Source organism: Delphinus delphis, chromosome 10 (genome assembly GCF_949987515.2).
Source record: "Delphinus delphis chromosome 10, mDelDel1.2, whole genome shotgun sequence".
Lineage (NCBI taxonomy): Eukaryota > Metazoa > Chordata > Mammalia > Artiodactyla > Delphinidae > Delphinus > Delphinus delphis.
Window position 1 is genome coordinate 28,539,838 of NC_082692.2, and position 288,358 is coordinate 28,828,195.

The window sequence follows — 288,358 nt, forward strand, 5'->3', positions numbered from 1 at the left end:
TTTAGGTTTTAAGCATACCGGGTGCAACAACATGGCAATGAGACTGAACCTGTAAGCCACATTTGATGCACAACTTTATAGATGATAAGTTTTAGGTTGTCAGTTAATGCAAATCCTATCTAAACTTATAATTTTCACTTACAATTTGCATGGACTCCTTGGGTCAGTCAGTTTCATCCCACACAGATACGGTGATCAGAGAGAGTGGAGTTTCTAGGAGAATACTACTTGTATATCTCTATTCTATTTAGATAAAGGCAAATTTAAAGATATCAAATATCCTTTGTATACCACTATAAAGCTTTTTAACATAAATAAATTAAAAACCAGAAAAATTTCTTTGTCTGATTACAGCTCTATTTTCCATTCAGAAAGCATAGTCTCCAGAAACTAATGTGCTCCACACAGAAATACTCAGCACCAAAGTTAGCACTGGATGCCCCACATTCAAACATCCCTGCCATCACACCATGCTTCTTTCTAAGGAAGCTTTTGCTTAAAACAAAACAAACAAAATAAACCCCACATAAACTCCCATATGACAATGTGCTCAGAGAGGAGGCTGGCCCCATTCCCAGCCACAGCCAGAGTCCAGATTGGTCTAAGCCAATTACTGTGTTATCATTCCTCTCATCAGTGACTGATTTAGATAAATGAGACTTACGAGGAAATCTGTTGGGGGTCTTCTGGGAAAGACTTCTTCACGCTTAGGAGAGATGCAGAGAAAGAGGCAGCTTCCTTTTCCTTGGGCTCTTGTTTTGCCTGGATGTATTGCCCGTAGAGCTAGCAAGAGTTCAGAGTCCATGCTCTAGGGAGGGACAAAGCAGAATGATGAAAAGGACTTGGATTCCTAATGACACACTTGAACCTAAATTAACCAGCTCTGTAACTGCCGTTCTTCTGGACATCTTGTCATGCCTGTGTGAGAAATACCCTTATTATTAAACTAGGTGCAGTTGGAAATATCCAACATGGTAAAGACCAAATTGCCTCTAAAACTTTCCCTCTGAGATGTGCCCTTCCTGGATACAACAGGCCTCACCAAGAAGTGTGGAAGATCCAATGCAGACTCCTTAAAGCCATCACAGAAGGAGCCCCAAGAGCATTTTCTTAAAACCCAAAAGCCAGCATTGCTTGAGATGACAGTGGCAGAACAACGAGGTCTATGTGAGAAGACAAAGGGTACCAGATGTTCACCTTGAACATATAACAGGGACTTGGGTAAAGAGGGCAAGAGAATCCAGGAAAGGGGTGGGAGAGTCGGCACCATGATCATCATACCCATTTCCTCTTCTCCCTAGATACACAGCTTAACCTGCATTATTCAGCTTCTCTGTGACTTAAGTTCTAATCAGAGGCATATAAGAGGAAGTGATGTATGCCTCTTTCCAGACTGTGCCATAAACCTTCCAGATGTGCTGCTCCAGGCTCTCTCCCCCTTTCAGCTGCCTGGCTAGGAAATGGTCTTAGGAATGACCTTGAAAGCCATGAGTTAAAGGCGGATGAGTGACCCATGGAAACAGGTCTCTGTGTTCTACCTGTTCCTGCTCAGGAGGAATATCCAAAATAGACTATTAACCTTGAATGAGATATAAACTTTCATTGTTTTACACTGCTGAGTTTTAGAGGATTACTTGTTACAATTGCTAGTATTACAGCATTAATTAATACACCAGCGGTAAAGAGTTTTGGTGAATAGTGATATGACTGAAGTGAACAAGTGGGCTAATATAATTCAAGTTTATAAACAACAAAAACTGAGGCTCAGAGAGTTGGGTGTCTTGCCCAAAACACCCACGAAGTGATTTGTAGAGCTAACCTATAACTCAGATGTTCTGTGTCCAAGTTCACCTACTTGCGTTATCCTATCCTACAGAAGGACAAGTGGATAAAATCCGACTTAGTTCCAAGTCTTGAAGACTGATCTTGACTAAGATATATCAGAAAAGGCAAATCCTGTATGAACTAAACAGTACAGATTATTGTGTTGTTATTGATTGGTCCCTAAGTACACTGCTTTCAGCTTTATATTAAGCTTGATTTTACATCAGATTCACTAGAATTATCACCTGATTGGTATCCACTGATGTTTTAGTGCAAATTAACCCGTAGGTTGATCTAGAATATTGCTAACATTTCCTTTATTTTTAGCGTATAATTTATCTTTCTAATATGGTATTTGGCATTAGCTTTTTTTCTTTTTTTTTTTTTTTGTGGTATGCAGGCCTGTCACTGTTGTGGCCTCTCCCATTGCGGAGCGCAGACTCCGGATGTGCAGGCTCAACGGCCATGGCTCACGGGCCCAGCCGCTCCGCGGCATGTGGGATCTTCCCGGACCGGGGCACGAACCCGTGTCCCCTGCATCGGCAGGCAGACTCTCAACCACTGCGCCACCAGGGAAGCCCTGGCATTAGCTTTTCACAGTATCAAAATTAAGAAACCATTCTTTTCTTCCATAATGGTATTTGGCATTAACTTTTACAGTATCAAAATTAAGAAACCATGCTTTCCTTCTTTCCCTTAAACATTTTTTCTAATTAAAAGTTAATATGTTTTCATTATAGCAAAGTTATTTAAAAATTTCTCACAGAGCCGGTTTCTCACTGTTAGAGTGGGAGGTTACAGGTAAGCAAGGGGAAGAGGCTACAATTATCCATCTGGCGATAGATTATAGTTGGAGACATAAGTATAAACATATTTAGCTTGATACAGATACAGAGAGTTACATAAAGAACTATATATAGATACACATATACAGGGATTAGTATAGACCCATGTATTTCCTTTCTCTGTCAGCTGAGAGGGCTTAGAAGCAATAACATCCCAAGAGCAAGCAGCACATATGGCACCCAGATCTTTGTTTCTATTACCATTCTACAATAAAACAAAGCATGGCTCCTTGGAGAAATGGGTGATTCTAGGACTGGGGCAGGAAAGATACAAGATGAGCCTGGAATATCTTACAGTGCCAGAAAATAAGGAATAATTTTTTTAAAGGTATCCCACAATAATGGGATATGTCAAAGAAGCTCCTCATGACCAAAATTAGAACGATTTGAGCAACAAAGTAGTATCAAATTATAACCCAATATATAAAGAAATATCTAGAAATATCCATGAATCTGTATTGATACAAAATATTGAACAAATGAATGGAATAGAATAGAATAGACAAATATCCCATGCAGAAAAATTCCAAATAACTTATGGAGACTCCAGTCTCAAGGACGAAGGAGGTGGACCATAACTCCCACTACTTAAGTGTAGGCTGTACATAGTGACTTCCTTCCAAAAAAGACAGTGCGGAAAGGTGGATGGAAGAAGAGTAACTTTACAATTAGTAGAGACAAGTCACATTGATAGAATATACCCTTCATAAGCTGTAATGAAAGGGGCACTTTACCTCTGTGTTCTTCCTCCCCAAAACTTCTTACCCCAGTCTAATCATGAGAAAAACATCGTACAATTCCCAGCTGAGGGACATTTTACAAAGTGTCTAACCAGCATTCCTCAAATCTGTCAAGGTCATCAAAAACGAGGAAAATCTGAGAACTGTCACAGCCAAGAGGATCCTAAGGAGATAGGATGACTAAATGCAATGTGGTGTCCTGAATGGGATCCTGGAACAAAAAATGATGTTAGTAAAAACTCAGGAAATCTGAATAAAGTACGGACTTCAGTTAATAATAACGTATCAATACTGGTTCATGAATCGTCATGAAAGTACCATACTAATGTGAGATATTGATACTAGGGAACTGGGTGTGAGGTATAAGGGCCCTCTGTGTACTGTCTTCACAATTTCTCCAAAACCTGAACTGTTCTAAAATTTAGAAGTTATTTTCTTTCAAAGAATTACCTGTAATCCTATCATCTTGCAATAAGCAGACATTTTAATGGAGATTTAATCTTTTTTTCTATGGGTCTATTTTTCAAAGTGGTTTCATACTGTACATACTTTTTTCACTTAACATTTACTGAACGTATTTTCATGTCATTATAATCTTACAACAATGTATCATCTTAGGGATGTATCATAAATTATTTAGGCAGTTATCTATTGGTATGTTTATTCTTCTCTAATCCTATTGAATTTATTGCGGAAGGAGATGTGGGAAATGGAGAGAGTACGAAGAGAGGAAACAATTCTGACATATTTGTTCACTGTGAGAAAGAGAGGGATGCGGCCAATCCAAAGCTGCCAGGAAAGATGCATTGGGCCCAGAAACAAGAGACCAAGACCAGACACTGGTGTCAGCTCTGCAAATGACTCTGACGGTAGCCTTTAAGTAACTTAATCTCTACAGTTCTTTATCTACAAAATGTTTTTGTCTATAAGATGGGCTAGATAACTTGCTCAACACCATCCATTCCTAAAATCTATTCTTCCATATTTTGCAAAACGACTATTTCTTAGAAAATTTCATGTAGGTGATATGGCCACATATACTTAATATAATGAAGAGGATGTAGAAAATGGATGACAGACACATTTCCTCTTTTGTATAGCCAAAAGCAATTTCCCATCATGTGGCACTAACAGAATACATTACATGAAGTGACAGTTGGAGGCAAAGGGGACTCTTCCTGGTGAAGGAGAGGGAGAACCAGTCCATGAATGTTGTGAGAACAGATAGGAAACTCTGTCTAACAACAGAATGATTTCTAGACAAATTAGTGAGTTTTTAGATCTGAGAATTTTGCAGCTTGGGGCTGGATAGAGAACCATCGGGGATATTACAGAAGGTATTTCTGCCCTGGGTAGGAATTCAAGCTGAATGGTCACCAAAAACACTTTCCATTTTAAAAGGCTGAGATTTTTCTTTAATTTTATGAACACCACCACCTTTAGCATTGACCCTGTTTCTGAGCTCTCTGCTGTCTCATTGGTCTCTTAACTGAAGAACTGAAACACTAGCAAAAATAAAGGCATCAATTAAGCGGATAAGTCCTTTGGCTTGTTTGTATGCATTGATGGGTACATCTCTAGGCATCTCATGAAGGACGGGCCCTTTCAGTGTGATTAGGAGAGTGTGAGCGGAATCGTCTCTTGAAGCTCAATCTTCTCTATTAGGGCAAATACAGAAAGAACAGAAACTTCGGCAAGCAGATCTCCTGTTCACAATCAAACTTTAGAATTTGGCCTCAAAATTCCTTCATATTCTTTTTGGAACGTGATTTTGTGAGAGCCCCAATAGGTAGAAAATAACAATACACACACTTATTAATACCTAAGTTTTTGAAATTGATCTGATTTGCAGGTAAGGGTTCTTCACCTTCACACTGTCGGGTATGGAGGGAGGAACTGCACCTGGTGGGAGTTTTCTTTCCCATGTGGTGAAGGTGACTCTGTTTCATACATTAGTTGACTCCAATGTGTTTCCCCCTACCTATCTCGCCTTCTTTATTCAAAGATTTTGTCATGGGTGTCCCCAGACGTTTCTTTCTGGAGTTCCACTCCCACGAGAAAATGGAGGTTCTCAGAGATGAGGGGTGGAAGGGAAAATGGGGGAAGGAGATTGAAACAAGCCTTAAGAACTTTTGGTCCTAAACTTCAAAAGTACAGAAAGTGAATGTAATATTTTATGAGAAACCACATATTGTCTGTGGACCTTCACTTCCAACACACACACACACACACACACACACACACACACGCACACGCACACGCACACGCACACCTCTAAGCCACAGGCGACTGCTATTGGCAAATGCCTCTTCTCCAATCACCAGAGCAAGGAAGGATCCCTAGAGCCCAACGCACCGCCAATAGTTGGGGTCTCTGGCAGCCTCGGCTGCAGTCGCCCAGTCTGGGGAATGACAGCGTGGAAGGCGCTGCAAGGAGATCCTTTGCATGCTTTGTGGTATGTTAAAAATGCAGCATCATCCTCTCTGCTCCTTTTCTTGGGCCGACAAGCCGAATTAGAGAGCACGGGGAATCCAGAAAGGCGAAAAGGCTGCCTCCGCCAAAAGCCCTCGAGTCCTCCACGCCCCCCACCCCAGCCCCCCACCCCTAACCCCCTTCTTAGGTTCTAATCGCCACCGCTCCAATGGGCCAGCGGCGCCTTCACCATCTCCTCTTCCATTCACTCCAGCGGGGAGAGAAGAGGGAAAACAAAACTCTAAAAATAACTGTCAGCCTCTTAAAAAAGGAAAAGCTTAGCTGCCGTCTCCCCTGCATCCCCCGCTCCCCCCCTTCTCCTCTCCCTCCTCCCGCCCCCCCCCTCGTGGGGCACATGTCTGCTTCTTACAACACCGAGCCACATGGTTCCAGTTAGGCGCCGAACCCCACCAGGACGGAGAGGAAATCCACATCTGTGGGACGCTCCGCACGGAACCACCTCCAGCGAGGGTGGCCGTGGGACTGCAGCACCGGGATGAAGGGCTAGACCGCGGGATCGCTGCTCATGCGGTGAGAGGGGGCGCGGGAGGTGGCCGGGGAGGGGTGGGCCAGAGGGCCCCCGCAGCGCCCGCCGCCCGCCCCCGCGCGCAGTGGGTACCTGCCCGCCCTGCTGCAACTTGCTGCAGTGTTTGAAAGAGTAGTAGGAGCGCATGGAGGTGGGGCCGGGGAAAGACCGGGTGGAGTGGTGAGGGGTGAGCGCGGAGGGGGCGGGAAGACGGCGGCGGCGGTGGGGCGAGGGGCAGACCCGGAGCGGGTGGGACGGGGGAGAGGCGGGGGTAGCCCGGCGCTTACACATGTCACATGTGCTTTTTAAGACGGCCGGGAGCGCCTGCAAGCTGGATTCGGTGGAGGATGCTGCGGCAGGTGCTTCGCAGAGGGCTCCAGTCGTTCTGCCACAGGCTGGGCTCGTGCGTGAGCCGGCACCCGGTCTTTTTCCTCACCGTGCCCGCAGTCCTGACCATCACCTTCGGCCTCGGCGCGCTCAACCGCTTCCAGACCGAGGGCGACCTGGAGCGCCTGGTCGCTCCCAGCCACAGCCTGGCCAAGATCGAGCGCAGCCTGGCCAGCAGCCTTTTCCCCCTGGACCAGTCCAAAAGCCAGCTCTATTCGGACTTACACACCCCCGGGAGGTATGGCAGGGTGATCCTCCTCTCCCCACCCGGGGACAATATTTTGCTCCAGGCTGAGGGGATCCTGCAGACCCACCGAGCCGTGCTGGAAATGAAGGTGAACCACAAGGGCTATAATTATACTTTTTCCCATCTGTGTGTGTTGAGAAATCAGGATAAGAAATGCGTGCTGGATGATATTATTTCAGTGCTAGAGGATCTCAGGCAGGCTGCCGTCTCCAATAAGACAACAGCCAGGGTGCAAGTGAGGTATCCCAGCACTAAATTAAAGGTACGCTCCTCTTGCATGCTTCTGCCAGTTAAAGAGGCAGCACTTCATTTCTTGCCCTAAACAAGCAGAGAAAATGCAGAGGTCTCATCCTTAAGACTCGGAAGCTGATGCTTCTTTCATTTTGGGGGGTGGGGGGAACGATGGGCAACTGAGTGAAGAAAACAGGCAATAAATGGCATGACTAGATATTAAGAAATTCAAAGTCAAACAAAACAAATGCCAAAAAAGAAAAAAAAAAAGAAAAAAAAAGTTGTTTCTGAGACCCTGCAATTACATCTTTGTTCAGGGTTAATAAATCAGTGAATGGAAGGGGGAGGGGGAATCCTGAACAATTTGGGGGATTTCTTTTCATTATGGGGCTCGATGTATTTCTTATTACTGATTACACATCCACCTGGTGCCATATCCACCTGTTTACATCTTCAGCCTGGCTTGACTTTGACATGTAGGGAGTTTGTGCTTCGCTGCCCTGTGAGTGTGTGTCTGAAAGCAGTGGGTATGAATGGGGTAAGGATTCCAGGAATTATGTGTATGTGTGTTCGCACAGCAGAAGCAGCAGAAATTTTCTATGTGTGAAAATAGAGATGTGCAGCTAACTGTATGTACTAGTTAACTGAGTCCTGTTATCTTCCTTTCACACACACACACACACACACACACACACACACACACACAGTCCAAACCAGAGCAAGATTATTATAACAGCCCAATAGCAAAAGAAAAAATCCCCAGTCAGCAAAAGTTGCCGTGAATGATAATTTCGGCATTAAATAGATGTTACTGTTTAAACTCTCAGTTCAGATTTTGTTGCTCAGATGAGATTTCTAAACTCATTCCACACTGTCAGGTTTGAGCTGCTGCAGGCAATGAGGCATGCAGTCTCCAGGTGACTGAAGTTTCAGGGACGAATGTGACTTCCAAAAGAGTCACTGCACCATTTGTATGCTTGACCCTGTGCACGCTCAGAGGCTGCACAGCCAAGAATTCCTGAGACAGGTGTTTCCCAAGAAGAAGGAATTTTCTTTCTTCTAATGTGTCTGAGGATGTGTGTGTGCTTCTGGCGAGATCATGGAATAGGAGGGACCCCAGTTTCAATGAATGGGTGGCCAAACATAGAAAATTGCTAATATTTCTATTTATTTATTTGATACAGCGTCTGTATACAATTTTAAAAATACATTTCTCAGGATTTTTGAGATAAAAAGGCTATTTTTCCTGAATTGAAGGAGGATTTAGTGCACTAAGAAACTAAGAATTCCTCAGGAAATCCCATAACCTGCTTCCTTTTAACATACTGTCCTTGTTTAAATGTATCCAGAGGCTGACAGGGTTTCAGCCCCTTGTTCAGAGGAGCAGTCCCTTGGGGTTTTAGTGAAACGAGACAGATGATTCATCAGCTTGAAATCTAGGTAAGGGCTTGCCTGCCTCACACTTACTGAAGGGAGCATGATGAATGTATGTGGTTGGGTTGCATGCATTCCGTTTCCTGAATCCTTTGCCATCAACATTATTGCTCGCTCCAGAAAAGGATGCAGTGAAAAGGCGATCTTCTTCGCCTACAGTCTTTTAACTGAGGCCTGTACTAAACATCTGGTGTAAAGAAAGATTTTGAAACTGTGACATATTTAAACTTCCGTTTGTTTTCCCTATTGAAGCAGGTTTGCAGTTTATTAATATGCAGTCTTAGTTAAGTCCCTTATTTCCTTGAGTCAGCAGTACTCTCCAGGTGTAAGGGCTTTGTCCAGTCAACCACTGTGGGCATTTTGTTTATCCGGCAATATCATTATGACATTTACAATACAAAGCCCTGAGGTCTCTAATTCACTCTTTTAATAATGATTGGTTGTGTTCCTATGATTTACTGGGTGCTCTTCTAGGCACAGACAGTCTGGAGCAGCAAGAAAAGCAAGGTTCTTACCCTAATGGGGCTTAATCATAGAAGTCAGGGTCCTCACCCTGAGTTACCTGCAAGCAGGGACTCTGCAATCTTTGGGTCCACTAGGCTAGGCCTATAATAGGTGCTCTGTCTAAACTTTCTGGCTCATTGGTTGGTTGGTCTGCATCTTGATCGGAGTCAGTGGATAATCAAAGAATGGAGTAATTGATTACAAAGGGCCATGTAGTACTAGTGGAATTATTCTACTAACCGTAACAAGAACAGGAGAATTATACACTGGCTCTCTAATCTGTAAAGCCCTTCTTCTGCTACATTCTAATATCAATGTCTCCTCAAATGCATTGGCTTGACTCTCTTTGCATGTTGTCAGTGGGGTCCTTAAGCTATTTTTGGGAAAATGAATTATTTGATAATCTTCTGAGAGTAATGGTCCCTCTTAAGCATCCAGATATAATATCACACGTGCTAATGTAATATAAAATATAATTGGTGGAATTCCAGGTATACCTAGAATCCTATCAAAGAGTCTGCAAGGCCTTTCAGGTGAAGACCTCCCTGGCACAGAGCAAAGTGAGATGGGCTTTTGTTTTGATCATATGTGATCTGGAAATGATTTTAATTCATGTGTGACAGTGATACTCAAAGAGTGTCCCTAGAATGCTGACCTACAATAAAGTTTGAGAACTTCTGTTGTATGAGATTTGAGAGAAATTTTTATATACACAGTTCTTGGCCCTCTAATTAATGTTGCTTTCCTCTGTCACACTTGGGTCACCGATCTTCCCAACTCAGGCCACTGTGGAAAATTTCAGTGCTGGATAATGCTGTTGGTGGGCAGAGAATCAATAGTTAAGGAAAAATGCAAAATAAATGGCAGGGGCTGGATAGTGTGAGTAGGAATTGGCAATCTCTTGACATAAAAGAAGCAGTAGGTCAGAGCCTGGAGGTAGTCTGAAGATGTATAAACACTGATTGACAGAAAGGAGCGGCCAGAAATCTTAGTTATGACAATTGGAAGGGCATCTTCCAAATATTATTAAGACACCCAAGTAGTTCTGAGCACAGAAAGGTTTAGAACTTCTGATAAACATGATTATCTTGACAAGGTGATCCAGACAAGCAGGGACACAAAAGGTTGCTGGTATGGAATTCCAAAGAGAGGCTCAAATAAAGCTGATATGAAAAAAGGAGCAGTCAGCTTAGAATACTACAGAAGAAATGAGACATACACACATTTTCAAAAGCTGCATAGAAAAGACACCAGAATCTGAAATTCCTACACCTATATAATACGAACTCTACAATTGTGCCTGTCATTATAATCTTTACGTTATTATACCCCTGAGTAAGCACAGAGGTCAAGTTTTACATTCCTTCTGTACTATTCACAACCTCCCACCCCAACCTTGTCCAGTTCTATGCAGACAGTATTTACATCACTGGTCGGTCTGTTGATTAATTTGTTCATTTATACTGTAACATTGCAAAGTTATCATTACTTTTCAAATTCTATGATGTGCTTTTACTTTAAAGGTATTCTCTACACTTTCTAGATTTCTATAAATTTTTTGACCCTGGTAATTCGGGGACCATTTTTTCTACTTATTTAAACATACGTATTGTATAAGTCAATACAGTGCAGCCAGGCTGAATTTTGAAATTAAACACATAACATATTGTTGGAACCAGTGTCTTGATTAAAATGAGACAGGCACTCAAAATCCTTAAGCAAGGACTGCTCTGGACTCCAAGAAATATTGTCATTATAACTCAGGGGGCTCAAGTGGTTACAGGCAATATTTCCCTGCTTCTTAGGTAGGCCATGATAAGCTCACTTTTCCATCTGCTAGTTCCAAGAAAGTAACAGTTTCCATATGTCCCTAGTTCTTAATTGTTACCACTGAAAAAGGCCAAGTAAAGAAGAAACAGAGAAATGTGGTTCATGGCAAATGGTGAGAAACAAATGAAGCATATTTGCTTCCCCTGCAGCCCGTCCTCCCCATTAAATTCCATTAACACACACCTCTAAACAGATGTTTAAGTGAAGTGTATGTGCTGCAACGTACCACATTTAAGAAGAGGAACAAAGATAGATTTTCCTGCTTCTTAAAAGAGTGTTTCTTTGGGCACATTTTGAGTACATCTTCCTAATTTGGAGGCTGTTGCCATTGATTATTTAGTTCCAATCTCAATGGGAGAGCAACTTAAGTCAACATGGAAAGTAAAGACCAGCATTACTTTCAGAGATTTCCAGGAAAAGTTATTCCATAGACTTCTTTCCCTAATTCATTCTAAAACCTCAAAAGACAGATGTGTCAGGGTCTTCTCATATATTTAGATTAAAGTTTACATTCCTGATTCTCTCTCTTAATAAGGGAAAAAAATTGCTGCCTTATTGAATGTTCAGTTTGTGTCCTAAACAATGTGGTGTTTTATACACAGCATGTCATTTTTACAAGCTTATGAATCGGGAAGAATATTTTTATTCCCCTTCTATAAGTTGGGAACCTAAACCTAAAGACCAGGAGGTCAAGTGACTTCTAAGAGGTCCCCAAGGTAGTACATGTTGGAAGTGGGATTTAAATCCAGGTCTGTCTGGCACTGAAGTTTATATTCTTAACCACGGTACTATATCGGGTCCCTGTACATCGTGCACTATTCTCTGTGACAACAGCCCTTTGTGTTAAGGAAGAACTGGGGCCGTGATTCCCAAGCATCTCAAATCCCTGCTGAAACCACTGGTGCTCTTTTACACCAGTCCCCTTGCTCACTCGAGAGACCAGCCCAGGTGAAGGTGCAGTGAAGCTTCACTTCCCTTATTCACCCACAAGGGAGTAAAGCTTCCAGTGTGGGCAAACTCCTACCATCTGACTATCATGGAACTTGCCACAAAGAGTTTAAGAAATTCCTCACTGGCACATGATTTCACCTTTAATATTATTTCACATCAACTCAGAACAAATTAAGGTGAGAATCCAGGATCCACTGAGTGTGGGAAACCTGTCAGGTGACCCACGGTTCTGAGCCAGGGGCTTATGTGCCAGACAGGCTTGAGTACTTCTGTCTTAAATTGGCATCAGGAAAAAAGAATTGATGAGATAGCATGGGATAATACAATGCAGACTGAATTGAGAAATATTCAGGAGACCTGAGTTCTGACCCCAGTTCTGTAAAGACCAGTTCTGTGACATCAGAGAAGTCCCATCTCCAGTATGGGCTTCAAGCTCTAGGATTCCTCTGTGACATTAAGGAAATGCTCATCCTTACTATCTGTAGTTGGGCCTGTCACCTGGTTGAGCTTAAAGCTGATTACTGTCGTTCAGTATTTTCCAAAAATGTTGAAATTAAATCTAACCATCTCTTTAAGAAAAAAAATCAGCAACCTTTTTTCTCAAGCCCCTTTACAGTTATTTTACAATAGTAGCAACATTAAGTCCTCGTTAGCCTAATCATCTTAATATTATATGAGAACACAAGGTATAGGAACTATACATAGGCATAAGGGTATTTGGGGAAAATGAAACATAAAATTAGAGCGGAGCGTATTTTTAAAGTGGCTTTGCAATCCATGCCTTTCTCAGACAGGACTATTGTGGCACAGCCATTCACTGAAATCAAGGCTCATTCTCTGTAATTCAGAGGAATTCAGGGCCTCTGAAAGGTACCTGATGAGCAGCACTTAAAATGAATGGGTCTCTTTAGTTACAGGAATTTGTTGGAACAGCCGATGTTTTCCATTCAGAGCTCCCCTCCCTACAAGGAGAGGCTTCATCTGTGCCGCTCTTACTTCCCCCTGCTGTCTCAAAGGCTGAAGGTAGAGGATGGCTCAGGTTCTGGAAGACAGAAACATGTTTAAAGGGTTCTTATAGCTTCAGGAGGGTCCGAAAGCAGCTCCAGGTGTTCAAGATAGATGGAGGCTTGCCTGGACATTTAGGGCTCGGCCTCAAAGTTCTTTCTGCCCTTCGAACATTCAGGTATGTTCTGTCACCTCACCAGGTCTCTTAATTACATGGAGAGAGAGAGTGTGCAGTTCTGATTGTCACTGCGGGTCATACTAACGTGGGTAAGATGTACAGTAGACTCAAAAGTCATTCATATACACTAACTAACGTAATGTACTATAAGTGTCTGCTCTGTGTCAGGCCCTGTGTTGGGCGCTGGAGATGGAGTGAGGAATAAAACAGATGGGGTGCGTGACCCTCCAGGAGCTTGAGTCTACTAGAAAAGGCAAAAATCACATAAATTTATTATTACAGATTATCCTAGAGGAAAATTGCATGATGCTGTAAGAGTAGTAGACCAAGTCTTGGGCTCTTAGAAATGACTTCCTTGAGGAAGTAACTGTGAGCTAAGATCTGGGTTAGATGGTGGGGTTAGATGGTAGAAGCAAGAGTATGAAGGGGAAGACATGGAATCTTAGATACACTGAACAAAAGCCACTGTGGATGGAAGTAAAATGTAATGGTGAAGGTGCTGAGGGCTCTGTTGAGGATTTCTTGAGAGTTGGTATAACACAATTTTGATTAGGATCTGTGGAGCTAGATGGTCTAGTTTTACATCTTTACTCTGTTGCATTAGCTCTATGACTTCGTACAAGTGTTTTAACTTCTTTGTAACTCATTTCCTTCAATCATAGCCCTGACTTCCCATCATTATGTGGGTTAAATGAGTTTATGATACTTAAAGCGGGGTTTCTCAAATTCTAATTGTCACCTGGGGAGCTTGATAGAAATGCAGATTCTGATTCACTAGGTCTGGGATGGAGTGGGATTCTTCATTTCTAGCAAGCTCCCAGGTGATGCTGATGCCTCTGGTCCCTAAAGCACTTAGAACAGCACCTGGTTCTTTGTAAATTCTTAACAAGTGCTGGCGGTTTAACTCTTTGAGCAGTGATATTCTGCCCTTGTCTAAAATTGGTTAATTGATTTTCTTGTGAACACTTGATTAGATGAAAAGCCCTTTTTGTTTCAGACCTCAAAGCTGAAAATCTTTCTATCCTATGGTAGTCATTGCTATTTACTGAGGAAGTAGAATATGAGGGGTGTAGATCCTTCTGATTTTTGCACCAAAGAGCTTGAGCTGCCTCCAGGATCATCATTCTGAATGTGACCAGTCTTTGCTAAGGACAGTAAAGAACAGTTAAGGAGACTGTGGGACCTTGGTTTCAGTGTTCACTGGGTCTGGAAATATCTCAGAGTTTGTATATTTTTGTCATTTTCAATAGAGCTAGCCTTGGCCTCTTTCTCCCCTCTGGGCTGCTGTGACATTCTGATTCTCCTCTTACATCTCTGATGGTTCTTTACCTCTTACTGGTTCACTCCCCTTACTACTCCCATATTTATAATTATTCCCATGCAAGTCTTTTTTCATGGTGTGTTCTCTCAATATTCTCATTCAAGCCAAACACCAATTTTCTTCCAGGTCTGTAACTCTTTGAATGGCATCTCTGTTCTGTCATCAACTCGGGCTCAGAATCTCAGTCACCTATGATTAACTCTTCTTTTCCCGCCACCGCTACCCAGCCGAGACATGTAAACAGTAAGAGCTAATTCATTCTATGCCACAGTGGCCCTTAGACCAAGAGCATCCCCCTTGCCTAGGAACTTGCTAGAAATGTACATTCTTGGACCTCAATCCAGATCTACTGAAAGTAGGGATTAGGTCCCACAAGCCCTCCAGGTGCTTCTGACTCCTGTAGATGTATGAGAACCTCTGTTCTGCAGTAGAGGTGTTCAGTCTTGACTGAGTGTAGGAATCATGAGAGGAGCTTTAAAAATACTGATGTGTGGATCTCATCTCCAGAGATTCTGACTCAGTCAGGAGGTGGCATGGACACTGAAATTTTTAAAATTTCCTCTGATGATTATAATGGATTATCAAGGTTGAAGACCAAGGTCTCCTTTTCAAATTTCTTCTCCGTTTCTTTCTCACTGTCTCTCCCTTGGGCTTTCATTACCGCTTACCTATTTTATCTAGGCAATAATCTAATCTCTCTCACATAATTTCTCACACTTGGAACCTAGCCTGTGTAACAAGATCATCTGCATCTCTTGATTACATTTTCCTCTGACCAGATCCTGCTAGAGTTTCCCATTGCCTGGAGAAGACATTATCAACTCCTGACCATAGCCATTGAGAACTTTTCTTGACCAGGGCTCCAACTTATTTGAAGTTTCAGATTGCAGTACATCTTATGCTGCAACCAAACCGAAGCAGACCCACCCTCAACCTTCCTTTTTCTTACCTTCATTCATACTGTTCCTTTTGCTTGGAATTTCTTTCACACTGTCAAATTCACATCTCTTAAAAGTTGCTTTTTCCATGGAGCTTCTCTAAGTGCTTCCAAAGGTAGAAAGCACTTTTATACACTTTAGAGGTACTTTGAAGGCAGTTCCCTCAATCACAGTCTAACTTGTATTATAGACTTTTAGCAAGTCTTTGCTAAAATATAACTGTATGTGCCTAATGAACCAGTATGGCTGGTAGCTTTCACTACATACATTGATTTGCCTGTGTGGAGCCAGCCAGTACAGGGGAGGTTGTGGAACAAGCCCTTGGGGGAAACTGCAAGGGGACAGGAAAAAAGCCCATCCCAGCCAGCCTACTGTTCCAAGGCTATGCCTAAACCCTAAAGAAAGATGGCCACAGAAAGACACTGAAAGCTGTTTCTATGAGTGGTCCTGAGATACAAGTGCCACAGAAGGATTGCCTTTGGGCTTAGGAAACAAAGGACCACCAGAAGAGGGAGAGAGAGAGAGAGAGAGATTCTTTCCCCCACCTATACACAGCACACATGTGACTTCAGCTTGGGAAAGCCTGCAGAGAGGCAGCTCGAACACCTGGTAGGATTACCAGATTTAGCAAATAAAAGTACAGGACACCCGGTTAAATTTGAATTTGGGGTAAACAAAAATTTTTTTTAGTATAAGTATGTTCTAAATATTGCATTCTTTGCTTATCTGAAATTCAGATTTAACTGGGCATCCTGTATTTTACCTGGCAACGTAGCATGATGGGAATTCAAAGAATCACATCTGAAGACCCAAGCACAGACTTCAGAATGTCAGGGGACCAGCGCCAGTTCTAACGCACAAGAGTGGCCATGAGCCAGGGGGCCAAAGAGGCAGACCGTAAAGGCCAATTTGGGAAATAGTAAACACATTCTAAAGACTCCAGGAAATGCATGGGTAAAAGTTTTCAGAGGCCAGAATTTCTGTCTTATTCAAGTGGGGATTCCAGCAAATGAAATGTAAGTTCCTCTTGATATGACCTCCTTTGGATACTCTGCCCTTAGGAAACCCAAGTTACATTAATTGTTTTAATAGTTCCAAGTGTTTATTTGCTAGTGAAATGAAAGACTGCACTGGATAAATGTTTCATTTAGAAGATTCTTTTGTTTTATATTTTATCTATGAAAAATATTTATACATAAATAGAAATGTAATTAAAGAAAGTAAGTTGTAAGATAAGTCCTGGGGATACAATGTATAGCATAATGACTATAGTTAACAATGCTGTATTGTATATTTGAAGGCTGCTAAAAGAGGGATGTTAATTAAACTTATCACGGTAATCATTTGCAATATACATATATATCAAATTCTTACATTGTACACCTAAAACTAATACAATGTGATAAGTCAATTCTATCTCAATTTTTAAAAATTTAAAAAAGAAAAAAAAGAGAAACTGACCACATTAGCCAGAACCATATCTATATTAAAACAGCAGTTTATCATAAGTAAAATAATTTAGGTCAGTACTGTAGTTTGAGAAGAAATTTTTTACTATACAAAAAAAAGGGTCCATCAGTTACTCAAGTTTGAGAATCATTAGATTGGAGAGAGGGATATTTATTTAGTTACCCATGCTAAATGTAGTAGGACTGAGAGCATCATAAGCAAAAATACTAGAGGTCATGAAGTGTAAAGTAAAAGATTTTATCATTTCTATTCATGTCATGGTAGAGAGAGAAATTAATTTCTTAAAACAAAGGGAATTGGCTAAAGAAGTGAAGAAGAACAGAAGTCCTACTTCAGGAAGGAAGGAAGGGAGGGAGGGAGGGAGGAAGTAGATGATGTGGCAGATTAGTGAAAATTTGTAGGATGAGAATATTAGCAAGCCAAAAGCTAAACCCGTAGACAGGATTGGTTACCCTTTCCATGTGTGAAATGTGGCATTAAAATCAAAGATGAAGCATGCTCTTAAACGTTTGTGCAACAGCATAATAAGTATATGGGCTATTTAGAACCCATCTTATTTTCCTTCAAGATTATAAAGCTTTTTAAAAAATAATAGATATGTTTTTAATTATTAGGCTTTTATCCTGCTCTCCTGACATATGTTCCACTCAGAAAAATAGCAGTCTTTTAAAAAGCATCACTTGAACAGAACTGCTAAAATTACCCTCAAAAATAATTCTCAATATTGGTAACTAGTCACCCATCTCCACATTGAAAACCTTTCTGGTTTGTAATTTACCTGCAAGGCACCTTTTATTTGTAAACTGAGGAATCACCATTCCTGTGTATATTATAATCAGTATGTTTTTGTAAATTTATATAACTTGTACATGCATATATGTACACATACTCTTTTTTTTCCTCCTGGTCACATTTCTAGTTTAAAAGAAATGTGAGAAAAGTCTAGCTTGTCATTTCTCCCTCCCCAGGATCCAGGTCTTCCTGCACAATGCAATTTGGGGAATGATTTCTCTAGGGCAAATTCCTGGGGAGGATGAGGCAAAACCTGAGTAATGGAGCATGAGGTCAGGGCCATTGGGTCACCACGAAGTGTGCCTGGAGGCAGGAACCCTGCTAAACTCCCAGGGAGGAGTGAGAAGCTCAGGGACTGCACTAGTTTAATGACCCCTTTTCCTAGTTGGGCATATCTCTCTGAGGGAATAGCACACAAAACTGGTACTAGCTGCTTGACTTTTATTATCAGTACATTCTTTTCAACCATTGTTACCTTGGGGGTTATTTTTAAGGAATTGGATCCTTTCTAGGCTTTTAGACATTTTTTATTAACTAATCACATCAGTGTGTCTCTTGCTAAACAATGTTCACTTATATTTTTAGTTAATTTATCCCAGAAAGTTGTTTATAAACTGATGTTATCCTACTAGTCTTCTTCCTGATAGAAGAATGTTTTGGTAATTGATAACTAAATTGACATAAGATTTTTACTTCCCTTCTTTCCCTCAGCTCTGAGCCCTGAAGTTATTGATGATGTTAAAGTTATAAGCATTGACAATGCGGCCCGTTTAGCCTAAAGCAACAGATGTTTTTTACTGAGTTTTTAACGGGCTGAGATAGGGGAGCCACTTATTGATTGAGCCCCTCTTTTAAAATTATAAAATAATGATGAAGAGGGTAGTGAAAAGGAAATAGACAAATCTATGTTTGAATCTAATTTTATCATTTATCGGATGTATGACCTTAGACATGTTATTTAACGTCTTTGCCCCTCAGTTTTTCTATGTTAAAAAAAGCATTATTCATATTTTTATGTTACATTAAAAGTATTAATATCCATTCTACAGATTTTAAAACTTTCAGGCACTTAGTGGTTTCTTAAATAAATTGTAACAATTTTTTATCTAAATCCAACTTCATAACAACACCAAGTGAAAAATCACTCACAATCCCACTCACCAATTCTATAAACAATTTATTTCCAGCCTTTAACTATAACGTACACAGGTGTTATATACAGTGCATGTCTTTTCTGATCCGATTTATTTTCATTTTTTTATAAGAATGTAAATAATTATTTTTTGGTAGCTCAGAAGTCTGGCAAGTGACTGTGGCATAATTTACTTAATTGTTCATTTATTGTTATCGTGAGAGTATATCTAGAACAGTGTTTTTGGAGCTGATTTCCACAATCCTTAACAGACAAATGGAAAATATTCTGGCTTGTCAACAGAAGCTGAAGGAAAAGAGCATTTTCTTATGTGATTTAAAATGTCATTTTCATAAGTATATGAACTTATGAAAGCAAGATACAAATATAGGTTAACAAGTTCCAGGGGAGCAGGTGTCCCAAGAAAAACCTTGGATAGAAGTTAGAAGGACCTGGTTTATTTATAGATCAACTCCAAAATGCTGTAAATTGCATTGTTAAGGACCACATCCAAGAGTAAGCTTCTAAGGGTACCTTGTGGCTTATCCTATTACAAAGTACTTTTTACTGCTTTTCACCTGGTATAGTTCCATGATTCTCAAAAGGAACACTTCAGGAACTTTCCAATTATATGATGCCTGTTCCCTCCCCAGACCAATTGAATCAGAAGCTCTGGAGAAAGGGCCTGAGAATTGGTATTTTCTTAAGCTCTTTGTATGATTCCAGTGAATAACCAGATTGAGAAACACTGAGGGACCTTAGACCAGAAAAAGATCCCCCCATCCTACCGAGCTCCTTTGCAGTTTCATAGGATGAGAGGACAAGGGAATAATACCACTTCCTTTGAACCTCCACTTCAAGGCTTAGTCTGGGGTCTCAGAAAGAGAGCATTTGCCCTGACGTAAGCAATCACAGTACCATTTCCCTGCCAGGTAAGCTGCCTCCATAGGAGCTCTGTAGCTAAAATAAACAACTTCATTCTCTCCTGTAATTCTCTAATCTGATATTGATTTTGGCCAGAAATATGATGTCTTAATCAATTTGCTCTGCTGCAAAGATGTCCTGGATTGCCAGTCATTGGGAAAATGTATCCCTTGACACTTTAAAAGGCATCCTTTCTTAATACACTTCTGCCAGGAGATTAATAAGAAAACCTGTAGGCACATGGTAAATTTTTATTATTATGATGATAGGGCCAAAGGTAATAAACTTGATAGCTCAAAGGTGTATAATCCTAGGACTTGAATAGACTTTCAGTTCTTATTAAGTTGTTATTAGCTCCTTGATTTCCATCAGGATAACCTAAATTCCTTCATATCCTGAGATGGTCAGTGTTTACTACTTTGTAACCATTCATTAATACTATTCATTGTTAGTCTATTCCTTCGATAAGCATGTAGTAGGAGATAAAGAAATATGTGTTGAATGAATGAAGGATCAAGTGAGTTAACTATTTGGCTTTTTAATTGTCCCATACTGAGTTTTAAAAGCATCATGTTAAAGAATTTCAAAATGCTCCCAGTCTTAGCTTAGCCAAAATTTACTTAATCTTCAGCCAAATCCCATGCCTTCTATCTTTTCATCAGTGAAAATAATATTATACTTTTCTACGTAAATGAGTTCTGGGAAGGCTAACTACCTCTAGTTTTAACAAGCTTGAGACATTCTAACTCATTCACAAACAGATCCCGGAGTCCCCAGATCAGTGTGGCAAGTCCATTCATATTAAAACAGTATTAACACAATGTCTAATTAAAGGAAAAGTATGTTCATTAAAGTGCAATGAATATTTAAAGTAGTTCCAACTATATAGGAGCCGTAACAATCTAGTGCCCTTCTTGGGTCAGTAGAAAGCTTTCCATTTCCATCCCTTTCCATTAGCATTTCCATTAGCATCCCCATTCGCAAATCTTATACTCCCTCCCTTATTATTTTTAAATGGCAGTTATCAATCACTTGATACAGTGAGGTGAAAGGATGTTTTCCTAGTCAATATGAATGATATGGTGTGCACTACTGGCCACCAGTAACGGGAAATTATACATTACAAAAAGAAAGCCAAACATTTGGTACCCCACTATCACCTTTATATTAAATATTTTATCTTTAGCAAAAAGTAAAAGCATTTTACAGAGTTGAATCCATACTCATATTTTGCAGAACCATATAAAATAGGGAATTGACCTTTCTTTTATTTACTGTTCTAGAAAAAGGATTAAGTAATTGTGACATGCCTTAAAGGAGTTTGACATAATCATCATATTATGTGCATATATTTTTACAAGCCTTTGTTGAAAGAGATTTGGGAAGGTTATCCAATCTATGTGTTTCGGAAAGCCCTGTTATATATAAATTGCTTCAATAAACTAACTATTTAATGTCTCTCCAGAAGAAAATTATTTCTCATATCTATTTAAAACATTTATTTCTATTCTTACTTCAGTAAAGAAGAAACCTGGTCTTTACTATCATTTTTGAACCGTCTTCTACCTGTGACCTTGAAAATGGTTATTACATTCTCTTGTACTTCTCTTTGGCTGAATAATTTCTTACACATAGACCTCATTCTCAACTACATACCCTTTTTGTTTTTAGCAGACTTTTAAGTTTTGGGAAATTGATGTCTCCTGAGTCTTAAACACCTATGTTTTGTTCAAAAGGTATACAAGTATCTTCCCTGCTTCAATATTCTCCTCTCCATATTTGCCTTATCCCAATGAATAGCTTTTCTCAATAGAGACGTATTCTATGCTTATATTGTTTCAGACACTGGGCTAGGCACTGGAGTTACAGAGATCAGTTATAGATCCTCTTTTCCAGAAACATACAGTCTAGTGAGGAAGGAGGACAAGTAAATGGAAAATTAGCAGTACAGCATGGTAACTTGAACCTTAAAGGTTAGTTCAAGATGATTCAGAGCACCAAATAATCCAGAATTGGTGCTACATCAGACTCAGCCTCCTCCAGGGTTCTATAATAAGAACAAATACTCTATATTGGTGGGAGAAGTCTTTCAGGGGTTCTTATTTCAATTGATAAAAAACATTTTGTTTTTAAATGTATTCATTAAAATTGAGGTCAGTGGACAGCTGCTCTCCATAAACAGGGAAATATTTTGCCATGAACAGTTACTCTGAAGGTTATGAAGTCAACATAAAATCCCAACAATGCTATAGACTTAAAAAATGAATACAAAGCAGGAAAATGTTATGGGTATGGGCCAAGAAATATCAAAATGAAAAAACAGGAGGGTTATTAATCATCCACAAAACCTGGCCAGAAGATTGTTGGCTAGTGGAACTTTCCATGACCCCCCCAAATCATCCTACCCTCAGGACTTTCTCTCCAAGTGTTAGTAACTGTTAAGGTAATTGTGGGATGACTTAGCCAGCAAAAATAAAGCATATACGCAAGTATAAGAGGCACTTGACACAAAAGAAGAACGAGTGTTTAGAGTGTGCCCACTTGGGTGGGAAGTCAGCATTTTTGTTTGCATTAAACAAATGAGGAGAATTATTTTCTTTCCTAGAACTGGCCCTGATAGGCTAGAGTCATAGAAAGCCCTCCTGAAACAGTGAATTATAGGACCCCCTGCGTATGCCAACATTTAAGAGAACTGAAAAAAATGTGTGAATTTTCTAGGTACTGTTGACATTGGGTTTGATAATTCTCAGTCGTGGGGCAGTCCCGTGCATCACAGGATGTTTCGCAGCATCCCTGCCCTTTGTAGACTCTGGTGGTATCGTCTTCTCTTGAGTTGTGATAGCCAAAAACAAATGTCTCCAGACAGTGCCAGATGTCCCCTGGGGTTCAAAATTGCTCCCCATGGAGAACTAGTACTCTCATTCTTGGAACATTGAGGCAAAGCGTTCTCCTAGAATGCTCTCCTCCTGTAACACAGACCATTAGGAAAGTAGTCTTTATCTAACCTAAATCCCTCATATTGCAAGTTCTAAATCCTCTTCTTCAGTGGCCTTGGAGCATGTGCCCTCCACGGCAGGAGTACTCAGCCCACTTGGTGGGATGCCAGGGTCTAATCTTGGAGAATTTCTAGGATGCCCAGTGAAAGCCATGAAGACATGCTCACTAATGTCTTCTCCACTGAGAGGAAACTCTCCAGGCTTGTTTGCTTGTCAAAATTGTAGTCCATTTTAGATTAGAGACCTATTTCAATTGTAAATTCCATTGGTGGGAGAAGCTCAACATTTGGGAGAGAGCACAGCTGGTGCTTCCTGGTTGTTAAATAATTCATCTTCCTCATTCTGGAGAGTCAGAAACAGCCGCGCTGAGATACTAAATCCTCAAGGTAATATTGCAAAACCTAGTCCTTGGCACTAAGGAGGGAAAGGGCCTGCTAAATTACAGAAGCCATCCTCCACAGCTTTAGGAGAAGCTGGAGAGAGAATGCTATTTGCTGACTTGATTTTTCCCCATTTTTCCCCATATCTTTCCCCACGGGAAAGATAGGTTTCCCTGGGAGAATTTTATGAAGCTCCGTGAAGCAAAATCAGCCTTTCAACACTTTATATTGTCATGCCTGTGTCATTCACGCACATAATTCATTTTTCAAGTGAAATATTTTGACCGTTCTAAAAATTATTTTCCCCAGAAATCAGAAGGTAAGGATGGAAATGGTGAAGCACTTGCCAGAAAATAGGTGACTTTTGAACAATCCCTTGATGATAAATATTTCTCATTAGTGGTTCTATTCTCACACTTGGCTATTTATTGAGTCACTTATTTTAGTCCAAATTGTCCTAGACCTGTCCTAAGCTCATCTGGGATTTTCATATTATTTTTGAAGCTGTGTTAAATCTTCCAGAACGCACACCTCCTACAACAGTGTTCCACAGCAGTTCATTAATGCTTCTTCAGGTAACTAGTAATCTTAGAACTTTTATTTCTGTGCCCTGAAAGAGGGAACATTCTAACCATAATGCTTATTTTACATCTTAACAAGACAATATTCTTCTTCATACAAGACAGGGTCCCTATATGCTACTCTACACCTGTATGCTCAATTCAACAAAGATTACTGATTGTGGGACTCGAATGAGAATTTATAATGCGCAATGATCGCAGAAACTTTCGTTTTAATTCAGGCTGCCTGAGTGGTTGATCCCACATGATATAAATATCAAAACTACCAAACTTCAAATTTTTCCATTGGTCAGGCTCTAGAGTTTTGTATTAGCTCCTCTAAGAGTACGTAGACAAAGGTAAGAGAGCAAGGGTGCATGCAACTGTTGCAATTACCAAGGCAACAGAAATTTATAATGATCATTTAGTTTTTATCCAGGGCATTGTTCAGGGTACATAGCTAGACAAAAATTGAATTTCCCAACAGGAAATTTGCCAGGTGTGATTTGTAGCAGCTTTGTTCTTTGTTGGGGGGTCTGTTTTATTTTATTATTTTTTATTTATTTATTTTAACATCTTTATTGGAGTATAATTGCTCTACACTGGTGTGTTAGTTTCTGCTTTATAACAAAGTGAATCAGCTATACATGTACATATATCCCCATATCTCCCTCCTACCCTCCCTATCCCCCCTCTAGGTGGTCACAAAGCACCAAGCACCAAGGTGATTTCCCTGTGCTATGTGACTGCTTCCTACTAGCTATCTATTTTACATAAGGTAATGTATACACATCCATGCCACTCTCCCACTTCGTCCCAGCTTACCCTTCCCCCTCCCCGTGTCCTCTAGTCCATTCTTTACGTCTGTGTCTTTATTCCTGTCCTGCCCCAGTTTCTTCAGAAACTTTTTTTTCTTTTAGATTCCATATATATGTGTCAGCATACAGTATTTGTTTTTCTCTTTCTAACTTACTTCACTCTGTATGACAGACTCTAGGTCCATCTACCTCACTACAAATAACTCAGTTTCATTTCTTTTTATGGCTGAGTAATATTCCATTGTATATATGTGCCACATCTTCTTTATCCATTCATCTGTCGATGGACACTTAGGTTGCTTCCATGTCCTGACTATTGTAAATAGAGCTGCAGTGAGCATTGTGGTACATGACTTTGTTTGAATTATGGTTTTCTCAGGGTATATGCCCAGTAGTGGGATTGCTGGGTCGTATGGTTGTTCTCTTTTTGGTTTTTTAAGGAACCTCCATACTGTTCTCCATAGTGGCTGTATCAATTTTCATTCCCACCAAAAGTGCAAGAGGGTTCCCTTTTGTCCACACTCTCTCCAGCATCTATTGTTTGTAGATTTTTTGATGATGGCCATTCTGACCAGTGTGAGGTGATACCTCATTGTAGTTTTGATGTGTATTTCTCTAATTATTAGTCATGTTGAGGATCCTTTCATGTGTTTATTGGCAATCTGTATATCTTCTCTGGACAAATTTCTGTTTAGGACTTCTGCCCATTTTTAGATTGGGGTGTTTGTTTTTTTGATACTGAGCTGCATAAGCTGCTTCTAAATTTTGGAGATTAATCCTTTGTCAGTGGCTTCATTTGCAAATATTTTCTCCCATACTGAGGGTTGTCATCTCATCTTGTTTATGTTTTCCTTTGCTGTGCAAAAGCTTTTAAGTTTCATTAGGTGCCATTTGTTTATTTTTGTTTTTATTTCCATTTCTCTAGGATGTGGGTCAAAAAGGATCTTGCTGTGATTTATGTCATAGAGTGTTCTGCCTATGTTTTCCACTAAGAGTTTGATAGCGTCTGGCCTTACATTTAGGTCTTTTATCCATTTTGAGTTTATTTTTGTGTATGGTGTTAGGGAGTGTTCTCATTTCATTCTTTTACACGTAGCTGTCCAGTTTTCCCAGTGCCACTTATTGAAGAGGCTGTCTTTTCTCCATTGTATATTCTTGTCTCCTTTATCAAAGATAAGGTGACCATATGTGTGTGAGTTTATCTCTGGGCTTTCTATCCTGTCCCATTGATCTCTATTTCTGTTTTTGTGCCAGTACTATACTGTCTTGATTACTGTACCTTTGTAGTATAGTCTGAAGTCAGGGAGCCTGATTCCTCCAGCTCCGTTTATCTTTCTCAAGATTGCTTTGGCTATTTGGGGTCTTCTGTGTTTCCATACAAATAGTGAAATTTTTTGTTCTAGTTCTGTGAAAAATGCCAGTGGTAGTTTGATAGGGATTGCATTGAATCTGTAGATTGCTTTGGGTAGTAGAGTCATTTTCACAATGTTGATTCTTCCAATCCAAGAACAAGGTATATCTTTCCATCTATTTGTATCATCTCTAGTTTCTTTCATCAGTGTCTTATACTTTTCTGCATACCGGTCTTTTCTCTCCTTAGGTAGGTTTATTCCTAGGTATTTTATTCTTTTTGTTGCAGTGGTAAATGGGAGTGTTTCCTTAATTTCTCTTTCAGGTTTTTCATCATTAGTGTCTAGGAATGCAAGAGATTTCTGTGCATTAATTTTGTATCCTGCTACTTTACCAAATTCATTGATTAGCTCTAGTAGTTTTCTGGTAGCATCTTTAGGATTCTCTATGTATAGTATCATGTCATCTGTAAACAGTGATAGCTTTACTTCTTCTTTTCTGTTATGGATTCCTTTTATTTCATTTTCTTCTCTGATTACTGTGTCTAAAACTTCCAAAGCTATGTTTAATAATAGTGGTGAGAGTGGACAACCTTGTCTTGTTCCTGATTTAGAGGAAATAGTTTCAGTTTTTCACCACTGAGAACTATGTTGGCTGTGGGTTTGTCATATATGGCCTTTATTATGTTGAGATAAGTTCCTTCTATCCCTACTTTCTGAAGGGTATTTATCGTAACTGGTGTTGAATTTTGTCGAAAGCTTTTTCTGCATCTACTGAGATGATCATATGGTTTTTCTCCTTCTATTTGTTAATATGGTGTATCACATTGATTGATTTGTGTATACTGAAGAATCCTTGCATTCCTGCAATTAACCCCATTTGATCACGGTGTATGAGCCTTTTAATGTGCTGTTGGATTCTGTTTGCTATTATTTTGTTGAGGATTTTTGCACCTATGTTCATCAGTGCTATTGGCCTGTAGTTTTCTTTCTTTGTGACATCTTTCTCTGGTTTTGGTATCAGGGTGATGGTGGCCTCGTAGAATGAGTTTGGGAGTGTTCCTCCTTCTGCTATATTTTGGAAGAGTTTGAGAAGGATAGGTGTTAGGTCTTCTCTAAATGTTGGACAGAATTCGCCTGTGAAGCCATCTGGTCCTGGGCTTTTGTTTGTCGGAAGATTTTTAATCACAGTCTCAATTTCAGTGCTTGTGTTTGGTCCATTTATATTTTCTATTTCTTCCTGGTTCAGTCTCAGAACGTTGTGCTTTTCTAAGAATTTGTCCATTTCTCTCAGGTTGTCCATTTTATTGGCATATAGTTGGCTTTTAGTAATCTCTCATGATCCTTTGTATTTCCGCAGTGCCAGTTATTACTTCTCCTTTTCCAGTTCTAATTCTATTGATTTGAGTCTTCTCCCTTTTTTTCTTGATGAGTCTGGCTAATGGTTTATCAATTCTGTTTATCTTCTCAAAGAGCCAGCTTTTAGTTTTACTGATCTTTGCTATTGTTTCCTTCATTTATTTTTCATTTATTTCTGCTCTGATCTTTATGATATCTTTCCTTCTGCTAACTTTGGGGTTTTTTTTGTTCTTCTTTCTCTAATTGCTTTAGGTGTAAGGTTAGGTTGTTTATTTGAGGTGTTTCTTGTTTCTTGAGGTAGGATTGTGTTACTATAAACATCCCTCTAGAACTGCTTTTGCTACATCCCCTAGGTTTTGGGTTGTCGTGTTTTCACTGTCATTTGTTTTGAGGTATTCTTTGATTTCCTCTTTGATTTCTTCAGTGATCTCTTGGTTATTTAGTAGTGTATTGTTTAGCCTCCATGTGTTTGTATTTTTTACAGACTTTTTCCTGTAATTGATATCTAGTCTCATAGCGTTGTGGTCGGAAAAGATACTTGATACGATTTCAATTTTCTTAAATTTACCAAGGCTTGATTTGTGACCCAGGATATGATCTGTTCTGGAGAATGTTCCATGAGCACTTGAGAAGAAAGCATATTCTGTTGTTTTGGATGGAATGTCCTATAAATATCAATTAAGTCCATCTTGTTTAATGTATCCTTTAAAGCTTGTGTTTTCTTATTGAGATCCTTGCTGGGTAGAGCAATCTTGCTTGTAGGTTTTTCTCTTTCATCACTTTAAATATGTCCTGCCGCTCCGTTCTGGCTTGCAGAGTTTCTGCTGAAAGATCAGCTGTTAACCTTATGGGGATTCCCTTGTATGTTATTTGTTGTTTTCCCCTTGCTGCTTTTAATATTTTTTCTTTGTATTTAACTTTTGATAGTTTGATTAATACGTGTCTTGGCATATTTCTCCTTGGATTTATCCTGTATGGGACTCTCTGTGCTTCTTGGACTTGATTGACTATTTCCTTTCCCATATTAGGGAAGTTTTCAACTATAATCTCTTCTAGTATTTTCTCAGTCCCTTTCTTTTTCTCTTCTTATTTTGGGACCCCTATAATTCAAATGTTGGTTTGTTTAATGTTCTCCCCTAGGTCTCTGAGACTGTCCTCAATTTGTTAAACTCTTTTTTCTTTATTCTGCTCTCTGGGAGTTATTTCCACTATTTTATCTTCCAGGTCACTTATCCGTTCTTCTGCTTCAGTCATTCTGCTATTGATTCCTTCTAGAGAATTTTTAATTTCACTTGTTGTAGTGTTCATCATTTTTTGTTTGCCCTTTAGTTCTTCTAGGTCCTTGTTAAACGTTTCTTGTATTTTCTCCATTCTATTTCCAAGATTTTGGATCATCTTTACTGTCATTACTCTGAATTCTTTTCTAGGTAGACTGCCTATTTCCTCTTCATTTGTTTGGTCTGGTGGGTTTTTACCTTCATCTGCTGTGTGTTTCTCTGTCTTCTCATTTTGCTTAACTTACTGTGTTTCGGGTCTCCTTTTTGCAGGCTGCAGGTTCATAGTTCCCGTTGTTTTTGGTGTCTGCCCCCAGTGGTTAAGGTTGTTTCACTGGGTGGTGGAAGCTTCCTGGTGGAGGGGACTGGTGCCTGTGTTCTGGTGGCTGAGGCTGGATATTGTCTTTCTGGTGCGTAGGACTGTGTCTGGTGGTGTGTTTTGGGGTTTCTGTGACCTTATTGTGATTTTTGGCAGCCTGTCTGCTAATCAGTGGGGTTGTGTTCCTGTCTCGCTAGTTGTTTGGCATAGGGTGTCCAGCACTGTAGCTTGCTGGTCATTGAGTGGAGTTGGTCTTAGCGTTGAGATGGAGATGTCTCGTAGAGCTTTCACTGTTTGATATTACATGGAGCCGGGAGGTCTCTGGTGGACCAATATCCTGAACTTGGCTCTCCCACCTCAGAGGCACAGGCCTGACACCCGGCCGGAGCACCAAAACCCTGTCAGCCACACGGCAGCCTGAGAGGCTTGTATGCTCACCTGCCGGGCCCAGCTATGTTCTTTTGAAAAGTCATGTAGTCATCAAAACGAGACAATTCTAGTAAATACAATCTCTTTTTGGGTTCATTTATTAAAGTCTTTCTTCATCTTATAAGAACAGAGAGGGAAAAAACTATCCTGGTGATAGCGCCCGTGGGCCAGACAACCCAATATTCAGCCTCTGACAGTTTGAATCCAAGACATCCCAAGCAATATTCAGTTTATGGCAGTGGTATCAGAGGAGATAGATGAACATCCATACTTTTTTCCTTCATGTTTTTTTCAGAAGTGAGGAGTGTAACCTGAGCTACTCTGGCTTCTTAATAACACAGCTTGCTTTCGTATACCCCAAAAATGAAACTTTAATTCAAACAAGCTTTTGTTTTATTATGTTTCAAAGATGTCTTCCTTGGGAAACCTCATTTCATGTGCATTTTATTTCATTTGAAAATTGATAGCTTGTATCAAAAATCAGATGTTATGCTACAAGATAGGATATGTATTATTAAATAAGGTGTAGGACCTTTAAAAAGGCACAAATGAAAATGCTGTTCCAATATAATATCAGTAAACTTAGAAGCATACAATGGAAGGAAAACGGAAGTGGCTGGAGAAGTTTAAAATAAGAATCCCTAAAGATAATAGAGTTAACACAGTTAAAACACTAGTTTATAACTAATATGAAAAGATAGGAAAGAATCAACCCATCCTATCAATTATGTGTATATTTGCTTAAATTGAAAATGAAATCATGGTGCTGGGAATAAAACTGACACTAAAATCTGTCTGAATTCCATTCAAAGGAGCCAGAGGTGTTCACTCAAAACACTTTGTAGGAATGGGCCTTCCCAGCAGGGCTACTTGCATCTTGAATTCTTTTATTTCTGTAAAGGAACAATTCCAGTAGGAAGGAGTGACAGAAACAGATTTAAACATGGGTATATATCTGTGAATTAATGACTCAACAGTATGGTTATGAAAAGGCCTTAATAATGAGATGTTTGGAAATTAAACTAATCCAGAGATGGCAAGTTTCAGAGTTATTTTCTGATTTGTCCTCCCAAATAGCTTATCTTTATTTGTTTCCTGGTATTAATTTGTAAATGTGAGTATTTACTCTCTAATTTCTTGTTTTCTCTGAATGTCTGGTTCAAACAAATTGTGAAGTAGTCAGGCTGGCTTGGTCACAGCTAAACCAAGACATGACAACTACTAAAGATACAGTGAACATTTTTATATAGACATTCCACACCTTGTTTAGAATTTGTTTAGCCCTCTTTTCATTCAGCATACATTTTAATGAGAGTCTCCTCTGTACCAGAACTTGTGCTGGACCTTGGAGAAACAAGAGGGCATTAATCCCAAACCCTGTGCTCCAAGCTGCAAAACTTGTGGGCAAAAGTCCCGTCTCTGGAGTAAGGTAAATCTAGTGTTCCGTCCTGACCCGGTCACTTACTAGCTATGTGATATTGGACTAATGACATTCTCTCTCTAAACCTTGGCTTCTTCCGTTTAAAATGGGATAATGATAGGAACGATCTTATAGGTCACTGGAAGGATTGAAATGAAAAACACTTTTCAGTGATTATAGCAAAATAAGCAATGAGCAAATGTTATGCTTATGCTCTAAAGGGAAGAAACACATTTTAAAAAAGAAATACAAATTGTAGAGGTCTCTAGTGTAGGGGCATCAAGGATCCCTTGGCATCTCAAGAGCAAGAAAAATGAAAATGAACCGTCCGATCTGAGTGGAGGCATGGACACAATCATCAAAACCTGCAATTTTAGAAATATTACAGTTCAAGCATTTGTAAATGAGATCAAGGAATGACTCTGTTCCTCATCCCTGCTGAATTAAAGAAAATAGAATTAAACTATAGTAAAAGATTAGGCCTAAGGGAAAATTTTGTCAGTTCTAAAGGTTGTTAGAATTTATCATCCTCAAAAATGTATTTTTAGAAATACAACCTGCAGCTGTCTTCCCCGGATGATTTGGTTGCAGGGCTGACTGGAGCCAGAGGGGTGAAATCTTTAGGATCTTCCTCTTCTCCTATGATTGATGTAGGAATGATATGCAGAGTTGACAACATATAGTAAACCATCGTGGCAGAGATGGAAAGGCTGTGGGAAGAGGTCAGGAGAAATAGGTAGCAGATATAATTTTAATAAGGAATGGAGCATATTCTGTAATGTGTGGAATTGCATAGTCTTTTGAAGGTTTGGTGTGGAAACATCAACATATAAATTCTGTTTGCAAATGTTGCTTAGAATTGCAGCCTCCAAATCTTATGGTGGTGTTGTATTAAAATCCAATAGTATTTCAGTTCGTAAGATGCTGTTTGACAAGATTTTGAGGATTTTGTCATTTGGAATGCGTGTCAAAAATATTTGGAAATTTAAACCTAAAAATTCCTCTGTTCCTTCATTTTCAAAATGCATGTCACTCATTTCAATAAAAAAGGGATTCTAAGCACAACGAAACATGGGAATAAATAAAATTGGAACATACAGCTATCTGTTTTGCGTGCTCTAGACCAGGTGTCAGCAAGCTTTTCTGTAAAATTCCAGAAAATGCATAAAGAAATGAGGATGACTATGTACCACTTAAACTTTTCTTATAAAAACTGACAAGGGCTGGATTTGGTTGGTGGACTGTAGTTTGCTAACCCCTAGTTTAGATTTTCTTTTAAAGCTATTTTTTCAAAATGATTAACAATAGTTTCTTGTGCTGAGTGTCAGACACCCCCACTGCAAATCTGGTTTGTAAGTCTGTGTTTTCTTTCAGTCTTCAGAATGCAGCATCTAGAGCTGCACTTAGACTAGGAAGACTCAAATCTACAAAGAGAATTAGGCAGATGTATTGCAGGTTTGTATTACAAACTTGGTTCAATTTAGAGACCATTTGTGGACACTGAAAGGATATGTGAGAAGGGTCTAGTCCCTGATGACATGAGAATATCTTTGTGGTGTATTAAAACTTTCCCGCAGCAGGGAAAATGAAATGTCATATTTTTCTTCTTGCATACCCAAAATTGCTCCCTTCATGAAAATGCCTCGGGATGCAAGTACAAAAATTAAAATATTAATGAAAATACATAAAATAGCAACATTAAACTCTCCTTGGGAAAGGCCTCAAAACATTGACTTATACTGGGCCTTACAATCAGTTTCAACTGAGAAAAGTGAGGTTCCCCATCTTATTCCTTTCCCCTCTCCTTCCCCTCAAACCCCTGAGTTTTTGCATTCTAATTCTCACATATTGAAGACAATTTTACTTTAGATTTTGGATCAGGGGTCTAAGCCTGCAAACTCTCTGCTTCTGCCTCTGGGTTAAATAGCATCTCATCCTTAGATCCACAAGTTTCATGTAACTGCTACAGTGCATCTGATAAGCTTTATGCCCTCAAGGAGGCAGACAGCCTCACTTTCATAAATACTTGGCATCATCTGGAAGCACGTTTTTTATTTTTGAATATTGTTATGAGCTTGGCAACTATTTCTGGTGACATTTCTTAGAGACATGCATAGTGAGAACAGCAAGCATTGGACACCTTTGAATTCAAGGAGTGATAACGTTTTGAGCTTGAGATCATAGCTGCGCCATGCCATTATAAAGCATGCTTTATAGCAAGCCTGCAATATGCTATCACTCTAATGACTTAAACTAAGGGTGAAGAAGTGTACAGAAAGTGCAAGTAAAACTTGAGACTAAGGCAAAAACTTTGAGGCAAAACTTTGAGACTAAGATGAAAAAAGTGAGGAAATAAAATCTAGACACGTCACGTCAGAGTCTTTTGATTTTGGGCGTCAGAAAATGCTGCCTCTTAGCATGAAAAGAATAATTAAATACTTTGATAGGGAATGGATTTTGTGAGGTGTGTGCCTCAGATTGGCTTCTGGACATTACTAATATTGTTATAGATACTAAAAGAACAGTTTGGATCAGGAAATTGTAATTGTTGGAAAACCACTCTGGGAAGGCTTGGGATTGACATAGAAATTTATTGAAATGAAAGAAAATTTAAAGACAAATAGTGCTTGTGCATATTTATCTACTGTTCATGCCTCCCTAGCAGTGAATATTTTTTTAAATGTGGGTTTGCTTATACCTTCAGTCCTTTTTAAGATTGTACTTGTGTTTCTCTGATTTGTCCCAACTCTAATATTTGTTCCCTCATATTTTCAACTTAGTCACTAATACTGTCCGTCCCTCAGTTTGGTACACAGTAGAAACCCAACAAATATATTTGATCCCTTAGCTGAGGAACTAGACCCAAGACTACTGATATTCATCAGAAATCAGTGTAGGCAGCAATTTGGCAGGCTTTCTTTTTGGCCACTATTCCTTGGGTAAAAATTAAGCAAATGAGAAAATACAGGCAACTGTTTATGGTGCTGGATTTTGTTGGCAGTTTTTTCTGATTAATCATTTTATTGATGTAATGTGTATTAAGTTTCCACAGCATCAGATGTCTGCCTGTGTTTTGACTAAGGCAAGACCTAGAAACTGCAGAATAGAACCGCAGGGTAGAAAACTAGGAAAGAAGAAACTGCAGTGCAATGGCCTGGGAAGTTGCCCGAAAGAGCTTCCAGCAAGCAGCATCCAGAAAAAGAAGATTGGGTCAGTGACTTGGTTGAAAAGGGCCCTTGTCCTCATTCTAGTCAGTTTCCATTTCTCTGTCCAGAATGCGGAGCTGATATTTCTATCACACTTTTCCATCCCTATGAAGGACATGTTTTATAGGGAGCAGGGGGTCCTCTAGCCTGGACATAGGTTGGAGCTTGTATTTCTATTGTATTGAATTGTATTTGCATTAGCATCCTCATTTAAAATTCAAATAACTAAGATTCCTGGAAGGAAGTGATTTCTCCAAGGACACAGAGCTAGGAAAGAGTGAACTCAAACGTAAGTCTTCTGAGTCCAGGCTCAGGTGTTTGCCTTTCTGCACATTGCCTGATAGGAAGCTATCTGGAGCCATTCTTACTCTACTCCCAGGTAGGAAGCCCCTAAATTAGAGTTAAAAATTGCTCAACATGGGTGGAGTTAATACGCAAAAACATTAAAGAAAGAGTGAGGAGTGAGGTTTTTTTCCCTCTTTTCTTGGAGTTAATCAATTAGAAGAGAAGAAAGTGTTTATACCTAGCAACATATCATTGGTTAATGTCCCTGCCATACATAAATTGTGACTTTAAGAGAAGACCAGTCTGCTTGGTTCCCACAGCTATGACCTTGAGCACCAAGATTCTAATCAATGTGTCAGTATGTTTCTGGGTATGTCTTTTTTTTTTTTTTTTTTTTAATTTATTTATTTATTTTTGCTGTGTTGCGTCTTCGTTTCTGTGTGAGGACTTTCTCCAGTTGTAGCAAGCGGGAGCCACTCTTCATCGCGGTGCGCGGGCCTCTCACTATTGGCGGCCTCTCTTGTTGCGGAGCACAGGCTCCAGACGCTCAGGCTCAGTAGTTCTGGCTCACGGGCCCAGTTGCTCCGCGGCATGTGGGATCCTCCCAGACCAGGGCTCGAGCCCGTGTCCCCTGCATTAGCAGGCAGATTCCCAACCACTGCGCCACCAGGGAAGCCCTCTGGGTATGTCTTAAGCTATACCAATCAAAAGGAATTTTACAGTGTATTGCCCTTTCTTGCAGCAATCTAAACACTTTGAAATTTTTTACTAGTTATAAATATTCACAAATAATTTCAGATGGCCTTTGAAAACATAATGAAAACAGAAGAAAGAAGAAAATTAAAATGTTATTGATACTACCCATTTGCTAGCATCTGTGGTCAAATGGTTACTTAGTTTCAACTTCAAATTCAGATCAGTTTTCTGGATGCTAGGAGATACAACTAAAAACAGCATGACCCTCTCAACAGGAAGAATATAATTCTATCACTTTTCCCATCACTGAATCTTAAAGAACTGATATCCTGGACAATAACCCCAGTGACATTTTTGGCAAGCACAGAAGGAAATTGTATGTAGTGTGGCTTTTAGTAACCTGTGATAAAAATTGAAAGCATAGTATTAAAACATTTTAATGATGGAAACTCTGCAAGGGCTAGATGTGTAGACCTCCCATATTCTTACTGGTACCAAGGAGAGATTTTTAATAAGTTCAACAGAGTTGGTGGGCAACATGTCTTCTAGGCAATCTTTACCAAGTGTTACTTTATTTAGCTAAACGTTTGGTAAGAGTTGGATTTCAGAGTGTTTGAAGTTGCATGCTTTGACAGGGGACTTTAGAACCAGTGTCCTATATTCCTAAGTATGGGAGAGTGAATACTTTTGGAAACCAGAGGAGGTAGTAGCAGAGTTGATATTCTATTATGAAAATTGAGAGTCCAATTAGATTCTCAACTGGATAGAGACCTGCTTCCTCTCTACTCTGTGGTATGAATCAGTTTACTCACTAAATTGAACTTGTCACTGCTGGTTTCCCTAGGAACCAATTTTTTTTGCTTTTGTTTTTGTTTTTTTGGTTTCTTTTTGGCTGCACAGCACGGCTTTTAGGATCTTAGTTCCCTGACCAGGGATCAAACCCGTGATCCCTGCAGTGGAAGTGTGGAGCCCTAAACACTGGACTGCCAGGAAATTCCCTAGGAACCAGTTTTTAAACAAAGCTCATCTCACTGTGATAATTAAAAAAAACAAAACAAAACTGGTAATTGACACATAATGAATTGATATTTGGATTTAGTTAAAACATGATATTCAGAAGGGACACCTGCCATGATCATCACCGTGGGTTTTATATATATATATCAAAGATGCAATTTTCAAGATGTTTCTGAATAACCTAAAGTGCATGGTACCTCTCATTTATGCTTCACCAGAATGACATTTTGCCCCTTTTTAGAAGCTGCAGTGAGGCAGGGTGGTGGGTCAAAAAGGGCCACTACCTGGGAAGTTAGACAATTCTCATTTTTACTCCATCTATCATGAGATGTGTTGCTTTGGGCAGCCACTTGGCTTTTCTCTAGAAAATGTGAATAATAAGAATACTCATTTCACAGTTGTGGAGAGAATTAAAGCGTAGGAAAGCACCTAACAGTGTATCTGGCATACAGTACAAACTTAATAAATAGGTTTTATTTTTTCTTCCTTACTTTAAACCCACTCTTTTCCATGTTATAAAGTTTCCACGCTGTGAGACATTTATTGTTCACAATGTAGAGCCTAGTGACCCTCAAATTTATAACTAATCCTTATAACTCACTCATTATGAAAGTTAGAAAGCAAGACATGCTTGATCATTTTTCCTTCCTTTCTGACTCCCCTGAGACACCTGACGTACTCCCAGTAGAGGTGCCACTGAGGGAAGGAGGGCATTGCCTCCGGGCCATGGTGGCTGCTACATGCGCTATAAGGAAAGAGTTAGGATGAATCTTCCCAGGGATTCATGGCTGCATTTCAGAATGGATGAAAACAGAACCATTGTAAATAAAGATGGAGGATTTACGTAAAAACGTGAGAAAGGGTGTTGGGAAAAGAGGGCAATCAGCCTGATTGGCTTGGTAAGCCACCTTGCTTATCCCGTGAGTGGCATGGTCTCAGCAGTACGAGGTTGACTTGTGCATGCACCCAAATTAAGAATTAGAATCGCACCATCATTAAATTTCAGGATTGGGAAGGATCTTAAAAATTGCCTTATTCTCCTGCTACTCAAAGTGACACCCGCTGACCCACAGCATCGTCACCCCGTGGAGCACGTTAGAAAGGCAGAACCTCAGACTCCATGCCAGACTTGCTTAATCAGGACCTGCATTTCTACAAGATCCCCAGGAGATTCCCGTGCACACAAAAGTTTGAGAAACACTGGCCAGGTCCATTACCCACCCTATGTAAGCTTCAAGTCTGATATGCATGTCTTATATTTTCATTGGAGTCCCTGATAAACAGTGTTCACTGAAGTATTGAACAAGGTTGAAGACAGAACTCTTCAGTGCACTTCTGAAAAACGCTCTCAAGTCTAGCGCGATATCAGTGATTAACTCAGCATCCTGCCCAGTAAAACAGATTCATCTAATTAAATATCATCACCACAAATATTTTTCTTCATCTTTTTTACAATAACATCCCAAGAAACATTTTCTCTAGCATTTTAGTTGTGCAATATATCATACACAAGGAAGAATATGTAGAGACGTATATAGTTTAAAGGGTAATTATGAAGCAAACAGCATGTAAACATAAGCAGATTTAAGACATAAATCACTGCCAGTAGTCAGCCTTCCTGTGGAGCTTTCCCCCATCACTCCCTTTCCTTCCCTCGAGTGGTAGTAACCACTAGAAGTATGACTTTTATGATAATCTCTTTCCTTGTTTTCCTTTATAGTTTTTTCATTTAAGTATACATTCTTAAATAATATGATTCTCTTTCACCCCTTTTGAGCTTTATATAAATGGAATTTTATGGTATGTGTTCCTTGCTAATTTTACTCAACTTTATATTTGTGTGATTTATCCATGTTTATTTGTTTAGCTGTAATTGGTTTCTTTTCATTGCTGTTGTAGTATTTCATTGGCCACTAATTTCACAAGTTATTCTAATGTTATTGTTTGTGTTGTTTGCTCTTTGGAGCCATTATGGACAATACCACCATGAACATTTGTGTACATGTCTCCTGGTACTTGTGTGCGAAGTTGGTCCAGGTTACCTAGCTGAGAGAGGAATCCCAGAGTCATGGAGTCTCTGCATCTCCAACTTTAACTGATGATGCCAAGAGTTCTCCAAAGTGGTCCTGTAATTAACATTCATATTTACCAGAAGAATAGGTGAGAATCCTGTCATTGCCCAAAAGAGAGGTTTTCAGATGCTGCTTTGGTAGAGACCAGTGCACGAGGTCCTCTGTAATTCTTACATATCTGCCTGTGACTGTTTTTGCTTTAAAAAACAAAAACAAAAACAAAAACTCGAATCAGCATTTTATTAACTCTACCTCTTATCTTAATTGTTCACCTACTACTACCTGAAATATTAGGCTTCAAATTAACATCAATCCTTATAGAGGCAGGTGAGAAATTCACTTTCTTTCCTTTTTTTAAAGCCCAAATTACATTTGCCCATTTCCCGGCTTCTGATCTCACATCGTTCCTGTGGCTGCATCAACAACACTGTTGGCAGCTCCTGTTCTCTTGGGTGGTAATTAACCCAGCTCAGGAAACAGATCCCTTAAAACCACCATTCAACAGTGTTTTCATCAGCTTCTATCCCTTACTCAGCTTCAATTCCTTCTTCCCTATATTCTTCCTACCCCTTCATTCTCATGGAAAGAGAAGACAGAACCTAAGTACTAGTTTTATTCTTCACTTTTTTTTTCTTTTTGGTTAGCCACCAAGAGTTACATTACTAGCCCAAAGCAGTGAGCCTATTTCTTCTCTGATCTTCTTCCTCCAAACAAAGAAAAACAAAACAAGTCAAACATTAACAACCACAAACAAAAAGAACTCTTTTCTTACCTTTAGCCTTTGGTGGCTTACTTTAAATTTAGCCTTTTGAAAACTATTCTTATAGATTCATGATGTTCTTTTAGATTGTCTCCTTCTTTTGATTATTTGGACTTCTTTGTTTAAAAGTTAAAATCATTGGAAAGCATTCTGTGCCGCCTCATTTTTTGTAGGTTTCTTCCCTTTTCCTTCCTCAGTGCAGTTACTTCTGTTTGCATAGCCTAACTGGTATTTTTAAAGACTTTTCCAACTTCTGAGCTTTCTTTTTCTGTTATGGAGTTGCACGGCATAGATTATGTCAACTTTTTCTTTAAATCCTTGAAATCCTTTCTGAAGTTCACAGTGCATGTCTGATTAAGCCCAAGCTTAATCAGAAGGAGATATTTTAAAAAGAAGAGAAGAAAAAGACACAGATCTGTGTATACTTCCTTTATGAGAAAAGGACCCTTGACTTGTAGAGTTTGTGTACCTCTGGGTTTTTTTTTATTTTAAAGATTTTTTTTTTTTGATGTGGACCATCTTTAAAGTCTTTATTGAATTTGTTACAATACTGCATCTTTTTTATGTTTTTGGTTTTTTGGCCGCGAGGCGTGTGGGATCTTAGCTCCCTGACCAGGGATCGAACCCACACCCCCTGCATTAGAAGGTGAAGTCTTTAACCACATGACTGCCAGGGAAGTCCCTATACCTCTGTGTTTCTTCAGTATAACATGCCATCACTAAGTACTTTCTTACTTTCTCACTTTAGTGCTTTTACCTTTTCTCCTCACTGCTCATGAGCCTCAGTCTGTCTTGTTAGCATAACCTCTCTCCTTAAATTGTATCCCTCTTGGTTCCCTTCTTTTAACCGTCTCTCTGCTAACATACACATTCTTGATGTCTTAGGAGCCAAAAAAGAAAACTTCTTACCGTGTTTCTCGTATGAAGTTTGACTCATCACCATCAGGCTAACACTGCAAGTGCAGGAGAAAGAAATTCTTCCAGGGCAGTGGTTCTCAAACTCAAGTGTGCATTAGACCCACCTAAGGGCTTGTTAAAGCAAACATGACTGAAAAAAAAATTATCTATATGGGAAGAAAATCTAAAAGAGTGGATATATGTATATGTAAAACTGATTCACTTTGCTGTACAGCGGAAACTGACACAACATTGTAAATCAACTATACTCCAATAAAAATTAAAACAAAACAAAACATGACTGGGCCCTACTCTCTGAGGTTTTGATTCAGAGAATCAGAATTTAGGGAATTTGCATTTCTACCAAATTCCCAGGTGATGTTGATGCTTTTGGGTCCAGGGAAACATTTTGGAAGTCACTTCAGTCGAGTGAAATATTAGAATCTTCTGAAGGATTGATTTTCCTAATTCACAGCCACCCAACTTGTCTTCATACTTTGTTATTACAGAGTTTGAGTTGTTGAATCCACCTGAGTGGATTCAGATGTTGCCATCTTCTAAGTAAGTGTTTCAACAGAATATTATATGTATTAGGAAAAAGCATATTTCAAATATCACATATTTCTCTGAAAAATGAAGAGGTCATTATTTATCTACCACACAGATGGTAACAAAAAAAAATTATTTAAAGAAGAAAAGTAAGGAAAAAGCAGTTAATTTTGCATTTGATATACATTTCATTATACAAGAACAGTAGAGCATTATGATGAAGGGGTTCCATTCTTTGAGAAATGTATCTTCTTCTTTTGGGGGATGGTAAATGCAGAATGTGCGCAACAGCCAGTCTGGAAAGGGAGGTACTCCACTGTGCCTGATAACTCAGCTCACTGCCCCTATATCTTTTTTTTTTTTTTTTTGCCCCAATATCTTTAACCAGCATTTTATTATTACTCAATTCTTCAGGACATTTTATCTTCTAATCATTGTTTTGGGAGTGAGAAGATTGAGTGAAAAGCAACATTTTCAGTGATTACAAAGGGAGTTTATTCTGATAAGAGATGGTGCCTGCAGTAATTAGGTCTTGAGAGATAGACTGGCTGAAAAAGCGCACAGGATGCCAAGACTCAGAAGGGAAAGAGCAGCAAAGGAGTGGAGAACAATTAGCCAGAAGACACGTCTTCTCCCGCCCCAACACTCTCCCTGTTACACTTTTCAAGTGTGTGTTAGTATTTCAGACCCCCATTCGAATAGTAATGGTACTACAGTTCTCTGAAACCAGAGAATATAAACATTTTTGAATGCCTTCCCACCCTCAGCTTTGTTCTGTAAGATGTTACCCAAAACTCTCCAAGTAATCTTCACTGTTTTTCTGAGGAAAGTAAGAGAATGCAGTACAGTTAACCCCTCATCTTTACATCTATACCTTGATTCTAGTTCCTTTTGGGGAGACCCGTACCCAGAAGCCCCACCTCTCAGGATCTACCTTGGCAACTGTACCCAGTCACCTAATCATGACTTCCCGTAGATAGCTCTTCTATCCAAATGCGCCATCATTCAGGTCTAAATCTGTTTGCTTAAAACCTACCATTTTAGGGCCTGTGCACCTGTGAGGTTTCTTTGCTTTTGTATTTTTATAAAATACAAATGACTACTGCATCTGTCACACTAAAGAAATCCCACAGCTAATTTTAGTCAAAAGGGTACAGCATGCTGAAGCTGCCTCTTTTCTCCAACATCCGGGTAGCCCAGGGTTTCCTGCAGTGTCCCTCAGGGCCCACGATTCCTCAAGCGGTGCCAGCTGTTTGACTCATTAAAACCTGTTTGTCTAATTGGTCGTTCTTTCAGGCCCTTGCTCTGTGCCTTCCAAGGTAACAGATTGTTGTTCTGGGTTGACCTGAGAAAGAAGCAGTATCCAAGGTAACCATTCCCATCCGGAATTAATATTCTAAGGGTGATTTTCTGGGGAATGTTGCCCCCACCCCCTTTGTTGTGTAACACACAACAATAGCACCTCGTGGTAAGAGTTTCAGGCCCAAAGAAGAGGTCAAAGCAAGGCTGTGGAAATCAATGGAAAAGAGATTTGAGAGAAGGCAGAAACCATGTGAATGTTGTTGGTACTGGTCCAGCTACCATTCTGACATAAAGAGAAAGCCACGAATTACCTGGATCCCATCCACCTGCCTGCAAATGTAATGTCCTGCCCTTCGCCTCTATTGTGATCTAGCATTACAAGTCTCCACACAGTTCAAAAAGGAAAGTTTTTAGCGGATAAGGCACATATCACTCTTGGATCAATAACTGAGTTTTGAGGAGCTACTCTATTGTAGGCAGTTATACAAAACAAAAACATTTATTCTGCCTCCGGGGAATTTCCAGTAAAAAAAGGGGAGAACAGACATACTGAAAATACCATATGATAATTATAAATGCCATAGGAGAAATCCAGAAAATATCACAAGACTTCAGAGGAAAGAGCTTTCTTCCAATTTAAATTTCTTGAAATGTTTTATATCAGTTCTAACTTTTTATTTACCACTGATAAAAAAAAAAATTCTCTTGCAGATAAGTTATCTCAGACAGTTCTGAGTTTTCCTCAGAAATATTGTGGCTTTAATGGTCATATTGATCCAACTTGAAAATCTGTCCGTTTTATTATTTAATTATAACCAGATAATTAGTAAGTTGCTAAAATTATTCTTAATGCAAATATTCTATTGCTTCATAAATAGGAGCTCATTTTTCTTATTTCGTTATTATTTAATCTAATGTCTGTCTATTGAAGGTTTGCTATGGCAAATTAAATTAGAATTTTGGATCCCTCTCCCCTCCCTGCCCCCCCCCCCCCACACACACACGCAGCTATTTCCTTGCGTAAAGTATACTGCTGACTCATGTGGCCCTGAGTGATCAAATACTCCTTTACAATACTTCTTAGCATATTCAATGACCTGACCTAACAGAACTCTTTTCCTGACTTGTTCAGTCTTCACAGATGCCTGCCTGTGAAACAGGAAATTTGTGAGGTCACCTCTAAGGATTTTCTTTGTGATGCACACAGCAGAGGAGAGTCTGGTGTTTTTCATAGCCGCTTTCTTTTAACTCTGCTTTTTAAAGAATATCTGAGTTAAATTTTTAGAATCTGTCATTACTGTATGCTAAGCATATGATCCAAAGAAGTCCCTGCTTTTGTGGATAATAACCAAGTCAAGGACAGAGGGTACATCGTAATAATGAAATGCAAATTTCTCATTAAAAGGCAAATCCTTCATCCCAAAAGGTTGAACAGGATGCAACTTCACTTGACTGGCGAGAACTTCCTATTAAGGCTCTGAAAAAATATTCCAGCTGAAGACTGTTCTTTGGATCTGAACGACTTTCATTTCAATGAATTGGGACATATGAGTGTGTTGTAAACCCATGTACTATAAAAATTTATTTTGAGAAAATTAAATACGTGTCAGCAAATGTGTTGCCATCCATTATAATTCCTCATTTGTTTAATATATATTTTCCCATCGGGGTGGTGAAATGTGTCATCAGTATAGACTCTACAAGAAGTGTTGCCAGTTTTCTGCATTATTTTGCCTTTTTATGAATTTTCCTGACCTTATTTTTCTCAGCCTATGGAATCTCACCATAACTTCCAGTCTTCCTGCAGTCTGTTAGCTGTGTAATACCTTTGAAGTGTTCATCTCTACCCTCTCTTAAACACGCTACTCATAATTTCACTCGTTTCTAAGTATCTCCACCTTGATGTTTTTAGGGTACTTAAAACTCAATATATAGAGCTCAATCCCTGTTCCACTCCTCCCACACAAATGTGGTCTGCAGCTCTGGAAGTGCCACTGTCGTCTACAGGGCTCCTAAGCCAGTACTTTGGAATCACCACCTGCTTCTCCCCACCTTTCCTTTATTTCTCACATTCAGTCAGGCACCAAGTTCTATCCATTGTGCTTCTTAAGTATCTCTTTATTAGCTCATTCTCTCTTCTCTCTGTTGTCACTTGCTCCATTTAGGGATTCATTATCTCTCACCTGGATTTCTCCTGGAATTAACTTATCTACCACCCCCTGTCAATATTGTCCTAAAATCCTGACATACACACACAGGCATTTCAGACCATCCATCATATTGCTACCAGAGGGCACTTGTAGCGCATATATCTCACCGGGTCACTTCTAGTTTTAAAGGTTTTCAATGGCAAATATTCCCAATTCCTTCGGGCAGTACCCATGTCGCTTCTGATGTCTCCCTCGGGATCATCCTTCTTTTCCGTCCTAGACGATCAATAACAAACATCATTGCTCACGCTGCTGTTGAAGGAATGGTGGGCCTCATTGCCCTTTCACACCAGGAGTCCTTTATTATTCCAAATTGGGTAGCTCAGTCCTGAGTGCCATTTTATTCCTTTAGAACCTCACTCCGTATTTCCTTGTAAACAGCTCCAGTGTGGTGCAGGCAGCTGCCAGCCACAGTTGTGAGGGAGTGTTGTTTTTGGTGTGTGTGTTATTATCGTTGTGTTTAACAGCCCTTTGACGTAGCAATGTGCATTTGAAAAGTCTCCCCTGATTGCAGTGGCTTCAAATAGCCTTGATCTTTTTAGCCAAATCAGACACCCACTTACCAAGTTAACCCTGCTTCCACAAAGTACCTCCATGTAAATGAAAGATGTTAGATTGTTTTCTTTACATAATCTCTGTAAAAAAGAAAGCCTCTCACCTTATTCCTAAGGAGGCCTGACATAGTCATAGCGAATGCTCTCACTACTTGCAAAATCATAGGGAATTAACCTGTGTTGCAGTGAGGGAAAGTGACAGTGAGCGTTCTTAAGGACAACGAACCAGCCCTTTATGTTTTTGTGTCTGTAAAATAGCTTCATTTGTAGCGGGTGCTTTAAAAAAACTAGTTCTTTGTTGAGTGTAAGTTGAAAGCAACGTCTGTGTGTCCCCTTTTTGTATTTGCACTTCTCACTCTGCATTTTTTTCCTTCTCTTCACTTTGATGTAATCAACTCATTTGAATGAAGATATCTGCGATCAATGGGGAAGATGATTTACACTGAATTTATATTGACACTGCATTAGACACAGTGTTCTTAGAGCATCCTTTGAGCAAACATCAGTGATGCGTGTGACGTGTTACAGAATATCGGAGAGAACATTGAATATCTGTAGCAAGCAGGAGATCTTGTACTGAAACAAGTATATTAAAATCAAAGTTTACTGCAATTATTTTGATGAAATTATATTCCTTGGAACAATCCAGTAGGGTGCTCAGATAGCACGTCAGCAAACACAAAATGAAACCATGTGAGTGTAGGGTCACCTCATCTGGCTTTTGCCTGCTGCCATTTTATATATGAAATTTAAAGACAGGTAATAAAATAGGGAAGCTATGTGAGGCTCCTGCATGATTTCACCAGGTGCTTTTAGTTACAGGAACTTTCAGTGGGGGCCCTCTGTATTGTGGAATCAGGAAGTTTGATTCTTATTTCCATCACAGTCTTGGCTGCAAAGAAAGCCACAGAGCTGCAGCAGGCCCTCTTTTCACCATGGAGCTGGTCACATCCAGAAGCCCCACCTGTTCGGTGCCTAGAATAAAAGCACAGGGCACTGCTGACACATGGGCCTGACTCAGTGTCTGAACCCCGTGAATCTTGGGAACCCCGCAGTGAAGGAGGGTAAACTTCATGAGCTCAGTTGACTCAGAAAATTTGCTTTGGTATTAAGTTGCTTTCTGTATTAGAGAAATCCTCTGTCCAGATGGTCACTTGGAGTATATTGAAAAGAATTTTGAACCAACTCTTTTAGGTTTCCCCTAAAAATACCAGGTACAGTTTGTCTTCTGAACCTGCATTGAACTGGGAGCAAGCTCTCTGTCATATGGCGAGCGGACGCCCAGGATTGGAACAGACAGTTAGAATCTTTTGTTCCTCCTTTTAGCTAAACATCTCCTACTTAGGGAGCCCTGGAAACTTTCTGTATCTGCAGTGTAGGCTGAGGGTTGATGGAATGTTTTTGGTGCCAAGGGCCATGGTCTGTTTTTAATTCATATTAAGATCACTGAATCCCTCAACCATCATTTTGTAATTGATAATAACTGTTGATAGAGCTCCTACAAAATAGCATACAGAGTGCCATCCCTCTTCCAATATCATAAAACATTTCTCCTAATAAAGCTTATGACCTAGACAGTCCTATTTCATAACTGAAAAAGGAGGCTCAGAGAACCTGAGTAACTTTTTAAAAATCACACTGGTTTTAAGTGGCCAAATCAGCATTCAAACCCAAGTTCTTCAGACTTTAAAGCCAAGCTGCTCTTGTCAGCCACATGGCCTGTGATGCCGAAGTGGTTTTGCATCACCTTCCCGGCAACCAGGTCACGGGACCTGTAGTATGTGTTGTAGGTCTTTCCTCTGAAGAATGGGGAGGGTATCTCAGTCCATTTCTTAACAGTTTGTAAGAGCAGCTTTGGAAGAATTCTCTCTACTAATATTTTATAGTTTGAAAAGAAAGGTAGTGATTTGTTGAAAGAAAAAATATACTGATTGTCAAATTATGAGAAATCGGGCTGCTGAAACTTGGCACTCTTTTGGAAAACTCAGAAGCAAATTGAAACCAGCCTAAAACAGGATTGCAATTTTGATTAGAAGCCTTGTCTCCAAACTCCATGAAATAGGGCTAGGTGATATAAGAACTGACACAGTGAAGAGGGATATTTATGTGTGGCTAGAAGCAGTAATCATGTTTATGTAGTGAAGGCAGTTAAACTCCCAAAGGCTGGAATGTGGGTTGGCCCACTTAAAATTGGCCTAATTTTGAAGAGTGAATTTACAGTGATGATTACTTTCATTATAATGAGACTGTCTTAATATTTTTCTCTCTTGCCTAAAAATCTAAGTAAATCAATTGTCACACCTTCTAGGATTATGCATCATATATATGCTTTTACCCACCATAACTTTCTACCATCTAACTTATTCAGGTTACCATGTGTTCCAAACCAAAAAAGGGATATGCAATCAAATTAAAGATTTTCGTTTGTGAATATTATTAATGAAAAAGCCTCACATAGGTATAAAACTAAAAACACATGCATGTAAGTGTTCCATGAATTAATCTCTAAGTTTTATCTGCCTTACTGAAACTGGAGTCTACAGTCATTAGACAGAACTTATTCTCTTGCTTAATATACTTAACTTTATGAGTCACTTTTTTCCTACATCCAACAAGCATTTGTAAGTGACTGCAAACGAACTTTAATATTAGCCTTAAACAAAAACAACCAGAAGGGCAACAAACAACCAGAAAATAAAAGTGGAAGTTTATTTTCTAAATCTTTGAAGATTTTTGGATAATCTTCTGCAGTGGGTTAAATTATCAAGCAAAAAAAAAAACACAACGCACTTTGCTTTTGAGTTAATTCTTCATTCAGGCATTTTTAAAGTTTAATTCTTACTTTCTTGGCTTTATCGAAAGGCTTTCAGTTATTTTAATATCTTTGAGGCTGAACAGCTTGGTAGTAGTAAAGAACAATTATATGGATCTCATTAGAATGTATATCATACACAGTATTTTCAAAGCTTGTCTGTCCTTTTAGATATTAAAAAGAAAAGGTAATTTAGTGAAGATAAAATGGACTTAAGCAAGTGCTGTATTCTTTATCTGGCATTTTACTGACATAGTTCAATAATTATCCCTCACTGTGCCTTTGCAGTAGTTGTGTTTCAAATAAAGGAAGGACAGAGATGGGAGGGGGAGGGGAGGAAAAGGAGGGGAAAAGGTCAGAGAGGAGGGGAGAAAGAGTGAAAAAAAGAAAGAGAGCAGGAGAAAGAGAGAGACAGGAGTGGGGGGAGAAAGGAGATGGATGGAGAAAGAGAAGGGAGGATGTTCATAGAAGCCAATGAGATATTAAGATCTGATTCATCTTCAGTAGAGAAACAAGGGTGTCACCTTCGTTTTATCAAAGTATTAAGACACAGGTAACCTCGCCCACAACTGCAAATAAAAGCTATGCCATTGATTTCTTTTACAGTATGTGAGTTTCTCTACATTTCCTTGAGATATGTGTCCCAAATTAGTTTCCTTTAGCTGGAAAAAGGTCCCACCTTCATTTCCTAACTTCACTGAAATTGGAAGTCTAGTTGGAGTGATAAAACAAATAACAATGGAAAAAGACAACACATGTTAATTATCAGAAGAGGCCCCTTTGAATGAAATTAGATACAATCTTGGAAAGCAAAGAAAAATAGAAATTAGAAAAATGGAGTTCATAAATGGCAACACTGTTTTCAAACCGCCTAAATTAATGCCTATCTCCTGGAAGTTTTAATCAATCTCATAATCCAGACCTCTGTGATTACAATTATCTGGATAATTTAAGAAAGAAAGAAATCAGCTTTCGCCTATCATGATGTTTTATGCATCACAAATCCTCAAAAATTATTTTTCATTTGATTGGTCAAATAATTTGGCCTTTGTTTTCAGATTAAAGAAAAACCGCATGGGAAGGAAAGGTATAAAGACAAAAATTAAAAAGAACCTCATGAGGACCTTTTCAGAACTCAAGTTCAGAACAAGGAAAATGACATTGAGCTACAAAGGTCTCCATGATCTTTTTTTTCTGAGAAGAAAACACTTAGCCAAGGGCAAGGTCAGATCAGCTGGAGAGTTGAGTGTGTGTTAGTGTTTTACCCTACCCTTAGAAGCTGGGAATCTGCTGTTACTCTAAGTCGAATACTATCGTTCATTATGTCTCGATGGGCAAAACCAAGGTCCTTCATGAGGAAGAATGAACCACTGAAACTCAAGTTTACTTGGAAGCCACAATGCAGACTGCTTAGAACTTGAGCCTGGGACTAAGGGAGTCTTGATTCTTGGCCTTCCCTCCTCTCCCAGCTGCCTGTTTGAGTGAAATTTGATTCAAAGTCTTACCTAATTTATCCCTCTCACTCCTATCTAGCCTTTATTCAGTTCTCTTAACACACTTATTTTTATTATTTTTGTTGATGAGTCAATAGGCTTTTTAAAAAGGTAATATAAAATAGCCTGATTAACCAAAGAGGCAGACATGACCTATAATTTTATACTGAATAAGAGCCAGTGTTAAAATGTTGATAATTTCCTTTGAATATTTATATGTGCATAATTAGTTTTACGTGGTTGAGTTCATGCTATATGTATATAATTTTGCAGCCCTCAGCAGTTACGATTCTTCAGCAGTGTCTCCTGAGTTCTAATGCTCCATGCAGCTTTATTTTCTTGTCATCTAAAAGGCTTTTGTTTCTGTACAAAGTTATAAACTCTTCCAAGGAAGAGACCTTATCTTCCATTTATTTGTCCTTACCTTGCTTTCTACACATAGACTAACAATTTGCCTTCCTAGGCACTCAGCAATGAAGACCCAATGCAGCCAAAAATAAATAAAATCAAATCTTAAAAAAAAAAAAGCTTAGCTGCCAAATCCTGGTTAAAAAAAAAAAAAGAACAGTGTGTATTCTATAAAATCTGAAAAATCATTTTTTGGATGCTCATTCAATCAGTTAGGTAAGTCTTGGATGAGATAATGCTGTGAGGAAGGCAAAAAAAAAAAGATCCCATGGCCCTTCTCTAGTGTCCCTCTCCATCCCCAAGGCATACCTAAAGTTTATTTTTCACATTGCAGTCAAAGAGAGCTTCTGAACAAACAAATCTCCATACTCCTTACCTGTACCCATCTCTGCATCACCCTTTCTTGCCCCCACTGTATATTCCAATCATTATCAAAGTCCCAGGAGCACAGTATGCTTACTCTTCTTTCTTGGCCTTTGCACATGCTGTTCCCTCTGCCTGGAAGACCATGCCCCCCATGTTCACCAACCAAATCCCCCATCCTCACTTGGATAATTGTTACTCATGTTTCAGGTCTCACCTTAGATGCTACCTTCTTTGGGAAGCCTTCTTAGTCCCTGCTAGCTTAGTGATTCCATCTCAGTGCTACCTTAACATCTTGGGTGAACCAGTATCATTTATATATATATATATATATATATATATATATATATATATATATATGCCTGCCTGCTTACTTATCTTCCACCACCTCCCACTGTACCCCAGAGCCTTAGGCTCTTTGAGGATAACTACTATAGCTGTTCACTACTCTATCCTCAATAGCTGGCTGTCATAGAACATATGTTCGCTGAATATTTCTGGAATATTTCTGGAATGAATGAATGACTCTGCTCTTCTTGCCTCTTCCCACCTGTGTGTCATGTCCTTGGGTACCCCACAGATTCACCACACTCCTGCCTGCCATACCCACTCCTTTGATCTTCCCTAACTTTCGCCTTCTTGAGGATGTTTTGAGCTCTACACAGGTTTGCCTCTAGTTTGTTAGTCTGATCGACTGTTCCACTCAGAGATGCTAATGGCTCAGGTGTCACATTCCTTATAAAGCATGTGGTCCTAAACTAGTCTTTTCGGGAGTTTCTTAGCCCAAAGCAAAAGCTATAATGGCAGACTTTCAATGCCTCTCCTGAAGGAAGCTTTCTCTATTCCTCAAATGCTCCTGTGTGAGCGATGGCCGCTTCCTTTGTGTAGACCAGCATCAAACTTAAATCTTTAATATGGAATACTTGCCCTGAGTGGTCATTGTGCTCGCGTTGTGAAAGACTCATTTAAAACAGTAATATTGCTTTTAATGGAAATTTTTGGGATAGGGTCACTGATACATGTTACAAAGAAATAAAAAGGTCATTGTTATATGCTTCACATTTAATGTAGATATCAACTCTGCTTCCACACATTACTTATATATTTGTGTGAAGATTTTGTATGAGTTGAGGAGAAATTAAATGCATTTATCCTATTACGTGGTAAGTAAACCAGTACAGTGGAGAAGATGAATCCTCCGTGATTCATTCTTCAGATTTCATGAAATAGCGATCTGAAGAAAACATGAATTTTACTATCTAAGAAATAAATGAATTCATCTGGGCTACTGAGAAATGATTTACATGTAGGTAAAATGGGGCAAAGTTTTGATCTTTTTCCATTTGAGAAAAATTCTCTCTGGAAATTACTCAAAGAGAAGAAAAAGCTACTGGGTCCAGATTTAAAAGAAGATAAAAAGCTTCTTGTTTCTATGGAAATGAACATGGGTCACCTTGCATTTCTCTTTTCTTCTTAATTATTTTTTTCCTCAGGGCAGATTTCTCTAGCCTACTTTGTAATGTCTAATGACTTTACCATGGACGGATCATTAAATACAGAGCTAATGAAACCTTTAGAGATAATTTAAGCCGAACCTTTTATTTTGGAGATGAACCAGTTGGCAGTCTGAGAAGTCAAGCATTTTGTCCTCTATCACCCTACTGTAGAGCAGCAGACCTGGAGCTTAAAACCAGTCTGGACCCTGGACCCTGTGTGCTTTCCATCACATTTACAGACAGTTGCTGGGAAATGTGGAAATAATAAATAGATGGCTAAGTAAATAAACAGTATCATTCCAATATTTAATTTATGACACATTAATAATATCCAGCATTTTCTGACTGCTATTCTAAGTGTTTTATATGTATTAACACACTTGATCCTCACAATGCCTTATGATTCTTATTTTAACCAATAATAAAGCTGACGTGCGGAGAGCTAAGGAGACTCCCACAGCTGGTCAGTGTTGACACTGGGCTGTAAGCGTGACAGTAGCCTCTTGAGTCTGTGTACAAAACTGCTACCTTGTACTTCCTTTCATTTCAAGTATATTCACAGATTATTCAAACATATGTGCAGTTGTGTTAAGAACAAGAGCATTGAAGTTATAAACAAGAATGAGGTAATTGGCTCTGCCAGTTAGCTGTGTAACCTTATATTACTTCCTCTCGCAAGGCCCCTGTGCTCTGGATGGTGACCTGAGGTTATTTCAGAATAGCACTTCCTCAGAGAGTGGCCGGGAAAGTTACCCAGGGTAATGCAAATAAAGTTCTTCTGTTCTGGAACTGAGTCTGCCACACGTGTTAAAAATTAATATGCTAGCGTGCTTAATTAAACTTGTAGTCTCATTGGCTGAAGCCCTTATTTCATTGCAGCAACACAGAAACCTTACTTTTTTTAAACTTCCTCTTTGAAAAAAATACACCCCTGCACTATTCTAGCTTAGTAATGTGACATAAGAAATTTAATTTATTCTTTATTAGGGCATTTAATGCTTTAAAGTGTTCATTTTGAAAATGCTTTTGATTCTTTTTTTTTAAACTAAGTACCTTATAGGAACTTGCTTTCTCATTATTTGCTTGTTTCTACTAAACATGGAGCTCTAGAGAGGAAATTCAAGATAGCTGATGATTTTATTTAATCCTACTTTGTGTGTACAGTCGATATTGAGAATAAAACAAAGAGATATGTTAGGAAGCAAATACAAGAAATAAATCTTATTTAAACAAACAAGCAAACAAACAACAAGAACAAATTGTACCATTCCTTTAGAAATGTCACTATCTACCATACACAGCAGTCTTTCTTTTCAGCAATAAAAGACAACTGACCATCTAAAGATTTCCAATATCCTTGCAGTGTTGACCTCATTGAAAATTGATGAGATCAAAAGTACAATTACTCTGGACAGGAGCTGTGCTGCCAGATTATCTTGCACAGAAAATCTCTGAATGTCAACCTAGCACACACATTGAGCAGATATGACACTTTCTCTCCTATAACTTCAAAGCATCACTGAGTAATTTTTTTCTCTGCACAATAGTTTATGACATTCATGTCTCTTTCCTCTCCTATCTCTTGGAGAATTCATTCTTTGATCTTAATCTCTAAGAGTTTAATTTCCTTTTCCACTGTGGAGGTGTGGATTGGGTGGGAGTCATTGTAAAAGTTACAGAGTAGTAACCATAAACAAAATAAGACCTAAAGAATATAAAATTTTTTTTTCTGGCATCACTGCCCCTGGAGAGTTGATGTGATGAGGTGCTTCATGGTGGTGAGATAGTATCATGACCTGTAATTCTGTTGATTCACCTTGGAACAATTCACCTACCAGCGACGGCCTGGGCTGACATTTTTTTCATGCTGCATTAAGAACCTGAAATACTGCAGGGAGTTCCTAACTGACCTCCTTCGTTTAGAGTCGCCCTGACTCCCTAAATCATTTTCCACAGTGCAATGAGAGAGCACTCCCAAAAGTAAATCATGTCATTCCCCTGCTTGGAACTCACCAGTGGTTTCCTATTGCAGGACAATAAGTCCAGCTCTTTTAATAAAGCTTCCATGGCCTTTACAGCAGAGGCCCTGCTTCTTTTTGTAACCTCCAATCCCATCACTTCCTTCAGTTCTTTGAACATCATGTGCCGTTCTTTGCCTCCAGGCCATGATACATGCAAATCCTCTTTCCAGGTACCCCCTAAGTCCCCCTGTCTATTCACTAGCTTATGACACATGCTTGCTTGTGCAATAAAAGTGGAAGAGGACTTGTACTTCCTATTATTTGAAAAAGGAAATATTTTTAAAGTTATTTATTCACGTAAGTGCAGTTCTGTCTGTCTTTACTCATTTCTGTCATCAAAAAGATTTCTGAGGGGGCTTCCCTGGTGGCGCAGTGGTTGAGAGTCTGCCTGCCAATGCAGGGGACACGGGTTCGTGCCCCGGTCTGGGAAGACCCCACATGCCGCGGAGTGGCTGGGCCCATGAGCCCTGGCTGCTGAGCCTGCGTGTGCAGAGCCTGTGCTCCGCAGCGGGAGAGGCCACAACAGTGAGAGGCCCGCGTACCGCAAAATTTCTGAGGGATTGTTAGCAGCAGAACAAAGATTTATGCATCCCTCAGGCCTCATTTGGAGATTATGGTGGATCAAAGAGGGTGCTGATAATGTGTCTGGACAAAAGTCAAAATCTTAAACAAGGCAAAATATAGATTTTTTAAATGGCTGGTCTACACTGGGTTTAGCTAGCTGCTCACCACCACCACCCCCATTTTGAAATTGTCTCACTTCCATTTCTTACAAAAATGACTTCATAAAAGATAGGCTTTCGTCTCATTATGTGTAAATGAATGTAACAAACCGAATGCATTTCTCTCTCTTAATCTGCCCTACTCCACGCACCAGGATAAAATAAACAAGGTCTTTGGACATTCGAAAGCTCTGTTGAATGAACATCTTGTACAAACCATTGCCCCAATCAGCCTACTCAATATAGTCTTGGGAAATACACTTTTATACATTATTTGTTAGAGATTATTCTCCTATTTTGTGGTGGAAGAGTTCATTAGTTCCCAGCTCATAGGTGCTTCTATGTAGGAGAAACAAGGAATGAATATAACATATACTGTAATTATCCTCTGAGCAGAACTTCCCTGGATTTATAAGGAGTCAGGTGGGATTAATGGAGAGAGCACTGAATCCTGTGACCTGGTGTCATGCACATATAGTCTGCATTTCTCAGTAATTGGATAAGAAACCCTTGGCTGGGTCACTTCCCCTTGTGGGTTTCAGTTTTTCTCATCTATAAAATGAGTGATATAAGTATCTGAGTATAAATGTTTACGTAATATTGAAGACATTTTTCAGCTCTATCATTCTATGAATTGAACCGGCATCATTAACATAAGATGAATTTAAGTCTCTAATTCATATCCTTGGGTCCACTTTTGCTCTCCCTCAGTATATTCACATTGAAGCCAGAGCCTGCTTGGACAGTTCTGGATGAGAGCACATCATTCCTGCACCTAAAACCTTTCACTGGCTTCTGTTTGCACTAGGAGTAAAATAAGAACTCCTTGCCAGGCCTGCCAGGCCCTGCATGGCCTATTGCCAGCCAAGCCCTCAGGCCTTGTCTCCTCCCACTTTTTTCCTGAACTCTGCTGCAGCTGTTCTGGCCTTTCTTCCTGCTCCTTGAGCCCACCACGTTCATTTTCACCTCAAGGCCTTTGCACTACTCCCCCTCTGCCTGGTGCTTTCCTCTATTCTTCTGTGGCCAAGTCTACGTCCTCACAGAGGGCTTAGCTCTAGAGGACACTTTGAACACACCATCTAACCTAGACACCTCCTGCCCAGCACTTAGTCCTATTTTATCTTCTCCCTACTATTTCTGTCTGAAATAATCTTCGTTAATCACTTAATTGCTGCTTTCCTGTCTCCTCTATTAGAACGTGTGCTTATTGAGAGCTGGCAGCTTCCCTATCTTGCTCGCTGGTAATTTCCCTGTGCCTAGAAGAAAGCCTGGTATATAATAAACACTCCCTAATATTTGACTCAGTGAATTCACCCTGAGGTGTATTTAACTAATCACAGGTTATTTTTTAGAGACTACTTCCCTAAGTATGGGAAAAGTAAGAGATGGTATAAGTGTCTGGGAACAGTAGGAAGCCAGATGAAGAGAGGTATATGTAGAGATTAGAGGATGGTAGAGAAAAAAACAAACTTTATCCTTTTTTTCAGTTTCTTCCGTCTAGTGTAATCTTAATCCAAAATGTGTCAGCATCACAGATAGGATTTCAAAGAAGTGGGAACAGGGGTGGAGCTAAAACTTACACCAAGCTTAAACAAAAATAAACAAGCCCAACTGAGGAGCAATTTGACCTGTACTGAAAGAGTGAAAATCATACATCACAGTCTCTCAGTGATAGGGCAGAATTTCCACCTCCTTACTCAAAGCTGCCCCACCTTTCCACCTGCAGCTCACTGGGGGACCCCAGAGAATTTAATCAAGACAGAGCCTTGGGAACCTACAGTCAGAATTTCAGTTTGATTTTTTATAAGGAAAAAAGATAGGAACATTACAAAGATGCCAAGGGGAGTGGGAGAAACCCCAAGCAACGGGGAAAAAACCCTCAAATTAAATTCTTATTGAGAAATATATCGTTCATTTAGAGTTAGTCAGGTTGAATTAAATAGAAAGACTTTTTATTTAACATGTAGGGGGAAAATGGGTATATAGAGTGACTATAAAATTTCTTTCTTGCAATTCTTGATGGTCCCTACTAACAATATTTGTACACTCTGTAAATTTCTCAAGCTTTTTGAGTTTCAACACATTCTTAAGTACTAGGGCAGCTTTGATGCAAATACAAAAAGTACCCCAGATATAGGTGTCTGGTACTAAGTCCACAGTACTTGTTACACGTGTCTCTTGAGTACACAGTGCCTCATGGTTCTGTGAAAACAACCGTGGTTACCACACAGTTGGGTTTGTTGCCCTTCTGTACTACCTTTCTGTTTCCTGTTCTCACTCTACACTTTTAAATCCTCACGAGATACATGTCACGTCTTGCCTGATGTAGCAAACACATAAGCTGTTCATGGCATACATTTACCTTTGTGCCTGTGTCTCTTCTGGGACCTGATGCACCTTTTCAGAACCAGACTCCATCCTGCAACCTGCCACTGGGTTCGATATTCCATCTGACAAAAATTGCCATTGGAGTACATGACAGATGCGGCAAATTCGGCGATGGCTGTCAGGGATTTCTTTCTGAGTGTTAAGGCACACGGTTGAGAATTACTGCTCTGAATCTGTTTAAGCAACTCAGTGTCCACCTTTCGTCTTCCTTAAAGAAGAGTGATTGCCCCTCTTATAAACCCTACTCTTATGATCTTGTCTACTCTACTTCATGTGAAATCCTGAAATTGAGATGACTTTTGACAACCCCACCTGAAATCTTAGTCTCATTTGGGGGGGCTTTGTCCACTGTGCTTTCTGGTCAACCTACAACTGGAGCAGGTATTTAAAGGGAATGTTGTAGTGAGTGAACAGGTGCTCACATTATATTTAGAAAACATGTCAATACTATTAAATTATTTGTAAAAAAAAAACCCAGTATTTTCTTCTACTTGTTCTGCAATACACAGCTGTACCCCCAGAGTACAAAGAACAATGGGTGTTTGTAATATGTGTGTGTGTGTGTGTGTGTTGTGTGTGTGTGTTAGTGTAGGTGCATGTGTGTTAATGTAGGTGTGTGTGTGTTAGTGTAGGTGTGTGTGTGTTAGTATGTGTGTGTGTTAACCCTAGAAAGTTTAGCATGTATTTATTAAACACATTATTATTTTAATTTTTGAAAAGTTGTTAACTCATGCCACGCTTCACTTTTGGCTGAAACTGAATGAATAAACTTGATCCTGCATAAAGGAGTTATAATAGATTGTTACAGAAGGAAAAGGTGAGAATGAGGGTATGGATGAGATCGAAATAATATGTATGTACATTTTCCTATGCATGTGGCAAATCTTGTATAACTTCACAACGCTCTTTGCATCCTTTTTAATTCCGATCATTTTGCATGGTATCCCATGGAGCTCCAAACAGTTGAGTATAAAATCCTAACATGCCACTCCACCCACATCAGTTCCACAGTCGCTGGAGTCTACCTCTGCCTTTTGTGCCCCTTCACTTAGAGTAAGACTCTGTTCTCTGGAATGCGCATCCCTCTGGTAACTTCAGCCTCCCCTTTTTCTGTTTTCAAGGATGGGAGGAACAGTTTTATTGGACACCAACTGGGCGGGGTAGTGGAAGTGCCGAACAGCAAGGACCAGCGGGTCAAGTCAGCCAGAGCCATTCAAATCACCTACTACCTCCAGACCTATGGCTCTGCCACCCAAGACCTCATAGGGGAGAAGTGGGAGAATGAGTTCTGTAAGCTTATGAGGAAGCTCCAGGAGGAGCACCGGGGCCTCCAGCTATACTCCTTAGCATCCTTCAGCCTCTGGAGAGACTTTCATAAGACCAGCATCCTGGCCAGAAGCCAGGTCCTCGTGAGCCTCGTGCTGATCCTGACCACAGCCACCCTCTCCAGCTCCATGAAGGACTGCTTGCGCGGCAAGCCCTTCCTGGGCCTCCTGGGGGTGCTCACCGTGTGCATCTCCGTCGTCACCGCAGCTGGGATCTTCTTCATCACCGACGGAAAGTACAACTCCACCCTGCTGGGAATCCCGTTCTTTGCCATGGGTAACTATCCATCCTTGTGGTAATCGGCTTCTTACCGGTTTGGGGCAAGGTAGTACATTTCTTGAATTCTCAGGTGGAAATCTGTTTTAATTTTGCCTTGGTATGTCTGTGTGATGTTGTGAAATTTTACCTGGGGTGCTGTCTGCTTTACCTGATTAGGCCTTTTTCAGTAAATTGTAGGCTGACCAAGGCACCTCATTTATGCCAGGGACTTTAATGCTGTCCAGTGTTTTTAAAGTACAAACTATTGTAAGCTTCTACTCAGCTTCTTCAAAAATTATAGGTTAAAGATCATGGGGTACGAAGTTAAGGAGGTCCAAAACCTGTTTCACACAGATTTTTGTGGTTCATATTAGTGTTGCATCCTCAAACTGATGGTGATGAAGAGTGGATATCACGGGATGAAAATTCTGAGAGCCACCGAGAGGTTCTAATTTCAAAGACGTTCTTCATTAGACTTTGTTTATTAATTCATTTCAGAGTTTTTGCAGAGAATATACTCCATTTCCTCACCTCTATTTAAAATTTTTCTGCAGCCACTTAAAGATGTGGCCTCTAACTTTTTGGTGTCTGTTGAAAACAATATATGAGTATCTTCAGTCAAGATTATCCTTTCTTGTACATTTTTCCCAGACATACTTAAACGGTCTAGAAAATGGTATGTAAGTGTGTGTGTGTGTGTGTGTGTGTGTGTGTGTGTGTGTGCATGCACGTGCACGCATGCACATGTGTGTGTTTCTTGCAAAAGAGAAGATCAAGTCTGGGAAGAAAAGTGAGTGATGGTTCATCAACAAGATTGATGGAACTTGTCAGAATAGAGATGATGACGGTGATTATTTGTGGTGCCACTGAAGAGTTCTGTCAGAAGTGGTACAATTCCATGCATGCAGCAAAGGATAAACTGTGAAAATGGCCTCTAGATGGTGAACTGACACGCACAGGAGAGTCTTCAGCTGTAAAATAATTGCTTTTCCCTTCCCAGGTTAATATCAGCCCTAAATTATAGCTTTATTACTAAGTAAAAAAGACGTAGGCATGCAGTTAAAGTCTTCCAGGTGATCTGGGCCCTTTTCATTTTGACCTAAACGAACGTTTTCAAGAACAACGTTGCAAAGTGGATTTATCTGGAAACCCATCTTCACTGTGGCCCTGTTAGCTCATCTCGGTAAGTCTGTTTCCTCTTGTATAAAATGAGGATAAATGAAAAGCCAGTTCCAATTTGACCTCTATGGTACAGCAATATTTCTACTTAAAACTAAATAATAATAACAATGATAATAATAATAAAGCAGCTATGCTTATTATCACTTAAAAAAATAAAATGAGGATAATGATTGGATAATAATGATGAGGTAAAAAATAAGTCAAAGAATTGTTTTCTGAACGTAATAGAATGTACCTAAAGGTAATACGACAGGGTAGACACTCAATAAGTATCATCGAGTTTTAGTCGTTAAGCTGGTGTGTTACGTGCAGTGGATTCAGTGATGAATAAGAAACAGCCCTTGGCTTCAAGAAATTGAAAGTCTTTCTTGCATTCTGCATATCATGTTTAAATGCATGTTCATCTTGTTAACAAAAAGTTTTTCTATTTGCTAAAGAAATATATGAAATTTTTTTTTCACCAGTGACAAGGATAGGTCTAGATTTGAACCACTTATACTTGTTATGTTTTGTGGGCTCAGTCTTTTAACTTAATAATATAAGATTCATATGAATCATGCAGCATGATTCACAAGTGAAACATGGATCATTCGAGATGGACAAATTAGGCACCTTAGAGCCAAGAGGGCTTTTTCTAAAACTGGTGGCAATCTAATTAGGTAGTGGAAAGATTTATCAGGAAAATTCTGTAATGTATAGAATTATATTTCATACAAATAAGGAGAAAAATTGTCTCCAGTGTTGCTGAATTGTATTCTAGGCTCAGATACTAAATCAGTGGTATTTTCATTCCTTAAAGAAATAATAAGAACACTGAAAGCCACAGTGAAGTAAATGTCCAAACCCTAAAACACACACTTTTCACATTTTCTCCTCTCTCAGTCATCTTTACAATCACAAATCAGCCCTGGACAGGGTCGGTGCAGACTCCAGAAGCCTGGTAAATGGTTACTTTTCAGTATTCCTGCACTTCAAGTTCTTACAATAATCTTAGAAGAACTTTCCTGCTATGTTCTGAAAACATAACAACAGTAGACCTATAAATATATACTTACTTAAGATATTTGCTCCATCAAGGGGGAGTTGGTTTTGTTGTGTTTTGTTTTGTTTGTAAAATGATCATAATGGTAAAGATACCAAAATGGAGAACTAGTGAAATAAAAGGGATATGCCACAGAGCTAGGACATCTGGGTTTCCATCCCAGCTTTTCCACTAACTTTGTATGTTTTGTTGGGCAAGTTAGGTATAGTCCCTTTGTCCCAGTTCTTCATCTATTTTTTAAAATTTGTTTATTTGTTTTTATTTTTGGCTGTGTTGGGTCTTCGTCGCTTGTGCACAGGCTTTCTCTAGTTGTGGCGAGCGGGGGCTACTCTTCGTTGCGGTGTGCGGGCTTCTCATTGTCATGGCTTCTCTTGTTGCAGAGCACAGGCTCTAGGCACGCGGGCATCAGTAGTTGTGGTACGCAGACTCAGTAGTTGTGGCTCTTGGGCTCAGGCTCAGTAGTTGTGGCGCACGGGCTTAGTTGCTCTGTGGCATGTGGGATCTTCCCTGGCCAGGGATCGAACCCATGTTCCCTGCATTGGCAAGCAGATTCTTAACCACTGCATCACCAGGGAAACCCCAGTTTTTCATCTATTAAATGAAGGATTTGGACTCTTCAGTCTTAAATTTTGAAGTTCCTACATTGTTCGTTTCATTCTTCAACTGAAGTTAGAATTTGATCATTCTTTTGTAAAAACCTTGAAGGTTTGTATTATCTTCAAACTTCTAACCTCCATTCTCCTTTATTGACTCTGTGTGTGTGTGTGTGTGTGTGTGTGAGAGAGAGAGAGAGAGAGAGAGAGAGAGAGAGAGAGATTGAGAGATTGAGAGCTGAGTTTGGCAGATACATACCTTCTGGTGGTACACACAGCATTGTTTAAAAGTAGTCCTTTGATGAATTAGTTTACATTGTGTCCAAACTGCATAATCCAGTGTTAGTTGGGTGTAAGGAAAAGAAGCCCAACTCTTTTTATAAACCTCTATTTCTATTCCTATCTTCCTACAAAGATTTCTTTAAGGTAGTGAATATTCACTTCATTATGCTCCAAGATTCAAGCCATTCATCCTCATTAGAACTTATCCCTGAAGCTGGGTATGTTGCTTAGGTGTTCTACTCTTCAACCATTCTATTTTTGACCAACTATCTTTCTTTAATACTGCATCTGCTTGTTCTTTTTTCTGACCATTCATCCAGTTAATACCCCCAATGTCATTTCAGAGGCATGTATTCTGTACTTCCAAATCCTTCATTTTTAAAGCCTGTACCAATTTTTATATCTTGGCTGGTGTCCCTATAGGTAAATGTATGTTTGTTGAATTGTACGTTCAATATTTAGGCTTAGAAAAGAAGATAATTATAAGCATGTGTATTCTCTCTAGAAAAGATTTCAGAGAGAGAAATCCAGACTCATAATAATTTCTTTAAAAATGCTTAAAAGGACCCCTTTTAGCTCCAGCTTAATGGCCTTTCTCTATACAAGCATAAACCAATGAGAATGCCACTGATTTAATTTATAACTCATTGTCAGCCTTTTTTTCACCTCATTTGCTTTATGTGGATGTGTTTCCTCTTTCTGGAAGGAGAAATATGGGCTAATACCGCACACCGATGCCAAGCTGGCTCCTGCTGTATCTTGCTGATCTTCTGTGGGTAGTTGCCAGGGACATTAGGAGCCTTGGTTCACTATTATTTTTGCTGTCCATCCTGAGTTTGTTTTATATGCCAGGAGTCTTACTTTAGTCAGCTTGATGTCACTGGACATGTGCAGATGACTCGTTTTTTTCAGGTGAACCCAGGGTTTCCAGATAGGAGACCTTCTCATTCATCATCCAAAACCTGAGCTCCATATTCATTTACTTATTAGTTTATTCAAATATTTATTGAGCACCTACCATGTCCTGGAGTAAAAAGTATTGAACAGAACTAATCAAGTTGTTGCCCACGTGGATCTTACATTCTAAGCCTGCTAAGGGAAAGTGTCAGACAATAAACAAATAAATATAAACTGTGTTATATTATTGATAAGTGATATAAAGTATAATCGTAAAACAGGATAAGAGATAAAGAGCATAGGTGGTCAGAGAAAAGCCTTTCTAAACAAGTGAATTTGAAACAGAGAGCCAAATAAACTGAAGAAGGAGCCATGCACTAACTGAGAAAAGAGTGTCTTTGACAAAGAGAACTATCCATGCAAAAGCCTTGAGATGGACCTTACTTGGTGAAGTTAAAAAAGAGCAAGAAAGGGAGTGTGGCTGGAGCAGAGTGGGCACCTGTCTGAGTATTATGCAATGTAGCATACAGCCAGGTCACATAGGGCACAGAGAACTTAATACTTAAGATGGTAAGCGATCTGAAGCATTTTGAGATGAGAGTGTGATCTGACTTACATTTTATGGAAATGAGTCTCAATGGAGCAAGAATGGTTATAGGTTATAACTCATACATAGGTGAGAGGTTATTGCAAAATCTTCATGGGTTATAATGGTGGCTTGAAATAGCATGGGAGCAGTGACAGAGGTAAAAAGGGATTAGACTCAGGATACAATACTGGAAAATAGAATTCACAGGATTTGCTGAAGGAGTGGATATGGTATGTAAGAGAAAGAGGAGTCACGGGTGACCCCGAGCTTTGAGGACTGAATAACTAATCGAAAGCAGTTGCCATTTACTGTCACAGGGAGATCGTGGGAGGAATAAGTTGTGGGGGAAATACAAGAGTTTCGTTTTCCATGTGCTCAGGTGCCTATTAAGTATCCAAGTGGGAAAATGTGGAATTGGCGATATAAGACAGTATACAGATCAGGTTCAGAAGTAAAATCTATTAAGTTGGAGGTGAAAATATAATTTTGGATTCATCATGACATACCTAATAATGAAAGCCATGGACTCTGATAAGATCAACTGGAAAGATAAACACTGATGGAAAATAGAAGTCGTCTAAAATCTGAGCCCAGGAGTATTCCAACGCTTATGATTGGGCAGATGAAAGTGATTCAGAAAATGACACTAAGAAGGATTAGGCTATCAAGTGACATAGCAGAACCAAGAGAGAATAGTGTCCCAGCAGCCAAGTCAAGAAGGTGTTTCATGAAGGAGCAAGAGATCAGTTGTTCCAGTAGCTGCTAAGAAATTGTGTCCGGTGAGAACTGAGAATTGGTCGTTTGATTTAGGAATATTTTTTTTTCGGTACGCGGGCCTCTCACTGCTGTGGCCTCTCCCGTTGCGGAGCACAGGCTCCGGACGCACAGGCTCAGCGGCCATGGCTCACGGGCCCAGGCGCTCCGCGGCACGTGGGATCTTCCCGGACCGGGGCACGAACCCACGTCCCCTGCATTGGCAGGCGGACTCTCAACCACTGCGCCACCAGGGAAGCCCTGATTTAGGAATTTGAAGGTCATGAATGACTTTGGCAAGAGCTGCTTTAGAGGAGAGCTGAGGTAATTTAAAGAGGTTCAGTAGAGCTTGGAGCATAGGAAGTGAAGACAGTGAGTAAAGCTAATTCTTCTAAGGAATTTTTGCACTAAAGGGAAATAATGGTTTATGCAGTTGGGGATGACGTGCAGTAGAGAAAGCTTCATAGTAAAGCAGAGAGAAGAGATTGCAGAAGCAATGTCATTGAGCAGGAGAGAGAGATGGGATGGGATTCAGAGCACAGCTAGAATCATTGGCTTTATATAAGAGCCTAGACGGCTCTCATCTACAGTTAAGAAAAGGGAAGGCAGAAAATATGGACAGATCCAGATAGATTGGTACATGTCGGGGTGGAACCACGTGGAAATTCTCTTCTATGGCTTCAACTTTGTCAGTAAAATAGGAAGCAAGTCATCAGCTGAGAATAAATTTGGGGAAGGAGGCGTTAATTTGAGGAAAGTGAAGGGATTCTTAAAGAGTCACTTCAGAAAGTTGGAGAATAAAGAATAAAAGTTAGGTGAATAACTAGGAAGCACAGGGATCTCCTTGACATTTACGTGCATGAATATGAATTAAAAAAAAGAAATCAGTTAGCGTGGTTGCTGAGTCGGTCCCCCCTCCAGCCATATATAGCTGCTTGGGGGAGGAGTTGAATAGGCATTGAGATGAATTTAATCAGAAAGAAATTCCCAGAAAAAAAAAAAAAGAGGGTTTATAGTGTATGCAAAAGAGTGACTGTAATGACAGATCGTGAACGTTGTAATAGTTAGGATCAGCTAGACCATGTTGCAGTAACAAATAATGCCTTAAATCCATTTAGTTTAAGAAAACAAAGATTAACTTCTTGCTCATATCACAGTTTGGTGTGCGTCGGGAAGCTCTCTTTGGAAACTCTTTTCCACCAGAGATTCAGGAATTTAGGATGCCTCTGTCTTACAACATGTTGCCTTCTCAGAGTTTGTGCTCCCCGGCATGTACACAGATGAGGGAATAATTAGAGAAATCACACTACTTATTAACTACCTTGTACCCAAAGTGATTCAGTTACTTCTCATCACATGCTCTTGGCCAGAACTAGACATATGGCCATAAACTAACTGTGAGGAAGGATAGCAAATGTAGGAGAGCAAATGGATTATTTTATGAGCATCAACTGTCTCTCCCACATAAACTAAGCCAAACAGTAAAGGTAACGAGGATTTATTCTGCCTCATCAGCGTGGTAAAACACTGATAAGTTCAAAATATTATATTCTTCGTGGGGTCAGAGAACTGTCTTAGGTTGGAGTCTGTTCTGGCTATCTGTTTCTGTATAATAAACACCACAAAACTGGGTAGTGTAAAACGACAACCATTAGATTATGCTTGTGGATTCTGTGGGTCAGTATTTTGGAAATGGCACAGTGAGGTGAGTTCCTCCCACCTCTAGAATTTCTAGAGCCTCAGCTGAGGATGGCTTGAATATCTGAGGTCTGGCATAGTTGGGTCTAGAACAACAGTTTTCAACATGGCTTCTTCGCTCACATGGCTGGTACCAAGTCTGGGACTTCTGAAGGAGAATCTCAGCTGGAACTGTTGAGCATAGCATCTAAATTTGGCCTCTCCAGCATGGTGTTCCTGGGGTAGTCAGACTTCTTATATGGTGGTTCAGGGCTCCAAGAAAACGTTTTGCACAAGAGACGGACAAAAGTTCAGGGCTGGCTTAGACATAGAAGTCCCATAGCATCGCATCAGCCCTATTCTACCATCTGAGTACCAGTCACTAAGGCCAGCCCAGATCCCAGAGAGGGCAGTGGGGACTCCACCTCTTAAGACAGTGGCAGAGAACTGAAAGAGTGGCAGAGTCACATTGCAGAAGAGCATGTAGAATGGGAGCTACTGTTGTGGTCACCTTTGGGAAGTGCAATCACCACACAGTCGTAATGTGAGTGAGCTGCAAAGATAGAGGTGGATTCCAGAGATGCTTGCTGTAAAGGTTTTGAGACGAGATTATTACTGATGACAATGGCTATGATTTGATCATTTGGGGATGGAAGACAAATGTTAGATTAAAGACATTAGATATTCAAAGGACCCAATTTAACAGACATAGATATTCCATGATCTCCAAGGCCCAACAAATCTGGCATCTGCTAACCTTCTGACCTCAGGTTCAACCTGTCTGTCTCTCCTGTACACCTGGAAGGCTCTTCCTCAGATGTTTCCTCACCTCCTGCAGGTCTTTATACAAATGGCACCTTACCAGTGGGGACTTTCCTGGCCACTCTATCAAAAACCACAAGTGCTTCACCAGTACTCCCTTTCTCCCTCTCTGATTCAGTTTTCTCCTTAGAGCTCGTCATTATCTAACATACAGTATACTTACTTTTTGACTTGTTTTCCCCGCCATAGAACGTAAGCCCCCGAAGGATGTAAATTTTTATTTTTCCATTCACCGCTGTTTTCCAAATACTTCAAACAGTACTGGCCTCGGGTTGGCACTTAACAAATATATGTGGAATTAATGAATGAATGGTCTGTTAGCGTTTCTCAAATGGGTTATAGTCTATTAGAGAGTCATTTAATTTAGTGTATCATGATCCATGTTTATATTTCACTTATGGGGAAGAAAAGAGAGTAGAAAAGGATAGGAAATATCAAAAGGTGTCGCACATAGTAAAGTGTTATTGCATCGTACTTTTGTTTCAGTTTAATATACATGTGTATAATAGACATGATGTAAGATATATAGCCTAATGCGGGCCACAGTCAAAATTTTTAGAAAACACACTGTCTAGAAACTTCCTTGGACTAATGTCTTAAGGAGACGTGGTGATAGGTAAGGATTTGTTAATAGGGAGGCAACTGGGAGAACTCGTCAGAAGCATGGGTAGCTGCTCCTCTTGGTTCTGCTGGAGACAGAATCTGGATTTACGAAGGGGAAGGTATTGCTAGGGACATAAGGTATTACTTCTTGGGCACTTTTATTTTCCTCGACTTCAACCAGCACAGTGTTTGGCATATAATGAACCCTCTAAGGTTTGATGGTTGGCTAAAATTTTTTAATGATTATATTAAGGGTTTTGAAATGTTTCTCAATAAGTTAGTTTTGCCACAGGACCTGTTTTACTCGGGGTCATTAAACCTATCAAAACCTGCCCCAAATGACCCTATTGTTAGAAGCTCTCTTATTGGAGCTATTTTTTAGCTATGTCAGTTGCAGCCACCCTGCTCTTGGTGATAAATAATCATCTTCTTTGGGAAAATGTTGGTCAATGATGTGAAAATATCTCTCTGTTTAGAGGCTTGGAGTCAGAAGACCTGGAGCCCAGTCAAGTCCCTGTCCATTCAGGTGACTTCTCCTTGGGCCTCCCATGTTTTCTCTTTCATAAGATGAGGAAGTCAGACTGATTGGTCCTTAACATCTTTTCCACCTTTACTCCTTAATCAGTGAATCATTCATTTGACACTTAGGCTGTATGTTATCTAGGTTTTTGGCTCATTGGGAGCTGGAACTGGGTCTACTTGTAATCTTTTCAAGTGTCTAGTCCTAAGTGCCCATAGCATGCATTTTACAAATGTTGACTTTTGCAGGAGAAGGCTTAACTTTTGGTTGTCTTTAGCTTAGATATCTTAATGTCCTTATTTTTTATATGTTATTCTTCAGATTTCATTTCTTTATATTGATCTCTGTTCTTTTTGTAGCTGTGAAATGGACCTCCCAGAACAGAAGTTTTTAACAAGTTAAGATGTTGTCTCACTAACTGGTTTTTGTAGACCTTTTGAAGGAGGTGGGAAGGGAACAGATCTTGGCATAACAAGTAAGAAGCTGAATTTTATGCCAAGCATTTGAGGTAACATTGAATAGTATGTAGTTTTTATTGTGAAGCACTGTCCAACATTACTAATAATTATATCCTGACTCCTTAAGATTCTTATTTTCTTTTGAATCCACCTCCATCTGTTACACTTTTTACTGCTAATGAGCTTCCTCCCATGGTAGTTGGAGTTTAGGAATGAGGAAGAGTATTTATATAGCAAAATTTTACTCAGGGTGAAAAGCATATGGGCCCATTTTGGTGATTGTGTTTATCTCAAGGGTAGGTGATGTGCTAGTTTAGACTTTTAAAATGGAAAGATTTGTAATTAAGCCTTATGCTTTCTAATATGTTTTGCCCTTGCTTTTTTACTTCTTAAATCATATAGTGAATTAGGCTTGAATATTTAAGCAGACAGGGAAAGGAGAGAGACATCAATTTATCCAGTATATGGTAGAACTGTTCCTATGTCAGCTTCTACCACTTCTCCAGTGTGGACATCTAAGCCTTCCTCAAATATGCATCTATCACAAGCAACCCTAACTATCCTCATTAATTGAAGTTGACTTGATTGTCCTATGAGAATGTTCAAGAAAAAAATATTCCTGATGCAGAAGAGCTGCAGTTGCCAACCAGATCAGGATTTTCTGCAGTGCTGCATCAAGGTAAAAATTGCAATTCAAACTCCTGAAACTTGAAGGGTGAAAATGCATTAAGGCTATGCCATTGCTTTTCTGAGGAAAAGCAAAGTCTCAGCCAGATAAAGCTCATTTACAAACTAGAGACTTATTTCCAAGATTCAATTCATTTCCAAGCCAGTATTTTCATACCCAGTCATTGAAAATTAGCAGAGAAAAATGAGATTAATCCTGCATTGGTTTGAGGGTCCTAGAGGCCAGCCTTGGGCTTCCAAGAATTGAAGAATCCTTGTACACTGATTTTCACCTGCCTTCCTGGAACACGGTGGTTTGTGAATGCATCAAATATCTGTGTGTCATCGTGATTGATTTTCTTTGTAATGAGAGAGCAGTGCCTTCATCCAGACCAAGGCCAAACTCTATTATTCAAGCCTTGGCTTATAGATATCATTCTGTACCCTTAGAGAAGTTATAACCTGAGTTTGAATTTAATATAAAGAAGATGCTGCTACTTTTCCTACTGCTTCTCACGCTGACTTGGCCCAAATGGAATAAGAATATGTCCTGGCCAGTGATACTTCTAGTGATTGTTTCAATGTTAAGTGGAACATCCTAAACTAAGTATCATACTTAATAATATAAATCAGCAAAGTATTAGTTAAGAAAATTTACTAATAGTGTTTGAGATAATAAAAAACATAGAGTATAACCATAATAGTCAATGATATAAACGAAATAATGAAGGAAAAGGAGATAATTTTATCAGAAAGGACTGGATATAAGAGTAAGTTAAACTACATTTTAGCAAAATAAATAAAAAGTGGTGGATTTGGGGAGAAACAGATTAGATGGCTCATTTCATTGAATGAAAACCAATCAAAATCACACACACACACACACACACACACACACAAAGAGAAACCAGTGAAAGACACCTAACTTGCAGATTTTGGGGTGAAACTGTGATGCATATAATAAGGACTCATAATAATTAACTGCAAGTTGCTAGATTCACTCTATAATTCAGTCACCTTCCTCTTCCTTTCCTCTGTCAAAGTCAAGGGTCAGGGCAACTTTATAATAAAGTTTACTGTGTTGGTACAATGTTTTGCGAATAAGAAGTGCTCAATAATTATTTCTTGAATGAATGACTTGTAATTTCACTAGCTCACAGCAGACATGAAGGAGATTTTTATTAGAAATGGATAAAAATCTGTGTTTGAAATTGTACGTGTTCTTTGAAAAATTTTAGAACCATGGCTTTTAAACAAAGCCATTGAAAGTGTTTATGTAATGAGGAACGTTTGAATTTCCAAACATGAGAGTATAGTCGAAATGTTGTATCTTTTGTTTGGTGCGTCGTGTACCTTAAAAGTATCCCATTGGCCATTTGATCATGCAGATGGCTTCCTGTTCACCCAGAGGAAAGTAGGGCAGCTGTTGCCATTAAATGAGGAAATATTTAGTTCATGAAACTAGTTCATGAGAACTATTCTCAAGCCTGGAGAGGAGCCAAGGTCAGAACCTGTATTACTTGATTTTCCCTCCCAGGTTCCTTGACTCTGTTAGCAGTTCTCAAACTCGGCCCTGGGGAGTCCTCGGGATGTGCTGGGGGTGCAATGGGCCTCAGAAAGAATTAAGCCCCCAGAAGTCCCGGCTGCTCCTTCCTGCTTCTGAACAGAAACTTTCTTCTGATATTTTTACATGACAAGTCTCCATAGATATTTAGTTTGAGGAAAAATTTGAAAACTGCCCGTCTTCTACCATCCTATAGTGCCTCCTTCATAATAAAATGGAAGGTAGAAACTAAACTTGAGGTGAACTAAGTGTATCTTACAGTCTGAGTGGCACTCAGTCTGAGTGGCTGAGTGCTTTGATCAACTGTTATATCCACAGACAGCCTGTAGTCTTTTTCTTGAAGTATTCCTAGAGGCAGGACGTCTACTTAAGACCTTAACTTTCTCTCTTGTAGACAAGTTAACCTATTTTTAAGATGCAGAAAATCCAAAAGGATGGAGGCAGTGAGGTTGTATCTCTGTCATGAGAACTAAGTAAGACTGCCAAGAGGCTCCAAAGGGTAGAAGTAATTGTAATTTTACTGTATTCTAGGGTTAGAATAGCTGTCTTACAGGTCAAAAAATTGTACTGTAAAAACACAGTGACAAAACTAGATTCTCAGTGAAAGAATCCCGTTAACTAGGTTGACAAGGGTAATATGTTAGCCAGAATCTCTGTTCTGGTAACCTTTTCAAAAAGTGGTTTACACTAGCTAGGCTTCCCTTTCTCAAGATATATAAAAAAGACTCAGAGGGCTATGTGATGAACATAAATTAAAACACAGTGAGGCAGCATGTGATCCCTGACGCAGGCAGGCAGACCAGCAGGGCGGGGTGGGAAGCGCTGGTGGTGCCAGTGATGAGTGCACCCTCCCGTCTCACAGAGACCGCCGAGTTCCGTCAAGTCTAACTTTTTAGGACTTCCCTGGTGGCACTGTGGTTAAGAATCCGCCTGCCAGTGCAGGGGACACGGGTTCGAGCCCTGGTCCGGGAAGATCCCACATGCTGCGGAAGCAACTAAGCCTGTGCGCCACAACTACAGAGCCCATGTGCTTCAACTACTGAGCCCGCACACCTAGAGCCTGCGCTCACCGCAACTAGAGAACACCCGCACACAGCAATGAAGACCCGATGCAGCCAAAAATAAATAAAATAAATAAATTCAAAACAAACAAGCAAACAAAAAAAACCCACAGTGATGTCTGATGGATTTCCTTGTTTCCCACAAAGAATGATGCCAAAATGCCCACCCGTGCCTCCCAGATTCAGTGTCATTCTCCCTTGGGAAGTTCTGTGTACCCAATACAGGTGCTCACATTGCTAGACCTTACCATTCATTCTGTGTTGGCCACCACCATTGATAAGCTTTCTCTCTAAGATGATTCTCTAAGATGACTCAATATCGCTATGTAGTAAACTAAGTAAAGAGTGTTTCTGTTGGGACTAGGAGACATTCTTTCTCCTTTGATTATTTACTGATGAGTTTAATCCTCAGAGAGGGACTATCTTTCTATGATTTCCAAGTGTTTGTGGTTCCTCCTTTCTGTTCCCCCTGTGATCTTTCTTTTTGGTTTATTATTTATTCCAGTCTGTTTATCCCTTTGCCCTTTCTGCTCATTCTTCTTAACCTTATCCTGAAAGATGAGAACCTTAAAGCAGCAGCAGGTTATGTGAGTTCCTGTATTCCCCACCCTATCCAAACAAGGTTATCAACACACCATCTACTCACTCAGGTCAGCACTGCTGTGTGTCTATAGCAGTCTGGCCAAGGGAGACATGTCTGTCAAAGGAGGCCTGTGCGCTTCATCTCTATGCAGCCTCTAATTCCAATTTCCTTCACATTCTTTGCTCAGACCAAAACCAAACTGCTATGTGGCCAGATAATACAAGGCTGTTTCATGTCTCATGATATTCCTTTTCCTAGAGATTCCCTCTATCTCTGCTTTGTTCTGATTTTCAAAGCTTAAATGCCTCTTGCTCTATGGAAATTTTTAATGACTTCTAAACTCAAGAACGACTGATTTTCCTTTTTGCTTATCCTTGTTTACATGCCTATATTTACTTCCATGTTAGGCTGCAGAGCTTTCATTAGAAAGGATCAACTTACTGTTTTTGTATCCTTAGCAACTAGTAGTGGGCCTAGCACAATTAGGAAGTTTTTTTTTTTTTTTAATAAATTTATTTATTTATTTATGGCTGCGTTGGGTCTTCGCTGCTGCGTGTGGGCCCTCCCCAGTTGCGGCGAGCGGGGGCCACCCTTCGCTGCGGTGGGCGGGCTTCTCATTGCGGTGGCCTCTCCCGTTGCGGAGCACGGGCTCCAGGCGCACGGGCCTCAGTAGTTGCGGCACACGGGCTCTAGAGCACAGGCTCAGCAGCCGTGGCGCACGGCCTCAGCTGCTCCGCGGCACGCGGAATCCTCCCAGACCAGGGCTCGAACCCGTGTCCCCTGCACTGGCAGGCGGATTCCCAACCACGGCGCCACCAGGGAAGTCCAAGAAGTATTTTAAAATTAGTTTTGGATTGACCATTCTGCCATATTAGCCCACTATGCATAATTGGCCTTCACCTTGGGTTCCTTGAAAAGCACTTGTGCCTGTAACTCTCTGTTTGCACTCTCCATCATCACCAACAGATTTTCTTCTCTACCTTTCTCTTCCCTGATCTTTGCTCTGGTAGGCTGATTCCTATGGACGCATCACCCAGGCTCCCTTTTCCTCTGGCTTTGGGTTGGATTTGGCCACCAAGAGGCATCACCAGGAGATAGTAGGACAGAAAGAGAAAGAGGTCAAGGTCTTTCTTCCCTGCTCCCTCCCTCCCTGCATTGGCATTATTTCTCCGGCAATAACTCCAGTCTCTGACAGGCAGCCACTCCTCTGTATCTATAGCTCTTACTGGACCCTGATCATACTATTTCCTCCCTTTATTCTGTTAGACTTAAAAGTGGTAACAGCTTCCTGCTCTTGATAGTCTCTGGGTACCTCAACATCCCTTGTTGTTGTTTCTTTTCCCATTGGCTCTGCTCATATCTCTGTAAGTAGTCTTTCAATTAAGGTTTTTTATTTATACCATTTGAAGGATTTCTATATGTCCTACCAAGCCTTTCAATCTCTTGCAAGATATACAGCATCCCAGTATCTTGTTGGATCTGACATTCTGCCCTCAAGTCCATCCGCCTACCTTAATTCTCTGCTTAACACTAGCCAACCAACCTTCTCTAAGGGCACTGAATCCTACTTTCTACCAGCCCAACTCCTGGTCACCCATGGACCTAAGGAGCAGTCTGCCTTGCCTACCTGAATTTGATTACCAGTTGACATCTGGACATCTGCAGTCATGCTCTGCCTGCCATTTTGGACATCTTAAGTTCACAATGTCCCTTGGACAATGGGCAGTGTATCTCTTTTTAGAAGCCATTCTTGTGTGAGGACTTTGCTTTCTCCAGTAAGCTGAAGTCTTGAGGGCATGCAAGCTTCCTATGCAGACTTGTTTTTGCACTTTTCACGGCTATTACGTTAGGCCGTTTTTGAGAAAGATCCTACAGAAAATGTTTTAAACACACATGTTTTTACCATCACCCTTGGTAAAACTTAGGGCTGGCATTAAGAGAGGCTGTGCCTTCTGCAAAGCAAGAATGAGAAGTTATCTCATTGGAAAATTCCATATCACCATAATCATTTTTAGGTCATGGTGGCTATTTTCTTCCTTGTACCTAGTTTAAGCTAAAAGTAGTTTGATGTAAAATTGTTGCCTTACAGTCAGATTTTCCAAATATATATAAAAAGAGGCTGCCTGTCCTTGTTTTGTGCCGTGGTGCCTGTGCTTTTGCAGCTGAAAATAGCATTGGTGCTTGTTCTTGGCACATTTTACTGCAAGCTTCTACCTAATTTGCTGTCCACACTCCCCCCGAAGTCCTTTTCAGCATTGCCGCTTTCCAAGTATTTCCTTCTCATTGACTATCTATGTCTCACTTTCCACAAAGCTATTCATTTTCCACTTTTGAGGTTGACACACATCCTTCTACTAACTCTCTTCTTGCTAGAAACCCTGTTTTCTATTCCTGGGTAGTAGGTTTTTGTTTTTGTCTAATTCATTTGTTTCCATTATTACAAAAACAATGCATTTTTAGGAAAACACTGAAAGATAAACAAAATCTAAAACCGTCATCCGGAGATAATTGTTGATAAAAATTTCATGTTTATTCTTTGACTATATCTATAGAGAGATAAATATGTCAATATATGAAACAAAACGAGATGACTGTATATATATACTATAATGCAGCCTGCTTAATTCAATAACTCAACAATTTCCATATGTGCAAAAAAAGTGTAAAACCTGAATATATACTATTTTCACTAATAGTTATATGTTAACATGTGTGAATACTGCTCAGATTAAAACATAGAACATCACCAGCATTCCTATAGCCTCTTTCTAATCATACCCTCTCCCTCGCAATAATCATTATCCTGACTTTTTTTTTTTTTTTTGCGGTACGCGGGCCTCTCACCGTTGTGGCCTCCCCCGTTGCGGAGCACAGGCTCCGGACACGCAGGCTCAGCGGCCATGGCTCACAGGCCCAGCCATTCCGCGGCACGAACCTGTGTCCCCCGCATCGGCAGGCGGACTCTCAACCCCTGCGCCACCAGGGAAGCCCTATTCTGACTTTTAAGGTTATCAGCTCTTAGCTGTTCTGCATAGTTTCACAACCTATGTTATAATGTACATAAAAATATATATTATTACCTCTTCTAGGTGAACTAAATATTTTATCAATGTAAACTGATTTTCTATCTCTAAAAACAATTTTTGCTGTAAAGTCTGTTTAGCTTCATCAGAATCTTTTGTTTATATTTTTAAAATATTTTTTTTTTCCATTCTTTAAGTATCAACCTTTCTGTTTTCTTAGATTTTCTATATGTGTCTTGTAAGTTGCATATAATTGGATGTGGAGATTTTTCCTGTCTTAATGATTTTTGTCTTTTAGCTGAAGAACTTAATCCCTTTAGTTCCTTTAATATAATTTCATATATTGGAGAGTTTAAATTTACCATTCTATTTTGTGCTTTGTATTTGTCTCACACTTCCCATATATATTCCTCCCATATATATTCCTATCTATCTGCCTATATATATATATATATATATATATATATATATATATATATATGTATGTGTGTATATATATATATATTCCCTTTTTGGCCATCTTTTGGATTGAATTAATACCTTTTATTATCCCAATTTTTTCCCTTTGCAAGTTTGAAAGTTAAATGTTGGCTTCTAATTTTGTGATTGCTTTAGAAATTATAATATTGATACTTAACTTATCAAAGTCTAAAATGCATCAAAACCTTCATTTTTCTTCCTTATGTAATAAAGTAGTTAGATCATTTGAACTCCATTTAGACCCCCTCCTGACTTACCTGTTAATCCTGTCTACCACTTTAATTCTAATGTTATTATTTAACCTCAGTAGACATGATTATTTCTTTTTTATATAGTACATGGTCTTCTACATTTACCCACATACTTGCTACTTTTATGATTATCATTTCTTCTTACATCTCACATCTTTCATCTGGAGTTACTTTTTTCTGTCTAAAGGAAATTACTTAGTACCTTTAGAGATGTTCTACAGGTGAAAAACTCAATTTTTTGTTTCTTTATCTGAACATGTCTTTTTTCCTCTCATACTTGAAAGTTATTTTTGCTGGGTATATAATTCTTTAATTACATTGAAAATAATGATTCTCTATCATATTATTCCACTGTCTTTTTCCTCTATTTTTACGATTTTTCTTTGTCTTTGGTTTCCTGCACTTTCACTATGATATATCTAGATGTGGCTTTCTTTGTATTTATCTCACTGAAAATTCATTAAGTCCCTTGGTTTCATGAAGTATTGTCTTTCATAAATTCTAAAAAATTATCACTTTTATCTATTCAAATGTTATTTCTATCTTATTTTTTTCGCTCCCTGTTGAACTCCAATGAAACATGTTACAACTTCGCGTGTCTCTTATCCTCCCTTTGGCATTTTCCCTTTGTCTCTCTGTGCTGAATTCTGAATAATCTCTTCTGTTTGATAGAATAGTTTACTAATTTTCTCTTTTGCTGTATGCTTGAGGGTGACACCCTCATGATTGGGATCAGTGCCTTTATAAAAGAGACCCCAGAGAGCTAGCTTGTCCCCTCTACCATGTGACGTACACAGTGAAAAGGGGCCATCTATGAACCAATAAGTGACCCTTCACCAGAAACTGAATCTGCCAATACCTTGGTCTTAGACTTCCTAGCCTCTAGAACTGTGAGAAATGAATGTTTGTTGCTTTTAAGTCACCTGGTTTATGGTATTTTTGTTATAGCAGCCTCGAGGAACTAAGACACTGCACCTAGGATATTACTAAAATACCTATCAAATTTTTAATTTTTATTATTGAATATTTTTATGTCTGAAAGTATGACTGAGTTTGTTTTGAGCCTATGTCTATATCTATTTTGTGTTATTTGAAGATACTTTCAAAGTTATGTATTTTTAAAAACAGTAAATGTAGTCGTCTAAGATTTTTATATTCCTTATATTATCTGGGGTCTCTGTGGCTCTGCTGCTGTCTGTTGTTCGTACAGGTCTTAAATCAATCACCTTATTTCCTTGTGTGCCTAGTTATCTATGAGTGTGTGGTAGTCATTATCCTTGAAAAAAAATTGTGTGTTTTCAGATTCCTATGATGCTGTACCCTCTTCCAAAGAGGCTTGTGTTTGCATCTGTCTGGTACCTGTGGGCATTTATGAGTGGAAATATCTCAAACGTAGTTCCCAACTTGAGGTTCCTTGCTCCATCCAGACTATGGTATCCAGGGTGTAAATGTACACAAAGACTCATCTATAAAAACAACTTTTTTGATTTTTTTTCCTTTTCATTTTTCTTCTCTATTCTACTCAGCACAGATACCATCTCTAAAGTGTGTCATTGCTCTGAATATGTGGCCTTTGAGATCCCAGCTTGAGGTGGGTAAGGTGTCTCAATAAGACTTCTCACCTCGCACAGACCATAAAACTAAATTTCTGCCCTCCCTCATAAATGAAGGCTATTAATCTGAAGCCTAAGTGTGCAGTATTATTATTTTTTTTAAAAAAAAACCTCTCAATGAAAATAGAGTTGCTGTGAAATTCTGCTTAGCACTCTACATTCAGTCTTAGCTCAAGAATTTATTCTTAAAGTTTCCCACTATATTTGCAGCACTTTAGTGATTTTTAGGACAAGGTTTGTTAGTATATTTTGTGTTTATTTTTTATCTAGCATTTTTCTTGTTTTTGGCTAAAAGGTTGATCCCAATAGCACAATCCTGTAATATCAGGAAGCAGAAACAGCTGCAGTGTCACTTTTAATGGCTGGATATTATTCTGGACTCTGTTTTTAAACCATTATTATTTTAGTATTTTCATGATATACATGTATTGTGTGCTTAATGTTAATATTAACTGCTTTCTAACCCAAATTTGTTTTTCGCATAATTTCATAGGTTACAGTTTGTTCATTATCTTCATTTTCTGATTCAGTAGATAATATTCAAATACAAACTTTTTAAAGCTTACTTTACTGTAGACCAATTAATACTTTTCCTTTGAAAAACAGGCATCTCCTTCTCAAAGGAAAGGGTTTGCCACTATGAGAACTTTATTCTGAATTTAGAAGCAAGACGTTTCCATACACAAGGTGCACTAGAATGACACTATCTAGAGTAAGACACTACTACATCACCAGTGTAGAGTGCAGTGGTCAAGAAGTGCCTTCCCCCTGCATGACTTGCTTTTCATATCCATGTTCAGGAAGTTGAGAGGATGCCAGTCACTATATTACTAGACCATACTGTTGATAATCCTGTCCTACAATTTGATGTACATTTTGAGAGAAAACAGAAATAATATTCACGGAGATTCTTGAGTTCACAATACAAAAATATCGGTCTTTGGAGTATTCTGGGTTCAAGTTTCATTAGACCAGATTGATAGAAAACATAATTCAGCTCCACTAGGCAGAACAGATCCAGGGATTTGATGACAGTAAGGTACAAAGAATCTCTTATAAACCAGTGAAGACAGTTAAGAACAGATACATATATCTTTTTTTTTTTTTTGGCCACACGGCATGTGGGATCTTAGTTCCCAGACCAGGGATCGAACCCATGCCCCCTGCATTGGAAGTGCAGAGTCTTAACCGCTGGACTTCCAGGGAAGTCCCCAAGAACAGATACATATACCTCTTTATCAAAAGGTCCTGAACTTAAATGCCTTGGGGGACAGGTTGTGAATACTGATACGTTTACACTGGTATGTGCAATAGACTATTATAAGACAATAGGGAATGATGGGGATTGGTGCAAGAGAAAATATATAGACAGCCAAAAGGCACTGAAATTTAATTTTTTAAAAATCCACTACCTATATGAGATACTTCTGCAAGCCAGGTTGTATGGTCAGGGAGCCAGGAAAACTGACAGTGGAGATTTAATAATAACGCATAAGTATTCAGCACTTAGAATGTTCCAGTAATAACACTTCACAGGTATTAATTTACCTAATCCTTATAATAATCCATTGTATATGAACTTTTATTATAGGTCAGAACAATGAGACAGAATTTTACTAATTGGCTGAAGGTCATATCAGATAGTATGTGGTAGAGCCAGGGTACAAACACAGCAGCTCTGTCTCCATCTATGCTCTCTGCCGCTAAGTGTATTGTCTTTCCAAGTCTTCATAAGTAGCTAATTATTAGACAAATTAAAGTTCTAGAAACAAAATTAATACTGTCTACCAGATTCTCTCAAAACTCAGACATATTTTCTATCTGATAAAAAGAAAAAAGTATACATAGTATTAATATAATATTATATCATATTAATATATTAATTGTATACACATACACACAATTGCTCTGTTCAGTATAGTTTGAAATTTAGCATGAAGCAGGTCGGCTTTGGCCTCTATTCAAAAGTAATTTAGATACTGAAAAAACAAAAGAGCCAAAAAAAGAAAAAGTTTTAAAAGGAAAAACTCACCTCAATATAGTATCACCACAAGTTTTTCTCATCATGTAGACTCCATGGATATTGCTAAAAATATCAATGTGTTTGAATGAAAATTCGTGTGTTGAAATGTTAGGCTTTCTATACCTGAAATGAATGGTAAAAATAGGGCAGAGTAATAAAAAGTTATTTGAATATGCATATACAACATAAATAGCAGTTGAATCAGCATTAATTTTATTTAATTAAAACGATCAGTAGTTTTTTTCACCTTCCATTAAGTGAAGGATTTCTTCTAAGACAAGAATATTGAATGGGTATAGTTATATCATAAGCTTTTCTTTCTCCATTTTTTACATATTTCTAACTTTTTATTTTGACTAAATATATGGCTTTCATACAACATTTTGCTATCTTGGCAAATCCTTTGTCACCACAAATAATTTTATTACTGTTCAAAGATATTAGACCATTCTAGCTAGTTACTTCATAGAATTCCATGTGTCCTCATATCTGTCTTTGTACCACTTTTAAGTTTTTAGCATGTCCTTCCTTTTGTACTGTGTGGCCTTTTTCAATATTTACTTAAGGCACAGAGAACCAGTCCTATCACCATGATAATTTTTATTCAACTGTGTCAGCATAAAGGAGCAATAAGAATAGCAACTATGCACAAGAAAGGCAGGAGTCATTAAGAAGTTAGGGTCTGACGCAGACATAGTAATGGACTTGGGGACACGGGGAGGGGGAAGGGTAAGCTGGGACAAAATGAGAGAATGGCATGGACATATATACACTACCAAATGTAAACTAGATAGCTAGTGGGAAGCAGCCACACAGCGCAGGGAGATCAGCTCGGTGCTTTGTGACCACCTAGAGGGGTGGGATAGGGAGGGTGGGAGGGAAATGCAAGAGGGAGGGGATATGGGGATATATGTATACGTATAGCTGATTCACTTTTTTATACAGTAGCAACTAACACACAACTGTAAAGCAATTATACTCCAATAAAGATGTTAAAAAAATAAAAAAAGAAGTTAGGGTCTGAGAATAATTCCAGGAATCACATGAAGAGATATATGATGTTTTATGAATACAAATCAGTTTTCAAAAGTAAATGGAAATGTGTTGGAATGGTCACAATTAAATTAGAAATTCCCATATTATTCATTTCACTGCAGAGAACCCTATGCTCATGTTAAACTCATAGAGAAAATCTTAACACAATTGAAAACATGAAAAATTGTCTTTAACCACAAGCTTAAAGAAAATCTTAAATTATAAATTATGGAATTGTTTTCCCTACCTTTGAAATTCCCCCAATACAAGTTATATCTCACATCTACTTTAATTTCCATCATAGGTGTGCTGGGGTTTAGGGTGGCTTCCCCAAACTATGCCACAGTGGCATCTTGATTATTTTGAACTGAAGCTGCTTGAGAAGCAGCTGATGAAGGAAACTCTGACCCTCCTCTGTCCTCCTGAAAGCACGAAATAAATCTCTCATGTGAAAGGTGCCCTCCCTGCATCTGGAGATAGAAGGGATACCCTATTGCCAGAGACAGGGAATTTGAGGCTGAGAAGCCTGTGAAAACAAACCTTGTTACTTCTTTAATTCATTACCCCAAGCCCAAACTCTGTTTAGATTTTTCACCAGTTAAACAGCCAAAACCTAAGTTTCTTTGTCTTGTCAATTTCTTACAAATTTATCGTTTCTTTGTCCAAAAAGTACAGTGGCTGCCTGCCTTGGCTACTTCTTAGGTCCTATTTCTATGAGTGCTCCATGAGCACAAATTAAAATTTGGGTTTTTTTCTCCTGTTAATCAGTCTTGCATCGGTTTTATTATTAGTCCAGCCACAAGACTGGGGTAGAGGGGGAAATTTGCCCTCCCTGACAGGTCCAGTTATGACAAACTATGTGTGCATTAAATTGTTAATTAAGCCATACTTGTAATGTATTAACATTTATCTTCCTTTCTGATGCATAATCACTGGTAAGTATCTTCTGAAACTGTACCCATATATGTACCTTAGATATTCTTTAAGCATCTGTTGATCCGAACTAAAGCTTTATATGAAATAGCAGCTTTCATTAAAAGAATCATTAAATGAATCATTTTTAAAAGATTTAAAAGAATCATTTTTAGGGCAGTTACCCTTAAATCATTGTTTTTTGTTTTGTTTTGTTAATTTTTTTTTAATACCATGCATTTTCTTCCTTCCTTCCTTCCTTCCTTCCTTTCTTTCTTTTATTTTATTTATTTTTGGCTGCATTGGGTCTTCGTTGCTGCGCGCGGGCTTTCTCTAGTTGTGGCAGGTGGAGGCTACTCTTCATTGCAGTGCGCAAGCTTCTCATTACAGTGGTTTCTCTTGTTGCGGAGCACAGGCTCTAGGTGCACAGGCTTCAGTAGTTGTGGCACATGGGCTCAGTAGTTGTGGCGCACAGGCTTAGCTGCTCTGCGGCATGTGGGAATCTTCCCTGACCAGGGCTCGAACCCGTGTCCCCTGCATTGGCAGGCAGATTCTTAACCACTGTACCACCAGGGAAGCACTAAATCATTGTTTTTAAGATTTAATTTAATATATAACAAAGAAGGGAATCCTTGAATTTTTTGCAGATTTTAGTAATTAGGAAGTCAATGATGATTATCAAGTTATATATTTATGTAGAAACATTACTAATGAAAAATATTTATGATAAAACAGTTATTGACCATTTATGTCACTCTTCAAACAGAGCCTCTCATTTCTATTTAAATATACCATATTACAAGGTGAAGGAAATATGTCATTCTTTTTGCTTAAATATTGCATATGTTGTACTGCCATGAATTTACATAGGAACTGGGTTAAAATTCCATCCCATTTACTGAAACGTTTGATATTTATGATTTATAGTATTTTTGTAAATGTAAAATTAGAATTATCCTGTGTTCTAGGTTCTAAGATTATAATGACCGGTTAGCATAGATTACCGTAATATTTAGAGTTTTAAAATTTGAACTTCATAGGCCTTTAAGCCATTAGCATAGTTTGTTGAGTTTACTGGTGATTTACTATTGTCTTTATTTTTCCTTAATATGTTAAAATAACTTTAGGCATTTGCCAAAATTTTATCCTATTACACACAAAGACTGAGTTTTGCATATGGTTGCACTATAAAATCTAAACTTGGAAATCTCAAGTTATTTGCCCTTCAAATCTTGAAATACCAAATGTGCCTTCCTAAATAGAAAAAAGAAATTTTTTTCAAAACTGTTTTAATGTCATGCTTTTAAATTGCTCTCAGAATGTCTGCCTGAACTGTAAGAAAACTAAATATTTAAACCACTGAAAACTAAACCTTTCCGTTCTGAAGCTCAAAATCATATTTTGAATCATGCATAAATGCAACATTGGCATTATAAGGCATCATTAAAACTTCCTTTAGTAATATTCTTTAAACACACTAAAACTCATTTTTCTTTTGCAGAAACAAACTAAAAAAGCAGACAAAAACTACTTTGCAAACGTTATTAGCCACACAATTGTCTTTCTTCCTCCATTTTACCTCTATCACAGTTTTCTTGCCTTTGTCATCATTTATTTGACTTTTTGATGTCTACTTTTAAATTTTACCCTAACGTTTAGAAATGTGTAATCTATATAAGTAATCATCCAAATGTATGTCTATATTTAATTTGATTTATTTTCTTATATTAATTAAATCATAATTAATTCTTTAGTTCAATTCCATTCTGAAGGCATTAAGGGCATGTTTACTCTGTGCTTTGCCATATACATTATATATATTATTTTATAGTCCTTTTAAACATTATTCAAAGTTATTTATCTTGATATGCATTAGTTGCCCTCAAAAAAATATAGTCTTGTTTGGAAGTCAGTTACACTACATTTATGGGTTAATTCGTGATTTCATTCAAAATTCTTCTTGAACACCTATTATCTTTTAGACACTATGCTAGGTAGTGGGGGAAAAATAGGTAAGTCAGACTGATGTGGTCCCTTCATTCATGGAGATTAAGTTCTAATTTTTATACATATGGAAAATTAAGGACTGATTTAGGATATAATCTGAGATATTTTGCAAAGATAAATAGTAAGCACCATGAAAGGGCCATAAAAAAAGAGAGATGAGGTTGTGGTTGACTTCTTGAAGAAAATTCAAGGGAAGATGAAGCTCAGTGTCAGCTTCATAGGTAGACAGTTCTTCTAATTAGAGATGCTGCTACAGACATTTTTAATCGCATACCTTCCTTACAAACCACTAAAAGCAAACAAAGAGTCACAACTATAAATTGTGAAGAATATCTGCTCTATTGGACCAAGATGAGAGATGATGAAGAGTCAACATGTATCCATGTCCTTGATCTTATGGCAGGCTGCAGATTTCCTGACAGTTAAAATGTCAGAACTCTGGAAAGAGCTCAGACCGCTGTTCTAATAGCAGAATGAGATGTAGAAGCCAAGGCAAGCCTTGGGAGGGTCGGAGAAATGTCCCATGAGAACCCAGTCTAATACTGTAAAATGTTAGGAAAAGTGGAGCAAAGGAAAGAGTAGTCTTCTTTGATGTAGCTAAGCCTGGGTGAGGGCCGGAGTGAGAGCAGTGTGGACTACCTCTTAATCTCAGGGAACCTACATTTCAGGAGGGTCTCTGTGAGCCATACAGACTTCCTGAGTACCAAAAGCTAAAAGAAGATGGGCAAGCAGGATAGAGGACACAGAGGATTTAGTGAGGGAGATGGCCAGTCCAAACTGAAACGTGAAGGGCGAGCCCACCTCACTTCTGCTGCCAACCCCTCAGGGTTCAGCAATAGCTGGTCCAGACAGAATTGCCTCCATTTCATAACCAGGGAGGTTCCAGCATACAAAATGAAGGGAAAAAATGTAAGCAAAATGCAGATAATGAAGTTCTACCGGAAGAGCAGTTTATCCCAGAAAAACCTCAAAGCATGCCACATAGAAGATACAAACACCAAGACGTCACTAGGTATTACAAACATGTAAGAAATAAACACAAAAGAAAACAGAAAAACTGAAGAGACAGTAAAAAAAAAAAAAGAAAGAAAGAAAGGAATATTAAGTAGGCAGAACTCAGGGAATAAAGGGAAGGAAAAAATAAAATCATTATTAGAGAGATAAGCTACCTTGAAAGCAACAAAACAAGTGAAAACACATTTAGAAACATAGAACACAGACATGAGGAAATTGCATAAAGTGAAATAAAAAAGAACAAAAATAGGAAAGCAATTACAAGACGATTGAGAGGGAGACCAAGGCATCAATATAATGATAAGCAATTATTCTGAGGGAAAATATAGAAAAATGGAACAGAAATAAAATATTCATAATTACCCCAACCATCCTTCAAGTATTAAGATTAAAGATAGATAATCTCCTGGGTGTAATAGCTCAGGAAATATAGCACACAAGACCCCTTTTTAAAAATGAATTACGTTTATAAAATGTCATTAAAAAAGGAATCAGAATAAAAAATCAAAAAGGAGAAGCCATGATAAAGCTATTGAATATAGAACCAAAGTTATCAATTCTTGTTATTATAATCATAGTGTCCAAAGATAATGCTGTAAAATTCTGTAAATATATATATATTTAGTTATCCATTGCTGCATAACAAATTACCCCAAAACATACTAGCTTAAAACAACCAAAATTACTATCTACCATTTCTAGGAGTCAGGAACCTGGATATGGCTTAGCTGGATCCTCTGTTTCAGGATCTTCTGTAAGGTTGTGATTAATTTTCAACTAGGGCAGGATCCCTTCCAAGCTCTCTCAGTGGCTGTTGACTGGGTTCAATTCCCCACAGACTGTTGGATGGAGGGTCTCAGTTCCTCAGTAGCTGTTGTAGGCCAAAGACTATTCTCAGTTCCTTGTCACACGGAATTCTCCAAAATAAGAACATGCTTCATGGAAGCAGAAGAGAGTCTGTGAGCAAGATGGCAGTCAAAGCCTTTTACAATCTAATCACAGAAGGGACATTCCATCACTTTTGCTCTATTTTATTTATTAAAAGCAAGTCACCAGACTCAAATCAATAAAATTAGAACTGAAAAGGAGAAGTTACAGTGGACACCACAGAAATACAAAGCATCATAAGAGACTACTACAAGAAACTCTATGCCAATAAAATGGACAACCAGGAAGAAATGGATAAATTCTAAGAAAGGTATAACCTTCCAAGACTGAACCAGGAAGCAATAGAAACTATGAACAGACCAATCACAAGTAATGAAATTGAAACTGTGATTAAAAATCTTCCAACAAACAGAAGTCCAGGACCAGATGGCTTCACAGCTGAATTCTATCAAACATTAAGAGAAGAGCTCACACCCATCCTACTCAAACCCTTCCAAAAAATTGCAGAGTAAGGAACACTCCCAAACTCATTCTACAAGGCCACCATCACCCTGACACCAAAACCAGACAAAGATACCACAAAGAAAGAAAATTGCAGACCAATATCACTGATGAATATAGATGCAAAAATCCTCAACAACATACTAGCAAACAGAATCCAACAGCACATTAAAAAGAGCATACACCATGATCAAGTGGGATTTATCCCAGGGATGCGAGGATTCTTCAATATACACAAATCAATCAATGTGATACACCATATTACCAAACTGAAGAATTAAAACCATATGATCATCTCAATAGGTGAAGAAAAAGCTTTTGACAAAATTCAATACCGATTTATGATAAAAAACTCTCCAAAAAGTGGGCATAGAGGGAACCTACCTCAACATAATAAAGGCCATATACGACAGACCCACAGCAAACATCATTCTCAATGGTGAAAACCTGAAAACATTTCCTCTAAGATTAGGAACAAGACAAGGTTGTCCACTCTCACCACTATTATTCAACATAGTTTTGGAAGTCCTAGCCATGGCAATCAGAGAAGAAAAAGAAATAAAAGGAATCCAAATGGGAAAAGAAGAAGTAAAACTGTCACAGTTTGCAGATGACATGATACTATATATAGAGAATCCTACAGATGCTACCAGAAGACTACTAGAGCTAATAATTTGGAAAAGTAACAGGATACAAAATTAATGCACAGAAATCTCTTGCATTCCTAGACACTAACAGTGAAAGATCAGAAAGAGAAATTAAGGAAACACTCCCATTTACCATTGCAACAAAAAGAATGAAATACCTAGGAATAAACTTACCTAAGGAGACAAAAGACCTGTACGCAGAAAACTATAAGACACTGATGAAAGAAATTAAAGATGATACAAACAGATGGAGATATATACCATGTTCATGGATTGGAAGAATCAATATTGTGAAAATGACTATACTACCCAAAGCAATCTACAAATTCAATGCAATCCCTATCAAACTACCAATGGCATTTTTTACAGAACTAAAACAAAAATTTCATATTTTGTGTGGAAACACAAAAGACCCCGAATAGCCAAAACAATTTGAGAAAGAAAAACAGAGCTGGAGGAATCAGGCTCCCTGACTTCAGGCTATACTACAAAGCTACAGTAATCAAGACAGTAGAGTACTGGCACAAAAACAGAAATAGAGATCAATGGGACAGGATAGAAAGCCCAGAGATAAACTCATGCACATATGGTCACCTTATTTTTGATAAAGGAGGCAAGAATACACAATGGAGAAAAGACAGCCTCTTCAGTAAGTGGTGCTGGGAAAACTGGACAGTTACATCTAAAAGAATGAAATTAGAACACTCCCTAACACCATACACAAAAATGAACTCAAAATGAATTAAAGACCTAAATATAAGGCCAGACACTATAAAAGTCTTAGAGGAAAACATAGAACACTCTGTGACATAAATCACAGCAAGATCCTTTTTGACCCACCTCCTAGAGAAATGGAAATAAAACCAAAAATAAACAAATGGGACCTAATGAAATTTAAAAGCTTTTGCACAGCAAAGGAAACCATAAACAAGATGAAAAGACAACCCTTAGAATGGGAGAAAATATTTGCAAACAAAGCAACTGACAAAGGATTAATCTCCAAAATTTACAAGTAGCTCATGCAGCTCAATACCAAAAAAATAAACAACCCAATCCAAAAATGGGCAGAAGACCTAAATAGACATTTCTCCAAAGAAGACATACAGATGGCCAAGAGGCACATGAAAAGCTGCTCAACATCACTTATTATTAGAGAAATGCAAATGAAAACTACAATGAGGTATCACCTCACACCAGTTAGAATGGACATCATCAGAAAATCTAAAAACAACAAATGCTGGAGAGGGTATGGAGAAAAGGAAATCCCCTTGAACTGTTGGTGGGAATGTAAACTGATGTAGTCACTATGGAGAACAGTATGGAGTTTCCTTAAAAAACTAGAAATAGAATTACCATATGACCCAGATATCCCACTACTGGGCATATACCCAGAGAAAACCATAATTCAAAAAGCACATGCACCTTTACAATAGCCAAGTCATGGAAGCAACCTAAGTGCCCATCGACAGACAAATGGATAAAGAAGATGTGGTACGTATATATGATGGAATCTTACTCAGCCATAAAAAACAATGAAATTGGGTCATTTGTAGAGACATGGATGGACCTAGAGACTCATACAGAATGAAGTAAGCCAGAAAGAGAAAAACAAATATCGTATATTAACACGCGTATGTGGAATCTCGAAAAATGGTACAGATGAACCGGTTTGCAAGGTGGAAATAGAGACACGATGTAGAGAACAAATGTATGGACACCAAGAGGGAAAAGTGGCTGGGGCAGGGGGTGGTAGTGGTGGGATGAATTGGGAGATTGGAATTGATATCTATACACTAATATGTATAAAATAGATAACTAATAAGAACCTGCTGTATAAAAAATAAATTAAAAAATGCAAAAAAAAAAAGAACAGTGCCTGACACATACTAGGCACTCAATGAATGTTATTATCATCATCATTACTATTATTCCAGTTATTAAAATGCTGCTGTGAGTATCACTGGACACATAGTTTTATTCACTTCTCTAATTATTTTCTTATGATAAATTCCTAAAAATGAAATTGCAGGCAAAAGCATATATATCATTCTCAAATTTGTCATTGTCAAACTTTTCAACCAGTTTATGTTAATTTATCTTCTCAGCAGAACATGACAATGTCTGTTTCCTCAAACTCTCACCAGTTGTCAAGTTTCCTCTTAATAACTGATGACCAAGTTTCGTCTTAATAACTGATGATAACTTGAAAAGCAAGAAATGCTATTACATTTTCATTTTAGTTTGTATATCATTATTGAGGCTAAATTTTTTTCCCTTTTTCTATGAAGGTATAATTGACATACAGCATTATATTAGTTTCAGATGTGCAGCATAATGATTTGATATTTGTATACATTGCAAAATGTTCACCACAATAAGTCTAGTTAACATCCATCACCACACATAGTTACAGAATTTTTTTTGAGATGAGAACTTTTAAGATTTACTCTCTTGGACCTCCCTGGTGGGGCAGTGGTTAAGAATCTGCCTGCCAGTGCAGGGGACACGGTTCGAACCCTGGTCTGGGAAGATCCCACATGCCGCGGAGCAGCTAAGCCCATAGACCACAACTAGTGAGGCCTGCGCACCTAAAGCCCGTGCTCCACAGTAAGAGATGCCACCGCAATGAGAAGCCCGTGTGCCACAAGAAGAGTAGCCGCTGCGCACCGCAACCAAAGAAAGCCCACGCACAGGAACGAATGCCCAATGCAGCCAAAAATAAATAAATAAATTTATTAAAAAAAAAAAAGTTTACTCTCTTAGCGACTTTCAAATATGCAATACTTAACTATAGTCACCATGCTGTACAATACATCTCCATGATTTACTCATGGTATAACTGGAAATTTGTACCTTTTTATTTCCTTCATCCATTTGCCTGCCATTCCACCCCCCCACCTCTGGCAACCACCAGTCTGTCATCTGCATCTATGAGCTTGGCTTTTTTTTTTTTTTTTTATAAATTTATTTTATTTTATTTATTTTTGGCTGTGTTGGGTCTTCGGTGCTGCGCACGATCTTTCTCTAATTGCAGTGAGTAGGGGCTACTCTTCGTTGCGGTGCGCGGGCTTCTCATTGCAGTGGCTTCTCTTGTTGTAGAGCTCGGGCTCTAGGCGCGCAGGCTTCAGTAGTTGTGGCACATGGGCTCAGTAGTTGTGGCTTGTGGGTTGTAGAGTGCAGGCTCAGTAGTTGCGGCGCACGGGGCTTAGTTGCTCCATGGCATATGGGATCTTCCCGGACCAGGGCTCGAACCCCTGTCCCCTGCATTGGCAGGTGGATTCTTAACCACTGCGCCACCAGGGAAGCCCCTTGGCTTTTTTTTTATTCCACACATAAATGAGATCATGAGATATTTGTCTTTCTCTTTGTGACTTATTTCACTTAGCATAATGCCTTCAAGTTCCATCCACGTTGTCCCAAATGGCATTTTCTTTTGATGAATGCCCAGAAGTGGAATTTCTGGATCAGAGGCTGAATTTTTTTAATCTCCTTATTGGCAGGAGAAATTTCTTCTTTTGTGAATTACAATTCATATTCTTTGCCCATTTTTAAGTGGGATGTATTATTTGAATTAATAACTTATAGTTTCTAATTTTAGGACATAAGCACCTCTGGAATATTGATGAATTGAGATTTTAGCAGACTTTCAGCCAGATAGAATTCATTTCCCATCTGGAGCAGGCCGCTGAGAAGGCTCTGAGGAACTCACCCTTTGTCCCTGGGAAGGTAGAATTGTGTGTTTGAGCCAACTTGAAAGATAGCCAGGAGAGTGTTCACTTTCTGTGTGCTGAATTATACCTAATAAGGGCTTTTTAAGGTTTTGAGGACTCCAGCAATAAGCTGAGTGAGGTACATCAAATGGAATAGCAGTTTCAGGAAGTGCTTTATCAAAGTAAAAAGCATAAGAAATTGCAGAGTGATGTGGTCTGTGAAAGTCCCCAAATGGTATGACCAACCTGGAAGAACAAGGCATCTGAGAGCTAAAAGGGGGAAGACATGAGAGAGAGGGAAGAACAGAAGAGCTGAAGGCTTGCTTGGGGACTAGTCTCAAAAATCTCAAAACTATGACCCATTTAGCCCCCGTCTTATATACAGATGGCCAGGGATGTGTGCGTAAAGTTGAAGAAACATATGGCACACTATATACTTTCCAAAAGCAAGAGTTTCCGTGTTTATCTTTATATGCAGAATGCTGAGCACAATGCCAAATTCATAATAGGTACTTAAGAAATATTACTGCTTTAAGTAAAGAATGAGAGTAGTAGCACAGTTAGGAAAACGCCTAGGGGAGTGTAACAGTGATCCATGGATTGGAGGAAGAGAGATACAGAGAGCAGTGATTGGAGGTGGAGTGTGGTTATCAATGTCCATCTCATGAAGCGAAAAGGATACACCCAAGACAAGGCAAGATTAGTAGCTAGGCAAACTGTCAGGAAGTGAGAAATCGATGAAACCAAGAATTGGTTGGGAATACAGATATTAGGAAACAACAGAGGGGTATCTTGATATTGGGATAAGCACAGCCTCAGCCAGGATGGTTATGTATGTTAGAATCTATAACATGAAGCATTCCCCAAGTGAATTAGTGATTTATTTACTTATTCAATAATTATGCATTGAACACGCAGTATGTGACTGAATATGCTACTTACTGGGTATATGATGGTGAACAAGGTACATCCTGTAACTTCAAGAAACAATCACAGCAGAGCATAAAGGCCGTGATGGAATAAAGAAAGAGTTTTAAAGGAGTCTCAGTGGGGAAGCCTAATTCATCCTTGGGGGTGATGAAGGCTTCCCAAAGGAGAAAAGACAAATACGGACAACTGTAGTGACTGACAATTCAGGATTCATTAGTTGAGTTGAAGGAGGACAGTTGGAGAGTACAGTTGGCCCTCAGAATCTGCAGATTCCTTATTCGAGGATTCAAACAAATGCAGACCAAAAATATTTGAAAAATTCCAGAAATTTACAAAAAATAAAAGTTGAATTTGTGGAGTGCTGGCAACTATTTATATAGCATTTGTATTGTATTTACAACTACTTAACTTTGCACATTGTGTCACTATTAGGCATTATAAGTAATCTAGAGATGATTGAAAGTAGATGGAGGCTGAGCGTACATTATATGCAAATATTATGCCATTTTCTATAAGGGACTTAAGCATCCACTGATTTTGGTGTCTGTGAGGGTCCTGGAACCAATCCCTCATGTATACTAAGGGATGACTGTAAATTCCTGAAAGGGGCAGCAGGATGCAGCAAAATACGGAGTCCAGGAGGAGCTTGGAGCACTCAGGGAACCTCTTGTATTTTGGTGTGAATACAGCCTGGAGCCTATAACGGAAGCAGGCATATAATTGCTTGGCTTTAAAAAAATTTTAATTACCTATTGTATTCTTAGTGGCATGACCTAAAACAACCAGATTTCCTGAATGTTACTTTTAGAATTGTTATGGGTACAAGGATACGTGAGAGTCAAAAATCAGTTAGAAAATACTGAGAATGTGCACTTTACCAGAATATGTGTGTGCAGACAGAGACTTGTAAGTTCCATGAGGGACCAGACTCAACTATCTTTTTCACCATTGAATCCCCAGTATGTGGAATGGTGCCTAGTATATAAATATTTGTTAAAGGAAAGTGAAAATGAGTGACACTGCCACAGCTTGATTATAAAAATGTAGCTTGGTATGAAATGTTTTAAATTCCAGATTGTTTCTGGCTGATATTTTTACATTTACTGGCCAACTTCCCTGTTCGCCAGTAATTTGTGGTCAGCAAATAAAGATCAATGTTAATATTAGCCTACAATTGACACAATGAGAAAGGAAAATCTGCAAGCAATAAAAACACTGTGCTTTCCAAAATCAAGTATTTTTCTTAGATTATTGTAGTTTTCTCAATCAGGGACAGTTTTGCCCCTCAACCCCCAGGGATATTCTGCAATGTCTGGAGACATTTTTCATTGTCAGAACGGGAGGAATTCTACTGGTATCTGGTGGGTAAAGACAGGATGCGGATAAACTTCATGCACAGAATGGGATGGCCCCCACGACAAAGAAATATTTCCAGCCTAAAAATGTCAACAGTGTTAAGGTTGAGGAATCCTGGAGATTTTAGACTCAGGGTCTCTGCTTCTTTGACACGGGTCGTCAAAAGATGGTTTTATCTTTGAACTCTTAGAATTCTTCTAGCTCTCAAAGTCTATGTTTTTATTATAATGACTGTATTTGTCTCCTTAATAGAACAAAATACAGTAGGAAGCGGGGAGGAGAAAATGGATTTTGGCTCTTGCGTGAAGTATGCTTTGAAGAGTTAGCCATTTGCCTGCTGCTAAAATGAGATGAAATATTGGAGCCAACTTTTTTCTTGTTTTCTTTCCAGAATGGAGCCTGGGAAAACTTAACAAGTAGGGAATGTCTCTGGCATTTCTCCTAACTTATCTCTTATCATTATTGGTACTCAGCCCCCTCTGCTTCTTTATGTCTTCTCTTTGTGTTGTCACCTCACCCATAAAGGATCCCATTATTTATATCTGGAGTCCCCCATATATAAATATACATACCCCTCATTCTCTCAAAATAGCCCTTCTCTTGGTGTCCTATTCTTAACCACTTGAGAGGACCCTGAGTCAGTTTTAATAGCTTACAGAGGCTTTGATGTACATACTTGATAACTGTATTTTCATTTTTTAAAGAAAGACAGTAATGGTTAACCCAAATTAACCCAAAGTTATTGAACAATAATGATGAGATTTCAAGCAGTGACTTATTAGAGCTCTTTAAAGCAACGCTTTAAATTTGCCTTTGTTCTTTGGGATTGAATTTGTACGTAAACTCTTAATTCTGCAAACATAAGAATCTATAACCAAGGTTGGTCTTCATCCTTGGCGACAGACAGTACTAGCTGTGATTAAACTACTAAAATATTGGGTTAGCCAAAAAGTTCGTTCCGGTTTTTCCATATGAACTTTTTGGCCTACCCACTATTTCCACACTGACAGATATGTAGCTGCTTCTCTAAGCCTCATGAATTCCCATCATCATCCCCAGTGACCCAGCCCCACTGAGAACCTTCTCCATCTCCCCACAGTTCAGCAACTACAGGGTTAATACCTGCCTCAGTAGGTGCCTTCTAACTCCAACAGCTTCTGTTCTGATTGGCTCTTTCCCACTGCCACACACACACACACACACACACACACACACACACACACACAACATGTTATTAAATAGTTGGAATAGTGTTTTGATTACATCCCCAGCTACAACTGTTGTCAAGTTATTCTGTCTTTGTTGGTGGGGGTGGTTCTTATTTTCTTAGATCCCAATAAGTAAAAGTGGATAAAAAGCTTCCTTTTCTTAATATTTGGGCACTTGTTTGAATGTTTTCAAGGAAAACAGAAGACCTCAGATATAAACCGAAATTTGATCTTCCACAATATCTTTCTTAAAGTTCCAAAAAATGTATCTATATCTTTGTGCAAGAAAATTAATTATGATACAAATATCCATGGCAAAAATATGACCATTCTGTTTGTATCCATTTCAAATGTGAAACACACAGAGAATTACAAACAATGGTATACGTTAAGCATAATTTTCTGGCTCATAGGGATAAAAAGTGCAATGTAATGATATTTACATGGAGAAAAAATAGATGAGGAATGAAACAAGTAGCATGAAACAAGTGGTTTAATTATCAGAGTGCTAAAAGCATATTATGAAAGATAACATAGAAGCATGATACAAAGGCAGTGGCATCATTCATCTTCCAAGCACTAAAATTTGTTAAAAGAAGATCCCTTCAATTTCAAAGTTAAAGATATTTTAATAGTGATATCATCATTTTTTAGAAGTCCAATCAAAACAAAAAGTACAAAGACAAGAGTAAAAAATAATTCTAAGTCTCACCACTCAGAACAATCATCGTTAACAATTGGTGAGCCTCGGTCTGGATGTCGCCCAGTGCACTTGTGCAGACATAAGGATGTATGAATGGATGAAAATTTAGATTGATGACAGATGGATAGATTGGAAAATAAAATGATAGCATGCTATATTTTATCCTAAAAGATTTAGTTTTATTTACTTTAAAGTTTTAAGAAGCAAAAGAATTTTGGGAGCTAAAATTTTGCTAAACTTTACACAGTATTCATAAAACACAAGAGAGATTCATTTCTAGAATTTCTATGAGCGAAAGAAAAAGACTATGCAAGACATTAGGAGGTGGGCTTCCCTGGTGGCGCAGTGGTTGAGAGTCCGCCTGCCGATGCAGGGGACACGGGTTCGTGCTCCGGTCTGGGAAGGTCCCACATGCTGCGGAGCGGCTGGGCCCGTGAGCCGTGGCCGCTGAGCCTGCGCGTCCAGAGCCTGTGCTCCGCAACGGGAGAGGCCACAACAGTGAGAGGCCCGCGTGCCGCAAAACAAAAAAGACATTAGGAGGTGAATTTTTTTAAATATTTGTTTCCCTTTTTAAGGGCCCCCCTTTTCTCTTCCCTATGATGAAACATTTTTAATTCAGCACACTTTATTTCCTTATAGCTCCCTCTTTGCCAGCTCCTGACCTTCATTAGTTACTATATAATTTTTTTTCTAACATAGCCCTTAACCTCCCAATTGTTTAGTTTGAGTTCTATGTTTAAATAGAGTCCAGGCTCATCATCAGCCTTTTCACTGAAGCCATACACAGTTATTCTGCTGTTTCGTGATTGATTTAATAATTGCCCATTATCTATTGACTTCCTAGCATGGAATGTAAGCACTTAGCCCACTTACACCATCTCAGCCACACATACTTCACTCCTGACATCTTCTCCTTATGGTTATATCATCATTTTTTATTAAATCAATGGTTAGTCCTTACACTAATATGACTAAATTTTTTTTGGAACTGAGAAGTGATTACATTTCTCCCCTGTTCAGGTTTTTCCTCAAATTAGTCATTGCCTTGCTTTTCTAGGTTAATGTTGCTAATTCTTCCCAGATTCAGTATTATTTCCCACATGTCAAAATGCTTTAAGTAATTGGTTAGGTTCATTTTTCCCTCTTAGAGATGTTGCTTCTGGACAGTATCTCCTGAGCCAGTCAACTGATTACTCTCTAAGTCTGCTGCACTGTTGTCACCTTTGGCTGGAGTTGATCTTGACGATCCTCTTTTTCTATGTCCTGTGATGGTAGCCCCATTTCCCAAATCTTGTGTCTTCTTGTTTACATTGTTAAGCCAAATTTCAGAAATGGAGGCCTGATTGACACAGATGTTTATTTGGGGTATGTTAGGACTGCAACCCGGAGACGGACTCAAAAAAGGACTTGAATATGTTCCACCAGACTTCAAAATGGAGGACGCTTATAAAGGCAAAAACTGCAAGGCTACAGTTAGTTACATGAGTTGTTTATCAAGAATTATAATTGGAGCTGGCAAGAAGTAAGGGTGCTTGTTAAGCAAGGATTGGTTGGGGTCAGGAATGGTTGATAGTTACAAGAGGGAACGACCTTGAGACACAAGATTGCAGCTGGCTGATGTTTTAAAAACAGTTGGTGTGCTTGGGTTTGGTATCTTTCACAGAAAGTTCGAGTCTCAGTGATGTAGGGATGTGTCTGAGGCCAGATCCTCAGTAGCCACCAGCTCCATTTTGTATGACTTTGACTGTGATTATTATGATTTCAATCTGTCGTCAACATGGAGTACATTCTGAGAAAGGGAGTTTGGGAGGCAAATTTTTGAGAACCTTTTGTATCCTTACATCTTAAAAATAGTTTGGCTGGGCATTCGTTAGAAACTTCTTTCTGGAATTTGGAGGCATTTTCCCATTATCTCCTAGGGTCCATAATGTGGTTGCTGCACTTACCAGATGCCAGTTTGATTCCCCAGACTTTATAGGTAACTTGTTTTCACCTCTCTTAAGCCCTTTTGTTCTGAAATGTGGGGTTCTGAATTGGTGCAGCTATTTTTTCATTCTTTCGCTGGGTGCACAGCGGGTACTTTCCGTTTGAATGACCTTCACTTATAACTCTCCTGGAGGGTTTTTTCCTTTTTAATTTCAGCAATCATGCTTTCAGTTTCCAAAGAGCTCTTTCTTGTTTTCCTGTTGTTCCTTTTTTTTTTAAAACATCCTATCAGGTGTTGTGAGTTCAGTCTCTTTTCTTAACTTTCTGAAGATATCATTTATAATTTTCGAAGTTTCTTCTGCTCTCTTCAAAATCACACTTCTCCCTATGTTCTTTTTCCTGTTTGAGTCTCTGTATTCCCTCTGCAAGGCTGTCCTCAAATACCTTGTGATCTCTTCCACGTCAGGCTCTTTTAAAAGCATGCCGGGAGCTCTGTGTGCATGCTTGGCGCGCTTCATGGCTGAGTGCTCTGGCTGACATCAGAGCACTGGTCCTCAAATCTGGGCTTGAGACTCAAACTTCAGCGTCTCAGAATCCCCTGGAAGCCTTGCTAGGACACAGAGTGCTAGGCACCACCCTCAGCATTTTTATTCAGTAGGTATGTCGACTGAAAAAACATGCACAACGTGACGTGAGTTAAGTTTTACTGGGGGCAAAATGAGGACTATAGCTCGGGAGACAGCACTTCAGACAGCTCTGGCTGCTCCAGAGAGATAGGGAGACAGGTCAGTGCTCTATGTGATTTTAGTAGAAAGGGGTCTGCGCAGTCGAGCACATGTTCAGCCAGAGGCTTGCTGCTAGTCACGAGAAGCAGACGTCGCCGGTAATGAATTTAGTGCTCTTTTAGATATGAGAGGAGGCAAGAATTGGGGCTCGTAAAACCGCCTGCAAATATCTAACTCTCTGAAGGCCTGTTCTGCCAGTTTTTCCTCTGCGTGCCTCATTCCTGATGTCAGCCTGAACCCCTGCCGGGGTGTGCTGAGGTTCCGCAGCTGCAATGGCGAGTCACTTAATCCTGGTAGAGGCAGATGGCAAGTGCCCATTTCTAGTGGGCAGGTAGAACCTGAGAATTTGCATTTGTGAAAAGTTTGCAGGTGATGGTGGTGTTGCTGATCCTAGAGCCACAGTGTAAGAAGCATTGGTCCAGAGGAAGCTCAGTTCAGCTCCCTGCCTGGTGGGGATACACCTGCTACCAGAAGCAGAGCAAAGGAATCAGACTGGGATGGTCACTCTTCAGTACGGAGCTTTCTCTAAAACCTTCAGTTGTAGGAAAGTTCTCATTCCAGAGCTTCATTGTACCTCGTGTCTTGCAAATTTTAGTCCCTCTGATAAATTTCATCAGAGAATAAACCTCACCCTACCTGGGGGTCTAGCTGTTCCTTAGAAAGAGTTCAACCAGATCTCCTCTTTTCAGTCCAACTTCCCGTTTCCTTCCTCCTGCAGTGCTACTTGCCTCCAATTCCTGAATCCTTCTAAGGTCTCTGCAGCTTAAGTCTGCCTGGCACCCTTCCGTTCAGGTGCACACCTTTCATTTCCCCCACGCTCAGTTAATTCCTCTTCTTCCACCTGCTTCCCATTTTCTCCCACTTGTTGACATTTCACCCATTGTTGTCTCTATTCCCAATTTCTTTCTTTTTTTTAATAAAGTATATACATTCTTTAAAAAACTATTTCACGGGAATTATAGCCATTATCTTGTAGTAACTGTTCATGGAGTAAAATCTGTAAAAATACTGAAATTCGATGCTGTGCGCCTGAAACTACTACGATAAAAAAAAGAATGTGAAAAAAATTATTTCATTTAATAGGGCTCTAGGAGGGAGCAAATATAAATGCATGTGTTCAATCTACTGTTTTATTAAAAATCTCCTTTTCCTTCTTTGCCTTTCCCCTCCACCTTCACCTGGTAGTTTCTTTATTCTAGAATAATAGTCATAGACAATGAACATGGTTAAAGGCATATAGTTTCTCTTTTATAAAAACAGTTCTGTCTTATCCTGTGTTATACCCATGAGCTCAGATTGTGTTCCTACTTTTAGGGACCAATGTGAACTACCCAAGGTTTTAGAAGGAGTCTCAGCTCCTTCACTTATTTTGGTCTATACTTGACAGTATTGGAATCAAAGTTTATTATTTGAGTTGTCGATATACCCTTGTTTCATTAAGGATAATGTTTTTTTAAATAAATTTTTTTTTTTTTTTTTTTGTCTGCGTTGGGTCTTTGTTGCTGTGCTCGGGCTTTCTCTAGCTGCGGCAAGCGGGAGCTATTCTTTGTTGCGGTGCGTGGGCTGCTCATTGTGGTGACTTGTTGCAGAGCACGGGCTCTAGGCGCGCAGGCTTCAGTAATTGTGGCATGTGGGCTCAGTAGTTGTGGCTCGCGGGCTCTAGAACACAGGCTCAGTAGTTGTGGCGCACGGGCTTAGCTGCTCTGCTGCATCCGGGATCTTCCCGGACCAGGGCTTGAACCCTTGTCCCCTGCATTGGCAGGCAGATTCTTAACCACTGCACCACCAGGGAAGTCCCCAGTGTTTTATGTGATGTTATCATTTAAGCAGTCAGTGTTTTCCTGAGAGATTACTTCATAGTCCTTAGTTATATCAATACATCACCCAAATACTCTTTTTCTTAATGGAATATTTTTTTATGTGCAAGGTGCTTTGGACAAGATATACTGGGCCTCATTCTGCTTCTCCATTAATGCATTTTATATGCTTTATGCTTTACAGTCTGATTCGAATTTTTCAAATACTCCCTTGATTTTAATCTAAACCAATGTAATATTTTGTGTTCACACCAGAATCTTTTCTGTAGGGATATCTCAGCTCATTTAACCTAATGGGATTCTTTTTAAGATGTATAGCGCAGGAGTGATTTTACTTATATTCTAAATAAGATACCAAAAGGTACAAAGATTATTTCTTGATTAAAAATCTCATCCAAACTCAGAGATAAATCTCCCACTAGCAGGCAGGTAGTACATTTTCTCAAAATGGTTTTCCCCACAAAGCAGAATCCTTAACTTTTTGTTTTTTAATCCAGACCATTGGAAATGCTGATGAAAGATAAGAACCTCACCCTCAGAGTAAAAACAAACAAACACATAGTCACACATAGTCACACATTTTTGTTGTTGTTGTTGTTTTGCATACAATTGCCAAAGCTATCACAGCTCACAGGAGAACCTCCATTATCCAAAAGTTAAGCATGGACTCCTTTGTTCTGGAGGGTATATCTTACCATTGGCTTTGTCATCATCACCATTATTATCATCCTTACCATTATGACCACAATCATTAGATGTTGTTTCTATAGTAGTTTAGAATTTTCAATGTACGTGCATCTATATTGTTTAACTTTCAAGACAAATTTTGTGTGAGTGTATGTGTGTATACACACTTATTCTACAGTTAATTTAGTAAACATTCAGTGAGTATCTTCTTTGTGCCAGGCACTCTTTTAGAAGCTGAGAATAAAAATAAAATCTGCCCTGGAGGAGTTCATATCTCTTAGTGTTGATAGACTGACAACAAATAATTACAGAGTACAAAGCCAAGAGAACTGTAGCAGAGATACATAAGTAAATGCTGGGGCAGCACAACGCAGGAGACAACAAATTCCTTCTTGGAGGAGCTCCATCCCCAAAGCTTACATTCCAGCAGATATGGAATATCAATATTTTTTCAATAAAATACACTCAAATTACTTCCACCACCATCACCATTCATTTCATTGTCCCCTACTCTAGAAGATGTATTTCTGTTCATTTTTTTCCGATTTTTTTCTAATACATGTATGTACCCAGCCTCCCTGACCTACCCACTCTGATAATTGTCAAAAAATTAAAAATTTTTTTGCAGAAGCATAATGAGGGACTAAATGTTGCTCTGCCCTATTCTAAACAGCTTTCTTGGACATGCAGTATATCTTTTCCTCTGGAACTTTCTGTTACCCTGAATCATTGGTGTATTATTTTTGTATGTTATGTAACATCTCTATCTTGTTTTTTTTTTTTTTTCTTTTCTACCTTGGGCAACTTTTTTTTTAAAGATCATAGTAATATATCTATACACAAACCAATCAGTTTTTATTTTGTGCAGATAGTTGTTGACATTTATCTCCTTAATGCTCTTCTTCTGTTTTCTGGTAGACTGATACCTGATCAACTATTTTTATAGGATGTAAAGAGGGATCTTCTTAGTAAGGTGAAAAGGTCACTTTAGAACCAAAATAAATGAAAAAGATACCCAGGCTTCCTTGTTTTGGGTACAGACTATCCTCAGTTATTCATCCAATAATTACTGAGTACAGGACTGGCTACATGCATTGCAGAACTTAGTGTCAGATAAAGATCTGGGGCCTCTTATTCAAAAATTAAGTGTTTCAAAATAGCAATAGCAGAACACTAAACCAAGGGTAGGGCTCTTCTCTGCATGGGGCCTGGTGTGATTGTACAGGTCACACTCCCATGAAGACAGCCCTATCTTAACATATACTATGTGCCTGGCACAGTAAGTGTCCAGACTACCAAGAAAATTAGGAAGAGACAAGTAAACAGACAATTGCTTTACTAATTTAGAACAACTATATCTGCACAGCGTCATAGTCTATAGAACCACTATTTTGGCACCTAAAAAGCACTGAAAAACAATTTAAATATCTACTGAACATTTTCACTAAAGTGCCAAAAGGAACTTACATAGAAAAAGTTAAGAAATGTATTTATTTTCTTTTCTGTGTTCCAAACTGGATGATCCCCACCTGTTATGAACTGAATGCTTTTGTCCCCCCAAAATTCATATGCCAAAACCCTACAATCCAATGTGATGGTGTTAGGAGGTGGGGCCTTTGGGAGGTAATTAGTTCTAGAGGAGGTCACGAGGCTAGGGTCCTCATTAATGGGATTTGTGTCCTTATAAGAGTCACGAGAGAGCTTGCTGTTCTCTGCTCTCTGCCATGTGAGGATACAAAGAGAAGGAAGCTTTCTGTAACCCAGAAGAGGGTTTCACTAGAACTTGACCCAGCTGAAGGAAGCTTTCTGTAACCCAGAAGAGGGTTTCACTAGAACCTGACCAAGCTGAAGGAAGCTTTCTGTAACCCAGAAGAGGGTTTCACTAGAACTTGACCAAGCTGGCACCCTCCACTCAGACTTCCAGCCTCCAGAACTGTGAGAAATAAGTTTCTGTTGTTTGTAAGCCACTCAATTTATGGCATTTGGTTATAGCAGCCTGAATAGCCTAAAACACTGCCTTAAACCTTTCATTTTAGTTCCTCCCAGATCTCAGAACCTTTCAAAACAGTATTTCAAAACTCATCCACACTGAACTTTTTCTCTCCTCTGTATTCTTCTCTCTTCTCATCACATCTTTCTGGACCTTGTCTTTTTTCCTGAAGGGGGGCTAGTTCTTGGCCTAGTAGTAAAAATCAATCTAGCTTTCACTGGCTTACCTAAAGCAGCCACAGGCCAAACCACACCCAGTCCCTCTGATACCCTCAGCCTTTGCACTGTCTTCATACACTTTTCAAAGAAACACAGAGTTATTTGTTTTGTTTATTTATTTTCCTAGTTTACTTGTTTATTGTCTGTCTCCTAACCAGAATTTAATTACCAAGAATGAAGACACCTTGGCCTGTTACTTGGTTCCTAGAGCTTTGAAGTGTAGGCTCAATGATTTTTCTGTTGGATACATGAACTGTAAAGAACTCAGGAAGTGTGGAGCAAGGGTAAAGAAGAGAGAGTGGTGAGAGACGCAGCTGGAGCAACACAAAGTTCTAGGAATAAGCAAGGCAAGACCTGGGGTTTAGACCGGACCCCAAGGGCTGTGTGGAGCCATTGAGGAGATAGAAACAGAGCTGTGCTATTTAGAACATCTCTCCCATGTTGAGAGACCATATAAGATGCAGGGTAGAGAATGGATTCAGTAGAAGTCAGACTGAAAACAAGACACCAGTTAGGAGAATATTGTAGAGATCCAGCCAAAAGATAAAGGAATAGAGAAAATGGGACAGGTTCCAGCTCCTTCTCTTATGTTGATCCTTCCAGTTTCCTGTTTTAATCAAATTGATCAAATTTACAGTTGTAAATCAACTACACTTCAATTAAAAGATATAAAACTTTTTGGAAAAGTTAAAATTTACAAAATCATATATATAGCATTAAAAAATAAGCTAGAAGACTGTATGTTGTGGCAAAACTCTACAGTAAGCCTTGTGACTCCCAGCTCTTGATTTTCACCCTCTTGTGTGATTCCCTCTCCTTCGGGGTGGGTACTGGACCTGTGTCTTCCTTTAAATCAATAGAATTCGGCAAGGGTAATGGATGTCGCATCCATGGTTATGTTACATAGGACCGTGGCCTCTGCCTTGCAAAGAGACTCTCTACCTTGCCAGCCAAGGCCCCGAATCTACAACCACAAGGGACTAAATCTGGCCAACAACCATGTGAGCTTACAGGCGGATCCTTCACTGGTTCAGCCTTGAGACGAGCCCTCAGCCTCAGCCAACACCTTGATTGTAGCCTTGGGGAACTCTGAAGCAGAGGACCCAGTTATACCATACCCAGACTCATGCCCCCCAGAAACCGTGATATAACTAGTAATGTGTGTTGTTTTAAGCCACTACGTTTGTTGCTATGTATCTATGCAGCAATAGATCACCATTACAACATAGTAAAGAAAAAAGAAGAAACAGACTGTAGAGACTAAACATGAAAATTGCCTCAGAACTGGGCACTACCCTGTGAATAAATTAAGATAACAGCAAATGGCTAGCAAGGGTCTGGTGTGTGTACCCTTGGGTTTGGAGTTTGCTTTCTTTTATAGTACGTATAAGTAATTGTAATTATAATAACGTAAGTTTTCAAGTATTTGCTTGATACCTGTCTCTCCCAAATAGACTTTAAACTTTTTAATACCAGGAAGAGTGGGGACGTGTCTTCACTTTTACACTGTATCCCCAGGCTTAGCACAGCCTGGCAGGGAGTCGTCACTCAAGCATACATCTATTTAAGATATTTGATGGTTGAATAAAAGAATGAACTGCAGCAAGTACCTGGGACCTAATGTCTCAAGTCGAAAGCTGTATCTTAGAGACACCTGGCAGAGAGCCCTGAGGATCTGGCTCTAAGTACACACATGAGCAATTATTTTCTAGAGCAGAGCTGTTTTCATCAGGCCCAGGAAGACTGCTGAATCCTAGTCTATTGCAGATGGAAGACAACACCCCTTGTGATTTTTCTCTTCTCTTTTTCTTTACCCTTTTTCAGGCTTAGCCTCTTACTGATTTGGAGACCCTTTGTTCACCACACCTGACTTTCAACCCAAGATGCATTTTCTCCAATGAGTATTGTCTTCTGTCCTCACTATGTTGAAAAGCAAAGCATGAAACTATACAACACTGCTTTATTAATCATTCCTCACACCCCTTGCTCTGGTGGCAGATGTGTGATCTGCCATCTGAGCGTTCCCAGTCATTCTAGATCCCCAAACAGATTGCACCATCCAGGCTTTAGGAAAACAGGCATCAGATCTGCAGAGACAGCCTTTTGCTCATTTCTAAATCCCCAAATGCCAACTCCTTACATCATTTTCTCTCCCAGAGCATAATCTAAGAATTCTCACTGTTCTACCCTCTAATTTTTACCTCTTCAGTATTATATTATCTGTTGTCTCTTTATTTTTTTTTCCTTCTACTCCAGTTTATCTATATACCAGTCTAAGCACATTTACTTTTTCTCTCTTTAATTGCCAGTGATGCCATCTATAGTAGTTAGATTGGAGTTTATTTTATACACTGCTATCATTCAAAATAACCTTTTTTTTTTAATATTATCAAAGTAATGTATGGTCAAGACATGTAGATAAGTAACATGGGTAAGAAAAAAGAAAAAGTCCAGCCATCGAGGAATAACCACTGGTAACATCATAGTAATTTCTTTCCGATATTGCCCTGTGGTAAATAAGAAAGAAAATTGTACTAACCCATTTCTTATTTGCAGAAATATGGCAGTATAGATGTCCAGGAAAACTTCAACCAGCACCAACACCTAAAAATGCTAGATAAAACATTTTGTGAAAATCCTTTTTTTTTTTATAGCAAAGCTGATCTGGCAGTGAAGGAAGGAAAAGATCAGATGTTACAAATGACAAGGAAGCACAAATCCAGAGTGTTTTGAAGTCAGTGTTTGCCCTGAGGGGAACTGCTGACCCCACAGCCTAAGGCTTAGGTGTCCATGGGTCATGCCTGAGTGAGACAGGAGGAAAAGCCTGTCCCCTGAGGAGAGTAGGGGCAGGATTGGGATCTCACACCTGACGCAGAACCCTTAGAGGGCGGCACCTTTTTTGGTTGAACTTGGAAAAATTGATTCTGCAGAGGGAAACAGTGGGCAATGCATGTCTCCTTAGCCCTTGGCGCTGTGTGAAATGAAAATTAAAAAAACATTGAGAATTCCCATCTATAATTCTACACGCAGAAGCAAACGTAGATGCTCTTTTGGAACATATACTTTAAGTGCCATCTTCAGATAATTCCAGAAAATCAAGTTTCAAGCGGGGCACATGCTCACAAACAACAACGGGCAAGAGTCACAGAAAAAACAGACTGCAGAACCAGAGCTTAGAGACTTCACGTCTCTGAAAATTGACAACATGATAAACAAACTAGGAGTGTTACATCCGTTTAAAAAAAATAAAAGAGGGAATCAGAAGAATGATAACGGGGTTTCAAGATTTTCAAAATCGATGAAGCAGATTTCAAAGAGAACCAATTAGAGTTCTAGAAATTAAAAAAATAAATATAATAATTAAATTAAAAACTTAGTGGGTGAGGCTTAAAGAGAAGGTAAACTGGAAAATAAGAGCTGAAGAAATGATAGAAAACTGGACATAGAGGTTAAAATTGTGAAAGAAAGCTAAGGAACATAAAGGATAGAATGAGAAGGTTTAACAAACATTAGATCATAGTTCCAGAAAGAAAGAACAGAAAGAGTAGCAGAAAAGTCATATCCAAAGAAATAATGAGTAAGAATATTCCAGATTTTATTAAAGACTCTATTTCTCAGAGTCAGAAAGTCCAAAAGAACTTAAGCAATCTAAACAAAAACCTATCCATACCCAGCCACATTATATTGTAATTACAAAATGCTAAGGACAAGAAGACGATTTTAAAAAGCAAAAAAATTAACTGGAGAGAAAAGGAAGACATAATGGAACAAAATTTAAACTGACATTTTGACAACTATGAAAAGTAGAACATAATTATCTTTAATGCACTGAGAAAAAATAACTATCAACATGGAATTCTGTGTCTAGCAAAGAATATCTTACGAATAAGGGTAAAATAATGACATTTTCAGACAAGAAAGAAACTAAGTTTAGTTAAAAATCAATTAACACTAAAGGAACAGCTAATGAATGCAATTCAAGAAGAAAAAAAATGATCCCAAACAGGAGATGTGAGCTACAAGGAGAAATGTGAAAAAAGAAAATATAAACTTTTTGGTAAATATTATATATACCAATAGCAATATCTAATAACAAATATGTTATATAGCAGTAACACTTTTAAAGAAAATTGTTCTTTTTTTTCTTTGGTGGGAGGACAAAGGGGGGGGGTTGCGGCGGGCCGTTTCCGACCAGCAGAATAACGAGCCGCCACACGCAAGATTCTTCTCGTATCACACTTTATTGGAGCACAGCTTGGTTGAAGAAAGATGGAAGGAAGACCCCGCAATCCTATAGCAGTCTGCTTATATAGGGATTAAGAACATGTGTCGCTCTGTGATTGGCTTTTGCCGATGGTGCGACTTGTGAGCCAGCATCGGATAGGTCGCTACTTTAAAACCTCATTAGTATACTTAGCGCAAGCGCAGTGGCCACAGGAAGGATGACTCAGCTTATTTCAGCTTCCTGCCGCGTAGCAGTTAGCTGACCGCGCCCTACAGGGGGTAAAGGTATCAAATGACTAAATGACTGGGCAAAATTACCATATGTGTGAGGAGTAGTGTTATCGATATAAAATGTTCTTGCATGGCTTGGTGAAAAAGTAAAGTTATTAATATACCTCAGATTTTTTTTTTAGTTAAATACACAATTGAACATCTCTAGAGTACTCATTAAAAATAAAGAAATAGAATAGAAATTGTGCACGATTTCAAAATTAAGAGGGAAAAGTAAATTATTTAGGGAAAGCTCAATACAAAGCAAGGCAAGAAAGACTAATAAAAAGGAAACAAAAATTAATATGAATAAGAGGATAGAAATAAATCAAATATATTAGGAATCATAATCAAGGCAAATTAACTAAACTGTCCAGTTTAAATTTTTCAGATTGCATGTTTTAAAAAATACATCCTAATGTAGAGAAAAGATGAATGTGAAATAATCAGAAAGTACACCTTGGCCAGTGATAACCAAACAAAATCAGGTAAACTATATTAATATCAAGGGAAAAAGACATAAAGGCAAAAAAGGCTTTACTAGAGGTGGAGGTCACCATACATTAACAAAAAGTCTCTAGCTGTCAGGAAGATGAGAATTCTAACTTTGTATATTCCTAATAGCATAGCTTCAAAATATATAAAGCAAAACTTAGCAGAAATGTAGAAATAAATTAAAAATATACTATTATAGTGAAAGATTTGAAAATACTTCTCTCAGTTATTAAAAAATCTAGCAGAAAGCTAGATTATTGGTAAGAATAATTATTACCAAAGCTATTATTGGTAATAATAGAAAATATTTGAACAACACAAAGAACAAATTTAGTCTAATAGCCATAATGCACCAAGAATGGGAGGATGCACATATTTTTAAGTACAAGTGAAACATTAATAGAAATGAATTGACCATCATCTGGACAGTATAGCAAGATTCAACAAATTGCAAAGAATCAGTATCATATTTACTATATTCTCTGACATCAAGCCTGTTGATTTAGAAATCAATAAGGAAAAAATATCCAAAATCTCATCTGTTTGTAAATTAAAGGCATACTTCAAACTGTGTATCAAGGAAAATTCATAACTAAATTTAAAAGTGCATATAATAATTGAATAGCAGAACACTACTTAAGAAAACGTGTACAATGAAGCTAATGTAGTAATATTTAGAATAGCAACTAAAATGTAAGTTAGGAATATCCTAACAAAAGATGTTTAAGACTGTTATGAAGAAAACTATAAAGATTTATGTTTAAAGATAGTAAAGGGGACCTAATTAACTGAAGAAACATGTAATTTTCATGGGTAGGAAAACACAATATCATATAGAAGATGTCTGTTTTTCCAAATTGATCCATATACAGGCAGTAAAATAAATGAAAGTAAATGAACTTCAGATCCATGATTCAACCTGGATTAATCTCAAAAGTATGTTATGCAAAAAAAAAGAAGAAAAAGAAAGAAAGGAAAGCTAATCTTAGAAAAAAAATACAGAGAATGATCACATTTATTTTAAAAATAGGCAAAACTAAACAAAATATTGTTTAGGCATACTTACCATATGAGGTTACATTTTAAAGTACAAAATGATTAATATAAAAGTTAAGAGAAAGCCTACCTCACGGAGGAGAGAGAAGGAGAAAACTTTAGGGAAGAGTCTTTGTAACGTTGTATTTCTTAGGCTGGGTGGGGTGTATACAGGTGTTAGATTTTGTTTTGTTTTCTTTAAAATGGACAAGTATGGTATTCATGCCAAAAACCTTTTTAAAGAAAATTATACTTCTCAAATTGGGAAGTATAAACCTTCACCCTAAAAAGAGAATTCTTAGAACACTCATTTTACTGAAAGATTTTAAAACAGTTTACCATAATCCAGCAAGGCAGTCTTGTACCTAATGGTTATAATAAAACATTGTTGCTCCATTTCCATGGAAGACAGTCTGCTTTTCTATTGACCATTTTGTATCGTTGCCTCGCAGAAGTGTATAGATTCTGTCACCTTTATATTTGTCATTTTGTTTTTATCACCCGCTTAGCATCTACCTGTCCTGATGATTTCTGCTGAATACATGACTCACTCATCCACATTTTCAAATGGCTCCTGGGTCAATTTCCTTTTTCAGACTTTGAGCAGATGGAAACAAGAAAGGATGGAAAGAGGGACTATACAGGGAAGGGAAGAGAAGGAGCAAAAACGAGGCCGTGGATTCCCACTTATCTTCCTTCATGTCTGAGGTGACATATCAGGGAGGACTCTGACCCCATAACTTAGACCAAGTCAGATTTTCCTGGCACGTCCTTGTAGGAGTCTACATTTCTCTACCCCCCCTAGCACACTGTATCTTGTTATAATTGCTCAGTGCCTCTCTTCACCCACTAAAGCACAGGCACCACAAAGGGAGGAGCAAGTTTGGCTTATTTTCCATTGTATTTCCAGCACGTAGCTCGTTTGGCAAAGAGCAGGTCTTCAATACATGTTTGTTGAATGAATGAATGGACAAGAGACATGCTCCCAGGTTTCATTAGTAAGCATACAGGTCTTTACAGCAGCCTGAGAAGAACATGAGGGCTACTATCCTTTGCTTCCCCTCCTTCCTCTTCTCTGCTCTTAGCACTATACTTGTTATTAAATGAAAGTCTTCCAGAAGGGTCTTTTTTAATTGAAGTATAGTTGATTTAAAATATTGTGTTAGTTTCAGGTGTACAGCATTGTGATTCAGTATTTTTGCAGATTATATTCCATTCTAGGTTATTACAAGATAATGGCTATAATTCCCTATGCTATACAGTCTATCCTTGTTGCTTATCTATTTTATGCCTAGTAGTTTGTGTCTGTTAATCCCATACCCCTAATTTGTCCCTTCACCCTTCCCTCTCCTCACTGGTAACCACAGGTTTGTTTTCTATATCTGTGAGTCTTTCTGTTTTGCATATACATCCCTTTATATATATATTTTTAGATTCCACATATAAGTGATATCACATATTATCTTTCTCTGTCTGACATTTCACTGAGCATAATATTTTCTAGGTTCTTCCACATTGCTGCAGATGGCAGTATTTCATTCTTTTTTATAGCTGAGTAAAATTCCATTGCGTATATATGTGAATATATATATATATATATAAAATCTCATCTTCTTAATTCAGTCATCTGTTGATGGCACTCAGGTTGCTTCCATATCTTGGAATGTTGTAAATAGTGATGCTGTGAACATTGGGGTGCATGTCTGTTTAAAATTAGTGTTTTCATTTTTTCTAGATATATACCTGGGAGTGGGATTGCTAGGTCATATGGTGGTTCTATTTTTAGTTTTCTTAAGGAACCTCCATACTGTTTCCCAGTGGCTGTACCAGCTTACATTCCCACCAACAGTGTACTCAGCTTCCCTTTTCTCCACGTTCTCTCCAACATTTGTTATTTGTAGACTTTTTGATGATGGTCATTCTGACAGGTGTGAGGTGATACCTTGTTGTGGTTTTGATTTGCATTTCTCTAATAATTAGCAATGTTGAGCATCTTTACATGTGCCTGTTAGCTATCTGTATGTCTTCTTTGGAAAAATGTTTAGTTAAGTCTTCTGCCCTTTTTTCATTGTATTGTTTGTGTTTTGTTTTTGTTTTTGATATTGAGTTATATGAACTGCTTGTATATTTTGGATATTAACCCCTTGTTGGTCTCATCATTTGCAAATATTTTCTCCCATTCTGTAGGTTGTCTTTTCATTTTGTTGATGGTTTCCTCTGCTGTGCAAAAGCTTTTAAATTTAATTAGGTCCCATTTATTAATTTTTGCTTTTACTTCTTTTGCCTTAGATTAGGAGACTGATCTAAGAAACTATTGCTACAGTTTATGTCAAAAAAGTGTTCCGCCTATGTTCTCTTCAAGGAGTTTTATGGTCTCATATCTCACATTTAGGTCTTTAAACCTTTTTGAGTTTATTTTTGTATATGATGTGAGGGAGTTTTTAATCTCATTATTTTACATGTAGCTGTCCAGTTTTCCTAGCATCACTTGTTGAAGAGACTGTCCTTTCTCCGTTCTATATTTTTGCCTCCTTTGCTGTAGATTAATTGACCATAGGTGCATGGGTTTATTTCCAGGCTCGCTATTCTGTTCCATTGATCTACTTGTCTGTTTTTGTGCCAGTACCACCCTATTTTGATTACTGTAACTTTGTAGTATGGTTTGAAGTCTGGGAAGATTATTCTTCCAGTTTTGTTCTTTTTTCTCAGGACTGCTTTGGCAATTCAGGTCTTTTATGGCTCCATATAAATTTTAGGTTTATTGGTTCTAGTTCTGTGAAAAATGTCCTGATAGGGATTGCAGTTAAATCTGTAGATTGCTTTGGGTAGTGTAGCCATTTTAATAATATTAATGCTTCCAATCCAAGAACATGGGGTATATTTCCATTTCTTTGTATCATCTTCAATTTCCTTCGTCAATGTTTTATAGTTTTCAGAGTATAATACAGATGTATCTAGCCCATTCTCAGGTCAAAAGCCCACATTAAAGCTTTTACCATATGTCTTAATGGGTCATTAAAGCTAGGTAATTTTGGAGAAATAATTATTGCCATCAAGTCTGCTGTTAAGTTTTTTGTCTTTTATTCTTCAAGGTCATTTTTTTCACATTGTGTTCACCTGCTAGAATTAATGTATGTCAGAGATAGATTGGGAATTCTGTCATGTTATTTTCATTGCTGCTTTTTGAAAGTTCTTTGAATAATGTGTTATTGATTAGGATTCATCCTTATTTTTGCAAAATGAAATTTGAGAGACTTGGATTTTTAATGGTGCAGGTATAGTCAGGTTGGTCTCATCCTTAATTGATTTCCATAAACCACTGTGCTGTGTGTTTGCTCCAGTTGCAGCCCTATCTTTTCATTTTAGCCCTTGCAGTTATTGTTACAAAAACAGAGAGCTGTGGGATGTTGGAATAGGAAGGTTCTTTTGAGATAATCTAGTCCTGCTCTCTCTTTCTATTTGTTGCTACCCAGCTCTGCTATTCCCTTTCTAAACTACGTGCAAAAGTAGAATTTGTTTCTGAAGATTGATCATTTCTGGGGGAGGAGATTTTTAGTCCAACATCAAAAACTTTTTTAAAAGAAATGTATAGAAAATACTTACTACTAATAAGAAAAAAAAACTTACTAGAGAACTCTTTATGATTTTTATGATTCTGAAAGTTTAACAAGATAAAATAGAAGGGGCTTTGTAGCCAGATGGAACTGTTTTCCAATACCTGATTTGTAATTATAATAATCTAAGCCAGAGGGAGGCAAACTTTCCTGAAGGGTCAGATTGTAAATATTTTGGGTCTTGCAACTCCTCTCTTTAGCAAGTACCGTACTTAGCTCTGTCTTTGTAGCTGAAAGTAACCACAGACAATACATAAATGAATGACTTTGGCTGTGTTCCAATAAAATTTTATTTACAAAAGCAAGCAGCAACCTGGATTTGGCCTGAAGACTGATAAACTGATAAGCCTACCCCTGATAAAGTGTCATTTTCCAGGTATATAAGCTTGAGAAATTTACTAAAATATAAGCACTGTAATTGATAACTACTGGATAATTAATACATTTAACTGCCCCAAATTTTGAGTTCCTCAAGATTAGAACTGCAAATCCTCAGGGCCTAGCACACAGCGCCAAGCCATAGTAGGCATTGATTAAATGTTAGTTGAATGAATGAATGAATGAGGGAATGCTTTGGAAAACTCCAGAAAATCACAAAAATAAATTTTGTGCACAATCATCAAAGAATAAAAATACCTACAGGCTTTTCCTTTCTTTACAAACTTTACATTGAGCATGCACAACATTGTACATGTTTAAATATGTAAATCTCGGATTTGCATTTGTTAAGTACTTTAAATTTACAAAAAACATGAGACCCTTGCAATCCTCAGTCTGAAACTGAGGATTTGCCCCAAGTCGATAGTATTAGGAAATTAGGCATGCCCTAAAGACTCATCTTAATAAACTACTGATATCTGCATTCAGCTAGATCAAAATAGGACTAATTAACCAAATCATTTCTGTCGTAAAACTCTGCGTAAAAAAGTTAATCCACAACCAAGTTGCAAACTGCTGTCACAAACTTGAGGGCTTCTAGAAAATGCTTTCATTTTATGTTAACATAAACAACGGAAAAAATATTTTTCAGGTTATCTGACATATTCTTGCTCCATTTCTCACCTGATTTACTGAGACAGGAAGGAGCCAGAGGTAATTTTTTTACACCTGAGAGAAAAAACACGACAGAGATTATTTTTTTCCTCTTTCTCCCCTGCGTGGCATCTGTGAAGTAGCAAAAGGCGTGTCTCACTTTGCAAAACTGAGCAGTGTTTGCAAGGAAAAGCACAGAAGGGTAAACACTGGTTTCCTAGGAAATAAGGAAGCCTGCTTTTTGAAACCACATTCTCCCCAACTGGAACTTGCAGGTATAAGTCTGTGCTTAGCGGTTAGGGCCACCTTGGCAACCTCACCAACTGTGACAGAAGCAACAGAGAAAGACCATCATGACCCTGCAGCTTACATTTTCTGTCCTTGCATCCATTTCGTGTTATTGTTTTGAGTTTTTTTTAATTGTGCTGTGTTTTGCTATTTTCTACTCTCACTGCAATCCCTGAAAATTTATGAAGGACAACCATTGCATACTCATGGGTTATTATAAGGTAGAAATATATTTTTCTTGAAATTTATCAACCAAAGAGTTCTGTCATTTTCAAGTTATTCTGGGAGGCTATAAGCTTATGCCAGTGGCTATGTCATTGTCCAGGGTACATTTGCAGCTGCCCAGTTGGAATCTTTTCAAATTCTCTGCAATGCTGTTTTGAACCTTTTTGAGGGTAGCAATGCTTTATCCTTTGAGAGTGTGTTTGGTTTTGTATAAACAGTTCTAAATCATTCAGAACTAAAACACATGAGCCAGGTGAGTGGCCAAGTTGCATAACACAATTTTTCATCCAAAGCTGAGCTGGACTGTTAGGGAGAGAGACATCCTGGGGCTTGGGAGCTTCCTACAATGGGAAGCAGAATAGAACTGGGTCAGAAACTGCAGTTTTCTAGTGTGGCTGCTAGACAAGATGTCAACACAATTTCCAAAATGTCCACATTCCAGGAATGTTTTGAGCTTTGAAATTAGCTAGCTTACCAAGCAGAATGCTTTTTAGGGAATATTCACATGTGTATTTTTTAATTAACTTTTTTAAAGCAAAAATCATATAGTACTAACCATGTGCCATTCCTTATTCTACGAATTTCACAAATATTAATTCATTAAACCACATAACCCTAGGAGGTCTCTATTGTCATTAATTCCATATTACAGATGAGAAAACTGAGGTCTAATAACTTACTCAAGGTCAGACAACGTGTTGTGTTTTAATGATCTCCCACTCAGTTCAGCTCCATGGCATTTAGTATGTTTCTACGTGGTATCACTTTTACTGCTTTATGGCTGTGCCCCCTAGTAGACTGTGCAGCATGGATTCCTGTGGTGAACCTCTGTCTCCAAATTCATGCCTTTTCCCCCATATGGATATACCAGACAAGTTCTGTCAAGAAAATGGGTACTTCAAGCCAGAAGAGATTTAATATAGAAAGGGATTCAGGAGCTTCCAAACCATCAAAAGGGCCAAAGGACAAAGAACAGGGAAGGGCTCTTCAAGCTTTCAGGAAGCCACGAGTAGCCAACCTACAGATGCACCAGCAGCATCTGCGGTGCCTCCACACTGCAAATCTCACCTCTGCCAACACACACGTGACTTTTGCATCTACTGGAAGAATACAAGTATATCTTCTGCTTTTCCTCTACCTTCCAGACATCTTGAAAGCGTCTGATTTGTGGACTTTCAATCAGCAATTCTGCTAGTGAAGATTCTGGAAAATGTAGCTCCTGTGTCTAGAGCTCCTGCCTTACAAGGGAGAGCATAGAAGGAGACAATGATGCTAGTTGCCGATAGACAGACAAGCTGGAAGTCAGGGAAAGTTTGTTCTAAAGCAATTGATATTATGGCTCACTCAGCAGACCAGATAATGAAGTCTATACGTTAGCCTCGCAGTCAGAGAATCAATATTTATTAGGTATTTGTTGTGGACCAGTAATGGAACAGGTGCCATGGGGGATATTAGACTTACAACCACCTTCTATATTTTAATATTGATTTGACTATGAGCCGGGGATGGCCAGTTCCTCCCTCTTTAAATTCGGTAGAGGATCCTGTGAGTCCTGATCCTAAGCAAGAGTGAATAAATAGAAGGGAAACAAAAATGGAAACATGTAAATTGGTTTTTCTCTTCCCTTATTCTCTGTGTGGCTGCTTTTAAGCCACATTTTTCAAAGTGCTGTTTCTCAGACGATAAAGCACAGCAAAGTGGCAAAGGGAAATGCCTGTTCTTACCAGCTTTTAAGGAGTGTGGAAGTTAAAGCTTTAAGTATTTATGGTTTTAATTTTAGGCTCAGATGCAATACAGTGACCTAGAAAGGCTAATGCTTTATATGGTATAAAGTTTGAAAAATATTCAGCTGAGTAACTCTGGGGAACTCCCTTTGCAGATGGAAAAAAATCATTTGTTAAATTGCTCTCTCTTTCTCTGATTTTGTTTGGAAGGTCATCCACTAGGGGAAAAATATACAGGCCACATGGATCCCAAGCTCTTTGCTAAGCACCTACCTAATACTTCTTCTAATTACATTGCATGAGTCATAATGCAGGAAACATGATATGTTAATAATTTAAACCCAATATACAGACTAGTTACAATTTGTTACGTTGTTCAGTGAGATTATATAATGACATTAAAGATGCAGTTGAAATGTTTCCATATATTTCTCTGTAGTTTCGTTTATGATTTTCTTTGTGGTCACTCATGAGACCCAAGACAGAAAGATCATGAAAGAGCTGTGGTCAAATCCATTTCTACGCTGGATGAGAGACCTTTGCAGAAATAAAACAATTATGATTATAATTATAGTTCACGTCTGTGTAATGACAGGGCTTTCATGTTACGTCAGAGTCCTTTACAACATTCCTAGTTCAAAGGAATGAATGTCTAAATCACCTAAAGTTCCATTTGTTATAAAATTCCAGATAATATTTTTTAAAGTATAGAATTCCACATCGAATCATAGGCAAAAGATCAGTTTCAGAGCAAGATAGAAGATTTTGGGAGAACTCATTTAAACAAAGAACATGAGGAAATTAATAAATAGTGGGTAGAACTGTGTTGAGTCTGTTGAATACCATGTATCAATACTGCCTGAGTACTTGAGCATTTATTAACTCATTTATCTTCTCAACATCCTCAGCAGGTACATTTATTTATAGCCTTACGCTACAGATGAGGAAACAGAGAAACGAAGAGGTGAACAACTGGTCCAAGGTCACAGAGCTGATAAAAGACCAGCCTGACTCCAGATGCCTCACTTTGAGGCACTGATAAAGAGCAGAATGAGAAGAATAAAACAGAGGTTCACATTGCAGTAGAATCAGACTATGCTCTCCACTACAGCTCATTGAGACTGTTCACCCCAACTGGGTCAGTCCCCCTCCTCTTCTTTTGGCAATTGTTTTAGCTCCAGATTCAGTGTCACTCTCTCCCTTGTTATCCTTCTCTTAACTCTTGATTTTGATGTACCTGAAGGACATGGTTCCCAAATGTAGTTCTCCAGCCAGTGACATCAACACCACCTAATTCTCAGGCCCCACCCCAGACTAACTTAATTAAAATTTCTGGGAGTGGGACCCATCCATTTGAGTTCTAATAACCCCTCCACAGTATCCTGATACAGGTGAAATTTTACAGCCACTGCTGGGTGGGATCCACCTCCATGGCCTCTGAGTTCCCTGAATTCCTCTTCCCCAGTAAGTTTCCTCCATCCAGCCTCAGGCACTCCATCCTACACCATCACCGGGGCCTGCCTTCCTTACCTAGCTTGAATTCCATGGTTAATTATTATAATCACTCTCTCAGGAAGATCCTCAACTCCCTGGCCCTTTCTCATGTGGCTGGCCTCACCTAGTAAAACTAGAATCATGGTTAAATCTAATTCTGCCTACTCTGCACCTGTACCTGTGTAGCAAAACATGGTTGAAGAAAAACACACAAGCACACTGACTATTCTCCCTTTAAATTCGTGGCCACACACCTGAAGTTGGTCCTGATGCTGCCCAGCCATCATCCCCAGCCCACACTGCCCCCACTCACCTAGATGACTGTCGTACCTTCTCCTCTCTCCTCAGAGACCCAGTACCTTCCCCCATCTTCACTTTCAACTCATGACCTCATTTTGTTTCATTGAGAAAATAGAAACATTCAGAAGGAACTTCCTTGGGTTCATCATCTACCTTATAGCATCTACAACCACATGCTCTCCCTTCCCCGCCACTTGTTCTAAAGCCAATCCCTCTGCTTCTTCACTAGATTATTGCTACTCATAGTGTGGTCCCTGCCAGCAGCAATGGATTACCTGAAAGCTTCTGAGTCATACAGAATCTCGAGCACCATCTTTCCACCAAACAACCCTTATCCAGTCTCCGATGACCCCCTTGCTGCCAAACCCAATGGTTAATTCTCAGTCCTCATCTTTCTCCACCTATTAGCAGTATTTTGCAATTGGTCAGTGGCTCGTTTCTGAAGTGTTTTCTTCACTCGCTTATTGATTCTCTTTCTTGGTTTTATTCCAATGTTGCTGCTGGCTCCTTTTCAATCTCCTTTACAGGCTTCTTCTCTTCTTCCCACCTTCTCACAGTCAGAGTGCCTGGACTAAGTTCTTGGTCATCTTTTCCATATACTTCATTTTTTTTTTCAGTGATTTAATACAGTCCTCGATTTAAATACACACCATTGTGCTGACAGCTCCCATATGCATATCTCCAGCCCAGGCATCTATCCTGAACCCAAGCCTGTTTCCTGATGCTCATGTACCCAATAGCCATTTGGTGCCTAACAGACATCTCAAACCCAGCATGTACAAAACAAAACTCCTGATCATCCCCCACAGACCTGCTCTACCTGTAGCCTTCCCTATCTAAAAACAAACTCTCCGTCGTTGGAAAGTCCCTTGACAACTCTGTTTCCCTCACATAATCCATTAGGAAATAATGTTAATTCTTCTATCTCCAAAATATGTCCAGAGTCTCACCACTTCTCACCCTCTCCACTGTTACCACGCTGGTCCAGGCCATCTTCACTTTTCATTGTGCTTCTTTAGTAGATTCCTACTGAGTATCCCTGCTTCTGCTCTTGCCCCCTTACAGTCCATTCTCAAAAAGCGGCCAGAGTCATTCTTTTAAAACACCAGTCATATCATGCTTTTCCTTGGCTCAATACCCTGTAGTGTGTTCTGATTATACTCAGAGAAGAATCCCACATTCTCCCAGTGGCTACAAAGTGTTACATGCCCCAGCCCCATTGTTACTCTGAGGCCTCCTACAACTCCTGTAGCTCACGCTGCCCCAGTCATATGGGCTTTCTTGCTATTTTCTGATCACACTAGATTTGCCTTTGTCTATAGCCTTCCCTAGCTCCAGCTGTTCCCTCTGCCTGGAACACTTTTCTGCTTGATTCACTCACCTTCTTAGACCTACCGTGACCACTTCTAGGTTGAGACTGGAGGCCCTTTGAACAAATCCTCTCTATTCTCTACTACGTTTTTCCATTGCATGCATCATATTCTAACATACTAAGTACTTTACTTGTTTCTTATATTTGTTGTTTAGTATCCCTGGCTAGAATACAATCTGTAGAAGGGTCTTTGTTTGATTGATGTGTCCTAACTGCTTAGAACAGTGTCTGGTACATACAAATAGTTGTGTGATGAATAAATGAGTGACTGACTGGGAGGATGAATGTTGTGCTTGTGCCTTGTAGATGCAACTTGAAAAAAATCCAAAGAGCAGGAGAAAGAGCATTGCCTGCTAGCCAGGCCAATTCTGGATTTGCCATTACTATCTGTGGCCTTGGACAAGTCACTAAAACTTTCTCAGCTTCAGATTCCATGTCTAGCAAGGGAGAACTGTGGTATCGTTTTTATCAGGGTTTTTTAAGATAATGTTTGAAGAAATGCTTGGAAAACATAAAGTGTTTTATAAACAGGGGACCATATAATTTAGTCCAAACTGAGATATTTTTGAGAATGAAAGAGGGCACTCTTAATAATTATAACCAGGGTGTCTAGTGGAAACCAGGACATAGTCATCTTATATGTATCAAACTCATTTGAATTCACCTTCAAAATATATACCTAGAATCTCATAATTTCCATCACCACTACCACTACTACCTTAGTCCAAGCCATCATCTTTTTTTCACCTGGTCATTGCAATAGCCTCTTGTCTTATCTTCTCTTGTTCCCTATAAAGTGTCCTCCCCTGCTCACCCTGAATGATGCTATTAAATGTAAATCAGATCAAGTCGCTGCTCTGCTTCAAATGGTCCAGGGGCTTTACCTGTCCTTCACGACCTCAACTACTTAGTATGACCTGCATGATCCATTATATTACCGACCTTCTCTCCAATGACTACTCCCCATACTTGCCCACCAGAGCTCCTGGCTGTTCCTCCAACATGACAAGCATGCTCCTACCTCAGGGCCTTTGCACTTACTGTTTTCTCCACCTGAAATTTCGTTCCCCTGCATATTCACATGTGTCAGTCCCTTCACCTCTCTGCTTAAATGTCACTTTATCACCCATTTAATAAAATGACAAGTTCTCCCTCTGAACCACACTGCCACTGGCACTTTCTGCCCTCCTTATCTGCTTCATTAGCTTTATTTTTCTCCATAGCATTTATCATTACCTAACATTATATATGCTTTGTATTTACTTACTGTCTGTCTCCCCCATTGGAATGTAATATTGATAAGAGTCAGAAATTTTCTTTTTCTGTGGCTATATCCCAGCACCTAAAACTGTATCTAGCACCTCATCAGCATTCTGTATATTTGTTGAATAAATAAGTAGATGAAAGAAATTGGAGGCATGATTAAGTGCAAGTCATATATGGGTCAACTTGTTTAAAGAAATAATAGCCAAGCTAGGGTATGCAAGTGCATTGGTCCCAGTGAATTCCTCTCTAAATGCTTTCACACACAAGAATAAATAAATAAATGCTTTCAGAGTGTTTAAGGCCTCCCTTGATGTGGTTTGGTATGTGGAGAAGAGACTATTAAGACAGTGTTGGTGGTGATGTAAATGAGAGGTGGCAGAAAGTACAGGGTGTGCCAGCTCGTGTTACTCCACTTGAGTTCATACCGATATGTGAACAATGCAAAGTGCCCCACAGCATATTCTCCTTTGAAAAGAATTCAACATATGAATTTCTTCCCTAATTTGGACTACCATAAGAACAAACCTCTTAATACAATGCAAAGCCACAAATGAAGAGGTAACATAGGGATGATATACTTCACAGTTGATTTCACTGTTTAATTTATGTATTTGACCTAAGAACAGCCTTACACAGTGAGACTGTGTGCAGTATATGAGAGCAACGGCTTTAATTCTATGACAGGAGGCTCCTTAAAAAGATCTGGTTTCTAAATCTGTTACCCTGTCACACAAAAACACTTACTGGAAATGAACAAGTCACTATAAATAATATCAAATAAGCAGTTAGATGATATCTTTTTCAACTAGGCTTACTTTGCTATGTGAACCTTATTTAATTTTAGATTTGAGAAGAATGAAACATTTAAAGACTTAGTTAAATAATATTGTGCATATCCAATCATTTCAATTGTTTTATAAGATTTAGAACTATGAAAATTTATTTAACATCTCTGTTTTCAAAACCGACGTAGAGTTTATGGTTAAATACAAATAATACCCCTCACCAAAAGATGAAGATAACAGAATCAAAGCGAGTGAAGGAGAAAGTGAGTGAATATATAAATTTGGGGTTTTGGGGGTAGTGATGGAGTAAAAAGTTGTCACTTCATTTTAATGTAGTCCCAAATTCTTTATCAAGAAAGCATGGCCTTAGAAGTTTTAGGAAGATATTTAAGAAGAAAGAATGTTGAAAAGTGAACTAAAAATTATGGGTCAAGTTTAACTGTTCATATGTGCTTTAGCAAACTAAGTCACACACACACACACACACACACACACACATATGTTTTAACATCTTTATTGGAGTATAATTGCTTTACAATGTTGTGTTAGTTGCTGCTGTACAACAAAGTGAATTAGCTGTACATATACATATATCCCCATATCCCCTCCCTCTTGCGTCTCCCTCCCACTCTCCCTATCCCACCCCTCTAGGTGGGCACAAAGCACGGAGCTGATCTCCCTGTGTGATGCAGCTCCTTCCCACTAGCTGTCTATTTTACATTTGGTAGTGTGTATATGCCCATGCCACTCTCTCACTTCGTCCCAGCTTACCCTTCCCCCTCCCTGTGTCCTCAAGTCCATTCTCTACGTCTGTGTCTTTATTCCTGTCCTGCCCCTAGGTTCTTCAGAACCTTTTTTTTTTTTTAGATTCCATATATATGTGTTAGCATATGGTATTTGTTTTTCTCTTTCTGACTTACTTCACTCTGTATGACAGACTCTAGGTCCATCCACCTCATTACAAATAACTCCATTTGTTTCTTTTTATGGCTGAGTAATATTCCACTGTATATACACACATATTTTTATGCGACTAGATTAAGTTGCTAGATTTAGGTCTGTAAAATGTGCTGGAAACCAAGCATGTTAATTTTTCTTTTTTCTTAGCTTAATACCCAGAAAGTTTGCATATGTAGTAGCTTTCAGTGTAACAGTTTTAGGAGGAATTTGGTGACATGGATGTACATATAGGTAAAGTATACAGGAGCTTTTTAAGTTGTAAGCAGATGATCATGCTATTCTACAAAGAATTTATAAGGACAAGACCTTAAGTTGTCCTTAGTTTAGCATAATAATCAAATGAAACAAAAGAACTTAATCATTTGCCCTATTTGATCCTTTCTTTTATAATGCATGGTAATTGATAGTTAACCGTTCAGGAAAGTAATATAAGCATCAGGTAAATTTCTGTTGTTTAAAATGGGGAAGAAAGGAGCTACCATTATCATTGTGTTTGTAGTAAGGTATTTTTCCCTCCTAACTGAGGATTGGCCTCAATAAATAACTGGTACTGAGGGTTTTTAAAAGAATGAACTTTTGTTAACTACTCGAATGCTAAAACCATGATTTTCCAACACTTCACTGACTTACGTGTTACGGGCAAAGCTAAAACTCAGTTGTCTGGAGCCGTATCATCTTGGCGGATCCATTAAAAATTTGCAAGCACTTAAAATGATTTCTAGTTTCTTAACAAGATACATGGTCAGGATGGCTAATATTCATACTCGTTTTGAAAACTCTCCAAACTAAAATTAAATTATTTCAGCCAAGTTCTCTCTGTCGCACAGAATTAGGGCCCTTTAAGATTTGTGTGTATCTCTGTGGATCCAGAGCCCTTTCCTGAGAAACATTTGATTCCGCCCCAGGTAGCGCTGCAGTAGAGGTATGGTCTTCCATTCACCATGTGTTCACCTGGCGCTTGATCTTCATTACAGATGTCAACCCAGCCTTCCACCTGGTTGATGATGAGCATATGGCTCCTCCTCTAATCAGCCGTACAGAATTTCTGCAGGCTAGGTTCTTGTCCAAAAGTGTCATTTCAAACTCGCCCCTCCTAACTGGGATCAAGAGCAACAAGAAATGGTATTTATTGTGTGTGGCTTAAATTGTGTGAAGTCTTTCTTCTAGGTGTTCTACACTTTTTCCCTTTGATAAATAATAGCTTAACCTTTGTGGCAGGATGCTAAACGCTTCACACATATAAACTAATTTAATCCTAAGAATAAACCTGGGGGGGGGGATAATATTATTACTCCTACTTTATAGATGACTACACAGAGCCGGAGGAATAAAGTAATTTGTTCATTTACACAGCCAGAAAGTGGCAAGGTGAGGGTCCAAACTCAGGCAGTTTGTCTCCAAAGCCCATGCTCTTAACCTCTGCACTGCACCATGCACAGCTAGCTGTGTAGTTGTACCAAAATATGCAGGTCCCTCAGAACTGTGTCTTTGTCTAGTTTTGCTTTGGCATTGAACCACCTATTGTATTGAGGGCTGTCTGAAGAAGTAGCCTTATGAAACTCATCTTTGGACGTACTGAAAGATATTGCTCTGGATATAGTTCACTACCTCATACCAAGTACCCTTTAGGAAAATAAATCTCTCTCAGGTGTCAGAAACAAACACACCAGAAAAGCTGTGCTTTCATCAAGTGAACATCATTAATCCACTCTCATAACTTACTGTGTTTGTCCCTCTATTCCAGCCCCTGGAAAGCTCCAAACCTAATTTTTACTCCAGCTCTATCTCCCATCTTTGCCCTTTTAGTATTTTGTGCCCTGATCCTACCTATTATTCAACATTATTTCCCTACATTTATCTCCCTTGTTTTATTATTTGTGACTCCTTAAATCACTTCAGATGCATTTTTAAGAGCAAGCATGAAAACAAAGTATTGTTGTTACTAATAGATCCAGTCAAGACGGAATAGTGCTTCTTGATAGAGAGAGGCACTAGTCCAGTGAGTGTGAAATGTTATCCACACTTGTGTTTGGGCAGCAAGCACTTTAGGGTCAGCGAGCTGTAGGTAACTTTCACCTCTGAGTTCACAGCCACTTGGGTTTGCCTTTCTTCAGTAGAGGTGTTCAGACTTCAGGCTTGCATGCAAAAGCTAAAGGGAGATGGGAAAATTTGAGAGTCAAGCCCTATCTGGTCTGGAAAGGAATGGAATAGAACAGAGTCCCTTCCAAGACCATAGAGGTAGGGAGGAGCTCTGGAAGCAGAGAGACAAAAGAAAAGGATGAGATTCTGGTTTCCAACTTACGATTAATAATAAACCAAGGACTCCTGGAATAAGCCATCCAGTCTGGGCCTTCCTGGAGTCATCTGAATTATACAATTTAAGAGAAATGTCTCCAAAATGCCTCTCCCAACACCTGGAATTCCAATATTGGGGATTCACTTGGACTAATATGAAAACACTCCTAGGAGGAGTGAGAAGGACCCCTGTTACATGATCCTGTTGACTAATATAATTAGCTGGCTTTCCTAAGACCTTGCTGGGATTAGCTGAGGTGATCAGAGTATTGATGGAAATGAGAAAACAAGAGGAATGAGGAATAATTTTAAGCATGGGGCCTTTCAGAGAAATACTAGGGTGAGTGACATCTTTAGGGGGAAGAGCTGATGAGGGAAAAAAGTATTGCATGCCGTTGTGAGCACGTTGAGTTTTTGGTGCCTTTGGAACATGTGAGTGAAGAGACTGGGAACCATTTGGTTATATGGGTCAAAAACTCCAAACAAAGATCTGGAAATAAGTTTGGAAATGCTCAGTTTAAGGATTTGCTCTCAAGGGAAAGAAAGATGGCATCTAGGGGTGGATGTACATTTAGGGAGAAGAGAAAGGGATCCAGAACAGAGCCCTGAGGGTACAGGTGGAGAAGAGGCATCCCAAAAGGTAGCCTAGATGCACTGGCCAGAAAGAGAGGAGGAAACTGGCGGAGGTATAATGGAAGTCAGGAACCAGCATGTGTCAGCTGTGACCTGGCTTCATCCTCTCGGGAATCGCCGTGCAATGTATGTAATGCTCTCAGAGGAACGCCTGCAGGGCACAGTGGGGTCAGTCAGCTGTGGGAGCCACAGGAGGAGGAGGTCTTGTCCAAGAAGGAAAAGCCTTCCAGAAAGGAAACACGTCAGGAACAAAGGCACGCAAGTAAATTCTCTGTGTGGTACGTTTATAAAAGCACAGACCGTTTGCCTTTGTTGGAGAATAAAATGTAAAGGGAAAGCAGAAAGTGAGGAGAGATTTTATTCACTTAGCAAACAAGGCTCGGCCTGGGCTGCACAGTGTCCTAAGAGCCTTGCAGAGTTGAACACTGAATCCTCCACGCAATCCCAGGAGGAGCTACGGTGAGTCTCCCCTTTACAGAGGAGGAAATGGAGATTAAGTGGGTTGTGTGAAGTCTCACAGCTGGCAAGGGACAAAATGGCCCTTCCTACCCGGTCAGCCTGGCTCTGGAGTTGGTGTTCTTAACCACCATACCCTGAAGCTTCTGCAATAGAAAGACAGGAAGAAAGGGGGGAAGAGTAGGCAAACAAGAGAATGTTTCTCGAAGGAGGGAGATTCTGTGTAGAGCTTCCATCCAGAGGGTTGGATGGGAGCGGTTCCCATGCTGCGTGGAACTTGAGGCCACTCTCGGGTTTTGTGGCACTGCGTGGACTTCTACAGTGGTCAGTGTCCCCGGGAAGCCCTTTAGTCCCTGGATCACTTTACCTTCAAACCTCAATTTCCCCACCAGTAAAATCACCATGATACTGGAAGGATTCATGAGCCACTACCTAGGAAAATTCCCCGGCCCCTTGAGATGAGCATTACCATGATCCCTGCCATTGTCATGTCATTATTATGCTAATGGTGCCTTTTATCAGCTTCAGTCCAAAAGGGGAATCTGTGTGTTTCATTCAAAGAGTACACAACCTAAATGAAGATGAGAACTTACTGTCTCTTCACATCCTACTTGGAGAATATGCTTAAAAAGCAAATAGCATTTTAATAGCAAGTAAAAGAAGCATTTCATTGCTTTTCAAACAGTAATGCTTATACAATTATCTGTTTTCCTCCATCTGAAATTACCACTGTGAGGGTTCTCCTTTATTCATGCATTTAATTTGTAGCCTTCCAGCTGCTATGCGAAACACTTGGCTTTCTATGTGCGTCTTCAATCCCGTGTTTGTCCATCTGGAAATACTTCTTTTTCCAAATATGGAAAAACTCATTAAAGAGAAAAGTGCCGAGTGCATATCTATAACTTGCACTGGACCCAGCTGATATTTGCATGCGTAGCTGTAAGACCAACAAGATGCTGAGTGACTGAGCACAGGAACGCGGACTCGAGGGAGACCTGGGTGCAGCCCCTCGTTGGTGGGGAGTTGGCGTGCTGAGCAGGACCCTGCCAGACCTCACACTCAGGACCTCAAGAGCTGATTCGTGGACCTTCTGGAGGAGACGCTGTCTTCTAGAAAATGAGGGTCCAATATAAAGCGAAATACTCTTCACAAATCATGTGAAATAAGGATGCTGCCATTTCCAGTAGCCTGACAAAAATCCCCTAAATGCACATCAGCTGTCTGTCCTGCTCACTAGAAGGAAAACAAGGACTCCGTAGGGCAAAATCATCAGATAGTCAAAGCTCTCTCTCTCTTTTTCTTTTTTTTGCCCCAGCCTCTTGTTTCTGGTCCCTTTACCATTCCTCCTTGACAGACATTACTAGGCCTAACCGGCTTCCCGGAATCCACACTGCGAAGGACCTGTAACCTGGCATTTCCAGATTGACAGACCCAATTAAATTTTGGCTAAGATCAGTTCACACTACAGTGTTATTTCAGCTTCAAGTTAAACTCCGTTATGAAATCTCCCTCTGTAACACATATACGCCTTCTTAAAGGTATTTTTTCTAGGTATCATCAAAGAAACAGAGGTCTTGGGAAGTTGTAGTTCAGAAGTCTCTGAGATCAGAGGAGACCCGCTTGGAGGCCTCCCACGGGGGGAAACCTGATTGACAGTTTGTGGATAACAGAGGTAGGTGGCTTCGAGGCCACAGTCTGGAATCTGCCCACACGTAGAGAGGGACACGGTGCTCTCCCAGGAATCCCGCCCAGCCTCCTCCAGCTGATGAATAACTCTGTTTCAATAATTAATTGCTAAGGACAAAAAATCCTGTCCTGTTCATTTGCCATCCCCTCTGTCAGAACCACATCTTTATCCATAGTCCTCTGGGCACACCGCCACCCAGGGGCCCTGCTTTTAGGCCAAAGAAGAGCTTAGCCCCTCCCCCATTGCACCTTTGAACCTAATCTGTGTTGCCCTCTGTCAGCTGTCCTCACTGTGGATGCGAATGCTTTTGATCTTGCGTATCTGACACAGTGATTTTTGTGTTTTGGGAACCGAACTCCCCTTCTCCGATAATAAGAAATACATCCTACTGATATCCATATTTCATACCCATTTTAAGGAAGTTTATGATAAGAACGAGTGTTCCTAAAAGAGTATTTTCTTGCTGAATAGAAGTATTATAAGAATACTCTTATTTTTATATTTATCAAGCAGTTGTGTCTAGCACTTTGGGGGGCCCCCAAGTAAATAAAAGGCAAGGTTCCTTTCCTTGAGGAAGTTTTATGAGCTTAGCTCACCATCAGTGACACAGAGTTAATAAGTATTAGTTAGTTATTGTCAGTGACATGTCCCATCATTAAAGAGAAAGAGGAAGCCGGGTGTCACTACACTTAAAAGGGAAGAACAAAATGGTCAAATTATACCGCTTTTGCCTGAATTCTCTGAAAGATGCAAACCAGAGCAGAGCGTGACCTGAGTAAACCAAGTACTTGCTCCCCTAAGTCTCTGAATGTTTAACCATTTTTAAACCACTGGGATAAAAAATAATATAGAAATTCATATTCATATATAATTCCATATGGTGTTTTTAATGGCAAACAAGGTATTAGAGTAGCCGTACCCCACATTCCCCCATATGTAACTAAAAGGAAAGTCAGAGTATAATATTACTCTTCATGAGCACACTGACTTCTTTATAATACTGATATTTATAATATGAAAGCAGGAATATTTCCAAGATCTTGCCTGTGCAATGTGAAGTTGCTAGCTCACTCGGAGTTGGTGCAGAACTATCACTTAAAATATAAATTTTGATAGCACCCTGCATACCTTCTGAACATACATAGCTCTTATGAATGTTGCATTTTGGGTTTTCTGCAAAGCCAATCTCCTAAAAATATTTTCTTTAATGTGTGCCATGGACCCCTGGGAGTACATAGAAATATGATGATCTGGTGGACACTGATAGTTAAAACTTTGTCAGGTTTGATGTTGTGGAGACTAAAAAGAACCCTATTTGGGGAAATTCTACTTTAAAAATCAGTGTCCCTATTACTGACTTTCTATCAGATCCCACACATCTTTATGCAAAGCAAAATTACTTGGATATTCTTGAAATGTATCTTTGGGATTATTTAATATCGTAGTTGAATGTTCAGGTGTAAAATCTTGTCACGTCTGTAAAACATCTGCCTTTGTTGCGCTTTCAGAGAGTGTGTCTCTGTGCTGACCCCAACGTGCTGCTTCTCCTCCCACTCACTCCTTTTTCCTTTTCCTTCTTTTCCATGCACTTTAGAAAAATCATGCTATTTTCTGACAGCCGATATGAGGACGCTGACCCAGCTTCAGCCACGGGGCATGGAAGTTGATGGAACTAGTCACAAGTTTCTTACCTAAGACTACATTTTGTCCTAGAAAAAGTGAATCTAAGAGGCAGTAGAAAAGCTATAGGACAAAGAGCAGGAGGCATTGCCCGGTTGGCCTGACCTCTGACGCACTGACCTGTAAGGAGGGTGGGCTGCTCCCTCTCGTGTGAAATAGAAAGCAAAAGGGACCAGAAAGGGGCCACACTCGACCACAAATACCAGGCAGTGAGCTGGACTGTCACCGTGGCTTATGCTGGCATCCAGTTGTGTCCATAAATCATCTACAAAACGGCACCAGAGCGAGCAGGACCCCACTTCCCAGGTAATGATTCATACCCCTTTTAGTCCTCTCTGGAAATTCACAATTCCACATCTGTGGACATATATGGCACGGGAGTGTCATAAATTAAAATGCAGTAGTGATTTGTCCAAGTTTACAACCTTTTTACCTACTGCAAGAAAGGAAGGGGTAAAGTTATTTATGTTTTCTTCAGAACAGGCAGATACTCAAAATGTTTGCAAGATTCAGGGAGCAAGGATTACAATGAATTGCTACAGAAGTATCCCTTTGGGCTTATCAGATACTCTTCCTTATTATGGTTCTATTAATTATAAATGTAAAGATTAAAAAATGATAACCTGCCACCTGGGTGCAGGTAAGTTCTTGATATGCAGTGACCTACTTGAATTTTTTTTTTTTACTTCTATGTCTTCTTCCAGAGTTAAAATCCTTAGTTCGAAAGTGTTTAGTTTTGATATGTCAGTTGTCTTTTTTATGTGGATTACTTTACTTGCTTTGCCATTTTTTTCATTTTGTACTGATTATAAAGAAGATGTTGCATATCAAGTTGTTTACCTAGCATTTGATAGGAGTTCACATTAAAAAAATTGTCTCGTTATTAAAATTAAGTGTTAGGTACCAATTCATAATTTTAATAACAGCTTCATTCTAAATGCAGCTACATTTTAAAACATTTTTTATTGGAGTATATTTGCTTTACAATGTTGTGTTAGTTCCCACTTTACAGCAAAGTGAATCAGCTGTACGTATACATATATCCCCCGTTCTTTGGGTTTCCTTCTCATTTAGGTCACCACAGAGCTTTGAGTAGAGTTCCCTGTGCTACACAGTAGGTTCTCATTAGTTATCTATTTTATACATAGTATCAATAGTGTATACATGTCAATCCCAGTCTCCCAATTCATCCCACCCCCCCACCCCCCTTGGTCTCCATATGTTTGTTCTCTACGTCTGTGTCTCTATTTCTGCTTTGTAAATAAGATGGTCTATACCAATTTTTTCAGATTCCACATATATGTGTTAATATACGATGTTTGTTTTCCTCTTTCTGACTTACTTCATTCTGTATGACAGCCTCTAGGTCCATCCATGTCTCTACAAATGACCCAATTTCGTTCCTCTCTGTGGCTGAGTAATATTCCGTTATATCTATGTACCACACCTTTATCCATTCCTCTGTTGATGGACGTTTAGGTTGCTTCCATGTCCTGGCTATTGTAAATAGTGCTGCAGTGAACATTGAGGTGCATGTATTTTTTGAATTATGGTTTCCCCTGGGTATATGCCCAGGAGTGGGATTGCTGGGTCATATGGTAGCTCTATTTTTAGTTTTTTAAGGAACCTCCATACTGTTCTCCATAGTGGCTGTATCAATTTGCATTCCCACCAACAATGCATGCGAGTTCCCTTTTCTCTACACCCTCTCCAGGATTTGTTGTTTGTGGATTTTTTGATAATGGCCATTCTGACTGGTGTGAGGTGATATCTCATTGTAGTTTTGATTTGCATTTCTCTAATAATTAGTGATGTTGAGTATCTTTTCATGTATTTGTTGCCCATCTGTATGTCTTCTTTGGAGAAATGTCTATTTAGGTCTTCCACCCATTTTTTGATTGAGTTTTTGTTTTTTTGATATTGAGCTGCATGAGCTGTTTGTATATTTTGGAGATTAATCCCTTGTCGGTAGCTTCGTTTGCAAATATTTTCTCATTCTTCTCATCTTGTTTATGGTTCTCATTGCTGTGCAAAAGCTTCTAAGTTTAGTTAGGTCCCATTTGTTTATTTTTGTTTTTATTCTCATTACTCTAGGAGGTGGGTCAAAAAGGATCTTGCTAAATGCAGGTACATTTAGAGCGCTACCATTCAGAAACATTCTCTATACCCCAGATATGGCTAGATTCAGCTCAAATCATGTTTTCCTTTAGGAATTTCCATTCTAAAGTGGAACGGCCATGATTACTTAGAATACTTTTCCTCTCAAGCACCATTATGATAAGTTCCTTATATTACTACATTGTACATTAATTCACTCATTCAACATTAAAAACACATTTATTGGGTATCAAATGCACCAAGAACTGTTTTAACTCCTGGGGGAAAAAAATGACTAAAATTTGGTCCCTGTCCTCAAGGAAAACAGGATCAAGTAGAGTGGGCAGAAATGTAAATAGGAATTTCTGTGCACTAGGATATAGATGCTATAATGTGGTATAGTGTAACATTATGTAATACAATAGTATAGGGTTATACACAAAGCATAGTGCTATAACAGAGATAGAGGAGATCAGCTTTTTGGGTTTGGGAAAACTCAGGGAGATAACATTGTTTGGGGTGAATTCAAAAAGGAGAGACATGGATTAAATGGTAGACCTGTTATCCATTGCTGTTATTTAATCCAAATCAATGAAGACTAAAGAAGATACTAAAAGTAACTTTAGACTTTTCTTCTCTATTAGTTTAGAAATGCCTTTTTGGAATTTCATCCCCAGTCATAGGTCCCTGCCTTAAATAAGAGCCACTTTAATTCAGAATTGCTTTAGATTTCTTTCTTTCTCACTGACTTTCCTATTTATGGAAATAATTGTCAGTGCCAGTTTTAGAAACTATTCCTTGCTAAACTTGAAATGAAAATCTTGGGCTTCCCTGGTGGCACAGTGGTTAAGAACCCGCCTGCCAATGCAGGGGACCCGGGTTTGATCCCTGGTCCGGGAAGATCCCACATGCAGTGGAGCAACTAAGCCTGTGCGCCACAACTACTGAGCCTGCGCTCTAGAGCCCGAGAGCCACAACTACTGAGCCTGCATTCCACAACTACTGAAGCCCGCACACCTAGAGCCTGTGCTCTACAATAAAGAGAAGCCACTGCAATGAGAAGCCCGTGCACCGCGACGAAGAGTACCCCCGCTCTCTACAACTAGAGAAAGCCCGCAGGCAGCAGCAACAAAGATCCGTCGCAGACAAAAATAAATAAATAAATTAATTTTTTTTTAAAAAGGAAATCTTTCCCTCATCTTAGATAAGTAATGCTCTTTTCAAAATTATTTGGATTGGCTTTTTTTTTTTTTTTTTTTTTTTACTGCCATAGGAGCAGTTCTTTAAAACTCAGTCACCTGGAACTCTTCCAGTGCGTGTGTGCTTAGGTAAGACAATATCCTGGAAAAATAGCCACTGAACGAGGAAATCCCCAGTAACCTCACATGGCCCACAAGTTGTTTATATGAAGAATAACAACAAAACAAAACAAAACAAAGATCAAAAACCTTTTATGTTGTCATTTATTTTGAAAAAAAAATACAGCATATTACCAAGCAAGAATAAGAATTAAGAATAAAAATAAGGAGGAGGAGGAGAAGCAGAGAGAGAAGAGGCAACTGATTTTTTTTTTTTTTTGGATGCACAGACCTGATGGCAAGATGGAATTTGCCAAAGTATCAATTCCAGTCCAAGTTATTTCCTCTTTGACTCTACTGTTACAAGAAAATTTACACTGAACTAGAAACCATATTTTAAAGAATGTCCACGCTCACATTTTTCACTTTAGCAAAGAGCATTGTTTACGTACTTGCATTTGCACGTGGGATTGAAATATTTCTCCCCCAAACCAAGCCTGAGACAAGTTAAGCCCTTGAAACTGTGTTCCTGGTGAGACCTCATCTGTGTGCAGAAAGGCCCCAGAATGACCCGGATTAGACCCAAGCTGGTGCAGAGGAAGGCGATCCCGGGAAAGTGAACTTCCGATTGAAAGGGAATCTGACCTCAAAATAGCCACGCTTAGGAAAAGTGATAAAACAGTTTGCAATCTTATGGTCAGACCACTAGTTTTTTTTTTACACTTGTAGATTGTTTATGTATGTTGATAAAATCCCAGACCCAGGGGGCCCCCCAACTCTTCGGGATTTGAGTTTGTAGTGAGGGTACAGAGGAAGGCAGGATTATGGGGGGGGGTGTGGCTGAGGGACAGGGCAGCCTTTCTGGCAACTGTCTAGAAACTCAAGATTGACAAGTTGTAGTCATTTAGTCAACCTGTGCCTCCCCCCAGAAAAAGGAGGGTCCTGAGGGGAGGTGGTCAGCCATGTGTCTATGCTGGGGTCCATGGTGACCCCGGTCTCTCTCCTCTACTCTCATTCTGTGGTTCTGAATTTCTGTGTCCACTAGGAAAAAACAAAAACATAAGATGGTAATACCGGGCATTGGTGGAATGAAGGGGCAATGAATGTTCTCATACACTGTTGGTGCCAGCTGGGCACATCAGTTTTCTGAGACTTGTATAATAATTTGAATGGCCTTTGATACAGAAACCCTGTTTCCACCAACAAGGGAGTTTCCAGGGAGGGTCTAGAAAAGGATCCTCATTTTGACTCCAACCTGCCTTCAGGTTAAGGGGCCCTGGCTGAGGGGGCAGTTCAAGGAGCCGTGTGAATTCCCTGCTCTGGGAGGAAAGACAGCTCTTACTTATGGGCTCAGCTCTATGTTCTTGACTTAATGGCTGGCTTTAGTCCTCATGACATCCCAGGTGGTGGGGTACCACTATCCTCTCTGCATGGATGTGCGTCAGTACAAAGCACGTGCTCCCGAGCGCAGAGAAGGATGTCAGAGAAGTTGCTCCCCACTGCTCAGGTCTGCAACCTGGCAGCCTGAGCACCCTTAGTTGCTGGTGGGAGAGCTTCAGCAAAGGTGTCGGGACACACGCTGCTGAGGTGGCTAATCTTTGCTCTCCCTGTAGTGCGAGCCAGGCTTGGTGCCCTTCCCCTGCTGCAGGGGAGGTATGTGGCAGAGACAGAAGCAGAAGCTCTCTGAAGCCAGTGTTTCTAACACGCTTTTTGAAAACTTAACCTTATGGGAAAGAGTGAACTCCTTGTGCTTGGTGAGGAGGGGAGGGCCTCTGAGGACACAGAGAAGGAGAGGAAAAATAATAATAACAAATAAAAATCTCTTCATCTAAGTCGTTTATGGTGATAATATAAAAGATGATGATGAAATCTATAAATTCTCAAAAAAATCTGTGGATTTTTCATCTCAATTCATATGAGATGAAAGAAAGAAAGGAGAGAAAGAGACAGAGAGAGAGAGACAGAGAGAGAGAAAGAAGGAAAGAAAAGAGAGAGAGAATGAAAGAAGGAAAGAAAAGAAAGAAAGAAAAAAGAAAAGAAAAGAAAAGAGGAAGGTAGAAAGAAATCATTGACTTTTAAAGTGGAAAAATAATTTGATCCAGTATTCTCATTTTAACAAGTACAAAATCCAAGTCCTGGATTTATAAAATGTACTAGAAGAGATGAGTCAAATAATTGTATACACAGAATTAGACCCCAAGCCTCAGCTCCTGGTAGATTGTTCTTCTTCTGCTACTTTTTTATATGTGGTCCAGTTCTGGTTTCTACATCATAACATCTTATACCACTTAGATTAAAAGGTGGCTGTTTTGGGCTTCCCTGGTGGCACAGCGGTTGAGTGTCTGCCTGCCGATGCAGAGGACACGGGTTCGTGCCCTGGTCCGGGAAGATCCCACATGCCACGGAGCGGCTGGGCCCGTGAGCCATGGCCACTGAGCCTGCAAAGGTGGCTGTTTTATCTGTCACTCTTTATTCTTAACCCAAATAGTATTGAACCAAGGGCTTGGGTAAGTGTGAGTAGCATTACTTGGAGCAAGCCAGAACTCATGGACAAAAGGACCAGCAGTGAATGAGTTCCCTGCTATCTCAGTATCCTGCAGAAAGGCCACAGGGAGATGACTCATCCCCACAAATTGCTCCTGCCCCCGTAGTGCTCCCTTTTTATTTTGTACTGAGGTATAGTTGATTTGCAATATTTTCAGATATTTGGCATAGTGATTTACAATTTTTAAAAGTTATATTCCATTTACAGTTATTATAAAAATATTGGTTATATTCCCTGTGCTGTATAATATATCCTTGTAGCTTATTTATTTCATACACAGTAGTTTGTACCTCTTACCTACTCTATCTTGTCCCTCCCCCTGTCCCTCTCCCGACTGGTAATCACTAGTTTGTTCTCTGTATCTGTGAGTATGTTACTTTTTTGTTATATTTACTAGTTTATTTTTTAGATTCCACATAAACGTGATATCATACAGTATTTGTCTTTCTCTGTCTGACTTATTTCACTAAGCTTAATACCCTCCAAGTCCATCCATGTTGCTGCAAATGGCATGATTTCATTCTTTTTTTATGGCTGAGTAATATTCTAATATTCTCTTCTTTATCCATTCATCTGTTGATGGACCCTTAGATGGCTTCCATATCTTAGCTACTGTAAATAATGCTGCTGTTGGGGTGCATATATCTTTTCGAATTAGTGTTTCATTTTCTTTAGATATATATCCAGGAGTGGAATTCCTGGATCATATGGTAGTTCTATTTTTAGTTTTTTGAAGAACCTCAATACTGTTTTCCACAGGGGCTGTACCAATTTACATTCCACCAACAGTGTATATGGGCTCCCTTTTCTCCACGCCCTCACCAACGTTTGTTATTCCTGTTCTTTTTAGTGACAGCCATTCTGACAGGTGTGAGGCGATACCTCACTGTGGTTTTGATTTACATGTCTCTGATGATTAATGATGTGAGCATCTTTTCATGTGCCTGTCGGCCATCTGTATGTCTTCTTTGGAAAAATGTCTATTCAGGTCTTCTGCCCATTTTTTAACTGGGTTGTTTGGTTTTTTTGACGTTAAGTTGTGTGAGTTGTTTGTATATTTTGGGTAATAACCCCTTAGTTCTCCCTTTTGTATAGGGGGAGTGTGAGGTGGGGGATAGAGGGTACATAAACGTGTTGGGCTTAGGATCGAAGGAGCTGAGCTTAGGTGCCAGCTCTTTAGGATAGTCCTGGGAAATGATGGCTTCCGACCCCTGCAGAGCTTAGGGATCCCTGGCCCCAAAAGAAGTTAAACTGGGTGTTGCCTCCCCTCTGGGCCGTAAAGGGCCCTCCAACCCCAGGTGGCCCATTGATGGGCAATCTAGAGGAAACTCATTGGACAATGCTATTGGCTTTCCACAAAAATGAACTTTAAATGAGTAAAAAAGTTTTAAGAATCCCCTAACTATATAGATTTAAATTAATAATCATTGTTATCAGGTTTGGGTGCCAGACATTGCATGTGCTTTACATGTGTCACTTTTAATCCCCACATCTACCCAAAGGCAGATGTTATTTTCTCCACATTACAAATTAGAAAACCGAAGGTAGACTATTTTCCCAAAGATTATTAGTGATGGAGCTGACATCCAAATTCAGATCTATGTTCTTTCCACTGCCTGCTATTGTTTGCGTTTAGATAATTATATTATTTAACCTAGGAAATATAATCTTAGAATCTCAAAATATTAGAGCTGAAGATCAGTGCTTCACAACATGTAATGTGCATGTGAATTGTCCAGGAGCAGGTTAAAATTCAAATTCTGACCCAATTGATCTTGGATGGGGCCTGAGTCGCAGCATTTCTAACAAGATCTCAGGTCAAGCTGATAGTGTCTGTCCAAGGTTCACACACCTTTAATAGAAATGCATAAAGTGTCTTATAGATAACCTAGTCTAACTTTCTCTTTCTACAGGATTTAAGTTACACAAAATCAGAGATACTATCTCTGATAGTATCTTTATTTAAGAAATAAAGAATAGTTATATCTTACTTTTTTATCAAAGAAGTAGCTGTTTTCAAAACCAGTCGTATCCCTTTAGGGTAATATATTGTACACCATTAAGCTCTTTGAAGAAAACATTATATACACATAAACATATATAACTGATAGACTATATTTTAAAAATTGAAGTTTCCCAGCATCAAGAGAGAGACATCTGCCCATTGGCCACTGTCAACCCAGAGCACTCACCTTTCCTCCTCACCTCCAGGAGGTGACTTTCTGCCCAACACCTTGTCAAGGATTCTACACAATTATAGTTGCAGTACTGAGATGAGGACATCGTTCAGATGCCCTTTCCTAACGTGGGTGAGTTGAGCCCCAGGCCCCTTGAATGCAGCAGCATGGTATTTGGTGTTCGCTGGCCTCGACAGAAGGAGGAAGATGAGCAGGGGTCCTAGGCAGCACTCCCGGAAGACCCTCCCGCCGGCCCCCAGGCAGAGGCAGCCTCTGAGCAGCACATTGCTGATTGGTGCGGGAAGCTCCAATAATCAATCCCCAGAACCTGTTCTTTGCTCAGATGAATAACAATGAAATTAAAGAGGCCTATTCAACTGGGAGCAAGTTGGGGAACAATCCCTGATGAGTAATCCCTGAGGCTGAAAGCAGACTAAACAGCAGTGCTGCATCTGACAGGAAGGAAAAAAACTGCGCAAATTTCTTGGGAAGGAAAGAGTGACTGAAAGCAAGCCAACAGAGAACGTCACAAACTCTTGTGAATTTCCCACACAGTGGAGGTTGACACAGGTCCTGGGCTGTGAGAGATGAGACTGGCAAAATATGAAGGGGTCGTGAAGCTTCTGGCTTTCTTTTAGGGTTACAGAAAGTCCAAAAGGGACTTGTCAGGTCCGTGGGGAACAGGCCGTTTGACTTGATCACGAGTTGGTGCCACATATCAGAGAAGAATTTTCATGGGCAGGAAGACTAGGAAAATACCCTGCCAGTCATACCTCTACTTCTGTCTATATGTACCTGCAGATATTCACCATAAAAACAATATATTTATAAACAGGAAGTAGGAAAAGTGATTCATCATAACTCACTCAACAAATATTCATTTAATGCCTTTTTTGTTCCAGATATTTTTCTGGGTACTAGGGTTATAGCAATAAACCAAACAAAGTCTCTTTCCTCATGAAGCTTTGACGCTGGTGAAGAAAACCATCACCATCAGTAATAAAAAACATATATAATATGATGTCTGGTTACAAGTACTGTACAGAAAAATCCAGATAAAGGAAAAGAAACTGAAGGGAAGTGCTATTTTCCATGGGGTGGTCAGAGGGCTTTTCTCTGAGGAGGCAACATTTGAGCAGAGGTTTGAGTTAAGCAAGTAAAAGGAAAGAAAGAAAAACTTAGAGGTAAAGGATTGTATTTGTGTTCTTTACTTAGGAACATTACAATCTGCTCTCAGCTGTTTTTGAGCAAACCTCAGTAAAAAATCCTTACAGGGTTCTTTGACCCGTTCTTTCAAAATACCAGTTACAGAATGCATGTTATGGGCCAGGCACTATGCTCAGTGGGTCACGTACCTTATCTCCTATAATCCTCCCAAATCTATAAGGGAGATGTCATGACCTTCACTTTACAGATGCGGTAACGGAGACTCGTGGGGTTAAACCAGCCCAACATACTCAAAAGCAAGTAGCAGGCTAAGATTCACTCCTGGATCCATCCACCTGGCTTCACCTCCAAGCATCCTCCCTCAGTTTGAGTGCCTCTGTACTGCTGAGTTTCAAAGCCATCTTAATCTTCACTTTGGTAAGAATCTGAAACAGCCTATTAGGCATCCTTCTCTTTCTCCTTCACTTCCTCTCATGCTCATTCTGAAGTGGGTTTCCTCTCTCTGGGCTTTTCCACATAGTCAGGACCCCATCAAGCTGGCCAGGACAGTACCGACCAAGAGTGGCCTAGACCAACCATCTGGCTGAGCACATGAGGCAGCAGCTCAGGAGAGGACAAGGCTCAGAAGAACAGGCTAGTGATAGTGACGGCGAGACTGTACTTCATGTAGAAATCAGCCAGAGAATAAAGGATTCAGCAGGGAAGCTACAGAGCCTACACAGGTAGAAATATTGAGGGCAGTGTCAGTTAGAACTGGAAATGCCAAGGGGAGCTCTATCTAGACATAGTTTTTTGTTCTCCATTCACTCTTTGTTAGTGATAACCTTCAGCCCAGCACTGCAAAGCGTCACTCAGAAATCAGAGGATTTCAAAGGGTCCCTTGGCTGGGACAGGGAACTCGTGCCAAGAGTACTGAGGTGACATCGTTCCCCTGAGCTGATTCCGAGGAACCTCTTTACCTTTGCAATCAAGCTTTCTTACGTGTTCAAACTCATTTTTCTATCCAACACATAAAAGTTAAAACAAGGAAAACCTAACAACGAGCCTATACCATTTACAATGGATTTATGGGTACCATCACATTTAACATGACACGAATCTCAAACTTGACATCATCTATGCACTTGGCATTGGGGTAAGAAAAGGAATCAAATGAAGGGCACAGGAACAACACTGTATGGTTATACCAAGCGGGGAAAATAATAGTAGCAGGAGTTCCATTCTTAACCCCAAGGGCATCTGGTTGGAAATGACAGAGAGATGGAGCCAGTCTTGGTTGGTTTACATTGTGCTTCATGCAAGTTAAGTTTGTATTTATATGTGAGGACTCTGGAGAAGCAAGACATAGAAAGTGTTTAATGCTATAACTTGTGCAAGGACGAGATCTTTGGTTATATTGGTGGGAAGGGTAGTAAGACAACTAGAATTTCTAAAAAAATAAATAAATAAATACAGTGTATTATGTATTACTGAATCCCAGAAATTAGGAGGAGGAAAACCTGTAGAGAAAATAAGACTATTTCCTAAAGCACATAGAGGAATCTCTCTATGGAATATTTTGATTTTCCCCCTTACACTTTAAATTTGGAGAATCTTTAAAATATCATGTCTGTGTTGAAAATATTTAACTAATGGCTCATGGGCTACTCAGGAAATTTGATTAATTTCTGTTAATTAATTTCTGCATCTGTTCCCCTCTACATCCTTGGCCAGCATCAGTCCTTAAGACATCAGCACAAGAGGAAGCTGAAAATTGAGACAATAAGAATCAAATATTGGGGACTTTCCTGGCAGTCCAGAGTTTAAGAATCCACGCTTTCACTGCAAGGGGCATGGGTTTGATCCCTGTTCAGGGAACTAAGATCCCGCAGCCCACGCAGTACAGCCGAAATAAATAAATAAATAATTTTAAAATTTTTTTTAAAAGAATCAAATATGTACTATGAGCTAAGAAAAGCAAAATAAATAACGAGATAGGCAAGCACAGGTAGAAGCTACCAGAAACAGTATCAGCAAAGGAGATATATGAAGGCAATAAGTGAATCTCAGTAGGACTCTTTTTTTTTTTTTGCATCTTTATTGGAGCATAATTGCTTTACAATGTTGTGTTAGTTTCAGCTGTATAACAAAGTGAATCAGCTATATGTATACATATATCCCCATATCCCCTCCCTCTTGCATCTCCGTCCCACCCTCCCTATCCCACCCCTCTAGGTGGTCACAAAGCACCGAGCTGATCTCCCTGTGCTATGTGCTGCTTCCCACTAGCTATCTATTTTACATTTGATGGTGTATATATGTCCATGCTACTCTCTCCCGTCGTCCCAGCTTACCCTTCCCCCTCCCCATGGCGTCAAGTCCGTTCTCTTGACTATCATCGGGAATAAGATAAGCAAAGAGAGCTATTAGGCTGGAAAACCAATAACAAGAGTAACACTTGCTACTTAATCCAAATGACTGTTTTTTGAGCTAGGAGACCCATGTGTACTTATTTTTATCAGAGTCCTGTTGCAGACAAGCTGAGCCTGCGGTGAAGGACTGGCTGGCTCTAAACATGGGCATATAGTTTATTGCACAAGGGCGCTCAGCCAAGGGAGTAAGCAGGGATTGAAAACCAGCCCAGGTTCTACCTGCCAAACCACATGCTCTGTGTGGGGTTGGATCCACCTGGAGGAAGGGGTGCCTTTTCCTGATTCTCACAATCTGCCTTTTTGCCAAGTCATGAACCAATGGAATTGCAGCTACCTTGAGGACTGCCTCTCTCTAATGCCTACAAGGGGGCCAGTTGAGCCAGCAGAGACCCTGGTGAAGGAAAACAGACACACACATACAGAGTGGGAAAGTGGTGGTGAAGAAACAGAGGACTGGGGAGGGGGAGAAAGGAAAAGAAATGAAAGAGGAGCAGTCAGAGGCAAGGGATAAAATCAAGATGATAAAATCTGAAAATTTTTAAAAATAAGTGTATATCATAGCCATTTGTTGGATTCCTATTCGGCCATTATAAATAATGGTATAGAAGGATGGCAGGGAAAAACGTCCACAATATATCAGTAAGTGCAGAAAGCAGGCAATGAGTGTGTATTGAATGATAACAATGTATGTTTCATAGAAAGACAGGAAGAAAATAAATTAAAATGTTAATGAGGGTTATTTCTGGGTGGTGAGGTTGTGGATGATTGTAACATTTTGTGTTTTTCAAATTTTTATTCCTTTTTTTTGCATTAGGGAAGCATTATCTACAAGAAAAATTAAAAATTGGTATTGCAATGTAAAAAAGTTTTAAATTAAAAAAGTTAAAAACCTTTAATAATCAAAAAAGAAGTGTATTTCATAAGTTCTTCCAGCAACTGTCTGGCATTCAGGAAATCTCTCAAAACTAACATTCATTTGAAAATCAAAAGTTGAATTCAATATCTATATTAGTTAAGATTAGGCTTAGCTATGAGCAACAGGAATCAGTAAAATAGCAACTTATACAAAATAGAAACCTGTTCTTCTCTCACTTAAAAATTTGGAGGTGGACAATCCAAGGCTGGTGTAGTGACTGTCTGGTCAGTTGGAACCCATGTGCCACCAGGCAGCCAGCTACAGAGGCTGCCCTTGTTCTCAAGGTCCATGATAGAGATTCCGCCATCATATCCACATTTTAAGCATGAAGATGTAAGAAGTACATAAGGGTTCCATATCACAGCCTCTTAAAGCAAGTTCCTGGAACCTGATATACTATATTTTCACTAATATTCCATAGGCTAGAATTTAGTCACATGGCCACACCTTCCTACGATGGAGGCTGGGAAATGTCTTATTTCAAGTGTCCTTGAGCACAGCTAAAAGCTAGGGCTTCTAAAACAGGGGGCAATCGATATTTGGGTAGAAAAATAATAGTCTCTAACACAGAGACAAAAGTTGATATTGAAAACAAAGCCCGGGGATATCACCAGTTTATTGACAAAGGATAAGTATCACCAGGTAGCAAATAGGGGGGTAAATGTGCTATGTGCTAATATTTAAAGGAATGTCAATTAAAGCGGAGGGGTGGCACTTTCGCTTATCAAATTAACCCCCCAAAAAAGAAACAAATTTGCTGAATAGTTAAGGAAAAGTGTAATAGTTAACAGTAGTTATCTTGGAGCAGTGGAACTACAAATGATTTTTTTTCAAAAGAGCTTGTCTCAAATTTACAGTGGTGACAGTAATAATCTTTTCTTTAAATGCGAGCCATTTTTTTTAAACTATGCCTCTTTGTTTAACTTTTGCAGCAGACAATTTTAGATCTTGTCTCAGTGACCTGAACCCACAGTGTGGTAAATGGAATTACACTTCAGGGGTCATCTTTTTTTCTGCTTCCTGTAATTTCAACAACAATCAGCAGAATCTATTCAGCTGTACTTAAGAGATTCCCAGTCCTCTTGTCTTGTTCTTTTCTTTGACACTTGGGTGGTGGCCATCATTTTCCTGGGAAGAGAATTTTAGTTAAAAGCCTATGTGTCTATCCACGGTCAAATTCTTCACACTGTGTTTACTTGCTTGTCCAGGCTCACATCTCTGTAATGTTCCTCTCTAATATGATGGGGTGTGTGTACCTTTATAAGAAGACATTGGTAAGGAGTGGGCATGCTTAGGAGAAACAACCGATGCAGTGGACAAGTATTGTGAATACAAATGTTGATTTAGTTCACACTGGATGATGATTCCAAAATTTATCTTTAGCCCTTCACTCTTCTCTGGGATACAGATTCAGGCAGCCAACATTTCTATTTCGATGTATAACTAAGTATCTAAGAATGTATCCTAAGCAGAATAGAATGCTTGACTGCCCCACCCGACATACGCGTGCCGCTCCCCAAGTCTCCCCACCCAACCCCCACAGTTAATGAAATCACAAGCTACACAACTGCTCAGGTAAAACGCCTCAAGAGTCATTTTTTAAAATGTTGTTCATATCCTTCTTATCTCCATCTCATCCATCAGTCAGTCCTGTTTGCTCCACTTTGCAGTTTTATCCCAAATCCAGTCACTGCACACTACCTCCAGTGCTACCTTTGGTCCAAGCCACTATCATCTCTTGTTTAGACTATCACACTAGCTGTCTGTGCAATCAGGTTCAACTGACTGCTTCAGTAAACAATACTCAGACTTCAGTGGCTTAGCATAATAAAGGATGATTTCTAGCAAGGAGACTCTGCTCCATGCAGTCATTCAGGGATCTGGTTCCTTCAAGTAGACTCTGCCATCACTTAAGTCTTCAAAGTGCATCCTCCAACGAGCAGATGGGGGAAGAAAGAACTCATGGGGATTCACAGGAGAAGTTTCAAGGTTGAGGCCTTAAAGTGACCTACACCATTCCACCCACATCCCATTGGACAGAGGCCAGTCACGTGGCCCCACCCACCTGCAAGGGAGACTGGGTAATGTAGTCTTCCTGTCTGGCCAAGAGGAAAATAAAACATGTTTTGGTGAACACACGGCGTTAGTTTTGTAACACCCATTTCCTGTTTCTACAACAGAGCATTTTTTCAAATAGATTAAAAATCAGAGTATACCTCTGCCCTTCTTAAAGCCATGCAGTAGCTGCCCGCTGCAATTCCATCAAAATGCAGACTTCTCGCCCTTATTACGAAATCCTACATGATCAGATACCTGTGTGTCTCTCTGACCTTGGATGCTTCTACACTTCCTTTTGCTTACTATTTTCTGACATCCCTCAGCAATTCTAAGCTCACTGTTTACTTGGGGCTATGACACATGCTGGTCCCCTCTGCTGGAACACTCTTCTTCCATATATTTAGATGTTTACAGGCATACCTTGTTTTATTGCACTTTGCAGATATTTCGGGTTTTTTTCCCCAAATTGAAGGTTTGTGGCAACCCTGCATTGTCAGGTGATGGTTAGCAGTTTTTTTAAGAATAGAGTATTTTTTAATTAAGGTATGTAATTGTTTCTTTAGACATAATGCGATTGCACACAATACACTACAGTATAGTATAAACATAACTTTTATACTGCACTGGGAAAGCAAAAAGTTTGTGTCACTTTATTGTGATATTCACTTTATTGTGGTGGTCCTGAACTGGACCCACAATATCTCTGATGTATGCCTTCTTATCATTCTGATCTCATCCTAACTGTCGTCTCCTCACAGAGGCTGTCCATAATTAACTCATTAAAAGTAGCTCCCCTGTGCATCTAATATCTCTCTGTTAGATTACTGTGTGCCATTTTGTTTACAGCATTTATACGTATGAGATATCGCCTCATATATCATTTTATTTCTTTATTGTCTGAAGCCCCTTACTCTACTAAGAGCAGGGACCTGGTATCATTAGAACAGTGACTGATAGAGGATATGCATAAAATATCAATTTGATCAATGAATGAGTGAATAAATAACTATTTCAGTTGGTTATAAGTTGAGGTTCAGCTTAAACATGATTAAAGCTTATTTCTCTCAGCAGTAAATAATCCCAGTATAAAGAGCCATATTTCAGCATACTAAGCCTGATATACCAGCTTCACAGAGTCAAGTCCAAGAGCTCTTCTTCCTTGTTTCCCTGCTAGTACTAGGGGTTTGCCCTAGACTGACTGGTCCATCAAGGCTCACACCTCATCCACAGCCCAGCCAGCAGGTGGAGCTAACCTTTCATATCCCGACTCAGAAGTTGAACATACCATCCCCTCTTATATTCCATTGCCCAGAACTTAGTCATGTAGTCATACTTAGTTCTAAGAGTGGGTGAAAAATTTAGATTTAATATATATAGCTATGTGCCAAGGTAAAAACTGCAGGTAGATAAGGTTCTGTTATAATAGAGGGGAGATATACTAGAAGAAAACTAAAAGTCTCTGCTATAATACTTGAAATGATTTTTTTTTCCACTTAGAATTTTATAAGGGAAAAAACACCATTAAAAATAACTAAACCGGGCTTCCCTGGTGGCGCAGTGGTTGAGAGTCTGCCTGCCGATGCAGGGGACACGGGTTCGTGCCCCGGTCCGGGAAGATCCCACATGCCGCGGAGCGGCTGGGCCCATGAGCCATGGACACTGAGCCTGCGCGTCCGGAGCCTGTGCGCCGCAACAGGAGAGGCCGCGACAGTGAGAGGCCCGCGTACCGCAAAGAAAACAAAAATAAATAAAAATAACTAAACCCTAATTGAATTATCCTCAGAATATCTATTAGGAAAAATGTTATTCTTCCTTGTTTTGTAGATGAAGATGTAAGATTCAGAGATGTAAGTAAATAACTGGTGTGTAAAAAAAAAAAAAAAAAAAAACTGAACCTACAGCGTGGAATTACCTCTATAGTATTTGTGACCGTTAACTTAAATATATTTATAGCTAGTCAAGTAGAAATACTGTACAAACATTTTAACATTAACTACCCATCCCTTTTCATGTAAGTATCTGTAATATCTTAGCAAAATTACTATAGGACAATCTCTGTCCTAGTTCTGATTCAACTTCTCTGGCATTTGGTTGTCCTGGTTCTAGTCTCTTACTCACTCCTACATCCCACACATTGTTATTTCCCCAGGCTGATCTGGATTCTTTCTGCTTCAAAGCCCAATGGACTAATTGCAAAGGACTCTTGATTTCAGGTTGAATGCAAAGGCATTGCGTCTTTACTTACTTTGACTTAGTCAATGACCTTCCTATTCCTTTAGCTAGCTATTTTTCTTCTCAGAAATGCCCTAATCTAAGCAAGTTGAAAATTTGAAAGAGTGGCTTTCTGATACAAACATGAACTTTCTCAGCTCCAAAAGTCTGTGAATACCCTCTGCAGCTGTTCTTGGAGGGGGTTTAAGAGGACTTCCTGGATTTTTCATGGAAAACGTAAATTCTAGGTTGAGTCTAGGCTAGAAAAAAAATGTACTGTGAAGCTCTTCTCTCCACTGAGTTTTTTCTGTTTCCTCTTGATAGCTCATATCCATAGCCCCACGCACATACCCATCCCCAATCCCCACTAGTCCTTACTGCTTCAGCAACTTAAGTTAAAAGTTCTGCTTGGGTTTTAATTTTTCTATTTCACGTGCATGTTTAATGGTTGCAACTGTATTACCATCTTGCTACTTGGATTTACTTTTTTTGTTGTTCCTGTGAGTGCCTTTGACACCATCAGGATAGAAATAAATTTTCAGGCATGTCTATCTCCAAGAAAACAAGGTGAGATCCCTGAAGATAAATCTTTTAAACTTCCAGTAACTCTACATTCGAAACATATATACTGTGTATTCATTTGGCACCTGCAAACCTTTAAAACTCTTTCCTCCAGCGTCACAATTTATTTAAGTTTGAGAAAATTTATAAAAGAATATGTGTAGAAAAATCAAGTGTTTTCTTCAATTTTGGCCGATGATCTAAAAGGGTTATGGCATCCTTAAAGAAGGAAGGCTAAGAAGAAAACCTTTCAAGGACAGCACATCGCAGTGTATGGAGTTTGTGTTCTTACACATCTCCCTACATGATAATGTGCACCATCTGTGTACGTCAGAGTATTTGTCCGTTTCACTGATGCATTTCCCTCAGTCTGGCTTTTGTTATTTGGACTGTGTAGGCTGGTTGGACTGTGTAGGCTGATTGGTGACGCATTCAATCCTAGACCAGGCTTAAAACATGACCTTGAACAATTTACTTCTTTGCGGCATTGGAATTTTGGAAGGAATGACTAATTCTTTTCTTCGGATTCTTTGAAAACATAGTACTTGTTTTTTCCAAAAGTAGTAGCATTGAAAATATTAGTATAAATTGAACTGTGAAAGATATAATCATGTTTTACATGCAGAGTTGCCCACAGTACATTATTTTATATTGTAGTTTAATTTCAGAGAACAAGTCTTTATAAGACAGGCAACTGCATTTTATTTAAAGTTAGATTTTTTTGTTTTTGTTTTGTGTTGTTGTTTTGTTTTGTTTTGTTTTGGGGCAGGGGGTTTGGCCCCGCATGGGGCTTGCCGGATCTTAGTCCCCCGACCAGGGATTGAACCCAGACCCTCAGCAGTGAAACCATGGAGTCCTAACCACTGGACCACCAGGGAATTCCCTAAATTCAGATTTTTTTATAATCAGAGGATTTCTTTAAATGATATGTTGAGGAGTGCCAACCCACAAGAATGTAAAGTACAGAGTGGTTTTATTTTTCTCCAGTTATTGCCTTCAACATGAGCCTTCACATTTTGGACAGATTCTATAATTTCAGGTCAATTTTAGGTGTTCCAATTCAGCCTGTTTCACTGTAAGTCTTTAACTTCCTGTCCCATTAGCCACCATCCACTGGTTCTGGGAGGGAGGGTGGTGTACTTCTCCCCATCTAACCCCTTGTAGGGTACGTGTGTATGTGGTTATGGGGGGTGGATGGGAAGGTGTGATTTAGAGATACCTGATTCTTCCCCCTCTTCTAGGTCTAGCTCTTCCATAATTGGGAACGCAGAAGAGGAATTAGGAGGGGCAAATCTTAAACAACTGATTACGTGTAGGTGGTGGGGAGGAAGAGTTCTTGCTCTGGCTCACAATGGCCCCACGTGCTGCGACAGCATCCACAGGTGTGGTAGTCTCCACATGGATGATGGAGGTCGTTTGCTAGGGATGCCCTCAAGGAGGGTCAACAGGGTCTCCCTTCAGTCCTACAGCATATAGGTTCCTAGGTGGCGTATAACCTCACTTGGCCAGTTTATGCTTTGGTTGCCTATATCTAGCCTCCCCCATTAATCTTCCTGGAACTGGAGGAACTGCTAAGGTCTTCCTCCATCCAGAGAGCCACAAGGACCCAGAGGAGGATACCACTCTCCTCTTCTCCCAAGCCACACTACACTTCAGTCCCTTGTCATTCTGCTGATGTTGGCAACTCCAGCCGCTTTCTAGCACTTTCTGGAATTGGCAGACAAGAAGCAACCAACAGTCTCTGTTCACACTCAAAACTGCCAGGTATGCACACATATCACACTCTCCCAAGAAACCTCTCGCCATGCACTAGACGATAGCACTAAAATGGACTTCAGAGTTTGCAGCTCAGAAGCCTTCCGGCTGGTCTGTGAAAAGCATTCTCTTAGAGCACTGCCAGCCACACCAGCTCCTGCCCCAAATTCCTCACTTTCTTTCTTATCCTTAGACACTCAATGGTTGCTTTCAGACTGTTACTGATTTTGTGTGAGTTATGCATGTTCTCAGGATACTTGGTGCTCCTCTGTCCCAGTACAGGGCAATTCTGCGGAATCGGGAAAAGTCCCAGTCTTTGTTTCTAATAAGCATAGTGAATATAAATGCCAAGCACTATAATTTATTGTCAAATCCATCACAAATAGAATGGCATTATCACTGGCCCAACTTCCAGCGGGGACCTTCTAGTTTTCACTCTTCTTTTGACTTCAATTTTCTTCTATGCAAAAAGAATCTCCCCTATAACTTCCATGACTCTATTCGACCAAATCAGAAATTTCTGGAAACCTTCCACAACTTTAGTTCAAAAGTGATGTCACTATTGTGTTCCTATGAAAGCTGCATAGGACTTTCAGTGCCAATGGATGGTTCTTCTCCATAGCCAGGCATTGTCATCACCTCGAGGCGATCGCCGTAAAGAAATTTTTTTCTATTTTGACGTGTACTTGAATTCTGACTATGTCTCAATAATGGTAAATATTACAATATGAACCTAATACAGATATCAACACACCTAGTAATGTAAAGAAATACTGGCAGACTAAAGATATCATTTTACTGAATCAATAAGGACTTAAATATTTAACTTCAGCTTTTGCAATTCATATTGACAAGTATTGGGGGGAGCCTGAGGCAACCCTCTTCCTGGCTTTACTTTTTTGAGCCGAGAGGTAGTAAAAAGTCTGTGATATTTAATTAGGTTTCTCTTCCATGAAATTACCTTGTAGACCTTTCAAAATGGATGGTTAATCACTACCTTAGGCAGACATATTTTATTGCCCCAAATCTTAAATGAGTTCTAATAAAGGTTCAAGAAGTAGCTTTGGGGAATTTTGACAAAGCTGATGAAAGAGGAGAGACAAAAAGAACCTCATGATAAATAATGTGTCATTTTCATGCTGTCTTTAGACTGATTTGTGCAGTGTTCACTCCTTTTTTCTCTTTCCTTTGTTGATTGGCATAACTCTTATCAGTCAGGGTTCACAGAAAAACATAACCAATACCTCTAGAAGGAAACAGTAAGGAACTGTTTCATGTGATTATGGAGGCTGAAAATCCCCACTGTATGCAAGCTGGAAACGCAGGAGAGTTTGTGGCGTAGTTCTGTTGCAGGAAGGGAGACCCCTTCCAGGGCCCGAGAGTGGGCTCCTGTCTAACACTCAGAAATGAATTGTCAGAGGAGACACACGTGCTGACAAAGCAAAAGACTTTATTGGAAGGGGGTCCCCAGGCAGAGAGCAGTGGGGTCAGGGAACCCAGGAGAACTGCTCTGCCCGGTGGCTCGAAGTCTCAGGTTTTAGGGTAATGGGGTTAGTTTCTGGGTTGTCTCTGGCCAGTCATCTTGCTGTGCCCATATTTGGTCTGATTCAGGGTCCTTCCTGACGGCACACAAATCTCTCAGCCAAGATGGATTCCAGCGCGAAGGTTTCTGGGAGGTTGGCAGGCCATATTTGTGGGCTGGCGGCTCCTCCCTCGTTTTCGGCCCCTCCCAAATTCTTCTGGCTGGCAGTAGTTTGTTCTGTGCTCCTTATCAGGACCTCCTGTTGTGAGACAACCCATGCAAGTGGGTCATTATCGTGTCTGGCCAGGGCAGGCAGTTTCGGTCAGTGATTCCCTAACAGTTCCAGTTCAGGTCCAATTGCCCGGAAACCAGGCAAGCCAGTGGTGTAAGTTCCTGTCTGAATGCAGAAGACCCATGTTCCGGTTTGAAAACAGGCGGAGAGAGCAAATATTCCCTTTTGTTCTATTCAGGTTTCCAGTGGATTGGATGAGGCCCACCCACATAGGGGAAGACAGTCTGCTGACTCAAATGTTAATCTCATCTAGAAACACAGACACACTCAGAATAATGTTTAACCAAATATCTTGGCACCCCAGGGCCCACACATAAAGTTAACCATCACAATGACACTAAGAAAATACTTAAATGGCCTCTGAAACAAACATGAAACATACAGGTGACGAAAAATAAAAAGATCTGTCATCCATGCAGATATTTTGTGTTCATAATACCAAACATTCAGATATTTGAATGAGTTTGGAAAATGAAATTTAACTAAAATTAAATTTTTCCATTGTTACCCATATTTCTGTTTGCATAGCCAGAACGCGGGACAAAAACAAACATAAAAGAAAAAAAAATCAGTATCACGTTAACACTTGTGAATAAGGGATATTCTAACATAATCAGAGACCAGCACTCCAGATCCAGAGTAGTTTAAAATCTTATCCAGACATGGCCTGCATCAGAATTGCCAAATATTTGTTTAAGATGCAAGTTTCTGAACTCCGTCTCAATCTACAGAAAAGTGTCTGGGGAAGGGGTTTTAGAATCTACGTTTTAACACCCCTGCAGCATAAACCTCCTCAAGCATGCTGAAGTTTGAATCTCTGCTCACAGACTCTTTCTTTGCAATAATATGAAGTAACTGAAGCCTAAAACTAGAAACTGGTGCGGAAAGAAAGAGTCGGGACTCTGTTTTTGAGCCCTGGACCCACTACTGATGGCAAAAGGGCTTTCTAAAGGGGTTTCTCCTTCAGAAGTTACATTTTCCCCACAAGGAGTCATGATTTCATCTGATTAAGCACCAGTTCACCATGAAAGTCCAAAACCCTTTATTTCAACTCTTCTTTTTCTCTGATTTTTCACTAGACTGGAAAAAAAAAACAAAAACAAAGTTGTAACAAAAAAGAGCAGAACACTTGCTTCAGTTTTTGGAAATGAGAATTGGGATCACAGGTCACCCAGATCGAAAAGAAGCTGCACAGTGTGAAATACTTGTCCTCGTTAGAGGAATGAGTAAGATTTGTCTTGGTGGGGAAAGTGGTAAGAAACAGTGTCCCAGTGGGGAGCACCATAAAATGAAGTCCACGGAACATATACCACCGGATCGTCCACTGCTAATAAAGTCGACTAGCGCCAAGTAGAAGAAAGGAAGTTCCTTGAAACAGACAGGAGCTGAGTTAATAATCGCTTACTGGAGAAGCCATTGTTTTGCAAAGCTTGCCGAGTCTGAGGTTTTGCTCACTGCTGGGCAAAACTATTTGCCTTTCCTTTGAAAATTTTCAGGACAGAGGTATCCCAAATTATAGCAACTGACTGAAAAAATGTGAGAGTTTAAATATAACCAAAGGCCATGACCAGAAATTCTTTGTAAATCACATGTGTGTAACAATTTCTATTGAATAAATAGAAACATGTAATTGCACTTGAGACATTTCCAATTCATATCACTTCTATTACAATCTATATAAATACCTAAACAAGTATTTTAATGCAGGGGATTAGGTAGAAAGATGCTGGAAGAACCAGACAATCAAAAGCAGAAGGAGGGGCCTGGAAGAGCGATAAGTTTCAAATCAAAGGGCATGCATTGATGGAAAGATAAAGAGGTAGTTGCTGAATAAATAAAAACCTAATGAACATAAAAGGCAAAACAGCTCCTTTAAACAAAACAGAACGTATGCCTCTACCGCCCAACTAAATTCCAAGTGCCTAGCCAAAATTTGGAATGGGTGTGTGTGTGTGTGTGTGTGTGTGTGTGTACCTCCTTGCCTGTGCAGTGCACCAGATGTCACCCTGACCTTTCAATGCCTCTTCTAGCCGCACAGTCAAGGTCTCAACAGGTCCCTCCATTCAAAGGAAGAGACCCTCAAAACGAAGGAAGCTGTTGTCTTCTGATGCTATTTTAGAGAATTGAATACCAGGTGAGATCTTACAAAACATCTAGTGCAGAATTCTAGATGTGAAAACTGGAAGTCAAAAAAGTTAAGTGACTACTTCAGTTCCACTTAGCCACAGAGAAGTAGAGCGACTTTCCCTAGTTGCGGGGGATGCTGACCCTCCCACTGCAGCAGCCATGTCTCCCACGTGGAGAGATAAGTCACCCCTTATATTCTGAAAAACAGTTTCTACTTTTTGTTCTAATGTGATACGTGTGCAAGGCCTCCCAGTGTTGCAAGGCAGCAGACACCAGATCCCAGCAGGGGTAAGATTTAGAGTCCAATTACTCATCTGCATCTCCACTGTTAACCTCTTGACCCAATCAGTTAATTGTTAGTGCTTGCTTATTCATCTGTAAACAGGGGGAATAATATTACTGACTTGCTTCAAAGAGTCCTAGAGATGAAATAATAGTGAAAATGGCATAATGATTGAGTTTAAACTATAAGCTAATAAATCATCATTGGACAATTGAGGATAACAAAATATTTGTCTACAGTAACTATTTTCTTAGTTTTAAAATCTGGGCCTCCAAACCAAATACTTCATTTTAACACCAGAAAATTTTAAATCTTTAAGTTTTTATTTAATATTAATAATATTTTGAGTATATGATTGTTGCCTTTAATGTAAATATGTTAAGGAATTGTGCACTGAATTCCTAATGGTTTACAATAGTATCACGTGAGCAAACGTGTTCAATCTCCCCAGTAGGTAGGCATTCAGTGCTTATTACTAATCTGCTTCAGATGGTGCGAGCAAAATATTTCAGTAAAATATTTCCCTGAGATTACAAAACTGGGATGGTTTTGTAAATATCTGGTCTCAGGTGTCAGATATGTATTCTCTCTGGTATTTAATCTACTTTCTCACAAGGTCACAGCCTCAACTACAGTGATAATTTCTACCTCAAGAAAAGAGTTCACTTCTAGATTTCTTTTGACCATCAAGATTAAAGTAGCATTTGAAATATCCATTAGTGTGAACAAACCATTTAACATAATTTATGGTTTTAATTTCAGTAAATATATGTTAGCACCCACTGTATACCAGGCTCCCCGCTAGGTAGTCTGACATTCATTTCGTGTAGCGTTCCTAAGCGAGAGAGGTTTTTAGAACAAGGGAACCATTATGTCTTTTCTGCGTACATCACTACTATTACTTCATTATTCACATATTGTAATCTCCTCAAACGGATCATTAGCCACCCACAGTTTTACATTCACTGTCAGGAAAAAAGTTATTAAAACGGATATTGCATGAATTGAAGTTAGTAGGAAATTCAGTGGCTGAATTTATAGAACTGTGGCAAAATTAGATATGAAAAAAAAATATTTGGTGGGCTAAATTTTCATTTCTGGTAGAAACCAGGACATTTTGTTAGGATAATATTGGCAGAAACCATGGTTAGATTTCAACAGCCTGGGTTATTGGAGAGGAAGAGTAATCCTAGCCCGTATTGGGTTGACAAAGAGTGCCATCAGGAAAACTGACCCAGCCCTAGGACAGTTTGGGTCATATGTACAACGAGCACCCCAAAAACACTGGGGCAGCATCATAATTCTATTCAGTTGATCCATCCACGAGAGTCTGCCCATTGCTGGGAACACGTAGAACAGTTATCTCTCCTGAAAATGTTAGGCAATGTCCCAGGGTGAGGGATGGGGGGCAGTTAGAATCAGGGCTCCGGGCTCTAAGCAGGAAAAGGAAGACAAAATCCCAACTTACAGGTCATGTCAAATGAGCAGGAGCTGAAGAGTGGGGATGATGCTGAAAGTTGGTTGATGGCCATGAGTGTCAAGTAACACCAATACAGTATCTGGACATTTGGGTTACCAGAGTATATGACTCTGGATCCTAATCTTATTTATTTATTTATTTATTTTTTATTATTTTGCGGTACGCGGGCCTCTCATTGCTGTGGCCTCTCCCGTTGCGGAGCACAGGCTCCTGACGCTCAGGCTCAGCGGCCATGGTTCACGGGCCCAGCTGCTCCGCGGCATGTGGGATCTTTCCGGACCGGGGCACGAACCCGTGTCCCCTGCATCGGCAGGTGGACTCTCAACCACTGCGCCACCAGGGAAGCCCCCTAATCTTCTTTTAGCCGAGTCTCTCTTTAGGTCTCATGCAGGTCTTGTCCTACTTTTGTGGGATGTGTTTCCAAAGGACGTAGTTTTCACAGCCTATGTAGTGATAATCTAGTCTGCTTTGTGTGTGGACTACTTAGAGGCCAACGTGAAATCTCGGGCAGTGTTCTACAATATTTCTTTTTTTGTTTTTTAAGATTTTTTTGATGGGGACCATTTTTAAAGTCTTTGTTGAATTTGTTACAATATTGCTTCATGTTTTGGTTTTTTGGCTGAGAGGCATGTGGGATCTTAGCTTCCCGACCAGGGATCGAAGCTGTACCCCCTGCACTGGAAGGTGAAGTCCTAACCACTGGACCACCAGGGAAGTCCCTACAATGTATTTCTGTCTTAAATTCTGACCAGTTTCACGTGTAAGTTATGAGGGATCTGCCCACATAAAGGTTTAAAGAAATCTTTTCTCCAGCTCCTTCTTCTCCAAAATCCTGCCCTCTCTCTAACTGATAGAGAGAGGAGCACAGCTGCGGGTGGGAGTCATGGAGTCCAGGTTTCCCCCAGAGTCTTTGCTGACACCACCCTGGCTGCAGGGGCATCGGAGAGCTGCCTGCTCCCTTGCCATGCATGTGCTACTTCTCGGTAGAATGGGAAGTCCAGGCTCCCACTCCATCTCTGCCAGCACCACAGGGGAGTGAGGGGAGAGGGCATGGTTTCTTCATGATGTTTGGCCAGAGTTAGGTGGATATTGTCAACAATTTTGCCATCCTGCTGGATCACGCACTTTCTGGTCTTGTCTAGAGGGAGCTGATTATGGGGGATTTTGGTTTTGTCTGTGTCTTCTGGCACTTCTAAATTAAGGGCTTCTCCAGAATCCAGCACGAAGCCCAGGATGCATGGGAGGCAAAACGAAAGCACAGGGAAATCACCCCTGTTGTTAATGCCCCAGGGTCCCTCCCTGGTCAGTATACCATCTTCATTCCACCTTTCAAAGTCTTCTTGTGTTTGTTAGTTGTATTATGTCCAGGGATTTTATAATTGTACTTAGCAAGAGATGGAGCAAGAAATGAGTCTTCTCCATCTTATCTAAAACCAGAAGTCTCACTTCAGTAACAGCGTTAATTGTTATAATCATTAACAAAACACATTCTTCCCTGTGGCTGTGTTCCTGGGAACCTGAATGAACCTGAATGAATAATAACAAAAATGTTATTATTGGCTCCATGGGGAGGTAAACAGTCTTCTACTGAGAAAAGTTTTCTCAGTTCCAAGCAGTCATTTCCAAACTCCCTTCCTACCAATTCCACTTGGCCAGTAGAAACCTGTAACTGCATCCAAGACTTGAAGCCATGTTTGTTTCAAAGGGTGTTTAAGGGGAAAGAACAAAATACAAACATTATATTGATGTATGCTATTCAAGGCGGTCCTCCTTTGGAAAACAAAGATGGGGGAAACATGCCAGAGTTTAAATTTTCTGGCTCTTTCTCAGACTGACATGATTATCAGGTTTCTGCATGAGCAATATTATAACTCAATATAATAACATAGTGAAACCAACCATAATCTGTAAGTGGGGTCCAAAAATGTCAAGGTCACACACTATTATAAAGTTAGTGAAATGTTGAGGGTGAGCCTGCTAGGGGAAACTACCAATCTCCTTATTTCCAAAATGAGCCACATCACCACAGGGTTTCACCGGAGCTGATCATCTCATGCTGATCTCATGTCAAGATTTACATTTTAAAGGCTTTATCCTGTGTGGAAGATTTCATTATTCTCCTTCTATAAATGAAGAAATTAGGATTCAGAGAAGTTAAGAAATTTGCACAGTGTCACACAGCCTGAATATGGCAGTGTAAAGAAGGAAAATGAGAGAATTCAGGCTCCAAATACTCGGCTGTAATCCGTACTCTATCTTTTCCCTCCAAGATCCATAGACTATGCCCGTAGGCTAACTCAGGCTCCAGCTCTTGGTTATGTTAAGGTTGGTATTATACTCTCTTGCTGAGTCGGCTTGTGCTGGGTGAGACTCATCCCACAAGTGGAAGTGATTCCAGCTTGGAGGGCAAGACAAAGAATGGGGCTGGGCACCCTCTCTCACTAGCAGCAGGAAAGCACCCTGAACACTCTTTATTGCGTGCAGTGCCTGCTTTGAAGTGGATTAACTGAAATGTCTTGCGTTTTACTTTGTGTTTTTTTAATTTAATTAATGTTTATTAAACACCTAGTGTGTGAAAGCACCCATGGAGTGGCGGGACCCTCATATAGATCCAAACTGAACTGAGTAACTCTTGGCCACAAGACAGGATACACTCGTCAGGTCCTGGGCCTCCGTAAACTATTTCACCTTTGTTTGGCGTACTTGCTTCTCACTCTCGGCTCCCTTCCACACTATGAGGACAGACACAACAAACACCTGGCAATGTCGGCATAAAGGCAGGCAAGCTGCTAGCACAGGGAGGGGCACAGTTGTCCTGGCAGACTGTCTGATCATGGTGTGAGGGAGGTCTGGTGGCAAGAAACAGGCTGACTGGTAGCAACAGAGCGACGTAGAAAGGAGCTGAGGTTGGCTCATCAAGTTACTCAATTAGCGTTTGGAAATAATGAACAAGACAAGAATCCAGAGACGTGATTCAGGCCATTCTCTCAACATTTCCCAAGCCTGTCTTACTTGGGAGGTATAGAGAGACTGTGCTCAGCATTGGAAATACAGTGGTGACTAAGATTCTTTCACCAACAAAGCCAGTAGAAATTCTCCTTCCCTTGTTCTCCAATAGAACTCTTTCAAGCTGTCATAAGAATGTTTCAGAGATGACTACATATAACAAGTATTTGTGCACTTTTCTCACTCTTCAGAGCTATAGTTTTGTCCAAGGCAGAGACTACCTCCATTTATCGTTACCTCCCCCCAACACAGAACCAAGAATAACATTTTGTTCATAGTAAAAATACAGTAAATTGTGAATTAAACTACAGACACCAACTTAGTATAAACCTCTGTCATCATCTGTCTTCTGAGCCACTCGCTGCACACCACCTCCTAACTGGCTGCTGGACTTTGATTCTTGACCCCCTTCGCTCCATTATCCTCATGGAGCCAGAATTCTGTATCAAAAGCAAAGCTAGGGCTTCCCTGGTGGCGCCTGCTGATGCAGGGGACGCGGGTTCATGCCCCGGTCTGGGAAGGTCCCACATGCCGCGGAGCGGCTGGGCCCGTGAGCCATGGCCGCTGAGCCTGCGCGTCCGGAGCCTGTGCTCCGCAACAGGAGAGGCCACAACAGTGAGAGGCCCGCGTACCGCAAAAAAAAAAAAAAAAAAAAGAAGCAAACCTAATCATTCTTTTTTTGCCTTGCATCCTTCAGTGGCTCCCCATTGGACTTCCAATAAAATCAAAACTCCTTCACGTGATCTACAAAAGCCCAGTATTTTCCAAGCCACACTGTTATCTCCAACCACGTTCCATGACTCTTTCCTCATGACTCAGCCATTCACGTATGTGTGTGCGCATAAGGGGTGTGTGTGTGTGTGTATGTGTGTGTCTTTTCTTCTTAGTTCTTCTAATTCTCCCTCCAGTTCACCACCTGTGTACATCCTGTTCCTTGTACATGAAATGCTTCCGCTCTCTTTCCCTCCCACTCATCCTTCAGGGCTCACCTCAAATGGCATTTCTTTTGACCTCCCCTGATAGAAAGTGTGTCCCTTGTTGTTCTCTCCGTTGAACCCAATCCTTTTCTTCATGGCACTTAGTGCTTTTGTAGTTATATATTTACTCGCGTGTTTATTTATTTGATGTCTTTCTAGCTCATTAAATGATAAATGGCATTTGCAAAGAATATTTCTTGAGTGAATGAATGATTTCCCCATTATCCATTATTGAAAGACTAATCTTATTTTCATTTTGTCCCATTTACTAACACCCAGATATAATTCTCTCCACCTTCTGCAAAGCGCATACACTATACAGAATTGTAATGAAGAGAAATGGTGGTTTGTGCCCATGCTGTTTTGTACATCCAGAAGGCATCTTCCCTGCTGTAATCCTCCTCCCAGTAGATTCTAAGTCAGAGGTGGGCAAATTTTTTTCTGTAAAGGGCCAAATACTAAATATTTTCAGTTGTGCTAACGATGCAGTCTCTGTCGCAATGGCTCAGCTCTGCCGTTGTAGGGGGCGAGAAGCCGTAGGCAAAAGGTAAATGAATGAGCATAACTGTGTTCCAATACAATTTATTTCCAAAACAGGAGGAAGCAGCTTTGGGGCAGCAGGTTAGTTTGCCAACCCCTGCCCTAGGTAATCAGAGTCACAGCTTTAGATGACACTTCTGTATTGCCTAGATTCGTGCAAAAACCTAGCTGTACTGATCCTTTTTCACCTGCACCCTTGCCTTCTATTCTCGTCCCAGCAACCAAGGTGATCTTGTTCAGTGGCCTCCCATCTTACTCCACGTAAAAGCCAGAGTTTCACTGTGATCTGCACGGCTGCATCTGTCCCTCATCTTGACCTCTCTGAGCTCACCTCCTATCCATCCTCCCTGTTCTCGGTCCACTCCAGCCCACACTGGCCTTGGGCTGTTCTTGCACATATCGGGCAGATTCCTGACTCAGTGCCTTTGAACTTAATGTTTCCTCTGCCTAGAATACTCTTCTCGTGAAGACATCACAGCTGTTTCTTCACTTCTTTCTGGCCATCTTCCAAAAGTTATCTTTATGGTAAGGTCTTTCTTATTCACTCTCTCTAGAATTTCCCACCTCTACCCCAGACACGTATAACTCCCCTTTTTCTGCTTGTTTTCCTGATTGACCATATATAACACGTTATATTTAGTGCTTATTTGTCTTAGTACTTATTGTTTGTCTTCACTAGAATTAAGCCCCACGAGAGCAGAGACCACCTCTGTCTTCATCACAGCTGTATCCATAATGCCTATAATAGTGCTTAGTACATAGTATACACTCAATAAATATATACTGAGTAAAAGAATAAGTGAATAAGCAAGTCCTTTTCCTTATAGGAACTTCTGTGCCTGAGCCAAGACATCATCACAAGTAATTTTTTCTTTTCCTTTTAATATTCAAGAAAACAAGTCAAGTTTCCCGTTGAAAAAAATTTGTACACATTGGGCTCATCTTTGTACTCAACTTAAGAATGCTTAATAGTTGCATGTTAGCAACTTCTTTTCATCTGAACTGACTCTCTCCACTGACAGGTTAAAACTAGAGGGAGGGGAAAAAGTTTCAAAAGTCAAATAGAAGTTATACCTTGTTTTTTAATTAAATGCATGTGCAGAAATTGGTTATTGAGAAGTTTTACTTAAATTCTCCGGATATTTGTTAACTTGCTGACCAGACCCTTAGCCCATGGGTCAAAATAATGCCAGAAAAACTCTTCTTAGAAAGCTCTGAGAACAAGTTGTTTTCCTAGCTTTAAACAGAAAGCACTATGTGAACCTATGTTTCCTTTGTACTTCAGAACAAAGAAAAACATCAAGTTTTTCATGATAGGTAAGTGTGCATGGGTTACTTATGAGCATATGAAATTGACTCAAGGTAAGACATTTGACATTTACACCAACAAAAGAGAAAAAGAAAGATTAGAGTTTGGATTTATTTATATGTGATTAAAAGGAAATCAGAGTAAAGAAAGCTAGCTGGCAGTTTTTAAATTGGCTGCTTTGTTTGAAATGGAAGGGAAAACAATTGCTAATTAATCTTCAGGCTGAAAACATTGTTAATGCCTCCATTCCTTATCAATGCATACCCTCATCGTCTTCCTGTGTTCTGGAAGCATCTTCTTCATTTCAGCTTTCCCATGTGTTCATTTTCCTGAGCTCTTGTAGTTTCACCTCTGAGTGACATGCAGTGCCTTGAACGTAGTAGGTAGACAAGTGCCTGTTACCCTGGATTAAAGTATCTCGAATTCTTATTTAATTATTTCTTAAATATATGCCTTTTTTCAATAAGACTGTAAACCTCTCAAAATAAAAGTTATCCGAACCTTCTTTCTCTAATCCCTAATACCCAGAACAAACTAGTTACTAAAATACCTGTTGATGGCTTCCCTGGTGGCGCAGTGGTTGAGAGTCCGCCTGCCGATGCAGGGGACACGGGTTCGTGCCCCAGTCCGGGAAGATCCCACATGCCGCGGAGCGGCTAGGCCCGTGAGCCATGGTCGCTGAGCCTGCGCGTCCGGAGCCTGTGCTCCGCAACGGGAGAGGCCACAACAGTGAGAGGCCTGCGTACCGAAAAAAAAAAAACCAAAAAAAAAAACCTGTTGAATTTGATTATTTAAAAATAGAAACGTTGATATACAGCAGATATTTAGATTAAAGGATTATAATTTTACAGCATTTAAAATGAAGCATTTCAGTAAAGCCTAGTGTTGTAAGAGGAGCCAGACAATGTTAATTTATCCAAAATCGTACAAGGTATTTGTGTTGTTGCTGTTGTTATTATTGTTGTTTGTAAAATCTTTAATTCCCTAGTGTTTTCACAGGAGTAAGTGGGAAATATGAGTTCAGTTAAGAAAATAACACTCTAACTTTAGTTACTGACTTGCTTATTTTATTTTTTTATTTACTTATTTATCTATGTATTTTTGGCTGCGTTGGGTCTTCGCTGCTGTGTGGGGGTTTTCTCTAGTTATGGTGAGCGGGGGCTACTCTTCGTTGCGGTGAGAGGGCTTCTCATCATGATGGCTTCTCTTGTGGCCGGAGCACAGGCTCTAGGCTCCCGGGCTTCAGCAGTTGTGGTGCATAGGCTTCAGAGCACAGGCTCAGTAGCTGTGACACGTGGGCTCACTAGCTGTGGCTTGCAGGCTCTAGAGCACAGGCTCAGAGTAGTTGTGGCACACAGGCTTAGTTGCTCCGCAGCATGTGGCATCTTCCCGGACCAGGGCGTGAACCTGTGTCCCCTACGTTGGATTCTTATTGGATTCCCATGCTTATTTTATTTTTAAGGCATCAGTGGGTTATCTCCACTGAGTTTATCTCAGGCCGGTAGCAGATTTTGTTCTAAAAAAAAGAAAGGAAGGAGGGAGGACAAAAACCTCTGGTAGGAAGGAGAAAAAAAGAAGCAAGATTTAGAAGATTCAACACGAAGGCTCGCTTCTTAGAGTCTAAAGGTAGGATACCAAATAATGGTAATGATAATAACCATAATAATAAACAGAGTGATTTGTGAAATACTGAGATTTTATTCTGGTCTAAGAACCAAGCTCTCTGCTCCTTGGAGGGTAAGTATCCTCCAGACATTCCTTCCCTCCCTGTACTTGCTGTACATCTGCAACACACACACCATCTCTCTCTCCCTCTCTCTCTCTCACATCTGACTTCTCTCACGGGAATACTAAATTGGTTTAAATCATGTGGGAGCATTATAAATACTGTTTGATTATGAGGATAAATTGGTTCAAATCACATAGGTACTTTCCTAAGTGCTGACTGATGAGGAAGTTTAGATATGCTATAATTTATAAACAAAATGAAGAAGGTTACCTGGCAAGATATGAGAGGCAGGAACAATTTTTGTACTTAAGAAATATAAAGGGAAGAGAACGCTTCCCAAATCATTCTCTGAGGCCAGTATTACCCTGATTCCAAAACCAAAAACATCACAAGGAAAGAAAACTACGGACCAATATTTCTTAGGAGTATAAATGCAAAAAAGTCTTAACAAAACATGAGCAAATCAAATCCAGCAACATATAAAGAGGATTACACGCCACGACTAAGTGGAATTTATCCCATAAATGCAAGGTTAGTTTAATGTCTGAAAATCAGTTACTGTAAAACGCTGTATCAATAGAATAAAGGTCAGAAAAGACATGATCATCTCAATAGACATAGAAAAGGCATTTGACACACCTCAGCACCCTTTTATGATAAAAGACACTCAACCAACTAGTACTAGATGGGAATTTTGTCAACCTGATAGAAAGCATCTGTGAAAAACCCAAACCTAACATAATATTTTTGATGAACACTTTTCCTTTAAGATTAGAAACATCACAAGGATATCTGCCCTCACCACTTCTATTTAACATTGTATTGGATGTTCTAGCTAGGGCAATTAGGGCAAGCAAATGAAATAAAAGGCATTCATATTGAAAGGAGGAATTATCTCTATTTGGAGATGACATGATCTCATTACAGAAAATCCTAAGGAGTCTACCAAAAAATGGTTGGAACTAATAAAGGAGTCCAGCAATATTGCAGGATCGGTATACAAAAGTCAATTGTACTTCTATACACTAACAAAAAACAATCCAAAAATGAATTTAAGAAAACAATTCCATTCATAATAGCATTATAAAGAATAAAATTCTGAGCAATAAATATACCAAAAGCAATGCAAAATTGCTCTGAAAACTGCACAACACTATTGAAAAAACTTTAAAAGACCTGAGTAAATGGAAAGACATTCCATGTTCATAGATTAGAAGATTTAACATAAAGCTACAGCAATGAAGATACAGTGGAACTGGCGCAAGTATAGACATACAGGTCAATGGAATAGAATTGAGACTCCAGAAATACATTCTTGCATTTATGGTCAATTGATTTTTTGACAAAGATGCCTAGATAATCCAATGGGGAAAAATAATATTTTCAACCAATGATACTGGGACAATTATATATCCACATGAAAAAGAATAAAGTTGGACTTCTTCACACTGTAAGTAAAATTCAACTCAAAATGGATCATAGACATAAATGAAAGACCTAAAACTATAAATCTCTTAGAAGAAAATGTAGGAGTAACTCTTCATGACCTTGGTTAAGCAAAGCCTTCTTAGATATGACACCAAAAGCAAAAGCAACAAAAGATGGATAAATTGGACTTACTCAAAAGTAAAAACTTTTGCACATCAAAAGATTCCATCTAGGGCTTCCCTGGTGGCGCAGTGGTTGAGAAGTCCGCCTGACGATGCAGGGGACACAGGTTCATGCCCCGGTCTGGGAAGATCCCACGAGCCGCGGAGCGGCTGGGCCCGTGAGCCATGGCCGCTGAGCCTGCGCGTCCGGAGCCTGTGCTCTGCAACGGGAGAGGCCACAACGGTGAGAGGCACGCGTACCGCAAAAAAAAAAAAGAATAATGTGGACCTGTTTTGTTTTTTGTTTGTTTTAGTTTTTTTATTTTGTAATTGCTGAAATAGCCCTAGGTTTTCATATGTCTCTAAGGGTTAGAACTTTCAGATGGTCACATGGCCAAAAATCATCCTTCCCAAGGTCCAGTTAGCTGTTTCAGAGTCATAGCTATCTGGGAGGGTTTTCATTTGACTCTTTCTTATGATTGTTTCTTGATTAATCTTTGCCTAATGGAAATGGGCAGGACAAAGTCCATGAGAATTCTCAAGACAGAAAGGAGTAAGATTTATCCCAAGAGGGCAATAAGAGTTTCCTACAACTTTCATCCCTTGAAGCTGTGTTTGGTGGCCTGGTGTGTTATCATGATTAACTGTCACTTCTATTGATGACTTCAAGAATGAAACACAGCAGTGTGCTGTACTATACTGTGAGCACGTAGCTAAGACTCCAAATGAATGTTCACCCATAAATAAAAAGTGTCGCCTACTATTTATTGAGTTTTTAATATGTGCCAAGGACTGTGGTAAACACTCTATGTGGATTATCTCGTTCATTAATGTCAGCGACACACTAACAGGTAGGGGCTTCCATTTCCTGCTCTGCGCATAAGGAAATTGACACGGAGAGGTTGCTATTGAAGGTGTGGGGTAGGAAGTGATGTAGCTGGGGTTTGAACCCGGGGAATTAACACAAGAGACAGTACTCTGGGCCCCTCTTCCACCCTGCTATCTGCCCAGCCACTGTCCTTGATCCCCTGCCTTTGAGAATTAGCATCTAACTTTTTCTGAGATAACTCCCGTGGATTAATTTATGCTGTTTTAAAGCTGTTAAGCTGTGGACCGCTGAAAGGGGACAGATGACAGAGAAATATGGTGAGAAGAGGGCCTTTTCATCTGAAAAGGGACTCTGTACTCATCAGGGATATATTCAAATGACAGCAGTTCTCTCACTTAGAGAGGACCCTCTAGGAAATGGTGTCCTTGCACCAGCCCTCCCCCCCACCGCTGGGGGCTGCTGGAACTCAGTCGGCTGCCCCAAAGCCCTACTGTGCTCTGCTCCTAGAAGGGAGTCTGGTTTGCTCTGTGAGCTGCAGAATAAAACAGTGGCTGAAAAGCTCTTCTTCAGCTTCTTTCCTGCCAGATGAGAACGATTCTATTAGCTTAGCCTGAATAAGAGCACACATGGAAAGAATGCTGCAATTAGTTGGATCCAGTTAACTAAAGTCCTTTATTAATCAACATTTTTTCACAATGAACTTCTTAACGACAGAACAGGCAATTTCAAAATAATCATCAGAGAAGAAAGCTTTTAAACTTTTCTCTAGGCCTGGTATACATTCAATCCAAACTCCCACATTTCTGCAACTATATATTACTGTTCAATACTAGCTATCATTTGTGGGAACACTGATTGTGTGCCAGGTATTTATAAAGGGATTCATGTGTCTGTGTCTCCTTTAACACAGCAATCCTTTGAAGCAGGAATTGCTGTTTTCTCCATTTTACAGATTGGCAAATCTAGCCATGGAGTCTTTCATTTGCCCAGGGTCACACATCTAATAGATGGAAGCTTAAACCCGCAGAACTCAGCTCTTTAACCAATATGCTAAATTGCCTCCTGATTATTGATAAAATGACGTATGATAAAATGATGACTCTGAAGTATATTATTTAATAAATAATAAAAGCTAACATTTATTGAGTGCTTCCTGGGTCCCAGGCCTGCTCTAAGCATACTACAACTATTGTATCATGTCATCTTCACATAGCCCATTAAAATGGGTACCTTTTTAATCCCTATTTTCCAGACTAGGAAAGTGAAATACACAGAAGTTAAACTAATTCTCCCCATACCACACATCACAAAATGATGTGCCAGAACTAGAAGCAAAATGTGTTACTCCAGAGCACATCATTTTAATTGCTACAAATAATCCCTTGTTTCCAGAACTGGATGCAGAAGAGGAATACAAGTCTAATGCATTTTAGAAAGATCTCCGATAAAGCTAATCAACCAATGAAAGCGGAATCAGAAAGGAAGTTCTGGTTGATTAATTTAACGACTTCAAATAATCAGATGATCCAATTCTTGAGCTTCCTGGTTAATTGAGTTTCCACTGATTTCAGGCCATTCTGTTCAGAGAGAATTCTCGTTCATGGGTTGTTAAATTTATCTTCACTAGTTAAGACAGGCAGCAAAACATTCAAGGATGCTCCCGGAAAACTTGCTCTTGAAAGCATTACGCTTTTATCAAGCATTTGTGCTACAACTTTGAAGATTTTCTTTTGAATGGTATTTATAAGAAAACAAAACTGTGCATAATTTAAATTTGCTCCGTAAGATTCCTTCCATTTCAAACACGTTTCTTAATGATTGAATCAGACATTTTAAAAGCATTTTAAAAGCATTCTCCAGCTCTTGGTGTTATAGAAATCCTAAGTCATCATCACTTCTACTCTTCGTAGGATAAGAGATCCCCAAAGCTTGTAATTAATGAACCATTAAATTCAGGCATATGGATATGATACGGTTTTCAAATGGGACAAATGGGAGTTATTAAACTTCAAAGCGATGACATTTTACCGTATCTTCCTAATGGGCGGCGCTCAGGAAATGGCCTTCAAATGAATGAACTGATTATTCTAACCAATCTTTGAATGCCTTTAGCTCAATAAATACTTAGATTATCTTAATTTTCCTTCCTCCAAGTTCTTATACTTATTATTTTCTTCTTTTACATGATCTCTTATTGTAGGTCTTGATTTCTTTTAAGCATATGCTTGTGTTTAGTTTATGAGCTACCAATCCACTTCTCTTGACAGTTGTAAGATTTTCAGCCCCGCCCCGGTTCTCCCATTCATTGCTCTTCTCTGCTTGAAGCAATGACTTTTTCATCCACGTGGCTCCTCCCCGCTTCTCCTATTTTAACAGCCATGTTATATTCCTTTCAGAACAGCTTGCCACTTCCCATATGCCCATCTGGCTTTCTCTTTTTAGTGAGAATACAACTAAAATACCACTTCCACCAGAACGCCATCCCTTTCACTAGTGACATGATTTGGAAATTCAAATCCTCCAGGAATTAACTCTCATCCAATGCTCCTGTTCTAGCTCCCACACTTCTAACTCCTGCACTCAAAGAAGTCAATTTATAAAGTCAACAATAAAGGAAGTTTAATTTCTCTCATTTTCCAAAAATATTTATTATAAAATATCAATGTCCTCCAACCAAAGACCACCAGGACTCCTACAATAATTGAACAAATCTGGGTTTATTGACTCACTGCAATGAGGAAGAACACACACCTCTGAGGATTATGAAGCATTTTTGGAAGAAGGTATTAGAATGGACTTAGTATATGATTTTTGCAAGTATTAGGTGATTTGGAAGAGGGTTGAAGGCAGCAAGGTTGGTTCCTGTCAGGAAGAGAGGGTAAATCCATGATCAGTTATCTTAACAATTCTTAGAAGGCAAGGAAACCAGACCAAGATTAAACTGTGATTGGTAAAGAAGCAGCAATCAATCCTACTATTTTTTTTTAATTATTTATTTTTGGCTGCGTTGGGTCTTCGTTGCTGCACACAGGCTTTTTCCTAGTCGTGGCTCTTCGTTGCGGTGCACGGGCTTCTCATTGCGGTGGCTTCTCTTGTTGCGGAGCACAGGCTCTAGGCACGTGGGCTTCAGTAGTTGTGACACACTGTCTCAGTAGTTGTGGCTCGTGGGCTCTAGAGCACAGGCTCAATAGTTGTGGCTCACGGGCTTAGTTGCCCCGCGGCATGTGGGATCTTCCCAGACCAGGACTCGAACCCGTGTTCCCTGCATTGGCAGGCGGATTCTTAACCACTGCGCCACCAGGGAAGCCCAATCCTACTATTCTTGATAAAAGGATGTTTGGCCTATTTTATGTTTCGGACAACATTTGCATTTTGTTTGTGCTCAGTCGTGATTATGGAGTGGTATTATTTTGTCTCAATCTATCCCGGTCACAAAGTGATCTTGTCTGATGCTTTTCTGCCAGACCATCTGTGTCATCAACAGGACAGTACTAAGCTGAACTGTGAGGGCCAGACCAGCTCCTGGCAACACCAAGACCTACTTGACAGCACCCAGCTATCAGGGCTGCTTTTTCCTTTCTCAAACATAATGTATATTCCTTTCATAAAACTAGAAGACACGGAAAGCATTGAGAAGAAAATGAAAAGCTTCCTGGGAGTCTTTTTCTCTCCCTGAATGGGAATACCAAAGAGGGAGAGAACAAGAAAACAAGCCACCGTGTGTGCGCTGGCTCTGCAGTGGAGTTTCAGCTCTTGGCAACACTGAGCTCCTGCGGCAAGGAAATCTGAAAAGAGAGCCCCCGAGTTCCCTCCAAAAGCCAAGTCAGCTGTGGTGGTGAAGAGAGCAGGAACCAGGCTGCATTCAGAAGCTGGCATCCCAAGTCAAATGACTTGGAATGTTCTCCATGGTAAATACCCTGGAGTTGCCAGCACTGAGCTTTTCCACTCAGTGGAGTACTTCCTGTGTGCCAAGCCCATGTATTAACTTATCTAAAACTCAGAACAATCCCATGAGGCGGCTTCTCTTGTCACCTCATTTTACAGATGAGAAAACTTGAGACATGGAGAGGTTAAAAAACAACCTGCCCAAGGTCACAGAACTTGGAAGTAGGAGACCCAGAATTTAAAGTCAAGCAGTTTAAACTCTGATTTAACCCAGGATTTAAACTCTGGCTCTGGGGAATGTGCTGCTAATCACAATATCAAATAGTGGGACTTACCTAGTTTTCCCCACTTTGAGTATTAAAATCTTGGCTAATAGTCTGTGAGCTTTAGAACGCTCCCATCTCCTCTCTCTCTCTCTCTCTCTCTCTCTCTCTCTCTCCATATATATATACACACACACACACACACACACACACACACCTCTCTCTCAATATATATACATGTGCATATGTATGTATATGTATGTGCATGTATATACACATATGCATATGAATAAACACACATACTGGATTTTTAAAATTTTAACTTTATATAGAACTACAAAATAAATTGTCAAAAATGATGGAATGCAAACTCTGGAATGAGACTACATGCCCTTTTCTATACATTGAGATATGTGTCAAGTATATAACAGCTCTGAAAATCATACAATGAGAATCTGTTACTAGATTCCATTTTTTCTTATTAGAGACATGATAAAGTCCTCTAACCTCCTGCTAAGAGCTAAGGGATGAGTATCTGTTCAGATTCGTTCTGAATTCCTTATTTTCCTTCCTCGCTGCCTCATTCCGTACGGGGATGGGAGCACTTCAGGAGAAATGCTTAAGGGTAATATGAAGCTAGACCCTCCCTCACTGCACGCCACAGGTTTACACGTAAAACCGTCAAATATGCCCCATCAGAGAGCAACTTGGAGCATTCCTGCTGAATAACTTCCTACCTGTGTCTTTGTGGGCTACGTAGGTACCAAGGTGCAACAGCCTTGGCCGTCCTTTATGAATGGAGCTTGATAATCACCTACTTATTCTAGATGAGAGTTAATTAAAAGTAGTCAGTCTACAAAGACACACTGATAACCACCGCTAAGTTAGACATCATGGGGATTAGAAAATGTCTAAAAAATTCATCATCTGTCAGGTCACGGGAGTACCTTATGGACCCATTTCTACCCTGCAACTAGCAACTTAGAGCAAGTTTCTTAATTTCCTATTCCATTCCCTCTAGACATTTACAATGCTGAGCCAGCCGAACGAATGAATTATGTGCTAATATTGTAACTGAACATCATTGATATTTACCACCGCCTCTGCGACAGAAGCACTTGGCAAATTCCTTTCTCAGTAAATTGAGGGGCAAACTATATTTCACTAAATCTTATACTGAATACAGGGCTGTTAATAACAATTATGACAAGAACTTTAAAAATATCTTGAAAACTAGACAGATTTTGGCAGATCAAGGCCAATCTAGTTTCACAAACATTTACTGAGTACCAGTAAGTGCCAAATAATTAGAATACAAAAATAGAAAAGATAAGTACCTGCCCTAGATGGTAAGGACCTTATAAGGACTTACATGAAATACAGTCCCATGAATGGATAATTTCAGTTGGGTGTGGTAGTAGGCACTAAGAAATGTGTTGGCACACAGAGGGGAGGCTTCTAAGTGGGTGAGTTAGAGGTGAAGAGGGGAAGGGGAAAGCATTAGGGATGAGATCATGTTTAAGTGGTATCTTTAAAATAGACATAGAAATCAGCCAACTAAAGAGAAAGAACTATGCATAAGGATCCCATATAATGCCAGACCAGTGACTGACAACTCAGAATGCTGATTCAATATCCCGATTTTTTCGTTAGCTGCTTTACTGGTTCAGTTGACTGGAATTTTGTTTTTTCATCCATTAGGTTGGCATCAGGATCACATAGCCTAAGAACCCAATAAAAAATCAAAATGCTTTTCTAGTTGAGCTCAATGGTGATTTCCACAAACAGAGCTGCTGAACACATAGTTAATTAACCAAAGCAGAAATAACGGCTAAGGGAAAGCAGAAAGTTTTCTCTGGAGTGAGATGTGAGTGGAGTATTATTTTTACCTCTATTTTTCATGTCGCTGAAACAGGAGATGTCAAACTCTCATGACCTGCTGAGGGCTTAGCATGTTCAAGTGAAGAGGAAGACCCACCAGTACGTCTTCAGAAGAGAATTCTAATTCGGCAGATTAGAAAGAATTAGAAGCCCCACAGAAGGAGCTTATTAGAGCAATAACTGTATGAAAGGAAAACCCAGTAGGAAACTAACTGGGTCAGTTACAATTAGTTCTGATTGGATTTGATCCTTGTTAAAACTATTTTCTTTGGAATTCTTGATTTTGGAGAGGTTAGGTTTGGTATTAAAGTGGCAACTGTAAAATTTGTATTAGATTTACAGAAGAATATCATTGCTTTGAAAGAAGTCACTTCCGGACTAGCAGTGAACCAGAGAGATTTCCTACAGCACTGTCAGGTCAATCATAGTGTAGAAGTTTACATGGGAAGTGCAGGAGTTTAGAGAAATGTTGTAAAATGTGGGCTGGAATAAGTTCTCAAGAAGATCCATCTCACTTTAGAAGTCATCTTTACTTGTTGTAGAGTGATTGCTTGAGGTTCAGATCGAATTATAACTAATTCTGAATATTGTTCAGCTCACTTAGGACTGAAATGAGTTTTGTTTGGTAACAAATTTTTTTTTTAATTTTAATCATTTAAAATATTTCCTCTGGCTCACCTGCACTGCCATGGCTAGGGAAAGAATCGACACACTCTTCATTTTCTCATTTCTCAATTGCAAATGGCAGAACTTATTAAATTATTGTTAAATAGGGTATGTTAGTAAGCTGACAGCTAAGTTTTCCTTGTTATTGCACAATTCTTCCATTTGCTTTCATTTAGAAAGAGGTCCCCCCAGCAACATCCCTGAAGACTTTTGCAATATTCAATACACACACATATACATGCAGATCTTTTATTTCTATTCATTTTCCTCCTTGAATTTTTCTCCCAGTTCCAATTCTGTCCAAATCACTTTTATTCCTAAGAGTTCTCTCTCTCTTTTCTCTCATGAAACTTTATCAAGACAAATGTCAGTTATCCCATAATGTCCCAGGTGAGATACTTGTCATATTATTCTAATATAATTTGCAAATATATACTAATATAGTGGGAGGAAATCATGATCAGTGTTTGGCAGTCATCTTTTGAAACATTAAATAAAGTGTATAATTTGGGCAATAGATTATCTCTGCAGAGAGAAAAAATTCAATTATAAACATCAAAAACAAAACTACTTTCCCTTAATTAATAAGGGTTTGTGCCCTTATTCATGTTATTCCATCAGTCTAGATCACCACTGGCATCATCCTCTGCCTGGTAACACCTTTTGGAGATTTTCTGACCCCTCAGAAAGAAGCAACTGTATTTTCACAGTACACAGCATACATCTCTACTTAACAAGAATGCAAGCCTTCCTTTCAAGTCTGTTAGCTGCTTACATATATGTCTATCACCACTCAGGAGCATGAATGCTGTTCATAAGACAAACTGAGGCCTTTGGTGAGGATTAAGGATTTTGGTGGGAATCGGACAGAAGCAAAGAACTGCCAGGACTAGGGTACCAGGGAGTAATATCATGGAATCAGTTCAGGTCTTTGTTCAGTGGGGCAAGTCACACTTGTGTATATTCCATGCTTCATCATCTGAGATGGTGGACCACCTGTCTTTTGAGTGGATACTAGTGCCTTGTTTTCAGGTGTATTGTTTGAATTGAAATAGGACTCTCGGAGTAAGGGTGGAAAAATAGTGAATACAATTCCTTTTCAAAAGCTATGTAGAGATTTAAGGATTCTTTCAAGTGAGCAGAGATGTTCAAAAAATGGTTCTAGCATCAGAATGAAAACTAAAGGGAATAGTAAGAAACCAAGAGGGAAAACACTGCAGAGGTTAGAAAACGGGATCTCCATTCTCGACAGGCCAACTGGACAGAGCAACAAGATAACCCCAAACCCTAATTTCTCTTTGTAGGGGGCCAGTTCTGTGAAATAATTATAGTTACTTGTCTGGAAAGATGGAAGGGTGGATGGATGGATGGTTAGATAGATAAATAGATAGATAAAGCTTAATACATACATACATACATAGCTAGAATAAATGCACCGAATTGTTAACAGCAGTTATCTGTGTTACGGGACTATGGAATAATTTTTTCACCATTATTTTTTCCATTTTCCCAAAATTTTTGATGGAAATATGTCCTATTTTTATAGTCAGAAAAGGGCGATTAAAATGTGTGTGTGTGCATGTGTGTGTGTGTGTGTGTGTGTATAATATCTCTTTTTCTTTTGACTAAACCAATAATTCTCAGTTGGAGGCAGTTTTGTCCCCAAAACAGCATTTGGCAATGTTTGGAGACATATTTGATTGTCACAACTGAGGAGTGTGCTACTGGCATGTGGTGAGTAGAGGCCAGGAATGCTTCTAAACATCTTACAACATACAGAACAGTTCCTAAAATTCACTTGTATTAGAAGCTATGATCTCAGGCTCAGAATTACCCAAGTAAAAATGACCTCTGGACTGACAGATATTGGAAAAGATTGTGTTTCTTGTTTACCTTTATGTTTTATATATTGACTAGCACAGATCCTCATGGTAGCAAATTCTAATAAATATATATTGGGTTGAGTTGAATTAAAAGTGTATATCTCGGGCTTCCTTGGTGGCGCAGTGGTTGAGCGTCCGCCTGCCGATGCAGGGTACATGGGTTCGTGCCCCGGTCCGGGAAGATCCCACATGCCGCGGAGCGGCTGGGCCCATGAGCCATGGCTGCTGAGCCTGTGCGTCCGGAGCCTGTGCTCCGCAAGGGGAGAGACCACAACAGTGAGAGGACCGTGTACCAAAAAAAAAAAAAAAAAAAAGTGTATATCTCTTCTGGGCACAATTAATATAGGTATAAAGATCATAATAAACTTTTGAATTAGTAATTAAAAGGTACATTTTCTAGACCCAACTGGAATTGAGAGTTATAGTTGATTTAATTCATTGAGAGGTTAGTGGGCATCTATCACTTTGTCAGATGTTCTGCAGAGTATAGAAGTAACATAAAATGCATTCCCTGACCTTGAGGGATTTGCAGTCTAACCAAAGAGATAGACCATGTCCTGAGAAAACCATTTTGTTCCAGAGCAAAACAGCACATGTTAGTGTGCCAAAATGAGTAGCTAACTAGTGCAATAGGAATTTAAGCAACAGAAAAAAATCAGTATGTCTGGAATTGTCAAAAACGGCTTCAAGACAAAGAAGAGAACTGAGCTAACAGACTGATGGGTCGAATTTCAATATAAGCAGCAACAAGAGGAAGGTATTGAAAGGCAGAGAAAATAGCATGAACAAAACTTGGAAAGTAAGACTGATCATAGGCAGGTTGATGGGGAGTGAGAGGACTACTCTCGAGCAGGTAATAGATTTGAACTGCTGGGAGGTGACCAGACTATGGTGAAAATCAAATGAGTGAGTATTATTAGGAACACCCTGTAAAATATCTAAGCCTATGAATGGGATAAAACATGCCAGCCCCAAAGTTGTGTTTTCAGTCTTTACCATTTGAGTGATTATTTGACCTCATATGATTTAGCTTCATCTTCCCACACGTAAGACCTTTGTACTATATAAAGTAACAACCTGGCCTCCATAATGTACCTAATACTCCAAAAAAGTGACCAAAAGCAGAGACAAGCCAAATTTAGCCATAGCCTCAGGTAACCTTTCCCCCCGTGTGACTACAAAGATACCAAGAGTCTTCATTTCAGAAGAGAAGTGCTCTCATTAAAGAATTATTTTAGGGCTTCCCTGGGGGCGCAGTGGTTGAGAGTCCGCCTGCCGATGTAGGGGACACGGGTTCGTGCCCCGGTCCTGGAAGATCCCACATGCCGCGGAGCGGCTGGGCCCGTGAGCCATGGCCGCTGAGCCTGCGCGTCCGGAGCCTGTGCTCCGCAACGGGAGAGGCCACGACAGTGAGAGGCCCGCGTACCGCAAAAAAAAGAAAAAGCACACTCCGTCCACTTTAATGGAGCAGTCAAACATTTACTCATCACCCACTCTGTGTGAATAAAAGCTCTGTGAGGAAATGCCTGCTGTGATCTTTCCCCCTGAAGGTCTTGCCCTGTGTTTTATGTGACCTGGCAGAGTTTTTTGACTCATATCCAATGTTAACTAATCAAATCTATAGGAATTGGTTTCTAAGCTGTTTGGCTACCTAGCAGATTATTAACATTGTAAAATCAATTTAAAGCCATTTTTAAGTGTTTAAGATCATCTTATAATTTCCAAAATCAGCATGTAAGTCAGTTTGAAATGAAGGTTAGGGACTGTCAGTCAATACATCAGTTAATAAAGCACTGAACTGGTATTGAGGGGCATTTGAAAATGGGTGACTAATAGCCCCTGCCCTTGACAACTTAGTATCCATTTAGGGAGACAATATGTGTGCAGGGGGAAAAAAATCACAAAACAATGTCACATTACATTTACAATTTGTCACATTAATGGAACAGACAATAAATGCTTCATTTTGCCCAGAATACCAATAAGTTTGGACTTTGCTGAAGTAGAAACATGAACCACACATATCCTGCTATGTAACTGAAATTTGAGATCCTGATAGGAGTATCATAGTACTTTGAAGATTAGAGTATGCAGTACTGTTGAGCATAGATAACCTATAAGGAATTCGCTTGAACCATAGGAGGGAATGAAAACAATTCTTCTTTTCCTTCTTTTTTTAAATTAGGTCATGGAACAAAAGGAGTATTTGAGCTTCTGTCTGGATGGCGGAGAACCAAAGAGAATTTGCCCTTCAAAGACAGGGTAGCAGATGCCTATTCGGATGTGATGGTGACCTATACCATGACGAGCTCCCTGTACTTTATTACCTTTGGCATGGGTGCCAGCCCGTTCACCAACATAGAGGCTGTGAAGGTCTTCTGTCAGAACATGTGTGTCTCCATCCTGTTGAACTACTTCTACATTTTCTCCTTCTTTGGCTCCTGTCTGGTCTTCGCTGGCCAACTAGAGCAAAACCGCTACCACAGCATCTTTTGCTGTAAGATCCCTTCTGCAGAATACCTGGACCGCAAGCCTGTGTGGTTCCAGACAGTGATGAGTGATGGGCATCAACAGACATCCCATCATGAGACGAACCCCTACCAGCACCACTTTATTCAGCACTTCCTCCGTGAACATTACAATGAATGGATTACCAATATCTACGTGAAGCCATTTGTTGTCATCCTCTATCTCATCTATGCCTCCTTCTCCTTCATGGGGTGCTTGCAGATCAGTGACGGAGCCAACATCATCAATCTACTAGCCAGTGATTCCCCAAGCGTTTCTTATGCCATGGTTCAGCAGAAATATTTCAGCAACTACAGCCCCGTGATAGGATTCTATGTCTACGAGCCCCTCGAGTACTGGAACAGCAGTGTCCAGGAGGACCTCCGGAGACTCTGCAGTGGATTCACTGCAGTGTCCTGGGTGGAGCAGTATTACCAGTTCCTGAAAGTGAGCAACATCAGTGCCAATAACAAGAGTGACTTTATCAGTGTCCTACAAAGTTCATTTTTAAAAAAGCCAGAATTCCAGCATTTTCGAAACGATATCATCTTCTCCAAGGCAGGAGATGAAAACAACATCATTGCTTCTCGCTTGTATCTGGTGGCCAGGACTAGCAGAGACAAGCAGAAGGAAGTCATAGAAGTGCTGGAAAAGTTGAGGCCCCTGTCGCTGTCAAAGAGCATCCGTTTCATCGTGTTCAACCCCTCCTTTGTGTTCATGGACCATTACAGCTTATCTGTCACAGTGCCTGTTCTGATTGCAGGCTTTGGTGTTCTCCTGGTGTTAATCCTGACTTTTTTCCTAGTGATCCACCCTCTGGGAAACTTCTGGCTAATTCTTAGCGTCACCTCAATCGAGCTGGGCGTTCTGGGCTTAATGACATTATGGAACATCGACATGGATTGCATTTCTATCTTGTGCCTTATCTACACTTTAAATTTCGCCATTGACCACTGTGCACCACTGCTTTATACGTTTGTATTAGCAACTGAGCACACCCGAACACAATGTATAAAAAGCTCCCTGCAAGAGCATGGGACAGCCATTTTGCAAAATGTTACTTCTTTTCTTATTGGGTTGGTCCCCCTCCTATTTGTGCCTTCGAACCTGACCTTCACACTGTTCAAATGCTTGCTGCTCACGGGGGGTTGCACACTTCTGCACTGTTTTGTTATCTTACCTGTGTTCCTAACCTTTTTCCCCCCTTCCAAAAAGCACCACAAGAAAAAGAAACGCGCCAAACGGAAGGAGAGAGAGGAAATCGAATGCATAGAAATTCAAGAGAACCCTGATCACGTCACCACAGTCTGAAGGGTGTAGACTAATGGATTATTTTTCTTTTCCAGTATTGCACAACGATGCAGGGCAGGCAAAGCTCAGACCTCAGCTGCTTGGGCTGGCCAGGGGTAACAAGGCAAGTCAGATCAAGAGTGAATTATTCATGACACATCACGGTGTCTACTTCTTGGGGGGGAAGAAGGACTCAAAGAAGGGGAAAATGTTCTTTGCAACCTTGTTCTCCACTAAAGATAAGTTTCTGGATGTGACCTTAGAGCTCTTCCAAGGAATGGACGAATCAATGGAGTGTTAGAAGGCCAAAGGAGCCAACTGCTTTTAAAACTAAAATGCTTAGGAGAGATGGAGTAGAGAAGATGGGGGCCTCCAAATAGCGGAAAAGACATAGGAAATGTCAAAATTGCCATGACAGTTTTCATATTTGTTTTTTGAACAGGTTGGTCAAAGGAAACCTATGCACCTGGGAAGTACATATTTAATCCCATCTAAGCCAAAGCACTTCCCAATTCATTTCAAGTGTGCGTATATATGTGTATGTGCCATATATACATATACTTAGATTTGTCTTTAGTGTACATTGACATCTGCGTGGAGGGAGGTGCCCGTTTGCAGACCGGCTGGCCTTTCTCTAGAAAGTCAAACCAGCCTTAGCCAAATGTAGACGCATTAATGGCCATTCAAAATCGATTCAAGTGTTGCAGCAAGAGTACTGTTCATCTGTGCAATAAGCAAAATAAACAGAGATGTGAGCCCATTAGATTCACATATCATGTTGTCAATCTTTGAGATTCTTGCTTTGGATGACTTAGCAAAAAACGCAAAAGGCATTTGAATTAATTACCACGTGGCAAGGTTTAAAATCTCATGTTAGTGCTAAATAGTTACTGTGGCTTTTCATTGGCTTTTAATGATTCTCTGTATTTGGGAGGACTGATTTAGCTGCTTTTAGGGAGCTCACCCACTGCAAATGAGCACTTTACATGCATTGTTCATACAAATGTGTGTAAAGTTGCACAAGAGTGTGTGTGTGTGTGAGAGAGAGAGAGAGAGAGTTGAGGTATTCCGTAGCTACAGTATTCTCATTTTAGATGTTGAAAATATACTGCCATGGAATATAGATAATTAACATAGGAGAAAGTGGGCATAACTAGGAAACTTGTTATAGAAGGAAATAGAGTAAACGGAGCATCACCACTCGTCATGTGTTACCAGCTGGTTGTTAGTGTAAAGAAAATACTCTAAACCTATCAAGTCTAGTGTGTTCCTTGCATTAATATTTGGAACATTAACCCAGGCCACAATCACTATAGTGGTGGTCACTATAACTACTGCAATATTGTTTTGTAGCTTCTTGCAATATCATTGTTCTTGTTACCTGAAAAGTGCTTGTCAGTTGGCAGGACTCCTAGGGTGATCGTCGTTCTCCACAGGTGACGGATCAACTGTAACTGCTGCTGAATTCTCTCTCAGAAACAGTACTAAGGGAAATGTTTTCATTGTATTAAAATTTACAGCTGCTCCCCAGCAGATAGACTCAGTCTGTTGGGTGCTTCCTTGGATCAATGGTGTGCTTCCTGTCACAGAAAATTACTAGAAAATGCCTTTTCCCATGCCAGGCAGTAAAATAACTTAGTTTTCAGGTAGGACTGAACAAATGTCCAATGATTATGAAATCTGCTAGTCAGCTCTTCTACCTGGAGGAGAGCTACTGTCTCCCACCAACTTTGGTTGCATATTTTAATTGAATTTAAAATATTAAAATCTCAAACAAACAAACCAAAAGACTTTTTGGACTCACGTTCAGAAAAGAGATACCAGCCATTCCAGTTTCGTTGCAGTGTTTAGAAATGAAGTTGGTAGATTAATGAAGTAATGAAACAACAAAACGGGAATGCTTTTACAAATAAAGAGTTTACTGGAATATTAAGGGAAAGGAGAACTGTCTCTACAATGAAAAACCTTTCACCAAATTTTATTTTATTAAATGGAGTTTGTTTTGTCCTACCTTGAGGTTATTGAGTTTCTATTAGAAGTGATCCATGTCCTTTCAGTTGTGTTCATATGGGCAAACTATCAACAGATCGAGTATGGAAAATAATGACCATAATATAGCATTTTTGTTTGTACATTATTTGTAAAGTCATGTCACAGATAACCCTAGCCTTTTGCCTCCTGAGCTGCTCTACTAGGAGGAACTGGTATTTGGCACTAGCAGACCTGCAGCCCATGACCTTATATCTGAAGTGGAAATTTCTGAGGCATTGGGTTTTTTGGTGGCATCGGGGGGACTCTTCTTTCACAGTTTACTCATCATTTGTGAAGATGTGTTTTATATCCCTTTCAAAAATGGGAGGTCATCAGCCGAGATATTCCATTAACTATCAGTCCATTTCTTTCCAAAATGTACCATACTCCATTAATTTACCAATTTTTAAAAAGCTTGCCTACTTGAGTCATTTTTTTTTCTTGATTACCTTAGACAATTCCACATGCAAAGAAGATTGGCAGGTTGGTTTATAAAGAAAGAATCAAGTGTTCCAGTTGCCAAATGCATATGGGGATAGTGGCGTAACTACCCCAATACTGAGGCAGTTCTCATATCATGTCTCCATCTAGATGGTCTCTATTTGGATGGGGAAAACAGTTCTTTTTTAGCTTATATCTTCAAGGATCAAAGTGACTAAGAAAAATATGAATTTCTCATTGTTCAAGAGACTAGAGAGGTGGAATTCTGGAAGGGATATTATCTTTTCCAGGACACCATGGTACTCCTTAGTGAACTGTAGCAATAATTTATTGAAATGGGATTTCTTGTCCTGGAAGAGTTAATATACCACACAAAATGCCCTAACTCAGTCCTTGAAAGTAATTTAAGCCTAGGAAGAATGTAACTGAGCATCCTCTGACCTCCCAAACTCACTGTGAAACAGGTATTTCCAAGAATCCCATTTGCCGAATGCCAAGATACATCCTAAAGTATAAGATCATGATTCGCATGTGACACCAAACCTCTGCCTCTTTCAGTAGCTCATGTGCAACTCTTCTAGTTTTTCAAGTTTACTCCCGTTGTTTACTCCTTTTGTGAAATATTGATGGTACTCAAATTAGGAACTTAGCTACTGCTAGAAGATGACCAGTCAACTCCAGGAAGAGAAGAAACCTGTGGGAACTATCTCAGATATGTAGAATATTTTCTTTTGCTGAAACATGTTTTTCCCTTCAAGTGAGAGTTTAAAAGTGTGCAAAAACCACACCCTTTCTGAATTTAAACTGGGATGTGGATTTGTTTCCTCCCATTGGAATTTAAATTTGAATTAGTACCATAATTAGTACCATAAGAGCTCCACTCTCCGTGATGGTTAATAAAGCTTCAAAGAGGTACTCACTAAATGATAGAAAGGAGATTTGGCTAACAGGTTCTTTCCCTCCTATAGTTAAAGGTAATCATATGCTGACTTAGACCATGCACAAGTTTTTTAAATGAAAGGTATACTTAAATGTCATCCCATGAATTCTTTCAGGGACCAGTGAACTTCTTTGAAGGTTGTGCATGAATACTCTATGAAAGAATTATTCTCCACTGTGGCTGTATCATGTGAGTGTTCCTTTCCCATTTTATTCCTATTTATTTCCACAGAATTGTTGGTTTTACCTTGTGAGATTAGAAGAAGAATTATGACAAATGAAGCTCCTATGATGCCATAATAGCCATTCTTGAATGTTGAATTCAAGAGGGTGAGAGCTTTTTCCATTTTGTAATTACCCATTGCATTTTCCCATAATAAGCTGATCCTCCTAGGCTTGTGGTTAGAGCTAGGGATTAACTATTGCCATTCAGAATTACATGTATTTTTTTATAAGTTGACTGTAAATATTATAATTACAGTCACATATTTTTCTGGCCAAATAGTTATGAATGCCTGGCACTATGCATGAATTGTTACTAATAGTACATAGATTTTTAAAGACACTATTTTCATGGTTATTGCAACTTTTATTAAAATTCTCATGTCACCTATTCATAAATGCCTTGTAGGTTTTAGTTCCAAGGGCCTAAAGTCCATAGAAATTTCCATACCAAGGGGAACAGTTTAAAAGTTGCCTTCCCTGGGTGTCAGTGGCAGCAACCTCTTCTAGAATGTCCTCTGGAAAATCCCAGAGGGTAAATCTGGAATCCAAGTAAAGGACGTAACAGATTCTATGTTAGTCAGTAATTAAGCGTACTTTAGTGTCCCGTGTTTGCTAATCTCAAGTTGAAACAGAGAATACAATGCCTTGAGAATAGAATTTAGATGTCTCCTGTGGATTGGAGAAGTCAATAATTTGCTCCATCTCTTTCTTCTAGAGGGATCTCTGTTCAATCTATTTTGTTGGTGTTTTCAAATGGTATTGATAATCCTTTCAAATGTGAACCTGAAAACTGTCATTTATACCAAAATAGATTTAGGAACACTTTTATTCTCTTTAAAAACAAGAAAGCAAAACAAAGCAAAAACAGTTCTTGGGCTTCCCTGGTGGCACAGTGGTTGAGAGTCCGCCTGCCGATGCAGGGGACACGGGTTCGTGCCCCAGTCCGGGAAGATCCCACATGCCGCGGAGCGGCTAGGCCCGTGAGCCGTGGCCACTGAGCCTGCGCGTCCGGAGCCTGTACTCCACAACGGTCGAGGCCTAAACAGTGAGAGGCCCATGTACCGCAAAAAAAAAAAAACTCTTCTTACTCTTTCTGTATTACAAAAAAGAAATTGTGACAAATTTTATGACACTGACTCAAAATCGATCTATAGCGGAATTGGTATGCCCTTGAAATTTCCCCATCTTCCATCTAAATATAAAACTCAGCATCATCACTGTGGTGCAGGCATTTACACCAATCTTTCAAGCACACCATGTACAGTTTATAGTTTGAGACACCGTGCACAGAGAATTGCACGGTGCCTCAAAACTATAGATTCTTAACTGCTAGCCAAATCGAACACACGCTAATACACTCCATTTGAAGATTGATTACCTTCTCATTTGTCAGATTCATAACCTGACATTTGTGGGCCAAGTGCTCCTGAATTTCCAAGCATGAGTCAGGACCATAGATCATTTTGTGGATGAAAATGGGATACTAGGGAGTCTCCTTGAAAAGAAGCTTCAAGTAAGCACCCAGATAAGCATTATCCTGGATGGCTGTTGGCATTGCTCTGATTTTGTGCATCTTTGAGACATAATGAATATTTTGTTGATGTTTTCTCTGTACTTAATTAGGACCTCTGTTGCTGATAGAGAAGTTCCTTGCTTTTCTTATGATATGGAAAACAACTCACAGAGTGAAGTATATAGGGTGAAAAATCATACACTAGAATAGTACAGATGACTAGTCTACAAATAACATCATATTTCTTCTGCACCTGTAAAGGTGTTGTCAAAATTAAATGGGCTTATACCTTAAAATGAGAAGCTTTGTAAGGTAGATATTTTTAATATAACAAAGTATTTATTAAAAATTATTGCTAATTTTGCACTTTTATAAATCATAGAAAGTCAGTCCCTACTATTTTTCCCAGTTGAAGTTTTCCCTAAGAAAATTCTCACAGGTCATGCTATTTATGAAGTCTTAAAAATGAGGAGGAAACTTTAGAAACAGAGGAATAAGAACATATACTGGTTTTGTGTGATTCCTGTTCCATGTCACGTGTTTGTACTTATCTGAACTGGGGTCTTTAGCAGTCATTTAGTAACTGTATTCCAGTTTCCAACATGGCTAATGGCATGGCTAGATAGAAGAACAGCGTGTTTTCCCTACCTTCTATATCCATAGTTATTAGAGCAACTGCATTACACAAAAGGCTCTGTCAAACCAGTGGAGAAATAAGAACTTTAATGCTTTGGACAATTTCATTGAAGAATTTCCTAGGAGTAACTAGAGAGGCTGCCATGGGTAAGAGACAAGGGGAGTTTATTATAAATGTGTCATTTTCCAGTCCTGTATAAATTTATTAACTTGGATTTTGGTAGAGGCAACCTGCAGTATGTTGTGGGGAGCATTTAAGTTATTTCATGTAAGATGGTCCACAGAATTTCCCCCCGGAAACTGAAATACCTTCCATCATTCTATTTGGTTAATTCGCTGGTCATTGGTAGACACAATAAGAGACCTGGAAGAAAACCAAACTGTCATATTCCTACATGCCCTGCTGTAGTATGCAGCACCTCTTTTGAGGTAGAATCAGGAAATTCTGATATCTTTTCTTCTCAAACATAAAAGTGCTAGGTACTGATAAATTAGACTTTAAACTCACCAATGCAAATATTCCAAGGTTCTAGCAGCGTTTAAGCAACAATTTTATTCTCCTTTCCTGTTAATTATGCATATTTTTCAGCAATAGATTTTCTTACTCTTAAATAGGAAATCTGTCACAGCATGAAAAGGGCAGAGATCTCTCCAAGCTACCTCAAAAGGGTATTTAAAGACAAAATGGCAGGCAGCCTTTGATTAAATGGCAATATGTTGTAGCCACAAAGCAATATTATTTACTAGCTCTCCTTGATGCTCTTTTTAGACCAGGCTAAGTGTAAAAGGAATACCCCTATGTGCAGTTCCACTTGTGCATTCTGATTAATAATATTCATATACTTGAAATATCTCAGGACAGTTGTTTGGTGTCTCTCTGCAGACATCCCAAAACTTGGTTCAGAAAGAGAATAACCTGACATTGCCTATGAGGCAGTGGTCCACCTAGTGAAGTGCACAGTCAAATAATCTGTGAATAACTTCAGTAAAAATTCCAAGTGCACTTCTTATCAATGGAGGGAAAACTCAGTTTGTTTGTTCGCTTGTTTACCCTAAGCAAATAGAAAGAGACTAAGTTACCAGTATTTGGCATTTTACTTAGGTTTTCTTTTTCACTAGATGTCATTACTATTATTTTTAGTTAAACTGGGGTTCTGAAACACAGGTCACTTTTGGAAACATTAGGATCAGTGAAAAGAAAACTACTAGGAAGAGGTACTCTTCACCCGTGCATAGACAAATTGTAGGAATGAGAGTAAAAGTTGAGCATTTTATTTCCTTTTCTTTCCTAAAACAAAACCCACTTGCTCTTAATCCTGGCTAAACAAATGTTAATTTCTATCACAAAATGAAGGAGAATGATAAAAAGTGTAAAAGTCTGAGATGCTAATGTCTTATCAATACAAACCTAATGGCAAACCACCATTTTCAGATGTCTTTCCCTGTAAGAACATTCTTTTGTTTCATATTCTGTGCCCTATAGGTTCTTACCACATCTTGTTCATGAAAACAGTCTCACTTATCACTTCTAAAATAGTGCAAGTAAACTAATAAGCCATATATAGCTCTCTGCTCTGTAATTCTGTATCTTGGACTCTGAAACTAAAGCTACTTATTGAGGAAAGCTTAAAAAAGAATTCTGAACAAAAAATGTCAATATCAAAAAATATATATATATGTATTTCCTAAGTTATATTTTCACCCCAACGAATCTTCAAAATAGGGAACTGCCCGAAGCACATTTTTTTAATCTCACTAAGAAGCAAGTATTTCCACGTGAGTCCTTCACAGTCTCCAAAATTCCCTGAATTTGGTCCATTATCAAAATTTATCTCCATTCTTTCTAAGTGAAAAAATAATTTATAAACCAGATTTTTTTCTAACTATAGTTAAAATAAAGAAGTAACAAATTATTCCCCATAGATTTGCACATACCTCTAATAATTAAGTTAATGTCCTAACTCAATCAAGGGAAATTATGTTGTGAATATTTCCTTATTTATTTTATTATTTTCATACTTTGCCCACAGAGAGATATAATAATTTTAGTTAAATTCCTCAGTATTACTCTGTTTAGGAAATCTATGATTTAAGCCTAAAAGTAAAAATCTTAAGAAAAATAATCATAAAGTCTTAGCTACTTGCGAAAATGTCATATCAGTTATATTTACTACAATGCCACTAGGCAAAGTTATTTACATTACTTCTGGGTATGTTGACCTTTTATTTTAAAAACCACAAAAGTCTAGTTCGATTAGTCATAACAAGGAACAGTTAACATGTTAAAATACTGATAGATGATACAGGTGTTTACTCTTTTGTTACTAGTATCAGTTAACTTTACCAGTTCTTTCTAGGTCACAATCCTAAATGCTGCAAACTAGGCTGTTCATAGATTCACTGTCCTCTCTTTCATTTCTTATTGCTAATATTAAATGCCCCACGTAATATCATGACACATGACCTCTTCATCTCACTTCAGTGGGATCTTTGGGCTCCCTATCCTTTAGGGAAAGATTCTTCTAGGCTAGGAATTAAACTTCGTAAGCACAACATCCCATGACATCACAATGAAACATAATAATCTATACTTCTTCAGTCTTTTCTTGAATTACAGGTTCTAAAAATTATAAAATTTATCCTTTAAAAATACAAGAACACATGCATTAAAAATAATACCATGATTATGTATATCAGTTATTTCTACCTGTTTAAGGTAAGGTTCTGAAGCAAACACAGAATACCTTGGTATTCCTGAAACATATTTTTTACAAATCCCTAAGTTACAAATATCTTTATAACGTGTAAATCACTGAAGTGTTACTGAAATAGTTAAATGGCCTTTTAAGACCCCTAACACTTGTATTAACTTCAAATCTAAAGCAATTTATAATCAGTTCAAAAAAATTCTGCCTAAAACGTCTCACTTCATTACATTGTATTACTGTATGAACATTAACTACAAACGCGCATGAACTAACAATTTTCTCACCATGTGAGAACTACAGAGATGGGGACAATAATAAACAGGCTGGTGGCTCCTGAGCAGTGCCCAGGCTTACTGACAAAGCCCATCCCCAGGCTGCGTGTGATACAGTTCCAAGTCTGGACAAAATTATTCATGAGCTGTCAGCACTATTTCCAAGTCATTAAACCAATAACTTTAAATCTTTGAATACCCGAGTCCACTGTATCTGGTAATTAATGTCATGGCATTACAGGGAATAATACATCGATATCCAACATTCACCATGTTTAACCTGATGCCAAAATTATACTGAATTAATAATCCGTAATCCACTTTAGAAGCTTTTGTTATTGCAGATTTCATTAGTGACATCATTTGCATGAATAACCAGAGAACTCTATTTAATAACATTCACTTTATATAGTTTTTCATATTTTTTAAACAAAGATGTCCAGAATTTTGTATGGGAATATTTGACTTAGTAGCTATTCTCCTGTCCAGATTTAATATTTTAATCATTAATTTATTTTGCTTTTTTCCTGTTCAATTTTTTTTATTTCTAAAATAATTTTTCTTACAATAATTAAAGCATGTTTTTCCTTTGGTAAGAATGAGTATGTCTAGAAAAGAGTGAAATAAGAACATAGCAAAATTAAGCTGGACAGGTGAACATATTTGCAGGCACTAAAGTTTAGGAAAAGTATTAATTATTGTTATTTATATGTGCATCAAGCTGAAATTGGCTACTGCTTTTTTCCAGCTTTATTGAGATGTAATTGACATATAACATTATGTAAGTTTAAGGTGTACGATGTGTTGATTTGACACACTTACATGTTGCAAAATGATTACCACCCTAGTATTAGCTAACACCTCCATAACATCACATAATTACCATTTGTTGTTTTCTGAAAATATTTAAGATCCCTTTTCTAATTATATTCTCTCGCATCACAATTTTTATCATAGCACTTGTTCCTATCTGATATAGTTTATGATCACTTATTTTTTTCCCACTGCTTTTAATAATGGCAGCTGACATGGCAAACAGTAGATCGTACAGGTCCTTCCACTTAGTATACACTTGCCAATTATCTATTCAGTGAAAAACATAAATGAAAGAATTTCTTGCCTCTGACTTGTCTGCCTGTGATCTAATGAAAAGTGAGTTATTTAACAACCTCAGTCTGTGAGAGCCGACACGTGGATGTTCTTGTTGTTATTTTGTTTTATTTTCTGTAATTCTCCTTTATAGCCAGTTACACCAGAATAAGGCCCCATGTGAGGGAAGAATTTCAGGTATGTCAAACTCACTATCCTTTCCAGTAAGCTGAAACGCTAGAGCCTAGAGCTTTGCACATCTTGATAGTGAAGTAAAAGGTTATGTGATTTGACATGAAGAAAAATACCCATGGACAGGGATAGTAAAAAAAAAAAAAAAAAAAAGTAAGAAAAGCAAAAAAGCAACTTTTGCAAAAAATGCAAAAGTTCTGAAGAGGGAAAGCAACAGCTAAACTAAATTTTATAAATATAACAAATGTTGAAAATGATTGCAAGCAGATCTTTGGTCTCAATATTGTAGCTATTCAACTGTGATGTATGCCAGACTGGAGTTTTTTTTTTTTTTTTTTAAAGCCATAGCCTAGCAAAAGCAATGGTTGACAAACCTGTAATTCATTAGGAAAATCCACCACTACCAGACCCCCAAAGGGCCACCTCAGTCATACAACTAGAATAAAGAATTGTTGAAATTCTTAGATTAGAGTCACATACAAGATCTCTCTAAAAGATCTCTTATGTTCCAATAGTTTTCCTTTATGTATTATATCTAAATACTTAGAGCACTCAGTTTTTTTCAGTAATAGGAAGCCACAGCTAAAGGTTGACAGGGACAGAAAATAATTATTGATTAGAAGAAATTTTCCAACAACTAAAACTATGAGCTTACCTAGGAACTCGGAAAGTAAAATGGCATAATGAACCAGCCGTATCATTCCTTCACTAATCCACCCAACAAACATTTATTAAGCACTTTTAATGAGCCAAGTAATGGGCCAAGTCCTATGCTAGGGACAAACGATGCTCGAATAATTCACAGGAATATCTTAATGTCTTATAAAAAGATGAGAGTAACTATTTGCTTTAACAGTTGTGTTATGAAACATTGGCAAGACCAGAGTTATCATTTGCCTGCTATTATCCTAATCTAAAAATTGTTCAAAATTTTTAGTTAATATTTGTTTGCCATAATAAATAACAGTTACCCTATGAATTTTTTGTTTGTTTTCTGGAAATGGGTATCAACGAGTGCTAGATGAGTCTGAGACGAAATGGTAAGGTAGGGAGGCCAGGATGGGTAATCAATGGAGGAGATAAAAACTTTGAGGGCGTAAATCCTTTTGTTTGATGTTAATACACTAAAACAAGTTAGTGAGTACAAGTATAAACAAGTTCCAAAACTCATAATTTGATCCAAGGGAAAAAATACTGATAAATAGACCAGTTGGGCCAGAATTGAGACTGACAAGAGCAAAAAAAAAGGAAAAATCATTTTATGAAAGAGCATGAGCAAAGAATATTAATGAGGAATCATTCCTGCCCTGTTGCCACCTCTGCTCACTTTGTTCAGTGTGGAAATGACTAAGACATATTCAGAAGGATGGCTCACGGAAAGGAGACGTCGTGACTAATTTGGGAAAGAAGAGTCCATCTGTGGATGGAGGGAACAGTCTTACTCCTTCTTCACGTTAAGCTCCAAAATGCTTGTCCAGTTGGAAATTTAGCACTGGGGGGATTGTGAGATCTCAAGCTTTGGACTGAGATTGATCTGGGATTGATATTTTCCACTAAAATGATGATTCGAGAGGTATTAAGCAGCAGCTGCTTTTCTTCTTTGTTCAGCTGAGCCTGAATACATCGTTTATTCCTTAGTTAGACTCTATCTTTGATAGAGAACCGATGAAAAATATGCATAGAATTATTTTAAGTCTAAAACTCATAAAGACCTCACCACAAGAGAAATAATTAATTTTTATGGAAGTGTTTTATCACCACTGTTCATCCCTAACCTAATGTCCCTGCTTCAAGTAGGTGCATCTCAAGCAAGTGGTTCAGATAAATTAGTGGCCTGGTGAATTTTTACCCTGTAGCTTAACTCTCTGATATATTTGTAATCCTCTGCTCCACTGACAGCCCTGACCCTGCTTGGTAACAGTACCTTGGGAAATTGGAGATATAAATTCAGAGGAAAGAATCATAGGTGCCGGCAGACATTAAGGAGAATGGGTCGTAGTACTATTATAAAGAGGGAAAGAAGCCTGCGTAGATAGGGGTCCCACTTTCTGCAGGGCAGGAGGGAAGAGTCTACAAACACATAGAGATAATCCCTAGATTAGCATGGACGATGATGTAATTCATCAGACAAATCAGAAATTGATAGACTGTGTTCCAACCTACTATCTTTTTTGTTTCCATGGCAACATTCTTAAAATTTCCTGAAAAAAAATTTTTCTTGAGTTGTGGATTTCTTCGTCTTCTCTTAATGAACAGATAATTTTATGTATTTCTTTCATTTAATTACCTTGAGCTCAGTGTTACACACTGTAAGGAAAGGAGAAAATGTATTGTGTGGTTTCTACCCTAAACTGCTTGGGATCTATTTGAAGAGGCTAACAGAGGAAGCAGTCCTGAGTGATAAAACACAGAAAATGGTTGACAATGACTTGCATGGTTCATACTCTATAGGGTTAAGAGAATGTGGGTATCAAGTTCTGTTGGCGTTAAACGGGAACACTGCATAAAGAAAATACAACTTCACTTGACGAATGCAGTGGACCTGCTTAAGCCACGGATCCCACCCTCCGCAGCCGTTACCTCTGATGGAAGATGCACGATGGAGGGAATCTGTCCCCATCCTCCTCCTCTCTGGTCTCCTCTCCTGCCACTCTCCCCTTTGTCCTCTTGTGCTTGCAGTTCTCACCACCCTGAATGCTCTTTTTCTGCTCTCTAGCTGTAAGTCTTCTTCCCTTTTTTCATGATATTTATACGTAAATACCATGCCATTGGGAAGGCCTTCCATGACCATCTTATAAAAATACAGTAACCCTCCTCTCCTCCTTCCCTCCTTATCATAGCATTTGTTTATTATTTATCTGTCCCCAGTAGGTTAAAAGCTCTACGAGGGCAGAGATTTTTTTCTGTTCTACAAACTGCTATAACCCCAGTACCCTAGAATAGTGCCAGGCACCTATTAGGCATTGAATAAATATTTGGGCAAAGAAGGATGGAAGGAAGGGAAGGAGGGAGGCATGAAGGGAGGGAGGAAATCAGATCAAAGTGTGGACCAATTTCAGGAGGCCCTTGAAAGCTTCAGGTGTTTCAATTATAAAGTTGAAGCCATTGGATGTATCTTATCGTCTAGTAAGTAATTCAGGGTAGACTTACTAATAAACTAGAAAGTTCCTTGCTTGTGAATTCCTTGCCAGGTAGTATTTGCATCAGCCTTTCATTTCCTTAAATATTTATCAGTAGCTTAAATTTTAACAAAAGCCTTGGTTTCCTTTGATACAGCAGGGACTGTGTTCATATCCTATCTTGCAACTGAAAACGTGGAAGATTATCATGCAACCACAAATTTAAGTGGGGGAAATCACTATGCTACTTCTTCTTGGCTAAGTAACTCAAAGCTTCTGCCCCAAGCCATTTTCAGCTGGAATTTTAGGATTATGTTCACAAGCACCCAAAGCTAGCCTGGCATAAATATAAGTTAAATATATCATCTGATGCCCAGGAACATTTCCTTCTTCCCTCAAAATGAATAATTTATTGGTATTTTACCTGCTGTTCCCAAACTCACATTGATTCATTTATTAGTCTCCAAAACAGATGCTCATAATTAAATCACAGATTCTGTAAGATCATTAGTCCTCTAATGGCTGAAAGAATTAAGAAGAAATTTTGTAGTTTAAATTCATCAGTTCAGGAAGGAATATAAGAAGCATTTTTCTGTATAATTGTGATATTTGCTGTATCATTCTTTCTGGTAGAAATTTCTCATCTTCTAAATTTTTGTTATTATAGAACTTATTTTAGTTTCTTTAACACCAGCAGATTTATTATTCAATTCCAACCACAGAACTTCTGACTCAGATGGCTAGTAGAGTGTGGCTTTGTTATGTGTTCAAATTTTTTATTGCTTTTTGTTTTACGCCTGAGTTTATCCTAATTAGAATTTCTCCAAAATAATGTAATTTATGTTGGTGAAGCAGTATTACATTATTTGCAGCAGAAAATGCTTTATTAATTGTACCGCAATAGGTTTCAGCATACACAAAGTTTTCTTTAGGTTTTGTAGATGTTCGGGTGATGTGATAGCTATTTTACTTTCATTAATGTTTTCATCTCTACCCTGCGCTCAGCTGAAATAGCTGCTTATATTTTTATCCACTTGAATCTTGAAGTTGAGGTAAGCTGAATAGATACCATATTTTTTCATATACTTTACTTTGTCCTACCCAAGGAATTTATTTATGGAGGAAGGTGATGAATATTATAAACTAAAATCACATTTTCTTCTTATGTCTGTCTCTGAATCCAAACCTGTGGGGCGCCTGCTATAAAATCAAGTATATTTCGATCTGAGAACCTTCCCTCTCTTATAATTGCTGAGGTATTCATTCAGTCCTCTCACTTGGTATATAATTTCTAGCAAAACACTTCCTAGGGAAGGTACAACAGAGACTGCACGAACAACACTCAAGTTTAAATGTCCATAGATGTTCTGGTTCTGCCGCTCTTTAGCCCACAAGCTAAATCAACTGAAATGTTTAGAAATGCTTATGTTTGGATCTGCATTTGAGATGTGAAACAATGGCATCCTTAAATGTATTATCCCCGGTCCTCAAGGTACTGATGTCTAATTATTTCTAGTTACAGTTTGCTCCAAAACTATTCTAATCAAATTCACTTTGGGATGTAAGTATTAAAGTACCAGCAAGTAAAAGAATATTTAATGGCAGCCATTTGTGTGTTTAGTATGTGTGCTCAGTGTAATGCCATCTTCAGAAGTCGATTTACTTCACAATTTTTTCATTGCCATTCTTCACAGAAAAATAAGCAATTTGTTAACAGTTTACAGTATTTGGGTACTATCGAAGAGACAGCAGCACTTGTAAACACTGTAGGTTAAAATGGTTTGGTGACGGTATGAAATTGGGTCAGCACTGCAATGCAATATTGAAAAAATTAGAATGCAATAAAGAAATTTAGATATTACATGGGACTGCTTTGTGCTACCCAGACTCCTCCTTTCTCATTTGGACACAGAGCTACTCTTTTATCTTGCCGAAAGGCGATTGTCACAACGTCAGTGTGATGCTGCTTTGCTCCAGGACAGGAGTTGTAAGGGGCGAGGTGTCCTGAAATGCAGTATTGCAGGACAGAGGTTAATCCCCACAGTAAACTGTGGATTTGCATGAAACATTGTACTGTCAGTATGCATCTGTTCTTACTAGTCTGGGTTGAAAAAAGAAGTTTTCCAGTTTACTGTAGATCAAACGCCATTTCCTGCAGGCATCACAATTCACCAGCACATGGTTACCCCACTCTGGTACAAAACTGTTGAAAGAAAAGAAAAAGTCATTGTTCTGAAAATATGTAAAGCGACACTGATGATATGTATTTTTTTTCAAGTGAGGCAACACTACAATAATACGAGTTGTTGCGTCTAGGTTTTCTCCAAAAGATCATTTTTGCTGGATTCAGAAGACTCAAAAGTTCCCTAAGCATCTTTGATCATAAATTTTGTCATGCTTCAGCTTATGGCAGTTTTGATATTCATTACTGAATTATTAATATCACTATTTAAATACAAATATTGTCCCCTTCCCATTATGAAAAGCTATTACAAACATATATGGATTTCTATAAAGGTTGACGACTATGTGCTTTTTTATATTAGAAAATCATGTGAAAACAAAATTGATGAATGCTGTTAATTATTTTAACTTTTTTATTAGGTATAAAATGTTCATAAAATTATTCTCTCTATAACTTACCAAGATTTATCAGCTTGTGTAATTTTTATAATCAGAGGAGTCTGGTTTTCTAATTAAAGTTTTGTCAAAGAACGTGAATTGTGTGACTTTTTCCTTCCTTGGAAGCGTATTATTAAAATGCCAAAAATACTGTCCAGATTTTCTCTCCTCCTCTACGTGGTATGCAAATGAAATTACATCCAGCCAACACACCTGGATTTGGGGCTATTTTAATTTCCCATTGCAGAGAAAAATAAACCAAAATACTCTTATGCATATCTGAATACCATTAGAACAAGCTAAAACCAGGAAGTCCATGCAATTCATGGAGGCCCAATCACACCTACTTAGAAGTCATTCTTTCCATCTACTCCCAGTTTGGGGAGAGGGCTAACACGATATGTAAATACTATCAGCCTTCCCTCAAACAAAACAGTCAAGTCTCTTCACCTCGTAGGCCTTCGTTGTTCCATTCCAAACCCCAAATGAAAAAATTTACTATTATTGGGATTATAATCCTGAATCTCAAATCCCTGGTAGTCTAGGAAGTGAGGACACGAGCAACCGTGAGAAAAGGCAAGCACTAAATCGCACATATTTGCACTCTCATTGCCAAATTGCCTATGAAACAGGTAGCTAAAAAGGAAATGTTATCATATATAGCACTTAATCGAAACTTTTCTTCTCCAAGGAACCCATCTTACCAATTTGCTGGGAGCAGATTGTATGAGATAAATTGTAAGAGTGACAAGCAAGGAAGCCATCTCCAACGTCATCAACTTCAGGACCAGGTATCATTGTACTTTCACTCCTTTGATCTAGAAAGCTTACTACTTTTAAGAGTTCCCCATCAAGATGCAAAAGGTGATATTGTAGATCAATAGTGGTAAAGCTCAACAGCTTAGCTATCCATTTATGCATTAACAATTTAGCAGGGGTTGGCAAAAATGAGAGTTCCTTTTTTTTCCTCTGAGGCATGGTGTGTTAATTTTCTAACTGGAAGAAAGGAAAAGCTTAAGGGTGAGTTAAATTTCACCTCCTCCTTAATTTGCTGAAGTCCAGAATGCTTTTTTTTTTAATTCAATTAAGTGTAAGTATTTTCAGCACAAGCTCACTTGTCTCAAAATAACCAATTCTGCTTGATTAGATGTCACAACAGGCTGCGAGGTAGATATTTTAATATCGAAAAGACTATATAAGCTGTTACCCACCATAACTAAGAACTGAGCTGTTTGTCTGGGCTTCTCTCCTCAGTTTAGAACCTTGGGGTCTGTACATCACCCCTTGTACATTACACCATCCACACGTCACCAACCGTGAGTGCTGAGCTATGGTAAACTGGGCCCACTGTATCCTAATTTTCAGGATGAGTGGAATGTTTTTCCTTAGAGAGTTGGTAGTAATGAGGAAGAAAATGCGGCCTATTGGAGAAAAAGATCTTGATAATTGCTATTTGGTAAAGTAGTGATTAAAGTTTGGTGAAATATGAATCTAGTAGTAAAGAGAAAATCAGTAAATAAGCCATCTCAAAAAGAGCTATGAGGACCACGTATTGATAAAAATCATTCAGATCAGGATGGGAGAGAAACTGAATATATAAGCAATGCGTGTATAGAGTCAGACTCTCAGAAAGCATTTGAGATAATATTTCCAAAATCTTACTTGCAAATTGCTTGAGCTTTGCACATTCCCGTGGTTGGAAGGCTGACAGCATCAGTAAATGAATAGAAATGAATCTTGCTGAGGGGAGGTGTCATCCGCAGCCCCTAGAGTCAGACATTATTTTACATCTTCATTATTGATTCAGAACAACGGATAAATCAAATCTGCATATGATAATGAAGCAGTCAGTGTTCCCAAACCTCACAAGGGAAGAAAATCAAGAAATACAGGCATAAAGATGTTAAAGAGACAGCATTAAAAAACCCAAATGAATTTGGCTGAGAAACATACAGGGAAATTTACCAGAACCCTAGGTATGGAGGTGGGGTTAGAAAAAAAATCACACACAAAAATAGTTAAACCAACAGAGCTCAACAAAGCTATGAGAAAGCAAGCTGAGAATGCATTTGTAGTATTTATAAGACATAAACAGCCAGTGTTATTTGGGGTGACATACAGAATTAAATTGAGAGATGAAAAGAGTTTTTATATACTATTGAAATGAGGGGGATGGCCATTTTCAATCCCCAAAAAAGTTTGGGACAAGTTGGAAGGATCAATAGTGAGAGGAAAGATTGGAAGCAGTTAGCTGAATACACTTATAAAAATAAACTGTGGCTCAGGAAAAATAGAGCAGTGGCACACAGTGGCGATGCAAGTCGGAAGGAAAATAATAGATCTGAGCCAATACGCCCAAAATATGTACCATTTATTCACTCTCTGTTGAGTTCTCAAGGTGATTGGTGCTCAACAAAGCAATTAGTGGCATTTCTAGAGGCAGAGAAAAAGTTTTGTTACCCCAACTATGAGAACTGTAGGAGATAAAAGGAGACACTATTTGGTATAAATCTAGGTTCTGAATTTTTAGTTGTGGAATCCTTTCTTCAAGCAAAGATCAACACAGCAACTGCACATATAGAGCAGATGAGTACAGCAGACTGAGGCCGGAGTCTGTCACTCCCACCACCCCACTTCCTACCCCTCAAGCTCCCTGGAAAAATTTGAAAACCATTGGTAGATGAAAAAACAGAGAATCTCCTTTACCTCTGCCTCTGTATGGCTGAGTGACGATGGTTAGCCTTGCCTATAAAGTGAATGAATTACATTAATGATATCTAAGGCCTCTTCCTGCTTTCTCTGGTCACTATACATCTGGCCTCTGCAAATCTGGCAAACGAAAACCATCATAGTCTATCTTAACGCTGACTGACTGAACCGTACCAGAAAGGGAGACCTTTCTCTGGGTCAGCTTGCACTCTGCACTACCCACTATTCACAGCCTCACTTCTCACCCAAAGTTGGAATCCTTTCTACAAACATCCAGCTTCTGTTTGCACACCGCTTACAATGGAAGTCTCGCTCCCTTGTGAGGCAACACCTTCAGATAATTGTTAGAAAGCTCATCTTCACATTGATCTGATATTTATGTTCATCCTTTGGCTCAACCGGGATAAATCTAGCTCACCTTTCCCATAACAGATCCTCAGTATTTAAAGAGATCTCCCTTGTTCCCCTTTGGACTCTCACCTTCCAAAAAAAAAAAAAAAGAAAAAATACAATCTCCAGCCCCTTCGACTGTTGCTCAGATAACACTATTTGCTGACCCCTCATTATGCTGGTTTCCCTGTTTGAACTTGCCCCTGCTTCTCAGCAACACTCTGGAAGCACCTTGCCCAGAACTGGACACAGCCTGATTGTCACACAGTAAGAGGGAAGATTTATGACCTCCTCGGCAGCCTAAGGTCACATGAGGCATCCAGGCAGCCACATGGCACTGTTAGCAGAAGCACAGGACGTTATCAAGTAGAGAGCACCATTGCTTCCCAGAAGCTCTTCAGCTATCTTCTTACTGATGAGGCCCTGGGAACCCACTCCGATGCAATTTACTGATAGGAAACAGGACCGGGAAAGCCCTGGGTGCCCATGCTGCAGTTAGCTCCTAATTTCTTCAGAAGCCGGCACCAGCCACAGGAGGGAAGCTATTCCCTGCCAGGTTCCCTGACTCAGACCCTATGTGACATCCTACAAAGGTTGATCTCAGAGCAATCTCAGCGCCCATTGCTGTCAGGAGGGAGTCAAGCAGTCCATGTTGATTGGGCATCCCCGCTCACCGTTTCAGATTTGGGGTCTTAATTCCTGATTTGAACAAATACTTCATGACTTCTAAACTATAGAAGAAAATGAGCACTAGAAAAATCCCACCTTCTATGTTTTTAAAATTTGTATTGAAATAGAGTTGATTTACAGTGAATATATATATATATATTCTTAAAAAATAATATATATGTATATTCTTTTTTTACAGATTGGTGGCAGATTCCTGAGAAAAATAAATTATTGTTGTTTTAAACCACTAAGTTTTGGGTAGATGTTACAGAACAGCATTACATTATAATATTTAAATCTAAAATGCAGAATAGCAGGATTGGAAAATATACTCTAGCAGTTATCAAGCTAACCTTTTACGTTTCATGAACGGCATTACTAGGTTCAGAGAAGTTAAGTGACCTGCCTATTATCAAGGTGACAGAACTTACACAACTAAAGCACACACGATTTCCATTTCCTTTCCATTATTTAGGATCTTTTAATTGGCTGTCCCCATTGTTTGTGCCTTCTCTTGTTTTCTGGACTAATTTTCACTTATTTAAAATCTTCTCCTTCCCCAAATAATTCAGGATGTATTTTGTTTCAAGTTAAGTCTTTTTAAAAGGGATAATATACTTGGTATATGTTTTGGGTTTGTTTTTCTTTTTTTAACTTTGGTGACCCATAGTTACAACCTGTTCTGCATCACCTACATCAGAGACAAAACTGGCAGAAGAAAGGGCTTTTTCATAGTTTCAATATTTTTCACCGTCAAGGCAAAACCACAAAGTTTAATGTTCCCAAGAAAGAATTATGACAGAGGGGAAATACCCTGCCAGAAAGTGAAAAGCAAGGTAAGCCTGCTCTTTCTAGGCTAACTGGGATGTAGAGGAAGATCATGGGAAACATATGTCCCAACTCCCCTTCTTTGTGCCAAAATCCCAGTTAGGAAAGGCATTTTATAAAGGCTTAGGGAAAACTGAAAGCAAGTGATACTTCCTTCTGTTCTGCTTTGAACATTCAACATTCCCAAGAGAACCTTGGGAAGAGCTTTCTGGGATGATTGACTCAAAGCCAATATGAAGCACTGCAGCATAAGAGAGTAGCTCTGAGAAATGACTAGAGAAATAAATCTCTTGTTCCTGACAGCCTGCACAGGGCATGTGGAGACAGAGAAGATTCTGGGTGCCTTGAGGATGGAATGAAGAGATGTTGAGGGAACCAGTGTCTGATGAGACCTGGGAATTAGGCCCAAATGACACAGAAAAGTTATTATTGGTAGCAGACAGCCAGGACCACAGCCTTCAGGAATCAGTGTAGAATAAATCCAAACTGACCTCCCCATAGCAAAGACCCAAGAGGAACCAGAGGAAACTGCATGAATCCACAGTCTTCTCTCCCCATCATGCACTCAGAGGCCATATTGCCAGAAAAGAAAGAAAACAGCCAAGAGCCTGAGCATTTAACCAAAAGAAAGAGAATGATCGCAAAGAGATCATTTAAACCAACACTGATAGGGAGTTACATTTAAAGTTACTAAAACAATCCAAAGGGAGTGAATATTGAGTCAATGTATTCTGCTTAACAATGAAGCGTGAATTCATATAGAAGATCAGAGGCCATAGAAGAGCACACTTCAGATTGAGCTTGGCATGTTTATCCTACTGGTTTATTCATTATTCCTCATGGAACGAAAAATCAAACAAACAAAACATTTAAGGAATAAAGAAGGTATATACGCATAAGGACAAGTAAGACCAGGCCAACAACAGCAGATAGGAGATGTCAACAAAATTTTGGAAGCTTGAAAACAGATGGAAATTTGATAGCTGATCTGGAAGACCAAATGAGGTGGTTAACCAGGACTGTGAGGTGGGCGACTAATAAGAACACACTCCAGTTTTCACCACAGAGCTCTAAAAAGTTCAAGGATTGGAGGGAAGTGAACATGCAAGTTGGTGCTGTGAGTGGGTCTAAAAACAAGAGTTGAATTACTCACCCAGACCTGGTCATTCTCCGAGGAATCAGAGCTTTCCTCTCCCAGCACGGGGTCAGCTGGAGCTGAAACCTATGAGTCCTGAGTTTGCAGGATCCCCGACTGGGTTGAGAGGCTTTTTGTCTAGTGGAAAATAAGGCCATGGTGTGTGGGAACAGACAGGAAGTTGGGAGCAGATGGGAAAGGATAAAAAAAAAGGACTGTAGGGAAGCCATAAGGACTGGAAAGAACACAGAAAGAGGGAAGAATGGAGGTTCCTGTGGGACACCCTCCAAAGACCTACTTGACAAGGCCCTGTCCTCTTGTATGGAAAAAAAAAAGGAGTAAGTTAGATATACCAGGCACAGTCCCTAGGCTCTTGATTAGGTAGTATTTCAAGATATTAAAATAAATTATTAAGCCTCCACAGGGGTCCACTGATAAATTGTATTTAACCCCCACTCTGTAGCTGTCACACAGACACTGGCCCACCCCACTGCAAATTAGTAGGAAAGAAATAGGATTGGAAAGCAAACGATACCAAGCCAGAGACCTTGAGTCCAATTCTTTTGACTACCACCATCCCCCAAAGTGAGTAACAGCTTCCCCTGCAGATCAGAAAGAGAAGTCTCTGATCCAAAATTTGCACGATTAAAGTTATTATAGTTTTGTAGTTAAAAGTAAGCACGGGGGTTGGAATTCCTAAAACTAGTTTTGAGTCCTGTGTGAGAGGAACTCAGAAGGGGCTGGGGCTTAAATAGCACCAGGACATGCGAGGTGTGACTTAGTACTCATGGAAATCTCTCTGGCCTCCGCCGAGATGTTTTTGTTCCTACTGGGTCTTGAGTCTTGAGTTCACGCAAATCACTGTCGTCCTTGGTCTCCAGCTACAAAGCTCTTTCAAGGCCAGATTACCATTAACTAACTTTGTCCCGCTATGAAACATGGGATTATTCCACTGCCCAAAGTGGGGATTTCAGAAGTGTTGATGCCAAGGATTGGGAAATGGGAAGGAGGAAAAGATTATCCAATGTGTAGATATTAAAGAACCGGTAGATCAGGGTATGGCCTGGTTCATTTAAGTGGATCATACAGTTATCATAAATGATGACAGGACTAGAGGTGGGGAGGGAGATAAGGAGCCAGAGAAGGAGTTTCTTCTCTTCAGGGAAAGAAAGGAGAGAGCAGGAGGCCAGGAGTCAGCAGCAAGGATAAGAATGATGATAACATCGTTGAACGCACTGAGGTTCCAGGGAGCTGGGTGTTTGTTTCTTTGTTTTCACTTATTTGTTCTGATGTAGGAAGAAAGAGAAATGGCCTGGAAGCAGCGTTTGAGAGTCAGGGATACACTTAACATCACTTTCTGGGCTTGGGGTTTATGAGATGTGTGAGAGAGAGACTGAGTCCTTGTTTGAGAGAGGAGTGAGAGAAACCCTATCCTCACAGAAGAATCAGGTGGAAGGAAAGGCAAGGATGTGGTTCAGAGAACCATTTGAATATAAAAATAACTCAGCACGTTGCAGACCAGCGGAGAGAGGAAGCTGGGACTGGGTGAGTTTAGGGGTTGTACAGAGTAGTGGGAGATGAGCTTCCAGTCAATCACAGATGACAGGGAGGCATAGATGTGTGACCTTCCCAGATCACTTAATCCCCTGGAGCCTGAGTGGCTTCTGTGGGGAGTGGGATGAATATATGCACCCCACTCCACACAGAGAGATGAGAAAGTTAAATGCAAGTGCTGGGAAATATTTATATGCCCAAGCCCATGAGGCATGGCAGAGGATCAAATACGGACACCCCTGCCACCCAAATCAAAACAGCCTGAGACAAGTGTTGCTCCAGCATAAAGTGTCGAGTTAAATCTCAAATGTCCAAGGGCTGTGGAACTTCAGGGGGAAGAGCAGGCAGGGAAAGCTTTGGTATCTACCGAGTGAGGGTTTGTGTGTGATGTGGAAACTCACCCGGCACTGGAAAATGGGGTGACATTAGTACAGAGAGAGAAGAGAACATTCCAGGTACACTAATCTCAAGTATTTCCCTTCGTTATCACCTCTTATGATTGTTGAACTCTGGGGCCCTCTTACACATGGTTATTTCCTCTGAGTATCTTGCAATAATGCTCTCTTTTATCAATCCCACCTTTTCTCTGGATCTAATATCCAGATCAAATTTGTTCAAAGCTTCAAAGCCGAAAAGGCTCGTGCCTGTGCTCTCTTTGACATCCTAACATCTACCAGGAGAGTTCCCTTTCACACATCATTTTTCTCATCCATAGCCCCTCTTTTCATTTATTTCTCTTTAGATATGCATTTTCTTTTTCTAACCATAAAAGAATATATATTTATTGTATATGATTCTATGGAACATAGAGCTAATATTTAAGAGAATGAATTAGATCCAAGTATATTAATCTAGTCCAAGAGGGCTACACTTGGTGTGTATATTTTTTTAATTGAAATATAGTTGATTTACAATATTGTTTTAGTTTCAGGTATATAGCAAAGTGATTCCATTATATTTTTTCAGATTCTTTTCCCTTATAGCTTATCACAACATATTGAATATAGTTCCCTGTGCTATACAGTAAATCCTTGTTTATCTATTTTATATATAATAGTGTGTATCTGTTAATCCCAAACTCCTAATTTATCTCTCCCCTCCCTTTCCCCTTTGGTAACCGTAAGTGTTTTCTATGTCTGTGAGTCTGCTTCTGTTTTGTAAATAAATTCATTTGCATTATTTTTTATATTCCATATATAATTGATATCATATAATATTTGTCTTTCTCTGTCTGACTTACTTCACTTAGTATGATAATCTCTAAGTCCATCCATGTTGCTGCAAATGGCAACGTTTCATTCTTTTTACAGCTGAGTAGTATTCCACTGTATATATGTACCACATCTCCTTTATCCATTCATCTGTCGATGAACAGATTAGGTTTAGATTTCGGTTGCTACCATGTCCTAGCTATTGTAAATAATTCTGCTATGAATATCGGGGTGCATGTTAGATATACATTTTCTATTAATGCATTAATAGAATTTGATGCTATATTTATTACAGGATATTTGGTTCCAAATTATAAAACAATCAGGGGCTATAAAGGCAGAAGAAAGTTTTCAAATATTTCTTTTAAAGCATGAGAATCTCTTTTCATTTTTCTCTGTAGTTCATGATTAAATTAAAATTAACCACCTCCCATTTAGAGCTCACTATGTGCCAACAGCTGGATGAAACGTCTCATCTCATTTAATCTTCACAAACAGGCCATGGAGGTAAATACTACTCTTTTTCCAGTTTTGTTGAGAAATAATTATATCACTGTATACATTTAAGGTATACAGCATGTTGGTGTGATTTACATATATTACAAAATAATTACCACAATAGTTTCAGTTAACATCCAGCATCTCATATAGAAACTCTTAGTATCCACTCTCTTAACAACTTTCCTCTATAGCATACAGCCATGGTAACTGTAGTCATCATGTTGTACATTATATCCCTAGTACTTATTTATCTTATAGCTCAAAGTTCATACCTTTTGACCACCTTCATCCAATTCTCCCTTCCCCATATACCCTGCCTCTGGTAATCACAAGTCTGATCTCTTTTCCTATGAGTTTGGTGTTTTAGGGCTTTTTGTTGTTGCTGTTGTTTTAGATTCCTCATGTACGTGAGATCATACAGTATTTGTCTTTCTCTGTCTGACTTATTTCACCTAGTATGCCTTCAAGTTTCATCCATGTTGTCACAAATGGTAGGATTTCCTTATTTTTATGGCTGAATAATATCTCATTGGGTAAATACTCCTCTTATCTCCATTTTCTTAGTTAAGAAATTGAGATTCAGAGAGGTTAAGTAACTTGCCCAAGACCACACAGCTAGGAAGGGGTGAATCTGGGGCTAGAGTCCAGAGCTGACACCTATCCTCTTAACCATGCTATGCTATTTGAGAGTCAGTACCAGTTGTGAAAATATGAGCCTCAGTTTGACACCTATGACTTAAAGTGAATATATGTACATACTCTTGAATCCACAGGCAACTAAGATCAATTTTCCAGACCTTCAAGGCTTTGAATAACAGATCACAACAGGTGACTAGAATGATTGAAGGGTTAGTTGAGGAAAGTTAATGGAGGAGCCACTTGGGCTTTCAAATATATGCTGCAAGGTGTCACCTAAACAGTCACCACCAGGATGAAGTGCATTGGCCTCTTATTTTTCTAACATGTTCTAAAGCCAGTTGGAAGGTAACACCTAAAATAAAATTACAAACAAAATCCTAGGAAGAACATTGTTCTGCATCTGAGATCGTACTTTCAAAGGCATTGCTATGCCAGTATCAAGTTCATTCTTATTAGAGGAAAAGAAAGAGCAATCTGATTGTGACGGGCCCTGAAACTTTGGGATCTCCTACCTGGCAGGCAATTTTGCTTTCTTAAGCATTTTGATAAGTTAACTTTGCTCTCCTGCCAAAAGGCTTCTGCTGAGAACACCCAGTTATTACTACAAATCTAAGGAACTATCACCCTATCCTATTTTCAATTTAACTTGACCTTGAAGAAATATTAAGTATGACTTGTTTAGAGGGGAGGAGAAGAGAATTACATCATTCTCCTGCCTCTGTCATCTCTTCTTAATGAGAGGAATTTCACACCAAGAGGAACTGGTGACATAATGAATTACTAATGTGTGAAGTCCTCCAGAGGACATGTACTGCTGCTTTGCAGTGATGGGACTTGAAAATGTAGTACTGTAAATAGATTTTCATAAGACCTACCCTGTCACTTTGCCTAGTGAGATAAAGAAATTTCCCCGTCACTGAATCTTTAGGTGAGTCGTGGGAGGAAAGAGGGAAAATGCTTAGATCTTTTTATAAAGGAAGCTTGCTGTTATATTTCACCTTCAACTTGATCTTCAAATCATATGAAATCCATATGACCTACATTTTATAATTAAAAAAAACCCAAGAAGGTGGCAATTTTATTGACCACAGATAGTTCTAAATTAAAAACAAAACAAAACAAAAAAACAAACGAGTATTTTCAGTTAGGATTTGTCAAGTCTGTCAAAGTTCCCTGCATAGAGAACTCAGTGTTCCTGATCTTCTGAATCCTCCACATTCCACACCAATCAGCCCCATTTCAAACTCACCTGTTTAGTTTGTCACCAAAGACAATGTCTGAGAGTCATTGACTCTATTCTCTCCTTTTTCAGCACATCTAGTCAGTCCCCTGGTCCCCTCATATTTTTTTAAATATGTCCCACACCTACCCTTTCACCCCCATCTCCAATACCACCACCCTTCTCCTGGCGCTGCTCTAGGCAATGACCTTTATTTTTTTATTAATTTGTATTGAAGTACAGTTGCTTTACAATGTTGTGTTAGTTTTTGCTGTACAGCAAAGTGAATCAGTTATATGTATACATATATCCCCTCTTTTTTAGATTTCCTTCCCATTTAAGTCACCACAGAGCATTGAGTAGAGTTTCCTGGGCTATACAGTAGGTTCTCATTAGTTATCTATTTTATATATAGTAGTGTATATATGTCAATCCCAATCTCTCAATTCATCCCACCCCCCTTCCCACCTTGGTAACCATCAGTTTGCTTTCTCCATCTGTGACTCTATTTCTGCTTTGCAAATAAGTTTATCTGTACCATTTTTCTAGATTCCCCATGTAAATGATATTACATGATTTTGTCTTTCTCTTTCTGACTTACTTCACTCTGTGTGACAATCTCTAGGTCCATCCATGTTGCTTCAAATGGCATTATTTCTTTCCTTTTTATGGCTGAGTAATATTCCATTGTATATATGTACCACATCTTCTTTATCCATTCCTCTGTCGATGGACATTTGGGTTGCTTCCATGTCCTGGCCATTGTAAATAGTGCTGCAGTGAACATCGGGGTGCATGCATCCTTTCAAATTATGGTTTTCTCCGGATATATAGGCAATGACTTTTATGCAAGAGAAATCTTACCCTCAAAGCCTTTAGCGGTTCCCCATTACTATAAGAATAAAGTGCCGATACCTCAAAACAACCCATGCAAGACTCACTTTCAAAAGAATGAGATTTTGATCCCTAAAATAACCCCTAACTCCCAAACCTGCACCAGCAGGAAGCAGGTTGAGAACCCTCTGCAGCCTTCAGGAAGGGCACACTCTCCAGGGCCCACTTCAGATTGAGTCATGGACAATAAAAGGCAAGGATTCCCTTGGGCAAAGCCAGAGGTCATAGAAGCCAAATGACAAGGGACTCCTTCCAGTGGGGAGAATTAGAAGCTGCTAGATGGAGCTAATCAATGAATTTACTCTACTGCCGGGGCAGAGAAGCTTCAAAATGCCTGCCAGGTTGGATTTGGTAAATGCTATGGCTCTGTGATGCAGTATTTTCCAACCCATTCTTTTCCAAATGAGAGCTTTTATGGTGGTTATTCAGTTCATACCCCCACCATAGCCTATTATGTGGGTTTGGGAGTGAGGGGTGGTCACTGGACCACAGAAGCCTCACCCAAACCTGATGGATAGAATTCCCATCACCCAGAGCTTCTGGGCTCTTCCAAGGCATTAACCAGGTGGGACTTCAGGGTTTTCTTCCTTGGTGGAGGTGGGGACAGGTGGTAGAGTGTGTTCTGTGAAATGAAGGGTGCAAACTGGTATTTGGGTGACAGAGAGATGAGCTTTGGCAGAGACTGCTATTTGCCCCCATTCTCTCCTTTTCTCTCATAGTGATTAGACTGCATGTTTTAGCCATGGGGGAATATACCCCCTACCCATCCCCCAACAGAATAAAGGCCACTTTTTTCTTAATCTTTGTTGTAATTAGAGGTTGCCCTATGACTAAGTCCTGGCTAAAGAATTGTGAAAAAAATGATATGTAGGACTTCCAAGTTGTATCCTTAGAGTGGACATGCCCCTTTCTCCTTTCCTGCTTCCTCCTCTCTGGATGTGAAAGCGATGGGAGGATCTGGAACAGCCATGTGGGTCGTTGAGACTGGCAGAGCAACAAGGTAGAGGGAGCTTGAGTTCCCAATAAGCACTAATCCCATAACATCACCCAACCACCTTCCAGAGAAATAAACTTCTGACTTGTTTGAACCACTGTTATTTGTAGCTTCTATTTAGATGTTAAGGGAAACATTGTGAAACAAGTGAATGATGTATCTAGAGGCCGACATCATGGATAATATTATTTATCCCCCCGCTCTCTCTTACCAAGGACTTCAAAAGACTTGCACTAGTATTCAGGGTTGATATTTTCACTGGTGCCAACAAATAAAACGACCAACCCCACTTGTGTCATGTGTTCAACGAAACCATTTCATCTTCCTCTTGGGCACATAGGAAGACACCTTGTTGCAGGTGGGTTGGACCATATGACTCAGTTCTGACCAATAGAAAGTGAGCGGAAGTGACACATTGCACTTCCTGGCATGATCCATAAAATCTCCCCGCTAGAGTATCCACTCTCATCTCCTCCTTTTGCGGTGACCTTGGAGACCACATGTTGAAGATGGAGATGTCACAGGACAGCTGTGAAGGACCCTGACCCTGAAGGACTGCATGGAGAAGAATCCATCTGCCCAATGGCATTGAATTGCAACAAGAACAGGCAATAAATTTTTATTGTGTTCAACTACTGAGATTAGGGGGTTTTTGGTTTTTGGTTTGAGGTTTTGGGTGTGTGTGGTGTGTGTCATTACTACAGAGTAGCATGGCCTTTGTTTTAATAAAACATATCAGGAACAATATTTTAAAAGGTTTGAAAATGTGGCTGTCACTACATGAGAGCTGATTCATGTCTGTCTGTGTTAATGCCTTTAATTTGTGGGACTAACAAACACACATGTGCACACGTACACACACACACACACACTTTCATGCATCTATTAATACTTTTTAAAATTTTTTCTTCAATATTCTCTCCCATGTTTTTGTTTCTTTCTTAAATGGTCATAATACAAGATTGAGACATTTGCTGTGGTATTGGGTTTCTTGGATAGCATGTCTCTACATTTCTGGGGCCGCTGTTGCAATAAGTTATAGTCAGTGGGAGAACCAGCTTTTCTAACTAGACAATGCTGTCTTCTAAGATGAAGGCATAAAGGTCACAATAGAATATTAATTGGTTGTTCCAATTTTTAAAAGGTGACCTTGGGGGACTTACTTTTGTTTAGACAAGGAAATCGGTGATATAACTCCCAGGGATATTTTGAGTTGCTTGGATAACAACCAGTACTATCAAATGTTAAGAAATATTCCTAACCAGTGAGCATTTTAACCTAAATCTTGAAGTTTTAGAAGAGTCCACACAAATCACCATAATGGGCAGATAGAGTTACCAAATTGTACAATTTGGCTGGTCCCTTTAACGTAAGCTTTTCTTAGTTCCGTCAAAGCCTCTCATTTATTACCCACTGTGCCACTGAATCTTCAGATTTAAAATAAACAATGCGAACAAAACCAATATAATTCAGAACATCAGTGCAGCATATTTTCTTTATTGAAAAAACACACTTCAGTAACACAGCTGTGGCTTGAAAAGAGAGAGGAATTATTTTAAATGTGAGGATACAGAGAAACTGACAGAGATGAGAAGAACTAATCCATCTTTCCCCAGTGCAGTAGCCAAATGTGCCCTTTAGTTGAACACACAACTGGGAGAGAGCAAACAAATAGGAAACTAAACATCTTCTGAATATTCTCATAGAGAGTACTTACAAATGCTTTGTACAAGTGAATTTGGCAAATTATGCTTCTAGAAGTTTCCCAAATAAGAGTCAAAATTCTAACCATCTACAGGAAGCAGTAATTGGTGGTTTCAAAGACATTTTTACAACAATAAATTATCAAGAAGCTCAATTGCTATCACAATAAGTAAAAAGCTTAAGCTACTCATTGCCTTCCCATTGCTAAGGATGCCCTTTCCATCCTGGGTCACTGTTTTGTTTTGTTTTTTAATGTTTTTTAAACATCTCTGGGTCACTGTTTTTTAATCATCCGTGAAGGTTGCAAAGTGAGTACTTAACAACACATGTTGCATACTGATGATTAAATTTCAACAGTAACACTTCAGCTGGCCTTGGTCATCTATTTTCTCAAGCTTTAAAAACAAATACACATAACAGACTAAATTTTTTTCAGAATTTCAAAATATGTATTAGAACCTGTCATTTTTTCTCTGAAGCTCTGTGAACAGGTGAAGGGTTTCTTGGCCCCAGAGGATAGCTTCATATTCCTTGTCACAATCCCCATTATTACCAGGACTCATTCTATCCAATTCATGAGTACTAGAACATTTGTACCTGCTCTGTATAGACAATAACATTTTTGAGGGGAAAATCCATTGTTTTTAGCATCTATTCAACTGCTCTTCAAACCTATTCACAGAAGGCACAACTATATGGACAGTCTACAATCTCTGAGCCATACCCTCTGAGGCCAGACTCTCATTTATCGATTTATTCACACATGTCTCAGCAATGGACACTGGGGTGGAGATGGAGAGTTGTTTGACTTTTTTTATAAAGCATCAACTTTAATGCTTGCCTTTGGTAACTTTAGATAGATCCTAAAGATGAAAACCCAGTGAGAAAGAGAAAGTTCCAAAGGGTACTGCCCTAGCCCAGTTGAACTTATAACCAGAACAGCCTACTGTATTGTGTCCCACTAAGAAATGTGTAAAATTTCCAAGTTAAGAAATTACTGCTAAGCTTTCTGTAAATGAAACCAATTGCCACAAGAGCAAGAAATATGCAATTTTTTCCATTTCAAAGAATTCCATAAATAATGCAATTATTACTCATCACAATTTTTTACAAATTTTTTGATTGAGAGATTGGCCTATTGTATGCAGGGATACATATGTTTATATAAAGACATATATACATGCATATATATGATCATATAAATAGATGAATGAATGGAAGAAAGAAAGAAAGAAGGAAGGAAGGAAAGAAGGAAAGAAAGAAAAAGAAAAGGAAGGAAAGAAGGAAGGAAGGAAGGAAGAGAAAGGAAGGAAGGAAGGAAGGAAGAAAAGAAAGGAAAGGAAGGAAGGAAGGAAGGAAGGAAGAAAGAAAGAAAGAAAGAAAGAAAGAAAGAAAGAAAGAGAAAGAAGGAAAGAAAGAAAAGGGTTATTTCCTCAGATTCTCCCATGGATGCACAGATATATTGTGTAGCTGTAATGCTCTTTGTCATCTTACAATTTGGATAGCATACTGCAAGTCAAAAGCCCCGAAGAGATAACCCAGACATAGTAGAATTATGCTCCAGTGGATTCAGATTAAAGTTTTATCTCTGCATGAGAACACTGTTATCTTCGTTCCAACACTTTGCTGTATCATATTCACTAGGCAGAGGTAGCTGCCTCTGGAATCAAGGCAGCTCTTCCTCTCCAAGCCCATCTTATCCAAATATGTGCCAGCTCCAGATCTTCCTCCCTCACCCTCCCACAAATGTATTAAGTCCTTGATTCATTCTGCTACGTAATTTACTTGTTCATCTGCCTCTAGATCCTTGATTTCTTTCTGTGCCCTGAAAGTCTGGGTCATTTCCCTAGCTTGATTTTCTAACCTTTGCACCTTACAACCATGCCCCCAAAGATGCATATTAAATACACATTGGTGATAACACCTGTTCTAAGGATATGTGATTACCATGTCACCATATACTTCTTTCTGTGACACTTAGTTAAGGAAATGAGGAGTAAGGTTTGAGGAAAGAAGTCTGATTGTCTAGCATCTCAGTTCAGAGATAATTTTTGAGAAATAAATTATTCTGGATCTGCTTCTCTTGGTTCCCTTTTTTGACCCCTGCCAGACTCTGGCCCCAAAGCCTTCAGTCTAGCTTCTCCTACATTGATTCAACCCAAAGAAGGTAGTTCTGGTTGTCTCTGATCTTGCTGAAAAGTCTCAAGCACTTTGAAATTCTCTGGTTTTATCTAAAAATTTGCCACTTTTAACATGTTTTCTCAGGTGTGTGAGTAGGATACACATCACACTATTTACACTGAGATGACTTTGCAGGGAAGGTGATCGATCATCTTTGCTTTTATACATCTTTGTGTGATATTGTTCCAATTGTTCCAATGAGATTGTATTACTATTTAAATTTGCAAACATCAAGTAAAAAACTTTCAAAAATTCTTCTTAGTATTGTTTTTTAGTCTCTTTAGGATGAACTGAAATCTTTCTATATTTTTTCTCTCATTTGACATTTATAGCATAAGAGACAAACTTAATTACAGAGGAAATCATTTTCCCCCAACAATTCAACCTGCCACTCAAACTATTTGTAATCTACCCAAGGCTTGTCTGAAAAATAACTGGAATTTATTTCCTTTTTCATTTGGGGAGATTATATAGCCCACCTTCTTATTTAGGATGTAATTACTGCAGACTTTCTAATTTCTTTTACCAGATTGCCACAGATTCCTCTGAAAGTTACCCCCAGCATATGCCAGACACTTCTACCTACCTTAGCTATGTTTTAAGGTCTCTCTTTTCCTTAATGATATTCTTTTTGTAGAGTAACAGCCATGCTCAGGATACTTTACAAAACACCCATCTAACTTCCAGTAGATAAAGCAGGTGGAAAAGTTCTGATTCATGAAGGCCTTTCCGGCTCTATCGCCAGCTTTCTGTGTTTTCTGGGAAGAGCCTTTGGGGCTCTCTGAGTTTTAAAACCTCCAAGAATGAAACATGGATAAGTTGCCTGACTTCCTAGGGCAAGTGAATGTTTTCACTGATTTGAAAGTTTGGTATGAGCAATAGCTCCCTGGGTTCATGGAATAGACATTTTTCATTCTGGACAATCACAACCTAATTAAACCAAGCAGGAAAAGAAACAAGATTTACACTCTCTTATCACAATAACCATTGACTTACACATACTTAGAAACTTAGAACCAGGAACCAGGAACAAAGTGACCAGGCCAGAAAAAAAAACACCTTTCTTTCTTCTTAGTGTCACAGATCCCAAAATCAGTATGTACTGCATTTCTAAGGTTGATACTTAGTGTGTGATTGGCTCTTCTGGTTTTCTCTGGCTCATTGCTCTTGAGCTAGCTGACCCTCCTCTCATCGGTGAACTTGGAGACAGCCTGATGCACTCCTGTTTCACAGACATAAGTCTCAGGTTTGCACGCCCAGATACACCACGTCGTACAGGGGACCCTGTTGTCATTTGTTGCTGCCTTTCTAGTCTGGCTTTATCATTCACATTTAAAAATTATTATTAACAAATTTTTAGGACTGTACATACCCATATCATATTATTTGATTCCCCAAATAATTATTATCTTCATCTCCAAATAAGCAAACCAAGGCTCAAAGAAATTAAATGATTTTCTCAAGGCCGTGTTGTCAAAAGTATAAGAACCGATTCCTTAACTCCCATTGTCTAACCCAAGGACCAGTGCGCTTCTTGTTATATCATGGTGCCTCCACATTTTTATTAAGTTTTAAATTTACACCTTCCTTAATTATGAGAGGAGAATATAATACATAATGAGATCATGATGCTTTACTCTCTCTCTCTCCTCTTTTAATCTGTCTGGAGACATGTATTTTAATCACCTGCAATGAATGATTGCTTATTAGATACTATTATGGCCTAGCTATATACAGGACTAAAACCTGCTGAATTCCCTTGGTAATTATAGCGTGTGGGGAAAAAAACCTATCACACTTGCTTACTCTGACCTACTTTAATGAAGTGATCACGTTCGTTGTTAGCAGCATACATCCCAATGTTCCCTATCTCCATGCAAGTCTGTCTCAGCCAAAATAAATGCCCAGTTAATCTGAAGTGTTTTAGTTTGCCTCAGTAAAGCTCTAAAAATGCTGGCGCTTAATTCTGTGTAGATATTATACAACTGTTCTGCTTCCCATGACACATTTGAAAATAATTGCATAATTCTAAAACTGTTCTGCATGATTTTACACTCAGGGGAGAATTTACCAAACGTGTACTCTAGAAGACAATACTCTGACCTTGACAGAGGAAAGTGAGATAGATAACAAAGAGCTGCTCTTCCAACTCTCCCTCAGTGCCTTTCCAGCTATATCATGGACATCTCTGCTAAGGAACCACAAAGTGGTTCCACAGAGCCTCTGCCATCACCGACAAGGCACAGGCCAGAGCTTCCAAAACAGATTGAGGTTGGATGTGGGCAGGTTTCATGATGAGCATTGGTGGAATTTTTCCTGTTCTAAAGGAGCAAAGGGACATGATGGGAGTCATAGGTTGTCCTAAAACAATGAAATCTTTAGATTTATCCTTTCCTACCCTAACACATGAGAAACATGATCTAGCTGTTAAGGAAAGCACCAGAGCTTGCCTCTAGAATACTTCTGAAAAGAGCATTACCACTTGTGGACTCTCCACTATCAAGTAATTCTGAATTAAGTCAGTCTCCCCACAAACCTCCCTTTTCTTTGCTTCCACAGTTCACATCAACCAGAACAAGCCAGGAGTCAGGGGCAGTCAAAAGAAAATGCAATGGACATAAATATTGCGGTTCTAATTCCAGGACTGGAACAAACTTTTGACCTTGGTCAAGACACATACCTTTTCTGTGCCTTATCAGCTGAATAGGAATAACACCCATCCTACCCTTTTCATAAGGCATTGGTAATAATCTAGAAAGTACAAAGCGCAATGGAAATAGAAAATAGCATTATTAAACAAAATCCTTAGCCTAGTGACTCTGACCAAGTGTGCTTTGTTGTCCCTTTGTTTCCCTTGTCACTATAAGAAAACAAGAGGATATCAAAGCCGCTAGAGGATGCTCATGTCATCAGATATCGCTAACCCCACCTCTCCAAATGTACAGCATGGTGGATGAGAGCTCAGGTTCCAGGGGGTCACACACCTCTGGAGGTAGATCCTGCCCCTGTCTCTTACCTACTGTGTGACCTTCATCAAGTTATTTCATACTTCTGAGCTTCAATTTCTTCATCTGAAAACAGGGCAATATATTCATCTGGAAATCCCATCTCAAAGTATTATTATAAGGATTAAATAAGGCAATCAATGCATATGAAAATGTTTTATAGAAAACTTGGCAAATACTGAGTGCCTAGTAAATGTTGTAAATATTTTCTCTTAACATTTCTTCCACTTGATATAAATAGGATCTGCTGGAAATAAAGAGTTCTAGACTCAATTAAGTTTGGAAGATATTGGTTTAAATTTCTTACATGCAGATTTCTCAGAACCATTAATATGTTAATGTACAGGGAACCTCTTCAAAATGAGAGATGGTGTCTAGCATTTGCCCAAAGTATTTGAAGATTAAATCCCTTTATTTTTGCGGTAGCTTTTCAGGACAGGGTTTTCGTGCATCATAGTTTGGGAAATCTTGTTCTCACAAATCAGATATTCATAAAATTGTGGTGTAATCCCAGGATGTTATTTGCTTCAAAATAATGGGGGAAGAGTGAGAGGGAGGTAGTGGATGAGGGTAAACATGGAATAAGATAAGCTATGTGTTGATCATTGTTGAAACTGGATGATGGCTATGTTGGAATTCATTGTACTATTTCTCCTTTGTATATGTTTGAAATATTCCATAAAAATTTCTTTTTTCCAAAATTCTTTTTGAAAAGATACTAAGCAAACCAGAAACACACACACACACACACACACACACACCCCAAAATCCAAGAGGAATGGCTAATCTTCTGAGGTTCACATACCCATTCGTGCAAAGGTAAATTATCTGCTCCTCTCACTAACTTGGAGATGAAACTCTTCACACACCTGAAAGAACCTGAAGAGGTCACCCATGGAGACAGTAGTCAAGGAGAACCCAATTAGCTTAATTTTTTCGCTCATATGCCTACAAGATACACTAGTACAGCCCAAACCAACCAACCCCACTTGAGCAGAAGGAAAAACAGAATCAGCACTGGATTACAGAGAATTGAATACGCCGAACATTCCATTGACCCGATGCAGTAAGAAATAGGCTGGACTTGAAGGGTCGTGTACATTTTTCATTTTAACTAAAGCTGTCTTCTGGGAATGCCAAGGTTTCCAGCTGCCAGGGAAAGGATGTGCAGTTGACCTAGAACCTATTTCACTTGCTAAAGTGCCCAATTTATTATATGAACAGAATTCTCTCTACTGATAACAATGAAATCACCACACTACTATCACTTGTTGGCTTTTTGGACAAATTCTCCCTAACTGCTCTCTTGCTCTAAATGTCATTATTTTAAACATACCTCATTATTTTTAATTATGCCCAATTAAAGGTACTTGCATATTTGCATCATGTATTTAATAATTTAAACTCATTTTAGGGCATTAACAAAATTCTATTATTCATTTAATCTTTAGAAAGTTCTCAGCCAACCAACCTGCCACCAAGATTTGTGTTCATGCATTAGTCATTTCCCAACAGTCTCCAAGCAGGGCCTTTTTATTCATCTCTTATGTGTTTATAATCCACTCAAAATCTATAAGATACTGAAGTTTGTTTCCATCCTCTAAATTTCCTATCTCCACTCTCCCTCTGGTCAAGCACTGTGACTTTCTTTTTCAACTAAGAGTTACCTTTGAAATTAAGGTAGACTCTTCTTTTGTTCCTATTGTACAGTTCAAATAAAGAAAAAATAAATTAAAAAACAATTCTATTGAGTTATAAGAATAATGAGTCTCTGTTCTCCTCTTTAAAAAAAAAAAAAATTGATTCAGGTTGCCCTGGTTTGACTTCTTATTCTCTAAAGACGTCTAATAGGGGACGTTCCCAAGATCCTTAAGGTGGAAAAAAAGAAAAGAAAAAAAGAGGAGGAAGTAATTCGATTGTGAGAATTGGGCAGTTTCTGCACACATGGGACCCACATCTGGCAACCTGCATCTGCAATGACCTCCACATTAACTGTCATGACGGAACCTCTGAGCACAGGAAGCCCACACTATCCTCACGGAAACTGGACTTGACCTGGAAAAAACCCTAGGGAGGTACTCAGATACTACGGTAAAGGCATCAGGACCAAACCTGCCTCCCTAACCTGGTGACCCTTCCCATTAGCAGAAGACCCCTGTGCGTTGCTTTGTCGTTCTAAAATATATTTTCACCAATGCACACTCATGTCTGCCCAGCACCTCTTCTGTAAGAGAACAAGTCAAATTACAGATGGGGAGTGAAGCTGACCCAGAAGAAGACACAGACTGACCTCCTTGAATCAGCTCTGGGTCCAGATGAGCTCTCAAAAGCCCAAGTCATTAGAACATCAGTCCCTTATTTACTAGATTAAGGTGTGCAGGGGAGGATGTTGAATATGTGGGTCTCCAGCATGCTGTAGTTGGTAATTCTGCCATTATCCTAGAATGAGACCACTCAGCTAGTTGACTTCAATGTTCCTAGGGTGCATCAGTATTCTGACATTCCTTGTAAATTACTTTTCTCCTAATAGGGCAAATGGGGTGGGGGTGGGAGGTCAGAGAACCAACATTTGTAAGCTAACATCTCTGTATGTGCCAGACACCATGTGAGCAATTTAGATGCACTCTTCAGAGCCAGTAAGTATGTTATTCCCATTGTAGAGAAGGAAAAATTGAGTTTCAAGGAGAAGCATACCACCAGGTCAGTGGGAGATTCTAAAACTAAATCCAGACCCTAATCATACCACACATTCACACACACACACACACACACACACACACACACACACACAGACACACACACACACCAGAAGGACAGGGGTGGGGATGGATATTGTCATTGACGACAGCTTCTCCCATGAATTTCTTCTTCCTTTTCCCACATGTAAGTGGTCCTGCAGATTCAAGCTTTCCAGATGCATCTCATCCTGTTCCCTTCCTGAACATTCTAATGGTCACTATTCTAGTTCAGGACTCCCTTCTCTGTTCCACTTGCCTAGCCTCCCAACTCCTGTCCTTGTCTTCTACTCCTGAGATATATTGCCTAGAATGAAATGCAACCTCCTCAGACTAACCTGTAAGACCCTCTAGGATCTGCCCCCTACTCACCTGTACAGCCTAACTTACTCCTACACAGTCTTTGATCCATCCAATGCAAACTGTTTTCTATCCTCTGGTCATGCCCCTCAGGGGCCAGTCCCCTGACCTCCTCCCATACCCAAAAACCTAACCCATACTTTAAGTTTCTTCTCAAACTACTTCCTCCTTAAAGCCAAACTATCTATCCATCTATCCCTTGACTCTGCCCTTCCTGTTAGAAAATAATCTCCTTGAGGTTTACATTCATATCCGATTTAACATCACTATCCAGTCATGTGTTGGACCAAGGTCATACAACTAACCGGGGACAGAAACCAGTTCTGACAACTCCCTTAGCAATATTCTTTCCAATCAGATTGTTGCTTGGGGCTTTGCTGGCATCACACAGGGGCTTATGCTATTCAGAACAGCCAAAGCCAACGGTATCCTTGAAGTGTTTCCTTCAGATATATGGGAGGGACCTCGGATGACACTTCTGGATCATCTATGACAGATTAGCTTGTGGATTTGTGAAGTTTGAGCGTTTCATTTGAGGAATCTGATCAACAGACATGTGGGATGATAAGATTATCAACTAAAGAACATTTTCTCCCAGAAATTAAAAAAAACGATGATAACATGGGTTCATAAAGAAGTCTCATTAGCTCTCTAATGGCCAATCTGCCCACAGACTCCTTCGTTTAACTAAATTATTCTTGCCAGGCTCCACATCTCTCACATTTGGCATGACAATTTCAAAAATATACTGTATTATGTATTGGGGCCTTCATTTGAATAAATACACATTCTGACCAACCACTCTGGACATCGTTTTGAGTTTCTGGGGAACTAAACTGAGTGTTCATTTTTAGACATTCTGGTTCATTTCCAGAATAAAAACCAAGAAATTAGTGAGCAACTATCTGAATTATCCTGGGGGAGAAGGCAGGAAGAGGTACAGTTTTAGGTGGGAGAAAAATAGTCTCTATCTCATTTCAATAACTTAAGTCAGAGTTTTTTTAATCAGGAAGAGCATTTCCTTTTCCTTTGCTACCCATTACCCACAGCCAATGAATCGCCAACTCTTACCAATTTTTATTTCCAAACTACATCTATCATCCATCTCTTCCTCTGAAGCCCCGGTACCCCTGTTTAGACCCATATCACCTAGATTAGCATTTCCTCTTATTCCTTCTTAAAACTACCCTTCTCAAACCGAGGAACATATAACAACCACCTGGGATGTTTATTTAAATGCAGATATAAATAAACACCACTAGATTTAAACATCACACAGATTTAAATAGGTACCACTCCACAGAGAGTCTGATGTAGGAGGTGTGGAATGGGGCCTGAGGATTTCCATTTTAAACAAGCATCTCAGGCAACTCTGATAGATGAGCTTCAGTTGCCACATTTGGATGAGAATGAGGACTACTCTGCCCTCAAATATATGATCCCAAAATGGAAATCTGGAAACAATCTGCATATACTGAAAACACTTCCATAGTTCCCCACAGTCGACTGAAAATAAAGGAAGCTATACTTGTGCTAAATTAAATCAAGACAACATTAAACCGAACCAAGGCACTACACTGCTGAATACGGAATAAACCACTCCCTTACTTCCTTCCAGTATCACAGGTATACTTACAATGCCTATATACATAGCCTTCAGAATTATTCAGTTAATTATGACCAGTAAGGCATGGCATTGGTGCCACCGCCTAGGAAATTTAGGGTGACCAAGGGGTGAGGCAACGGCTAGATATTCTAGTCAGGGTGTTTGTTTTGCTGCTAAATGATGCACACAATGATTTAACCACTTCTGGTATTTTCTCCAGGAGCTAAATATAAATAAATAATTTTTAAACGAATTTAAAGGAGTCCTTTTTATATCAACTTTTGCAAGCAAATTTTTTTTGTAGAGTTTGCCTAGAAGAAGTCGTTGCTCTCCTCTGCCACAGAGTCCCCAGTTTATGAGATCCTCCAAGTCGCCGTGTCCACCCGCAGGGACCGGACGAGCAACGGCTGCGTTAACCCCGCACAAGACAGGAAATTCTCTTGTTCATCCACTGTCTCATGCACCTCCACTGCCCTCTCATTTCTGCCTTATCCACTCAACCCATTACAGTCCAGGGGCTCTTGATTCTTACCATGAAGACCCCTGAGCCAGCTGCTTCTCACAGCAGTGCTTGCCTGGTCTCCTGGCTCCAGGTGGACCAGACTGCTGATTTCTGGGACTGTCCTGCTCCCAGCCCACACCCTCCGTTGCAGGCTCCTCCCTGGTGGCTGCCCAGCTACCTCAGCTAACAATACCAGGAGAAGGCTCAAAAGAGATGGTGTCGTAAGCAGCTCTTTGCAGGAAACCGCCCTCAGCAGGAAGCCCCTTTACGTGTCACTTTAGCAATGCTGTATGGTAACTAACTTTGAAACTAGGCACCCCTGTGCTCTACTCATCTCCCGCCCAAGCGCACCTTTCAGATCTTTTAGTCACACAATACCTTGCCTAACTTGTCAGTTCTTTCCGTAGATCAAAGCAGTAGAAATGAAAAATAAGTAATTAACAGATGACCAGATCTCTTCCCTAGCTTCCCCTTCAGTAGTCTCCCGAACAAACTGTGTGACCAACCTGTGTGAACAAGATAACATCTGGAGCAGATCACGGGGAGTCGAAGAGTCTGTACACAAGCCTGCACACAGTAGGGCACGTCGACGACATGTTTGACCCCCATCTCAATGATTAACCGAGACTACTTCCCTGTTTCCCTTTAAAAGTTTTCATGGACCAACAGAATCTTCAGAGGTAGTCTTTGGGGGACGCTGAGTCCACCACCTCCCCAGATTGCCGGAATTCTGATTAAAGGCACCTTTACTTTCTATCAACGTTTCTGAGTATTGATTTGGTAAGCAGGAAGCAGCGGGACTTGAGTTGACAACAAAGGGTAGGGTCTTTTCTCCTCTTGGGCATCTTCCCTATCTTAGGACTAGTATCATCTTTAAAGAGTTCTTGGTTTCATCCTCACCCTGAGCTAAGGGCTTTGTTTCAAGCTCAACTGCAGACTTAGATTCTCTTTTGGATGGATGCCCTGCCAGTTCCCCAACGGCAGCGAGTTCCTGCAAAACCCGAGCTTGGAGGTATTTGTGCGGTGTTCAGGTCTGGTCCTGTATTTAGAGAAGGGTGCCGGGTTCTCCACTCTCTGGGAGTGTTGCGAGTGACTTGCTACTCTCATGCTATTATTCTTCACTTCCTATGCTTTAAAGCTTTTGATCAGTTTGGGCTCATCCATGGCTGTGCTTCCTACACGGATGCAATGTCAAAATGTGTGGCTTCAGATAGAATTCTGGGCAGTTTGGATAAATCCCCCACGTTGGCTGCTGTCGAATTTGGCTCCTTTTTCAAATGGATCAGAGGCTTTTCTTTTCCTCTGACAAAATTAGATTTTGTTCACTTGGGTGTGTGGGCAAGTGGATGTAAGTAAGAAAATACTTACAAAAGTGTAAGTCTTGGTATCAAGGGAAATTTCCTTCTCTCTAAATAAGTTAGCTTTGAGTAGGAAATCCCACTAAAACACGCCTGTAGGCGAGGAGCGTGTTGACTCGCCCACCAGCCTCATGTTCCCTTCCCCTGGTTTTGTGAGAAGGAGAATCTAGCCAGCTTTGAAAAAATACCCAAGCTCTTGTTCCGAAGACTACACTGCAGGCAGCAAGGATTTAGACCACACGCTACACATCGTACACAGACATTAACAGGTTAAAAATCCTAAATAAACCTTCAAAATGGAATCTTCTCTGCTCTAACTCCACTCCCCAGCTAGAAACCTGAGGGCCAGGTAACTATTTGAGAATTTCTATAACTAGTATGAAACCTCAAAGAGAAGTTCTGATTCTGCCTCTATTTCCATAAAGATCCATAGTGGGAAATTATAATTATAATTTATTATTATAAATTATAATTATAATGTTCTCACCTCAGTGAAGGGCTGGTCATCTTGATCCTTCCGTTAGAACTAAAGAGACAAGGCACTCCTGCCCCCTTCTTCCCGAAGGGCTCCCACTGGAATGGAGCAAACCTCTACTCTCTTGGTCTAATGCACTACCTGCTGCCTCCAAATGTGGCTTAAACAGGTGAGCATCTTCCCGAGGTAGCAGTTCCTAACACTAGCTGTGTTGATCATAGCAGCTTTCATTCATGGTATAATTTCAGTGGACCAGAACTGTCCTAAGAACCTTACAAACTTAAATCACTCACAACAAATCCTAATGAGGTAAGACTGTCCCTAGTTCACAGCTAGAACAAATCAGGACATTGAGCGATCGAGTCATTGGCCTATGCAGCTGGTAAGTGACAGAACCTGAGTTTGAGATCAGCTCTGGGTGAATGAGCAACCGTACTCAGTACTTCTAAACGATGCTGTCTCTCTGATGCTCTAATCTTTGTTTGGGAGAAAATGCATAATTTCCCCAAACCGCCTAGCTGGCCCAATTTTATTGTAACCTGGGGAAAGAAACAGATTTGTGAACTTTGCCTTTGCTCAAACCAAGCGTTCAAATATCCAGAGATTACGGCAGCTCGTTGCCCCAGGCAAGGAATGAATTCAGCTCGAAAAGACTTGTCAGAAACCCCTTGGTTCTCTGCTCATCTGGGGCACAGAAGGACCTCTGCAAATCCGCTTCCAGGATCTGTCTTGACATTTTGCGTTTTCTCACAGTACGCCATCAAAGTAAACCCTACTGGCGTCTGTAGATCCCCATCTAAAAATTTTTACTATTAAAACCATTTATAATGTAGATAGAGGTCAAGACTTTGCCGAAACCCCCAAATTCTTAAAGAACTGAAAGCACATCCTCCCCTTTTTTGCATCTCCCAAAACATTCAGGACAGTGTAGGCTACAGGCCCTTTAATAAAAGCTTCCTGAATTCAAAGCGGAATGAGAGAATGCAGTGTTTGCCTATGTAGATTTGGTCAATGTTAAAACCAAATCAAAACCAAACCAACAATAATGCACATATACAGTTTGAATGACTTTTGCTCTCAAATATGTTTCATGTAATGTATATAATGTCTGTCTATTCTAGAGCCTGTGATACATGTGAGGGATATATATATATATATATATATATAAAATTTATTTCATCATCAGATGATAAAACTGGGACGATCCCTACATACAATTATACACAATGCTACTACACACTTAATAGACTACAGTAGATTGTAAACATAACTTTTATGTGCACGGGGAAATTACAGAATTCGTGTGACCTGCTTTATTGCAATATTCCATTGATTGTGGTGGTCTGGAACCGAGCCTGCAATATCTCCAAGGTCTGCTTGTATAGCTTCACTCTATAAAATGTCCTCTGACATTTCGAAAGTCTTTAAGACATTTTGTTATGCAGGCATCAGCGACCCCTTCAGTATCCTACTCTCAGTCTCCTCCGCTCTTCCTGTTTCTCCCTCATTTGCACTAACTTAATGGAGAAGCATTCCCATTGGTGGATTTGGGGTTCATATTTCTAAAGGTCATTAGAGGTGGTATTGAGTTTTTCAAGGTGGATTTGGGGTTCATATTTCTAAAGCTCATTAGAGGTGGTATTGAGTTTTTCAAGGGAAAACTAAATGAGAAAAATTTTTTAGTTACCACTTCAGTTCTATATAAGCATCATGCTTGATTCTTGAGACAACTATATTTCTAAGAGTCAAATAATAGGATTTTACTGCATAATATACTCCTGTTGCCTCACTCTACTTGGAAAAAATCAAAATGTATTTGGAATTTACTATGATTCTTGAAATCCAACCTTTCAAGTTAATAGGGCATTTCTTTTCTTAATTCCCATTTCACAAATTCATTTATTCATTCACTCATTAATGAGACAGGTCATATTTAAATGGAGGTCCATAGAAGCAGGTGAATAAGTGAACTTAAAGAATAAATCAGATATCTAGGATGTTACATTCTCGATTTAATATGCTAGCCCATACTTCCAAATCTTTCCCAAATCTTAACCTGATAGCTACCCTTTTGATGACTGATTTCAACCATTCAGTTTCCTAGTGCCCATCCCACATCAGGCACTGGACCAGTCACCAGAACCTAGAGGAGAATAGACATAGTGCCTGCTCAAAATTTCAAAGTCTGTCTTACACACAACCACATCAGCACACAAAAGGAAATGTCTTTCTTTAAGCTAAAGTAAACTTACATTAGTAGAGGTGTCTGGAGACTACACAGGGCTTTTTCAAATCATTGGAAGACCCTGGGGGTGGGGCAATTACCCACCGGCAGCCCGGTGCATACAAGTTCACCCTCAAAGAATCATTCTTTTCTTCCTCCATTCTATCCCAAGGACCAGCTCTGTCCTTCCCTATCGATACTGGGAACATTTCTGGAGCCTCCCAGATCCCAGAGTACCACCAAAAAAACTGCAAAACTACAACATGGAGGATCACTTTTTAAATCATATTTTCAAATTGGAAGCAGAAGAGAATTTTCGGAACTTCCCTCAAGGCTCCTAGAATTAAACGCTTCCTCCCCTCGCCCCACACCCCCATCACTCTACTAACCTTTTCTCGTTCCTGCTTTTCTAACCTGTGTTAAAGACCACATTCCAGTTAACCAGTTAGTAAATGACAGGGTATGGTCTACCTTCAGGGACTTCCTATGTCAGTGTTAAATTCTACCTTCTGGAGAAACCGACACTCATCTGAATGCTCTTTTCTACTTATTCCCTCCAACGTTTATTTCCATAATCATTCCCTCAAAAACTCCTTCACTTCATTTTCTTCAGGTTGAGACCAACAATTTCCTCCTTAACATGCTTTTCCTACCTGCTAACTCCCAAACTCTATAATCCCCATATCAACCGGTATGAAATGTAGATTATTTTTAACCACTATTTTAAATAGCTTGGCCCGTGTTGTGACACTGTGTTCAACGCATCCCAAATATAGTTCATTATCTGCCCTCTGTCCCACTCCCACATGCATTTTTCCCTTCTGTAGAAACCATCATCCTCCCAGTTTCCTAAGCAGACGCCTGTGGGTCATCCTGACTCCTCCATTCTCCAGGCAATCAATTGCCAAGATCCCCTACTTCTTAAAAGATTTTAAATTTAAATATTCTCATCTTAATTTCTGTTACCATTCCTTAATCCAGGCCCCCATTAACAGTTGTAATTTCTTTATAAAGCTGCCTAACTTGTCTCCAAATCTCTAATCTTGAACCCCATCCCCACCCAGGACAATCCACCCTCCATATGGCCATCAGGCCGGTCTTTCTAAAAATCATAAGCTTGGACTTCCCTGGTGGCGCAGTGGTTAAGAACCCGCCTGCCAATGCAGGGGACACGGGTTCCAACCCTGGTGTAGGAAGATCCCACATGCTGCGGAGCAACTAAGCCCATGCGTCACATCTCCTGAGCCTGTGCTCTAGAGCCCGTGAGCCACAACTACTGAGCCTGTGTGCCACAACTACTGAAGACCTTGCGCCTGGAGCCCGTGCTCTGCAACAAGAGAAGCCACTGCAATGAGAAGCCCACACACACAACCAAGAGTAGCCACGGCTCACCGCAACTAGAGAAAGCCCGTGCGCAGCAAGGAAGACCCAACACAGCAAAAAATAAAAGTAAATAAATAAATTTACATTAAAAAATAAAAATCATAAACTTCATTTCTTCCTTCCCCTGCCTGAATTCCTGCAAGGTCTCTGCATTACCTTGCAGGTAAAATTCACAGAACAGCATAAACAACAAAGGCCTTGCTGACTACAACTTCCAGGCCCACTTCTGACAACCAGCACCCACCTTAATCATAATTAGAGCAATTGCTAACATGTAAGGGATGCTCCCTCTGTTTCAGACACGGTGCTAAGTGAATTTTATGGATATTTTCTCTTCTAAGCCTCACAATGACCCTGTGAGCAAACTCCTGTTACTATCCCCATTCTACAGGCTCTCCGAAGGGCCCAGAGCTGGGGTGCAGACACAGACTTTCTTCTCTAAACCTGCATCGCTCTCCACCTGTGGCAGCATACTTTTTCACACCTCTATATTTTCTGCCTAAAAGTCCCCGGCCTCTCTATTTTCAGGACAATCCTGCTTCTTTTCTCAAGCAGTCCCAAGCCCCAAGTAGATTTGTCACTCCTTTTGCTTGCATCATAGAGTGTGTTTTATACACACATTTATTTAGTATTTTTCTTAAACCACTGACACACAACAACCCATTCCTGGTCCCCCACCCCAACTCTGGAGGAAACTGAAAGACCAAGAAACTGCAGGTGTCCTGCACTGAAGGCTGAACCCTGGAGGAGGGTCCATTCTCTATCCATCCTTGAGTGAAAGGAGTGGGGAGGGGTGGAGAGAGTACCAACAGCCCCTCCCTTCCCTTCCTCACTTCTCTCACCAGCCGTTGTCAGAAAAGCAGGATCAGAATCGGTGCGTTATGTTCCTAGCAGGAGGGGGAGGTAGATGGGAGCTGGGAGCAGGGGTAACACGTGGTTGGCCTTAAATAGAGAACTGTAGTAGAGATGGCCTTGCATGCTGAATTAGGAGAGAAGATAGACGTGGAGTTGAAGGCCAATGTAGACCTAGTATTTACATGCCTCCTGCCTTTACGAACTCTTAAAGGGCAGGCATCTGCATCTCTTTACCTGCGGACCTCACAAGGTATTTGTTGCGAAAAAAGAAGGAACAAAAGAAAGAACAAAGGTAACAAAGAATAAAAGAAACAGCACTTATACAGAGCTAGTTCACTAAATTCGTTTCTTAAATAATTATAGCTAGTAATGCCCTGTCACATCCACTATAGTAGTATGTAGAACTTAATGAAAAAATCCATAAGAGTCAAATTATCATCAGTGGGAATCTCTTTGGTCCTCAAATTCTGAGATACAAGAGAGTTTTCCATTGAGGGATTTAAGGCAAAATTGATTTCCTTAGAGGACTACTTTGTGGCATCACTACCATTAGGGTGTGACCCTCTGTCCGCATGAGAAGAGAGAGGCTTCAAGAATCAAGAGCATCTCCTGGTCAAAGAGCCTGTGGTCCAACACCCTGCCCCCATGATCACCCACCTAAATGAGCCCCAGAAACGGCCTCCCTGGCCCTACATTAAGAAATAATAATGATGATGTAATGAATTTAAATATGCCCTAATAAATAAAACTTTTAAACATTGTTCTTAATACCTCAGACTTCACACTATGTACCATGACAATAGGTTTTAAAATAGAATTAAAAAGAAAAAAATTCCAGGGAGGCTCATTCTAGTAATATTCCTGGAAGTAGTAACCTATCATCTAGTTTCCATTTGGCCACTGGAATTTCCTAGCAAATCTTGGCCTAAAGAAAAAGAGGGAGAGGGTACAAAATATAAAAATATAATATCGAGATAGAAGTGTGGTCACAAACGTTTACAGCAGTGAAGAAGCAAATAAGTGAATCATTGTGTCCATGAGTAATGCCGTGTCCAACTTCATACCTCTTGACAGATTTCCAGCACAGCAGAAGACTTCCTGACTGTGGTTACAGTGTGCAGCCTGGATATAGGAGAAGAAAAATGCAATTTAATATATATATAATACACTATATATGTACATACGCACACAGATACATACACAAAGACATATATGTATAGCATGTCAAACTTGAGTACCATGAAGATTATATGCACAAAACTTGAATTAGAAAGAGATGGAAAATAATAATTCAATTTAGAATATTCAAAGTCAAGAAATTCCTTGGGCAGAGCTTTCCAAAAACAAGCCACTGGTTTAGAGCACATTTCCTGTGCCCTAGTGAGTTTCCTGTCCTCTAGGACAAAATTCTCTGCACACCAACCTACCACTCAGTTGGGCCCTGTGACTCACCCAGCTAACGTGGTCAGAGGAGGCATGATTACAAGCAATGCCAGAGTCTGGGGCTTTGTTCTTCTGTGTCCTTTATCTTTACTAAAATACTAGGAATGTGGAATGCCTCAGGCCTTCACTATGCACCACCAGCTCTTTTGAACATTTCTATTCCACCTAAGATTGGCCTTGCATCTGAAGTCTGGGTCACCTGTCACTGGTGATTGGTGGCCTCATTGGTCTCTAGGTAGGTGGGGTAAAAGGCCTATGACTCCACGTGCTGCAATGTCAATGTCTTCCTTTCCCAGACTCTGGTTCACTGGCTTTCAACCATGGCTGTGTATGTGAATCATCTGGGAGAGATAACCAACCAAACAACCAATGCTCAGGTCTAATCCAGACCAGTTAAATCCAAATTTCTGCAGATGGGGTCCAGAGAGCGGTATTTTTTCAAATTTCCCTGCATGTCTCTAATACACAGCCAGGGTGCGGAAACACTGTTTACAAAATATGCGAGACTACTTTCGGATAATATAGTGTAGTGAATAATAAAACTTCAAAAAGGGCTCTTGGCCACATTTTTTCCCTTCAGTTCATCAGTTTCTACCAAAATCTCAGGGGACTCAATTCAAGGGGGGAAAAATGAGTTAACTTTTAATGAACCGTTAAAGTTACTCAAAATTTATTTCAACAATCTCATATTCAAACACATTAGCTTTTTATTTGAATTCGAACTATTTCCCAAGAGAGTCTCCCATTATGAGTAGTACATTTCAGAGCTCAGAAAATGAAAGACCAAGGATAAAATGAATCCAGTTTAATTCAATTGAATTGTTCTGGTAGTACATTAGCCACTCTGAACTGGCTTCCTATGACTACACCTCACTCTATGGACCTCCACATTACCTATTTTCTTAGCTTTTTGATAGCAGCAAAGATAAATACTGTTCTTCTTGTTTGTCTGTCTTCTTTGGAAAGCTAAAAAGAAAACTCTGGTGGCCACTGCTCAGCCTTCTGGCTCTCCCCCAAAATAGATCCTTCTAGAATCTGCAACTCATCACACCTTTTCAACATTTCTTCTCTGAAGATGCTTCAACCTCTAGCATCCAAGGCCTCCACGCTGCTTCATCACCACCGCCCGCTTTTTCCACCAAAAGCTGAAACTCTGGAGTAAGGAAGCAGCCCTTGCTTTCGTTAGGCAAAGCAATTGCTCTGTTTCATATAAATGGCTAATCGGAGCAGGTGAACCGAATTGTCCCTTGCCTGACTGATTTTTCCAAAGCTTTGTGGCCCTAAGTCATTTTCTTCCACCTAATTTTTTTTCTCTTTGTATTGTGGAGTGTTGAATATTTACGTGCTACTCACACTTGTGAGCAAATATACAGAACACAGAGTCAGTCTGAAGCCAAATTATGAGGTGAGTGAAATTTGTCTTCAGTCATTCCTGTCAAATTCCCATCTCCTTCAGATGAAAAAGTGCCTCACTATTTTCTCCCGCAGCTGCTCCATTACAAGTGTTCTCCCTACCTGCATTCATAATAGAGTTGTTGTGTTTTTTTGTTTGTTTGTTTTGTGGTACGCGGGCCTCTCACCGTTGTGGCCTCTCCCGCTGTGGAGCACAGGCTCCGGACGCGCAGGCTCAGCGGCCATGGCTCACGGGCCCAGCCGCTCGGCGGCACGTGGGATCTTCCCGGACCGGGGCACGAACCCGCGTCCCCTGCATCGGCAGGCGGACTCTCAACCGCTGCGCCACCAGGGAAGCCCCATAATAGAGTATTAATAGCTGATAAGGACAAAGTGTTATTACGTCCAAAACAGATGCATTTTAGCATTTGAATTTAACTAGTCAATTCAACAGAGATGGTAATAACCACCAACAATGTGAAAAAAGAACACTAACAGTTGTCACCGAGCCCTTTTCCCCTGGGCGGTGCCACATGGCATTATTACACCTTGGAAGATGGGCTTTGCCCTCAGCTCATCCCAATCCTAGGCTCTGAGTGGTTCATCTTCCCAAAGATGTAGGGCTACTGTAAACAGCAAAATCGACCTTAAACTCTGGTCTCCTACCTCCAAGTCGTGTGTTTCTTCCCCTGGACCACGGCAACAGCGACAGCACTACCTTTCGTTTTGTGCCTGTTTTATCTTTTTTTTTGCTGCTGTACCAACATGCTGAGGAAACTCAAGGTCAAAAGATTTGTCACTTGCCCGAGCACAGTGAAAGAACAAGGTCAAAACCCACATCTTCTCTCACTTCGGAGTGGCATGGACTAATATACACTACCAAACGTAAAATAGATAGCTAGTGGGAAGCAGCCGCATAGCACAGGGAGATCAGCTCGGTGCTTTGTGACCACCCAGAGGGGTGGGATAGGGAGGGTGGGAGGGAGACGCAAGAGGGAGGGGATATGGGGATACATGTATATGTATAGCTGATTCACTTCGTTATAAAGCAGAAACTAACACACCATTGTAAAGCAATTATACTCCAATAAAGATGTTTAAAAAAAAAAAAACCTGCATCTTCTCATAGTTAATTCTACCTTTTCCTCTGTTCCCTACTTACTCAAGGAAAATAGCATTGAAAAATATCTAGACTTCAAGTGAGTAAGAATTAAGGGGCCGTTCAATACCCCTCACCTCAGACCAGGAACTTGGTGCCTGTTCCACGTTCTACTAAGACTGTCCCTGAGTGGATAGAACACGACCAATCACCCTCCACTCTTGACTCACCCTGAGCCTTTCAGGTCTTTAGGAAAAATGGCGCTGGATCCCCAAACTCACTTGTTCATTGTGTAGCAGAAGATGTAAAACAGGACATCAAAATCACAATATGTGGGGGAAGGAAGTATAAAAATGTAGATCTTTTTATTCTGTTTAATTTTTTATCATCCTATGGCAGGGATCTTTTCAGAAAATGGGATAATTAAAAGCAACACAGTAGTCATAGCATAAAATGGTAATAAGTGCTAACATTAAAACTGTAGATCTTTTAGAATGTGTTTGAACTCGAATGAAGATCAGTTTCAAGCAAGTAGATATAGTTATGGGTCAACATGCTTGAGTTCTGAAACCCAACAGACCTTCACCTTACTTGAACCTCCATTTCCTCATCTGACAAAGAGAAGAAATAATATGGGTCTTGCTGTGAAAATAAAGAAACTGGCAGAGAGTAAAAACGTCATCTCCCCTTCTCCCCTTCCTTTGCCTGTCCAAATCCTATATCTTAGCTAATGGTAGAAATGTCCCAAACAAGAGAATCTTTTCTGTGGTGAAAACTTAATTTTGGATCGATGCCATGTGGCACAGTAACTCTTGGAGTGAAGTGGATTTGGTTCCACATGGGAGTGATACAGGGTGGATGCTCAAATGGTCATGGCTCCGTATCTTGGCTGCTCTACAATAAAAAGCAGAATCACTTTTCCCGCCCTCTACTCCTGTTGTCCAACTCCTATATATCTGATTACTTGATTTCAGGAATTCTGGTGAACAGAAAGTAAAGTCCTCCTAGCACTAATCCTAAGTGATGAGCTCTAACCCTAAGAAGGCAGCATTCCCAGTGGCTTGAACCCCACGGGATTTTGAAACAAAGAGAGTATCCCTCATTTGCAGCTTCAGAAATTTTACCTGAAGTCTTCCAAAGATTTCTTCTTGGTGGCTTTCAAACCACCAGTTTGGCAACAGGCAAATTTGTAATCGATGACCTGGTAAATGATGGGGTTGTACACTGCTGCCGATTTTGCCAGGAGGGTTGGCACCACGGAGAGCTGTATGGGGATGGAGTCTGGCCTTCCAAAAGCTGACCACACGGAGACCACTGCGTAAGGAATCCAGGCGATCAGGAAGCCAGCACAAATCAACATCGCTACCTGGTAAGGGAAAGCGACAGAGAACAAAATCGAGGCACTTGGTGGAAACAATGGGTGTGGGGAAGAGGATCAGGCAGCCTATTTACACCCAAGAAAGTCTATCATGTGTTCATTTATCTTGCCAGTAGGAATCATTTCATATGGATCTCTGAGATGTTCAGCCAGAAGAAGTTATGACAATTCTTATCCCATTCACCACATCTTATCCATTCTCCACTCCAGAATTTGAATGTACCCAAAGACCCGAAGTTTAACCCTATAAAAGGTGTCAGATTGTGCCTACGTGGAGCAGGAAAATCATGCTAAAAGGACATCTGTGAGCCGGAAATTTCCAGACTTCTCAACCCACATTCACTTAAAAACTAGATGGAGAATATGTACACCTTGATGAAATTTTAAATCGCCCTCGTTTGCCTCAGGAAACTTAGAAACTCTGCCTTTGTTTGAAATTCTAATAGGAAGCTTCTTCAGAGATTTCTATGAAATGGAATTTCCTTTGGCTCAAGTTTGAGGCTCAGATGGTGGAAATTCACTAGCTACAAAGCAAAAGAGAGTCATCGAGCTTGAACCAAAGTGACACAGTTGTATAAAATGAGACTTTTCCAGAAAGTGCTTTTCTCTCTCACCAAATTATATTTACCTTTAGAAGCCTGTTAATTTTAGACCAAAGAATAGTTAGAGACAGGGTTCAAAGCACCCTGACTAGTTTCTCACCATCTGCCATTCAGTCTCTTTAAGAATGTAGTCTGGGACTTCCCTGGTGGCACAGTGGTTAAGAATCCACCTGTCAAGGCAGGGGACACGGGTTTGAGCCCTGGTCCAGGAAGATCCCACATGCCGCAGAGCAACTAAACCCGTGCACCACAACTGCTGAGCCCGCGTGACACAACTACTGAGCCCACGTGCCACAACTACTGAAGCCCGTGTGCCTAGAGCCTGTGCTCCACAACAAGAGAAGCCACCGCAGTGAGAAGCCCGCGCACCGCATCGAAGAGTAGCCCCCGCTCGCCGCAACTAGAGAGAGCCCGCCTGCAGCAACGAAGACCTAACGCAGCCAAAAATAAATAAATTTATTTTGAAAAACAGAATGTAGTCTGACCCTACAGATTATCCCACTTGAATTCAACAAATCTTTTTTTAGCAAGTGCTTTGCGTGAGACACTGTGTAAGTGCTCTGGAGACACCCGCACCCCTCCGTGCCTGGGTTGTATCCCTCTAGAGCACAAACAACTACGTGACAAAGCTGAATATGGTTTAAGTGCCGGCTCAGAGGAAGACAAAATTACATGCTATGGAGCAAAGTAGGAACAGTCTCAGGAGGAATGTGGCGTATAACCTACACGCTGGCAAATGGAAATAAAGGCGAGTGAGACCAGCACAAGCAAAGGTAAAGACAGGTGTGTGCGAGGTTTGTATAGGAACTAGTAAGCAATTCACTTTGATGTGTGAGAAAGCAACCAAGGGAGACGAGCCTGGAAAGAAAGATAACATCCACGTATTCAGGGTTCTGTATAACATATTACTGAGCTTGCCCTTAATTCCATATGCCTGAAAGCACCAGGAGGTTTTTGAGCAGGCGACATATGAGAGTCACGTTTAGGAAGATTAACCTCTAAAATAAAATGCAGCTGGGAAAAATCGGAGGCAGAAAAGTCATTGTTTATTCATTCAACCAGCAAGCGTGATTGAGGATCTCCTACGTGTTTGTGTTGAGGATAAAAGAATGAACAAAGCAGACACAATGCCGGCACGCCTAGACTTTCCATTCTGAGCAGGTTTGTTTAGGCAACTGTATGAACAAGAAACAAAAGGGGTCTTAATTAGAGTACCGAGATTTGGAAAGGAAGTCCAAGCTTCCGGTTTTCTTTTAAATGCGAGCTATTTTAAGCCCCGGTTGAGAGAGAGAGAGAACTAACTTCAAAGCATCCTTAATACCATTATCTACTAGATTATTCTTTCAGTAAGATAAATAATGAAACCGTATTCAAATTTGCCCTCTGTGTGATGAAGATCTGCTGTCGTTTGTTTGTATTTATTTTCCTCTTCCCAGTATACCTTCGGCCTTAGCATTGCCAGCAACCCTTCTGCCCTGTATCCTCTTTTATGGAGTTGGCATCTCAGGAATCACAAGACCAAGTCTGACCAGAGGACTGCATGCCCCTGGCTACAATCCTAGGAGCAGGGTTGGACACAGGACTAGAACGAGCATAGTCAGACCCACCCTGGGATTTTATAAAGGCAGTTTTAGGAAAAGTCAGCCTTCCTTTTGAGTTACCTAAAGGCCTGGGAGGATGAGAGGCTGGAGATATCTGAGGCCAGGAGCCACTTCCTTTCACAGCCCCCATCCCCTAATTTAAGAAGTAAAATGTAAATTAACAGCTCCGAGCATCAAGGTCAGCAACGTCAAGCTGGCGTGGAGGATGAGGAATGAGACACCAAATATTTTATTAATAGTAGTTAAAGCAACAATAGTTGCACATACTTGATTGTGTTTGAAATTCAATTGGAAGAGTTTTTCCCATAACAAAGTCATTTGTGTGCATGTGCATTTCAATATGCTTTTGTGGGAGCAGAGCTATTGCATGCAGGAAGTGGTCCGGACCCCTCAGTCTACTTGATCTGTGGCACAGCCTGCCAGTAGGGTGTGCTTGCCCTGGGAACCCCGTATGTGTGGGCTGTGTCAAGAAGGAAGCATAAGAAATCTACCTGAAAGTCTCAGATTCTAAAGCTCTACCCCAAAAAGTTCAAGGATCATCTTTAAATATTAACTGTAGCAGAGAAAAACCTCAACAGTAACCATTTTGCTCCATTTTGCAAATAGAGAATCTAAATCCCAAAGAGGTGAATCAAATGAGCCCAGATCTCCTGCACGTCCTCAAGTCCCGAGTTAGGGTCCTGAGCTAAACTTCTCACCTGCGCTCAGCAGTTATAGAGGAGGCCTGAAGCACACATGCAGCTCTCCTGCCTACTTGCCTTTCCATCTTTCTGCAGACGCTTACCCAGGAGAAACAGCATTTGGTTTGGTCTGTGTGACTTTTGTTTGTAAATGGAGTGGATGCCTCAAAGCTCACAGCGAGGGTCATATTTTTTTCTAAATCCTCAAATAAACAATAACAGTATAAATAAAGCTTGCTCTAGCCGATGTCTGGGAACTTAACATAGCTCCATCCTCTCTCCTTTGGTGTGAGTCATAAGATGATTTCACAGTATCTCAAAAGCTGTTTTCTGTGTTGCTGCCAAAGTCATTGACAAAAAATAGATTAGCACTTAGTCCATAATATTTTCTATGTTTTACATATTTTCTCTTTTTATGGGAGTGTATAATGGGGAACACTAAGGACTTAAAACATTTGCATTTTGTTATCCTTTTTAAAAGGACAGAAGAGAATTAAAATATACCAAGGTTTTTACATACATAGCAAATGAATCCGAGTGTTTTTTCTGGGATTAGAATAAAGCTAAATACTTCAAATTGAATGACTAGAAATCAAGTTTAAAGCAGAAAGAGGGATAAAAGCTTAGATCTCAAAGTACTGCATAATGTTACTTATGTTTTTGAAGTGAATACAAAGTTAATATGAGGCACAGTCATTTTCTACAAGCTTCTCACGTTAAATAAAGTCCACAAAATATTAAACTTTGAAATATTAAAGCTATTTTTAAGAGAGACTACAAAACTTTGCAAAACTTTGCAAAAGTTTCACATGACATTCAGTTTTCCCAGAACTTTCTACTCAAGTTGGAGCACGTTTAATCTTCCCATCACTCTGTCCTTCGCTTTCCACATTTCTAAGTGTGTCCTCATTTCTATTTTCCAAAATTTCTCTCCCAGACATCCTTAAACCAATTCTAATACAGGCACCCGTACCCATCAATTTCTTCTAAGTTGTTTATTTTTTTAATTGCTTCATTTTTATCACTGCCTTTTGGTTCACTGGAAAAGGAATAAAACTTCAAATTCTTAAACTAGACAGTTTTTGTGGGAGGAAATTCATAGAATACGTGTTTAGCTTCTACAAAAGAATCACACATCTGCAACCCTGCTGATTTTTCAAATATCTTGCTGCAGAGGACCAAGAAATACTGGTACGTTTCAGCTACATGGTTCAAGCTGGCATCAGGCATCACATAAGCAATACTGCCCACAATGGATCAATTCCAGTGAATTAACCAATTAAAGCAAGAATAGAATAGGGATGAAGAAGTTCTATAAGGCGCTGCCTCTGGGCCCAATACATCTGAACAATTACAGCAGAGAAGTTTTCCCAAAAAGGGAAGTCCTATCTCGTCTGTGTGCAGAGGCAGCGTGGAATAGTGGGGAAGTCTGACATGGAGATATTCAGGTTTGGATTCCAATCTTGCTTCAGTTCCACTGACCACTGTAAGGGAGACAGAATCTCTCTCTAAGATCTGCCCCTTCAGTTCCTTCCACCAGGGTCCTTTGCCCAGATATAAGTAAGACTTCAACCAACATTTGAAGCTGCCTGCTACCTTGGATAATGAAATAGATAAGGAGAGGACTGGATGCGGAAGTGAAGGCTTAAAATCAGAGCCAAAGAGATGGAATAAATGCCCCACCAATGATGAGGCTGAATCACACTCCAGAACTAGCTAGACTACTGACAACAAAGATATTGCAGTGGCTGGGATGAGATAAGGTCACAAGGAGAGAGATCACCACATCTGTGCATTGAGAGACAGGGCAGGAGAGGGTCCCGCCTGCCTACAGAGAGCGTACATTTGGCAGGAACACAGGCAGGATCAGATTTGGTTTTTCTCTCTTGGCTCTAGCCAGCAAGTATATGGATTTGTTCCCAACTAGAGGGGAAAACAGTAATAAAAGTTGGCAATGCAATGATAAATGCCAATTGTAAGACTACGGCCCTCCACGCGTGGGCAGCCTGTCATTGAGGGATGCTGCCAGTGACAAGGAGGAAGGTGGGGAGCTGGACAGCTGTGACCTACCTTCCTCGGCCCTCTGTTTCCTCATCTATGTAGAAACAGGGGTAGCGATATTTCGCTTTCACACCACCTTTAAGAAATTAAGTAATGCGACAACTCCAAACACGTCTAGTTTGAGTTTCCTCCTTCCTTCTATTTTACCAGCAGAATGACAACAAAGGCCAACTGTCTCAGACCCACCTTCATACACTGATGAAAAAATTTCTGAGAGCTTTGGTGCCCTGGTTGTGATCCGACTAGGAAATATTAATTTATATATATTTTAAAAAGGAGTAGGGACCTCCCTGGTGGCGCAGTGGTTAAGAACCTGCCTGCCAATGCAGGGGACATGGGTTTGAGCCCTGGTCAGGGAAGATCCCACATGCCAAGGAGCAGCTAAGCCCGTGTGCCACAACCACTGAGCCTGCACCCTAGAGCCCGCATGCCGCAACCACTGAGCCCGAGAGCCACAACTACTGAAGCCCACGTGCCTAGAGCCCGTGCCCCACAACAAGAGAAGCCACCGCAATGAGAAGCCTGCACACCGCAACGAAGACCCAACACAGCCAAAAGATAAATTAAAAAAAATTTTTTTAAAGGAGTGGAAGAAAAAGAAGAATTCTGCACTTCCCAGTTGCAGTTTTCTCAAATCTTAAAATACCACTACTCCATAAGCAAGCGAAAGCTGTGATTGGAAGGAGAGGCTGCAAATTAGGTCACGTCACTCTATGCATCTGTGTTTTGAGTTGTAAGCAACAGAAATGGACGTTAGCTGAGTGAGACAGAAAAGGAATGCACTGGTTAGGACAGAGCATCACTGGGAATGCTCAACTGAGAATCGGGGCCAAGCAGACAGAAATGATACCCCAAAACTATGACCTGAACCTGTTCTGATACACAAACCCCTGCTGCTGTAGCCGTGTCCTTGGGAGCAATCTCCCTGCCCTTCACCAGGTGTCACTAGTTTCTGAGACAGGCTACCATAGCTGGAGCCTAGGGTCATAGCTGCACTCTAGCCACAAGGGAATCTTGGAAAATCAATAACTTGTCTTGGCGTATCTTTTAAGTCAAGAGGCCGTCTTTGCACAGAAACATTGTTTCTCCCCTGCTGCTCCCCAGCAAGACATAAAATGTTGACAATTTCTCAACATGGAAATTTCAGACCCGGAAAGGGTTTCAGCCACTGTCAGCCAAAACAAATGACAAGCGTCAGCTTTGCGACATTTCTCAGTGGGGAAGTGGCAAAACTGGCACTGAACTTTGAAATTCTTTCCATCGACAAATATATCTGTATATGTTTGAGGCATTGTATTAGGTTCTGGGGACACAAAGTGAACAGAAAGATATGGTTGTTACCCCTGTGGGCCTTATTGACTAGTGGTAAAGACAGACATGGAACAAATAATCACAGAAGTAGGTAGGTAATGGTAAATTAACTAAAAATTGTGACAAGTTCTACAAGGCAAATGTAAAAGAGGCAATGAAACATTTTAATAGGAGGACGTGAATTCAATTTGGAGAACGCTTCTCTGGAAAGTAACACTGAAGCTAAGAACAAGTAAGAAGAACCAGAGGAAAGCAATTAATAAATTGGTTCAAGAATACAGTTCTGCTTTCCCACTAACTGCCCTCAGAGTCCCCACGGGGGTTCTCTGACGCCGAACCCCCAATGATAAATAACATTCAATGAGCAATGCTGGAGGGGAGTCTTTTGAAGGAAGCAGAGGTTTACGTTGATGAGTTTTAAAAAGGCTTCACAGTCAATGTGAAAGAACAAAGCAAAACAAAATGCCTCTGCAGGTACAAAACGGACAGAGGGCCTCAAGCTGGGGGTCAAGGGACCAGTTAACACTGATCAAGGTGATTAGGTTAATTAACATAGTATATTCAATTATGTGTCATCCCAGCAATCCTGATTAAGCATCTAGCAGGTGTCGGGCCCTGGGGAGCCAGAGCAAACAGCACTTGCTCTCATCCAGCTACTATCTTGCAAAAAGAGCCACAAAGATGTGTCATTCAGAAAAGTGGATATGCCAAGTCCTCTGGTGGCCCATAGCAGAGGGACTTCAACAAAGCAGGAGGGATTGGGAAGGTTTCCTGGTAGAAATAAGAGAGATAAAGAGCAACCCAGGTGTCCACAGGATCTGGATACTAACTATAGGCCTGGGACATTGTAGGTGAGCTGTGTGTGCTGAATGAATAAATATGAAGTACCAAGATGTGCAGCATAGTCATATATGGAAAAATTAATGGAAACTTCTGGTATTTCCTTCCTGTTACTCCACCTTCCCCCTCATCATAGCAGCAGCAAGAGTGTCCACTGCATTGGTATGAAGGTTGTCACAGGCAGAAATGCCGAAGAAGTAAAACATTCATTTCTCAGCGTCTGAGTTTCAAAATAGAAATTCGAAACTTACAAGAGAGGAAATAGTTGAAATAGAGGGTTTCGAGTGTGACAAAAATGATTTTTGAGTATCTACAGCCAGAGATGTGCAAGACTAGAGGCATTAAGTGTACAGTGTGGACAAGTTAAAGGGACGTACGTGGATACAAGAGCCCACAGTCCGTCAAGGGCCTACAGCCCAAAGGCAAGGGAGGACATCAGAGGAGCTGGTAACTGACCTTGAGAAGCTGTCCTGAAAATACTCCACTGAACCGAGCACAGGGGGCCAGGGAAGGGGTTGGGGGAACAATAGACTCTCAATGCAGTTGCACAAGCAGACAGCTTGTGCCTCACTTCCCAGGGTGCCAGCCAAGGTCTTGACATCCACCCAATGGGTTGCCAAAGAAGGATGGGGAAGTACCTGGAATTTCCAGTGAGTCTAAAGAGGCCTTATAGCTGAAACAAGAAAGATGCGAAGTGACCCATGACAATGGATGCCTGAGGCCAGAGGAAACCTTAACTATCTCAGCAATACTAGGGTCAATAAATGACAACAACCAAACAAGATGCCCCCGCCCATTGGTCCCATGGAGTTATAAAGACCTCCCTGAACTTACACAGAGCCTAGGAAGAGGAGGAAAACTCAATTCAACTGAATTTACCCTGATTGTGTAACGTTGTTTGTTTTACAAGGTCAAATGCCGGCATAAAAATGAGATTATACTGAGTCATAGGAATATGAAGAGAAAGGGTTTTTTCTTTCGTTTTTTTTTTTTTTTTGGTTTCTGTAGGGTTTTTTTTGCTTTTGCACACCTCTGCAATTTCTGTAGTCTGAAATTTCAGCCTGCTATAAAAGTCTAGCAAAACCATTTTTTAATTAATTAGAAGGAAATTACAATGTGGAGAAAGGTTTATAGCTGGAACATCAATTTTTAAGTTGGCGAGGTCAGACTGGCAAAATGCAGGCCCAGATAATAACCTACCTAGAAATAATTAGAGTACACAAAGAAATGAATTATTTTCATCCCATAATCCTATGAGGTAGCCTTTCATAAGCTTTTAGACCAGGACATTATGAAGATCAGAAGCATCAAATGAACAAGCAAAGGGCCAATCCTGAGAGGTAGTTGAATGCAGGACAAGGCTTCTAAGACTATGAAAAGGCCTGTGAAGGTTTTTCTACTTACTTTTACTCACTACAAAAAAAATCAAAATTAACTAGTAATTGAAAATAGTTTAAATTTAGAACAGAATGTGCCACAGTAGAAAGTTCTGTTTATTTTTCAAGGTAGGTTGAATTTTGACTTAAATATTTTGCACAAATGTCAATAATTAGAAGCATTGTATGTTTAGGTTATTTTAATATAGGTTTTATATATACAAATGAAGTCAAGATGTAACATATACTATAGATATCATGTATAATATAATGAGAATACATGTTAGAAGTCATATATAAAGTAAAATCATACACATATATGCCTACGCTTTTCCTCTAACATTGCTTTGATTAATCTGGTCTGGGTGAGCCTGACTATTTGATCTGCACAGTGCAGGGCAAGGAGAATGATGACACATCAAGGTTGGGATTGACATATACACACTACTATATTTAAAATAGATAACCAACAAGGACTTACTGTATAGCACAGGGGACTCTGCTCAAAACCCTATAATCTAAATGGGAAAAGAATTTGAAAAAGAATAGATACATTTATATGTATAACTGAATCACTTTGCTCTATACCTGAAACTAACACAACATTGTTAATCAACTATACCCCAATATAAAATAAAATTTTTTAATAAAAACAAACAAAAGAACTACGCATCAAATTAAATGTTATATGCTGAGCTTCCCCGTGTATGTATAACGAGCTTTAGGAGCTCTGACTAACGAGCTGCCCACCCCCAAGAATACACGAAGAACCAGATGCTAGGGTATTGGTGAAAGCTGGCTGTGAGTGGGCTGAGTTGAGGAGTTCAACTAACAGGAGAGAGGATGATGAGTGATTGCCTCAGAGAAACGGGAGAAGGGCCTCATGGGTAGGAGGACCCAGATTCACCCAGACAAGTGTCTCAAGGCCAGTAACCTTGGGGGATGGGAAGAGGAGAGGACATCATATGACATCTCGGCAGCTTCATGGCATGCCACACTACAGGAATGCAACTGAGATCACATCCCCATGTGACAGCCATCACGTGGTTCCCTGGGCATACTTCCACGAACTATTGAACACAAATACTTTTAGCTCGGTTGCATTCATCTAGTTCCTAGAACAGTACCTGGTACCGAATAGGATTTGGATGAAACGGAATCCACATTTAACTTGGATGAATTTATTGGCATTAGTTGGTTTTTTACATCACAGACAGGAGCTAAAGGAAGAGCTAGAAATGAAGAACTTAATTCATGATCCTGAATTTATGGAAATATTTTTCTTACATAACAGCCCATTGTAAGCTAGAAGTTGATCATGATTCCTGATGCTGCATATTTGTCCAGGTAGAACAGCTCCATTTTTAGGTGATCAGTATAGATTTAGAGTGATGAAAAGTTCAAACTTTCTTCTACGCAAATGTGGAGTTTAGGGAGTAAAGGAACCAGAACCTCTAGCTCTCACTGTGCAACCAAGAGGTCCTTGCACAACATCTAAAAATCTGAAATTTGGAGAGAAAACTATTACTAGGACAAAAGTCCTGACTTAGTAGGTAGCCACCTGTGGTCTGGAGGGAACTGTGTTACTCCTGGTCCCTAAGGCCAGTGGTCTCCAGGGTAGGCTGTGAGGACACTTGAAGGTGGATATCACTCAACGTGATGGATTGGGACACCAGAAGAATGATTAGAACTTCAATCTACATTTATTTTTATCTTTCAAATATAAGATGGAAACTAGGGTGTGCTAATATTAAAAACTCAGTTTGAGAGTATGTGCTGAGAACTATTTCCTCGATATAAGGGTGAAGCGTGATGGAAGTGTAAAGACCACTGCCTTAGCCCTTACCAGACCTCCTAAAAGTTAGAAGAGACATGAGGAATCATGATTCCTTTAACATCATCCACGCAGCCGATGACAGGATAACATGTTTATCTCATTGACTCCCCACCACAACCCAGAGAGATAGATGTTACTATCCCTGTTACACAAGTGAGGAAGTAGAGATTCAAAGAAGCTAAGTATCTGTCTCTGGGTCACAAACCTGGCAAGTGTCGGTGATAGAATCCAAACTCTCATCCGTTTTCAAACTGTCTGCTCTTCTCCTTACACCACAATATCTGAAGAGCTGCTAACTCTGAGGCTAGCATTTGCCAAGGGACTCAATGCTGCAGAAATTGCCCTTGTGTGAAGATGGGTTTCCCATAGGAAAGCAGACATGGTAAGCTCTGACTCTGTTAATAAGGAATGTCCCTAATCGTGCCCATCAAAGTCCATACAGGACAGTAAATACTGTGAGGCATTCTATGAATCATAAAAGTTATTACTCTTATTAGTGAAATAATTGTAAGAAGCAATGATATCCTATTCAATAGAAAGAAAAAGCCCCCAGTAGATCCATTGTATAAATTCGGTAGCTATTAGACATGTGTGTGTGTGTGTGTGTGTGTGTGTGTGTGTGTGTAAATGAGAGGGAGATAGAGACAGAGGGAAGAGATACTACAAAGGTTTAAATAAATAATAACAAAGTTCATAAGGACATAAACAGTGGACACTGGAAGTTCTCCCAGTCTCCAACATTCTCTGTCCTCTTTGCCCTATGAAGTTTTAACTGATTAGAAAACACGTCTGTAAATTACAACGCAGTTACCTTGGTCAGTTTCATTTCCAGCACGTGGCTACTAGGGATCCGACTGTCAAAATGAGCTACTTCTTTGGAGGAAGACTTAACCTTAGCAATGATCTTCACATAGGAGAACACGATCACGGCCGTTGGGAGCAAGAGGCAGAAGAAGAGGATGTTCAGGATGAAAATCTGGCCCCCTACTGAGGCCTGGGCCAACCACCAGTCCAGGGTGCACGAGGTTCCGAAGGGCTCAGGTGCGTAGTCCCCCAGACCTACCAAGGGCATGGTGGTCCAAAAGGAAGCATAGGCCCAGATGACGGCCAGGCAGATGTAGGCGTGCTTTCTTTTCAGCCAAACCCCTGGAGGTGGAAGAATAGCATTAGTAGGATGTAATCTACCCTCCGCCCAGATACCTCCCTTCCATAGGTCAAATTCCACATCCAAAGAGTTAATCCATTGGATTCTGGGAGAAGTGGTCACAGTAACCAAAGCCGGAGGGAGAGTAGGGTGGAGGGAAGAGAGTTCCAGAGCTTGGGCCCTTTTTCCAAGAGAATAAAACTGGAAGTGATTTCACAGGGAAGGTTTTCTCTAGGCATCTGGGAGCCTTGGGAGGGGGAAGTGACAAAAGCTGGGGAGAGGTGGCAGTAAAAAAGATGAGAGGATGCTGAAGACAGTGGAAGGTCTTGGGAAAACATCCGGAATGATCTTTGAGATCCTATCCAGGACAAGAGGCCAACTGGTAGAATATAAAGATGGAGCCCAAAAAAAGCATGTGTTAAGGGTTTATCTAAGGTAGAGTCCTTTGCGGGAGAAGTGATAAGACACTGCCCGTATCTTTAAAATACGCTTCTTCCTAAAAGCTCGTGTGCCTCTCACCTAAGCACTCGTGGAGTGGGTGTTGGTGCCACGGTCATGACTGTGTGGGGTGACGTTATGGGGTGACCCCACTGGGTGAGAGGAGATTTTGAATCTTCCAATGTTATTAATACGACAGTCACATTCACACAGCCACAGATGGAGAAGTGGGGAATCTAGGTAGATCATATCATGTTCTGCAAAAGAAATTCTGTGAAAATATTTCCAGTAAAACAACAACAACAAAAAATGAGCTCTGTGTTTCAGCACTAGTTTCCATTCGCCGAAAGAGAATTCCAAGAGGCAGAAACAGTGCAGTCATTTAAGGAAAGCTGTAAAGCGCTAGTGATCATTTGCAAAAGTTCAATACAACCACCTAAGACAGGTCAGCCTGATCTAGGGCTTCAGCCTGCAGGGGAAATTACCTCCATACCGGTTATTGCCTGAAACCCAAAGGGCCAGAGAAGTAACCCCTAACTGCCTTGCTTTTTGGTAGCAGAGAAGAAATATCAAAACATGCTTAATAAAAGCCAAACGATTTCTTCAGCACAGACTCAAGGCCTGCCTCTGTTTAGTGTCATGTGAGGTCTGGGAAATCAGAAGGGCCTAATGCTTCTCATTTCTAGTATTTGACCCTCTTCCTGTAACCTTTCCAGACGTCAGTGTTCTTATCAGTAAAATGGAGAAAATAAAGATATACTGCTTACAGATTTTGGTACGGGTGAAATGAACAATGCCAGGCCTCCTTTGCAAACTATGAAGAACTGCACTAACACGAGTATTTACTCCTGTGTTTGTCTTATTTGGGGCTAAGAAGAAATATAACAGATTGTTTCCTTTGTCTCTATTTTTCCAAACATACAGTGCCATAAAATGCAAATTTCACGGACCCACCAGAGAGGGGTAAGAATTACGTAGCCACAATATCTGTCAGCTCTCAGTTCTCCACTCTAATGGAGAAGACACTGGCACAAATAATTATATATATTTATAGGAATGTGCATAGGCATACGTAGAAGCATTTATGGTTAGGGTTACTTAGTGAGGTGTTTTATACTTACATTCGGTTATGGTGAAAGGCTGTCAAGTACAGGAGGGAGTAGATTAGTAGATTGGTTCTGTGATGCTCCAGCAGTCAGAACTAGGACCAATGGGTGGAGGTTACTGGGAGGCAGTTTTGTCTTAATATAAGGAATAACATTGTAACAATGAGAGCAGACCAATCCGAGAATGGGCTGCCTTGTGCAGTAGTAAGCTCCCCGTCACTGGTCACTGGAATTATTCAAGAAGAGGCCAAGTGGCTGTCTGTCAGGGATGCCTTAAAACAGTTTATCACATTACATGGGAAAAAGGTCTACATGTCCCCAAGCGACCTTCTAATTCCAGCATTCCAAGACACTGTGTGGAGTGTTTAATTGTGCGACAAAACAAATGATGAAACTAGACTATCGAGAATCAACCTTAGAAGAAGCTGGAAAAAAATATATCGTTCCCATAGGAATTATGCCCTGCAATGATTCTGGGGATGGGCGGCACCATCTCTTTAACTGACCCAAAGCCTAAAGTCAGGAGAATATTTAAAAAGCAGAGACATCGAGGTTTAGTCTTCCTCAAATATTCTCAGGAAATGGAACTTTTGCTTTTTTGTCTGTAAAATCTATATTTAAAATCTATTTTGATATGATCAAAAATAAGTTTATAGAAAAATATTGAATCTGAAATCATCCAGCATAGTTATAATTGTATTTTTTGTATTTTATTGGAATTTTTGATTCAAGCCATTTCTATTGCAAGTTTTAAGCTGTTTAGAAAAAGATGCAATTTTTATTTTTAAAGGTGAGCCTGGATGGTGCAGACATTGGGCCATGACCCTACCCCTGCCCTGACCCCCTGCATGTTTTTTTTTTTTTTAATTTAGGACTGTAAACTTTTAAAATATAAAGAGAAATTCCACCCCATTGAGAGTGTCACATCAACTTGATCCTTCCCATTTCAGGCCCCAAGAAGCCAAAGTACGAAAAGTTAATTTTTCACACGTAGAATCGTTTTATCGTTAAAGAAAAATCTTTAGCCTCTGAAAATTTGTTTCTTGCTGGTTCACCCCTGGCCCGTTCTCTTAGCTGCTCATCTTTCTACCTACCAAGACCACAAAAAGAATGTTGGGCGGTATTTCTGTATGTGTGTCCTTTCCTGCAGGCACGGCTCTCTAACCTGGAGGAGAATTCCTCTTCTCTGCAGTCATAGGGATCCTGAGTGCTAAAGGAGAACCAGAAACATCTTTCCGTATAATTATATTTACTACTTGGGGAACCAGCCAAACGTCTTGGACCCAACATCCTTTCAATGTATAAAACGCATTCTTTTGCTTGTATGGCTTAACACGGTAAAAGCTTACACAATTTAGACAGAAAAATGATACTTTTAAAAGCATCATAGCCAAACACCAGACATTCCTATAAAAGTAGTATTTAAAGAAACCTACATTGACACAGGTTCCAATCTTTAAACATAGGTTAGAACAAGATAAGCTATAAGTAGAAATACTCCTGGTCTCTGAGGTTATTCATAATCCTTATTACCTCTGGGTAAAACTTGTACCGCTTTGACAATCCACCTAGATTTGACTCTCAGGGAATAGAAACCTTCCTACTTACCATACGATAAATAGCAGATTTTCAAGTACCGGTCCAGGCTGACAGCAGTCATGGTGATAAGACTTCCACAGCCGAAGAAAAATCCAGCCCATCCGTACCAGCGGCAGCCAATCCAGCCAAACACCCAGCGGTGACAGAAGCAAGAGATGATGGTGAACGGTTTGCCTACAACTGGAGCGCCAAGCAACTTGTCAAGGGAAGTTCCCTTCGGTTAAAATGTACCTCGCCTACCGCAACTCGCTGTTGAGTTTTATCCCATGCAGACCACAGAGAGCTCTTTTCGGAAATGTTAGGCCCAGTTTGTTTACAGCCAGACCCAGATTTCTGGGATTTAAACTATTTATTCCTTCAGGCTTCATCAGTTCATTTTGTTTGTTTGTTTTTTTTTACTTTCTAGGAAGTCATCTTCTACTGTAATTCATGCCCTGCACCCGCCTTATCCAGCTGTGCATTCAATCTTCCCCCTCTTTGAAGGAAATGGCTGAGGAAGCTTTCCAAAATCTGTATCTGATTCATCTGTCAAAAGAGGGTCCCCAACCTGAATGCGTTAGAAGAACCAAGTCACTGACATTGGCAGCCTGCAGGGGCCAGCCTTCCCCACCCCTCCCAGGTGCGCCCCGTACCTGGTACACTGTTAGTTCAGTCAATTAACACATATTTATTGGGTGCTTTTCTAAGTTAGACATGCATCGCCTCTAGTGGTCTACACAGCTGGTCTCATACTCCAACTGGCTAGACTGGGCACCCTCATATCAGAGCTTCCCAGTCCTATTGGGTCTACAACCCATTGTCAGTGAGGAAACCCAGTGTAAAAGAATTCGTGTTTTGTTTAACAAATGAACTATTTAGTGCCCAGGATGCAACAAGGTGCCAGAGGACAAAGTGGAGATTAAGATTAACAGATTCATTTTTAATAGATAGAGGGGGCAAAAGAAACAAATAATTTGTAATATAAGATACAATATGATGGACTGATGGGTCATGATGAGTTCCGGTAAGAAAAATGAAGCAGAGGAAGGAAATAGACGGAAATGGTTGTTTTATATCAGGAGATCAGGGAAGACCTCTCTGCGCATGTGATGTTTAGGTAGGTGCTAAATCAGTGGTTGAGGACTCGAGCAAACATCTAGAGGGAAAATATTCTAGGCAGGGGAGACAGCAAACTCAGAGCTTGAATTGAGTGTCTGCTGGGTGGGTGCTAAAGACAGCAAAAAAGACAATTGAATGTGACTCCGATGGAGCAAAATTTGTGTCTGTTGTGCCTGGGATCCATCAGCAAATGGTATTTTAGGCTTCTTTCTGGAGTGGAGCTTTTGATGAACCTATGGGATGTCATCTAGAACCTTCGGGATGCCAAAGGGTTTTGATGAACCTCTTGGAAAGGTCTCTCCCTCCTCCACTAGGTAGAGTGGTTCTAAACCCAGCTGCACATTAAAATCACTGGAGGAGTTTTGTTTTGTTTTGCTTTGCTTTGCTTAATTTTAAATATCAGTGTCCAGAGCTCCAACCCCCAGATAATCTGATTTAATTTATCTGGATTTAATTTACCTGACTTCATTTATCTGGCTGGGCCGTCACAATATAGTGTTTTTAGCTCCCCAGGTGATTCTAATACATATACATGATCGAGAGCCATTGATTTTAAACAATAAATATTAGTTGTATAGATGACATACATCTGGTCTCTAGGATGTGTTTATTCAAGGTGCTTATAATGGAATATAGTGAAGCAAGAAAAAAAATTAAAAAGACATAAAAATTTTTAAGGTTTATTGGAAGGAAAAAATGTATTTAAGAGATAACCAGAGGTTGCAAAAAATGATCTGAGTTGATCAGAGAAAACTAACCCATGGCAGAAAATGCTTTCTGGTGAACTACTCTAAAGATATATACAGAGTAATGAGGTGGTTTATGCAATTCTGCAGCAGACTTGCTTGGTTGAAAGCATTTTCAATGTATCTGACCAATTAAGGACATTTTTATTCAAACCTAGTCTAATTCAGCCTTAAGCATAAGTTGGTTATAAGCGAAGGACGTGACTGAAATGGCAGGTTTCATGCAAGCATTTTACGTTCAGTACCAGCGAGAGAACCACTAGGGGGCAGCATGGTGAGCTGACCGGAGAGCCATCATTCATGTTGCGACACCGCCATCGCGTGGCCAAAACGAGAATGGCAGTCACTTTGCAGCCTCGCAAATTCTCTGAGGCGTATCGCGACTATTTTCACAGAAAAGGGCCGGATATGTCACTTTCCTCTTAATGTGCATGTGTATTTCCCCAAAGAGGTCATGATATTTCAGTCTGTCCATACTGAGTAAAGTCTTCCCAAATAACCAAGATCATCCAAACTCAGTGAGAGGGCAGCACATCCATTGCTGTGTAACAAACAGTGACTCAGTAAGTAGACACATCACCAAGACTTGTTTTCAGAGACTGGCAGTGGCAGAAAAATCCACTTATGAAGAGAGAAACAAATACCGGGAAACATTTTAGAAGGGATGCTTTGGATGAGACCCTGCTAAAAGATTTCCAGTGGAAAGACGAGTTGATGTGTGCTATTCAAACTCAATTTCCCTAATTCTAGTACCTTAAAACCATACGCTGTGTAGCAGAAAGTGGGGATCCAGAGGCATATTTGAGTGTATCTAGGCAACTCTGGAATTTTCTATGTAAATGTAAAGGGAAGTGACTGACCCCAAATTGTTCATATTTGTAAAAATGAATTACAGTTAAAGAGAAATTTTCTTCCAATTCCTCCTTGCTGGGTTACCAGAGAGACCAAAGAAGCAAGAAATAAACCAGTGGTTCAAAATTTTGGCTGCACAATAAATTTACCTGGAAATTCTAATTTTAAATAACCTGATGGCCAGGTAACATTCTCAACTAATTAAAAGCAAAATTTCTGGGTATGAAACCCAGCTGTGAGTTGTTTTGGTTTTGTTTTTGGTTTTGTTTTTAATTTCCCCAACTGACTTTTTTGTGCAGCCAAGGTCAAGAACCACTGAACTAGAAGCTTCCTATACTTGCAGTCAGTCCCTAAGCCACACTTAAATATGTCATTACAAGGGCAACCCTTCCCCCTTCCTTGGCTCACCTTTCTGACCCATCATTTACCCTTAAAACCTCACCCCCTTGATGTTTATTTTAACAGATTTCCCTAAGCGAGTGAGGGATGTAACAGAGCTCAAAACAGTGATCTAAATCCTGTCTGTAAGTTTCTGTTTTCTGAATCATTTAGCCCACTGTACTGTGAGGTATCCAAAGTCTCATGTATCATTTCAAATTGTATCCTCAGCATCTAACATGCCCCGCACATGGAATGGACTCCATCTATGTTAAATGGATGATCTCTTTAGCCAAACAACACTCTGCTGACTTACCACAAACACTGTAAAGATGATTTGTGAAAGGAGGAGCAAAAGAAGCTGGGGGTAGGGTGATCTGTGAGCCAGTGAGGACTTTATAACGGGGCATTCAAACCCCCAAAGAAGAAATGGCATGGCTGCGTTACCTGAAATCCCCAGATCACAGATCGCTAAATTGATAGTCATTATTTCCGCAGGTTTCAGCTTCTTTTTTCGTCTAGAAGACATATAAAGGACATACCCATTTCCAAATGTGGACAGAATCCCTACAAGGAAAAATATAAATTTCCATCGTTAAAACTAGGATTTAGAGCTCACTCAGATATGAAACACTTCTCAATTTCAAAAAATGGACACCATAGATTTAGAGGGTAGCGAGAGGATTCTAAATAAAAGTCTAAGTCAAGAAGATGAAATAAAAAGCATGAGTTGTGAGTGACAGGCGAGGGATGGTTCACCTCCAAAGGGATAGGAGTCAGGGATGGTCAAACGGCACTTACCCAGAAAAAGAACCACTAATTTCCCAGTGAAGCTCAGTAGGGTGTGGGAATCCCCATGGTCAGTTCTTGGACTAATCCCCAGGATGCAGCATCTCCTCAGCCATTTTTAGAGTACTAGCTTTATAGAACTCCTCCCCTCTGATGAGAAGGGTTAACCCCTTGGCTATCGATAAATTCTGAAGACGAAGTGACCCAAACCAAATGAGGTGCTTTCACTCTTCTTGTGGACTCCTGAGGGGGGACCAGCATTCAGGAGAAGCAGAGGCCAGATTAGGCTGGCATGACCTCCTGCAAGGACAGGGTCATCTCCTGGAGACACATCCAGGACTTTTTTGCATCCTGAGGACATGGACGCTGGATATCTGCCACTGCTACTGGACTCAGTATGAAGGGGAAGTGGGTGACGATTGATAACATGGACTCTCCCACTCCCACCAAAGGGAGAGAAAGTGGCCGTCAACCCACCAACCTACCAACAATGATATAAATGTGTTCCCACTTTTATATATCCTTTTATTAATGACTGGCTTTGACATTACAATGATACTGTTCAAAAGTTCTTACAAACCCAGTTTAAATCCAAAAAGACCCAATCCCTACTGACTTTAGTTAAGAAAAGAATACACCTACTTCCATAGCTTAACATGTAGAGTAGATTTCTTCAGGAATTCTTGCTTCATAGTGTAGCTGTGTATAAATGAGAATCTGGTACAGCTGCCTTTAGTAGTAAGGAATAAGGAGAGTATTAACAGGAGAAACCCAGATTTTTCTATCTTAACTTCTACTTCTCCACCACAATTCATTTGGGGGGGCAAGGGGGAAAAATGTGTGTTTCAGCTGATGGTCTGAAACCACCAGGCATTAACTGCGTTTGTGGTCTTAGGAAATTCTGAATCCCAGGAGTCAGTGCTGCCTCGTGGTCTATTAAAACCTCTTTAGCTTTCTTAAGACAGAGGAGGAAAAAAATAGAAGAGGTGGTGGAGATTCTAAACCAACTAAGATGAAACCCATGTCGCATTAAAGGAAACCAGCTAACAAGGCACACTGGGAAACTAAAATGTGAAAACATGGCTAGAAAAATTATAAACACATGCCTTCTACTTTGTATCCAAAAAGATTAAAAAACAGTAACTATGCATATGCAGTTGATACACAAAGCTCATTTGAACATCCTTTGTCTTTTTACGTCTCTTTTGAGAATATTGATTTTCTTATTTTTCCTTTCTTAAATTATCTTTACTAATGATTCATAAGGCTTCACCCAGTGCCCAAAGCTTATCAAAAAATAGTCAACTCTCTGCGAGAGCTGCATGTTGACTATTCCCACAGGCAATCTCCCGTAGGGGAGTATGAGGAGAATGCAAACTTATTTTTAATGAGAGTTAAAGGAAAAGAAGATTAAGAAGGTAAAAGCTAAAGTGAGGGGGACATTTTTTGATGATCAAAATCCTGACTTTCTATGAATACAAAAAATTTAAATCTCGTATATAGACCGTTAATGAACTACGTATTTGTAGTAAAAGAGTAGAGGACGGAAATGGGTCTCTAGTTTATTGCTCCTCTATTCCAAACTCACATTATCTTTTCATCTTCCAGTTTCCCCTAAGACTTCTAGTATTTAACAAAGCTCACCAAGAATGTCATTCCACTCTGGTTCCTTTAAAGGAATCTGGGCACATCCCCAGGAGGGAGGGAACCAGACACAGCACCGAACCCAAGACTGGGTCGAGGATGAGTCCAGCCCCCACCAGCTGACCCTGGCCTCATCCTGAATGAACGACTGCTCTGGAACATACATTTGGCCCCACCCCCGACTCCCTGAGTGATCCGAGGCTCCCTTTGTTCCGGGACTCTTTTCGGACCCCTTTATCTGGTACCTCTTCAGTACTCCCATTTGAATATGATTGTAGATTTTCACCCCTTAATCGTCCTCCCTATTTTGTGTCATCTGGAGAAACATGTCAGGTTACAGATGCTACTTTGTAATTCATTCCTTGCAATTGATTGCGACAAATTCATTTATAAGATGTCTATTTTTCTGTCTTTTCTGATCATTGAAAGTACTTATGTTTAATAAAAATTCAATGTGGATTTTACTAGCAGGTAGTCCCTGTGCGGGGAGAGAGTAGTTTGCCCATTTTGTTCACTTCTGTATTCCCAGCAACTTAAACAGTGGCAAAGAATAGGCACTCGATATATATTTGTGTTTGAAAGGACATGGAGGTCCATTGATAAGAAAAAGAATTTAAATCAGTACCATAATAACTAATAGCAAAGCCAAGGACCCAGGGAATCCCTTTGCAGTGGAATTTCTGATTCAATTTCATGGATTCCTTTTGCCTCAAGCACTGACCATAGAGGGGTCTCCAGACTTTTCTAATGAGTTTGGCTAATTTCAGGAGGTTAAATGAAAGTCTTAGCCCGTAATAAGTAGATGAGAAAGAGAGAGAGAGAAGGAGGGGGAGAGAAAGAGAGAAGGAGACAGAGAAAGCTTGACCCAACAACTGAAAAGATTAAAGGCAGACACACCTAAAGACATAACCCACCTTCACACTGGTTACCCAAATTTAAAACAGCGATTTTCAATGTAAGAAAAGTACTGTGGTTGAATCTAATTACCTAGACTTGTGCTGTCCAATAGAAATGTCATGGAAACCAGAAATATGGGCCACACATGTAGTTAAATTTTTTCTGGTCGTCACATTAAGCAAAGTAAAAATATTACTAAATGAATTTTGAGAATATATTTATTTAACCTAATAGGCCCCAAATGTTATAGGTTAGACATGTAGTCGATTGTTTAAAATTATTAATGAGCTATTTTACATGATTTTTTCTGGTCCTATGTTTTCAGTATCTGGTGTCTATTTATACTACAGCACATCTCAATTTGGAAAAGTCACAGTTCAAGGACTCAGGAGCCACACGTGGCCACCACATTGGATACCAGAGCCTGGAAGCAGACGTACCATGCTGTGGATCAGGCAGGAAAACGTTTGACCCTGAACTGACTTCTGTTTATTATTCATACATTTTTTTCAACTCTCATCAAAATCACCTGGTGATGCTATCATGGTGGGACCTGACTTTAGGTGAAGTAAACACAGTGTATCCATCCTGACTACAGCATTGGGACGGAGTTCTCTCCATTGTGAAAAGCAGAGGCTAAACTAGATGAGTTCTAAGGTCCGTTCTGAGTCTATACTCTTATCCTTATATCAAAAGTATTTTTCAAAAAGTAAAAGCATTCTATTTAAATAAGAGCTCATGATCATTAATTTTGTCCTTTGGTAGACAAGTCTACTATCAAAGCAACCAAAATGAAATATAGTCTCAAGATAAATTATTTTGCTGTAAAACTTCTTTGGATTATCGAGGGAATAGTTATCCCTAATAATAAAGATAATAGAGTCGTTTCTATGAAACATGTATAAACTCTGTGATGCCACCCCTTCTTCCTGCTTCCTCCCGCTCTCCATCTCAAAATATCCGCTCAAGTGTTGGAATCTTTGTGCAAAATTAACATAGCAGCCCATGAATTTTCTAGATGCAGCCTTTGCACTGAAAAGGCAAGGAAACTTACCAATGATTGTTAAGTAAAAGCCAGCCACTAAATCCGCTTCCCAGGAAAGTTTGGAAGCAAAGGGATCCCCCTCCCGAAGGTAGTACGGCAGGCGCTCATCCGGGGCCGGAGCCGTGTGGTTCAGAGCCATGCCCTCCTCCGGCGCCAGGGTCTGAAAGGCAGATACGTGGAGGTCACCGCAGAACTGAAGAAGCCAGCCCGACCCATCTCATAACCACGCCCCCTGCTTTAAAATGAAAAGCACGTTCCCAGAGTCATGCTTGAGTCTCTAATTAATAACTGGCGAACACTTGAACGTTTTTCTTCCATGATCCAAATATGTCAATATTCAATTCTTCAGTGTGTAGATTAGCCAAGCCTATCCTATGTTATCTCTTTTTTTTTTTTTTTTGGCCACGTTGGATCTTAGCTGCCCAACCGATCGAACCTGTGCCCCCTGCAGCGGAAGCATCTAGTCTTTTTTTTTTTTTTTTTTTGCGGTACGCGGGCCTCTCACCGTTGTGGCCTCTCCTGTTGTGGAGCACAGGCTCCTGACGCGCAGGCTCAGCGGCCATGGCTCACGGGCCCAGCTGCTCCGTGGCATGTGGGATCTTCCCGGACCGGGGCACGAACCCGTGTCCCCTGCCTTGGCAGGCGGACTCTCAACCACCACTGCCTTGGATGTGTGTCAGACACAGGTCGGGGACCCAGGTGACACCTTGGGAATTTTCTCCCCCATTCTTGAGTCTCTTCTTGCTCACTGAGTGTTGTGTAAATTCAATCAGCATAAACCGCGCTCTTCATGACGATGTTTTACTGTGTCGGCAGCTGCCGGGACTTAATGTTCATCAAGCAGTAATAATACTCATGCTAATATGTTGTAAAACAGATCTGTATCCTAGTGAAGCAATTTGGATGATTTTGGCATATATAAGGATATAGTATTTTTCTTTTATACATAAAAATGGATTAAAAACTTTGTTTTAACAAAGTGGCAATTGAAAAAAAATAATTTGGGAGCCCAAATACCTGCGATCCAGGTCTCCAGAGAGGTAACCTTTATCTGTTAGTTAGTGCTAATGAGATCCTTGCCTTCTCTACAGGGGAAATGTTCACAGCCCCAAAGAAAACTAGTGCTCAGCTGAGGTTGGCTGTCAAACAGAAACGCGCATTAACACCCTTCAGGTTTTTCTGCTGTGGTTCAATATGATGCTAGAGAAGAAAATAAAAGTCCAGTTTGTTTGACCCACTTAACAAGACAGGAAACATGGGGAGGAAGAGAGGGCTGGAAGAAAAGAGAGAGGAAGTGAAGGAGGGAAAAAGGAAGGAAAGAATATTTTCGGTTGCAGAACCAAGCCAGCAGGAGAGCAATCAATTCAACTCAGTAGCTTCTAAGCCACGTAAAAAGGGGCTGAACCGTCTGCTGAGAATAATAACCTTCAAGTCAATTGATTCCTAAGCAATTCTGCTTGAAGCAAATTGATAAGTCTAAGGCATTGGGAGGATTGTAAGCAAGAGAGGTCTGCTTTAATATTTTCTTAAATCGTTCGTGATCATTTTTTTAAGGGTCAAATGTCCCGTAACTCCTATTTCAACCATCTCTCCTTTTCTGAACTTCTAAGTAATGAGTTTCACATTAATTTATCCCACATTCTCTCCAAACCACTTTTCCTAGGCAAAAAAGATGAGGTACAAATTTCATATAATAATTACTATTTTAATTCCCAGCCCTCAGTACTTTTCACTCCTAGAACAAAGGCCCAAGCACTCACCCCAATTCACCTACCAGACAATCCTGCCCACCTCTGGCATGGGGCACCTTTTCCCCTTTCTCTCCCAGGGGTCTTCCTGTACCATATACCTTAGGATCCTTTCCTAAGGAAGCAATCAAATAGCCCAAACCTCTGCAGATCATCAAGGCAGCTCCTAGCCTAGAGATTGTCTCAAGAACATATGGGAAAATACAAACCCCAGAGATGATGCTGGAACCTCAGGACCCCTACCAGCATCATGACAGAACACCAGACCTGCAGACCCTTCTCAAGTTGGAAATCTTTTTGTCTGCAACCTCACGGTCGACATTTCATTTTCTCCCCCTGCCCTCAAATTCTAGTGTAAAAAGAAACTTGGGCAAAATAAAATAACTTTGAAAAAAGGGTACGAGATCCCCTACTTCCTTCCCCAATTCACTTCCTGCAGGGCCTGAGCTCCTCCATCCCTTCAGATCAGATCGTGTTAGCTGTGATTCCTAGTGATGAAGCTGCCCTCAGTAATAATAATGGCCAACATGAAGCACATGCAGAATCTTCAACAACTGAGTCTCTTCATTCCTTTGAGAAGGAATAAACCACACCACAAGAGGTTTTAAAAATAACCGGGAGGAACAAACCGGCTAGACACACAGTTACTTTGGCAGAAAACTTCAGACAGACCCCAAACTGCAATTTTACAGTCTCTGGTTGTTCTACTGCTGGGTGCCTTCTTGTTTTATTCCTGATCTGAAATTCTGTTTCTGCCGCGTCTTTTAAGCATCAGTTGATAAGCGTTAGTTGACAGATTTCACCCTAAACTCAACTGGAGGAAAAACAATCCAAATTGCTTCATCAATTACACAGTGGCATTCGGAATAAAGATTCAGACAGAATCTTCAGAAAAATTCAGCTCTAACTTGTTCCTAGCTCTTACAATCACACAGAAGAGGGGGAAATCCCCTAAAAGTGAATTAAGAACTGCTGTCTCTGTGCCCCACGAATCATGCCTTGGCAATCGTCATCATACCCTTTAACTGACCATGCAACTCAAAGTTCTACTCTCCCGACAATCATCTTAGAATTTCTTGTTCCTTTGTTATTTTGTCCCCTTATGAAAACTCACCAATTTAAGGACCTGCCAGAAAGAAATGTCTTTCCCTGGGCTTCTCAGGCTGGGTTTGCTCAGATCTTTTGATGCCTTCCTATTGGCTCTTCCAAAAGCAACACTAGTTACTCTGTTACTTCAGCTGATTTTAAACAGTATCAAGTGAAAGGTGTTCATTTTCTAGACTTTCCTGCTCTCTCCACCCCTCTGCTGAAAGGACCAATCATATCCTTGGAAAAAATAACCTCATCTTATTGAATTATTGAGAAGAGATGCAATTTTTGGAAGCTTAACTTATTGCTGATTAAAAACCCAGCAGCACCTACTGGGCTCTGATATTGATCAGAAACTAGAATACGGTACTTTAAGATACCATATACTTGCTTTTTTTTTTTTTTTTCCAGATTTTTACGTCTCAGATTACTCTTTATGATCGAGAATTAAATCCTAAAGCTTTTTAGTAATTGTTTATCTTCTTAGGCTTTTTTAAAAAATCAAAACGCTCTCTTCAGTTACCTAACATAACTGCCTGAGAAAGAGCACAAAAATAGAAAAAGAGAAGCTCCCACGTAATTTTTAAAGCATAAATGTTAACACTTTGTCCTGACCTGGTTTACAGCTCTAAAGATTTATCAGAATTGAAAGTGAGGTTCTTGCTCTTTGGCATTAAGCGTCCACAGGATCTAACATCTAGCATTGATCGGATACTCTTCCCATAACCGGCACCATGTTTAATGTTTCACATGCGTTATTCCATTAAAACCCTATGACAATAATGCTACAAAATAGGTTGTTGTTATCATCACCATTTTGTTAATAAGAATACTGCGATTTAGAGAAATTCAGCAGCTCACATGATGTTACACTACTTAGCTCCTAGTAGAATGTCATTAAAAGCTTGCGGGCTAAATCAATGAACAAGCCCTTAACCCACACATAACACTATTTCAAATGTGTTTTCATGGACAAAAGGGGGAAATTGCATTTATTTTAGAGAAGAAAAAAAGGTATGTGTCAATAAACACAGTCATTTCAGACAAGCCTCCTAAAAGCTAAGATTATTTCAGATCACCCCCAAAAGAAATATTCCCAGATTTTCCAATATACTCTTGATTTTAAATATTCTATCCAATCAACATTGTAACTGTGCTTTTCCAATCAAATAATACCATTTTGTAAATTTCAGATTTATTGAGGTATAATTGATGTACAAAATTTTAAGATATTTAAAGTGTACATCATAGTTATTTGATAAACATATACATTGTTAAAGGATTCCCCTCCACTGAGTTAATTAACACACTCATCGCCTTACATATTTATCTTTTTTTTTTTTTTTTTGGTGAGAACATTTAAGTTCTACTCTCTTAGCAAATTTCAATTATACAATACAGTGTTAAGTTTCAATTACAGTCACCATGTTATACATTAGATCCTCAGAGCTTATTCATCTTATAGCTAAAAGTTTGTACCCTTTTACCAACCTCTCCCTATTTCCCCCAACTTCCAGCCCTGGCAAACTCTTTTCTACTCTCTGCTTCTATGGGTTTGACTTCTTTTCTTTAATATTCCACATATAAGTGATACCATGCAGTATTTGTCTTTGTTTGGCTTATTTCACTTAGCAGGATGCCCTCAAGGTTCATCCATGTTGTCACGAAAGGACTTCCTTCTTTCTCATGGCCAAATAACATTCTACTGTTCACATACACACATCTTTTTTATCCATTCATCTTTTGATGGATACTTAGGTTGTTTCTGTCTCTTGGCTACTGATATGATCTCATTTTTGAAAATCTTCTCACCATAAAATCATGCCCCAATTCATCTCCCATCACTCACTTACCCTCCCTCTGGAGATCAGATACCTTGTCTTTCAAAGCCTGGATTTGGAGCACAAATTTGTCTTTCCAGGAGTTGTGTGTGATTTATTTTTTAAAACTTACAAATCATTATGCCTTTCCAAAGAAAGATGTTGAAATGAGAAAAGTAATGAAAAGATGCTTAAATGGAGGGAGGAGAGAAAGAGTACCAAGAACATGGACTTTTTAGATTTGCATGTGGATTCTCTACTGATGCCAGACCATGCCTTGTGCACAGATTCATGCTTGCCACTAAATGAAATCTCTGAGTGCAGATTCATAGACCCAGGTTCCAGGTTATGAAAAGATAACTGAGGGCCACAGAAATTCAGAGTTAAGTGTCCAAAGAGAGGCTCAAATGCTGGAATTCCAAGAAGGAAGACACCGATGGTTTGGAAGAGGACAACATCATCTATGCAATATAATATTGTCCATAGGACTCTGTGGGTAATATTATTTATTTCTTAAAATAGAGAATATCAGCTTTTCCACCATGGGCCAGCAAATCTACTGGGTTCTGGGAATAACAGTAAAACGACAAAATGTGTTCCTTCCTTCATAGAGTTTCCAGGTTAATAAGTCCAGCAATTTCACTTCTGGGTATTTTGCCAAAGAAAACAAAAATACTAATCTGAAAAGATATATGCACCCCTATGTTCATTGCAGCATTATTTACAATAGGCAAGATATGGAAGTAACCTCAGTGTCCAACGATAGATGAATGGATCAAGAAGATGTGATATATATATATATAGATAGATAGATAGATAGATAGAGATATAAAATGTTATTCAGCCATAAAAATAGAATGAAATCTTGCCACTTGAAACAATGTGGATGAACCTAGAGGATATTATGCTAAGTGAAATAAGTCAGACAGAGAAAGACTGTGTGATTTCATTTATATGTGGAATCTAAAAATACAACAAACTAACAAAACGTAAGCAGAGTCACAGATACGGAGGACAAACGGGCAGTGGTCAGAGGGGAGGGAGTGGAAGATGAATGAAACAAATAAAGGAGAATAAGAGGTACAAACTTCCAGTTACAAAATAAATGAGTCATGGGATGAAATGTACAGTGTGGGGAACATAGTCAATAACTATGTAACATCTTAGTATGGTGATAGTCAATTGCTATGCTGGAAATATCAATATATAGAAATATCAAATATTAAAATATATAGAAATATCAAATCACTATGTGTGTAACAGGAGTTCACATACTGTTGTAGGTCAATTACACTTCAAAAACAAGCAAACAAACAAACTTATAGAAAAAGAGATCAGATTTGAAGTTACCAGAGGCAGGATGTAGGGGAAGAGGGAATTGGATGAAGGTAGTTAACAGGTACAAACATCCAGTTATAAGATAAATAAGAACTAGGGATGCAACGTACAACATGATTAATATAATGAACACTGCTGTATGTTAAACATGAAAGTTGTTAAGAAAGTAAATCCTGAGAGTTCTCATCACAAAGAAAAATATTTTTTTCCTTTTATTTTGTATCTATATGATGATGGATGTTCACTAAACTTAGTGTGGTCATAATTTCATGATGTATGTAAGTCAAATCATTATGCTGTACACCTTACACTTATACAGTGCTATATGCCAATTATAACTCAATAAAACTGGAAGAAGAAAAGAAGTTCTAAGATCTGCAGTAGACAAGCTAGAAGCCCAGAGGATTTGTTGGTATAGTTCCAGTGTGAGTCTGAATGCCTAAGAACTGGGAACTCTATTGATGTAAGTTCCAGTCCAAGCCCAAAGGCAGGAGAAGGCCAGTCTCAAATCAATGACCTAAGATTCCATCTTAAAAACCAAGAATGAAAAGAGAGCAAATGTAAACAGAAGAAAGGAAATAATAAAGATAAAAATGAGAATCAGTGAAATCAACAACAGAAAAACAATAGAGAATGACTTAGTAGAACAGGTGATGGCCATTAAAATAGTTCCTGAAAGAACAGTCCATGTTTTTGCCTCAGTGAATGATTGAGCAATGGGAGTATATTTATAATTCTGTGGGTTTAGATCAGTGATTTGAAATTTTAACTGGACATTAGAATTACTTATCGAGCTTGTTAAAATGCACGTGTCTGGGTCTCACAGGAGATTCTGGTTCAGGTTTTGTTATGCATATTTAAAACCCCTCTGGTGACTCTGATGGACATACCTCCACGCTTAAGAGCTCTTGGCTTAATGACATATGATATGAGACTCTGTTTGTCCTTGATTTATTTTCATATTGATATGAAGAGGTAATGACACAGAGTTCTCCTAAAGTAAAGCATTCCTCAGAAGTGAATGTGTGTGTGCGGTGACGAAACATCAGGAGAATGGGAAATGGGAAAAGCCTTAGATCATTCCCTTCCACATCACAACAGGCCCCCAACCATAGTGCGGGATGCCATCCATGACAGCTCAACATGGCAGCCTGATGTCCTCCAGGTAATTTTTGCAAACAAGAGCGAATATAAAACACAACAAAACACGAAAGCATCTACCTGCATTATAAAACATCGGCAAGGGTATATAGGTTCTAATATAATGAGAAAAGGACAAATTTGTCATCAAGAGAAAGATTATCAGCAAGAGAAGGATTAAACAGTACTCCATGGGGAAATTTATTTCTACCTAAAGGAAATTTTGTTCACCTGATGACTAAGATGATAGTTAAAAAGTAATGGTGATGACGGTAATAATAATAATTCCTACCATTTATTGAGTGGCTTCTATATGCCAACCTATACTTATTTGTATGTGTGAGTGAGTGAGTGAGTGAGTGTGTGTGTGTGTGTGTGTGTGTGTGTGTGTGTGTAGAAGGAAGGAAAGACTGAATTTGCCTAACAGTGGTGATTACCTTGTAAGTCTGTGTAAGTAAACAGTCCCAAAAGCTAAGTTTACAAGAATTTTTGATCCTAGACCAACAAATCAATCATGCCAATCACAACAATATTTTAGGTTATTAAAATTTATTATCCTCTGTTTGAACCCCTTAAAATTTTGTGAACTACGCTGGCTTGTGAGTTGAAGACCCAAAGGTGGGGAGTGGTGTTTACATCTTCTGTCCAGCAGTCCCAAAGAGGAGCTTCCAAAAGCACTCAAAGAAAGTGAAGTAAAAGTTGCTGGCACGTAAATAAGCTGCCGGTCTTCACTCTGCAAATCTTCTTGCCCAAATGAGGCAGTGAGGAAGACGGGGCCAGACCAGCTGACGTTTTCCTGGGCACACTCCTAAGTGCTAATGCAAGTCCCTGGTAAGTGAGTAAATGCTGAATGTTGTGATTAAATGAAGCATGAAGCATGTTGAAAAGGAGCTGCGTGGGTGTATGTTTGGAAGGGAATTTATAAAAGTTCTCATCAGATTGGCTCTCTGAAGATTTACAGGGAGCAAAGTGGAGAAATACTTTCTTCCCTTCACAGGATTTCAAAGAAGAAAAAAAGTATAAGAGACAGAGGAAATGATCTCTTAAGACACAGTTATTTTATCACCAACTGAAATTTCCATGTAGACATAATTTGAGAACCCCTCAGGTGACACTTTCATGCAATGAAAAAGTACTATGATAGAAGTTTTAAAATTTATTAACCCTCAAAGTTTATTTTAACAGCAAACAAAATTCTCCCAATCTCTCTCATGTCAATCAGAGGCAGAAATAGGACAGCTTGTCAGCTAGTAGCGGTGGGTGTCAAGAGCCTCTACGTAATGATATCTGAACAATAGATTTCATCTACAAATGTTATATAAACTGTTATTGCTGTTCATTACACATTTTCAATCCCATGCAGTTTATACTAACATTTTTTGCTCATTCCTGTTTCCTAGCTATATTCTTTATATTGACTGCAATCATGTAATAATGTATATCATGAATAATAAAAATAGAAAATGGGAATAATCAAGAAAAGTCTCTAAGCACATACATATAGATGTGGGTGTGTGCATCACAGAATTTATTTGATCAGATTCACATATCTATTTACTCTTACTTTAGACACAATTCTAACAAGCCTAGTGACTTGGCTTCCCTGACGACAGGGTGTTGAAAAGAAGAGATTAAAAGTACAGAGGCAGTGGGAGTTCCCTGGCGGTCCAGCGGTTAAGACTTAGCACTTTCACTGCTGTGGCCCAGGTTGGGGAACTAAGATCCCCGCAAGCCACGTGGCATGACCAAAAAAACCCCCCCAAAAAACCCCAAAACAGATATCAACCACAGCAGACTTCCTGTGTACATAGTTAAAAAAAAAAATACAGAGGTAGCGTAATTTCCTCAAAGTTCATACATGTTGTAACATAAGACAGAATTTCCTTCTTTTTTAAGGTTGAATGATATCCCCCTGTACGTATATAGCACGTTCTCTTTATTCATTCATCCACTAATGGGCATTTAGGTTGTTTCCACCTCTTGGTTGTTGTGAATAATGCTGCAATAAACACGGGAGTGCAAATACCTCTTTGAGATCCTACTGTACATTCTTTTAGATAAATACTAAAAAGTGGGATTGCTGGATAATATAGTGTTAAGAACAAATACGGCGTTATCACTCATATGATGATCTAAAGTCGTCAAACTCAAAAAAGCAGAAAGTACAACGGTGGTTGCCAGGGGCTGGGGGAGGGGAAAGTGAGACGTTGCTGTTCAATAGATATAGACTATCAATCATGCGAGATGAAAAGCCCTAGAGATTCTCTGTACAACAATGCACATAGTTAACGATACTGTGCTGTACACTTAAAATATTGTTAAGAGGGTAATCGCATGTTATGTGTTTTTTACCACAATAAAAAAAATACGGAGGAAAACTAGAGATGCCAGGGATAAAAGCAAGAAGTGATTGCAAGAGCCACTTGGGAAGACAGCTTGGCGGTTTCTTACAAAACTAAAGATAGTCTTACCATATGATCCAGCATTCACGCTTTTTGGTGTTTACCCAAATGAGTTAAAACTTATGTCCACACAAAAGCCTGCACACGCATGTTTATAGCAGCTTTATTCACAAATGCGGAAACTTAGAAGCAGCCAAGATACTCCTCAGTAGGTGAATGGATAAATCCAGATAGTGGAATATTACTCAGCGCTAAAAAGAAATGAGCTATCGGGCCATGAAAAGACATGGAGGACATTTAAATGCATATTACAGAGTGAAATAAGCCCTTCTTAAAGAAAAATACATACTGAATGATTCCAAATATAGGGCATTCTGGAAAAGGCAAAGCTATGGAGACAGGAGAAAGATTAGCGGTGGTCGGGGGAAGGAGGGGTGAGTAGGCAAAGCGCAGAGGATTAAAGCTATTCTGTACAAGACTAAAATGGTGGACAGGTGTCATCATACATTTGTCAAAACCCACAGAATGTACAGCAGCAAGAATGAACCCTGATGTAAACTATGGGCTTTAGCTGATACTGATGTGTTAAGGTAGGTTCATCGATTTTAACAAACGGACCTCTCTGGTGAGGGATGTGAATAGTGCTGGAGGTTGGGCACGTGTAGGGACAGAAGGTATATAAGAACTAACTCTGTGATTTCTGCTCAGTTTTGCTGTGAACCTGAAACTTCTCTAAAAAATAAAGTTTATGAATTAAAGAAAGAAGTGATTGCAGGCCACCAGCCAGCAAGGGAAAGGGAAAGTCAAATATATATATATACACATATATATATATATATGTAAATATAAATATATGAAAATAAAGAATTCATTAAAAAATTAAAATCTAGAGGGTCAAGGTAACCAGCTCTGCATACGGTGACAGCACTGGGGGGCATCAATGTTTTCTATCACAATGTAATAATGAATAATCAATATTCATAATTATGATCTTAGTCAATACACAAATATTTATTAAGCTTTTTCCAGGTGATAAACATTGAAGGGAGAGGAGACGTGGTTTATGATGATGTTGGTCATAGACGCTTACGTAACTCTGGGCTTTTCCTCTGGTAGGAGTAGAAAAATTAAGATGTGCAGTGCAGTCATGCCCAAAAAGGTAGAACATTCCAGTGCCATAAGTTAGGTGTATATGGAGCTTGGGAGCTCAGCCTGAGACAGAGACAGTCTGTCTCAAGTGTGGGAAGTTGAAGGGTAATTAAGATTGAAATTAAGTGTACTATAGTAATTATGAGCATAGCTTCTGGAGTTCTACTTCCTGGGTTCAAACCCCAGCTCCACTACTTACTAGTTGTACGCCTTTGGGCAAGTTACTAAAGATTAAATGAGTGGAAACAGGCAAAGTGTTGAGAACAGTGCAAGAAAGGTTTGCTGTCAGAACTTAAATAGGAGAGGAATGAGGGGTAATGAGTCCAAAAGATGTGCACAGAACGAGCAATGTGACCCACGTGGTCAGGCAATAATAAACAACTGCAGTATATACGTGCATCCACCCACCCATGTCAGTAGGCTAAAAATAAGTCTAAGAGTACAGGGGAAAACTCCCAAACTCAATGGTTAGACACCAAATAGCAGTTGAGAGAATGTTCTTACAGACAGACACGTGGGTTCAAGCACCAGGTGTGGCCGAGCCATCTTAAGCCACCGAAACTCTCCAAATCTCATTTTTCCAGAAGCAAAATGGAGATACAAATATAATGCCTATGTTAAAGAATTGTTGTGAAAAATAAATGAGATATGGCCTGTAACACACACTTCTTGACAAAGTTATTAAGAATTTTCTGGCTAACTAAAGGAAGAAAACTTCTTTGATTGCAACCACTTTATTAAAAAGACTTTTGAACTATATTTATCTGCTTTCAAGTCTTCATAGACTTGTAACCGTCATGGCTTGTTGTCTAGCTAGAAGATGACTTTTGTCAAAGAGATGGTCTTTCTCTGCCTCTTCATATGCTGCCCTGCTTTCTGGAACACTTATCCTCTGTCCTCCAAGATCAGCTAAATGTCACCTGTGTGTATCATGCCATTCTCACCATCACACTCCAATACAGAGAACCACTTATTCCTCAGTCACTTCAGTTCCCGTATTTCCTTATACTGACCACTATTATACTGACTCTTATAGCACACGTCTCATCGTACCTTAGTTAATCCCCTGTGCCCTTGCCGATCCCCTCTGTGTAATTCTTAAATACAGAGACTGTGTTTTGTTCATCATCCTTGTACACCTCACACCTTCACCTAGCCTGCCTCATTGTAAACATTCCAAAAGGTTTATTACTCCCTCAACATGTTGTTTTGGAAGACACTATCCATCTGGAGACGGCATCAGATTGCACAGGTCAAGGATAAGACTGTTTATCCTCCACCCACCGCTTCAAACACCAGCCAGCTGCAAGCCCAGGTTGTTATCTGTTTCTGATCAATAAGCTACAAACTGCAGGCTCTGGACCCCCTCCAGTTCAGAATGCTAAATGCAAGCCCAGGTTGTTACCTGTACTTCTGACCAACTGCCTATAAATTGAGGTTCCAATGACCCCCTTTTCAGGATGGATTAATTTGTTAGAGCAACACTCAGAGCTCAGAGGAACATTTTACTTACTAAATCACAGAAGTGGAAGAGATGCATAGGGCAAGCTTGCCACTTTCCCCAAATCTCCACGTGGTCACCAAACCGAAGCTCTCCAAACCCTGTCCTTTTGGGGGATTTTTATGGAGCCTTCATTACACAGGCATGATTGATTGAATCATTGGCCACTGGCAAGTGATTCAACCTCTAACCCATCTCCCCTACCCAGAGGTTGGGGAGTGGGACTGAAAGGACCAACCATCTAGTCACAGGTTGGCTCCACTGGCAACCAGCCCCCATCCTTAGGTGTTTTCCCAAAGTCACTCATTAACGTAACAAAAGGCACTTTTATTGCTCTTACCACTTAGGAAATTCCAAGGGTTTTAGGAGTACTGTACCAGAAATGGGGAAAAAGACCAAATACATATTTCTTAGTATAAATCACAATATCACAGGTCACAACTATCATTTTAATGAAAGTCAAGTTAAATTAAGTGCCTGAGCCTTTTTTAACGTCAGCTCTCCTGGTATCTTATTGGCATTTTTTATTCTTTTGAAACTAAAATATAAATTATTAAAAAGACTATAATATATCCTTACTAAATTTTCTTTGTTTCTAATTGTTATCCTAAACTATAAAAATCTTTTTTAAATCATTGTTTTGCAAGCTCAGTACCCTACCAAAAAAAGGGGTAACATAAATTCAACAGGAGGTGAATTATTTGTTAAACAATGGTACACCAACATCATGGAAATGCAATACTTCTCTTTAGCTTTAGATGAGTCGTACAGTATAACAGACTCTGCCCAATTAATATTTTGGGTATGTATTGTCTCAAAAGAGTTACCAATTACCTAAAAAATATTGGAAATTCACAGCTTAAAAATTTGAACTGATGGTGTAGATATTCTCAAATCTTTTATATCTGTCAAAGAAAAATTTCTACCAGATATGAAAAAATTTGTTTTTTGCCACAGCAGATGGTGCTCTGGTTGATTTAGATCAAAATCCATGTTTATTGGACTTTAAACAAGATACTCATGCTTTCCTCATTACTTCATTCCAGTGTGTGATACATATTGAAAATATTTTTGCTCACCTTTCAGAAAGAGTCTCTGTGAAAAGTGTCATGCATACAGTTATTAAAATTGTTATATGTATAAAAAATATATATATATTGCATATATATATGTGCAAATGCTAGAATTCATCACCAATTCATGGACTTCCTGAAAGAAATAATAAGCAGTGAGTTTAATTATCTTGTGTTCTTTGCCAATGTTCATTGGCTGAATTGTGGAAGATTCTTACAAGTATTCATTGTATTGTTAACTCCAATTCAAGACTTTCTTGAAACAAAAGAAATGCCTTTCTAATATCCAATAATCAAAGAAAAACCTGAGGAGTTTGATTTATGTTTCCTCACTGGTATCACACTGCATATGAACGAGCTAAATTTTCAAGTTCCAAGGAAAGAAAAAGCTTATTGTAACCTAGCTAGACAGGTAAGATAACATGTTAACATCAAAACTTACAAGTTTTGTAATACTTATTTTTACACATTTTTCTAACATGAATCAACATAAAAAAGATTTTAATTGTAATTGACAATATTATATGAATTGGCTGCAAACACTACAGGAAAATTTGAACAATGCTTTCTTAACATTGATAAATTTAAAATTGCGTTTCAACTTCAACAATATGCCTTTGAAATTGATGTTAATCGTACTGAGTTGGCACAAAAATTAGTCAATTTATTAAACTTGAAAGACATATTTTTGAAAATTATATGCTTTTGCTTCAAAAGTTAAAGTATTCTAAAACAGATAAAACAATTTTGTCAATGTGAATATAAATATTAAAGGAAAATGATTTTTTGGCGCTTGATCTAAGTATTGAAAACTTTCAAATTTAGTTGGAACAATCTGGATATGTGAGTCTGTGTTTACTTTTTCAGTAGTAAATTTTATGAAATTTAAGTAGGGATCAAATAGAGCACTTGCATTGAGATGTGCTGTAAGTATAAAACAGACATCATATGTTAAAGGCTAAATTTTAAAAACTCATTAATAATTGTATGCTAATTACACATTGAAGTAATATATGACTAAAATAAATATCATCTGTTCTTTTACTTTGTAATGAGGCTGCTAGAAAACTTAAAATGAGAATTACATATGTGGATAGCATTATATTTCTATTGGGCTATGCTGATATTGAAGATAATTTGAACAGCAAGAATGATCAACTTTCTAATTAACATGTATAGAATGCTGCATTTAACAACTGTGGAGCACACATATTTCATGGAATATTTACCAAAATTGATCACATGCTGGGCCCTAAAGATAGTATCAATAATTTTCAAAGAATTTAAATTATCAAAAGAATGTTCTAAAGCTTATGAGTACATTTGCCATACATTTATAATAGTGAAAACAGACAGGAGAAATACAAATATCCAATGTTAATATAATACTCAAAGAAACAAAAATATCCCAGATGTACATATTATGCAGTCATTAAAATGGAAAGTATGAAGAACAAAAGCTACATGTGAGAAATAAATGTTGCATAAAAACATAGAACTCAAAACAATATACATACCCACACAGATGTAAAAGGTATGTATTTTAAAAATAAACATATGCAAAAGGAACTTAGAGGGTATTTTAGACACTATTTTCAGTAAAATTGTTAAAGACTATATTTTAACATTTTTTAAACATGCTTTTTATTATCTTGGAAGAGTGAGAGCTTACCTAATGGTATTTCTGAAATACAAAAGAAAAAAAAATGTAAAGAATTGAAAGACCTATACCATGATGAATAGCACTATAATTTGAACTTTACAATTAGATTTTTTTAAGGCTCAACTTAATTGCTAATTTACACAGGTGGGATTTCTGAAATGATCATTCAGTATTTACTCTCAAAAAAACAGAATTTTTACCACTGGAATCTAATAATGGGATTTGCTTTATAAGAAATCCATTAATAAAGTAACTGTTATGATTCATAAATTGATAAAATATATTTTCTTTAATTTCTGAGCCAATTGGTGGAGAGTTGAAGGGGATTTTCTCTTTTTCTTCCTTTTTTATTTCTTTTTTAGAAAATAAAATGGGAGCTACTTTTAGAAAAATAAAAATGAACCATGCCGGTTCATTTGGGTTCATTACATGCAGAAATAGGATAGGAAACAAGCCATTTTAGAAAGTGACACTTTCCTTTATATTTGCACGTTCAGTACTTGTTTCACAAAGACCAAGAATGTGTGAATATTGTCCACCAGTTGGCTGATTTAGAAGAGCTGTACTCTACAAAGTCCCTAGTAGCCTAGACTTTTAATTGGACGCTAAAAATAATAACCCTTGCAGTAATCAGGAAGTTCAATATTATAAGTTAAAAGGATAATAAGCAAGGAGCCATCAAAAAGCTATATTTATTTAAAGAGCAAAGATTAAATTGGCTTACTACAGAGAGTAAAGTGAATTACAGTAAACTTCCCCAGACCACCCGGCTCCCATTAACGCATTGGAAGAGACTTTGAAGCAACAACCAAAGAACACTTTTCTTCTCTCCCTGTAACTTCAGAGTGATGAAGATCACAGATTGCTCTATTTTCTAAATTCTCCTCTGTCTGGCCTTGCTTTTTTATCAATATTTTACCTAGCCTTATTTTTTAATTTATATTTTTATTTTGTTGTCTTCTTCCTTTAAGCTACCTCAAATTCTTTGTGAAATAGCATGATCATTGGTGAAGAAAAATTCAAAATAAATAGGTCAAATTATTAAATTTGCCTAAGTGATTGTCAAGATCCTGTAACATAACTTATTAATGCTGCTTCTCACTCAACTCTTCATTTTCTCTCTTCTTAACTTGTAATTTACAGTACAAGTTAATGAATATGGTGATCTTCACCATAATGGTTGACGCCTCCTCTTGAATTCATTCATTCATTTTTATTCGCAAATGTAAGAGGCTTAGTTGAAAGCCATGAAGAGTACCCTCTTGGCCACTGGCCTCCTGTACTGGGAGGGTACCAGCGCTATGACCTCTGGGCTCTATGCATCCCTTATTCATTCTTCACTGCTCTTGGGGTCTGAGCATTAGGAAAGGAGGGGAGAGTCAGGCTGGAGCTCACTGAATAAGCAGTCATCACGTGTAGACTGGTGAGATTGGACACCTTATGTAGCAGAGTTAACAAAGAGTAGAACGAAGGTATGCTTACAGCACATCACAAGATCAACTGAACCAGATTTCCAGTGAAATAACAGAAAAAAAAAAAATCAAAGTGGAGACAAGACTCGTTGTTGACTTTGAATCAGAAGATAATGACTGGAAATTAGTATTCTAATAAAGAATAAGGGAATGTCATATGAGTGCCTGAATAATTTTTAGATATCCCTGACTTGCACAACACCATCAAGAAAGTGATAAATAATAATAGTGTTTCTATTTATAAGGTGGCAAGATCAGTGCTGCCTGGCATGATAAAAAGGTCTAAAGGGCAATTCTGAACATCTCTCTGCTAGTGACACGTACACAGTTTCACTAATTACTGTCTATTCTGCAGCCAAGACATTTGTAGACTTCTCTTCTCGTGATTCCAGGCAGAGTATAGAAGCAAGGACATCTTTTTGCAGTGTGCCGTGCCTTTCTTTACGGCCTCAAAATTGACTAAGATTCAAAAGCCAACTTTTAACCTCTCTTCAAAGGCGTTTGTGAGTCTACAGTTAGAACAGTAATCTTGCGTTCCTGAATCAGCAGATACCAGATCCTCTTCATCATAGTGTCAATACTCTCATCCTTGCCTTCTTGGATTTCCATAAAACTTGCTATGAAGGCAAACAAGTCAAAGTGGACTGCTCCCTGAAGAAAGCCAAGCACATAAAAGTATTGACAACAGTGTCAAGTAAATTGACGAGATGCTCCAACATATGCTCATTCATTGAAAGGCACCAACACTTCTCTTAAATCATTGGTTATCATCTTCATAGTTAGTAGCCTGGCTAAAAACTCTCATACTTGGGAGGAGATCAGAAGTTGCCTTTTGGTGCTCCAGACATATATACTGAACACTAGCTGGATGTTTTTCTAAAGTGTAATATAAATCCTTACACAAAGTAAAATACCAAAATCAATATAAATAGTATGAAGTAATATTAGCAAGAACAGCTTAATGCAAAGATGCATAGTTATACCAAATCACAGACCCAGAAGATATAAAACAATAATTTCATCTGGTCCAAAATGCTAAAGATAATTATTCATGTTTTTTTTCTCTGAAACATGCTTACTAAAGTCATGGCCAACTATTAATTTTTGTCTTTAATACTTTGAAGGAGAAAAATATTTTGAAGGAATAGGAGTGAATTGGTTGTCCTTATAAGGCCTCTATAAGGTTTTCCAAAGGATGCTCCATGGTTTATGTACTTAGATGGACTTACACCTTCCCAGAAGTAGCTAATGCCATGGAAAGGATTTATAAAACACTCTCTTGTTCCTGACACCTGAGGTCCACTAAAACCTGCTTTCCTCTAACTAACACATATTTCTTCTTGAAGTTTAAATGTATAAAAATCCTGAAAGGTATATGATTTCTAAAGATAAATGGGCCAAAATATATATCAACTCTGGCAGCCACCGATGGTGCCACCGACACCCTTCTACAGAGAAGCAGCATGCCTGAACACCCTCCCACAACTGTTTCTGTACTGTGCCAATATTGCTGACATGAAAATAGGCCACTTTTATAACAGTAATGATATTATACAATTGGCAACTAACTTTTTAAAGCCAGAAACTTGCTATACATTTTGGTATTGATATTGTTAGGGGTTTTTTCACCTTTATTGAGATACAACTGTATATAACATTGTGTAAGTTTAAGATGTACAACATGATGATTTGATACACACATCTTTAGTTTTTTTTAACTGAAGATAATATAACCAAAAAGAAATAAACAACCAAAAAAGGTAATGTAGATCTTTCACCTTCTAGCCATTTGACTCTGGAGATGTTTCATGACCTCACTGAATCTCAGTTTCCTCATTAGGGACTTAAATACATTCCTTTATGTTTTATTTCTTCAACCACGCAAAAATCCTGATGAAAAGTTTTCTGAACTATCAGGACACGAAGACCAGTATAGTAATGAGCAGTTCTGCAAACTGCATGTTGGAATAGTAAGTCAAATTTTGTTTTACCTTTTGTGTTAGACTGAATAATGGCTTCCCAAAGATGCCCATGTCCTAATGCCAAGAACCTGTGACTATATTACCTTACATGGCAAAAGACATTTTTCAGATGTCATTAAGTTAAGGATCTTGAGGTGGAAAGAGTATCCTGGATTATCCAGGAAGAACCAAGGTAATCACAAGGCTTCTTATAGAGGGAGGCAGGAGGATCATAGACAGAGAAGATATGCTGATAGAAGCAGAGATCAAAGAGAAGAAAATGTGAAGATTCTTCACTCCTGGCTTTGAAGATGGAGGAAAGGACCACTGGCTAAGGATCGCAGGCAGCCTCTAGATGCTGGAAAAGGCAAGGACACAATCCTCCTGTACAGCGTCCAGAAGGAATGCATCCCTGCTAACACCTTGATTTTAGGACTTCTGCCATCCAAACTCTAAGATAATACATTTGTGTTCTTCTAAACTACTAAGTTTGTGGCATTGTTACAGCAGCAATATATCTTTCAACACTAATTCCACTCAAATAATCTCACATTGGGTGATGCAGCATTCTACACAGCTGGTAGTTAACTTCTCTGGAAAGCAATTGGCAATATATGTCAACAGACTGAAAATGTTCACATAATTTGATCCAGTGGTACCTCTTCTAAGACTCTATTCCAAAGAAATAACCACAAATTTAGACAATGTTCATCCTGGTATTATTCATAATTACAAAAACAAAATTTGAAATAGCATAAATGTCCAATGATAAGGGTGTGGTTACATAAATTATGTAGCATGTGAATTATCTATGAAACACTACACAGCAATTTAAAATGTATTTGGAGAAATGTTAATGACATAGGAAAATCATTATGGAATAATAAGAAAAATAGTAATAATACACAACTTACATGTGCAATACATCCTCACTGCATTGTTTTCAAAATGTCTCTATTGGAGTAAAATGACAATCAATAGAAAATAAAATAAAACTTAGAGAATGATTATTCTCTAGATGAGTAATTTAACTTTTCAAATTCATATCTTTGTATGTTTCCCAGATTTTCCATAATGAGCGTGTATTACGTTTACAATTAGTAAAAAAAAAAAAATTACACTATGTTGTTAACCCACACCACAATTCGATATGGAAACAGATTACTAATGAGAAAGGGACCCTCTAACATATAGGAGGAAACAGTCACCCTAAAAGGAATCAAAGGGGTTCACTGCAACAATAAAACCAGGTTCCCAACATCTCTCTGGAAGGAGAGTACACATGCTTGATACCCCAGCTTCTGCAGCTGCTGCCTGATGGATGGGTCTCGGGACTGCCTGGCCCTGATAGCCAATGGGGCTGGTATTCACAAGTCCCACAGGACTGAAACATAGTAAGCAAACATAGTAAGTAAACATAGAAGCAGTTCTTAATTGGTGCTCCTACAAGCACTTGCAGAGGCTATGCCCCTGGGGCTCAGCGTAATGGGAACAGGCAAAAACACAGATCTCTCAGTTTTTCCCTGAAAGGGGCTTAATTGCACACTTTACATGCTGCTGCTGACTGAGAGTCCCCACTTTTAATTAGCATACATTGAAGGGCTGGCTGTGATTCTCACTGGAGCCCAGGGGAACCATTGGGCACTTCCATCACCTTCTCCCTCCTGCTTGCTCCAACAATAAACCCAAGTTGTCAGTATCTCCCTAGAAGGAGCTTGTCTACACATCTAGCACCCCAACTTTTATGCTACTGCTCCAGGACAGATCATCAAATCACCCAGCTCTAACAGCCAATAAGGCTTCCATTCATGAGTCCCACAAGACTATAACAAACAAAGAAGCAGTTTTTAAACAGGAGCAGAAGCACCCCCTGTGGCTATACACCTGGGTCCAGCAAGCAACCAGCAAGCATAAATGCCCATCTCCCAGTTACTCCCTGAAAGGAACTCCCGGAAGCACAAGGAATACCAAATAAAATTAATATAAAGACCAAGACACATTATAATTAATTTGTCAAAAGTTAAAGACAAAGAGAGATCTTAAAAGCAGCAAGAGAAAAACAATTTGTTACAAGAGAACCTCTATAAGACTATCATCAGATTTTTCAGCAGAAATTTTGCAGACCAGAAAAGAGTGCGATGATATATTAAAAGTGCTAAAAAGGAAAAACCTGCCAACCAAGAATAATCTACCTGACCAAAGATGTCCTTCAGAATTGAAGAAGAGAAAAAGAATTTTCCAGAAAAACAAAAGCTGAATGAGTTTATTACCATTAGACATGCCATACAAGAAATGTTAAGGGACTTCTTCAAACTGAAACAAGACGATACTTATTAATAACATGAAAACCTATGAAAGTATAAAACTCACTAGTAGAGACAAATATATAGTCAAATTTAGAACATCTAATATTGCAATGGTGGTACATTATACTTATAACTCTAGTGTAAAAGTTAAAAGAAAGAAGTACTAAAATTAACTATAACTACACTAATTTGTTAATGACAATGCAATATTAAAAGATTTAAATGTGACATCAAAAACAAAATGTGGGAAGGAGAGTATAAAAGCTTAGAGCGTTTGTGTGCATTCAGTGTTAAGTCGTTATCAGCTTAAAATAAACTATTATAATTATAAGGTGTTTTATGTAAGTCTCATGGTGACCACAAAGCAAAACCTGTAGTAAGTACATAAAAGAGAAAGAGAAAGGAATCTAAGCACGTAACTACAGAAAATCATCAAATCACAAAGGAAGAGAGCAACAGAGGAGCAAAGGAACAAAGGAATTATTCAATATAAAACAGCCAGAAAACAATCGACAAAATGCCAATAGTGAATTCATATCTATCAATAATTACTTTAAAGGTAAATGGACAAAATTTCCCAATCAAAAGATAGAATGACTAGGAGGATAATATATAAGACCCAATTATATGCTACAAAATACTTGTTTCAGTTTTAAGGACACATGTAGGCTCAAAGTGAAGGGATGCAAATGGAAACCAAAACAAAGCAAAGGTAGCTATATGTATATCAGACAAAATAGACTTTAAGCCAAAAACTGTAACAGGAGACAAAGGAGGTCATTGTATAATGATAAGGGGTCAATTCATCAACAGGATATAACAATTGTAAAACTTTATGCACCCAACATTGGAGCACCTCAATATATAAAGCAAATATTAACAGATCTGAAGGGAGAAATAGACAGCAATACAGTAATAGTAGAGGACTTTAGCACCCACTTTCAACAATGGTTAGACCATCTAGACAGAAAAATTGTTAAAAAAAAAATTGGACTTAAACTGTATGTTAGATCAGATTGCTTTCATAGATATACACAGAACATCCCATCAACTGCAGCAGAATGTACATTCTTCTCAAGCACATGTGGAGCATTCTCCAGGATAGGTCAAATATTAGTCTACAAAACAAGTATTAGTAAGTTTAAGAAGACTGGAATCATATGAAGCATCTTTTCTGATCACAATGGTACAAAGATAAAGAAGGCAATCACAAGAAGAAAACTGGAAAATTCCCAAATATGTGGAGATTAAATAACGTGCTCCTGAACAACCAGTGGGCCAAAGAATAAATCAAAAGAGAAATCAGGGAGCTTCCCTGGTGGCGCAGTGGTTGAGAGTCCGCCTGCCGATGCAGGGGACACGGGTTCGTGCCCCGGTCCGGGAAGATCCCACATGCCGCGGAGCGGCTGGGCCCGTTAGCCATGGCCACTGAGCCTGCAATCCGCGATGGGAGAGGCCACAACAGTGAGAGGCCCGCATAACGCAAGAAAAAAAAAAAAAGAGAGAAATCAAAAAACATCTTGAGACAAATGAAAATGGAAACAAAACATACCAAAAGTAGTTCTAAGCGAAAGTAGTTCTAAGTGAAAAGTTTAAAGTGACAAATGCCTACATTAAGAAAAAAGATCTCAAATAAAAAAGGAAGATCTCAAATAAACAACCTAACTTTACTAATAAGATAAAATGAAATAAAAGGAATCAAGGAATAATCGTCTGCACATTAGGAATTACAACATATTTTCAAAATATAGTGATACCTAATCAATCAGGGGAAATGATATGTTTCACATATGTAATGTTTCTGAGTAATTGAAGCCATTCATTTTATATCCTCGCTATTTCAGAGATCTTCATTTTTTATGGTGGAAATCTGTGGATCATGTATTATATAGTTCTACCCATCATTAGATTAGAAGTCAATGTGCATGATTTGTAGGATAATTTGACATTAGGCACATCACTGGAGCTTTTTCTATTTCTGATCCTTTTACCTATAAACTGGAAATAAAGATTTATACTCTGGCTGTACACAAGGTATTTGTGAGGGTCAAATGAGATATATATATTAAAGCATCTTCAAGACTGGAAAGTACTGTACAAAAGTAAGGAATGTTAGCTACTATATTCTAGGTGATTCAGGGCTATTGTCGTAACCATCAATATTTGTTGGATGCTGGAATAAGTGATACCTTGTGAATCGTCTAACTCCTCAGTGCTACCTGTTCCTCACTTTGTAGGGCAATATGCCATGCTTTTGTGAGTTCTGGAGTCTTCTTTTTAGAGTCTAGGCTGTGATTATTAAATAAATATAAAAGGAGCAAAAGATACACACACACAGAGATATATGTATATATACACACACATACACCCTCTATTTTTGTTTATATTCAACGTTTTAATTATATTAAAAAGGCAGCAATTCTCCTTTTAAAGAATCAGTACTCTATTTTTTGTATAATTAGAACTTTGATCCTAAATTGTAAAACTGCCCACCCTGTATCCTCTTGTCAGGGAAAAAATGTAGGTTCCGATTTATTGTCCTGTGAGACTTTTCTTCTTTCCCCGACCACCCGAATTCAATTCTCTAGTACTTGTGTTTCTTCTATACACATGGACTCAGTTCTGAGAAGAGAAGCTATGAGAGAAATAAAATGAATATTTTATTTGCACTTTCTGAGTCATTTTGATTCATACAGGTAAGAGTCAGGGTTTAAATTAGGCAATTTCTGGCTGGACAAGTTATGCTGTTCCTAAAATGAAACATGGAGAATGGAGGTGAGACAATAGTGTAAAATGACTGATCATCAACCACAATTAGACTTTCTCAATCGCCTGCCAAGTGCTTGACAGGCCTGGGCACAGGGCTGCATAGCCCCTGATAAAGACTTCCTTGACTTCTGGTAATCTTCCTCAGTTACTGAAAACTATTGATCCTGTTTCCACACATCTCAATGTTAATTGGCTTCTCCTCAAGCATCCCCGTGGACACCACAGACCAACCTGACCTGTTAGATAAGCAGGGTTGATTCCTATTAATATTTTCTCTCATCTAAGTTAAAGAGTCAAGACACCACCGACTGAGGCAACTTTTAATTTGTTCTTAAAATAGGACAAACATTTCCAGATGACCCACTCACATGAGTCCCTATTTTTGAGAGTGATTCAGCAGTATAATTGGAATCCAGAGAGATGGTGGTACAGGGCAAGACCTAGATGAAAAAAGAAAAAAATCACGGAAGAAACCAAATAGGCCATATGGGTTTTGAAATCAATCAACATAAATCCCTAATCTATCACTTTGTAGCTATTTGTGATTACCTATAAAAATGGAAATATAAAATACAGACACTAAATTCTCAATATCTTAATCTTAAGAATGCCGGAAAGAACTTCCATCATTGGCCATTGGCATTTCTGACTGCCATGTATATATAATCTGCATAAAAACAGTAATAACACATTTTAAAATCCAAAATGCCTATAGGAAAACGATACAAGGCAACAGAAATCAATCTCTGTTTTCGGCTTTTGATTTGCTGATACTTTATGAAAGTCAAACTCAAGAAGAATAACAGAAGATAAATTTCAACAATCTCCACCAAAGCCTGTATCCCTCAGGACAGCGCTGGCTTCATGTATAATGATATTTTCCACGGTTTTCTCATTGAGTCAGCTTCAAGGGCGGACCGTGTTTCATTCCTTTGTTGCATGTCCTGTAGCTCCTGAACAGAGCTAGGCCGTAATAAACACCCAGTATCAACTGAGAAGAAAGAACTCGGGATTCTATTCTCAGTGCCACTGAAGGCTTCCCTATGACAGTAATGTAAACCTTAGTACTTTGGCAAATACAATCAGTTAGGTTTGCCCTCTGCTTTTTGAACTTCATGCTTTACTGTTGTAGAAACAAGGGCATGTCTTCAGCCCTCCTCATTACAGGTGAAGAGAGGTGCAATTGATGTCACACCTGCTTCTCCAGAAATCTTCCAGGACATCAGTAAGGGGTCCAGATGGAACCCACACCCTTGGGGTAATGCCTAGCCCCCAGTGGAGTAAGGAAGAACGGACACACTTGGTTTAAGAACATACCTCCCTTAGCCTTCTACCTACCTATTCCCATCTTCGGAGGCAAAGAGAAGAGTGCTTAAGAATGCGGGCATCTGAGGAAGCTAGAAAAGGTAAGGAAATGTATTCTTCCCTAGGCTTCCAAAAAGCGACCCCGTCCTGCTGACATTTGACTTTAGCTCCGTGGCATTCATTTGAGACCTCTGACCTCCAGAACTACAATACACAAAATTCTGTTGTTTTAAGCCACTAAATTTGTGGCAACTTGTTATAGTGGCCACAGATAACTGACATCCGTGCCTCTCAAGTCCAGCCCATCTTTCATCCCTACCCTGCCCTGCTGCTACCAGTGAGCATATTTCCTTCTTTCTGCTTCTTGTGTATATATGTTTTTAACAACTACATATATGTCTAATTTTTCTTTCTTGTTTATGCGATAGATTGCTTACTATATACAAACTGTACCCTTGGCTTTTTTTTTTTTACTTAACAGCTTACATTCTTGTTCCTTGTTACCCCTGCACAGGACTCCATGGTGAGGATGTTCCATAACTAATTCAACCAGTTCTTAAATGGTCAACATTTGGGTGGATTCCAAACTTTGCTAATAAGAATAGAGCTTCAATGAGTAACTTTATGAATACGGCGTCTAATATTTAGGGAGGTGCTTTATCACACTAGATTCCTAGAAATATTTCCCTACAGGGAAAATAGTAAAAGCAGGTGTCCTTTTGTTAAATAGTGCCAGATCCCCTCCACAGAGGTCACCCTACTTTTCACTGCAACCAGCAATATACACTAGTACCTATTCCTTCACAGCCTCTCCAAAAACACGTGTTGTCAAACATTTGTATTTTTGCCAATCTAAGAGTTGGGAAATGGTTTCTTAGTGTGGTTTTTAATTTTCATTTCCCTTATTGTGAGTGACAGTAAGCCCATTTTTCATATGTTTAAGGACTGTAAACGTTTTCATCTGTGACCATTTTTATATCTTTAGCCCATATCTTTATATAGTTTTAAATTTTTTTTTCTTAATTTAAAAAAATTCTTTTATGTAAGGGAGCCTTGAACAGAGCTATCTTCTACTGCTTCAGTGAAGAGCCATTTTAAAAGTTAACCACACCCTTCTTATCTCCTTCTGACTCTGTTATGCTCGCTTGTTTCAGTGGGGACTTTTGTTCAACCGATTCCTCTTTTCCTTTACTTTCAGACCTCCAAGAGACTCTTCTCCCTCTAAAGATCTCTCTCTCCTCAGAACCAGGGCTTTCCCAAGACGGTTGCTTCTGCTCCAGCACACCTCATAGGCCCTTCCCTTGACTGATACCCAAAGGACCAGTTCTCTGTTTCACTGGGCTTTGGGCTGATCCCCTTCCTTTTGGGGTTAAGTCCTAGTTGACGTGATCTGTGCCCTTCGGCTACTGGGACCCCACTGCCCTCCTCTGTCTTCTGTGCAAATCCCTCCTCACTGTTCACCCTAAGGCAGGCTCTGAAGGACACTTTGATAGTCTTGAATGAATATTTCCTTCCTGATAGGTAAACTGAGGTTTGCAGTACTGTCTCTAAATATAATTGTTAGCTAGGGGTGATTGCATTTGGTCTCCTTGTTGATCTCTATGATTTGGGAGAGAAGGTATGAAGACATTCATATTTATGTCAGCGCTTACAAGATCCTGGTATGTATTAAGCTCTAAGTAAGTGTTAGCAGTTATCGTTAATTTTATTAACTAGAGGGTACAGGGACATTGAAGAATAAGTATTGGAAAAATTAGATTGCTATGGGCAAAAACGCATAAAACTGGATGCCTGCCTGATATCACGGTGTCCAAGAATGGGTTATAGATCAGGGTTTCTCAACATTAGTACTCTTGACGTTTGGGGCCAGATTATTCTTTGTTCTGGGGGCTGTCCTGTACTACTCACTAGATGCCAGAAGAAACCCATTCCTGCAAGTCGTGACAATCAAAATGTCTCTCAGTCATTGCAAATGTCCCTCAGAGGCAAAGTTACCCACCAGTTGAGAATCATTTCTACAAATTGAATAAATACCTGAATGTAACGGAGTATCTTTGTGACCAGGGGTACAAAAGAATTTCTTTACACAAAACTTCAAAAACAAAAACATAAAGCAAAACATTGATGAATTTCATTACCTTACTCAGGTTACTTTGTTGACAATTGGACTGAAACGGGACAAGAACCAAATCAGAAGAACCGATTAGGCAGTTCTTTAACTGAGGTGCCCAAGGTCACACAGCAGGGAACCAGAATTCAGATCTGTGTTGTATTATTTTATACACATGTCCTCTACCTCTACTTGCTATGTTTCTGGAGAGTTAAAGTAAGAAAGGTTGTAGGCTGGTGAAAGGCCTAAGAGAATTAAGTTAGCTCAGGCCCCTGTCAAGTTCCCTTGAGATAGGTCATGAGATTAAGTTGAGCCTCTAGACTCAGAGGTATTTTAAAGTTACAAATAATATGGACGGAAATATGGATGGAAAAATCTAAGCACAATGTGGTCACATTTTTATGCCAAGACGAAGTGACCCATGGCTGATGAGAGAATTGGACTTCCTCAATGACCAGCAGAAAATCAGGTTAGAGGAGGAGAAGGTTGAAGCTGTGCTTTTGTAGTTCAGTCACAGAACAACAGCAAGAGGGAGGCAGCTCCTGGGACCCTCTGAACAGGGCCCACTATCTGAGATGCAGCCCCTGTTCAAATGTCAGAGCACCCAGCCTGCCCCTCCAGTGTCCAGGGACCCCTGTGGAGCCTCAGCCAGAGAACTACGTGAACCGTGGGGGGTGGACTTGCCATCCTTTTTTCTATCCTGTGCATGTTTCATTACCTTGCCAATATTTTTTATTGTAGTAAAACCCACATAGCCTAAAATGTATCATTTTAACCTTTTTAAGTATACAGTTCAGTAAGGTTAAGCATATTTACGCTGTTGTGAAACAACAGTGTTTTCATCTTGCAACTGAACCTCTATGCCCATTAAATAACAACTCCCCTTTCTGCTTCCCCAGCCCCTGAGAGCCATCTCTCTACTTTCTATTTCTATGAATTTTACTACTTTAAATACCTCATATAAGTGGAATCATACAGTGTTCGATTTTTGCGACTGGTTTACTTCATTTAGCATAATGTCCTCAAGATTCATCCATGTTTTCACATGTGACGGGATCTCCTTCCATTTCAAGGCTGTATAGTATTCCTTTGTGTGTATCTATCACATTTTGCTTATGCATTTATCCATCAATGGATATCTGGGTTGTTTCCATCTCTTGGCTACTGTGAATACTGCTCTTATAAACATGGGTGTACTAATATCTCTTTGAGATCCTGTTTTCAATTCTTTAGGATATATACCCAGAAGAGGGATTGCTGTTCATATGGAACTTTTATTTTTAATTTTTGATGAACCTCCATACTGTTTTCCATAGCCATTGCACCATTTTACAATTCCAGCAACAGTGCACAGGGTTCCAGCTTCTCCACATGCCCAGCAACATTTGTTACATTCTGTTTTCTTTTGATAGCAGCCATCCTAATGGGTGTGAGGTACCTTGCACTTTTGACTAGATCATGTATGTCCAGACAGGTTCTGATTTTCTCTGTAGAAGAGGTCTAGCAGTGCTATCTGGTTAAAGCAATGCTACTATACTTAATATGAGGTTGGGAAAGGTTACTTGTCCATAGCTAACATCGGGAGAGTAGAGGTCCGATAAATTTGACGGGGTAAGGCTTGAATGGAGTGAAGGGTCCCCCAGCCACCTGTTGCACCACCCCTGGCTAATGATTCCTAGGCAGGTCTTACTGGTTACCTGTTTTCTATCATAGGTCCGTGTAATAAAATGCTGTATTCCTGAATGTTTATTCGTGGAGTTCTTTTTCCACTGTATTATTTGGTAATCCCTATGAGCAATTTCAACCTTTGTTTAATCATTTGATCACAATTAGCCTCATGCCTGGAGGATAGTACTTCTCTTTTTAGGGACTAGCTAGAGGTTTATGTCATTTCAAGTCATTCGCTGTAAGATTTCAGCCACCAGGTGGCACTGAAGTGTTTAATTTATACAAATCAATCATTTTCACTGTCGGTTTGCCAAGTTTTAAACTAATTTGCTTGTGAATTATTTATGATTATGTAGCTACTGCTACTCTATTAGCTTCCTATCAGTGCTGTAACAAATTACCATAAATTCATTGGCTTAAAACAATACAATATATTATCTTACAGTTCTGCCTGTCAGAGAGGTCCAAAGTGGGTCTCACTACATTCACATCAGAGCATCAGCAGGGCTACATTCCTCCTGGAAGCTCTAAGGGAGAATTGGTTTCCTTGTCTTTTCCAGCTTTTAGAGCCTGCCTGTATCTTTTTAAATTTATTTATTTATTTTTGGCTACATTGGGTCTTCGTTGCTGCACGCGGGCTTTCTCTAGTTGCGTCAAGCGGGGGTTACTCTTCGTTATGGTGCGGGGGCTTCTCATTGCGGTGGCTTCTCTTGTTGCAGAGCACGGGCTCTAGGCACGCAGTTTCAGTAGTTGTGGCTCACAGGCTTAGTTGCTCCGCGGCATGTGGGATCTTCCCCGGACAAGGGCTCAAACCTGTGTACCCGGCATTGGCAGGCGGATTCTTAACCACTATGCCACCAGGGAAGTCCTGCCTGTATCTTTTGAATAGTAATAGCAGTATAGGAATGTCTCTCCCCATAGAACCCTTTGTACAATCTTATTACTTTCAGCATACAGACGGCCCTAACCACTAATCCTCCATGAAGCTTAGGTTGGATCGTGGAATTAAGTGAGTAAAGTAGTTCAAGAACAGAGTTTATCTTCTCCGTAATTCATTACTGTGAAAATTCTTGTTATCCAGATAGAGTTCTTTGCTCTCTTGCACCAGTTTCCAGGTCCAGTTTTAACTTTCATTCCTGAAGCAGATCCCTTGCTCTGAAACCCTGTCCCTTTTCCTATCTTGGGACAAGGCCAAACCCCTAGGAGGACATTGGAAGGCCTCCTCTAACTCTTCCTCTTCAGTCTAGTGAAAGCCCTAGGTCCTTGACTCCACTTTTCCAGTCCACACCACCACCCCGCTTGCTGCAGAGTCAAAAGCCAATGGGTGGCTAAGACAAGGAACCACAGAGCAGGCCCTTGGGGGTGAAAGGGGACTGAGTCTTACTCTTGCCAACTTTGACCAAGAAGCCAGGCTTTTGCAGGTCGTGAGTAGACCAAAGAATCCATAGATCTACCTCCTTCAAGCCCAGTCACCAAATGTTCTCTTCAATTTTTCCTCAGCAAACCTTCTCACACTGAGAGTTTAGGTGTCACTCCTGGCAAGAAGAGAAAGTCTTCCAAAGAAGCATGACTGTCCCTCCACATCCCCGCCTGCCTTCCAGCCTCCTTCTCCAGGAGCTCAACTCTCCGGCCAGGACACAGGACATCCACGAGGAATGGGGCAGCATAGGCAAAATGGATGAAGCCCTGGTTAACAGTCAGAATAATAGCTGGCATGTACCAATAACTTAATTTGAACCAGGCACCAGTCTATCCGTTTTGAATGTGTTGGCTCATTGAATCCTGAGACCACCCTGGGAGGTATGTACTATTATTAGCCCCATTTTACAGAGGAGGAAATGGAGGCACAGAGGCATTGGCAATTTCTTCAAGGTCACACAGCATGAAGGCTATTCCCCCAGCTTAATTTTTCTGTGCACTTTGCCTTCTCCATGCTGCTCCCTCAAGCCTAAACTTGCAGTGCCCTCTCTCCCCCTCCTCTAAGCTTGGTCTCTAGAATGACTCAGCAGCTCTGAATTTGCAGCTTTACTAGGAAAACCGTGTTGCTTCTCTCCGAGTATCTATTCTATCTGTCCCATTTCTCATTGTGGAATGAGGAGTTCTTTTAATGAATTTTAGGCATGAACAAATAAGTGGAAGAGATTTCAGAGGAATGGAGAAGCCGTCCTGGTGACCCTGAAATCACACTGGGTAACACAAGCTCTGCTGGGTCATATAAAGGTCCGCCCTCCATATGAACAGCAGAGGGCGCTGTGCAGCCGTGGCCTCGTATTAAGAATGCTGTTCCCCTCCCTCCCCTGCTTCCCAGGATGGGAACCCCCAGTTTGGATCTATACATGGAGAAAACTGCCCGGTTTTCACACCTCTGCTGTCCTTCCATGGTTCCGGGACCTCCCTGTACACCTGTCCCGACCTTGTTCCTAAGAATAATCTGACCTGAGGTCACTGGAACATGTGGAGTTTCCAACCACAAGGGCCCCAAATCTGGGCAAGTCCAATTCTGGTCTCCTGCCCCCTTTCTGGCTCTTGGAATTCGGCCTGCCTCCCCAGACCCCGTCAGTCTAAGATTCTGTGTTCTGGTTTAGGGTCTGAAATACTGCCTGTGCTCTGTGGTTGACCCCTAGCCTGGGCCGTGACCCGGTCTTGTGCTTCCCAGACACTTGTGTCCTTGAGCTGTAATTCTGCTCTCGACCGTGTGGTTGGAGCCCTGCTTTCTGCTGAAAGACCTTCCCGGTCCTGCCAGCTCTCCATTCTGGACTTGGGAGGATCACTGATCATGAATTTCCAGTCCTGTCCTCTGAATTTGTTGCACCCCCAACATGGTGCCGGCTGCTGCTTCTGAGACCTTCTGATTCCTCCTGGGTGCAGATGTAAAAAGCGGAGGACCCCAATTACTGAGAAAATTCAACAGGGCCAGGGCCACCCGCAGAGGATATGCTGAAAGAATGCAATCCTCATCCGTCCCCCACTTCACAGGTTCAAAAGTAGAAGTTGAAAGTTGAAGAAATAGGTGGTGAGGATTTCTTTGGGGAGAGTTGTTAGTGTGTTTCCATCTCCTTCCTCCACTTCCTCCTGATACTGGTCAAACTTCAAGCACCCCCCTGATTCTAGTAAGTGGTGTAATGCCTGATCTTGGCTTCTACTGGTTGTCACCAGCTTTTCATACAGCCAACCAGGTATGCCCAGCTAGCTAGAGGGAAGACTTCAGCCACGCCCCTCTTCTCTAGAATGGTTAGACAGGATGCAGGGCCTCCTCCACCCGGCTTAGTCTAATAAGCTTCCCAAAACAGGTCAAATTAGAACCTTCATGGAAAGATCAGCTTTGCTAAATCATCTGAACTACCTCTCCTTAGTGACTAATCAAGAAATGCTAGAGTGGGCTTCCCTGGTGGCGCAGTGGTTGAGAGTCCGCCTGCCGATGCAGGGGACACGGGTTCGTGCCCCGGTCCGGGAAGACCCCACATGCCGCGGAGCGGCTGGGCCCGTGAGCCATGGCCGCTGAGCCTGCGCGTCCGGAGCCTGTGCTCCGCAACGGGAGAGGCCACAACAGTGAGAGGCCTGCATACCACAAAAAAAAAAAAAAAAAAAAAAGAATTTATTAAAGATTGTTATTCTATGTGAAAGCTTGCGGTCTGGGGACAGGCTTGCGATATCCATGCCCTTCCTTTATTCTGCCCAGTCTTCAAATGGAAGAAAACTATTCTATAGCCTCACACCTTGCATCCTTTCAGTCTTGGGTTTTCCTTCAGGACCTTGAAGTTTATCTCCATCCTGTAAACCATAAATTCCCAAACGTCTTCTTTACTGTGGGCCTCTCGTCTCTCATCTCAGCTTAGAGGCTCCATGTGGACATGAAAAGAAAATGTGTTGAAGACTAGGAAGAAGGATGCAGCTGATGTGGCAGGAACTGCTGAAGGAGACAGGTATGTGAGCACCGACCGAGAACATGCTGCCCCCATGAAGGTTAGACCCTTGAGAGCTCACTGAGCTCTGAAGGTCAGTGCATTGGATGCAACTTTTGGGAAGTTGAAGTATCCTTGGAGAACACAGTGATGACAATTACAGCACTAAGCTGTTCTCTGCCTGGATTAACTGAAACTGTGGAATGAAACTAATGTGGTCCACCCGATACCGTGTATCCTCAGAGAGGAAGAAGTGAGCAGGTACTAGGAATGTGTGCTAGGTTGCAATAATAGAATCACAAACTCTCTGTAGCTATGAAAGACGGTAAAGATCTAAAAGAAGAAAAAAAAAAACACTCTTCATGTTATAGGTAAGGAAATTAAGGACTCAGAGAAATGAAGCAACTTGTGCAACTAACAAGCGAAGTTAAGCTTTGAACCTAAATTGCTCAGCTGCCAGGCTAGTGGTTCCTCCTCTCACCAGCTGCCTGTCTACATACCCCGTGGCTTTTTCTGTAATACTGTTGCACCCTGTCACAACAATACTGTACTGTCTTTTCTTTATTCCTTTCTTTAGAAATCTGCCATTAGTAAGGGTAAAATCGTAGTCATCTGAAAATTTCTTTTAAATGACATGTTATTTATCATAACTCTAGTCATCTCAAAGAACTGACTGATTTCTAATGGGACCACCTAAGAATGGATCAAACTTACTTTTATGTGGGTCTTGGATCTAGGATGAGAACATTCTGTGGCCAGAAATAACATTAAACAGTAAATCGTGATTGCCTGGGACTTCATTTTCACACACGAGGCTCTTCACCTGCAATATACAACAAAGTTGGCTCCAGCTGAAGGTGACGACAGCACATAGCTACTACAATACTTAGCCAACTAAACGACCACTTAGTCCTCAGCAAACATGAATTTCCTTATGCTCTAATGGAGATGAACTCACTCTGATCCACTTAGGCTCATGGGGCAAACTGTGACCGGGAAGCAGACAAAACTCACTGATCTTGGCTCAAAGCCTTCCTGGTTGGAGTCAAGATTAAGAGGGACTTTCACAGCTCCACTGAGTCTTCTGCTGAGATGACAACCCACGGGCACTTACAGGAAGGCTTCCAAATTGTCTTTGAGTTTAAAATTGTCTTTGAGTTCCTAAGTATGGAGGTTCCTTAAAAAATTAAATATAGAACTACCATATGACCCAGCAATCCCACTACTGGGCATATACCCTGAGAAAACCATAATTCAAAAAAAGTCATGTACCACAATGTTCATTGCAGCTCTATTTACAATAGCCAGGACATGGAAGCAACCTGAGTGTCCACTGAAAGATGAATGGATAAAGAAGATGTGGCACATATATACAATGGAATATTACTCAGCCATAAAAAGAAACAAAATTGAGTTATTTGTAGTGAGGTGGATGGACCTAGAGTCTGTCATACAGAGTGAAGTAAGTCAGAAAGAGAGAAACAAATACCATATGCTAACATATATATATGGAATCTAAAAAAAAAAAAGAAAGGTCATGAAGAACCTAGGGGCAAGATGGAAATACAGATGCAGACCTACTAGAGAATGGACTTGAGGACAAGGGGAGGGGGAAGGGTAAGCTGGGACAAAGTGAGAGAGTGGCATGGACATATATACACTACCAGATGTAAAATAGATAGCTAGTGGGAAGCAGCCACATAGCACAGGGAGATCAGCTCGGTGCTTTGTGATCAGCTAGAGGGGTGGGATAGGGAGGGTGGGAGGGAGGGAGACGCAAGAGGGAAGACATATGGGGATATATGTATATGTATAACTGATTCACTTTGTTATAAAGCAGAAACTAACACACCATTGTAAAGCAATTATACTCCAATAAAAATGTTAAGAAAAAAATAAATTAATAAACAAAGCACCCATGAAGGAAAAAGTTAAAAAAAAGTTGTCTTTGAGTTCCTAACCAATGAACAGGAAAGTATTTTGACTTATACCATCATCTTGTAAACCAAATTTGAGCAGGGGAAAGGGAACATGGCAGAATGACAGGCAAAGTGTGGTAATGGATTTGCATAGGTGTTGAGATATACGTGCGGAATTCACGATCTGACAGTGTGGGTAGAAAGAAGTTCTCACATATGCAGCCACGTGGTGGATGGGCACACTAGGAAATTTGCAATATTACTATTGTTTAGGATATATATTTTATTTATTTATTTGGCTGCGCCGGGTCTAAGTTGCAGCACGCGGGATCTAGTTTCCTGACCAGGGATCGAACCTGGGCACCCTGCATTGGGAGCTTGGAGTCTTAACCACTGGAGCACCAAGGAAGTTCCCTAGGATATATTTTTAACTGATCCTTATAAAGGGAAATAACAGAAGAACCAGTGTGAGCTGTCTTAAAAGTATCCTTATGTTTCACATATACATGTAGCTTTCAATAAGTTTTGACCCTGACACAGTGAGAAACAGATCTTACATTGTGACTCAGAGTGTACAGACAAAAATATGTATGTATATAGTGATCCGCATATAAAACTCAAAAAGCACATAATTTTTATATTTGAAAAACTTATATGTTAAAATACTATTCTTCCTACCTGCAAGACACTCTGATAAATCCATGATATTTATCTTGTATTCCACTTTATTCTATCTGACATTCTCTCAAAAATTGGTTGCCACCCACTAAACTAAATTCACAACCCTCTAATGGATGGTAACCTGCAATTTGAAAAACAGAAATATAGAGTATGATTCATTATCATTGTCAAGTCGAAAATTATTCACTTCTTCTGCTAAATTGGTCGTATTGATCCTTTCTCTTTGCTATTCTTCACAATTCTGTTGCAGTCCCCTTCCCCAGATACATGTATCAGGGAGAAAAGATGCCTACATTCAGGATCAAATAATAGGACTGATGGGTAAGTGCAATTCTCCTCCACCTGGAGAACATCACATTTATAAGTAATAATGCCTGCTATCTAAGGCTTCAGGAGAAGGGCCACTCTTATTCTCCATTGTTTTCATTATAGGAACTTTGCTTAAAGCTGATCTGGCTGGAAGAAAGTCGAGTGTTTGGCATAGTGATGTGATGTGATTTATGGAGTCCAAAAATGTTCTGCAACCAATGCTAGGGCCTCTAAGTCCACAGTCCCTAAAAATGTTCAGAGAGTATTTAATCCAATAGCCGTGGCATTTTCTGTAGATCATTATGCTCTTTGTGGAACATTATGAAATAATGATACATTTCATGTATTCATATAAACTAAGAAACATTTTACTAGCACAAATATATATATGCAAGATGAAATCATAAGCGTGAGCATAAGAAACAAACGTTGAACTAAACACAACTGGCTAGTTTGGGGTTAATTTGCTAGTTGATCACTCACGTTATTATAGTCTGGTGTATGTAACCCACATACCACTTGGCATGATAATTATATGGTAAATTTCCTTCAGTTACTACAAATGCTGGGGAGAGACTATTTAATGCTATAACCCAAGAGGAGTCATAGCATTTTTATTTTTGCCCAGTTTGACTGGTGGGGATTAGTCACATGGATAGATGTTTTCAAGTTAGCCTCAGTTGGGTTGTTTTTCTTCTCACCAGAAAGAGTTGAATGGGATCCCTCCCATACCAGAGTTCAGATGTTGGCTGAGGCCAAAAGCCAGAGTGCTCTGCAGAGCAGAGAATGAGGAAAGCTTAAGAGCGTGGAGAGTGAGGAATTTAAAAAATAAAAAGAAGCATTGCCAGCATAATCCTTAATCAGAAGTTGATATTATGTAGAACAGAACGGAGGAAGCGCGCTTTCCTAGATTAACCATTGATAAAGACAATAATTAGAGTGAACTTTGAGTTTTGCATAATTCCAAACTGAAAAATTCCTGCAAGTACAAATAAAATGCCTCTTCAAGACGTAGCACAATGTCTACATACAGTAAGATTCTCCTTGAGTTTTTAGTACTCACATCTTATCCTCAACGATTCATCAATTTAGATCCATCGGCTGGGCTTAACGATGCATTCTAAATGGGGAAAAAATAACAGTGAAGTCAATGAGGAATGACATCGACCAAAATGCACATAGATTTATATTCATGTCTGTGCCTGACTAGAGATAAATGTGTAAAAGTGAAAACGTGAAGGAAAGTAGCCAAATTGACACCGTTACACAGAATTAAATTACCATATTACACTGAACCCAACACTGTAAGCAACATTATTATTTTTATGTCCACTGAGAAAGAAAAAGAAGAGAACTTGCCAATGAAACCATGACATGCCACTAACTGTACAATACATTCCAATTTCAAAAATGTTCAGAGGTGAATAAAAAATGCCTATCACAGAGCTGATGAACTGTGGCACTAAAAGTCACACTCAGTGCTAGCTGACCATAAATTCTGACTCTCAATGTGTCCAGAAAACTTTCTGTTGATTTTAAAAGTAGCTCTTATTGAGAAACTGTTGGTTGAATCAACGACTTCTTTCTAATTAATATAACAATGATGGTAATTTCAGTTGGTGCTTGAAAAGACAGAAAGCTAGACCAAAATTCATCTTCAAGATCTATAAATACACAGAGACTGGAATTCAAGGGAGTGTGGTTCACTGAAAACGTCCAAAGCAAGGAGAATGCTAATTCTCATGATTAGTTGGGTGGCTTTGGGCAAATCTCACATGTACTCCGGGTCTCCTTACTTATGAAAATTACTAGGTTGGACTAGAATCTCATTTCTAACGCATGTCTTATTTCCCACTCCTGGCATTTTATGAATCTATGGTTCTGGGTTCATACTGTTTCATCACAATGGTCCAAACCTCAAGTTGAAATACAACCGATATGGAAAATTCTTTCAAGGGGTATATTTATATAATTTAATGACTGAAAATATAACAGTCAGCTCTCCTGAGACAGTACAAGCCAGCTCCAGCACAGCACTGCCTCATGCCTGCCCCAGGGTCTCGCCTTCACCCAGACCCTGCTCTCAGCTTCTCACCGTCTCATCGGCACTGGCGTTTAGATGGCAGTGCCGATGAACGAGGAAAAGAAACCTAGGTTTCGAATGAGGAAAAGAGAAGAACAAAGACACAAAATCTAAACATAAACTAGATTGTCTAGAAGAGCATCAGTAACACACAGGCAGTACTGAAAGGAAAAGCTTTCAGATGTGAACGTAACCAAAGCCAGCTCACCTGGACACTCACCTGGACGCGGGGTTTACTAGTTCCTCGCGAAGAGTGGCCAGAGTCCGTGCCAGGTCCTATCCTACATGGAGAATCCAGAGTTACTCTCTGTCCAGGATGCTTAAATTACCTTTATACCATGTACTGACTTCTGGTTCTACAGAGTGTTCAGCTTATCAATGAAATCGTGTATCTTTATAAAATCCCTAGTTCTACAAACCCCCTGGAGATGGTGGCAGAAAAACACTTTGTTGGGAAGAACTGTCGCTGGCTATTTAAATCAAGATCCTAATACCCAGCTGGGGGGAAATGAAAAGAGTAAGCAGTAATCCTGACAGAATAACGCTGCAAAAATGCATATTCATCCTGGGATACACACATTATCCATCACCGGTTTGGCAACAATTTGTCCCAGGCACCAAAAGGTAAAGAAAAAAAGGGTAGAAGAAAAACAACACTGAAGACATTTGTATAAATGTTCTATGAATTCAGGAAATCTGCCTGCTTTACTCTTAGCGGGCGAACAATTTGGTGTCTATTGGATTTGGCCAAGGCATCGTGTCCTGACGTGGTTTTCTGTGGATCACTGGTCTCATAAAAGACTAAGGGATTCCATGGTCAGATCAGTTTGGGAAACATTGTGTACCAGTACCACCAATCCCCCCCCCCCCCACCACACACATACATTTGCATAGCAAAGTTATGAGAGTTCTTGAAGTGAGAAGACTGTCACACAGGTTTACCAAATTTACTTGATCATCAAAAGTGCTTTGGGAGAGTTGAAGGCTGCTACCCAAAGACAGTATGCTATTTTGGAACATATCAATCTCTCCAGATTCAAGCTTCACAAACCTTTGTTGGACCCTACCCCATGCCAGTCCTGTGCTAACACCTTCCTGGGAGCTCCTTTCATTCACTCACATCGTGATCCAAAGTAGCCCAGCGGAGAGCAATAGTCCCGGCCTTAGTGCATCCTGAAAGAAGGCGGCAGTGGGCAGGCAATCTTTAATCCATGCAACATGTAAGAATTATCCTGAAACTTGACATGACGCTCAGAGTAAAGCTGGAGGGAAGACAGGCACCTATGCATGGCAGTCAGAAGTATGGGATGATCACAAGGGAGGGCAAGACAGACTCAGAAATGGAGAATAAAAAAGAGGAAAAGAAACAAGATGTAAAAGAACTCTCACCTGAAGCTCTCTATGGTAATTAGGTAAATAAATAGTTATCTGACATTTACAAAGAAACTCCCTCCAACTTGTACACTAGTCATCCAATAAAGGCACGCTGCATCTTATTCCCAAAGTATCTGAAAGAAGACTTATTTAAGAGACAAAAGCAACAAACAATCTGGAATGGCAGCTTCTCAGGAACTAAAGGAGTGCCAATCACTCCTTCTTATTTCCACAACCCGCCTCTCTTTGTGTATCCTCACAAACGTGTGAATTACTTCTTCCATACACTTCTGCTTTTCATTTAATAATAAGCAGCTATTCTAGGTAGCTGAATGGAAGCCAGTCTCCCTGCTCTAACATGGTGATTATGTCAAAGAGAGAGAGAGAAAATAGTGTCTTCTGGCTTCAGAGGCTTAAAGGAAAATATAGCTACACCCAAAAGTCCCAGAGGGGCTGCATCTCAGGATTTAGCTCTGTGGAGAATCCACAGCAATGAGTACCGTCCATACCACTGCCTGTGCTCTGAGACCTAATGACAAGGGGTCAGCAGAGCACTGGGCTTAGTGCTTTTAGTCCCAGAGGCCCAGAGAAAGTAGGCTGCACTTAGTGGAAAAATCAGGTTATCAGGGCTTCCCTGGTGGTGCAGTGGTTGAGAGTCCGCCTGCCGATGCAGGTGCACGGGTTCGTGCCCCGGTCCGGGAAGATCCCACATGCCACGGAGCGGCTAGGCCCGTGAGCCATGGCCGCTGAGCCTGCACGTCCGGAGCCTGTGCTCCGCAACGGGAGAGGCCACAACAGTGAGTGGCCCGCGTACGACAAAAAAAAAAAAAAAAAAAAAAAAAAAAATCAGGTTATCATTAACCAGGAGGTGGACACAGAAGGACATTTCTCTGTCCCCAGCATCCAGCAGAGCATAAGATGTATAATAGACACTCAGTAAACATTTGTTGGATACATGAATAAAGGTGTGAATGATGCCAGCTTCTGAACTTTTTGTTTTAAAATCACAAGGCAACTTTCCTATTTTAGGAGAGCAGAGGAGCATATTTGCAATGCTAGATCATTTTGGAACCTGGTAAATTAAGTAGAAATGCACCCAGCCTAATGGACCTCCTGTTTGTTATACTACATCCTTATGTAAAAAAGGATTGTGCGGTCTCATCTAGATTCAGCAGGAAACAGCGTACTGCCAGATTAGTGATGACATGACAGTGCCAGTGTCTTTCCACGCTGTCTCCACAAAGTCAGAAATCACAAAACACTGCTTCCCTGGACAGACCCAGAAGATGCTGGCTGTTCTTAAACACCATCTTCTATTTGTCCCATCTTTGTACCTGGAGCTGAGTTTCTGAGTTGGAATTCAAAAATACAGTTAGACTTCCTGGGTCCTGGAACATATTTCTGATACTAGATGCTAGGTGGAGTTGGGGCAGATGACTCACGCAGCCTGAGGCCCTCCCCACCTGTCTGAACACGCTGAGTAAGGGCTCGTAGCAGGACTCTCAAAGAAAATAATAGGAAATACAGCCTGGGAACTGTAACCACAGTCAGGCAGAAAGGAATGCATGGAAAAGTATGACCTCTCAAACCTCTTCACGCAAAACACTCTGAGGTGAGCTGGATGGGAATGCTGGTAAACAAGTGGATACTTTCCCAAAGTGTTCCGCTCCACTGAACTGCACCGCAAGGTGAGAGAGAGGACCTAT

The 288,358-nt window shown here is 39.7% G+C and overlaps 2 protein-coding genes across 2 annotated transcripts; one reads left to right on the forward strand and one right to left on the reverse strand.

The window, feature by feature from the left end:
* The first annotated feature begins 6,703 nt into the window (after positions 1-6,703).
* On the forward strand, positions 6,704-173,617 carry PTCHD4 (patched domain containing 4). Its single transcript, XM_060021256.1, has 3 exons — positions 6,704-7,129; positions 57,028-57,508; positions 171,984-173,617. Exons 1-3 carry the CDS (start codon positions 6,704-6,706, stop codon positions 173,615-173,617), a joined length of 2,541 nt encoding a protein of 846 aa, XP_059877239.1.
* Positions 173,618-221,572: 47,955 nt separating this feature from the next.
* OPN5 (opsin 5) lies at positions 221,573-248,009 on the reverse strand. Its single transcript, XM_060021257.1, has 6 exons — positions 247,880-248,009; positions 243,943-244,062; positions 240,431-240,601; positions 236,946-237,280; positions 225,573-225,814; positions 221,573-221,636 (listed from the first exon to the last, which is right to left on the reverse strand). Exons 1-6 carry the CDS (start codon positions 248,007-248,009, stop codon positions 221,573-221,575), a joined length of 1,062 nt encoding a protein of 353 aa, XP_059877240.1.
* Positions 248,010-288,358: the final 40,349 nt, after the last annotated feature.

Coding starts and splice junctions, on each gene's coding strand:
- PTCHD4 (XM_060021256.1), top strand. CDS start 6,704: ATGTGCTTTTTAAGACGGCCGGGAGCGCCTGCAAGCTGGATTCGGTGG. Junction 7,130..57,027: donor GAGCCGTGCTGGAAATGAAG/GTGAACCACAAG, acceptor TCTGTTTTCAAG/GATGGGAGGAACAGTTTTAT. Junction 57,509..171,983: donor AATCCCGTTCTTTGCCATGG/GTAACTATCCAT, acceptor TTTTTAAATTAG/GTCATGGAACAAAAGGAGTA.
- OPN5 (XM_060021257.1), bottom strand. CDS start 248,009: ATGGCTCTGAACCACACGGCTCCGGCCCCGGATGAGCGCCTGCCGTAC. Junction 244,063..247,879: donor CTTTTACTTAACAATCATTG/GTAAGTTTCCTT, acceptor TTTTCCTTGTAG/GGATTCTGTCCACATTTGGA. Junction 225,815..236,945: donor TGGAAATGAAACTGACCAAG/GTAACTGCGTTG, acceptor TTCCCTTACCAG/GTAGCGATGTTGATTTGTGC.